Raw genomic sequence first — 281243 nt, 5'->3', positions numbered from 1 at the left:
GAAGACACACTCGCTGGGGCTGGATTTGCAAACCAGGCTGCTAGGACACACAGAAAAGGCTTGGAGATGCTTTAACCAAGCCAGTGGTGAAAACAGAGCAAAGCTTAATAACCTTATATCCAGAGATAACCAGTTAACAGGAGGAAAAAAAGAGAGGCCACCAAAGCACATGGATAACCATGATTAAACCAGAGCTTGAGTTCTCCTCACCCCAAAATAAGCCACCTACCCTTCTGCTGGAGAGAAGAGCTGGGAAACACCTTCAGCAGCTCCCCATTAGCAGCAACAACCTTCCCCCCTGCCTCATTTAATCTCTTTCCTCACTGATGGGCTGCACCAGTCCCTCCAAGTACCAGCTGAAAAGATTTTAAAGCTTCTGGCTGGGCCCAGAGAGGTTGATCCATATTCCTGAGGTGTCTCATCGGTATTCTGCAGCTTCAGCTCATTAGCACTTAGGTGCTACAAGAGCAGGAGCATTGGAAGTTTCTGGGCGAGACAGCTATTAGGGGAGAATTGAACACATCTCACACCAACTAACAGCCTGCATGAACTCTCTAATTTATACTATCGATCTAGAAGGTGCCCAGAGGCCACCTGAACCAAAAAAAACCCGCCCTAGATACAGTCTCAGCCACCTGCAGAAAAAGAAAAATTAAGCAAAATAAATAACCCGCAGCCCCAGAAAACTGGCTGCATCATCACGCCCCCTGCTAATGCTATTAGCCAGCCCTCCTCCACAAATGGATCTTCAGGAACGGTGAGAGCTCCAGCTCAGCAGCTCCTGGAGAAACCCACCAGCCCAGCAAAGGACCAATATACCAGTACAAACACCCACTGTGTACTGGAGGACACATTTGGGGGTCTGCCCCCTTAGAGAGACCATGCTCCCAAGATGTGCTGCTCAGCAAAGGGCAGGGAAAGCTGCTGACCCCTAAATTCAGCTGCCGCAGCCCTGACAGTCCCCATGTCCCCTCCCTGTGTTGGATGTGCTGAGTTTTCCCTTCTCTGCAGCGAGATCTGTGTCCTCGTCACCCGCATTTGGGCACTGCCTGTTTACACCTCATGACAGACCCACAGGTAAGTCACCGGACAGAAATAACCCCTTTTTGCCTCTATTTGAGACAAATGGGGGAAGAACCCCACCATTTCTCCTAATAATGGAACTCTGATGATGAATTTTCCCCTTCTCCTGAAGTTCTTTCCTCAGAGGCACTGATGCATTTTTAATGGGTCTTGATGTAGCTATTAAGCTGGTAATTTACACAAAGATCCCTCCAGCTCGGAGGGGGCCCTACAGCAGGCTGGGGCCCCCCAAACCGAGCAGGCTGGTGGGTTTTTCTGAGGTCCCCACTCACCCACAGCACCCCTGATGCCCCATCTCCAGGCTGAGCATCGCCACCAAGTTCCTGGAGCTTGAGGGACTCGGTGTCCCCAGACTGATCTTACCTGGTGGGGGCTGACAGGGGCAATATTTGGGGAGGGAGCCATTTCCCTTCTCCCGGTCCCATTGAAGGGGGGAAGCGAAATAACGCACACACCCCCCCGCAGCTCCGCACCCATGGGCATGATGCTCAAGTGGTTGCGGATCTCCCCGGCCACGCACCCTGAGGCGGGGCTGGAAGAAGCTCGGATCGGGGGTGCAGCAGGTTCGGGGGCATCCGGGGGGGTACAGCGGGTTAGGGGGCACCCGGGGCGGGTACAGCGGGTTGGGGGTGCGGAGGGGATGGCGAACCCCGCCCGGTCCCGGCGGCTCATCCCTGCAGGGCCGGGCGCTGCCTCCCCCTCGCGGCCGCGGGCGGGCCCTGCGACCCGGGACCCCCCCCGGGACCGGGACCTCCCGTCCTGCGTGGCCCAAGGGCTGAGCAGAGCCCGGGGTGCCCCCGGCAGCGCTCCCGGGGGGTCGGAGTGCTGCTCTGGGGGGGTCTCGGCTCGTACAAGCGCCGGATCGGGCCCAGAGTTACCCCGCGGTACGAGAACGAACACGGGTGACAGGACCCCCCACACACACCCCTTCACAGCCCCACGGGGATACTCAAACAGCAACAAGAAGCAGGTTTGAGGGTGAATTTTATTGAAAATAATGACGGGGTTTAATGGGTACAGACCGTTCTCAAAAATACAAGGCTAGAGGGGCTTCTGCTGTAAGCTAAATTCCTCACCCACCACAAGGACGAGCTGGTTGTCCCCGGGGCTGGCTTTACACCCCCCACCATGGCAGAGGGGACACGGCAGGACAGGAAAGTGTCAGATGGAGAGGGACAGGTGAGAGGCTGAAGAGGGACAGGCAGGACCCGTGTGGAGTGCAGCAGAGATGGCACAGGGAGGGGCTGTGTTTGTGTTTGCCCCTTCTGCAGATCTTACTTTATGCACAGGGTCCCAAGCCCACCCCAGAGGCATCTCCCCAGGGTTTGAAAGGGCAGATGTTCCCTTTCCCCTAATGTCAGGAATTGCTCCAGCTGAACTGCAGCCCAAAAAAGAAAAACATATATAATCGCCATTCCCCAAAGCACCAAAAAGGGTGAGACACAGGAAGGGGAAAGGGGTCAAAACAAGGAGAGAAGGGGGGAAACAAAAAAAAAGAACAAACAAAAGCTCAACATGAAAACGAGAAATAACCCAAAGTAACCAACTATGAAAAGAAAAAATAAAAAATAAAGAACAATTGTACATCTCAGCTGCAAAGCTGTGAGAGCAAGCAGGGAAAGGTGCGGGTGCCCTAGAGAGCGCCAGGTGGCTTGCAGAGCAGGACCGAGAAAGGACATGTGAAGAACAATCATTTATTTTACATGAAGAGGTGGTGTGGGGGGGTCAGGGTCAGCCCAAAGCTGAACAGCGTTTGTCCTGCTCAGCCTGGGCTGGTTCTGCCGGGGATGGGAACAGTGATAGGGGCAAAGTGCTGGCACATGGTGCCCCAGCACAGGGGCACAAAGGACCAAAACCCTTTTGCCCTGAAGCAGCTGCCCCCAGGAGCAGCTCATGAAAATAAATGCTGAGCAGCCAGTGCCACAAACCCCAAGTTGCAGGAACAGGGAGCAAAGAATTTAGGGGGACATTCTTCATTGGGTGGGAAACAATGGAAATGCACCTCAAAATCCACACCTCCAGGGCATGAATTTCGGGGGGGGGGGGGGGGGGGAAACCCCAACATTTTTAAAAGATTCAGTTAAAAAATAGATGCATTTCTTTAAAAAAAGAGTCTTAGGCCAGGGTGTCTTGGAGTGACCCCTTCCCCCATCACCCCAAACTGAGCCAGAAAAATGCTAGCCATTTCACCAAATCTGCTTGCCACGTAGACGTTCACACATTCATCGATTTAAAAATATATAATATATATATAATTGTGCACACACATACACACACACAAATATATATTAGAAAAGAAAAAAAAATCCCTCTGAAAACTCAATCTGTTTAAAAAAAAAACCCAACAAAATCCACAGCCGGTGCGTTTATCCCGTGATCACATACAGTAGAAGACAGAAATCCCTTTTGCTCCCGTAGCTCCTCGCAGAACGTTCAGGCTGGGAGAGTGAGGGAACACATCAGGTTTTCACAGTGGATTTGTTAGCAGAGAAGGATCTGCTCCTCCCTCCTCCCACACAGAAGGGCTTTAATTTATAGCAAGTTAGATTAAAACTAGGCAACATGTTACAAAGTCCATTATATATAGACATAAAATGTACAAGTGGCGGCAGCCCCCATGCGAGTCGCTGGGGTTTCGATCTCGGTTGACGCCTTGGTGGCAGCTGGGGGGGCTGAAGGCAGTTTGGGACACAAGGGGTGGGAGTCTGGCCTCCGAAACGAGCGGGTGTCACAGTGCAAGGTCTTACGTGAGCTCCACGGGTTGGGAAATGGAGCAACATCTTCTCCAAGAGCCGGGGAAGGTGGAGGTGGGGGCTGCAAAAGGCATTAAGATGCCCAGAGGGGAAGACATATCCTCTTAGCCCAGGGCTGGAGGGGAGGGAGGCAGCGTCCTGGGACCTGCTTGTCACCCCCCATGTCACCTCATGCCCGTGTGGGAAGGGAGCACTGTGCGCTGGATGGAGTCCCGTGGGTTGAAGTGTGGGTTGCAGCTTGCATCAAGGTGGGCTCATCAAAAAATGCTTTTTTTTTCCACCCCCCGAAAGGAGCAGCACATGGATTGAGGGAGGGGGACGCCTGGTCCAGTGCTGCCTCGAAGGGTCATTAAGATGTGGAGCCAGGCATTAAAACAGCCACTGGTGTGAGCAGTGGGATGCCAAAGATGTGTAGGCTCCTGGGGGCAGGGAACCAGGCACAAAGGGAAGGCAAGACCAGACTCTGGGAAGGGGCTTTGGGCAGGCAGGGCAGGACACAAGCACAGCAGCGCTTTTTTCCTCTCTGCCTTCCCCAGGCAGCAAAGAAACAGACTCCCTGCGCTGTGCATGGGGCTGCGGGGGAAAGGAGATGCCCTCGGGCAGCTTCTGCCCTGGCCCCACTCAGACCCCACGGACACCGTCCTCTCTCTGGATGGGACACGTTGGCCTCCGTCTCCGTGGCTTAGTTGGGAAAGTGTCGGCTTCAAAAGGCTCATCCTGGGGGATTTCATTTTCAGGGCAAAGAGAAAAGAGACTGCGAGGCCAGATGGGGCCGGAGATGCCCACGGTTTGTGCAAACCACCACTAACTCAAGTCCTCATTCGCTCTTCTGCGCGGGAGCCAGGATGGAGGGGCTGCACGAGGCCGTGAGGTCAGAGTTAGGAGTCGTCCCCGAGGATCTCTGTCACGAAGGAGGCCATGTCAGTCTCTTTGGTGTCATGCAAGGTAAAGAACGGGTGTTCCTGCCAATAAGAACCAAGATGACATCAGCTCACACCCAGGGACAGACAAACCCAAGAGCAGGTCCCGGGGGATGTCCGGCAGCTGGGAAGGTGCTGGGGGAGAGGTGACACCAGCCTCCTCCCCAGGTTCCCACAGACACCACCCTTTAGCTTAAACTAACACCTCCAGGTTTGGTGTTTCTAGACTCAACCCCACCAGAGCTGCCCACCTTGGCAGCTGCACTATCATCATTTGAACTGTAAACTCACCAAGAGCAGATAAGGACAGAGGGAAAAAACACCTAGAAACCCTGACCTTACCACCCATGAACTAAACACACCCTTCCACCTTAGACATGCTACACCCATCCCGCTCCATGCCTGAAAAAATAAATCACCCACAAGCCCTGTTGTCCCATTGCCCCAGGACCTGCTGGACCATTCGACTTTCAAAATGCATTGTGATAAAGACCAGAAGAAACAGCTCCACGCTTACCATAAGTTCTAAATAGTTCATTCTCTCGGCAGGGTTCTTCCTTAAGCTAGAAGACAAAAATAAAACACAGAAGAGAAAGGCTGTAGGATCTTTTTCTTTCGCTGTGTGTGGTCTGTCACAGGGGATTCTCCCCTCCCAACCAACAGGACACCCTTCTTATGGGCAGCACCCATTCCTCTCCCTCCTTGGCTGAGCAGGTTTGAACCACCAGCGAAGCGGCCAGGCAGGTAACCGGGAAAGGCCAACTCAGAGTGTTTTGCCACCAAAAGAACAAGCCAAGCAGCTCGCTGCAGTCTGCCCCGTACAGCCCCGCTTGTCCGCACAGACCAGAACAAACCAGGGAAAGAAAGGAGATGGTTTCCCACCCCCCCATAGGGTGAGCAGACCACAAGGCTTGTTTGAGCCTTGTCTTAATGGGTCAGCCTGTTCTGGCAGCTCCAAGCAGCACCTGGGGAGCAGAGGGACACCCCAAGAGAAGCAGCTATCATATGGAGTACCCACAAAACCACAAATCAGCTTTCACCCAGAGGCACCTAGACGCTGCCAGGGGTTTGTTCTCGTTTCATTGCTGCTCTGCCAGAAACCACCAAAATTTCAGCAGCAGCAACGGCAAAAGGGGAAGAGAAACCTCAGCACCTTCTACCCAGCCTGTGTGAGTCAGGATGAAAGCAAAACCAGTTTGGGCAGCGCTTCCTGCCATGGCCGAGCACCAGCCTCAGTACGGTGAAGTGGGGAGAAACGTGCTCAAAAGGATGACAAACCCAGCCCCAGGCTTTGCTCCAAGCCCTGCGGATCAGGGCTCCTCTTCAGCCAGGCTGGGAGAAGCCACCGGTCCCCGATGGAGACTCACCACTGCGCTGTGAAGTCCACAAACTCCTTGGAGAAGCGATCGGCGGGCAGCTGGGGCGAGGGCTCCTCCACCACTTGCTTGAGCTGTTGGAAGGGCGTCCCCCAGGACTCGTACGGGAAGCGAAGAATGGCCAGTTCGATCTGGGGATGGAGACAGGACTACATGAGACATCGTGACGAGCGCGACCCCACGCAGCCCGACTACCTCGGCCTCTGCAGCCAGCTCACATTCAGAATGAAAACCCTCTTTCCTTACAAACCGTTTTCAATTTGGGTCACATAGCTTCTTTTTATTTTTAATACAAAGACCCAGAGGCCAAAAATACTTCCTTTTGAGGTTGGTTCAGCATATTAATGCATTTACAGGAAGCCACCAAAGATATGTAAAATTGGATTATTTAAAAAGATAATAACAGCACACTATTTCTGCACTGGTTTCCAAAGTGCTTTGCTCTCCATGAGCCAGCCTGTGGGCTTCAGGCTAGTACTGTATGACCTAGACACACAAAAATCCACAGACCCAAGAAAAAACAGGTGCTAGAACACCACTGAAGAAGATCTTTGCCAAGCCACTTCCATTACTGGGTCCTTCCTGCAAGTCACCTCTGCTCCATCACCCATTCAAGCTGGAAAAATCCCATCACAGCTCTTGGGCACGCTCCTCATTGAATCATTTTGGTTGGAAGAGACCCTAAAGATCAATGAGTCCAAACATTAACCCAGCACTGTCACTAAACCATGTCACTAAGAACCTCATTTATATGTCTTTAAAACCCCTCCAGGGATGCCAAGGGCCAGGTCCCATCTCCAGATGAGCAGCAGGACCTCCAAGACCTGCCTGGCAGGGTGGGATGGGATGAGAAACCTGAAAGGACACGGGGTAGAGGCAGCTGCCCCAATCATGTTGGGCTCAGGTTCAGGGAGCTCAGCTCCTGCTGCTGGAAAACAGAATGAAACCACCAGCCCAGAAATGCCTGGATTAGCCCTGCAAACTCGATGGCCCTAAAACCAGCTGGTATGAAATCAAACTCCTTCAGAAATGAAAAACAAACAAACAAAAAGAACAGTAAGGCAGCCCAGGAGGAAGACATTATAGGGAATCGGACAGGTTGTGGCTCCATTCTGCTGCAGGCTGGCAGGCTCTCAGCAAGGTCCTCTCTCCCATCCAGCTTTGGAAAGGTTCGAGATTTCGTCATTCAGGCAATCTCCCATCCCACAGCTTCCTGCACCTTGGGAGGAAAGCTGAACTGATTACATTTCCAGCCAGCTCTGCTCTGCACTGGCACAGGGACACCGAGGAAAGGGGCTCGGATTCGGCACTGCGGACAAAACCGGCAAGCAAAGAGGTGATATTTGCTAAGAGATCTGTGCAGGGATGCAGCGCCTAAACCAGAAGTCACAGCTAACAGGGTGCAGGAAAAATTCCTGAAAATAATCATGAGATAGTCTCCTGGAAAGCGAGAACCGCATTTCCAAGCGGCATCTCCTTGGAGCCAACCGCTGGGATTTCCTTTGTCCTCTGGCACCAGAAGATTTCAGCTGCTTTCTGCAAGATCCTTTTCTTGCAGGAGGTAGATAAACCATCCTGAGCAGCTGCAATTTTGGAAACAAAATTATTTCCCCTTCCTGTTGGCTGCTCTGAGCTACCCTGCAGGCAGGACTTGCTGAAAACCTCACACAGCAGCAGGATAGGTGAACTCACCTCGATCCTCCTGCAAGGTTTTGCTAACATGGGAGGGGTTGCATACAAGGCTGTGACCCAGCTGCAGCAAACCATGCTCCACTGACTCCAGAACTGCAGAGCAATTAAAAGCCAGACTCTTGGATGCCCAACTAAGCCTATTGTCATCCAGGTACTGTCCCCCAGGAGTTTGCCATCCACATCAAAATAGTTCAGAGCCAACTGGAGCTATTTGAAGATAGAATTGTACGACAGAAGTGCTCTGTGCAACAAAGTGGAGGGGTACAAGGGAACCGTGTGGTGATCACAAAATAGTTTGGGTTGAAAGGGACTTTCAAAGCTCATCCAGTCCAACCCCCCGCCATGAGCAGGGACATCTTCACCAGCTCAGGTTGCTCAGAGCCCCGTCCAGCCTGGCCTGGGATGTCTCCAGGGATGGTTCATCCACCACCTCTCTGGGGAACCTGGGCCAGGCTCTCACCACCCTCAGTGTCAAAAATTTCTTCCTCATGTCATGATACATAAAAAGCCTGTATGTATCTCCCAGGATCCAGCAGGAACATGCAAGAAGGGAGAAAAGAGAAGGGGCAGGAGATCTCCTGGCAAGCCTGTCAGCCAACTTGGCAAGAGCCGCAGCAGCGGTAGCAACACCGGCTGCACATCCAGGCTCACCGTGACCTGTCCCGGGGTGAGGTGCCCCTGTGTGCACAGGACAGCACCACCGCCCTGTCGCTCTGGGTAATTTATCTCAAGCCTCGAGCTCTCACACCCAGAATCCAGCCCGGTTTGCTGGGCAGCCACCCAGGGGTGAAGCCACCAGCTGCCACTGCTCACGGCAGGGTCAGAGCACCACACAGACCCCATCCCAACCCCAGGACTGCAAGCCCCATCTCTCAGCATTACCATTGTGATCCCCAGACTCCAGACGTCTGACTTCACGTTGTAGCCCTTCTGGTTCAGCTCAGGGTTTATTCTTTCCGGCTATAACAAAAAAACAAAAGGTATTACAGTTCTATTTCATTTTCTCAGTGCAAAACCCACAGAACAAACCTCTGGCTCCAAAACCTAGGTTGGGCAGATTCCCCGGCTCACGTCCCCATGGAGGTAGAGTCCGAGGTTAAATCTAGCACCGATTAAAGCCACGTCTTGCTCCATACAACCTACAAAAACTCTCCCATCCACCTCCTGAGGGAGACCTGTACTATCCCTGCAGCATCATCCCTGCTCCAGCAGCAAGAACTACCCACACAGATGCCATGGATTGCAAGGGGAAATTCATACTGATCTGAGGATGAAACGAAATGATTCTGCCAAGAAAAGCCTCAGCTCCAACAAGGAGCAGTCCTTCCAACCAGCACACCAGGCCAGTCTTTTACCCTGCTGTGAATGGAAGGTGGCAGAGGAAGAGTCTGCTGCAGGATTAACGCGCACAGCAGAGCTTAAAGGGAGCGTAATCCCATCCTTGGGGGACTCTGCTGAGTCAGGAAGCCTAGAGCACTCTGAACTGGTTTCTGTCTCAGGACAGAGGTAAACCAAGACCGATTTCTAAGCAGCAGCCTTCTTGAGTCAAGGCTGAAGGCTGCCGGCCCCACACTCACAGCCATGTATGGTTTGCAGCCAGCATCCATAGTCTTCGCAACCGAGTCCACCAAGTAGCCGCTTATTCCAAAGTCACACATTTTCACATGTCCCTCCTTGTTGATCAGCACATTGGAAGGTTTCACATCTAAGAGAGAAAACACAAGAGCAGATTAGGCTTTTGCAGGGGTGTCACAGAGCCTGAGACAAGATGGGAAGCTCCGCACCGAGCTGGCAGAGGACCAGGCAGGACCCAACACAAGAGAAGGGAGACACAACCCCACCGCTCTCTTATTTCAATAAAACTCGTTGACAGGTAAAACTATAAACCATGCTCTCCAGACAGAGCAGGACTCCTCTCTAACAAGGCAGGTCAAAAGGTTGAAATAAAAGTAGTTAATGCCCAGGTCCTCAGGAGAGATTCATATGCCCAGACGACTCTTAAAGTTTTCCACTACCAAGTTCTCAGGACACCTTGTCTCATGCTCATCATGATCTGTCCACAGCTACACAAGGAACTACATCAGGATGAAGAACAGAACCCAAGTGTCACAATTCCCATCAGTGATTTGTAAGGTATCCTTCAGCCCTCACCTTGCTAGAACTACCCAGCCAGGAAGGTTTGGGGATTCCGTCCCCAAGAGCTGCGTTCAAGGTACCTCTGTACTCAGAGAGAGACAGAGATGCCCATAAAAATGCAGGTAGTGAGGAATTCAGTTACTGTATTCGACCCTTCATCTGGAAAGGAAGATGGGAACAACATCATGCAAGCAGATGCATGAAGGATACATCTCAGGAACAGGCCTTGGGCATCTAGATCTGTCCACCACGGTCCCAAGTACCACTGGATCCCACCCCAGAAGGGCACAACATGCACCTCCCAGGCAGGAGTCCTCACATAACTTATTTCAAGGACACCTCCAGCCACATCATGCTGATCCCACCCAGCACATACCTCTGTGGATCACGGACAGTTTACTGTGCAGATGCTCCAGAGCTCGTACAATCTGGGGACAGAGCGAAAGGGTACCTGTTAGTCACACACCATCCATTTCCACATGCTGCAGGCCTCAGAGACCTCCAAATGGCTCAGGGGATGGACAAAACCAAGTAAGAATCCAAGAGGCACTCACAGACACGGCCATTTTCCCCAAAATGTCTTCAGGGATGGTTTTCTTCTTCTCCAGTACTTTCTTGTAGAATTTATCTAGGGACGTGTCCATGAGCTCCATACAGATCCACACATCGCCCTGTGGATGGAGAGAAAGCAGTTGAGAAGGAATTCCCTGGAAATCCCTGAGAGCTGAAGGGAATGGTGGGGACAGATGGACAAAGGGACACACGGGGCAGGTCAAGGTCCCTGCCACGCAGCCACTATTGGCCGCACCACCGGCACATGGGCAGAGACGTCCAGGTACCACCAAAACTACCTGCGATGGTCTATCCCAAAGTCAGTTTGGGCCACGGACAATGCGCTTGGGCATCTGCCATGGAAGTGAGGGATGGGACCTGCTCAACGCTGCCTGAAGGAGGCCAGCCTTTAAGTCATGGCAGCATCTCCAACAGCCCAGCCGGGCTGACGAAAGCAGAGGTGGTTTGGGACAGCTTGATGCCTTCAGAGCAATCGCACAGGCCACAGGTGCCACACAGCCCACCAGCCATCCAGCGGCTCAGTACCTCGCGGAAGAGGGCTCCGTAGAAGGTGACTGTGTAGAAGCAGTCAACGGTCCTCATGGAGATATCCAAGTCCATCAATAACCTCTTCTGCTCCTGCGTGTTCACAGTCGCTCGAATCCTCTGAGACAAATATGAAAGAAAAAAGGTTTGGTGTAGGTGGGACAATACAACTATCCCTTGAGCTGTCTCAGAGGACCTGTGGTTCTGAGGCCAGGGCAAGCATTTTGGGCTTAATTTGCAGCCAGTAGCACCCCAGAAGATGCCCAGATTCCATCTTCCAGATGGAAGATAAACCCTTGACAACCTCCGCAGCCAATGCAGGATCAGGCCAGCAGCCTGGACAGACTCTGACATCCAAACCTCACACCACCTACCTGCAGGCACCAACCCAGCTTTCAGAACCTGCTCGACAACCCCACAGTGTCCAGCTTGTATCAGCACAGATCCCCCAACAGCCAAACCCCACCAGGGACAGCAGAGGCTGCAAAATCGGAACAAGACTGTCCCCGTTTTGCTGTGACTGGTGGGGTTCCACAGAGTCTCTCCGCTCCCTTGGAGCTGCACATCCCAACCTCCCTCCCGCTCAGCACCAGCTCTCCTCACCTTCACGGCCATGATGGTGCCGCTCTGCGCGTGCCGGACCTTCTCCACCACGCCATAAGCCCCGCGGCCCAGCTCCGAAATTGCCACCAGGTCATCGGCTTCCACCTCAAAGTTCTTTAGGGAGAGAGACAAAAAAAAAAACCCAATCAGACACAAGCACACTTTTCAGCAAGGGCATCAGCAGAGGTCCAGTGCTTGCAGCTCGTTCATGCAGAGCATTTCCAAACAATCATAGAATCATGGAACAATCTGGTTTGGAAGGAACATTCAAAGCTCCCCCAGTGCCACCCCTGCCACGAGCAGGGACATCTTCACCAGCTCTGGTTGCTCAGAGCCCTGTAACCTGGCCTGGGATGTCTCCAGGGATGGGGAATCCACCACCTATCTGAGCAACCTGGGACAGTGTTTCACAACCCCCAGCATCAACAATTTCTTCCTCATATCTATCCTGAATCTATCAGAACAGGCCCTGTTAAAAAGGAAGGAGTTCATGGGAGTGCAACTAAATCTCACTTCAAATTGGGAAAAGACCCATCACCAGTGCTCAGCCAGCGAGCGCCCCATGCAGCGGGGAGCCCGTGAGCTCCTGCACAGCCCACAAACAAGTTTCCCTAAAGACGCCTTACCCTGTAATTGCCAGTGCTGCTGGGCAGGGCACAAACCTAGTGAGACATGGGCTATTTTTGGATGCTGCGTTCATCGCTCCTAATAAGTCACAGGCCTTCTTTAGCCAGGCTTTATCCAGCCTCCAGTTTTCCTCCGGTCTCAGGGAACAAAAAAATAATATAATACCAGGATGCCAAATCACCCCAGTAGCCACAAAGGCAGCGAGGGTGGGAAACACCGGATAGCGTGTGCATGCGAGCTATGCCCAGAGCAGAGAGGAAACAGCTTTTGGTGTTAAGAAGCCAAGCTGGGAGATGTGGCTGCCGGGCTCCTGGCCAGCAACCTCCCCTCGGCACTGGCCACGGTGCAGCCAGCAGGCACCAGCTCCGCTGGACCTTCCTGCCAGCCCCGGCTCCGTTTATCTGAGCCAGATGTGGCTGGCAGGCGGCCGAGGCGGGAGCAAGGGAGGTCGGAGCCTGAGCTCAGCGCTGAGCTATGCGCTGCCGGCACAGGAAGGTGCCGGCCCTTTCCTGGGCAGGACAGGACGGTGGGTGCAGAGACGGGAGCAGGGCTGGGGGGACATGTCCAACCCCCCGCCCTGGGCAGCTCCAGAGGAGCAGTGCAGGCTCCTTCAGGGGCCTCCAGGAAGGATCTGCTGGTGCTTTTCAAGACACATGTTCTGCAGTTGTCTCAGGTTATTACACTATTTTTTTTTCTTTCCTGGCATCTACCCTAAGGCTTCCCCAGGAGCTGGCAGTTTCCAGCATGCTCCAGGAACCAGCATAGCCCTGCCCAGCAACGAGATGTGATGCTGGTGCTCCCCTCCAGCACTGCTCACCCTGGGGGTACTGAGCTAGTGGGGACACAGGGCATCACCTGCACAGATCGGATGGACCCAAGGTCACCATCCATCCCCATGGCCCAAAGCCAGCCTTCTGCCCAAGCCCTCTTCCTCCATCCCACATCGCAGCGCTCCAAAAACACCTGGATCAGACCCCTCCTACAAACACCGGTGCAGGGAGAGCAGGGGAAGAAGCGAGTCTAGAGAGCTCTCCCCAAGCTACAGCACTCTCCCATTGCACATGCCATGCCCTGGCTGTTACACACAGCATCTCTCTCCGAGCTATTAATACACACAACACAATGGCCAGAAAACGACTCAGGCATCAGGGTTATTCTCTGGACCCAGCCAAAGCTTCCTCCCCTCTCCTGTCTGTCCCCTAACCCTAAAGCCTTGCACCAAGGTGCCCAGATCCCGCCCGTCAAGCCACCTCCCAGCCTGGAAGGTAAGCATCTTGACATAGGGCTGATCCAATGCACTGCACTGTATTTTTAGCTCCCTTACAAACAGCCTTATGCAGCCCCAGGAGAGCCCGTAACGAGAGAATGAAATAAAAGAGACAGTGGCTATTTCTAGCAGTGTTTTTCATCAGGTCACTAGGAAAGGCTTTGGAGAGCCTGAGAGCTTCATGCCCAGCCTTCTCCTGGGCCACAGGCAGTGACACAGCCCTGTGGGTCAGCACGACAAAGGGACTTTGTCTGGAGCAGCCGGAGAGCACAGTGAGGCCACGCTGATTTAAGGTGAATGGGCTGGGTCTGGGCATTCAGACCGAGGTGGCGAGTGGGGCCACTGTGATCTCCCACTAGGGACAAAACTGCCCACCCAGCCTTTGATGCCACCCATCTTGCAGGGAGGGTGACATGTTCAGCTCCCCACCAGTCACTGCTCTAAATACACACAGGGGAAAGGTGAGATGTCTCATCCCTGCAAAGATGCAGCCCATGAGGCCGCACCAGGACGGCACTGTTCTTCTGATGGGGCGCTCTGAAACGTCAAGAGATGCCCCATCCCTGGGGATATCCCAGCCCAGGCTGGACGGGGCTCTGAGCAACCTGATCTGGGTGAAGATGTCCCTGCTCATGGCAGGGGTGGGCCTGGATGAGTTCTTAGGGTCCCTTCCAACCCAAACTATTCTATGATTTGATGGCAGGTTGTCAGGCATGATCCACAGAACCCTCCATAAGAGGGGCATGCAAAATCGGAAGCAAGCAAACAAGAAACCACATTGACACATACTTTATCTCCAATGGTAATGAACGCCCTGGAGTCCAAGTTCCTCGGGGGCCTGCAAGAAAAAGAGAAAGAGTCAGGAGAAAATCCAGCCTTACCACCCATCTTGGCCAGAGCCAGGTTTCACATTCCTTCGAGCACTTTCAGCCGCCACCTTCCACCATACCTTGCTGTTGTGGGTTCAAACCAACCCCCTCCAAACGCTCACAAATGCTTTAATTGTCCCAGTAACACCCCAGCCCACACCCACGAGGCACTCGCTGTATCCAGCTAGTGAAAATCCCCAAGAGCCAGCGAGGCGAGACATGCATCAACCCAACCAGCTACAAAACCATCCCCACTCAGGAGACAAGCCTGAGGAACCGAGACCGGTGGGATGAGACGCTTCTGCAGCAGAGCGGCTCAGCTGTCATGTTTTGACAGGCAGGTGTTGTAAGAGGATGGCCACGTAGCCCGAAACGCACGCCGAGGGAACAACAGGTAATTCCTCACCCGTGAGTCATTTGTGTACACTCGCGGGCCCGTTTCAGGCAGCGCAGGCAGCACGGCAGCGGCACGCTTTGCACAACGCCGCGCAGGCGAAAGTCTTCCTTTATGGCTTGTCTTTTCCCTCATCGCTGCCCACTTCCCATTACGGGCAGCAGGGTACTTTTAGAGCCACCATGAGCTTTTTGGCCCTCGTGCCTCGCTTCCCTGCTCTCCCCAGCCCCTGGGACCTTCCAAGAACGGAGGTTGCCCAACTGGTTCGGCTTCTCAGTTCCCATCATACAAATACAACCACCTCCGGCTTCAAGGAAGTACATCAGGCTTGCAGCAAAACCTTGCACTGTGCAAATATTTGTGCTGTGCCTTGAAAAGTGTGGAGCAAAGGAGCTGCGGAGAGCTGGCACCAGCTTTACAGGAGCACTCCGGGCATGCGAGTGCTCCACAAACTCTGGCGCGACGCCTTCTCCAGGGGAAATTCAAACATGGAGAGGAGCACAGACAGATGCAGCCATGGGGGAAAGGAGGCGGCTGCTGTGCGCAGGGCTCGGTGTGTGCACACACAGCTGCACAGTATTAATGGGGGACTTCCCCTGGCTCCCCCTCCGGTAGATCTGCCCTATCTATCTGGGGTTTTAGGTAACCATATTTCCCCTTCAGGGATTTTACTGCTTTCCCAGAGCTGAGAGGGTCTTTCAAAAGGGTTTCTAGAGCAAACAAGGCTCAGCAATAGAGATGCAGCCCAAGGTGTTTTGGAACAGCACCATGGAAGTGAAATTTAAGCCATGTGGTCTTTGTCAAACAAGTGACACTACCCTGGGCTCTCCTCCCCCCCAGCACAACAAGCATCAGGGGCATGAAACAAGCAGGGCAGAGAGAAATTCCAGTGCCCTGAGATACTGCTGGGCACCAGCTCCTGACACCGAGCAGCACAACACCACAAGGCGTCCATGTCCTTCTTGCACCGAGGCGAGGAACTGCAAACAACTTGAACTGGTGCACAGGTCCGGGGACAGACATCCTGCCATGCAGAGCATCCCCCAACCCTCACCCCCCTCCTCCTGCCATGGTCCCGCTGCCATCACCCCTTTCCCTGCACTAAAAACCTCTCCTCCTCCTTCCCTTGGGCACATTTGCTCTCTCCACCTTGTCTTTGCCGTTTGACATTAGCACAGGCATAAGCAGAGCGAAGAGAATCCCCCAGCACTCTCCCAGCCTTTACCTTTCATCCGTTTCAAATCAAACAGGCACTACACAGAGAGACACAGGCTGTGTTTGTGTGTGCATGCACATGTGTGTGTAATTCCCTCTCATCATTTGCAAGACAGAGCTAAAGAGAAAAAATTAACTATCCTGATTTTGTAAAGTCTACACAGACCATTTCCCTGGATCCAGCTCCAGAGAACCGCCGGCTGGCTTTAAACAGCAGAGACACTTACGTTGTGTTGGCAACAGGCTGTTTGATAGGGACACATGTTATCCTCAGTTCCCGTTTCTTCTTGCTTTTCACTGGAAGAGAAGATGCACACGTGAGCAATTGGCATTTTTACTTCTCTTCCTTCAAGCATCCTCTTGCCTCCAGCCACTAGGCAAGGCCCGGATCCCCACGCTGTGCAGCTACAACAAGATGACAAGAGGGTCACAGTGTTCACACCCATTTGCCCAAAATTCCAGGCAAGAGCCAGAAGCACAGGTAGGTCTCAACGGCCCTGCTGGGCACTTGCCTGCAGAAATACCCAGGGGTGCATTGACAGAGACCATTTTCCAAGTCTCGCAGCCAAGCACCACCTTGCAGTGCTCTCAGACACCCCAAACGTACTCTTTACCCTTCATGGCCATTAACAGCACCCTCTCTTTGGGAATTTTAATTGCTTATGTTCAGGATATGGGTCAAAGCTGCAACTTCTGCCTGGTGCTTACCCGGTTTGTGCGGCTCCAAGGATCCTTTGGAATCTGAAAGAAAGAAAGGAGACAGAGGCTGAGCCTTCATCCTCCAGACCCATCGGGTACCAGCCTGCATCTCTTGTGGACCCTCACACAGCCCAAGGCGAGCAACCCTGGCTGTGCTGCAGGCACAGGGAGGCAGCAGGGCTGCCAGAGCCAAGCCCAGCAAAGCCTGGCCTTATCCCCGTTTCTCCAGCCACAAGAGGTCCCCATGCCATTAGAGATGCTCCCAAAAATGCTCCCTGTCAGGTTCCTCCTTGCCCCACAGCCCCCCAGCACAGAGGGTGAGGACCACCAAATCTCAAGCAAAACCAAGGGGTCAGTCCCAGCAGGAGAGGGGACACCCCACACCCAACAACGGGAAACCAGGGCAAAGACAGACATGAGTTTTTGACTACAAGAGACAGTAGTGAGTGAACTGGCCACAAAACAGGTTTGCAGAGGCTGAGACCCCACTAGACAAGGCAGGACCCCCTGTCAGGAGTGACTGGTGAGAGGATGCTCTTTCCGCTCCTCCCCAGCTCCAAACGGCACTGAGAGAACAAACCCCATCACCGCAGAGGGAATCGGGGTTCAGGCAGGCCCAGGGCTGGCCAAACACTGGCAGATGACACTACAGGGACAAGGGACAACGAACACAGGGAGCCAGCAGGCAGGAATGGGCAGAGGAGACCTGCACAGGGCTGAGAATCAGCTCCCCGCAGTGCTGCGTGCCCCAGGCTGTGCACCAAAGCCCCAGATGTTCCTCCATCAGAAACAGCTCACCCACCTACCCCAGACCATGCAGGGCTGGGACAGGGGCTAAAGTGACACAGCTGAGAGCATTAAAGTCCTGAACCTCCCCAGAGAGACAAGGGGACAGCTGCACTTTGCAGCTAAAGATGCTTTTGGCCACACAGACCTGGGAAAGAGATTAAAAAGCACCAACAGCGAGATGTGCTCTGGGCACCGGGCTGGGAGCAGGTGGCTCGGTGTGGCCTTGGACAGCCCTTGGAAACGGCTCTGACCCACCTGGCTCCTGGGAACAGGCACAGGGACAAAGTCCAGCACTCTGAACGCTGCCGGGAAAGGGAGTGGAGAGGCGAGGAGCCGGGATTTCAGCTGGAGATGCAGCACATGAGAGCTCCCGCAGCAGCGAGACAGACGGACAATACAGGCACAGCTGTTTGCAGGACAGACAGACCCCATCCTTCCCTTACCAGCCCCAGGTGTCTCAGCTAAGACAGGTGCCTGAAATGCACTTTTCCAGTCCCATCGTCCTCCAAACACAAACCTTGCTGAGGCTGCAGGGGAAAGCTGGTCTGCAACATACCGCAACGGTCCCAACGGCGGGACCAGCAGCATCCCTGCTGAGGGGATCGGCACCGATCAGTCCGTGTCCCCACCTTATCTGCCACCTTTCCCCAAGGTCTGGTACCAGCACAATTCCCATGAGCTATGGGAGTAATGGGAACTTCCAGCTTGGCAAAACCTGCCAGCGAGCTGTTCCACCCCAAACCGATCCTGCTTGGCTTGGAAACCATCTCTGGAGGCCTGACCATGTCACAGTGATCACAGCTTCCCACTCGTGAGCCTGCAAAGTTTCCCCTCCTCATCACCCACCCAGCAGAGCTGGAAGGGGGAGCTCTCAACGCCCTAGCACACCCACTGACGACACTTTGCAAAAGATGAGCGACGACAGGAGCAAACGCAAAAGGGAGCCAAATGAAAGATGCCATCCACATATTCAGAAATGCCATCCCTTCCCACACTCAGCCTCTCGCTACTCAGGACGGGGGGCTGACCATGGAGCCTAAAAAATGGGGTTCACAGCATCCCTCTGCACCCAGGAAGGTCGGGAGCTCCCTGTGGGCACGTGTCCCATCCCATCCAGGGGGATGGATTTAGCTTGCTGCTGGCTGGGGCCTGGCACTGAGTATCTCTATCCATGACCTGCTCCGAAAGGCAAACAGCATTTGCACGCAGCCGCCCCACAGGCAGCCACCAACCAGACCTTCACACAAAGCCCTGAAATGCCCCCCATCCTGGCTGCTATTTTGCTTAATCTGTTTGCTCTCCCTCTCCCCAATTGCCATAGTAACCCCACACAGCCGGCACAAAGCGCCTTCTGTGCCGCCAGCAGTGCCGGACGGTGACTCACGAGCTAGGAGCAGAGTCCCCATGTCCCCAAGCCTGGCGTCCGCAGGCTGGGCTGTCAGCCCTTCTGCAGCCCCGGCTGCCAGAGCAAGGCTGGAGGGAGCTGGGAGCACCTGGTCTGGGGTTGGGAATCAATGGGGCACGTTGTTCAGTGGAGCCCAAGCTCATAGGCAGGATTTGCAAGCACAGGCTGGAGGGGCAGCAAATTCCCCACTACAAACCGCTGCACCACAGAGGAGTGACATTTAGCACCTCTGAGCACTGGTCATCCCCTGTGAACTCTGCTATAATGGGGATCCTGCACATCAGCCCCCTTCTCTGCACCCCAAACTGCCGCCTATGACTTCCCTGAATCATACTACCGGGGTCAGCAATGATCCCCTTCCCACCCTGTCACGCATAGCCCCAAAAAGCATTTACTGGCTCCAACCTGAAAAAGCACCAATTAAACCGGAGATATTCTGCCACCACTCCCAGGCTCCGGTTGGGCCACCTACGCTGCTGGAAAACCCAGCGCAGCCCACGCCTGCAGGAATAAAATCACCAGAGATGCTGCCCTGCAGCCGGGGAGCCAAGGCAGAGATTGGATTTGCTTGTTATGGCTATACCAAAATTTGCCACGAGTTTCTTGCTGCAAACTTCTGCTGCAAACGCAGGTCTGGCGGGGCAGAGGTGGAGCGGGCAGGCGCTTCCCCTTGAGCACAGCCCGGAAACAAAGAGAAAGCGCCGAGCAGCCCTGGAGCTCTGCACAGCGTGCTCGGGGCAGGCAGAGCCGCCCCACTATTGCACTGCCCAGCAATCTCCCCCCACGGGAAAAAAGCAAGGAACAGAAAGGCAGTGGGATGGGCACGCCAAGACCTCGCAACCGAAGCCCTTCTGTCCCACACTGCAGGGCAGCATTTGCTTTGAGCCCCCGCAGGCAGCTGCTGTCATCTCCTCCTCGCCGCGGCCTCGGCACTGTCTCTCCCATTTAGAGTTGGTGCAGGAGGAATTGCTGGAACGTGAAGAACAGTTTATGTCACCTGAAAATCCTGGAAACACTCCGGTTTCCCAGGGCACTGAGCTCCTGCAGGAGGGGTGGCTGCAAGCACAAAGCAACACAGCTCCCCTCTGGAGATCCCTCCACATGGGCAAAGAGGCAGCAGGGGGACAAGGCGACTTGGGGACATGTCCTGGGTACCCCAGGGCTCTGCTGCAAGCCCTGGGGACACGGGACAGCCAGGTGCTGCCAGCACAGCGCCCCGGGCAGTGGAAGGGGCTGCCGGCCGTGGGGACATGTGGCACAACGCCTTGCACCCAGGCAGGGAAAATTAGCTGACAGAAGTTCCTGGTGCAGACGAGACTGTGACCCACGTGATGCTGCAGGCACGCAACTGCATCCTTTATGGTAAGAAAGGAACCATTTCCTCCTAAAGAAAAAAAAAACCCTAGCAATTTTTTTTTTCTTATGCTACAATCTCCACCAGATAAGAACTGACAGACGTTTCCTGGAATTGCTTAATTCAAGATCTGAATCCTCATCTTCGCCACCACCGACTTCAGTCCCATTAAGCTGCACCCCTCCCTGGAAGGTTTATCCTGCCCACTCCGCTGGCCTGGGCGGAGAGAAATGAACAGGACAATCTAATGAACTGTAAATAAAACTCTTTGCCTGAGCCAACCTTTGAAATTAAACCTCTCTGCTGCCTGGTTCCAGCCCCAGGTGAAGCCCTGGGGACGGCTGTGGCACAGGAGGCTCCTTCCAGAGCTGTGTTGCTTCGCTAGTGCTGGGGAAAATGTTTCGGATGCACCCCGGTTCTCCTCAAATGGGCAGGGGGCTGGAGGGCGAATCGCAGCCCTGCTGCAGAGAAAGAGCTGCAATTAAAAAAGCACCAAATTTTAAAAGAAAATAAATAAAGGACAGGGTGCAAAGCAGAGGGGGGAATTTGATTGCTTCGGTCACGAGAGCCAGCTCCTCACAGAAACGCTTTGTGCTGTTTTCCGCCGTTGAGAGTGGAAAAAAAGCTATCTGTGGAAATGGAAAAAGAGCTCTCATCCTGCCGAAAGCTGTCACTCATCGAGCCGCCCGGGTCCCGCTGCAGCGAGGGGCTCCCGAGGGCCATCGCCGCCCCGCGCTCGCCACTTCTGCAAAAGAGGCAAGCGAGGAGGAGGAAAAATCCACGCTGCAGAAAAAGCCCCTTGCAGCCCCAAAAGAACCTGTCAGCCTGTGCTGAATCACAGCTCCTGCCTGCCGGGGCACCCCCTTTCCAACACAACAGCCTTGTTTGCAGGGCACGACCACGCCAGAGCTGCTGGAAAACTCTGCGTCCCGGGAATGCAACCAAAACCGGAGCCAGGAGCTGGCTTTAGCCTCCGAATATTTTCCTTTAGCTATGCTAGATATTTTTTTAAACAATTAAGATGCCAGTGTTTCAACCCCCCACAAAACACACAAGTTTCCAGTGCTTTAAGAATCAGATCCTCAGCTGCAAACACCGACCCGCCGCCCAAGCAAGGAGAAAGAGGTAAAACGCTATGGATTGACCCAACAAAGTTACACGGCCCCGTTTAGCACCAGAATCGGCCCTTTGCTCTCCCCCACCACGTGTTTTGGACATTGCAACATGTACCTTGCTTCTTGTCCATGGTTTCTCAGAAACGAAGAACAGCGCTGGCACGCCTGGCAGAACAGAGGGATGGGACAAAGAAAATCCCACAGGATCCGGCCCACGGCACTTCTTGCAAGCACCGATGATTACTTTCAGTGGGAATGCACAGCCCGGATCGCTCGCTGGCTTCACGCAGCTCTCCTCGCCCAGTATCCCCGGTTCCCGGGGGTCTGCGAGGCTGGTGGGAGCAGTGGGGAAGGCGAGCCGGGGGAGATAAGGAACGTAACGCCGTGTTCCCTCATCGGCAGCTGCCGAGGTTGGCCGGTCTCGGCTCCAATTACCCTTGAAAAGCTCAACAGTTGTAAAAACTGCAGCGGTGAAATAGCAGGTGACGTCAACAGGAAACTGGGGGGGGAGCCAGATCCAGCGCCGGGAGCCACCGAAGTTCCAGATTGCTACAGCGCATCCCGCTGGGACGCGTTTTCTTCCGATAAATTCAATTATTCAAACCCAGCTGCTCCTGCCTCCTCCGTCCCCCTCCCCACGCAGCCCACCAGAGCGGCCCTGGCTTGGGGACAGCCCCCGCTGTCCCTGTCACCGCAGCAGGGGGAAGCCCACGCTCGCCAGTTTGGGCGCCGAGGGGATGCCGGGATAGAACGAGGTCACATTTCTTTGTGCTGCAGGTGACACGCTAATTGCTTTGCCACTAACAACTATTACCACAACAAATAGTAGAAATATTGTTCCATGGCAATACCGGCACTGAGCTTAGCAGCTATTCCAGGGTGACAACTGAGACGGCATCTCTGGTGGCAAAATATAAATTGCTGCATGGATTTGGCTGGTAAAAGCAAGGGAGAAAGATGAAGGCATGGGGAGGAATAATTTCCCTGCAAAGACATGCAAGAAAAGTCACAGCAAAGTATCACTGCTCTTCCCCTTTCCCTCAAAACCCGGTGGCAGAAGCCAGCGCTGAAGTTCTTGATCAAAGACAGACTCGGCTTTGATGGGCTGCAGCTTTGTTTTCAATTTCCCTGTCAGCCTGAAGGGGAGATACCGTACCAGCTTCTTTACCTTCAACTAATTATAGAAAACATGCCTCTGGTTCGCTCCTGAGCTGTTCCCTAACTTGCGGGTTGTGCCGGGCCATACGCGTTTGTAGGCTGAAAAGTCAGAGGTCAAGGTAAATGCACATACCAACATAATGAGCAGCTCTAATTTTAAATAGTGTTTATATAAGCCTCAGGACGGCAGAAGATATTTTCTCAGGCGCATTTCCACTCCCAGGGTATAGTTTCAGGCACAGATCATCAGCACATAAAGGATGCTGACGCAGGAGCTGCGATAGCAGATGGCACCAAGAGCCACCGGCACCTGTCCCCAGCACTTCGGGGGTGAACGATGCTGCCTTGTCCTCCCGTCATTAACCCTCTGGCTTGAGGGCCAGTTCCCTGAACCAGACATAAAATGCTCCAAGGCTCTTTACAGACACCCACAAAGTCAGAGCTGCTCTGGAGTAGAAAGTCCCTAAATCCAGCGGGTGGGATGGGAAACACCATTTCCTTTGAATAAGCCCTTTTGGGTTTCAGTGCCCAAGCAGCAGGGATGGTGTGAAACAGAGCTTCACAAAAGCATCTTAAAAAGAAGAAGAAAAAGAGGGGAAAGAGGCAATTTTCACAATATACTCCTTTTTCTTCTGGCCGCAGAAAGGTCCGTGCCACGGTGCACACTGTGTGACTGCTCCTCACCACCCGACTGGGAACCGCAGCAGCTTCCCTGGCCAGGGCCGCATCGCAGCCGCTGCCCCAAGCTTGGGATGCACTCGCTTTTCCACGTACGAGGTGCACGTCCCACGGGAAAGCCCCGTGTCCCCGCGCCATGCACGGGACCCGCAGCCCGGAAACTCCGCGGCAGCTCTATTTTTAAACAAAGCCTTTGAAGCAAATCCAGTTGGAAAGGGAAGAGGGTCATCTTTCTCATTTTGGGGACAATCAGTCACCGATACCGCACGGGGCTCGTCTCCTCCGACAGAGCGGGATGTCACACCGATGGTGACACCGGGGCTGGGTGAGACCAACGCAACCGCCTGGTACCCTGTGAGGGATTTGGGAACGGCACGTTTGCCAAAGGCACCAACAGCCAGAGGGTGACACTGGCCCTGACACCTCCGGGGCCCGGAGCCGCACCCGGGCTCCATGCACCAGCCAGATAACGCCACCACAAGCCACACCGGCTCTGCCGGCAGCTCCGGGAGGATGTCACCGCCCAGTGACGTCCCAGTTGTATTTTTAGGTTACCTGCACAACCCCGAGGGCTGGAAAAAAGGCTCAATTTTGTGTTTTGTTCCAAGGTGGCAGCTTGGTATCCTGCAGCCCCGTGAAGGTGGAGCACACAGGCTGCCCTCTGAGAATCCCACACAAGCAGAGAGCAGACTGGCTTCAGGAAGCTTAAAGTCATCTGCTAGCTGGTACCTGCACTGTGCCATTATAGGACACGCTATTGTGCCACTTTGCACCAGAGCTGATGCAAAACCACAGTGTGAAGGTGGTTATGGCCACAGGAAGCAGGCACCGAGCCAAGGTGACAGCAGAGCATCCTCTGCAGTGCTGGAGACCGTGTCCTTTGCATCCATCACTCCAGCTGGATTCTCTCCCCAAAAAAGCAGCAGCAGAGACCACACTGAACAGCCTTATCTGGGTGAAGGTGTCCCTTCTCATTGCAGGGGGGTGGACTAGATGAGCTTTAAAGGCTCCCTTCAATCCAAACTATTCTGATTCCATGATGCCAAAACTCAGCTGCGGCATAATGCCAACGTGGACCCACCGAGGAGAGGACGGGCAGTGGTGGGAAAATGCTTGGGACCGGTAATTAGCCCAACCCACAGCTCATTGGGAACCACAAGTCCGGTCAGTCCACAGGGTGCACGGCCAGCGTGAAACCCGTGGCCACCAGCACGAGCTGCACCGGCTCGGCTGCAGATGTTGGTAAAGCACCACGACACTAAGGTCTGGAAGCAATCCCAGCCCCAATGCCTTAACTGTTGGGAGGAGGCAAAGGAGACAGTGCTTAGAGAGAAGCAAAGAGCATGCTAAAAACCACAAAATCAGAGAAAAAGAAGGAGGCAGAACCACCATCAGCTGTGCCCATCTCCCTGCCAGCGGGTACCCAGAGCAACGCTCCTCCTGTGGACGTCGCAGCCCAGAGGCAAAGCCATGAAAAACTAAAACCTGTTTGGAATTTATGTCACTGGCTGGTGATAATTTCCTGATGGGAGAGAAAACTCAAACCGTTTTTGGAATAGATCAGCTTGACAGGAGGCACACCGTCAGCTTTTTTTTCCTGTCTGGGGAAGGAAAAAGAGTCATTTGACTTTTTAATTGTCAGCTGTACAGAGTCAACAGAAACTCTTTTTCTATCCAAACTGATGTGGACACAAGTACTTCCAGTACACAAGTACTTCCAGGTGTCCCAAAAAATCTGTAAACTTGGCAAGAGAGAAAAGTATTTCCTCTCTGCTTCTAATGCAATTATTAAAAAGAAATAAAGCTTTCTACTGCTCTCCCTCCAATTTAATTTTGGGCAGGCATAGAGTGATTTCATCTCTGCAAATGATGTAAGACAGAAGAGGCACCTGCCCTGAAAATTGAATTTACGCAGGGAAGAAAAAAAACAGTATGAAACACCACAGCACAAGGAAGGCCCCGATGTCATCCCACAGGCTGGAGTTCCTTGCATCCTGGTGACCGGGGACCAAGCAAGGACAATTTACACACTTCAGGTCTGTTATCTCACCACAGATGTGGCAAATTCATCTGGGGGGATCCAGGAGTCAGAGCAGGTCTGTCCACCATCGCCAGCCACTGACCGTGCTCTGCCTGCCTAAACCAACGTGCACACCTACGTCCAACAGACCAAACAAGCTCACCTGCTATTTTTACTGTGGTTTTTCCCCAGTTACATCCACACCAAGATCCTCTACACAGCTAAGACAGAGGACCACAGGAGAGAGGAGCTTCTCCACCATCCCAGGATGCCCCAGGGATGCTGCCATGGCTCAGACACAGCATCTTCAGAGAAAAACATCGGATCTCCGGCAATGAGACAGCACTGCATCTCACAGGTGGAGGAGCAGGGAAAACCCTTGATTGTGTCTTTCCAATCCGGCAGCTTACAGAAAGCAGCATGCAAGCACCATGGCATGCTCCCCTATGTCTCCTGCTGTCCCACACCAATTCTTCACTCTTTTTGGAGCATCTTTGGTGCCATCCCTTTTCCCTGCCTCCCTCACCCTGTCCCCTCCCAGCTCCGTGGAACCGAGCAGAAGACACAAATGGAAAGGGCTCACCACACCAGAGAGCTGGTGCAAAGCAGACACAGACAGCTGGAGCCTCCAGATCCTCCATCGAGGTTTTCTGAGAGAAAAATCCACCCCATCACAAGGAAAAGGATGAACCAGCAGGAAGGAAAACCACAGGCTGAGAGCGGCCAGGGAATATGGACACTGTCCAGTTCCCCTCAGGCCACCGCTCATCCTTATCTCCATGTACAGCCTGTTATCGCACACAAACCTCGGGGCCCAGCCGAAAAGCTTCAGTCTTACCCACTAACAATGCTCCAAAATTAAAAGAGGCAGCAGGCGACCCGTTTGGTGCCCACAACCTGCTGGCAACGGGGGCCGGGAAAAAGGGCTGATATAGCAAAGGGAGATCTGGCTCCTGAAAACCACATGAGAGCTCAGCCGCAGCGAGACAGACCTGCAGCTGCTTCTCCTGCCACTGACCAGACCTGCAGCCCCTTCTGGCGTCAACCTCATCATCCCTCTGACCTGCACCACATACCTCTTGCTCCCCCTTTGCTGCTCCTCTGCCCCAGTGGACCGATGTTCATCCACATTCCCAGAACATGTCCCACATCCAGCCAGTCCATGAGATTATCTCCTGCTGCTCACTGCTTTAGGCAGTTAAATAGATATATATCTGTCTTAGAGAGAGGTAGAAGCATCACATACTTGCTAAGCTCCACGTTTTGCAGAGGTCACCCACAAACAGTTCTCCTTTTTCCCTACTGTAAAGCTTAAAAATCCCCCTCCCAATTAAAGCCTGGACTATTAGTACACTGAAAGCCGCTGCTAGCCCCACTGCCCAGCATCACCCTCCGTGTTCTGCTCCCACGGGCTCTTCTCTGAGCCTGCAAAAGCTCTGTGTGGGGAAAACACCTATTTTGGGGCAGATTTGCATGGTACCCACAGGGCAGCTTTGATTCACGCCTGGGAATTGCAGGTGATGTGCCCACAGCTCAGCGGCGTTTCACCGATGGGAAGGGCACAGCCTCATTCCACTGCTTCCCCTTGGGTGGGTTTTATTTGCCTTGCTCCCCCTTTTTTCCACTCCTCGCCTATCTCTCTTGAATCCACCCATTGCACTGCAGTTTTGCTGCCGTTCGGGGGAAGTGAGCGGTGCAGGCTTTTCCTAGTAAAGCCGGTTCCAACGCATCCGGCTCATGAGTGATGACTCAGGGCAGCTCAGCCTGCAGCTTCTCATGGGGCACACTTAGGGCTTCCAAAAACCATTTCAAAATAAGACATAATAACATTTTTTTAAAACCCCTTTACCCCACAAGACAGAGCCTCACGTCTCCGTTTTGGGGAAAGGAGCGGTGCTCTGCAGGGCGGCGTGCGAGACGGCAGGGAGAGGAGCTGGAAGGAAACGTGTGAAACGTCAAACCTGTTTGAGATAAAGCGAAAAACACATTGGCTCCTTTCCCTGTGACGGTTACACATGGTTTCCCTCACTGAGCTGCAACTGTAAAACCCCACGGGGAAATCCACAGTTACCGAACATTAAATTCTTTGTGGATCCAAAATTAAGGGTAAACTCTTGCAGCAACCTGGAACATACACAGAAAAGGAAACCACACGTACGGGAGAACCGCTGGAGGAAAAGCTGAGTTGTTTTCTAGCACCTTAGCAAACTACACGCAAGACTGATAAGAGTTTCAATTAAAATTCACCTACAATTTCTGCCTGGTGATTTCTAAAGGCACCTCCAGCAGGCTACGCTTTACTCTCGTCACCCCAGCATCCTTCAACAAACGGGGGGCAGGTGTAATTGATACCTGCAACAGCTTCTCTTGGGCAGGAGAGCAGCACCTGCAGAGCACAAGAGGCAGCGTGGCTACGGTACAGCCCCGTGGGTCTCCTTGGCTTGGAGAAGAACCCCAGCCCTGCTCCGTGCCAGTGCCCTCCAGCACCCGGTGCTCACTGTGGATGCTCGAGGCAAACAATGCTCACCGCAAATGATGCTCACAGCCAGGAAATCACTAGGATCAACTAAAAACCTGGAGGAAACGGGCTGCAGAGGCTGATGAGTTCAGACAGGGGTTGCAGAAGCAGCAGGTTTAAAACACCCACCACCACCTCCTTTTCTTGGCAGCCTTAAGGCAGCTGCTTCCAGCCTTAACAAAAACGGGCGCTGCCAAAGAGAAAAAGCTGGTCCGGGTCCATGCTGATGCCCTGGCAGCATCACCACCCACCTCCCACCCCCCAGCACCTGCATCCTCCTTTCTGCACCTTTGGCTCCTCTGACCACCAAGCTCTCACCGATGGGAACAGTGTTCAGCAGGGAGCATCACGGGCAAGTCCAGTACGAATTGGTCACAGGGTGGATGATTTTAGTTGTGGGGAGACCCAGGAAACCTCAAGAGGCAGCTGAGCACATGTGCACACACACACAAAGAAAAATGCCTCTCACCGCCCTGCCCGCTGCCGGCAGGGATTTTCTGGGTGCAAGCACAGGGTTTTACAAACAGGCACATGGGGCTGGGGCTGCCACCTACCCCCCCGAGCACCTTTTAAAAGTGCTTGGAAGATGACAAAGAACAGCCAAAGACATGTATCAGCACAAGATCTTTGGCTGAGGTACAACTTGGCAGCAGGTCAGGAGAGAGACCAGGCAATGCGCAGCGGCAGGGGATTCTTAACTATGCAGAGCAGCTTTCTTAAAAAGCCTTGACGGTGAGCACATCTGGCGCTCAGAAAAAGAGCCACGTCATTTTTTAGTGACGAGCTGCAAAAACACCCACCCCCTGCACCGTGGGGCAGGCGGCCAGGTCTGACTCAGAGGGACCATCCTCGCCGGTCCTCGGGGCTGCACGTTCTGCTGCTCCGTCACCTCCCTCTCGAGCCTCAACTTTGTCACTCCAACACCAGGAAAAAGGTCTCCATCCTACAGCAAAAGATACCTGCACCATGCAGCGTGCTTGCCCTTCACTGCCTTTAATAGGAAATGTGTCCTATTAAAGATGACCTAGAGGACATCCGTTCCAGCTGCCTGGAGATGGGTGGCAAATGTCCTCCAGCAAGCCAGGGTAGGCTACTGCCATCTCAATGCTACCAGTAACACCACAGAATCACCAAATAGTTTGGGTTGAAGGGACCTTCCCAGCTCCCCCAGTGCCACCCCTGCCATGAGCAGGGACATCTTCACCAGCTCAGGTTGCTCAGAGCCCCGTCCATCCTGGCCTGGGATGTCTCCAGGGATGGTTCATCCACCACCTCTCTGGGAACCTGGGACAGTGTTCTATCACCCTGAGGTCAAAATTTCCGTCCTTACGTCTGGCTTGAATCTCCCCTCCTTTACTTTAAAACCATCACCCCTTGTCCTGTTGTAACCCGTAAAGATGTTTAGGGCTGCACAGCACCGACCCACCACAGCCAGCTCCCACGGCAACAGCATCAGCCATCCCTGCACGACTTGGGCTAGGAGGGAATTTATATCCACACACCACAAACTAGTATCTAACTGGCCTGCAAGCCCAGACAAGCTGACACTCCCTAGATAACCCCGTCATCCTCCCCAAAACCACCCCCAGCCCGTCCACGTAACCAGCCCTGCATGTTTATGATCTGTCAGACACATGATTGTCACCTGCCAAGCCCTGTGCACAGGCTTCTTCCCATCCTGTCCCTCTGCCCTGCACCACAGGTCACCGCACCACCGGTCCCATCGGTCACCGGTGAGGGACGACACAGCTCTTGGCATCAAAGAGATCCCGGCAGGACCCCATCCCGCCTGTGCATTCCTTACTGGAAACGTAAGACTTTAAATCATTAAATCAAACATTACATTAATTTTAAATAATTAAAAGCTGCTTTTAAGTTTTCTAAATGATACAACAGGGACTATCACGGTAGAAGACAAGAAGAGCAAGGTACAAATGCCCCGTGACATGGGACAGCTGGTGCTGTACAAGCAGGTCCTGGGGAGCAGAGGGAACAAGCACCATCATCCTCAGAGGTTCACCATACAAGCAGCGAGGCTGATGCCAGAGCCAAACCACAGCTCAGGTTTGCAGCCTCTGCTGGGAAATTACTTGTATCGAGCACTCTGGAGGTTTCTTCCTTTCCAAAACTAGATTTTTCTTTGGTGGTGGTGGTGTGGGGAGAGGAAGGGTGGATGCTCTACAAACAACTTCTGGTAAGTGTTGTCTCCTCCTCATCCTTCCTCCTCTTCCACTCAAATTATGGTTTTAAGAAAAATTTATCTTTTTTAAGAAAAAAAAAAAAAAAAAAAGAAGCAGCATTTCACTTGAAATGATGAAATTAAGGCTTAGAGCACGGGATGGACTTAGTTCAGCCACAACCTTCCAGAGCACGGAGGCTGCGGAAGCCTGGGGGGTTCTGGACACCCCCCCAGCACCCAGGGGAGGGGGTAACGGCCAGACCTTCATCTTCACCTTCACTCTTCTCCCTCCCCGGGCTATGAAGCCACCACTCCTGGGGACAGGGCAGAGACATCCCGCTGCACCACACCCCGGCACACCAAACAGCTCCCGAGGTCACAACACGCACCTTCCAGAGAAACCCAACAGCACTGGATGTCTTTACAAACAAGATTGGAACACAATCTGGCTTAATTTGCCCAAAAGCTGTTGGACCGGCTGCAGTAATTCCTGGAAGCAATGCCCTGACCTCGGGCAGAGCCCGATGCTCGCCCTTGTCCCCCCTGACCCTAACGCCCACAATTCAAGCATTTCTCTGTTTCCCCCGTGTTAGACACGGCTGCACAGCAGGGCAATCACGGCGCACAGAAAAGCCCACCAGCCTGTGGGGCTTGAAAGGCTCTTCCAAAGCGCTGCCCACCTTCTCCTGCAAGAGGTCGATGGAGCAGACAGTGCACCAAGAAGCCCTGTGGTATTAACCCTGTGGATTAATTAAGCCACGTGGACAACACAGCACAGGATTACTGGGGGGGCAAGATGCTGGGGAGGGTCTGCTTTGCTCCCACCTTTACCCTGCTGTGGGTTCAGCACCTCTCCCAGAATTAGGCAGCGACTCCCTCCTTCCCCAACTTCCTGGGACCATAGGAGCCCCAAATCCTCCCCTTCACCTTCCCCACACCACAACCCCCTGCACCCCACATGGGCACCAACCTTTTGCTGGTTGCTCCAGCCTTTTGCTGCAAGGAAAGGTGCAGGCAGGGAGCCCCATCCCAGGGCCAGAAAAGGAAGCAGAGACTCAGACCCAGTGCAAACCGAGCCCAGCTGGGCCACAAGATGCTACCACGGTATCTGAGATAGCTACAACCCTGCCTGGTAATTATGGCTTTCCTCAGGGCGACAGTTAAACTCGCAGCAATGCCATGTATCAGTGCAGCATCGTCCTCACGCAGATAAGAGGCTGCGGGGAGACGGGGTATCTCCCAGGCTGAAAACAGAAAACTTCCAGTTTCCACCATGAAAAAGTCTTCTCCAACCTCTCCCCCACTCAAAATCCCTGGCTAACACTCGACCTGTGCTAACGAATTGTCAGCAAAGCAGGCGGTGCGTGGATTGAGCTCCATATGTCCCCACAAGCGATCCCGAGTCATGCCAGTAAAACCCAACATTTTTTATTGGTAGACTAAAATCACCTCCTCAGCCAACGCAAGTTCCTCTCCCAGCTCTTTCCCCAGCCAACAGCCTTATTAATACCAGTAAAAAACATCTTCCATCCAAAAACCCACAGAGCCCCATGTCCACAGCGGTGGCCTCTTGGGTCACAAAATCACCAGGCCCAGAAACCCAAATCCACAGAGAAGCTCTACCAAGCACAGCTGAGTTTCCTCCAGCAACGACCACCCTTTGCAAACAGAGGTAACGCAAACTCCGGCTCAGCCCTGGACTGCAGCCCAGAGCTGGAAAATAAAAGCAGCAGCCTTCAGGGAGAAGTATTATCCAGCGAATAAAAGCAGGGGAGCATCCCTCCAGGGAGGGAAACAGATTGCCGAAGCACAGCTAAATATTTATTGCATCCAAGGTGATATTTTGCAGGCGCCCACTGTTATTCTAGCAGAAAGCAGCACAAGGAGGAGGGCAGAAGCAAAGTGCTGTGCTCTCTATATGGTTGTAATTAATTAGATGCAAGCTTCGTGATACTTCACCTAGAACTAAAATATCTGTTTTAGTGGGATGACAGCTCCCAGCCCTGCCACCCCCTGCCCACACACACCCAGGGGACACCACGTTGGCAGTTGCTCTGCCCAGAGGTGACAGGAGCCCAAAGCCAAAGCTCTGCTTCTGCAGGTCACAGCCATACATGTATTTTCAGCAAAACTGCCTTTTTTTTGGGGGGGTGGCAGCAGGAAAAGCATTAATGGTACAGGAGACAGTACAGGATTCACAGCCAACTAAAGTGCACGCCAGCGGCGTGCTCCCGCGGACGCCACGGCCAGAGGGACCCATCCCCACTGCTTATTTACCCACCCAGAATAGACACGCCAGAAGAACAAGCACCCGTTCAGCCCCAGGCTCCGGCCTTTCCCACCGCTGACTCTTCCCAGCCTCGGTGGCAAAGCAAAGCTGCCCCCCCAGAAACACAGCCCGGTTCCCCTGGATCCTGCCCCCCCTTCCCCAACAGCACCTGCCTTTGCAGAGGAAGATTTCTCCCCTAAACAGAAAAATTTGCTTTTGAATTATTTGGGCACTGGGTGAGCACAGGGGATGCCAAGCAGGTCTTCTCCCTCCAGCCCCCACCCGTGCATCCTCCCTCCCCGCAGCTGCTTTCTCCAGCAAACTCCCCATTTTTGGGTGCACGCTCCCACCTGTCCCTCCAGAACGGGCTTCCCGGGGGCCACCTGAGTCACAGCCAACAAGCCACAGCAATGCGTACACGGGTCTTCACACAGGCAGAAAACTTGCCTCAAACAGCCTGGATTTGCACGCACGGGGTTTAACACAGACTCAGCACCCTCCACCAGGCTTCTGCACGCACCGAGAGCTTCAACCTCCACAGGGCTTCCTCCCCTTCTGCTTTAACCTCTCAGGTACAACACTCCTCCCTTCACAGCAGCCATTTCACCTAAAAAGATGCAACTTTGTTGGAAAATCACACCCAGGACCTGACACGTGTCGCAATTTGCGGCTTGAAGGTGCATCCCTTGCAAAGCTCTGCAAGGAGGGGACAGGGGAGCTCTGGTGCTTCGCACGCGATTCCTTCCCTCAGTGCCACCCATCCAACGAAACACAGCTCGAGGGAGTTTTGGTGACCCAAGACAACGGAGCTTTTGCATATTTGACAGCGCAAGATAACGCCCAAACACAAGTGTTTTCCCACACACCTGATCCTACAAGGTAATTTGGATCCAGCAGATAGGAGCAATGGGAAGAGGAAGAAAGCCGAAATCCTTCCTAAGCTTCGCATAATCCCCAGAAGGTGTTTATCTCCCAAGCTATGTTTAGCACGGAGCGGAGGCAAAGCTCTCGCCCAGCACCATTCCTATCACGCGTGTCACAGCCAGCCACGCGCATCCCCAAAAACTCCCGAGGCAGCAGACAACCCTGTGACTAAGCCAAAATGACGGCACGCGAGTTTTGGCACGCATCTATCATGGAAACAGCCAACACGACAGTTTCGACCCATCACCCTCCATCGACTACCGCGACCAACTCAAGTCCAAGAAGGGAAAGCAGCCAGCAAACCTGAAGCCACTTGCTGAATTTCCCTAAGGAAAATTAGGGAAATTCAGCTTAAACTCAGGCTGCCCGAAAGGAGAGGCAGGAGGAGCTGCCGTGAGTGCTGCCAGAATGGTCTGCAGGCCCAGCAGCAGATGCACACGCTCAGACCTACAAGCATCCCTATGTGACAACCGGCAAACCCGCTTGGAGGGCCAGCACCGCTGGTGGAAATGCAAAACCCACCATGGACACGTAGCGGGGTGAGAGGAGAGAGTTTTTAAGAGGCAGATGCATTACAAATGCTCAGGATCGATCCTCATGCTGGATGCTGCCCTGATGGAGGCAAAGGAGCTCGGGTCAGATGAAGACCCGAAGCTGGCAGTGCCAGCAGAGACCAGGCGCACTCGGCGCATGTGCAGCACCGCCGGCAAAGGACATCAGGAGTAACGGTACGAATGAATGGGTTCGGCACAACCACCAGCCCCATGCAACCAGAAACCTGCAGACGCAGACGGGTTCCAAACCTCCTCCACGGCCGCACAGCCGGCACCACGCTCCCAGGTGCTCCCACAGGCATCACCGATTGCCGCCAGCCAGATCGCTTCCCCCAAAATCCTCCTGGGTCCAGCTTGGCTGTTGTCCCCTAAGAGGTCCACGGGTCAGGCTCACCTCTTCCCTCCATCCACACATCCACACACGGCACCTGCAAAGCCGAGCGAGAGGTCTGGGCTCCGGCGTCCCAACAAGAGCCTTTTTAAGAAGCCCAGTTGATCCCTTTCAACACGGGACGGCAGCTGGCGGCATGTGCTGCTACCTGTGAGTCAGCAGCTCCGCTCAGCAGCACCGTAAATCGCCGCTGATTCACCCCCTGCTTACACAGCAAACAGGAAACTCAGGTCCACATTCCCTCCAGTTAAGACACGGATCATTTTAAAAGGGAAGGAAAAAAAAAAAGTCACACCGAGGTGCGTTCATCTGCTCACATGGTTCCTGACTTCGAGTTTCCAGTGCATCACTCCCAAATGAGGAAAACCCCTCAAATTTTATTCCGGTGATACGAGAGGCAGCAGCCGTACTCCGTGTGCTCCCTCCTCCGTCCGGTCTGCGCTCACAGCGCTGATGCAACCGGCTCCCCGGAGCACCGAGACGCCAGCAAAGCCATTTCCCCATCTTCCCGGCACGCTGGCGGTGTCACCCGGGGCCAATGCCCGCCAGCCTGTGCTCACCTGGGGACCGCGACCAGGCCACCTTAGTCACAGAGATGCTCTATAAATAACACCTGTGACGCACGGTCACGTTTGCCGGCCACGTACGGCAGAGACAGCGGGAAACCCCATCACGGGCTCGGTGATCTCGAGGGTCTCTTCCAACCAACACGACCCTGTCCTTCTGCAGCGCTCCCAGCAGCGCGCTGGGTCACCAAAACCAACCGCCACACGTGAGGACCGGGACTCTGTCCCCTCGTCACGGGCTCTGCCCATCCTCGGTACGAGCTGCTCCACGATGTCTGCTGAGCCCCCACGGCAGGTTTCTTCGCGTGGCACGTTAAACTTGCATTTTTTTAATCATTATTTTACCAAAACAGGTCCCTCACCCCCTCCCTCCCACGCAGGTTCAGCGTCCGGTCGCTCCCTCTCCCCCCGCGCCGCCGCACGCACGCCCCGGGCTCTGCAGCTCCCTGGCCCGGCTGCAGGCGCAGAGCAGCGCGGCCCTCGGCCGGGACCGGGCAGCGGAAGCCCGGCCGGCAGCGCGGAGCCCACGCCCGGCGGGTTGGGCAACAGCCCTGCCGTCCCCGCGGGTTACGCCAGACCCGAGGAGGCGGCTCAGCCCGGCCGCAGCCCCGCTCCCCCCGGAACACCCGTCCCGCAGCCCCACCGAGCACACCCCGGTCCTACCTCTGGGCAGGGACATGGCGGCGGCCCCGCAGCGCCCGGGCTGAGCGCGGCGCCCGGCGGAGTGCGGCCCAGCGCGGCGGCCGCCGGGGAACAGGCGACGGACAGCAGGCTCCGCCCCCCGCGCGGCGGGATTGGTCAGCGGCGGGAGGGAGGCGTGGTTACTGCCCCCGCGGGAAGAGCTTCGCGGTTCTCGGGCACAGCTGGGAGGGTGAAGTGAGTCGGGCGGGCGGTGCTGCCCTGCGGGTGTCCCCGCTGTCCCCGCCGCCGGCGTGACACCGCCGTGGCACCCGTTTGGCGGCGGTGCCCGGGTGGCAGCACGGCCCAGGGGGTCTCTGTCCTGCCTCACGCCTCCCCTGATACAGGGACACAGAGCGTGGGGGTGAGGGTGGTACTGGGCTGGGAGGCTGATGCTGAGACCGGCCAAGCTCATCACATCATGGTTCAAAAAAGAATCTGGACAAGAGGAAGAAACTTTTTACAGCACTGGCCCAGGTTGGCCAGAGAGGAGGTGGATGAACCATCCCTGGAGACATCCCAGGCCAGGCTGGACGGGGCTCTGAGCAACCTGAGCTGGTGAAGATGTCCCTGCTCATGGCAGGGGGGGCACTGGGGGAGCTGGGATGGTCCCTTCAGCCCAAACTATTCCATGATCTTCCATGGGTCCCATCAGTGGGTCTGGCTGAAAAACCAATGGGGATTTATCCCCCTCCAAGTCACTGGGGGATCAACCCCTCCTGGCCCAGCAATGTGTTATGGCACGTCCTGGGGCAAGGATGCTTCCCCAAACCCTGAGCTGGGCTGCAGAATGTAGTGGTCAAACCAGACATGAGCGATGCAGTTGTACAAGCTAAAGGGAGATCACAAATGCCATTTTCTGGTCAAAATTCCTAGCATGAGCCATACAAATACAAAGAAGGGGTTGGAGGGCTGGCAGCTGCCAACAGCCCTGGTGAAATGACAACTGCTCTGTCTCAGCCTGTTCTCAGCTTTGTGTTCTGCAGAGTATTTGGGATCAGTTTGAGGGCTGGAAAAGCTGCCCCAAAACCAGCCAGCTCAAGGGAATCACTGCAGGCTGGGGTCGAGGACAGATGTCTCCAACAGACCTGGCATAAGATCCAGCAGCTGCAAACTGAAGCTAGAAAAGTTGAAACGGGAAATAAATTACAAGTTTTTAATAGGGGGAGCAATTACCTCCCTGAGAGACGTAGCAGATTCACCACCTTTCAAGTCTTTCAACACAGGCAAGGATTATTTCTTAAAATAATGCGCTGCAGCTGAACCACAGGGTCATCAGCTCTGATGCAAGAGCTGCAGATGTCACAGCCTGGGCTGGGTGAGCAGGAGCTGGGAGCAGACCGGACCTTTCTGGCCTTTCGCCATACGAATCCTGACAACATATTACCTTAAAACTGTGGTTATGTGCGGTATTTGTTCCCTCATTGTTTTTGACCGTTTTTTTTAGCACAGGAGGCAGAGGGAGGCAAAATTGCTGTGAGGTGCCTGTTTAACTTCTGGGGAAGGAATACAACTTTTTATAAAAATAACAAAATCAGTCATTTTTAGTTCGCATATTTTATAGCTTAGCACATTTTCAAATAAGAATTTGTAAGGTGTTTTTGTCCATGCACACTTAGAATCATAGAATCAAACAAACAAACCTAAAAGGTCTTTTCAGGACTACTTTAGTATCTTAGCAAACATTAAAGGAGAATAACAGCTCAAACTGACAGCAAATTTAATTGTTCTGGGAAACTTTCCATTTTGGCAACATTAGCTTTACGGTTGGACTTGATGATCTCTAAAGGTCTTTTCCAGCCTTAACAATTCTATGACTTCTACGAATCTCTGAATCAACAAAAGGGTTTGAACTGCAGCCTGGCTGAGTCAAACGGGTTTGGGCTGGGCCAGTGTTGGGGTGCGAGATTCAGGGGGTGCTGCTGCAGGGCAGAGCATCATTAGCACTTTTGCAAACGTGCAGCTGGTTGTGGAGCTGCGAGGACCGGTGGGACCGGCTTTGACACCGGGCCCCAGCACTGGTGGCACCTGGGGTGTCACTGCGAGCACAGGGCATGACCCTGCTATCCCCAAGCATGTTGCATGCGACGCCGTTCCTTCTCCCGCATCCCCGGGCATGGCTGCAGATCACTGCTGGCCCCAGCTGCAATTACAGGGTGGACGAAACAGCCACTCGGTTTTTATTCGCCTGCCTTGAACCGCCGGGCGCTGCACTGGTGGGGGTTTGTTGTCTGCTCCGTAGCCTCTCGGTGCTTGAATGCTGCAGAAGCACAAATGGAAATGTGGGTACCTAAGAGGGTGGGAAGGCGTGGGGCTTTGGGGGGCAGTCCACAGACGCCCACAGGCTGAAAGGAAGGGACCAGAGGCACCATATGGTCACCTCCTTGTTGGTGGCAGGGCATGGAGACCTCTTGAGAGCACCTCTCTTTTTCTTCTCCAGCCTCTCGGCGCCTGCCAGCATGGCTCCTTCCTCCCGCACCTCCTCATCAGCTGGAGCTGCTGCCGTCGCACCCGGCAGACGCTTTGCTGGAGAAGTGTATCTGGAAGATCAGAGGCAGCAGTAATTGCTGGCCTGAGGCAGAGAGAATCATCACAGGCAAAGGCAGAGCCAAGCGTCCCCATGGAGCCCAAGTGCTCTCAGAAATTTTGGCAAGGGTGCTGGATTTTTGGCACCCCTGGAAGGCTGGTCCACATTTCCAGGGTGCTGTAAATAAACCCGTGGGTTTGCAGGGCCTAGAAGGAAAGTCTAATGGAGGAGGAGATTAGGAGGTGCGGGTGCATCCCAGACCACTTGACACATCAGCACTGTCCCCTTGCTGCAGCGCTGTGCCGTGCCTGGGTTGGAAGCCCACCCACAGCAGGATGGGGCATCCCCGATGCCCCCAGTACAGTGATCAGGATGGGGGGAAGCACCAAGAAAGCCAGTGGGGAGCCCCCCTTTGTCTGTGCAAAACCTGCTTCTCCTTTCCCTTCTCTCCTCAGGCTTCCCAGCAAAGTGACTGGCTTTCCCCCGAGCACCGCTGGGCGCTGGGGGGCACCTGCTCGACCTCGCAGCTCCAAGGGGGTGCAGGATTCAGCCCATCTCCATTTGCCCCAGGCTCCCCCCTGCCCACAGGCTTGTGCCACTGGTCTCCTTCCTCCCTGCAAAATCCCAGCTGTACTTGGCTGTTTGCGTCATTTTTGTCTTCCCCTGCGTTCCCTTGCTCTGGACGTTTTTCTGCCTTTGTTTTCCCACACCACCATACAGTGTGCAAGCACAGAGTGAAGGCTGCCAGGGAAAGGATGAGAAGGACAACATCTCACCACCAACATTTTTTAGCCTTTCATGGAGAAGGGAAAGGGTAACGAAGCTTTCTTCCTAGCAGACACCCGTGTCTGCGGGCTGGTGGGTCCTGCAGCCGCTCATCCGCAATGGGAACAAGAGAACATGACCCCGAGGGGCACGACACCAGCACCGGCACCAGCCGATGGAGTAACACAAACACAACAAACCGAGTGGCCTGATGATTTAATCAGCTGGTGGACTCTTCACTCGGGGAGCAGGAGCCAAAGGAATGAGTAAACAAAGGCCAAGCTACATGAGACGGTATTTAGGTGCAGAGTAGCTGCTGGTGAGCTATTAGGAGTTCCAGATTAATTCTAGGGGTTGCTGCTTTTCCTGTTGCACAGGCAGCCACCAGCCTGCCCCGGTGTGCAGCCGGCGTGCAGACGCCTTGCACAGGCTCAGCTCCTGCCTTCAAGAGCTTTCAGTTCAAATATATCCAGGTGTTGGTGGTACCGCTCCACATGGAGACAACCTCCCCGATTTCGTCCCTCAGCTTTGCACATGGTGCACGCACCAAGTTTGTTGAGTTTATTGATGTACACGATGCAGCATGTGGAAGTTCAGGTTACTTCTGCATTTGAGGGTGCACTTAGTGCAACCATCCCACAAACACCAATTATGGCACTTGTGTCCCCCCGGGCATCTGTGGTGTCCCCCCGGGCATCTGTGGTGTCCCGTGACAGCTGGCGCACAAGGTTTCCTTTGCTTTTGGAACCTCTGGGACGAGCACCTTGAAGTTTGTGCAGCAGCGTGGCCACTCTGCCCAGCCTCCTGGTGCTTTCTGGGGCTTTGTGTGCTGCAGGGTGACAGGATGTGACCTGGCCCTGCAGCAGGGCACCGCCAGAGCCCCTGCCCCGCAAAGGGCCTGTCCCTGGGGGGACGGAGCACCACATGGGGCCGGGACCTGGGGCTCCCACTGCACCCCGCAGTGTCAGCGCAGGGCACTGACGCTGCACCAGTGCACCAGTCCTGTGTGCTGCGTCAGCACCAGTACAGCAGGGAAGCAACAGTGCTGCACCAGTACAGGACCAGTGCACCAGCGCAGCAACAGTGCAGCCCCCGTACACCGGTGCAGGACCAGTACATCAGTGCAGAGAACCCAGTACTGAGCAGGGTATCCAGTACAATAACTGCTGTAGAGCAGATGGCACAGCAGGGCAGCACCAGTGCCCCCGTGCTGGGCCCCAGTGCAGTACCAGTAAGCCAGTACAGAGTACCCAGTGCCAGACCAGTACACCGGGGCAGGGCCGGTGCACCAGGCCAGCAACAACGCAGCTCCAGTACACCAGTGCAGAGAACCCAGTACACGGGCAGGGTTCCCAGTACGGTAACCCCTGTAGAGCAGATAGCACAGTGGGGCAGTGTTGCCATGCTAACGTAGTACAAGTAAACCAGAGTACCCAGTACAGGACCTGTACAAGAGCAGTAAACCAGTGCAGGACCAGTACAAGACCAATAAACCAGTGCACCACTGAAGCACCAATACAGATCAGCAGAGCCCGCGCCCGACACTCGCCGGTGCGCTCCGGTGTTCTCGGTGGTGCGCGGTCCCTTTAAGAGCCGGGCGGCGGTACCAAAACAAAACGGCGGCGCGGCCATTGGCTGGTGCGCGGGCACGTGGCGCACAGCTGGTTTCCTGCGGCCGCGCGCCGGTGCAGCCCCCGGGCTCCCGCCGCCCCGGCCCGGCCGCTCCCCCCGCGCCGCCCTCGGGGTTCCGGGGCGGGACCCGTCGCTGCCGCCGCTGCTGCGGGGGCTCCGCGTCGCCGGACGGCCCGGCCCAGCCCGGCCCGGCCATGGCGCACTCGGCGCCGCTCGGCCTCCTGGAACAGGGCTGCCCCATCCAGGTGGAGCACGATCGGAAGCGGCGGCAGTTCACCGTGCGGCTGAACGGTAAGAGACGGGGGTGGGGGGGGATTGCCGGTACCTTCCCTGCTCCGAACTGCCCTCGGTTCTGCCTCCTTGGGACCCCCAGTACCTACAGTCCCCCATTTCCCCTTCCCATCCCGTGTCCCCCCCCGCAACCATGTGTGTTTCCCCCTCTGCTTTGTCACCCCAATACTCTTCTGACTCCCCTTGTACCTTCCCCAGCACCCCTGGTTCCCGCTGATGTCCCACATCCTTCCTACCCCCCCTAAAACCTCGTCCTAGGAGGTCTGGGGGGGTCTTGGTTGTGGGGTGTGGAGCTCCATGGTGACCAGGCAGGTTTTGGAGGGTCTGTCTCAGTCTCCCCAGGAGCAGGTGCCTTTGGGTGACGTGACTGTGCCAGGTTGGCATTGGGGATATGGCTTGGTGTTTGAGCTGTTCTGTGGCTCTTTGTGTTTGGGATTCCTGCAGGGAAACCCCTCAGGGCCCCGAGGGGCCGGTGGGGGCCCTGGTGCTGAGCACCTGGGTCAGTAGGACCCCCAGCACAGAGCCAAATTGCCATCGGCATCTGTGGGATCTGGCCCCCCCAACAGCTCTGTCACAGATCGGGTGGAGTGGACGAAAATAGTAAGTGCCACTAAAATTTGTCTATGGCACATCAGTTCTTTTCCAGTCGTCCTCTTAATGGTTAATCCCAAATAGTCCACCATCCCAAAGCCTCTTCCCTGTTTGTTTGTTGCGCTGAGAACCACTCTGGGGAAAACAGGCTGCCTTGCCATCCTACGGAAATTGCAGGGTAGTTGCCTTTTAAAAATAAAATATAAAATTGGTAGTTAAAAAATGACACAGACTGCAGGAGGCATTCTCAATAAAACAACAGGAACGCTCTGGATTTTATTTTAGACTCTTCTCCCCCCACTTTTTTATGTTTTTTTAATTCCAACCACTAATTACAAAGTGCCGGCCGCAGGCTCGGCAGCGGTGGAGCGAGGAAGGAGGAGACGTGCGTGCTGAGTGCGGAGAGGACAATTTCACCAACTGCTTATTTCAAACAGGGAGAGATCAAACGAGGTCCCAGGTGACGGGTCCCCGCTGCCATCGCGAGAGCTGTAACAGCGTTGTCGCTGTCGGCAAAGTTTGTACTTGTGCAAAATAGAGGGGAGAGCTAAGGACCAACAGTTATTAGGGAAATGTAATCTTTTTATCGTGGTTTGCCGAATAAAACCTCTGCCAGCCACGCTGTGGGCCCAATAGCGTTCAGTGGCCGAGGGGCGTGAGTTGGGTCGGCAGAGGATAAACTTAGAGAGTGGAAGAATCAACTGTAGAACCCATGGTGGGATTTGGGTGCGAATCGGTATAAAACCTCCTGGTTCAGGAGGGGCCCACCACGGTCTTCTCCAAGGTTCTAGGTGGATCCCAGTGATGGAGGTGTTGTTTTTTATTGGGAGTTCAGGGAAACAGGGAAGCAGAGTCCTGCTGCTGGGCTGACTAACATCCCTGCGGGGCGGGTGATCGTCTCTCCTTCTTCTTGCTAGGCATTTGCTGATAACAGCCCAGCCCTGGACGGTGCTCAGGAGATAACCGGTCTGTGGGAATGCGTGGCGGGGTGTTTATTTCCTGGGCCGCTCCCTTCACCGCTCCTGGCACGATGAGCATCAGTGGTGCTGGATGTGCTGGCAGGTTTTCTCTGCCGCACGCAGGGGAATGACAAGAAATGGGTCAGGTACAGATTTTAGTGTCAGTGTGTCCCGCATCTCTGTCAGAGCACTTTTGTCCCATGTTACTGCACTAGAGATGAACAGCAGCTCATGGGGTGAAGGTGCAGCTTGCTGGTGGGCACCGAGGTCACCTTGTCTCCAGTGTCAGGGTCCTAATTTCAGCTGGTTGTCAAGTGTGGGTGTTGTTCTGGGAAAACACAGCTGTGTTGGGCTCGTGGACCAAAGAGCCAGGCTTTGCTGATCTCTGGGCTGATGGTTTTGCCGTTTATGGTAATGTCATGTTGGGTTGAAAACCTTCCATGGTGATATTTTTATGGAAATCCCTGTAGCAAGAGGCCACAGACACTGTGAAAGCTGTGAGCTTGTTGCGAAGGTGTTTGTTTTCAGCACCATCCCACGATTGCCTCTGTGCCCCCATAAAACTTCATGTCAGGACTCCCTCCCTGTACCCAAGGAAGATGAATTACATTTGGTGTTTTCTGGGTTGCCTCATCTTTCCCTTCTTTGCTCATTGCTCCCCTCTCACCCCTGATTGCTGCATGTGGCTCCTAAAACTGTGATAGAAACAGCTGCTTTGCTTTAACACATTCCCTTTTTCCTTGCATCCCAGATCCAGAAGCACTGAGAAGCTGAAAGTAAAGCTGATTATAACCAGACCTCACAGAGCTTTGTTATCCCTCAGAGAAGGGGGTAGAAAGAAGCTCAACTAGATTTATGATGGGTTAATATGAGCCCTGTGTCTCAGGGGCTGCCTCCAGAGGCCGGCAACTGAGTGTAGAAATCGTCCCGCAGGCAGCCAGATCTCACCGTGCCCCTGCCCTGCTTCTGTCCGGGCACGCAGCGGTGCATTTGTGGGCTGGGGTCAGCACAGAGGGACAGGGGGATGTCCTCATGCTGGGGGACAGGTCCTGCTGTGCTGCGGGATCCCCTTGCCAGGCAGGTACCGTGGATGCCCCAGGAGAGGAGACCAGCGAAGGATGGGCTGGAGTGGGGTGCCTGTGTCCTCCTGGGTGCCTGCTGTGTCCCTTCCTCAGCTCAGGGCTGGGGACAGGCTCAGGATTTGTCACCAAGGCCCACGAGCCACCTGGCTTGGGGACTCATGTCTAGTGGTGCGGCTGAGCCCAAACCACCCGCCCTGCTGGGGTGGGAGCTCTGTGCCACTGTTCCCAGTAAAAACCCTCTGTGGAAAGCAAGTTTGGACCTGGTCCAGTGCCCACCTCCCAGAAAAGCTTCTCCTTCCCTGTGCACCCTGCAGTTCGAGGGAGGGAGGGCTGGGGACCAGCTGCGCTGCCACTGCTGCCATTTTCATTGCGTGGCCTCTTCTCGCTCCTCTTTCTCTTTGGGCTGATTTGCATCGGCTCAGACTCTCTCGCTTGCAGTGGCCTCGACACTGAGGTGCTGTGCTGGGGAGCGTCTGCAAGTCAAACATCATGATCAGGCTCATGGGTCCTGTTTTGCCGATATCAATCTGTGCAGGCTGATAAAATCCCTGTCCTGAAGTCTAAGGAGACAAGATGGATGGGAGGGCAGCTTGCAGCATCCCTCTTATGCCATGTTTTGGTGTCATTTCTGTTTGTGTTCCCTCTCTTTGGGGGCAAATGGCAGCAAGCTGAGGCTGGGCTGTTCCTGCATGGGGTCAACACTGCTTCCCACTCCCCCAGCTTTGCAATGTTCCCTTTCCTGGGAGCAGCCCCCCGTGCTAAGGTACCACGTAGCAGAAATTTTGGCTTCATCTCGCAGTGAACTGTTTCTGCTCCCTTGTCTGGTCCCTCTGGCCCCAGTGAGGCCTTTTGGTGAGAAATGGAGGGTTGTGCCTGGAGCTGCTCATGGAGAGCCCAGGAACAGTCCTGGTTTGGGGTTACAACCTGTTTCACCCTCCTTTTCCCAGAGCCTCTGGGAATCGGAGAATCCTGGCAGGATGCTGTTTCACAGAATTGAAATCCTTTGGGATCATGGCTTGTTTCAGGGCCTTTCCCCACCTCCAGCACACTGGGCTCAGGTAGACACATAGTACATGTAGGTGAACCTTGCGGCCCTTCACCCTCCGATAAACACTGGAGGGAATGGAAAGGTTTCCATTATTTTAATCAGGCTTGTCTCTCTGATTGGAAGCTGGCATTTCTGAAACTCACTTTCAAATACAAAAGCCTGCTAGAAGTGAAATGTTTGCTTTTGTATTGGAAACAGAAGCTCAGGTTCTGCAGATGAGGGATGCTATTAGCTCTTCTCAGATTGACACGTGTGCTGAAACTTCTTTTTTTCCTGTAGCTGAACGGCTGTGAGAAAGGTCAGGGTGTTGCAACAGGAAGCCTGTGTGTGTGTCTGCATGTAAATGTGTGGGCAGAACCCCCCTGCACGCCCGTCTGCGCTTTCCTGTGTGCTTGTGGGATTCATCTCTTCTGGCATCTTCCCCAAAATGTGTCTGTCCAAATGCTGCAACATCAGGCCAAGAAGTCTTGTCCTGTTTTATATGCCAGAGCAAAAACCTCAGTGCTGTAGAGAGAAAGGAATTGGGTGTTACCTGGGTCAGCTTTGTCATGTTCTTCCCCCTCCTTTTTTTTGCTCACTCCCACATCAGCACATCCCACCCCTCCCAGGTGCTTTACTACCCTTAAAGGCGTCATGTAGGCACATTGGCCCTTGATCCAGGGCTGGGTAGACAAGGTCCAGGGGCTTGGAAAAGCCAAGCAGATCCTGCTCATTCCTCAGGGGGACCAACAGGGGTGTCAAATCCTGGTGTCAGTTTTCAGTCCCTCAGGACAAGAAAGACCTTGAGGAGGTGTCGCTGGAGCGAGTTGAGAGAAGGGAACGGAGCTGGCGAGGGGCTGGAGCACAAGTGTGATGGAGCGGCTGAGGGACCTGGGGGTTCAGCTGGAGAACAGGAGCTGAGGGGAGACCTTCTGATCTCTGAACTGCCTGAAAGGAGCTTGGAGCCAGGGGGGGTCGGGCTCTGCTCCCCAGGAACAAGCGCCAGGAGCAGAGGAAACGGCCTCAAGTTGCGCCAGGGGAGGTTGAGGTTGGATGTGGGGAACAATTTCTTCCCCAAAGGGCTGTTGGGCATTGGAACAGGCTGCCCAGGGCAGTGCTGGAGTCACCATCCCTGGAGGGGTTGAACAGAGAGAGATGAGGTTCTCAGGGACATGGGGCAGTGCCAGGGGTAGGTTAATGGTTGGACTCAATCTTGAGGGTCTTTTCCAGCCAAAGTGATTCTATGATTCTAAATGTCACTGGAAGAAAAATCTCTGAGACTTTCCTACATGAGACCACCCAGCACCACAGCTGTTCCCACAGGCACCAGGAGCTGTGCAGGGCTGGCACAGCTGTCCCAAAGCTGCCTGTCCCCTGCTCCCTGGGGACATCCTGAGCCTCATCCCTCTCTTACATCCCCCAGGTTGCCATGACAAGGCGGTTCTGCTTTATGAATATGTGGGGAAGCGGATCGTGGACTTGCAGCACACAGAAGTGCCGGACGCCTATCGCGGGAGAGGAATCGCCAAGCACCTCGCAAAGGTACAGCCCCAGCCACCCCTTCCCCTGTCACCATCCCGGCCATGGCCAGAGACCCTGGCCAAAGTCAGGCTCTGTCATATCATTGCATGCATGGCGATGCTGTGGCAGGATGGCTGTGCTCTCCCCGCTTCCTTCTCCCCCGACCTGCCTCATGCAGGTGGTACATGAGGACAAGGGGAGGTTGAGGTTGGATCTGGGGAACAATTTCTTCCCCAAAGGGCTGTCGGGCATTGGAACAGGCTGCCCAGGGCAGTGGTGGAGTCACCATCCCTGGAGGGGTTGGACAGACGTGGAGATGAGGTTCTCAGGGACATGGGTCAGTGCTAGGGGTGGGTTAATGGTTGGACTCGATCTTATGGGTCTCTTCCAACCAAATTTATGATTCTGTGATAACCTACTTCCCTCAGCTGTGCACTGGGTGCAGGAGTTCAGACCCCCGGGAGGTTTCAGAGGAGAGCGTAGGCTTGGAGTGCGGGCTGTAACCCATCTGTCCTCTCTGGCTGGTTGCAGGCAGCCCTGGACTTCGTGGTGGAGGAGGACCTGAAAGCTCACCTGACGTGCTGGTACATTCAGAAATACGTCAAGGAGAACCCACTGCCGCAGTACCTGGAACATTTGCAGCCTTAAGGCAGGACAGCTCCGACACCAGCGCCTGTCCCTGACTGTTCAACGCGGCCTTTGCTTCTCTGCAGTCTCAGGAAACCCCCCATCCCACACTCACAGTTCCCATTTTTTTTCTTTACGCGCATCCATGTGGTGCATGAGTGTGGGCACAACCTCCTCCTCTCTGCGCACGTGTGAGCTTGGCTGCGGCCCCTGGGCCAGGCTGGTTCCGGGCACACGTGGTGCCCCCCAGTGCTCTTCTCAAGCCGGGTTGTGGAAGAGGATGATTTTTCCACCAAACTCTATCACAAGACCAGGAGATGACTTGCTCTGTGCCTCATCCTCTCCTCTCTGCATTGCCAGCTGTGAACTTGCTGGGGAACATTGGTTAGGCGTGGACAGGGGGTACCAGCTCTCCTTTCCTCCTGGCAGGTGGGTAAGATGCTGTGGATTAAGCCTCATGGGACAGAAGGAGGTGCTGGAGGAGCCCCAGCCCCGTGGCCTTGCCCAAGCCCACATGGGGCACAGGTGAGAAGATGTGGGCCATGGTGATGCCTTGGAGGCTTTGCTGCACCAGCTGTGGCGACACCGGCGTGGTGACACTTTGGAGCCTTGAGACAGGAGCCATGTGAGGAGCAGGATTCGGCCCTGAGGCTGTGGCAGAGCAGATGCAGCACGAATGTGCCGGGGAAGAAAGATGGCAGAGTAGCAAATGCTATTCCCTGGAGATGGCAGTTCCTGCTCAGCCTTCTGCACAGATTCCTGGTGTGGCATCGCCGCAGGGTTGTGGGCCCTCGTTCCTGCTTCTGCTCCCTGCTGTTGGAGTTGTCCACGCTGCTGTGGACAGAGCCTGCTCAGGAGAAGAGCACCAGCCGCGATGGTCAGCCCTGGCCTAAGTGATAAGGGGACATCCCAATGCTTTTGCAGGCACCAGGGTGCTTTCCTGCAGCCGAAGAGGAAGGCTCCCCCCATCTCCCTCGACTCCAGCTCTTCACCTGTCTGTGCCACAGATCACAAGGCTTGAGCCGTCATCACATCCTGAGAGCAATGAGGATAAGGCCTCCTGGTCCTGGCCCGTCTCCAGGGTTTGGTGCTGGAGCCGTCTGCCTCTGCCTGGATGCTGATGGCTTCTCTGTACGGCCTCTGGAAAGAAGCCCTGGCTGGGGGCATCACCCATCGGCTTGCTGGCCTCCTCGCAGCTCCGAACCCCGGGCACTGGCAGCATCGTGGGGTCCCCACCAGCAGCAGGGAGAACCCCCTCACCTTGTGCCGTTACCTCTGTGGGTGATGACCCCGTAGCACAGCTCAGTGTTGCCACAGTCAGATGTAGAGGTGATACCGTGACAGCAGGGCGCTGCCTGGCTCCAGCTTGCTGCATGTCCTGCCTTGCACAGGTTTTCCAAAGCCTGAGCACAGGTTTTCCAAGGCCTGAGCTAGACCCCAGAGCATCTTCCCCCCTGAGTTTTTGGGATTTTGCCATGTCCCAGGGCTGGGCTACAGTGGGAGACATGGTTCTGCCCTGGGCAGCTGCTGGGGGCTGCAGCCAGGCAGAATGAGATAAAGAGCCTTTCACCTGGAGGCTAAATCCAGACCTAGCTTATCTCTCAGCAGGGACTAAAGTTTACAATCTGTGCCACGGACCGAGTGAAGCCCCAGCCAAGGGGCAGCTCAGCTCTCTCCCAGCACCCAGTGCAAAGTCCATTGCAGCAAAGGCAAAAGCTCCTACAACTTTTACCCCTGCTTGGGTTGTTTGGAGATGGAGACCCTGTGCCTGATCTCAGCTGTGGAGGCCCTGAGCTGTTCCTCCTGGCTTGAGGCAAAGTCCTGCTGCTTGCCTGTGCTTGTGGGCTGCCCATCACCAACATAACACAGCCCTCTGCCCACAGCCTTGAATAAAACCTCCCAAACTCCATCCCTGCCCAGGTACAGAGTGAGCTCTGGTTTGTGCTGCTCAGGAAGAGGCAGCAGCAGGGCTGATGTTTATGTGTCTGCCCTCTTGCTGCCTAGTTAAGCCTGGCTGTGACCTTCAGGATGGTTTAGAGGGAGTGGGAAAAGGTTGCAGGTAACAAACTATAGAAAAAAGACTCAAGAAGAAATCTGGGCTTGTAAATGTTTGCTCTTTAGCATGCAAAACAGACTTCAACATCTGGAGCGAGGAGCTGGCTCTGTTTAGCCAAGTGATGACAGAACCATCCCTGTTCTTGATCCCAAAGTGAAGCTGAATCGTCTCCTCTCTTGCAAGCCAAGATATGCAAGCCTCTGCCCTGGTTTTGTGCTTATTTCCACTGCGTGGCAGTTCCCAGAAGTATCCCCGTTGTGTCTGCTGTGAGAGAGCAGCTTGCTGAGGGCCACGCTGTGGTCACTGCACGGGCAGGGTCCCAGCGTCCAACCTTGGCCCTGGAGCCCTTCATGCTGCTCTGGCAAGACCCTTGTGCTTCCTGGTGCTGGATTCCAAGTGGCAATTGCTGCCTTAAATCAGGCACAACACACGGTTTTGCTGCTGCTTCCCTTTGAGGTGCTACAATCCCTCCAGTGTCTGACTTGACGGAGACGTGTGCCAACCGTTTCACTTCAGCTATCCCTTCCCCGCGGTCTCTGATGCTGGTGAATAGCAATATCCACAGGTCACCAGGATGCCGTGGTCTGCGGTGCTCCTGTGTGTGGCAGGAGGTGGTTTGGGGTCCCTTGGCACTGGGCAGCCATCCCTCCTGCCTCTCCACCAGCTGCCTTTGCCCAGCTCGTCTCTGCAGGAAGGAGCTTGGAGTCCTGCGCTGCCCCTTGGTGCTGACTTAAGCCTGGAGAAATTGGGGATCCTGGACTCTCTCCAGCAATGGCAGTGTGGAAGTGGTTTGGTTGAATACTGAGGCTCCCCAAACCCATTTGAACTACAGACCTTGGTGGGTGGGGAAATGCAGATTGCTGTCAAACCTGCTTCCACATCACCCAACTTGAAACACCCCCTCCCTCATCCACTTTCCAGCATTGTCTTCCTCTGTCCGAGGTTTCTGTTCTGTTGAATTCGGTGGTTACGATGTGCCTTTCCTTCTCAGGACCTGTTACAAAAGACCTTTCTGCTTTTGTTTATGTCTAACATTTATCTTTACTCACTCCCTCTGTCATACTATAAAACATGAACATATTGCATGGAATACAATACAATAAAAAGCGTGGTTTAACTGACCCGCAGCGGTTCGCTGTGCTGGGTAGGAGGCAGGAGGAGGTGACTGCAGGACCAGGGGACCTCGGGCACCCTCAGCTCTGTCACCACCAGGCCAGGTCACTTCGGCAAAGACCGTTTCACAGGTCCTGCCAAGCATCTCTGTTCTCAGTCCATGTCCAGGGTATGATTTTTGCTGTATATTAGTTTTCTAGATAAAGGCAAGCAATCTTTTTCTCGTCCTGGAAAAAAAACATCCTCTAACAAATCTAACCCCAAAGCTCTTAGGCAGTGACTGCCGTGCATCTGTTGGTGTCACAGAGGTGAGAGAGAAGGCAGATCCGCACATGGGTGCACTGGGCAGCTACTCTCCTGCTGTCTAATGTTCCCCTCCAAAAAAATTAGAAAATGCTGCTTCTCTCCTTTGTGAGGAAAAGGATCTTGTGTGAGACGGACGCCATCCAGGCAGTGAGGGTGATGGAGGGTCTGTGAGACCCTCGCTGGGTTCAGGAGAAAGGGATCCTGGTCCCAGTCCTGGTGCTGGCCACAGCTCCTTGTGACCTGTGGGCAGCTTCTCTTGTCTTTTTGCCACCTGTGCTGGGTGCTGCCAGCTCCCTGCAGCACCCATCTCCCATCAGGGAGCACCAGATCCCAGTGTTCCCACTGCAAACGAACTGGGATGCAGGGGCTGAAGCTGGTGAATGTTGTTTCAGGTCGTAGGGCTGGCTGACACCGCGATGACTGCGCAGAGCTTGGGGTGAGCAGGATCACAACCGGTTCCTCTCCTTTGCCAGCTGATCCATCCGTGCTCACGCTCACCAGTCCTGCCTCGAGATTTCAGGCCAAACAGTCTTCAGGAGTTATCCTGCAAGTGCAGCTTCTAATGAGCTGGTGCTCAGTGCTTCTGTTCATCGGTCGATGTTTGCAAACATTAAGTCCTGACAACGTTTAAATAGCCAGCTGGTGGAGTTGTTTCCTGCTGTCCAGGTGACTCAGAAGGACACCAGGTGCTTCCCTCCTGGTGCCAGCGCTCCTCAGCCCTGGGAGCACAGCCCAAGCGAGTTTACATCGCTTCTGAAAGCCAGGTATGAGCTAGCCGGAGTTTCAGTAGCTAAAAATGCCAGGGCTGGGGTAAATGGTGGGCAGAAGGGGCAAAGCTTATTTACAGTTACGATTTGATCCAATGTCACAAGTGTTCCCTGGGCTGCAATCAGAGCTGGCAGGAGCGTGGGTTTTGCTGCTCCCCAGAGACAGCGGCAGGTTTGGGTGGCAGCACCAAGCCGGGCTGTTGCTGGTAACATGCTCTGTTTACATTCCACGTTCCAGACGGGCCGATGCGCCGGCCCGTCCCAGCAAAGCCGCTGCTCTGCCAGGCTGGGCGCGCTTCCCAAACGCCTCTTTGTGCAAATGCACCTTTTGCCTCCAGTGAAACATCTGAACCCCAAAATACAGCTAAGAAAGCAGAGGTGGGTTGGGGTCTTGCAGTCTGGGAGCACAGCCTGGTGATGTGGAGGCAGCCGTGGGCTTGTTCTCATGGGTTACATTACATCATTTGGAAATAACATGTCAAAAAGAGGTGTTTTCTAGGAAGGGGAGATGCAAAGTCAGCCCTGCGCTCCTCCGAAACACCCGGCCGCGCTGGTTGTGCTCTCCGATGGGACAGCACAGCGGTGCCTCCGGGAACGGGGAGGCTGCGGAGCCAGGAGCTGCTGGTTGTTGGGGGAAAAGAAATTATTGAGAAAAAGGTTCATCTGCTGAGACGAGCCAGAACTGGGAGCCAGAGAGGGCCCTAGTGAGGCACAAGGACGCCAAAGATGCAGCATCCAAACACTGACGCTCATCCCTGTGGGTGACCCTGCTGAGGGCAGGGGGTCCTGGGACACCGCCTGAAACCTTCAGCATCAACTGCTGCTGGATCCAGGGGAGCTGGGAAACCTCCATTTCATGTCCTATGAAGCGTTTGGCTATGAACTGTTGCTCCTCCCCAGAGAAGCAGTGGTGGCGGAGCCTCCCCCTTCCCTGCTTCTCTTTCAGAGTTGCCTGAAGGGGCTAAACCGACCCCAACAAGCCCCACACCTTCCCAGGGAGGGGCTGCTGGCAGGCGGTTCTCCAGGCCCCCGCCTGTGAGCAGAAATCGTGTTTCTTTTCAAGCAGAAAAACAGGCCAACGCTCCGGCTCTGGAGCACCGAAGTCAAGAGCCGACCCGGCTTGTCCCCGCTCCTGCCCGCGGGCCCTTCCTGCCCGGCCCGGGCCCCACCGCCCGCGGCACAGGCCGCACCGCCGGCCGCACCCCCCTCATGGCGGGGCCGCGGGGCAGGCCGGGACTCGCCGCGGGGCCCCGCCCATAGCCGGCTCGTTCCTCTCGGCGGAAGAGGCCAAGAGAAGGGCCACGGGCTGCTCTGCCCGCCGCCGGTGCCGGGGGCACCACCCGGGCTCCCGCCACGGTCCCCGTCCGGCCCCACCACCCCCGCACCAGCCCAGGGGACTACGCGTCCCAGGAGACCCCGCGGCCGGGCGGTGGCGCGGTGCACTGTGGGACTTGTAGTCCGCGCGTGAGAGCGCCTCCCGCCCGCTGAGTGGTCCCGGCAGACCCCGCGAACTACATTTCCCGTCGGGCAGCGCGGCGGGCCCGGGGTCCGTTGGTGGAGACATTTGCGAGCCGAGTGTCTCCAAGATGGCGGCGTGGGGAAGGAGGCGCGCTGGCCCCGGCAGCACCAACAGTGGTGGCGGCCGGGAGAGGTGAGTTGTGGCCGGGCTGGAGACTGCGGGGCCGCTGGGGCGCCTCGGGCGAGCAGGGAATGGGGAGGAGATGGGCTGCAGCCGCCCGGGGCTCCCCGCGACCCCGCGGCAAGGGCGGGAGCCGCGCTGAGGGGAGCGTGGCCGGGCAGGGCGGGCGGCGGCAGCGCTGAGGTGCGGCCGGGCCGGAGGGGCTCGCCGGGCGTCCCGCTGCGGGCGGCCGCGGGGCTGGGGCCGGGCCGGGCCGGGGAAGGTCAGCGCGGCCCCGCAGGGTGGCGGCGGCCGCAGCGCTTCCCGCCGCGGGGATGCGGCGCTCGGGGCCCAGGGGAGGAGGAGGGCCGGCCCCGGGGAGGCTCCTTCCACGGCTATTTTTAAAGGCGGTCAGGGCAGCGACGAGTCCTCCAGGGTGACCTCCCCTTCTGCGGGCGGTCCCGGAGGCGCCGCGCTCCCCCGGTCGGCGGAGCCGGGGCGGGCGGCTGTTGCGGCCCGGGCGCTCGCAGGGAGCTCGGTAGCGCTCGGTAGCGCTCGGTAACGCTCTGTCTTTGCCTCTGCCAGGCCGGAGGAGCAGCCAGGACGTGCTGGAACTGCCCGCCCAGTAGCTGTAGAAGTTTGCGAATCGTAACTTTAAAAAAAAAAAAGGAAAAAGAGACAGAGGAAAATCTTGTTGAGCTACTTTAAAAATCTGTATGCACAGTTCTTTACCTACTTAAAATGTGTAGTTAAATCCTGTATTTCCTTATGTTGGCGTTTTCCCTGTTTTGCCCCAGGGCTGACTGATGCAACCAGCAGCTGCTGAAAGCTGCTGCGTTTTTATTGTGAGGCTTTTTCTTTTGTTCTGCTGCCTTACTTAGAGATTCTAGTATCTCTCCTAATTTTTGCTGTGGCTTTTTGCCTCATTTTGTTCCCTTGCTGTAATTCAGCGCCGTTCTTTTTGATGGTGTTGAATCTACGTAGCCAAGGAGAGCCACAAGCAGCCCTTAAAATTCTGGTGCTAATGTGAATTGCAGGAATGCTGTCTGTGTTCAGGGAATTTTAAAGTAATTGAACTGAAAGAGCCAATGGAATTACTGCATCAGTGTAGGTTCTATAAACAACTAAGAATGCCACCCGGCTCAGTGGTGAAGCTGTCTGCACCCTGTGCTGGCGCCTGCCCCAGTGCTAACATATGAGGTGTGGAGCTCAGGGGAGTTTTCGTGCAGCAGACCTGTCCTGCCAGCAGAAGTGAAGGAAAAAAATGTAGAAAGAGCACTTAATAACTTCAATGACAATTGTTCTACCAGGATGAAAATTGATGCAGTTTTAACAGGGAGTTGTTACCTTCTAACTTAAACTGTGACCTGTACAATAATATAATAGTAATTTGAGGTGACTTTTAAAGCAGCGATTACTCCTGATCTTATGATCAAAAATGCTTATTCATAAACGTGAGTTACTTCATGAACCTGCAGCATGTATTATTTTTCCCTTGGCAATGAAAACTATGTAGCGAAGTGTAAGAAATCACAGAAGTAGCACAAGGACAGATACAACGACATTGACCAAAGTTTCACCATCCCTGTCAAAAGATGGTGGTTCTTTGCGGTGTCATCCCGTACGAACGTGACAGGAGATCATGGTTCTAATAGGTGATGTCAGCCTGGTTCTTCTCCTTCCTTGCAGCTGCAGAGCTGGAGATGTGCGTGACCCAGCCTCTGCCTCTCCAAATCGGTGGCTGATCCTAAATTGCACCCACTCACCTCTTTGGCTGCTGGCGACTCGCACTGTGTAACAGGCAGTTCTGACAGACCTGATGTCATCAAATGGTGACATCTGCTTTTTAGACGGTGAATACGGTTTTCTTATAGCAGGCAGGATTCTTGTCCAAAGATACATTCCTTTAAACTGAATATGCTAATCCAACATTCTGCATAAACGAGCTCCTTCAAGGCGTTTTTGGAGTTGTCAGCCAGCGAGTCTAAAAGGCATCTGTGTGTTGGGAGGTGGTGTGAGGAGATGCAGTACTGAATAAAATACTGTCTGCCATTAGACTAGACCAGCTTTCATTTAAAAAAAGTCCAGCAGCTCTGTCTGTGGAGACTGTATCCCTTTATAAATGACTTTATTGATACAAGGAAGTCTGTCGTTGGTCAAAACGTGCTTTCCTCAATAGGGCGAAATGTAAGGACATGAATTTCAAAGGATATTGGCTGTGAACTCCAGCTGGCGCTCTGGTGGTGAAATAATAAGGTTAAAGAGAACAACCCAAAACACTGAAGAGAACCAACTAAATATTTGGTTTTCTTCATTCTGGATAGACTCATTAATGGAGACTGTCTAAAGGGAATTGTTAATCTGTAGACCAAAACAACTTTTTTATACAGAACAGACACTGAATTGTACTTCGTGTTTTTGTATAAAATTCAGCACGATGACTGCCAGAGCAGAGGACAAAATGCCATTTGTTCCCCTGGGAGATGTTCTAACAAACCCCAGAAAGAGCAGCTTTAATGTCATCACCGCTGCTTGTCTTGGCTTCTCTGCGCCCTCACCGAGATCTCTCCTTTCACTACCTGCGCTGCTCAGATTTCTGGTACTCTGTTTGCTCACAGCAATGATTGACCTATTTCCATTAGCCTGGCTAATCATTAGTTGACTTAAAATTGACACCTCTTTTTGCTCTGGAGTTTGTTATGGTCTGGTGATGTTTTCCTTAGTGTTGCCTTCCCTTGTTGAACCTGCTTGAAGTTCTCACCCATGTTCTCCTGTTCTCTTTCCTGTTTGTATTTAAGGTACATCTTTGGGATGAAAGTCTTGCTTTATTGCTACGCTTTTCCCGTTCTTCCCCTGCGTGCGTTGACAACCTTTAAGAAGCCGTAGGCCTGACAGCCGTGGTGAATGGCCTGAGACTGGTAGATCATGTGGATGTTCAGCAGAGAAACAATTCTTCAGGTGTTTAAGTTCATATGTGTTAGTACTTACCTGGAGCTCTCCTGAGTAGGAAAATACACTGTTGAATATAACGTTGAGGCAGAGTATTTCCACTGAGAATTAAGGCCAGACCACAGCTCATTCCTTAGTCTTGAAATCAAATTGAATTTCAAGAAGGATTTATGTGGGGAAAGAGATGTTTAGTGTTTGTATTTGTTATTCCTTGACTTTATTGACTTACTCAAGCATGGCTGAGCTGCGAATAATGACCCCGGACACTGTGCTTTGGCCATCTGTAATGTCCTTTTAGTGCAGTTCACTTGCGCAGCTTGCGTGAAATCCCTCTGCATTGCTAAACCAGATTTAGTGCATGTGTGCTGCTCCTGATGGGCATTGAGACACCACTGCAAGCCTTTCCTTTCTTATTTTTTTAAAACTACTGATCAGACTGGTCTTCATTTACACTTAATGTGTTTGGTGCCCTGAGCAATACTGTTGTCTAGGAACATTCTTCTCTTAAAAAAAACCCATCAAACTTGACCTATGTGTTATGGGAGGGGTTTTAAAGTAACTTTTTTTTGCACAGAACTGTACTTGTGCTTTGTGCGGATTGTTTCTAATTGTGATTCTGAACTTCTTGGATAACTGAGATAGTTGGACAACTTGAAATCCTCACTAAAAGCCTCTGTGGCAGCTGGAGGAACACTGTTAGGCTGCAGGCAGCACGCTGGGGAGGCGCAGACGTTCTCCCCTGCGAGCAGTGGTAGAAGGATGCTGAGGTTTCTCCCGGGCTGTTGTCACCTGCCTTGTTTTCAGGACGCTGTTCATTTGTTTCTCTTTTTGCCAGTTAGCACCTGGCAAAACTGAAGCTCTTTTCGCATTGAGTGGCATTGTGCCTCCTCTTTGAAGTTATTTATTTCTTCCTCTGTAAAGAGGCTCCAGTTGTGATTTATTTTTAACAGGCTGCTTGTTCCGCGAGGCAGCTGTGAGGCTGTGTCTGCGCTGGAGGCAGAGAAGTGGAGCTGCTTTGGGGCCGCAACTGGGAAACTGCCGGAGTTGCTGTTCGGGCACCCGCAGCACCCCGCTCCCGCCGCGCTCCGATATTCCCATGTTAGGAAGATAATCCAAATGTAATTTGAAGCGTGCCCTATAGCTAAGACAGACACTTCTGCCCCTCCTGCTGGTGGTAGCTCTGGTAACAACCGATTCCTTGTTTATAACTTTGGCAATACCAAAATTTTACATCAGTGATCTTTTAAGTGATTTTCATCTTGCTGTACTGAATAGTTGTGAATACTGGGACAGTCCCCATCTAGTTTGCTCCAGGAATGAGAAATTTAAAATTTCTCAATAATAGAATGCATGAAACTCCAATAGAATAAACTATTTGGATATAAGGTCCAGAACTGTTCTTAACAAAACAGCTGTACAACTTTTTAACTTGGCTCTCTTTTTTGAGGTGGGGAGATGGGTTCTAGAAAATCATTCGCTTGAATAATATTAACAATTGCTTTTAGGTTCTGGTCTGGCTAGTAAATGGTGTGCTGGGCTTTTGAACATGTGGCAGCATTTTATGACTTCTGGAACTAGATCCTCTCTGACACTGGTTATTTACTATTCTTTTCAGTAAAATTGATTTTTTTCTTTTAATGATGTTGCTACACATTGTAACTGGTGAATGCCAGTGTGGAGTTGATTGCATAGCTCTGCATTTTTGTTTGTTATCGCTGGGGGGTGGGGGACAAGCTCCAAAAGCTCCGTAGCCTCCAGTGTTTGAGCAAATCCAAGTGCCGTGACTGGATTTGTCCGTGTGCAGCTGCCGTGTTCAATTGACAGGCTGTGTCAGGTCCTTCTCTGTGTGCCAGCGAGGTCTAAAACCTTCTCAAGCTCACGCGTCTCATCTGTGTCTCTTTCTATATCATATGAAAACAAACCACATTTTAGCTTTCCATCCTCCCGGGGCTGGCAGTGGAAATAAAACGTGATAAACTCCACTTCCTCTGGTACAGAAATTGAGACTTTCTGCTTACATTACTGATTCTTTATGTGTCCTATTGTTTGAGCAGCTAATTTTTCATTCTTTGTCCTTTGTTTTTTGGATTGCCCATTTTACCATTTGCAGCTTGAGCGCTGTGATGGAGATTTATTCCAATATTAGAGGACTGATGTAGAGAAACAGCATAGTTAAGGGGCCAGACCCAACAGGGATGAAGCCTTTGTGCTGCTTATTTCCCAGTGATTTTTTTCGACAGGACATATTTTAAGATCTGCTTGTTTTGGCTTAGGATGATGGTGCTTTTCTTGACTTTATTGTTTTAAAGCCCCAGAGCCTGGTAAGCCAAAAGATTCCAGAAGAGATGGACAGCGCTGCCTCTGGCCAGAGCCGGATTCCTGCTCCCTTGGACAGGTGGCTTTTGCTTGTGCTGTAGTTCTGCTTGTGCACATGTGAAAGGCAAGAAGGGATATTCCAAAGGAAGAGCAGCAAGATGTGAGCAAGGAGAAATGAGGCTGGTAGTGCCACCTATCCCGATGCTGAGCCCGGAGAAATTCTGCATGACATACTATTTGACTTAATTCCTGGAGTAAGAAGCCCAGTTCCCCATGGCTCCTCTACAGACAGAGAAGAAATGGCTTTGCTTCCCTTGATGACAGGGAGATCCCAGGGTGATGAGGTTATCGCGCTGTTCTGAAGCCTCTGCAGAATTCTTAGTTGAATTTGGATTCTGCTTCTCTGTTTTTCAGACCCACGCTGCGTGTTTCTAGCGGTTACAAAATGCTGAAAATGCTCCCTGGTAGGAAATACTAATTTTATCTGGAGGGTTGTGTTAGGTCTGGGTCAACTTCCAGCTTGCAAATGCCTTTCAGCAATAGCTTTTGCCTGAAGTCATTATGCCTTAGTCAGCAGTTTCATGTAGTCTGTTGGTGTTGGTTTACAGAGTTGCCTTAAGTCTCAGCATGGAATCTGTAATGAAATTGGAATTTTTGATGTGGAAGAAGCTGCACTTGGTACAGTTGTGATCAAGCGAAAAGAATCCCTGGCAGAAACTATTACCAGCGGTGTCCTTAACATAGCAGTGCAACACCTGGTTACCTGGTTCTTTGTTAAGAACTCTTTAATGTTAGCTGATAACTGAGTACTACACCTCTAATACAACTACGTGTAAATTCTTACATAGGTGCTATCTTTCAAAATTTTTCTTTAAATACTTGCCAACTCACCACAGAATGTCAGAGCCCTCCACATCTTGTGCTAAGGAGTTAATATTAATTTTCCAAGCAACGTCTGACAAGGTGATGGCCTTAAAGAAGCCCCTGGCAACAGCATTCACGTGGGTTTTTATTTTTCTTTCTACCCATGAACAGGCCAAGGGGGAAATGCACTGCGGAGAGCTCAATAAGTAGCTTGCAACTTGAGTTTTCCTTATAGTTTATATAAATTCCAGCCAGACTTTTAATGAAACTGCTTATTACTGTGCTTTGAGAGAGGCTGGTGCATCTTGGGTCCTGCTGTTTGATGTGTTTGCTGCTGATGACAAAAGCAGCTACTCCTGGCAACAGCTTGAAATGTAACAATATTCTTGATTACAGATGGTCACTGCGCGATACCCTTTGCAGCACGGATGGAGCTGCACATTAAGGGTAATGTCTGGTAACGCAGCAGCTTGCGAATGTGTATTCTTCTCTCCCTTATTTTCCAGTGCATGCACATAAGTACCGTTGTACTAATGGAGCAAGAAGTGCTATTTTCATTCTCCATTTCAGCCGTGTCTTGCCTTGCAATATCAGGAGGATCTAAATGCTGCTGGGATGAGGTTATTTTGTCTACTGTGCTTGGGTCAAATATGTGTGCAAGTTGTTCTCCTTCTGCTAAAGGAATCTGCTAGATATTTTTATCCTTCAGAGGCCACGTGCTCAGTGTTGCCCTGGTTAAGCATGAGTATGTCAGAAATAGTTATTTCTTCTGCTCAAGAGGAAGGATTTTGCCTTGTTCTAATGGTTTGTTTTTTATCCTCCGTGCAGGTAATTGGTCATTATCGTATTTCGTAGCAGTCTGTTACGTTAATGTAGCTGCAGCTAAGGCGATGTGTGTGAAGCGGGTGGAGGGAAGGTGGAAGTCTTTGTGGGTTTAGGTAGCAAAAAGCTGCTGCTCAAACGGGGGACGTACAAGTCTCAAGAATCACCTGTCAGTAGCGAGCGTGCTCCCAGGTAAAGCGAGCAGCTCTTGGTCTTCACTGGTAAAGCCTGCCTGCGTTCAAAATACGTTCCTTTATTGCTTTGCTGTGCCCTGTTTCAGCAGAGGGAGCGAATCGTTCTGTCTCAGAATGCTCCGCTGCCTTTTTTACCTTTCAGCAGTGTTTCTTGGCCATCCTTGTTGGATTTACTAGGTTGGGTTTACTATGGAGGACTAAATAGCAAGCTGCATCAGTGGCAGAGAGTTATTGTGGGGAGAAACCAAACATCTTTGTCTGAAGATGCTTCTTCTCTCAAAAACCTTCCAGTGCAACTTGCCCTCTTGGTGGATGAGCTGGTTATCTTATTTTCTGTGGAAACTCCTGAAGTCTGTACGGTTCATTGCTGCGGTGCGGTCACTAACGTGTGACATTTCCAGTATCTCTAGAGAAAGCCCTTAGGTACTGGTGTGAGGAACCAGTTTGGGATTGTTAACGAGATCCTATTTTCTCTAAATGTTCTAATTCTTCCAAGTTAGAAAAAGGTAAGGAAAAACAGTTGCCTCTTTTTGGCATGACTTCGTGTACCACAGGCATAATTAGCTGATGTGAAATGAATCTGGATTTGAACAGCTGCTTGTTGCTGGGCAGAGGCAGTGACTGACCTTGAGGGGCTGACCTAATTTTGGGAATTTTTCTCTCCCGTTCTCACAGCTGGGTGGCTGAAAAGTCTGTCTTCAAGCTCCGTAGTTTTAATTCCACATTTCCTGTTTGCAGGGTCACCTTGTCCTCCACGGACTGTTACATTGTGCATGAAATCTACAACGGAGAGAATGCTCAGGACCAGTTTGAGTATGAGCTGGAGCAGGCCCTGGAAGCGCAGTACAAATACATCGTGATAGAGCCCACTCGCATCGGGGACGAGACGGCTCGCTGGATCACTGTCGGGAACTGCCTGCACAAGACGGCTGTGTTAGCGGGCACCACTTGTCTCTTCACCCCTCTGGCACTTCCAGCCGATTATTCTCACTACATCTCCCTGCCTGCTGGCGTGCTGAGCGTGGCGTGCTGCACCCTTTATGGTATCTCCTGGCAATTTGATCCCTGTTGCAAGTACCAAGTTGAGTACGATGCCTATAAACTTTCCCGGCTGCCCCTGCATACGCTCACCTCCTCCACTCCGGTGGTGCTGGTGAGGAAGGACGACCTGCACAGAAAGAGACTGCACAACACGATAGCACTCGCTGCCCTGGTGTACTGTGTAAAGAAGATCTACGAACTCTACGCCGTATGACTTCAGCAGGGAAGAGAGAAACCCACAAAGACAAGTGTATTAAGACTCCCACAGTAACATTTTGTTTTTTCCTCTTTGAGAAGCAGTGGAGACTGGGAAGGATTTGGTTTAATAGAGCTGTTATTTTTAAAATAACACATCACTGGTGCACCAAGGTTTTTCAGTTCTTCGTTACACTTAAGATGTGGATGTGTGGTGACTTGAGAGCTGTACGTTAGGCCATGGGAGTCCAGTCCAGCAGCGGAATGTTGGTGAAAGGAAGCTAAAGGAAGCTAAAGGAAGCTAAAGGAAGAGGGGGTGTGAGAGCTGCTTTTTTTTTTTTTGTTGTTTTGTTTTATTTTGTTTTGTTTTTGTTTTTTTTTGGAAACATTTAAGTCTATTGTTTAATTGTATTACACAGAACCAGCCAGAAGTTATCATTGACCATTAAAGGATGAGAATTTCAAATGCTTTTGCTCTCTTGTTACTGTTATCATAGTTCCCTTGTATAATGAGCTTCCAGAGGCTGGAGGCTTTGCTATGAGAGGGCCAGTGATGGGGATTATTTGTGTATTCATGCGTGACCTGATATTCCTCTTGTCCATCGCACATGGCAGCAGCATCCATGTTACTTAACCGCAGCCATCTGTTGCAGGAATAGCTGTAGAGCGCTGCTTTCCCTTATGCTTGACTAGTTGTGTTTCCTCGAAAAGGGCTTACTGTTACCTCGGTGCTTATATCTTATTGGTAATTGCTTACACATTGGGGCTAAAGGTGTCCAAATCCTCTGCTCCCCTGCCTCCTCCAACCGTTACTTCTCTGCACAAGGGAGATCACACGCTAAGTTTCCAGCTACAAACACATTCCGCTCAGTTCCTGTACAAGTTCTTCCTTACATGGATACATTTCCACCGAAACGCGTTGTACCGTGTGCTGCCGAGGGGGAAACCAGCTTTGTTCCTGCTGCTGTGCCCTGGCTGCGCAATTCCGCTGCTCTTGCTGGGAACACGTGCTTCTGGAGCCCCTGCTACTGGTGTGAGGCATCCACGTGACTTTTATCTTCTAACTGTGTTATCTGGAATTTCAGAATTCATTCTTGTGCGTTAATCCATCTTTCAGCTCAGAACTGTCAATCTTGTTCTTAGAATGGGAAGCATTCACTGTTTTGCAAGATCTGCCAGTTATGTTTTAAAAAGATAGGGCTCGTTTTCTCCAATCTCCACCTACCAGCTGAAAAATAGGTGTGGTTTGCATTTGCAAGGCCAGCTTGGCACAGCTTCAAGTGTTACGGTCTGCACACAAGAGCAAAGCCCCGCAATAAAGCTGTAGCGCTTAACTCTAGTGCTGGTTGCAGTCCCGGCCCCCACGGCCGAAGCGCTGACCTTGGACGGGAGTCCCACGAGGTCAGAAACCCAATTGAGTAGTTCTATCTTTATCTTTCCGAGCTGCCCCCCTCGCCTCCAGCCTGCAGCAGGCGCTTCTGGCCGCGCTTCCAACTTGTGCTTTTCTGCTGACGCAGCTTTTTGGCGGGCGTGGTGTGAATCCCGGTTCTGTGTCTGCTGGGCAAACGGGGTTTGCTGGGAGCTCTGTGCAAGTGTTTGGTACGTGGTACCTGAGCAGCCATGTGGGCTGGGGGACCATTCAGCGGCATCCAGACATTTCTAGGTGGCAACAACCCTTTTGCTGGTACAGTGGCCGAGTTGTTTCCCTCCAAGGTTAAAATAAGCTGGATCCAGTGCGTCTCTATTTATAGCAACAATGTACAGTTGCCTTGGCAGAGGAGGGGAAGAAATGCAACTACTTCATCTTCCTGCGGTTAGGCCAGGACTACTGGGCAGGCTGCCTTTCAATTCTGACGTTGTTTTTTCCTAAAGTCCTGTCTAGTGGATGAATTTTAAATGAGTGGCAGATCTGCCGTAGCTAATATGTGCTTTATTGCTGCAGAAGGTGGCAGCAGCACAAATATCCTTGTGCTAGCCACACAAAAGACATTCCTGCTCTTTTTTAATCTATGCACAATAACTGTCAGGGCTGTTAGTTCATTTTCTTCACCAAACCTCTGTGGTCTTGGGTGCTTTTGTGTGTGTTAAGCTTTCCCTTGGCTGTAATGGTCGCTGTGGCAGAAGGACTAACCCTTGGTAGGCTCCCTGAGTACACGTCTGGCATCAAAGACGAGTTAAAAATGAGTAAATTTCCTGTGGTCTCTTATTGCAGGAGAAAAGGTGAAAAGTCAGCTCTCACAACAGGTAGGTCTGGTTTAAAACCACACCTTTCACTCCAGTCTGAGGTGTAGAGGACAGAGATGAGGGTGGAGGAGCTTGTTTCCTAATTAATATTGGTCATAATCCAGGTAACATGCTTGGTGACAACCTGAACATGGAAACCACAACTACCACTTAGAGAAACTCCCCTTGTGGAGAGAGAGAGAAGGTAAGGCCTTGGTTTCCTGTCTTAACAGCAAAAAAATACATAAACCTGAAAGCTTCAACTTGTAACTTCAGCTTTAGACCTTTATGTAACAAATTTGCAACCTCAGCCTCAGTGAAAAGAGGAGAGCATGTCCTAACTGAGCAGCAGCATTGTGATCATTAAACATGTCCTGGCATGGTCTGGGATGGATTCTCAGAGATCATTTCTCAATCTGCAGTGGTCAAGAAAAGGCTCTGTGAAGGAGAAGGTCCTGCTGGGCCCGCACGCCTGTCCATCGGAGGTTTGCGGTGACTAATCTGTGGATTCACACTGTCTGCTGTAAACTAGCAGGTATGTAAAGAGGGATGGGATGATGTATGTTGTTCTGCAACTACTACTGGTACAATAGCACCTTGCAGAGAGAAAAGAAAAATAAAAAAAGCAAAGCCCTCCTGCTTTCCCTTCCTCCAATGTCACCTGCTGTGGGAGCTGCAGTAAGCAAAAGATTCATTTCATAGCGATGTAGTTTATTTGTCATCAGCTGTGCACCCGCAGGCAGGACACACAGGGCAGCACGCATGGAGAACGCTGGTAAATGCACCCAGGGGTCCGGACCTTGGTTCCTACTAGTAGGCTTTTTGTCCTTTCTGAACTCTGTGCAGCCACTCTTTTTTCCTAGTGGTGCTGGTATTCCTCAGTGTGATCCTAATTAGCACCTGTGATTGCTTTAACACAGATGAGAGCTCAGAGTCTGTCTCCTATACTGCCCAGCCTATGTACACATATTCTCCTTTGCACACCAGGAGATGGTTCCTGGCACATACAGAATCACACCTGTGCTGGCCCTGATGGGAGACCTGCTGTGTTATCAGCTGCACGGGATTTACACACCACAGTGTACATTGCTGTGCTATTTTTTATCTGTTCAGTGGTTCTCCTGCATTAACTTGCACTGGGGTTAATACTGCCCTGTCAGGTAGTGCAGAGTTAAGTGTCCCTGTACATCAGTAAGGCATGATTCAGACAGATAAAATAATTGCCAAATAAAATTTATATTTTACATCAGTTACTTCTTTAAAAGTGGCACTGGACCTCAGGTCAACGTATCACATGATATGGCACGTTAACAAACAGGGGCTCTGGAGTTTTCCACTTCAAGCAACATGTTCTAGACCAAACTGGAAGGAAAGGGAAGGAGACACTGATGATGAGAAATCCCAGCTGAGGACTGCGTTTCACAGGGGCTGTGGGGTGAGGAAAGCCACGATCTGCTTGTGTGAAGGCATAATGGGTTTTATTTGCAGCAGGCCAGCAAAGCTGAGCTGGCCTGGAGTTGGGTGAGGTGCTGCCTTCCAGCACGTGGTCTCTCCTGCTGCAGTTCCCTTCTCTGCAGCCTCAGCCCTCCCGCCTTGTCCTTTCTTCAGGTGAGGTTTAGGTGCTGATCTCCAGCACGTGGGCCCACCCCGATGGGGGGAAACCACTTCCCGCTCTCCATACACTGGTAAACTGCAGCACTTTGAGAAAGTTTTTACCTGCAGGAGCACTTCCACTGCTGTCCCAGCCAAACCGCAGGGGGTTCAGCCTCTCCCTGCAGTTACTGCTCACATGAGCTGAGCTCTAAGAGTCCTTTGCTTTTCTCTCTTTTTTCGCTCTAGTTGCCATTAAGGTGAAGAAGATACTGGGGAAGAGGCTTCGCAGGTAGACAGCCAGGGAGGGCGTCAGGCCGGCCACAAGTACCTCCTTCTTCTTCTGTCCCACTGCGCTGAGAACCACCTGAGCGACCTCCGCGGCCGTCTGTCCCTCGGCGGTGTTCTTGTCCATAACTGCCAAAGGAAAGCCCAGTAAGCACCAGCAGGTAAGCCCAAGCTTAAGTACCTTTCCTAGGAATGCTCTGTTCTAACTGTTGCTGTTCTGGTTTTTCCACCAGTTGTATATGGCACAGGGAGGTATAACTCATGGCTGGGCTAGAAATCAGTAACTGCTGTCTAGGAAGGCTAAACTTTGAGGGTTACTGTTCCTACCTTGCATCCAAAGTTGTCTTTTGATACTTCAGGGCTAACTTGTGTCCCCACCAGAGGCCCTTTGTTGCAAGGATGCTTTGGGGTAACTCAGTGAGGTGGAGATGCTTTAGACAGAGGGCACAAAATCGTATCTTACCTCCATAGCGAGATCCATCTGCTGTTACAGCATTGAGAGAGAGGTTTGTCTGAATGTATCCGGGGCTTATAACCGTCACATCAATGTCATACTGCTCCACCTCTGCTCGTAGACAATCAAAGAAAGCCTGGGTAGCATGCTTAGAGGCAGCATCTGAAAATCAGGAAAAGGATTATGCATTAAGGAGGAGGAGCAGGGCTGAAGATTCACTCCTCTGATTGGGTTTTTCACTGCAATGCAGCCACTTCTCAGCAAGAATGCAACACCTGTTCTCTAAATTTTATGTTGGTGGGGTGTGGTTTTTTGTTTTGTTGTTGTTTGTTTGTTTTTTTAGTGAGTGGCAGCAACAGGTAGTGGGGGTGAGAGGCAATTTAAGAAGGCAAAATATAACTATTCAAGTTGGAAACTGGCTAGGATCCTGAGCTTAACATCACAGCCGTGCCAAAGCACTGCAGAGTGAGCCCGAGCTGCCTCCCCCTTGTGATAAAGGAGACGTGAAGCCCAGCTTGGGAAGCATTTGATAAGGCAGGTGGGGGAATGCAGTGGCAGGACAGGGGAGCAGAGCTGACATTCGCTGCACTACGTGGACTGAGCATTGTGGATTTGCAGAGGAGGTTCAGAGCTTGGCTGCACACAAGTCAAAACCTGATCACCTGAGCAGGTGTTGAGGCTTTCATTTTGGCATTGGCTGTACTATGGCACTTCACAACTCATCAACACAAAGATTTCCTTTTTTATATGAGAATAACCAAGCAAACAGCAAGGATAAAATGCAATAAAATTGTGGAATTAATCAGAAAGTTTATCAGGACTCTCAAGTGTTAAGATGGGAATATTGAGCTGTTTTCAAGACGTTGAAAACACATTCTCCTTCCCCATCCCTTAACAACTTGAGGACACAGCTAAGATTTTGTATTTGAGAGTGTCTTCCTCAACAGCTGTCAGTGATGTGTGACCTCAGCTCTGCCTTCTCTGCATGCAGCCACCTCTACAGAGAGCTCAATGTGGAAGCAGCAGCCAAGTATTCATTCAGTCCAGTGTCCCAAATATGTCTTCCCCATCTTCTGTAGAGGTACTTACACGCAGATCTGAAAGGAATGCTTATTTTGCCTTGAACGCTGCTGATGGCCACAATGTGGCCTTGTCTCCTCTTGATCATGGAGGGGAGAAGTGCTAGCAAGAGACAGAAAAGACCCATTCAGAATAACAGTCCTGGCAATGCTGCTGTTGAGAATTGATGCTTTCAGCACATTCAGAGATCTGAAGTGAATTACAAGATCCTCATTCAGTGCAGGGGTTGGTTAAGATATAGTACTTAGAATCATAAAATAATTTTGGTTGGAAAAGACTTCAGATCATCGAGTCCAACCATTACAATTTTCTCCCCTCTTACACCACATTGTACCAAATACAAACATTAGTTAAGCTGTGCTTAGTTGTGCTGGCCTGCAGAATGTATTGGACAAATCCATTGTCCCCCGTCATCTGGTTCATGGGTACCTTTGGTGAGGGCTATAGGACCAAAGTAATTTGTTTCCATCACTTTCTTGTCCACATCCAGTCCCGTGTCCACAATTGTGCCTCGGAAACTGATGCCCGCGTTGTTGATCAGTATGTCCACGTGACCCAAGTACTTCAGGATCTCTTCAGCAGCATTTAGGACAGTTTTAGTATCCGAGAGGTCAAATACCACAGTGTGAGGTTTGTGTGTCTGTGAATAAACAGAAGTTGGCAAAAGCTCAATTCAGGCTGTGCTGAATGTGCTGAATTTTGATGTTCGTGATGGGATTTCCCAGCTCTGGAAGCCCAGAGGCAGGGACATCGACACCTTGTGCAATTTGAGCACTGCAGTTCTATTTGGTAGGAATACAGGACAGAAGCAGGTTGTGCTCTCATCCTGTTCCTCAGACCAGATCCTAGGAAAGGAGCAAGCGAGACCTTCCAAACATTTGCTATTGTCTTATTAAAGAAAATATATCTGAAATAGTAAAAGCCTTAACCAATGTGCCTTCTTCAGGCCAGCAATAGCTTTTTTAGCCGCTGTCAGCAGAACTAGACATCAAAAATAAAAGCCAACACAAGGAAAGTCACTTTTCCAAATTCAACATATGACATACAGATGCAAAGCGGACTGGCCGCTCTGTACATTCTTTCACCTCCATTACAATGCAAGAAGTCTTTCAGCTGGCTTATTTTTGTAGGGTTTTTACAAGATATGACATGTCAACTTAAAGTGCTCCTATAGCAATATCTATCCCTAACCACAGAGTCGTGTTATTCCTATTGCTGACAAGAATAACCCACGTGCAATTCTGTAACTTCTGTAAAAACACAACAGAAATCCCAGCTGCACGAGCCAACAGGCCTCTCCTCCCACACTTACGTTCTTCCGGTGATTGGTCATGGTAGAAAGCTCCTGCACCACGCCTTTGAGTTTCTCACCATCTCTGCCGCAGAGCACCAGCTTGCAGCCAGCTGCATGGAAAGCTTTGGCACACTCTTTGGAGGAAGCAAGGAAGAGAGAAAAGTAAATATTGGAACGCCAGAGACAAACGGCAGATGCACATCATACCTGTGATAAGCTAAAACTTCTTTTAGCTGGTGAGGATCTACGGTGGTTTTATTACTCCTGAGCTGATTTACAGTGAAGTCACAGCAAGATGCCATTTTCCTGTGATTATGACAGACATGACAGTGGTGAGGCAGCTGGTGTGTTCCCAGTCACCATGCTGGTTATGCCATCAACGTGCTGGTTACGCATCCTCCCCCATCAGCTGGTCAAATTTGCCTGTTCCTCTTAATTTCTGGCTATCCGCCCTTCTTAAAAGGGACTAGAGTTACCCTGTGCATGTCAGTGCAGTGGGCTGTGATCTTAGGAGTTCCAGTACTTGAACACCTCCAGAGGTTTTGGGAGCCTTGGAGCTAACGGCTTCATCAAGGTGATCCCCTTCACCAGGAAAAGGCTGTGGAACCGATGTTGTTGTCCTCCTTTCAGTGCTACCAGCTGCTGGGCAATTGTGCGTTCTTCTACCCTTCCCTCTGTGATCCAGCGAGAAAAATGGCTTATTTGTGCAAGAGATGACAGTAATGAAAGGTGTTTAAGAACACACAGTAATTAGAGGCGGTCTAGTATGTTAATAATGGAGTGGGATAGTATAAAATCTCAAGAGTGTGTCAATAAGGAGGGGAGGAGACTTCGCTGCACAACGGTGGAAATTATACAACCACCATCTGCCCAGCCTAACACAGCTGGAAGATCTCTCTGAGATACTGGTTCTGTTTATTGATATGAAATACAATTTTTGTTACCATTGCCAGCTCTTTGGTTTTGACAGGCAGAAAGGATCACTTCATGTCCTTTGGCCAATCAGTTACTGAACACCCCTATCACTAAGGACAAACTCACATGCAAAGACAGCATCAATTTAAGCTCTTTGTTCTATAAATGTACTCATCCTAATGAAAGGCCTGGATAGCAGACAGCACCTTGTCCTCTCTTCAAGAAGCTTTTAAAGCAATTATAGAAAGCAGAATTAGAGAATGTATCCACTCAGACAAATAAAAGCTTTTATTTGGAGGAAAAAGACTGTGTTTTTATTTAAAAACAAAACCAAACCCTCACTAGTGTTAATGTTGCCAAGAGTCTGAATTTGGAATGGGTGGATTTGTAGCACAGGAGAAAAGGTACCTTAGGTTGGAGGTAAGGGACGGGGAGGAGGAGTGGAAAGTATGGCAGAGTATGTGGAAATAATGTGTCCTTTTTTCAGTACCTACCTTTTCCCAGGCCAGAGGTGGCCCCGGTGATCACCACCACAGCTTCCTGCAGGTACGTTCGCATCCGCATCCACTGCAGGAGCCGAAAAAGCCCAAAGATCCCCAAGCTGCCAAAAAGCAGCGGGATGATGACTGTACTTGTGAAATCCATGAGTTTTCCTTTCTGAACGGTCTTCCTAGAGGTAGAAGATGAAAGGAAACAGGGCACTTCATCAAGAAAATCAGCAGAGGCTTGAAAAGTAGGGAACTCATTTTTCTTAACTCTGGCTTAGACCATCAGTAAACCCAATCCCATATAGAGGTTTCTTCAACAGATTTCCCCTCCCTTTCATTTAGACTTTCAAAAGTTCACATCAGCATTTAAATGCTAATCTGGACATCCCAGCAGGACACTTGCTGTTGGATCTTGTCCGCTGTCACGTAACAAACTCAGGTTGGGAGATGCTGTTCCCTCATGGTTTTCCATTTTGCTCTAGATTCACTCTCTTGCACAAAGTGTATTTGGAGTGGAGGCTCCTCAGGGCTGGGATATGTCTCTGCATTCTTCTAATTGTAATAAAACCTCTTAGATTTCTCTAGAACAGCCAGTACCACAGTATCTACGTGCCAGAGACCAGTTACTGTGTGTTATCCCAGATGAATATACACCAGTCTGTCTGTTGGAGACGCGGAGTGAATTTTCTCTCTGAGCACATTATTTGCTTACTGCACTGAAATCTGTGCTTCCCTCTCCGGTGTCTTTCCCCACCCATCAGCAAAGACAAGTTATCTGATTTAAATGAACCACGCGCCCAGTCTAATAGTCCGGCCACCTTCATGCTCTTTTATGCCAACATTAATTGTGCAGTTTGACAACATGAACCTGTCTTCTAATATACTGAAATTAAACCCATGAACAAAACCCAAGCTAAAGGCATCTACAAGGCCTAGCTCAGCCTGGAATCAGATTCCGATACCAATGCATGGCTCTAATCTCCTTGCTAAGCCACTGCCTTCAAGAGAGTAGTTTGTTACAGCTTACTACATGGTCAAAAAGTAAGTGATACTTGTGCTGTTAAAAAAGGTCACTCATTTTCTTGCTGCATTTACCCCAAAGCTTTTATGCTTGATGTCACAGAAAAGTCAGTTACAGCCCCTTCCTGGAACCTATACAACTTTTGGATTGCACATAAAGCCAAACCCAAATATTAGTGTGTCTTCCCTATTGTGCAGATAGAGTTTGAACTCTCAAAGTCTGACTTGCAAGACAGATCTTTACCAGGGAGATACTGGAAAGGTCTGGGCACACAACTCATATAGTACTCCAAAGAAAGGGCAGCATGAGAAGCAGGAAACAAGAGGTTTTCTTGTTTTTCTAATAATTCTAAGCCAGAATTCAGTGGCATTAAGTGTGACTGAGCTTGTGTGGAGCTGCAGGGATGACAGGGGCTCTACATGCTGTGGAACAGAGCTAATGTGGAAAATATCAGCTCTTCCAGATTTCCATCAGAGGCTTGGACAGTATTCCTCAAATAGCTGGTCAGTGAACAGACAAGCTTGCAAAAGGAGTAGAGAACTGTATAAAATAAGTATTTCTGGAGGTACAGCTAGAACACAATACAATAACACATACGGATTGCTGAGCTAGCTCTAAGTAAACTCGACAAGGTCTAAAAATAAAACCATCAAGTTAGTACACAGCTCTTCTCAAGGTACGAAGGACCTTCCCATTCCTGAGCTAATTCATGTATCTACGAAATACTTGTTCAACATCCAGGCCACAAGCTCCCCTGGGCACAAGGAATATTCCCAAAGTGGGAAATCAGAAAACCAAAAGAAGGATTCAGCTCCTTGCGCTGCAGAGCAGCGCGAGCACAGCACCCAGAGCACAGCACCCAGCTGCTCGGAGCAGCGGCTTATTCCTCCACCTCTTTGTGCTGAGTGCAGACAGAATGTATATTTTACACTGATTTACAGCGAGTTGATTTAATGTAAAGCCATGTAAAGTAGTGCCTGGGAAAGAGCTGTTTAGACATGAGGCCACTGGCCTTCTTTAGGCTGGAGGAGAAGATTCTCCTTACCCGTTCATGTTCAGCGAGGCATTTAAAGCAGCTGCTCTCTTTATTTTGCCTTGTTGTTGTTGTTGTTTTGCTCTCAGAGATCTCTTGAGATTCAGAAGATGAGATGCGGGCAGGAACAAGAGGTGCTGCGCTGACACTGAGCAGCGTGGCTTTCAGGGCATTTTGGAATAAAAAATCTTCACCACCCATGGAGGACCTTTCGTTACTTCCCAAGCGGGAGCTGACAGCTGGAGTGGCGCTTCCTTTACCAGCCCAGGTTGAAGCTGAGGCGTTTTTAAAATCTGGCCCTGACCAGCTTTGCTTCTGATGTCAGTAAAATGCAGATGACAGTGTAAAGCAGATGACAAGGTAATTGGGAAGAGGGGCTTTTCTGACACATTTTCTAACTAAACCACAGCAGGAGATGGGAGGGAGCCCCATGTTTCATTACAGCATATTTTTATCATATTATTTGGCAAAAATATATGTTGACTTCGCAAGGACTGAACTCTCTTCCACAGGGGCTGGGGGAAAAGAGCCCCCACACCTCCCAGCTAAAAGTCAGGCAGTACCCATTGCTCATCAGTATGAACCAGTTCACAGAATCACACAATGTCAGGGGTTGAAGGGACCTGGCAAGCTCATCCAGTGCAATCCCCCCATGGAGCAGGAACACCCAGATGAGGTTACACAGGAAGGTGTCCAGGCGGGTTGGAATGTCTGCACAGAAGGAGACTCCACAACCCCCCTGGGCAGCCTGGGCCAGGCTCTGCCACCCTCACCGGGAAGAAGTTTCTTCTCAAATTTAAGTGGAACCTCCTGTGTTCCAGTTTGCACCCATTACCCCTTGTCCTGTCATTGGTTGTCACCGAGAAGAGCCTGGCTCCATCCTCCTGACACTCCCCCTTTCCATATTGATCCCCAGGAATGAGTCCCCCCTCAGTCTCCTCTTGTCCAGCTCCAGAGCCCCAGCTCCCTCAGCCTTTCCTCACACAGGAGATGCTCCATTCCCTTCAGCATCTTGGTGGCTGCGCTGGACTCTCTCCAGCAGTTCCCTGTCCTGCTGGAACTGAGGGGCCACAACTGGACACAATATTCCAGGTGTGGTCTCCCCAGGGCAGAGCAGAGGGGCAGGAGAACCTCTCTGACCTACTGACCACCCCCTTCTAACCCACCCCAGGTACCATTGGCTTCCTGGCCACAAGGGCCCAGTGCTGGCTCATGGTCACCCTGCTGTCCAACATGGGTAACGTAAGCAAATACAGGTGATTGGAAACTTTTTGAAAGGTACACCATAAAATAAATCTCATATATCCAGTTGAAAAAAAACCCAAACCTTTCCCCTTAAAACAAAATCTGGATGTTATCAAAGCCAGGATGATTTCTGAAGAAACAAGGATCTTAGTTAATAAGGTCAAGAGTGCACTAAAGGCAGCAAAGATCAAGTCCTAAAAGAAACTAAAACTGTGACAGTTACAACACCTAAACAACACCTAAACAACACCTCCTTCAGCTTCAGCCACCGAGAATCACATTGTCCTTTACGTGACAAATGGCAGCAACTGGGAGGCTATTTTCAGAAATCAAAAGGTGCCATTAAAAGGTGGGGGGATAAGAGGAAAGAAAAAAATATCCGTCTTTTCTAAGGAAACCCGTGTGCAGAAGCACAGCAGCTCTAAGCTCGATTAGGTACCGACTTTAGTGTGAAGAAAGCACAATGTCCTACCTTTGGAAAGAACTGACTTGCCAGTGACTCTGAGCTGGTGTCTCCCTCTGGTCTTTTAACGGGACAGACCTGACTTAAATTTGGAAGTGGCAGCGATCCGAGCAAACGCGCTGTGTCCAATGTCAGCGCAGCCAGGAGCTGCTGCTAAAAACAAACCTTGGGAATACAGCCTGTGACCTTTGAAATGCGGGGGGAATTTAACCCCCAGGTTAAAGAGAAAGGTGAATTCAAAACGATACAAAACTTACAGTGACCCTGTGATTATTTTTAGTATTAAATGAATAATTTATACTGTTGAATCCAGAGCATCTATCAAGTCCAACACTAGTATTTCCACACTCCAGATAGAAAAAAAATAAAAGGCAACTTGTGAATCAGATGCAATTCTCTATTATTCTAATTCGTTTTGGGGCATACTCTGGTAACATGGTAATGAAAAGGAAACAGACTTTTCTTTTCTTTAGTAGGATTCTTGAGAACTTTGAGCACAACCGAACAGAGAGATGAGGTTCTCCTCACACTGTATCAAAACACGGTATTTACTATGGAAATGGGCATTCCCCCCAGCAGACCAAATTCACTTGTAAGCCACGTTTGACAGGGAGAAAAGGGAGCATCACTTGTGTTTTATAGCAGCTAAATCGTTTTACTGGCTCAACTGCTTTGGAAAGAAACTGAAATCAAACAGAGGCAACTAAGCTAGAGAAAGGTAATCTAGCATTGGCTGTTAAATCGGTGAATTAATATGAGCCAATGGGACATCTGCTGACAATTTCTCTGATGCACAAGATCCCTGTAATTTAAACTTAAAAAAAACCCTCAAAATCCAATGAGAAAAAACATTGGTTACACTGATTCAAACAACTGAGTTGCTGAAATGCCACTGTGCACTTTCATCATCAGGTTTCATTACACACTTTATGCGCATAAAGTAACGTAAACAATACCCCAAAACCAGACTAGGCTGGAGAAATAATCTCCTAACTTCCTGACGCTTTTATTCAGCTACGGGCTCCACTTCCAACCCTCCCACTCGAAAATCCTCGATTGGTGTCTGGGACGCAAAGAAAGGTGAATCCAAGTGGCACAATTAGGAAATTAACACATTTGCTGTGCCAGAGGAAGCACTTTGCAGACATTGACCAAATAAAGAATAACTTAAAACACAGTGAGGAAACGAAAGTTGACTTCATGTCTCTCCCCGCCTTGATTTATAGATAAACGCGTATTTAAGAGACCAGAGCCCAGGGGCGCTCTCCCCCTCCCGCATTTCGCACACTCCGGCCCTCAGGGCCCGCAGCCCCGGCCCCCCCCGCGGGTTCCCCAGGGAGATGGGCGGCGGGTGGGCTGAGCCCGCAGGGTCACAGGGGGACCGGGAAAGGCCGGGGACGCGGAGAGGCCGCCGGGCCCTACCTGCCTGCCGCCGTCACCATGGCCGCCGCCGGAAGTGCGGCGTGCGCATGCGCCTGAGGCATTGCCAGGACAGGGGAGGGCTTTGCGCAGGGCGTCCAATGGCAGACGGCCCCTCCTCGATCTAAACCAGAAGTGGCGCAGCCGGCGGGCGGTTGCGTTCCCGCCGGTCCGTCCGCAGGTGCCGCCCGTGCGGGGAGCGGCGGCCCCGGGGCTGCGGTTCCGCCGGGAATCTGCGGCCTGGCCCACCCTGAGCAGCGCTGAGGCCGAGGGTTGTCACCTGAGCCGGGACTCCAGCCCTTCGAACGGGTATCGCTTCTCGTGGCTCCGTCCCGGGCCGACCGAGGGGCCGGGGGGAGGGAGGGCCGGCCATGGGGGGCGGGATTTGGGGTGGGCGCAGACAGACACCTCCAGCCGAGGCTCATTTTCACCATCAGAGCCAAGACACAGAAACGTGGCTGTTCTGAAGCGGTTGTGCTGGGCAGGGTGTATCTGTGGCCTGTTTTACGGGAACCTGCCGTAATTCCCAGTTAACGTGTGGACTGGGTGATCTTAGAGGGCTTTTCCAACCAAAATGGTTCTATCCTCCAAACTGGGTCTCTGGTGAGCTCGGAAGATTTCCCGCTCGCGATGGTCGTCCTTGTGTGTGCACGTTGTTGGTTACACTGACCTAAATTCAGTTGTTTTCTTTGATATCTCCACATAAAGTTGAAGATGGAGAAGCCGCGCGTCGGGACTGTGAGGAACAATGGGTGAATTCCTGTAAAAGGAGAAAAAGAGGCATTTCCACAGGGTCCCTTTCGAAGTCGTGATGAGGGCAAATCTCATTTCTCAGGTTTTAATTGAGCTGTTTGCCGTGGTTTGAAAACATGTTGGTTTGTCTGTGATAAAACGGGGCCTGAATGTGCTACAGGTTCCATGGCTTTAAATCTGCTCTATGAGGTAATGTCTCTGATATGGGGAATAGAGCATTTCCAAGGCCCCAGCGATCCCAAAGTCCAAATGGACGTAGTGGCTGAAGGAGCTTTTGCCCTGAAGAAGCAAAGGGCGTGTGGCTTCATCCCAGCACCGGGAGCTTTTCCACCTGTTTGTTTTGATGTGCGTGAGCAAAAAATACATCTACAGAGGGAGTTGGAAATACTCTACTGTTATCCAGACACAAAGGTGGTTAATCCCAGATGTCTTTTCCCTGTGAACAGCAGCAAGATCTTGCATGGCTGTTTAAAAGACAGTTTTATCACAAGTTTTTCTGATAACAGTTTTCTGCTCCTCTCCTCTAATAGGAAAAACACTGAAATGGATTCACAGCTTCAGTGTTTGTCGTCAGTAAGCGATCAATAGTTAAGGAAAAAGGAGAAAAGAATTCAAAATCTTCCTAAAAAGAATCACATTCTGAAAGGTCTCACGGTAATGCCCTTTTTTTGGCTGCAGAACCACTATGAAATGAAAGAATCATTAATTTTATTTACACAAATGAAACTGAAAAATAAAACCCAGATCAGGTAGTTTATGTCATGGTGACCTTACTGGAAGCCAGTTCAGTCTTCTGAAAATCAGAGCTGGAAAAAGCCAGTTCAGACCATTTTCCCCACCAAAGCAGGGCAGGGTGAGCTGTAACCTGGTGCGTTCTCTTTCTTACAAGGCAACGGTTGCCCACGAGCTCTGTCCAAGCTCCTGTGGTTATTTCCCTGCTATCTGCCAGCCTGTTTATTTTAACAGGGAATAGTCTGTCACCAGACTGGCAAAGTCGATTGAAACCACTTGCCCTGCAGAGAACTGTGAGCAGCAAATCACAGAGCAAAGGGTTAGGCTGGAGTTGCAATTAGAGGAGGAAATTAATCGAACTGAGGCTTGTCTTTGTTGCTTTGATCGGGAATCTATTTTCTTAGGTTAACCCAGTGTAATTAGCAACAAATTCAGCGTCAATTTAAACCTGCTGATTCACACATTGCACATTGGAGGGCAGTTGGGTGGCTGAGTTATGACAACGTGCCTTTGTTCACAGGAACATTGCAGGGGAGTCTGTCTTAAATCGAGGACTTTTGTTTTGGAGACGATACTGGTAAATGTTGATCCAGTCTTCTAAAACTCCGCCTGTTGTTTTTATTAGCGCTCAGCCTCATTCATTCTCACTGTGTCAAGACAGAACTGCAAAGGGCTGGAATCCTTTTAGCATTTTAACACTTCCTTGACAAACATCCTGCTGTTCTATCGCCGAAGTGTGAGAGCTCTTCTTTGGGGGGACAAAAACCATCTCCAGACTCAAGGAACTATTTGCACTTGTGTTTGGTGACATCTGCTTTAGTGCAAGCATCACTGAATGCACATCTACAGCCTTTTAACCCTGTTCTCTAAGGCAACAATTTTGTGCTCTACTTCTTCCAGGCTCTTACTTGTCACCTTTTTTTTCAAGGAGTATAAGATGGAGCTTCTGTCTTAGGAAAAGCTTTGGTTGCTTACCCTGAGAGCAACGATCTGTGCAGAAATCCCCACAGAGTAACAAAAACCTTCCCCTGGGAAAAACATCCTTGAACTAGTGTGAACTGAAAGCTCCCAATTTCACTGTGCCTTTGGCTGGAAAATGTAAATGTTCAAAGGGCTGGGGCATGATTAAAGAATTTCTTGTCTCAGCCTTTGATATCAAAGTGCAGACTCTCCTCCTCCCCTCCCTGCTCTCATAGGTTGGGTTTATAGGGGTGAATGAAAACAGACTAGGGAGTTAGGGGAAGAAACAGAGACCTAAGGTAGAAAATAGAGGAAAAAAGGGCTTCTTGAGGCCTTTTCTGTTCTTTGCCCCTGCAGCTCTGTGCGGATCAGTCGTCTGTGTCCCTTCTAGGCAGTGCAACCAAGAAGATGGTCTTGATTTTTGCAGCAATTCTCGTTCTGGTTGGAACTGGGCTCTGATGGACATCAAACTCCTTTTGGAGAACTTGTGCTGGACACCTGGTCACTCGTCTCTCCGCTCTTTGGGAGAATTTTGCTGTAGGTTCAGGTCACAGGCTTTTGCATCACCCAAGTATTTTTTTATTGTTTGAGATAGATTCTGTGAGGTTTGGTTCCTGTTGTTTATAATTAGTTTTCTCCAGCCTCTGCACTGCAGCATTTCCAAGCTCGGTATGAAAACAGTGTAGACGTAGTGAGACTGCATTTCTGATCTATGATCGTGCTGCAAATCCCCGATCTTCGCAGCTAACGCAAAAGCCAGGGAAAAGGGAGCAATATCCTCTCTCTTCCTTCAAATAAAAATCCTCAAAACATCCACCACACAACCATTTAATGAGCTGAACGCCTCCGGGGGACACAGCGATGTTCTGTCACACACGGAAATAGAGACGTGGCGAAGCTGAGGTACCATTTCCATTGCCTTAATTGTTGAGCGGACAGTTCAGGCCCAGTGTATAGAAATATCTCCTAAGTGCAGCTTTGCTGATCTCAGGATATCCAGCCCTGTCTCTCCCTGCTGCCTTCTCTCTTTGTTTCACAGTGGTAAAAGCAGGTAAGGTCTGAGTGCTGGGCCCCTGAGAGCTACAGGGCAGCAGGCACCTATGCAGGGAAGTGTATAGCTGACCCCTCTCCTGCTTTTTGGTGGGTTAGGAAAGAGTTAAATGACACCAGAGGGAGAGGCTGTGCTATTGTTCAGGCATCCCTGGGTCCAGGCTGGCCGATCTCTATTCCCGGATCTGCCTCTGGCTTCCTGCATGGCCTTGGACCAGTCACTTACCTTTTCTTTTCCTTAGCTCCCAAATTATAACATGGAAATCATTCTCTTCCTGTGGCGCCTCGTTCCCTGTGGGTTTTGGGGTGGCTGAGAGTCTGTGGGAGATGATGGGAGGGGGAGAACACATTTCCACTGGAGAAATATTTACACAGAGGGTAGCAATTTTGAGACATGTTCTTGTTCACTCAGATATAGCGCGGGTTGTGCATATGGTGATATTTGGGGTTTTTTTTTAGTAGGCAAACCTGTGATGAAAGTCAAATTCCATTTGTCGTGGATGCAGCTGCTGAGTGACGCCAGCTGCAGTGATCCTTTTCTTCACTAGATGGTGCTTTGCATCAAAGATTCAAATAACTGCAGTTCTTTTCTGCACAGAATTTCCTAATTTTTCTTCCCCAGTCTCCATTTCTTCCCCTCTTCTTTCTGTGCTTTTAACAGTACGAGGAACACTTAATGATGCTGGATATTGAGCAAGGCTGAGCTGGTGGTAATACAGGCTCCGAGCCACCCGCACCCACCAGCCAGTTTGTCTGCTGGGCTTTGGTTTTTGAAGCGTGTATCGGTGCTGCTGGGCTGTGGCAGAGAATTGAATTCTTTCCGTGTTTTCTATTCCCATAAGGAAAAGGCTTCAAAGAGTGGGTCCCCTCCCCCTCTCTGCTGGTGAAGGGCATTTAGGGAAGCTGGGGAAAAAAAAATCCAGCTCTGACAGGCATTTATTTAACAAACCACCGCCTTTCCCTACCTTAGCAGAAGACTGGTTGTTTTTTTTAAAAAAGGGAATTACTGCGTTTATATCCATCTTTGTATTCAGGAGATGGTTCCCCAGCCAAGGTCATTGCTGCTGCATGCTGGTATCCCGCAGTGAGCCACCTCCTCTTCCTCAAACGAGCACCGATTTCGGTGAGGCTTCCCCACGTAGAGCACGGAAACAGGCTTGAGTCTGCCAGTGCGAGGTCCCGCGTCGCCGCCGGGTAGAGGAAGCCACAAGAACAGCCTTCCCTTTAGAAAAACAGCGAAGGAGATGAACCCAATTGTAATCAAACATTTCCTGTGCAGACATGCTTGGGGGTCGTCTACGAGCTCCTATAGCATGAGGCACAGTGGGGTGTGCGGTGATGCGGTGTCACCATCCGTGACAGCGTGTGCAGGGCAGCTCGGGCTGCCCGTCCAGCACCCCAGCAGAACACACACAGATGATAACCCGCCCCAGCACCCCAAGAGAGCACACAGGGACCATAACCCACCCCAGCACCCCAATGGAGCACAGGCGGACCATAACCCACCCCAGCACCCCAATGGAGCACAGGCGGACCATAACCCACCCCAGCACCCCAACGGAACACATGTGGACCATAACCCACCCCAGCACCCCAATGGAGCACAGGCGGACCATAACCCACCCCAGCACCCCAATGGAACACATGTGGACCATAACCCACGCCAGCACCCCAATGGAGCACAGGCGGACCATAACCCACCCCATCAACCCAACAGAGCACACGCAGATGATAACCCAGCCCAGCACCCCAAGAGAGCACACATGGACCATAACCCAGCCCAGCACCCCAATGGAGCACAGGCGGACCATAACCCACCCCAGCACCCCAATGGAATACATGTGGACCATAACCCACGCCAGCACCCCAATGGAGCACAGGCGGACCATAACGCATGCCAGCACCCCAACGGAGCACACACAGACCATAACCCACGCCAGCACCCCAACGGAGCACACACAGACCACAACCCATGCCAGCACCCCAATGGAGCACACGCAGACCATAACCATCCGGTGCTGGAGCCCTGACAAGTCGTCCCCGAGGCTCTCGCGCCTCTGGCACTTGCCTGCAGCCATGACGTTTGGTCACATTCATGCATTTGCAGGGTTACTTGCCGCGCGCCGTGCCATCGCATGCTGCAAACGTGCATCCAGACACTCCCATCGTTGAGGAGGCTGTGAGGTTACATCACTTACAGCTCCCTCCCCACCGAATTTTATGAACATTAATGAATGGGGCTGGATTGCTGCTATGACACCAGTCAGCCATGCACAGATTTATAGTCTGAGGTCAGGGGAGATGATGCTTCTGCCTCTGGCACCGCAGCAACGACAGCGATTTCATGCGTGTGCTGACAAGCCCCCAAGGCCGGTGCCGCCGCAGCCCTGTCCTCACGTGCTGGATGTTGCGCTGATGGCAGTGACGTCCCCACAGCAGGGACATGAGCTGCGCTAAACTGCAGTGTGACACAAAACTCCTCTCGGGACTGGGAGCTGACAGTGATTTCTTTGTCGTTCCCCCTGTTGTCATCTTCCCACGCTGCACGTACATTTGTTCATGGTTAGGAAGATATTGCTGATGATTAAACCCTGGGTGTGCATCACAGAGGAAGCGTTGGAAGGAGCAGCCCAGAGCTGCAGGGTTCAAACTCGGAAGAAGAGTGAGAAGTGGGGACAGTGCATTTCCAACATCTATTCGATCTGGAGAGCAAACCGCTCTCCCAGTCCCTCCCGGCTGAGGGTAAATTGCATCACTGGCATGTGCAGATATTTTTTTCTGAAATCCTCTTGGTTTATTGTTTTCTCCCAATAGGATTTGCCAGCGCGTCCCAAATTATGTGGTTCTGAAATTTAAAAGTAACATACCTGTGTGGGGGAGAGAAGGAGTGGTTTTCACTTTGCAGTCTGGCTCTTCCCTCCTTCCTTTCCCCCCCATCCCCACGTGTTACGGAGCTGCTCGTGGAATAGTTTGGGAATGAAATGTCACCGTTTGAAACTGGTGAGTCACACTTTGTGAGGGAGGGGGGGAGAATATGAAATCTTGCGGTGTGGCAGAGCGTCTCCTGGTGAGAACAGATTCCCTGATGATGGAGTTGAGGGGCTTTGAATAAAGGCTGCTGGGTGTGCCCGTGCTGTTTTCTGCAGGAGGAGCTCAAAACCCTCAGCAAACTTTAATTTTCTTCCCTAATATGCCCAGCGCAGCTGGATCCCAGAGCCTCTTCCAACAGAACCAGGTTGTATCTGTCTGACAACACACCTACAGTGACTCTCTAATTAAGTCTCCCCGCACTGCTGTGAGGTATGTAATTACAGCGAGACCTGACTTCAGCAACCACTCAAGGGACCAGCGGAAAAAAAACTCTTTACCGGAGCAGAGAGGAACAGAATTTTCCTGAATACATTTTTGGTGATATTTTAGGAGAGGTTTATTAAACAAAAAGGGTTGATTGTTCTAGTTTCTTCTCGCTATATCCCAATATTAGGATGATGCCTTTAATACACTGGGTGTTAACATAATCAGGGTTTCTTTTCTTTCCAAAAGGATACTAGGGATCTTTTGTCTCGTAACAGAGATTGTTATTAAAAAGTCTCAATTAGTGCAAATGGTGGTGATGGTCTTGCGAAATGAACTATTGTTTATCAGAAGCTGAGCAGTTGTCCTTCCATGCCCAGCCCATGTCCAGTGGTAAAAATTTTTAATGAAAGGGCAACATTATTCAGGAATCCTGCTCTAAGGTATTATAACCACCCCACTCTTTTCTCTTTTGTGTATTGTTGCCCTTTTTTTCCTGAACTCAGGCTGTTTCTGTGATTTGGTTTATGCTGTGGGTCTGCAAAGAGTTGAACCAGCAATGCTACAGGAGCTGTAAGTTGTGGCAGCGACGCAGAGTGAGCCAAGGAACCAGGTAAGAAAAGGGCCCCCCCGTGGGCACCTGCTACACCATCAAGGTTGAACCTTCAGATATTCCAAACCAGTAACCCTAAGAGACATGAATGCCAGTGGATTGTCAGTTCTGAAGTATAATGACAGTACTTTAGCGCTTGATATTTTCTCCTTAGTCTCTGTTTCTTCTAGGATAGCTGTCTGCCTGGCATGTTTACCTGCCCAGATCCCTGATGAGGATTCCCTTTAGCTTACAGTGCCCTGCAGATAACTCCCAAGATAATGCTGTACAAATACATCCTACTGAAAAGTAGCTTATTTCTTAGAATGAGGTTAGTGTCATTTCACACTGAGCAACAAAAGATTAATTTACGGAGTCTACAACTCACTGAAGTACTGAATTCAGTGAGCGTTTGAAGTTTCAAAGATAGGTGATGATTTCTTTAAAGCTTAGATTTTTGCCCAAATTAAAGGTTTGTGCCTCATCACCTCCAGTGGGATTTCCCAGGGTGCCTGAGACCACACATCCTCAGCCTCTTAAGCCTTGACAAAACTGATACACAATGTGTGGAAGTCTTCCTAACTTGAACAAACATTTCAGTTCATTCTGAAAGGCCCAAGATTACTACTGATTTGGTTTTTGGGGGAAAAAAAAGGACAACCAAAATGACGTGTGAAATTCATTAGCGAAGCATTGTCAGAACACAATAGAAGAACAGACAAAAAACGGTCCAGATTCTGTGGTATTTCCTAAAGGGCTCCCTCTGACACATGGCTATTCCCTGCCAATCCTTTTGTATTGTTTTTGATAATGAATAGAAGCTGAACAGATGATTGTTGCATTGTCCACTAAGTGATTCATTTACATTAAATAGTGCTCCAAAAGTAGGCTTCGGGTTGACTTTTTTAGTCACTTCAGTTTTTTATTTGTACAGTTTAATTACCATCTTTTAACTCTCCACTGTATGTAATTATTTCCTGATTGGTTCAGCTAAATTAGCATGGGGGGTGACTCCTCCGAAGTCAGTGGTCCAACAAGCCCTGACATAAGAAGCAGCATCTCTGCATTTTTGGAGATGCTGAATTTTGAATGGCCTGTAGAAAACTGCTCCTGGTTTTTGGATCTGCAGACCCCTGGTGGCCTTGGTCCCCATCTCTGAAAGTTGGCCATGAAGCACAAACTTTGCTGCATAAACCATCATAGTTCCATTGATTTCCTCCTTAATCTCTCAACGCCTGCTGCATGTCTGCACTAAGGTTTCTTTATTAACCCAGGGCTTCCATGACAATTTCAGGCTTTTCTTGAGAGGTCAAAAGCTTTGTGTTTTGGTTTGGTTTGGTTTTCTGTTTTGTTTTGCAGGGTGAGACAGATGTTTTGTGCTTGAGGGCATATTGGCTACTGCAGTTAGAAGAACTGCAGTGTAAGAAGCTATTTATTCCCAAATCCACATCCAGAACTGCAGGTCCACTAATTTGGATACGCTAAGGGATGGGGGAGAGTGACACATACTGAAGGGCTTTTAGATGGTTGGAGAATCTAAGGAAATCGAGGCTCTAGGCCTTTCCATCTCCCGGTGTCTGAGAGTTGCATGACTTTGCATTTGTTGAATAGCTGTAGTCACATCTCAAAAGCCCCGATTTTCTAGTTATTCTCTGTTCCCCATTTGATGGACCACAGAGAGGTTCAGTGTGGATTTTAGGTTCTGCCTGTGTGAAACAGTGGAGTCTGGGACAAGGGAGGAAAATAGTGATGCAGAGAGGGGAAGGGAACAGTCCCAATAGTGTTGAGTTGTTCCTGGAATATAGCCTAGGTTTAAATCTCCCAGGGCAGAGCAAAGCAGCCTTTGCAGTCTTTTCTGACATATTCTCCATCCAGTTAGGAGAAATGAAATCACCAGTCCTGTGCCCTGATAGAAAAGAAAGGAGTTTGTTTTGAAGAGTTTATATGCCTGTACCTGCCAAGATGAGCCAAGAAAGAGCTTAAGTCTTTGCCACCAGTTTTTTATCAGCTTGTAAGGCAAATGAACAGCGAGGACAAGTACGCCCCAGTAGCACTGTAGCCGTCCAGCTGTGAAGGACATCACACTACAACTCTTTGCCATTCTGTACCTCTTTGGCTACAGAACCTGGGCAGAAGCTGGTGGAGGTTTCGGCTTCTGTGTGTGTTATGTTTCTGTTATCCTATTTCAGAAACTGCCTGCTCTGTGATTAATGCAAACTATCCACTGAGCTTTACCCTTCTTTTGGGTTCTATGGCATCGTCACAAACCCAGATGAAACTTGGCAGACACACAGATAAAACCAGCCCTTCCTCTGCATCAAACCACAAAGTGTTGCCAGGATTTCCCCCGCTGCCTTCCACTTTAACCCTCCAGCGTTGCTCTCCTTGTATTCTCGCTCTCCCAGGAGCCCACATCGCTCTGTGTTTAGTGGCAGGCGATGAAATCAAACCGTGCATTAGCAGCTCCATAATAGCTTTGCTCAGTGGAACCCGGCTTCCTTCATTAACCCAGAAAATGAGAGTTGTTTTTGTACATTTGAGAAGCTAATTATTTAAGTGCTGGGAATTAGGGCTCATCAGGTACTGGAGACTGATTTTGGTTTTGCTTCTCAGGGGATGGAAGATGGAAGGAAGCTGGTTTTGCACAGGTGTGCGGTGTGGTAATTCACCAGCACTTGGAGCAGGGAATAACAGTTGGCAGATCCTTGTCTACCTTAAGCATTAAAGCCCCTCTCTTTCTATATCCCTTTTCTTCCAGACATCATCAGATGATTCTTCCCATTCAAATAGATTTTTGAAATCACCACTGATCAAATAACTCTATAGATTTACTTTTTTTCTACTGTAAAAAGATATACCCCACTTGTGGTTGACCTAGCCTGAATACTTTGCAATAAAACAATAATGCTTCATCTCAGCTCGGTTTTTAGAGAGGGAAATGAGCTCACATCAGTTGTCCTATAATGAGTTATCCTTCAGCTTTACCTTTGATGACCATACTCAAAGAAGGGTTTAGATAGAATAGCTGCTACGTAACCCAAAATGGGACCTTCCAGTGGCCTGGGAAACAGAAGATGAATTGGGTGAAAACCCTCCTCATCTGTGGGAAACCACAGCTAAGGACAGACCTATTATTCTAGACAAAGTTTTTACAGCAGAATGACTTCCAACAGTAGATGGGTGCTTTGACATTCTTCCCAGAAAATGACAGAGAATCTGTTGGTGCTATTGCCAATAACTATATGCTAAAGAACAGGGATTTGGTTCTGGTAGCGTCACTGGACAGATCCACTCTTCATTACAAGCAGCTTGCCAAGAACAAATGTTTCATTTTTATTGAGATAGCCAGTGTCCTGTGTTGTCTTTAGAGACTAAGGGAGGCAACTTTTCTGTGTGTTCAGTTGAAGCCAGATGTTAAAGTATTGTCTGGATGTAATTGACTTGACAAATGGCAGGAGTGACATTTTAGCTCCATTTAAGTCAGTGGCAAAATTCCTGTTGAGTTCAGCTGGGGCCAAGATTTCATCCTATGACTGCTGAAGGGAAATCTCACAAATGATCTTCAGAAAAATAAGCGCAGGCAATTCTGTTTTTCTAGGGCTCTCTTCAGCTTCTAGGCCATGAATCCTTGGAATTCTGTGCACTGCTTTGGAGAGGTCTGTGAAAGGTCACAATGAAGCTTATTGATTTAAATTAGCTATACGGGAGGCCGTGGTTCCAAGGGAAAACTTCAGGAGTTGATTACAAAGTTCTAAGTCAGGTCGATCCATTGAAATCCACCTGTCTTTGTACTCCTTGGACTAACAGGCATCCTTCTGGCAGCTGTGCAGCTGAACTAACCCTTGGTCATGGAATATTGTGGATTCAAGCAGCCGCTCTGTCCCCTGTACTACGTGGACTGAGCCACGTGGAAACCTCTAATCTGGCACCTACCGGGTGCTTTTACCAGTGGATTGGGCTGAAAACAAACACTTTGACTTAGAAAAGCTGCTGTAGCTGGGACTATACAACCAATTCAGTTTTGTAGCAACGTCAGTGCTTTGTCCCTGAGATAAATGAGGAGGGACACAGTGTTCTCCCTACAGACTGCGAGGTGTCTGAAGTATCTCAGATGAACTTTATTTGGAACTAAAGGCAATCAGCTTCTGGCAGAATTATGCAACAGATCCTACCTATGATATCTCCAGAGGTTTAAGCCCTGTGGGCAGACACAACCTAATGTGCTTTAAAGGCTTTGGATTAAGTAACAGTAGTACTGCTTGAATGGTGGTGCTTAGAGGGAAAAGGGCTTGAGCTAGCAAAAAAAACCAACCTAATGATTTAAAAATAGAGTATTTTAGAATGTTAAAAGTGTTCTGCTTAAGGTTTCAAAAAGTTTTCCATGTGGACTTTGGTAAGCAGAGCTGTTCTGTAAGTTCTTTTCTGGTAGATTGTAGGGCAATTTGGGTTTTTTAGAAAAAATGCAGGAGAGGTACTGAGGAATCTTCATGTATTATGTATTGGTTATGAGCACGGAGGGTCCTTGTGCTTGCAGGAGCAAATAGACTCCTTGTGATGAGAACAAGATGCTGTAACTGGATCTAGAATTTTAGCCATATGCACAAAGGATAACTTCTCTGTGTTGCTTACTACAAGATGGAATGGGATTCCTATCTGGAGATCTGGGTGCAGGGGAAACCAAAGAGCAGTGAGTGCTGAAGTCCAGTATCTGCCGCAGAACACCCAGGCTGTGCTTCTCTCCTGTTTTCATGAAGGAGCGCCTGCTCAGCAGTCTGCTTTGATTGCTCTGCCACAAGCGGGATGACACAGAGTACTACTTCATGGCAACAGATTCCTGAGTTCCATTTTCAATTCTACCAAGCATGTGCAGAATTAAGAACTTTCCAAGTTATTCAGTCCATGAGTTTCAAGCCAGCAAGCAATGCAAACTCCTGAATAGCCCCCTTCAAATCCATTTTTGGAGCCAGGGTATTCAGCCTTTTGTAGGTTCAAACTTAAGACAGCTTCACTTGTAATCCAAGTTTTTCTGAGAAGTCCTAACTAAATTCTTGATCTTGCTCATACAACTGATCTAAGGGAAAGGTTCATGTTTACCTGATAACTAAATTAGACATTTTAACACATGTTGTGTGGAAAAGCGTGCCCAAATGATAAAGTAACAATTGATTCATGGCTATCCAGCCGAGTCTGGAAGTGCCACCTTGGGATGACATGGCTCAAAGATAAAGTTACTTTGCTTTTCTATGCAAAGAACTCCGCTGCTTCTTCCCAGCTGAGCTATCATGGAATGCAGATGACTCTCTAGGGGAAGAGTTTGCTGCACATTTGCAGTATGTTTTAGCTACGATCAACATTTATATTCCATTGTCATTTGGGGGTAAGCACGAATTAGCATAATCATCAATGCTTTAAAATTAAAAATTCCCCCAAGAGACACAGGAGGGATTGAAACAGTTTCCTGCCCCCAGAGGCAAACCCTTTCCCAAGCTATCTGCTGCACCAGAAGGTTTTATTCTAGAAACATTCCCAAGCTATGCCCAAGAGTAAATTAAACCACAGCAAACTTGGAAACTCTCGCGTGCACGTGTGTGGCAAACAGGCCCTGATTTGACAATTACTACCTGACAAAATGTTGTCACTATTTTCCACTCCTGTTTTGTTTTGGCTGCTGCTCTGTGCTGCTGTGTCACCGTTACTGTGAGGGCTGGAACAATCAAGAAGTTGTTTGTAGAGTGTCAAGTTTTTATACTTCACAGGAAAGGTTCTGGTGCCTTCCCGAGACAGAAAGTGAAGGGTTTAATGACACTGCCCTCTTCTAGAACTTGCCTCCATCTCCTCAACTCAGGAGCTGGCCTCAAAACAGTCTCAAGAACGATTCTTTTCTACACTATTTGAGAGTGGACTTTTACTCTGGTCCCAAAATGATTCATTGACAAGAACCTAAGATGGGATTTCTGGCTTAAAGAGACCCCTCTTTATGGAGAATAAGATGCCAATAAAACCTGAGGGGGAGCTTAAAGTTTGAAAGGTGATGTCCATAACTTGGAAATGCCCCCTAGGAGTTGATCTCTACATTTCTGCATTCTTGGCTTTGGGAGGGGCCTCAGGCCCCATGGGCAGCAGGATGGGTGTCCTGCATGTGGGTTCCCTGTGTCTCAAAGAATGATTCTCCCATCCTCAGCAGGCCATGAAACCTCAGCGAGCAGGAACAGTTAAATGTTGTAATTGTTCTTGAACTGGCCAGAGAGAAAAAAAATAGTGTTTTTCTAAAGGAAATCTTTCTTTGAGAGGGAAACACTAACAAATGCAGGTGTTTCTTAAAGCAGTTGTGTTTATAAACTCACAATTCTTGTTATTTCTGCGTAAGACAGACACCACCACACCCTACACTGAGTAAATATGGGAACTGCAAGAAAGAGTGGCACAGAAATCGCCGTCAGTATTTCAGAATCTACAGGGCATTGAGCATATGTATTGTCTTTTTGGTATCCTCTTTTTTTCAGAGAGATAGACTTAAATTTCATTGGCAGAAATTCTCTTTTTTCTTTTATCTCCTGTTTTGATGTGGTAGCCATGGAGAAAATCCCAAGATTAGTAACAGTAGGTTGTTGCAGAATAAGAATAACTCTCTACTTGGATTTAGACTTTAGTAACATCAAGGGTTTTGCTTAACTGGAAATACTCAGATCGCATAGAATAAATAGTGGCTGCTGTCAGGACATTAATCACCCATCCCGTTGAGTCCTGTCCACCTTGAACTAAATGCTGGATGGCAGACACACAGAGAGAGATGTAGAGATAATATCACATTGTCACATTCTACCAGTCAATGTGCTTTTATAACATATATCTTGTTTCCAAATGACCACAGGTAACGTCCTGGTTTGATTCGTGGTGATGGAAACCAGACATGGATGACCAGCTCATGTAAAGGTAACAAAGATTTTCAGAGACCAGGGTCTACTTGAAGATCGTCTTTTGAATTAAAACTAATCAGGGGCTTCCTTTGATGGCCCTTTTGTGTCTGGATGAGAAAGATACAAGAGAACTCATTTTAATTACTTTTTAATTTTAGTGGATGATGTCAGAACATCATCATGACTTATGCACATTTCTTTTGAGAAGATAAAAGAATTGTTTGATTAGTAAATGTAAAAGATCTATAGTTTCCTGCTGTTTTTTCACTGCTAAAGATCTGGTAGATATTAAGATCCAGGTTATTAAAACCAGTTTATGACATTTTCTTAGGTGAGACACTCGTTTGAATGTCTGCTGTTGAAACATGAATGCATCTGGTATTAAAATCAGAGTGATATTAAAAAGTATGGCTGATCATGGCATGTAAGACGTTTCTTTGGTATTGTCTTCGTGATAATATGAGTGTGAAACGTTTAGAGTACAGTTCTGTTACAACTGAAATCAACAAGGAAAATTAACATGGACTTACTAGAAGCAGAGAAGGTTCATCACCAAACCCATGACATGTTTTTTAACACTGGGAGAGCCTTCTCGATCAAAAAAGATTTCACTTTAGCACCTAATAACCCCCACCAATACAAGCAAAGGGTTCTAGTAAGGGGCTAAAAGGAATAGTTGGAATTGTCTTTGATTTCTGCAAGTTGCAGCAGTTGGCCAGGGAACTGGACAGAGCTTTCTGAAAGTCTGGGAGGTAACAAACGTTATCATTTCTGAGAAAGAATGTAAATGGTATGTATTGAAAAAATGGACTGATAAAATAATGCAAGGGTTTTTAACCACTGCTTTGCTTGTGGCACAGCCCTTCCAGGGCTTGTGTAAGAACCTGGTCTTGCAAAGCCTCCTGCCCCTTTTCACAAATCATGGCAAAATTCCCATTCTTCTGCCTCACTCCACCATGTGTAACCCTATAGCGGGAGTGGTACGAGCCAAGAAGTATGTATGGATTCCAAAATTTTTTTCACCGTCTTCTCATTTCCTTGTATAGTCATTTATAGGACAAAACTGCAATAATACCAGTTCTTGGCAAGACACGGCTTCTGTTTCTTCCCTGTGGAAGCACCAGGAGAGCGGGATGGCCGCACAGAGGCACCAAATATGGTCCTGGGGACAAACCCGAGTATTGCAGAGATCAGCTCCCCAGACCCCCCCTGTTCCACCCAGGTCGGCCCCCACAAAACCGCAGTCGGCTTTTTGAACCTGCCAGCGATATGGAGGAGACAGGGCCTGCCCCTCGTGTTGATTTTGTCCCGCGATTACTGACTGACCGAACCCGCGACCGCTGTGGCGTTACCGGAGCCACCCGCGGGCGGGAGCCCTGAGCCGTTAACGGCCGCCAGCACAGCCGCCGGGCGCGGAGGCCGAGGCTGCCAGGCAGGGCCTCTGCCAAGCACACAGAGGAACAGGCGGGGAGGCAGCCCTGCCCCAGGAAAAGGAGCCCTGCCCCGGGGAGCGGCCCGGCCGCCGCCGCCCCTCTCCCCTCAGGAAATCACTGAGGGAGCAGCGAAGCAGCCGGGACCAACGGATGTGACAGCAGCGCTGCCCCCACAGCGCAAGCTGCTGCTGCTGCGAGGGACCGCCCCCTCAGGAGGCCATTCCCAATCATCTCACGCCTTGGGATGTGACTGACGACAGCTCAGACCAATAGCGCCGCAGACTAGTGACGGGGCCACGCCCCTTTCCTCCGTTGGTCGGATGACCTGTCAATCAGCCGAGACCTTCCCGCCCCTTTCCGGCGGGGGAAATGCTAGGTAGGAAGGGTGGAGGAGGGAGAAGCGAAAGGAACCAATGAGACGCTACAGAAGGACACCTCTACGGCGGAGTGACAAGCTGGGGGACCAACTGTCGTGCTCCTTCTCCCTCCTGCTCCCTCCCTCAAGGGTGGCGGGGCAGAAGGGGCGCACCTACCGCCCCTTCGTTGTTGGTCTGTCCCACTCCGGGCCTGGCAGGCTAGGTTGAGTTAGCGGCTCGGACCATTGCACACGGCGGGCGGAGGGGGGTGCGGGCGAGGAGGAGGAGGAGGAAGGAGACGACGAAGGAGGCGGGGGGGGCGGTTTAAAGAGACAAGAGCCGAGCGGGCGGCTGGCTGGGGGAGCAGGAGCGGCGGCAGGCGGAGACTCAGCCCCTTCCCCACACACGCTCGCTCACACCGCGGCCAGGGTCGCCGCCGCCAGCGCCCCCCTCCCCTTCCCCTCCGCCCGCCGATTCCACAGCGGCCTCTATGAGGTAGAAGGGAGCGGCGGCCACTCCGGGGGCGGCAGCGGCCGCTACAGCCGCCGCCTCCTCCTCCTCCTCGCCTCAGAGAGCCCCATCTTTGTGTGTGAGGGAGAGGGCGGGCGAGAGGGAGTGCGCGCTGCCCGCCCGTCGCCGCGCTTTGTTCGGAGCCGGGGGGCCGTGGCGGCGCGGAGCCCCGGCTCTATGTGCCAGCCGCTCCCCGCACCCCCACAGCAGCCCGCGGGGGCGGCGGAGGCCGCGCGGGAGGCGGCGGCGTGAGGGGCCGGAGCCCCTGAGGGCGGACCGGCGGCGGGGGGGCGGGGGGGACGCGCGGGCGGGCGCGCGGCCGCCCCGGCCCGTGCCCGCGTCCGTGCGGTTGCTGCGGAGGGGGGGAAGGGGCCGGCTCGCTGCCCGCCGGCCCGGCCCGTCTGCGGGCGGATTGATGTGGGGGGGTCTGACATGAGTCCGCCGGCGGCCGGGTGCTGCCATGTGACCGGCTTCAAGGTGGAGAACTGGAAGCAGAACCTGCGGGCGATTTACCAGTGCTTCGTGTGGAGCGGCTCGGCCGAGACCAGGAAGCGCAAGGTACCGGGGGCGGCTTCGCATCCACCCCCCTTCCCTTCCCGTGCCTTCCCCTCCCTCCCCCGACCCAGCCGCCCGCCCTCCCTCCGCTGCTCGCACGCACTCACTCCGCCGCCTCGGCCTGCCCGCGGGCGCGGGGAGGGGACGGGCCCCCCGCCCTCCCTTCTTCCCTCCCTCCCTCCCTCCCTCCCTCCCCACGGGGCAGGTGGGCCCGAGCCTCCCCCGGCCCGTCCCCGCCCCGCCGGCAGCCCAGGGGCCCGGGCTCCGGCACGCGGTTGTGGGGGGAGGGAGGGAGGAGGAAGCGGCCGGTGCCTCCGGGGCGGGGGGCTCGGTACAGTGTGGCCGGTTACCGGGATGGAGGCGACATCCAGCCCCGCCGGGGCCTCCTTCCCTCCCTGCCACCTGCCCCGCCGGCGGGGCCGGCTTTCCGCAGCGGGGGCTGTTCCGCAGCGCCGCCGCCTCCTCCTCCCGGAGGTGCGGGAGGCAGCGAGGCTTTCCCGGAATACGGTGGCGGGAGGGGGGAAGGGGAGGGGAGGCCCCGGGGCAACGGGCACGTCCGGCCTGCGGCGGAGCTTTGTGCGGCCGGGGAGCCCCGCGGGGGCGCGCCCGAGCCCGGGGGCTGCGGCGGGGCCGCCCGGGGAGCGGCGGCGTGTGCCCAGGGAACGCACAATGGCTGGGAGCGGGTCCTGCGGGGGGACTGGCGTTTTTTATATATTTTTTTTTTAATACCTTTTTTTTTTTTTTTAAAGTAAAAGATGGTCGTTGTGATAAACCACTTGGAAAAGGGGTTCCTGCCGTAGTGGGGCGGGGGGAGCAAAGGAACTGACTCAGGCCCCAGTACATGGAAGGGGAGAGGGGAGTTTACTCTCGGGGTATGTTGGGCAACAGCAGGAAAAAATCCGTGTTAATGAGGCAAAACGCGAGGGGAACAGCGCTTATTCCCACGTAGCTTCTAAAATTACATCCCTACCCAAGTGCGTGTTTCTGGAGGGCTTCTTTCTCAACTATGCAACTAATTACTGTTTTCCCTAGAATCAACTGGTTTTTGCTTCAAAGTGACTTGGCAGATTTCTATCGGTCGTGGTGTTCAGGACTGAGGAGGGCAGCGCAACACCTACGTGTAGCGAAACTTGGGGTTTGGGACAGCACAGATTGTGTTGAAGCAACCCATTGAAAACTTTCTGGTCCCAGTGGCTTTGCGTTAAGCTGCTCAGCTTATTCATCATAGAACCAGAGTATGAAAGATGTACCTCAGAGGTGAGGTGCCTGAGCATTTTTCTGTGTTCAGTTTATGTTCTCAAGAGAATCCAGTTTGCTTTTTTTTTACCTTAAAAAGGAAAAAATGGAATCTGAGAAGAAACATGTTTTAAACCTATTTAGTTACTTGATAGCTCTGCGAAATATAGCTAAACTCGTTTTCAGTATTTATAATCCCCACAAGTCAATATTGGAAGTATATTAATCCAGATTGGTTTTATTTAGCCTTTAGCGTGTTAAAATACAAATTGGTATTTAATACGTGGTACTCATAGCTTAAATGGAGGAAAAAATTATACATCTGCTGTGGAAGAAAAAAAAAAGACAAGTGTCTCAGATAGATATAAATCAAATGTTACATGAAGAATGAAAAGTTCATTAATAAAATCAACATTTTAGCTTTTTCCTTCTTTTCCCCTAGTATGGAGCGTTGTTTGTAACCTACGTACCATCTGTATGCTGCAACACTTCAGGTTTTTTCTTCTGAAATCTAATGGTAGTGATGTGTTCATCATTGCCTGAAAAACATCTGGAAATAAATAATACTTCATTGTAATCAGTCTGTTCTCACTTCCCCTTTGCACAGCCAGGCTGATAGAACAGGATTGTTTCAAAATTATAATCTCATGGAAAACATCAGTTTTCCAAATACATACTAAAAATGTTAGTTGGTGGTTTGGTTTTTTTTGTCCCTTTTTAAGCAGGTTGTCAGTCTGAAAATAGTTGGACTCCTGAGTTCAACCAACCTCAAATGGTCATGTATAGGGAAACATTTTGACTAGCTGAATTTGGGATTCAATTCCCAGTCTATATTCATAAAGGTTGAAGCAAGTATGTTAATAACAGTTACAGTACTTCCCTTCTCCTGCATATGGACATGAGACCTTCTTCCATGGAATTTTTCTTTACTGAAATTCTCTGTCTGTATGTGTGCCTTACAGTTTTATATGTAAAATTTGATAAGCAGGACTTTCTGTTCGGAGACGTGTTTATAGTGTAACAACTAGAAAACAATCTTTTGTCCTTTAATATTTTATATATGCATATATTATGTATGTGTATATATATATATTTCAGGACCATAGCTCTGGCTGCTTTAAGAGTAGCTATTTATTGGTGAAGGTTCTTGTTCCTAATCCTAAACAAAATTAAAGGTTTGGTAGGAGATGATATTATTTTTTGCTGCAAAATCAAGGACAATCGCATCATTTGCTTACCGCAGAAAACATTCAATGTATGTAGTCGATTGTTAATAGGAAGTGTTGGTCAATTTAGCTGTCAGTCAGATGAACATAGGTGTAAAAAATGTCTTGGCTGTCTGGTGATAGCCAGATGTAAATTTTTGTTTCCAGAATGGTCAAATATTATCCTTACTAAGACTGCCTTAAAAATCTTGATAGCGATGGTAACTGCAGGGGGCAGAAAGTGTCCATTCCTCCTGCGTTACTTACACTGCATTATGCTTTGGAAGACCATTTTAACGCTGCTTGCTGTTTGCTATTCATTTTTAATACAAACCTTTTACGCGATTAAGCTTTTATGAGCATCAGCTCTCGGTTGAGCATGCTTCACACCCAGAGTTTTCAGTAGAATAGCTGCAAAGCACAGTTTATAGTTAGAAAGCCATCTCCAGTACCTGTATTTGTATTCTCAGTTAGAAACGAGATGTAATTATTTATATATCCTTGTAGATACTGGGATTCTGCTGAAGGTTTTTGGAGTAAATTTGCTTCTGAAGCGTTGTCCGCACTGGGCTTTGAGCTGTTGTCCCGGTGCATCGTATCTCCACGGAGCGGCGAGGCTGTCGCTTGTCTGACCTCGCTGCATAAGGGGTAGAGGAAGAAATCTGAAGAATGACTCTAGAAGTTGGAGTAATTGTGATTAGAAGCTGGAATGAGATTTTGGGGCTTAAGTTGAATTGTGAAGTGGCACAAAATTAGGGTTGACTGTCTTGGCTTTAGGACTTTGACCTGTAACTCTTGATTTTTAATTTGTGATAGTCAGAATCTGGTTCGTAAGCTGATGGCAAAGCTCATGTTTCCGTAGGTCATGGACTTTACCGTGAATGTGTTGATGGGAAAATTAGCTCACACTTACTGTGTAAGAGGTCCTTAAATTCGGCACCACTACCTCCCATTCAGGAATTATGGAACAGACACAAGATGCTAAAAAGATGTACTGCCAGCCCTTTGTGTCAGCTTTGTCCATTTTTCTGTAGGATTACACATCAAACGCTTTGCTTTTTAGAATTATGGGTTCAAATCTGTTTTGCGGTGCTGAGTGTAGTTTTTGGTCCCCATCAGTGAACAATTAGACGTTTGGGTGCATCTTTGTGTCTAGGAGTCGGTAAGTAATGGTTTCAGTGCTTGAAGGGCAGCTGAATTCACAATTAAATTCTATCTTACTGCACTACACACCTCAGAGGAAAAACGTCTTTCTCGTTTTTTAACGGTTCTTACTATCACTGCTCTGAAATTGTTCTTGCTGATGAAAGTCCTCATCATGGCCACAGTCACGATATGCAGAAGGTCCTATCTGGAATTTCAGAGTGTTTGTTCTGTGCTTCTACCAATAGATCAAAGAATAATTGCCTGTCAGGGGCTGTACACTCTGGTTGACAGCGGGTGCATTCTGGCATATTTCTTCCTGTTTGAGAGCTGCTGTTGTTTTTTCCATTATTCTGTCTTTACGTGGACCCTCCAGACTGATTGATGCTTTCAGATATGAAGAAACATTTTCTCTTATAGGTGATGACCTTTCCACAGGTGTCCTCCCCATGCACTTGTGACTTCAGTCCTTCATGCCTTTTAAGGTTTGATAGTTGATTCCTAGAACTGCAATGGGTTTGGTCCATTTTCTTTCAAAGCAGAAAACACTTAATAATATCTTAGCAAATAATGCCGTGTCTTGTTTTCAGTAGCAAGTATTGGGGTTCACAGTCTAAATCAAGATGTTAAGTTCTTGCTGAAATGACCTTACATTCACAGGATGAGCTAATGGTGGAGCTTTTCATCGCGTGCCTGTGGAGTTGTACTTGCTCACTTGTTTGTCTCTTAAAACCTTGCCCCATGTACCTGTCCAGGAACAGGGAAGTGTTGCTTAAGTGATTTGCTTTGTATCATAACAGATGAGCAAGAAACCTTACCAGACAGCGCTGCCTTCTCATGCTCGGTGTTTTGATTGCTTAAATTAATAAGGAAATCTTAGCTTGTTCTTCTTTAACATTTTTAGCATATACACCAAGCTTCTGGATTACAAATCCTGTGGAGAATTTGAAAGAGTCCAGGATTCAAGAAGCACGTCTCTTTTTCAGCTGTGTACTCCGCTTTGGCTGCCTATGTGAAGTGTCTGATTCGCTCAGGAAGGATGTTCTTTGCCATGTGCTGTGGGAATTACCTGCTCTCTGAAAGCCCATAAGAAGTGTCAAAATCAACCGCAAGCTTCTTTGTTCAGGAGGTCTCCTGTTTCATAACTGAACAATCTTCCTTAGTGCTTGACCTCTGAGGAGTAGAAAGGTCCTTAGGCTCGCTGAAGGTAATGTTCTCCTTCCTCTTGGTGTGAAGACGTGGTCTTTGGTGTGAGGAATTCAGATATGAGATTTTAGCTCCACACACAGCAGAACCTTGTGTATGTGGGACAAGCCAGATTTAAAACACTCCACCAAGCTTACGTCTTCGGTGTCGAAGAAGAATATAATAGAAGGCCTTCCTCTTCTTACTGTTGTTAATCCCTCTCTTTTGCCATGATTTTTAAAATAAGTGGTTGGTTTCTGGGCCAAAGGTTAGGAATTAGTCTTGTGCTGTGAACTGTATGGTGGGGAACAATTCTTGAGTTGTGGGGTCTGAACCCAGACACTTGCTCATATGTCTCAGGTCAACACTGTCTGATTTAGGGGTTACACAGATCCCTGTCATTGAAGCTGACTATGAATGGCAGTTGTTTTAGAACCATTTCCTTCTCTATTTTTTTTTTTAATATGGATGGAGAGACAAACGACCACAATAAATGCCATTTTCCCCACACTTTTGTTTGTTCCCTGTTGCAGAGGAGGAAGATGGATCTGCACAATGCAGTGAGGGAGAAAACAGGAATATGCTGGACAAGAAGGCTTCTTTTTTCTGTAGTCTTACTAGCAATCAGAGTTTGCCAGTAGCCAGACGGTTGTTTGGGAGAAGTTGTAGCTTCTCTTTAAGATCGTTGACTGCAGACAAAATTATTTGCTTGATGTTAAAAATGTTGAAAGCTTTCAAACTAGAATGACAGCCAGTAATGTGAAGGTGAGCGGAGTGGAATGGCTTTGTTTGATTTGTTGGACTATCTGTTGAGCTTTATTTTAAGCCATAAAAGCTTTAAACCCCAAACAAAGGTTAGCTGATATCCTCAGTTTTGTTTCAGGCCTTAATCTTTAGCATTAACATGAAACCAGAGCTGCAAATTGGTTTCAGACTTACTCTCCGTCTTTCGTTGGAGGATTTTCTGTCTTAGCAAGTGCAGTAACAAATGGGTGGGTAAATGCTGCTGACTGATAGTGGAAGTTGCCTGTTTGTGAGTTGCTGACTCCCCTTCTCCTGATTTACTGCTACTTGGATCTGAGGGGGAAAAGAAAACAACTTTTCCTTTGGGACGTAGTCTGGGGATCCTGCTTTGTAACAAATGCTGTCGAGAATGTTAGTTTGATTCCCAGTGGTGGCTGACTTGTTTTAAGCCAGAGAAAGATTAACTCGGTTTAAAAGCTCGCGTTTCTCGAATTAAACCTAGCACACATAGTTTTTCCTGTTTATGTGTGATCGACTTGGAACTATAGCTTCTTGATGTCTTTTTCCTGGTAGATGCATGGCTGTTTTTAGCAATCATAGCTTTTCTTTTCCTTTGACTGATAGCTACTTGAAAACGTTGGGTTTGGGCTTTTTAATTCTTGTATCCCCGTGGTTCTCCAAGTATTTCTAACGTGTCTGTAGCATGTGGCACGTAGGGTGAGGAGGTACATATGTACTCCTGCTTACGTATCAATTATTCTGGTATCACAAGAAAGGCAGTCTGAAGGTGACCTGTATGCATTTTGCTGGATTTACTAGAACTGTGTTTTTTAAAAGTATCTTTTTATTTTTTTAACCATGCCATTGTTGTTAGAGCCTTTCTAGACTTGGACGGAAAGAGCTGCCTAGAGCAGCGGTCTCCAATTTCTTGTTAACCTATGGGCAGTGGAGCTAAGTGAGTGAAATACTACGATGACATTACAGTTTATTATGTTATCCTGGACTGTGTTGTCAGCAAGCGGTGCTGGGCTGTTGGGAGAGCCATATGTTATCCGAGAGGCCTGAATTGGGAACCTTTTCTTAGCAGAAGCAGTTCTGGCAGCTGATAGATCTGTTCTGACTGGGTGAAAGCTCCATCTTGGTAGTTGTGTTCTTTTCCATATTGATTTGCCACTCCTTTATGTCCTCTCTGCTTAATTCGAGGAAAGAACTTTGCTGCATTAGCGAGTAATATAATCAATGTTGTGAAGAGTTACTCATTGCAAAATTAACCTGCATTCTGTTTGGTTCAAAACACGTTTTTTTTCCAAGTGGTGATACCACATTAATACAACTTAAACAGCAACTCCGGAAGGATCTGTGGTTGACTTTAGTGCTAGAGCAGCTTCCACCACTTTGATGTCTCTCACCTAAGAATTATTTTCTCTATTTCAAAGACCTATTTGACGATTAGTAAAGTGAACTGTTACCAGACACCGTAGACTCAAAGTAACTCGAGATTCACTTTATCAGTTGGTAACTGATTAGCGGTGTCTGTCTTGTTGCATTCTTTTGTGTGTGAAATACAGCAAATATTCCACTTTTTTCAGTCCTCTACTTAAGTGAATTGTACAAAAGTACTGGACATGGTAACAAAAGTTGTTTTCATCACGCTTAAAAAATGTAGTGTCTTTTTAGCATAAATATTTGAGCTAATGCAGTTATGTCCTGTAACAAATGTCTTAAATATCCTCATAATTAAAGTAGTAGCAAGAAGTACCTCACTAAATGTGACATTGCCTTAGTAGTAAGTCTGCAAAGAGAACCGAAGTTTAACTTGGGTCTTACGTGCAGTGTGACACTTGGTTTGCACACACAGTCAAGCTCTTCTGCACGTATATGTAAGATGTAAAAATAGAATTATTTGTAAATTTAATGAGTTGCACCTATGTAGAATTAAATTTAGAGATTAAATATCTACATTGGAGTTAAGAGATTTTTAGAATATCTCTTCTTTTTCATTAGTATATTAATCTGGAGGTCTGTGTTGTAACTCTTGCCCTCATATACTAAACCAAATTGTTTTCATCCATATATATATATATTATTAATTATATATATGTGTGTTAATCGCCAATTTGGAAGGTAGTAGTAGTAAAAATTACCAGATTAGTACTAACTTTATTTTTGTCTAAACACATGAAAGACCCTGTAGTGCTTGAACATAGTCCAGTGCTAGGGATGATGAGGCATCAAGCACCGATGTGACACCGAGTTCCATTTGCGGTGATTGCCTCGCCTGTCACTCAGAAGTTCATGCATCCCAGTAACCTTTTTTAAATAGGATTTGACTTTGGATTCATCTTACTGAATTGACTGCCAGGGCTTTTTGTATGTATGTTTTGCTTCTGTTTTTAAAGGGCTTTTGTTTTGCACCAAGTACAGACTTGAATTCTATTACTCCAGTGTGTGTTAGCACAAGGAGAGAAATCAGCAGCGACCTCTATTTTTGCTGTGTCCTCCACCTTAATTTGTGGTTTTTTGTGTGTGTGTTTGGTTGGTTTTTTGTTTGTTTTTAAAGATTAATCTTCCTTTCCTTGTGTCTTTGAACCACCTAATGCTATTTCACAAAGTTTGTCTAATTATAATTTGGGCTTCTGTCCTGTGCGTTCAGGCTTGTTGTTGCATGCAAGTCAGATTTTAAGGGACATTCTTTAGAACATACTTGGTGAATAAATGTAAGATTTATTGCACAGCAGATGTGTGAAGGCTTCACAAGTGAGGACAGCTGAGAGCGCTGACTGATTGCACTGCCTCATTTATGTCAGGTGAGGTTTGTGATCTTGTGCTGCCCAGTGACAATGGCAAAATTCGTCTTAAGGTTTTGCTTTGCTATCTTCATATTACTGCCCGGCTTTCTTAAACTGGATCACTGTCCTGCCTGGCAGCTGGTAACCAGGGTGAAATTCTCAGATAATCTTGTTTTCTGTACATTGCGGACTTTTTTCATGATCTCTTAGCAAGCGTCCCCCTCCAAAAGCTAATTATGGGATGTGTTTATCTGAATCAAATCATTTGTCACTACATTCTGAGTTTTTGGTTGTGGGATGATCTTAACAGTGATGTGGAGAACAGAATGAGGAAGGCCTGTTCACTGACAAAACTGATCTTACACTTCGTCCAACATAATTTTACTTATTACTACACTAGATGTGTTTCTTTTGTCACACAGTAATTCTTACAGCCTTTTTGATGTGCAAGTTTGAGAGTCGCCCCAATATTTTCTGCATCTCTTAATAATTATTTTGCATTGGTTCAGTTATCAGAATTGATTCAGACTTGGGCATGCGGGAGAGTTACTGTCAAACGTTTGTTAATTGAAGGCATTCCAATCCCAAAGCATGATGGGATGGTATCAAAGTTCGTAATTATGTAGAATATGTCACTATTTGTCTGTGAAATGGTGCCAAGTTTAAGAATGAAAAAATACACATGGAACATCGGAGAAATTGGACAAAAGATTTATTTAGTGTCAAAAAACATCTGTGTGGTTAAGTATTTTGCAAAAAGTGAATTTGAGGGGAGAGATCCTGATATGAGGGACATCTTGTAACTGGAATGCAAGTTTTTCAGGTCCTTATTGAAAGATTTCAGGCAGTGGGAGGTGGAGGGGGTTTGTCTTAGGCTGCATGCTGCAAAAGTCTGTAGGGAAACAGACCTCCAGCACTAACCTGAAGAATTATTTTGTATGGAAATTCTTTATAAAGCAAGCAATTCAATTCTCTAAGCATGTTGTACCTGTAGGTTGAAGCTGTTTTACAGGGAACTTGTTTTAAGCGGTGGAAAAAGAACACAAGAAAACGACATGTATGGGAGAGGACCCGAGTTTGAGTAGCGACTGCTGCCGTCCGCTGGACTTTGCCACTGACTGACAGTATTTCAGTGTTTTCTGTGTACTAACAGTTTCTTGTGTAAAGTGTGGCTACTCTGAACTTAATTGGAAAGGTTCCATGAAGGCAGACCTCTGGTACTGCTCCTGTTGTGTGATTGAACCGGCCGTTGTAAGTATTGCATCTTTTCACAGATGTGCCAGGGTGTGCTGGGCCTGATACGTGAGGCTTGTCTTGTTTGCAGTCGTTAGAACTTATTCCTGTATGCAAATAGTTTGCTTCTACTCCAGTTTTCTTGTGAAAAATAAATGAACCAGGGAGTGTAGAATGCCTGTAATCTGCGATGAGCTGTTACAGAAAATCTACTTTTCATGTTACATTTGATTTAATGAAATGAATAGTGTTTTTCAAGGTAATCAAGTTACGAGCCACTTGTTTCCCTCTTTAAACAGGCCCATCTCTAACATTTCTATGTTTTACAATCAAACTCTATGAAGATGTTTGAACTTTTCGTTGTTGTTGGTTTAACGCATCTGGTCGTGGGGCATGTGCCTAGATGGTGCTCATGCTGCGTATGGCTGATGACGGGCTAATGGAATTGTAAATTAGCTCTTTCTGGTAGGCTTGTCCTCTGACCCAAGGCTGTTGGGAGCCGTGCCAGCTGGCAGCAGCCCCGCAGGACTGGGGAGAGCAGAACAGCAGAGCTCCAGTAAAACCCCAGTGGGCTTCCCAGTGCTGAGAGGGGGTGGCAGAGCCTGGGCAAGTGGTTGTGCTGCTGCTCGGTTCCTCTTGGAACCATGGAAAGGACTGGGGGCGTCTGTGCGTCTTTTTTTTAATAATGTATTTTGTGTGGTAGCGTCTCCTTTTTCTTAGTTTCATGCTTCCGGACTGTGTCTGAAATGTTAAATTCCATAGCTTGTACAGATAAACAAATCTATCTGAATATTGACCAAGCGTGGTGTTTCCTGATATGTTAGCCTGTTTTCATTGTTGTTTGTTTTTGTTTTTTAATTATTTTTTACCCAACTACTGAAAAATGCTGTTATCTATAAGATATCCAGACAAGAAAAAGCTCATAATGCCGATAGTTTTTTTTCTTAACACCCGCAAACCCTTCATTTTACTGCCTGAGAAGCACAAATTTAAACATGCTTATAATGAAAGAGATTGGAAGTTTTAATCCTTTCATCTGTTGAGCTGACTTTGTAGTTTTTACTGAAATAAATTTATTTCTTAGAATACCAGTGAAATCTGTTGTTGGTTTTACCGCAGCGTGTTCAGGTAGGCCTGGTCCACCTCAGCTTTGGATTCAAGAACAGGCTCAGTCAGAGTAACCTTCCAGCAGCAGAATAGTCTGATCTGCAGAAGATGTACCCTACAAAACCCATGTGTTTGAAACTTTCTATCTTGTGGAGATCAGGACAGTAAACAGGTGAAACTCCTTGAAATTACCTCAGACAGCATTCTAGAGGGGCTGAGATACCCCGATTTACCCAGCGTTTCGTCACTCTCTTGCTACAGAAAACTTGGTTCTCCTTGCCCCATTAACACAGCTAACGCTTCTAATCCAGCAGCCCAAAATAGCTGTCAAGCCTGGATTTTACTCTGATGGCGTTTGCTGCATGGATAGGTGAAATAACCCAATATGCTGAAACGCAAGTAAGGCGCATGAGCCTATTTTGGTGAGATATTTCAAATATCTGATTCAAATAAGCTGATAAACTCAACATGATTGTATGTAAAAAGGCCATTCTCAGGAGAACAACTTTCTTTGAGACAAAAAGCTCCCCTATCAGCCTTTGGAACTGTGTGGATGCTGGTGGGAATACGTGGGCAGGGACAGATATGCCCTGTAGCATCCTTGCTCCAGGAATTGTTTGTGTTGCAGGAATGAACTAGAAGGAAAATGGACCACAGAAAGTGGTGGCTCTTGTCTCCCCCACTAATTAGTGTCTCCTCCTGCTCTTGAAGGCAGAATGCTGCTATTTTTGTGATCCAGTAGGCCGTTATGTAGTTTACTTCTATTTGCTAGACAACATTTTCACTGCCTTCTTACTTATAGAAAAGCCTCTAATTTCAGGGAATTGGAGCTAATTTCTTAGCAGGATTGGAAATGAATTGTAATAATATCCTTACAAAATTCTCAACACATATTATTCTTTTAATTCTCTCTCATGCTGTCATGTTTGAGAGTTTGGAGGCATGTTACATCTACTTAACAGGTATGTGTTTGAAATAAAGCTTTTCAAGGAAATAGTTTCCTTTTGTTACACAGAAAGCTGTGTCCTATGTAAAATCGTGCTGATGATGATGCCCACTAGACTTTTCCTGAAACTTCTCAAGTACTTTTATATTCAGCTACTACTAACAGCGTATTAGGTTTCTTCTTTTCTTTTGAGATGAAATCCTTTTGTCCTGGTTTTCTTCAGTGCTGAATCCTTCAACCTCACCTGTTCATGCACTTGCAGTCACACTGCTTAACTTGTTAAAGTATTCCCTTCAAGTTAAGATCTTGTAAGTGAAACACATAATCTGTGAAATCAATGTTATCAGTATTAATGTTATATATTTCTTCTGGTTTATGAAGCAACATAAAGTTGCATTAGAGATGATGCTGGTGATTGGTGGAACGTCCTAACTGGCAAACCTAGCAAACCAGATCAAAGAGCAGAAATCGTGCTGTACAGGCGTATCGATTCTGCAAAGCAGAAGAAAGTCTAAATATGGTGAGTGTTCAAGTGGGAAGGAGATTCCACAATGTCTTTGTCTTCAGGTTTCTTCTCTTTGTGGTCGTTTAGCTGGAAAAGTGGGGTGGGTGACCATGAATCTGCCGAACGACTCCTTAGCAGAGTTGGTTTTGATGTAATGTCATCTCTGACCTTCCAGTGATACCAAAGCTGCTTTTCAATTTGCACTCCAATGCTGGGTAATGCTGTTGGAAAACACCAAAGGTTTGACAAACTCTGGAGCTCTGCGTGAGTCACGTCCTAAGTTGGACTTGGCGGTTGTGGGGATTTTTTATCTACAATTTGTCCATAGCTTTCGGAGTAGCTTATTTCGTGTCAAGTTGGTTTGTATTAAGGAGGAGAAATGCGGTGGGCTGTTCTCTAATATATGTTTCTATTCTGTAACTGTTCTTTGGGGCACGTCTTCCATCAGAGCAGCACCTTGTTTTCAGTGGCTATTTTTCTTGTTCTTTTTGCCATACCTTGAGTTTCACTTGGTGATCCCACTTCTTTAGCTGCACATTGCCTTTTTTTTCCCCTAGAAACTCTGTTTGTTTACAGCTTAGGCTAATGTCTGCATTTCTGTGCTCTTAAATTCCCTACCGTGAGCCCACCCTTTCGGGTCCGATCAGATCTCTGCTCCCGACGCGCTATCTGAGCAGACTGCTCCTCATGCCAAGGTTGCAAGTGTTAATCTTGCTGCAGACCGGGGTGATAATTCATTGCTGTCACATCAACACATGCTTAAAGTTGCTCCTTGCCAGATTTGTTGGCTATATGCTACACTAGAGAAAATTATTTCAGTGTCTCACTGCATAGCCAGATGCTGTAGAACTAGTGCAGTCAGCCTCCCCTCCCCCTTCTTTATGACTGTTCTGACTTCAGGAAGGAAAAACTATTATATAGTGAAACGCATTCCTCTCGTAAAGAGGCAGATGAACTTGTGATCATGGCTAATATTTCTGGTTTTGCCTCTTAGGGAAGTTCTGTTTTGTGTTCAGGTTAAAAAGGAAGGAAGGTTTTTAAGGTAGGGTGAGGGTAATTAAAAAAGGAATTAAACAGTGTCCCCCTTGCTGCTGTAGTTGCGTTCTCTGCTATAGTTGGGAAGTTTTATGTTTTCTTTAAGAACACATTGGCTTGATTCTGAAGAATTGTAACTACTTCTGCCATTTGTGTCTTTATGATCTTTCAGAAGAAGGAGAAACGTAACTTTCATTGATAATATCCAGCATATCAAGGCACTGACCTGTAACATGCCATTTGATTTAGTTATAACTACTTTAGCTAGGTTAGGTGGTTGTAATTCTACCTCACTTGGAATCTTTATGCTGCCCTAGATGCCCAAGGATACATATCCTGCTCCTGGAATTTATGACTGTAACTTAGAAATTCCTTGTTCTTTGGGCTCAGGGTAAGCCAGATGACAGAGTACAGGTCACCATTGTTGTTTGGTCACATCTGTCCCGTGTCACACTCCTGCAAGCCCCCACATCAGGAGCTGCTCTGTCTCAGACATTGTAGAGCTCTGAAGAGGAAAACTTGGTGGTTTTTTGGTACAGCGTCCCCCAGAACACTTAATGTACACTCATGCACATGCTGTAGAAAAATGGAGGTTTTTTAATGGATAGCTTCTGAAAAAAATACATTTAGTGCATGGTGGTGGTCGATTACCAGAGAAGTGAGATTCACTGATTGTTTTGTCAGATATAAACTTGCTAATGCACCTTACCCAGTGTATTTCCAGCATAAATCTCATAATGTCTGGTGGCTAGGCATTGTGTTACCGATAACTTTATCCTCTCCTTTATTTTAAGAGAAGTTGCCATAGAAGTTACGTTATTATGGTGTGTTCCTGTAAGTCAAAATCCAGGCAAAAATGCAGTGTAGGAAAGTTTGCTCTCGTATCACCCAAGTGATGTGTGTCATGCAGCCTTCCCTGCTTTTCATTCTTTGTGTTTTAATTATTTGCAGTATGAGATCACAGGGAATACTATCTTGAAAATCAGAACTCGGAAGGACTTCTTTAAACCTGAGTAAACCACCTCTGTACTTGGCAGGGGTACCTTTTAAGCAACTTGAGATGCTCTCAAGGCCTGAGGCAATACTCAGATTCTTTTCCAGTCCTCGTGTAAAGTGCAAAGACCATGTATTTGTCCAGAAAACATGGTGCGTGTTTATAACCATAGAAACAAAGCAAGACATCAGAACTGGAAATCTGTATGGGATCTCATGTCATACTTTTGCTCTACTTGGTGTGAGATTACTGGAGATTTACAATTGTAATTCTTGCCTCAAGAATCCCCTGGTTTTGCTTCAAGCCCTTAACTGGTTTTTCAAGTCAAGTGTGCCAGGGCAGTTCTGGTTTGTGCTCAAGTAAAAGGCTCAGTAATTCGCTTTCTCCCTCACTCCCATGTTTTCCCTTGTCAGGCCCATCCCAGTGCTGTGGTTTGTACATATATATTAGCTTCTCATTTTTCTGTATACAGGGACTGCAAGAGCGCAGACAACTTTATCCTGGTGGTAGAGTAGCCTACACGGCTCTTCAGAGCTGAAGAAAAAGGTCGAGTTCTCTGTCATATTTCTGGCCTGAGTGAATGATAGATCGAGGCTGAATCTGTCTCACCACATGCATTATGGTGGTTGAATTTATTACTGGTACCATTTCTGTGAGTGTAGGAACAGTGATTTGTTTAGAACAAATTGCCAGATGAATATTTGTTCTTACCAAAGTTCAGATTGCGCTGTGATTATTTTTGATAGCAAACACGATCTATTTATTTCTAGCAATGCCAAGCATGCACAAACTTCTGCTGTAATGTTAACTTTGGTAATGGGTCTGGAGCTTTAATGAGCTGTTAGCGTACCAGCTAATGACCTAACCCACAGAAAGCATTAAGAAGTCTGTCTTGGTTTAGTTTTGGAAACAGGGATGAGCTAGATCAATGGAAGAGCGAGTGTACTAAAGTATACCCCATCTGCCAAAGGATGTTTGTTAGTATGTTGGGAGCAATGAATAATTAAAGAGTTTCTGAAAACTGTTAATGTTCCTGTAGTATGGGAAGGAACAAGGAGGGTGACTCACGATAAATTCCCCAGTTCTTTCTTTCCCAACCAGACCACGGTTTCAGATCTTCAAGTCCAAAGCAGCTGTTCCCCCCTCCCAAATTCAATTGTTCAGTTGGGAGACAAAAAGCATTGAGTTTATCTGTTTGCTTGAACCGATCGATTTCAGACCTCAGTCATTCGCAGCGTTGGGGCAGAGCTTGCGGAGTCCAGTCCTACCTTTTGATGACTTCCCCGCTGGAATGTGATGTGGTAACTTCTGAGATTGCATCAGGTGGATTCTTTGCTCAAGGGGAAGCTGTGGATACCAGCAGCCCATCCACGTTGATTTGGGGAGAAAACTGAAATCCAAATTAATGGAATTCATGCAGTCTGTCTTTTGGCTGCTTCAGGCTTCTCTGCAATTAAGTCTCCTGCTTACATCCACTTGATATAAATTATTACCTTCTAGCAAATCAAAAAAACCTTGAGTTTCTGTAAGTAAACTGAAAATAATGAGAGATGGATGCCCGTACTACATCTAATCCGAAGTGAGGGAAGGTACAAGAGTTGGAAGTAAAGCCTCACTTAAGAAGATGTTTCTATTAGTCTGAATGAGATCCTGTCACTTGTGTGCTGTGCTAGCACGTACCATTCCTGGATTCTACCACCACTCCTTGTTTTTAGAGAGAATAGTGAAGTAACATTATATTGGCCAATGGGAAGCCAGTTGGAAATGGTAATTTTTTTTTAATTGGCAAACCAGATAACTATACTCATGTTCAAAAGCACTGGTAATGCAATATAAGGTCTGTTAATAATTTCTTAGGAGAAGCTATGGAAGTACTAGTCAATCCACTGATTTTCTACAGCTTTTCTGATCACTCTGATTTTTGAAGTGTAGATTAGTGCCAAGGACACTGGGGTATACTTGAACAAAATGCAGAACAATAAAACTGTTAATTTTAATTAACGTATGATCAACAAACAAAGCATTTATTTGATTAGTTTTGCCGGTGGTCTCTGAAGTGTGTGGTTCTTTCTTAAATCTATGCTTCATTAAACTTCTTGCACTGTTCCATCTTCTCTAGCAAACAATGTCTCTCATTGATTTCGTGTTTTATATGTTAGATGTATGTGTGTCTGTAGGTAATTAATTTTAGAAAATTAAAGTGTAAAAATGTATGTAAAGCCTGGCTTAGTAGTCACTTTCAGTAAAGTTTTCTCATTTTTCACACTATTATGTTAATCATAAAAGAAGAAAAATGTCGTTTAGGTTGTTTCACTCAGTCAACATCAGTTATTAAGGACGGGTACACTGAACAGTCACAGTTCTGTTGTACTGGTGTTAATCATACAGTGACTTCATCTATATTGTTTTACTAAAAATGTAAATAATCATTGCAAATAGTTTTATTTCTCAGTTCAGTCAAGTGCCATGAAAGACTCCTATTGAACTTTATCTCGTATCATGAGAGTCCAGAACTGTGTGATGAGAAAATGCATTTTGGTGTTTAGAAGCTTATAAGAACACTTAGTTATTCCTTTTGTTGTGGTGTTGCTCTTGGGTCGAGCTCGAGGTGGGGGGTGTTGGCCAATATAAATGCTTTTCCAAATCTGAACTTTTAAAGTCTGTTTGAATTTTGAGGTTTAAACACTTGGTTTCATTGCACAGAGCATCATTGCCATGGATTTTTGACTTTTAATTAGTTTTTGTGTGTGTGCGTATATATTAAAAACAAACAAACATACATAGTCACTGGTCATTTCCTTAACCTTGGGAAGGAGAAGTGGAGGATGGTAGTATGAGATACGTCAAGGTGTGTGGTGTCCAGTATAGTACAGAATCTGTTTCTTCTCTGTCTTTTTAAGGATCAGGTTTACTGATTTAATGATCAGGTAAAGAGGATGCAAGATCTGCTGTGTTTTGTCAGAGCAGCACAGCCAGACCAAGTGCATAAGCTTTTTTCTTTATATTCTTTGGTAATTTCTTTGGATGTGTGTGGCTATCGGTGTTCCTGTCTCCTCCTGTTTGATTAAAAGAGGAATTTAGTAGTTGATTTTTTTTTTGTACTTACATACAATATTAATGGTTGCTCTGAATTTTTTCCCCCGTTTTCTAAGAGAATACTTGGCAGCAAAAGAGCTACATAAAACCTTTGGAATAAAGTACCGCATTCCCCTAAAATAGCTACTGTTTCTGACTTTTTTTTTTCCATAATAGAAGCAGAATGTAGCTGCTCAAGGAGAGAGAAGGATCTTGTTTTGCTGGAAAGATGCAAAGACAAAACTGCTGTAAAGAACAGGTGCATGGAGCTGGTTGTGTTCTTGGAAATGCATCCACCGCCTCTGCTCCCTCCCCGGGAGTCTCATTGGAGGATGATGGCAATACTGGAAGGATGGGCACTATAGAGCTGCTCTTCAGGCTCTTTCAAAAACACATTAAAAACAACAAAGGAGGCGGGTGAGCTTTCCAGGCCTGTGCTTGTAACATTTTAGTCAACTTTAAGTTTGCAAAAATCTTCATTATTACATTGACTTCTAGAGATGAAGTCTGACCAATATGTAAAATATGAAAAGACCAGCTGTTTTTTTTTAGTTAATTTGTGACTAAAATGATGGAGGATTTGTTGTGATTTCTCCGAACTCCAGTTTTATACTTGGGACTGTATTTTGAATATTTATCAAACACAGCAGTTCTTCTTTTAGCGTGTTGCAGCTGTCCATCTTGTGATGTTTGCACATCCTGAGCGGTAATAATCCATTCCACGAACAACTGCAGAATGATTTCTTATCTCTAAATGGACTGTTGGTTATTTCAACCCATTATCTGCTTGCCGAGCACTTGTAGGGAACTGGAATCCGTCTGTACAGAGCTGCTTTCTCTCCTTCCTCTTTGCCCAGCAGCCCTCACCTCCAAATAAACCAGGTTTTCTTTACCTCTTTTTGCTTACAGATTGACCTGCAAGTTTGAACTTGTGGTGTTCAAAGAGCTGCACCTTCGGGAGAAGTGTTGAGCTACTGCAGGAGTAATTGTTATATGAATTGTAAACCCCCTTCTGTTTCATATGACCACCTTACATTCTAAACCAAATATTAATATTAATAACAGAGCAACTTGTTTGCACAGCACTTTGTGAGACTTTACAGCTGCTGCTTTATTTTTTTTAGTAATGCCTTTTTTTTCCTGTCCAGAATGTATAAGGTTTGCTGATCTAGCTTTGTCTCTGGTTTGCAATTTCAATCTTCCAATAAAATCTCCTACTGCAGGCAGTTTTACGTCGGTACACGGAATAGTGGCACTGTTGGTGTAACTAACTCCACCCCATATTTTGGGATTATCATCAAGATGTCAGGATTCGCTGCTATAGACACGGCAGTAATTTTTTCCAAGTACATGAATGCTGGAGGCTTCTGTTCTGATGGGTTTTGGAGCATTGTGTCAAACCTGAAGCTGCTCTTGGAAGTCTGCGTGGATGTTGCTTTCTGTCCCGTTTGGAAACTCCAGCGGGTATTTAATTCCAGGTCCGAGCGAACTCTGCTGTCCTTGAGCTGCGTCCTGAGGAACGGCGGGTTCTGCTCCAGCATTAGACTATGGGAGTTTAGCTGGCAAAGAGGAGAATTCCTCTTCGTGTAATTTTTTTGAACCGTGGCAGCCACATTAAAGTCAGATTGTGTTAAACCAAATTACAAGGTCACCGATTACGACCCGGTTTGGCTTTGCAGGTGCCAGTGACACCCAACCTCTGTTTGGATGACAAAAGATGATTTGATTTTGTCACAATCGCTGTCTGCAAATAGCTCCATCGCATTTGCTGTAGAAGTTTAAAAGCAATTTGTTCCACTAATTCATGCTCCAATCCTGAGTTGCCTGTTTTCAGTTGAGAGTCCTCAGTTCTATGGTTTTTGCTTTCCAAATAGATTTTTCAAATCACGCACAGTTATTATATTTATATAACTGAAGTTGTCTGTTCTGTGTTCTGCTTTACACAAAAGTGTGTATGCACCCAAATACCCTTAAAACTGTTCCGATAAGATAAACTGTAAGTTATATGTGAGTAATTTGTTTCTGAAAGCAGTCTGCTGCTATACTGTGAAGACACTCTTTTGGTAAATGAAACTCTACTCATCTTAATTATTAATGGTCGTGCTGTGGGCCACTGTTTGCTAGTGTCAGGTAGAATTCAAGTATGTCTTATGCTTGACAAATGTGACAGTAACTGCAGTTCTGACTCTCTTGTCTGAAGGAATCGCTGGCGATCCCCTGTAATATCTTCTGCTCTTCTTTCAAGCTGCTTCTGCAGGTGCTGTTGTTACTACTAAATTGCCACGTGCTCCTAATTTGTCCGACGTGCGCACTCCAGAACGCTCTCTGTAACTGCTGAACCTCTTGGAGTTTCTCCTTGTGCATTTATCCCTTTCCGAGGGGGTCTCTGCTCTCACAGAAGCCGCTGTGCCCGTGTCCACGTGTGTGATGCCAACTACCCAATGTCTATGGCATTGATCTAAATAGACAGAAATAGGGCAAGGCCTCTACAAACACCATATATTTTCCCATCATACCAACTGTACTTGTGTTCAGCTGTTGGTTTTGAATTGAAAATTCAGTGTCTTCCTGGAGCTCAATGTGTACTCAATGTTAAGAGTACATAAAGTACATTCTGAAACTACCTTTACAGGAAATGGAGACTCAAATTCCCTTTTATTTATTTTAAGTAGAGTGGTTACACTTTTTTAATGTATACATATGTATGCATTGTGTATATAGGTACATAAGTTGCATTTTCATTTGACAGGGAAAATCTGTATGTATGGGATGGCTCTTTTCAAAATGCGACATTTCCCAAGAGCCAGTGATGGAGAAGGGAGACATGAATGAAGTGGCTGAAACAGTTTTGATCTTACTTGTAATACTCCTGTTTTGCAAGATACAGAGAGGAAAATCATGAATTTTATTCTTGAAACATAAAAAATGAGCTGATGTACAGATTTTGAAGGGATAGGTGTTATAGAAATAGCTATTCCTGCTTACTTGTTATCATGGGAGTTTGGGGGCGGGGTGGTTACTGCCTTTGTTTTCATGGAATGAAGTTTGGAGGACAAGCTCTGTAAAACTGGAGACGAATCTTTACCTGGATGGTGACAGAACATTTAGGTGCGCTAAATGCTGGTGTGTTTAAACGTTGGAGTAGTTGAACACTGCACAGATCAGCACTTATATATATGTTACGCTTCATGTTTCTTGTAGCGAGCGCTAAAGGAGATCATCTGCAGTGCTGATACATAAGTTGTCACATTCACGGGAGTTCTATTTTCCTCCTTTTTCCATTGCGTTCCCGACCCATCAACTACGTGGGTTTTTTTCTCTTGTCTCTTCTTTGTGTCATCATTTGACTTTTCTCTAGCAAAACTGTAGTGATGAATTTGCAGGGCGAAGATGCTTGTCCAAAGGGTCATGTGGAATATGGATATATTTGATGAATCTTTTCTTCATTTTTCTTAGTACGTAAGTTTTACCTGGGCTTGGTGAACTGGGGATCCTAGTGCAGATCTCGTGCTGTTCCCCCACTTCCCTCATCAGTTACCGCTTGATTATCAGAAACGGGATGTCAGGAAATCCTGCTCTAATTAAGTCTTTTGACACTTTAAATCCAAGAATTATTTAATTACTGAGAAAGAAATGTCTGAGTACGAATTCCCAGTGCTGGTGAAAACCACTTGAAATTGCCTGCAGACTTTCAGAAAAATGTCCCCTCTTTTAGAGAACCTTTCCTCTGCGTTCTTAATTTCTGTGTGATTAATCAAAGCATAACTGGCGTAATTCATTAACTTTGACAGGGAAATTGTCTTCTCCATCAAAGGACTGTTCTCCTAGCGCTCTGCCGGTGGACTAAATTAAATCTTGAATAGAAATCTAAATGTCTTCTCCAAAAAGAAGTGGAAAATGTTATGTATTATGGAGCATGTTGCTTTTTCTTGCTTACAGAGCACAGATACAACGGCCAGTAGAAAGGTGAGAACATTGTGTTGAAATATTCCACTGATCTGACTCATGTAATGGCAGTAGTTAAAACCGCTAAAGGTGAATCCATTTGCGTTTCTTTTTAAAATCAGGTGTTTTGCTGAGATTTATAAGCATTTTTTTGTTTCGGATAGAGTTTTAAGACTTTCTTCAGCACCTTTAAATGTTTTTCATTGCTGTCTTGGAACTTGAGCTCCAGTATTTTAATTTAAAAAGTCTTCTGTTGTGAGAATGTGAAGCAATGTGCATGTTATGAGTTGTGAAGTATTGTCAGAAAGATGCATTGTGGAATGAAACAACAGCGTTGTGTGGAAAGCTGCTGTCTCGATGGCTCCTGTTCTGCAGAGCTCTGAATAGGCTCAGACTTCTTTATTTTAAGTTGTTATCTTCAGCTTTTCAATTAGTTAAGTAAAAACCGTGTTCCTTTCCAAAGTTCATTAACAATAGTTTGGAACTGGCTACCAGACACGGTTCTTGGAACTCTCTGGTTTCTGAGATGAGTCTTATGCCATAAAAGTGTTGTGTTGTCTGTTTGTTTGGGGTTTTTACTTCTCACTCTCTTCTGAAGGCACATGAAAGGAAACTAATTGCTGTATTTGGTAGCACGAGGGTGGGTTGGTTTCGATCTCGCCAGGATTGGCTAGCGCTTTGGTTGAAACGTCTTCTTCCTTTTCCATCTCTCGTATTTTAATAAGGATATTAGAATTTTCTGAAACCTAATTCATGCAGAAAGAAACTAGTGTTTACCCAGCCAGATTGTGTCATGCTTGTGGCTCTGGGTATTCTTTCATGTTCGGTACGAAGGAAGGAGAGGATGTTTTAGCTCCTGAAAGTCATATTAGCTGTTATCTGCACTTCATTGTATTTTCACCTGTTCTTCTGCAGCCCTTCCAACATCTTCCTTTGGAGCAGGAGCGGGGCGGTGAAGCTTTTCTAGAGACAGGCCTCTCTTTAAACCACAGCTAGCAAAATGGCAAAAGTAGAGATGCCTTGTTTTTGTTTTATTTTGTCCTCTAAACAGCAAAGAAAATAGGAAGACAGATCCGTTGTTATTATGAAATAGGCCTTCACTGTCATTAACAGCCTGGGAGATTTTCTGCTGGCTTCTCTTCTTTCCCCGTGTTGCGAAAGCTTTGCTGTCCTGGGGTTTCTGTCTGGAGCGCAGAGGTGTGTTGTAGCTCAAAGCCTGTGCTTTGCCTAAGCAGCTTTCCCAGCCATCGAGCTGCAGTCTGTAGTTGTTTTGTCTTAACTAATTTTTATATCCATGCTTTAAATTAAACTAACATCTTTTTTGCATTCAATGACAAACCAAGCACAATGTCCATAAATGAAACCAAACACTATAATCTGCTAATTCTTGTTTTCAGTGTGCAGCCGTATGTAATCAAGCAGCCTCCTAAAAAGGAAGATGTGGAAATAATGCTGGTGGTGTGTGTAAATGGTGCTCAAGTCAAGTCATCAGCCCTTGGTGAAGGGAATGTTTGTATCGAGTTAAGGGTTTAGCACTTCTCGTAAATACAGAAGATAACTGAAGAAAACAGGATCTGGCTGCTCAGCCCAACATTTCTTCTTGTCAAATCTTCACATCTTTCGTTATAGATCACACGTCCCATCAACATGTGGCATTGGTGGATGGTGCTGGGGGTGATTGTCGGGGTTGCTGCGATCCTGCAGCTGCCTCTGAAGTTGGTAAAAGTTCTGAGCGCTTTCTCATATTCAGCCACGTGTCTTTCAAGTTTTGTGCAACTTATGAATGACCGGAATAAATGTTACAAGATGAAGCATGAAACAGAAATTCTGTTTCAAAATAGCCACAGAATCAGTATTTACAAGTGTACAGCTGGAATTCTTGCTGTAAGATTGTTCATGTGTTTGTGGAGCTTTAATTTTTGTTGTTATTGTTGTTCTTCTGTGTCAGTTTTTGTAGTTGCTAGTGATGGGAGGTGTTTCCTGGGTAGGAAAATGTTGGCCGCTGGGATAAGGAATGCTTTGTATCTTCAGCTGTTGCTCACAGACTTTGAGACCGTTGGATCGTACGTCCTTAGCTGGACACAAAGCCGGACTTAGCGTGGCTGATACCTGCAGTAGGTTTGTTATTGTGGTCTGGGCTTTGGTCTCACAGCGATGCAGAGCCCGAGCTCCGCGGCTGGCTCATCATCCTCGGTGCTTTTAGGTCGTGCTGTTCCGTGCTGCTGTCTCTGGCCTTGGGGCAAGAGCAGCAGTTTGGGGTCTGGCGCAGCCCCCCTCGCCTCCCCAGCCCTTCTCACTGGCACTTCAGGATCTGTTCTTTTTATATGGGACCTTCTTCCTTTTTCTCTCCTCCAGACAGTCCCTGCCTGGCCCCGGCTTACAGCTGCAGTTGCCATGCTTGGTGCAGTCACGAGTATGGACAACAGCCATGGGCTCGTCTCTTCTTGGGCTTTGGTGCTGAATAGAGATGTTTTTCAAACCAGTCAAATATACAAAACTCTGGCCACTTCACACTCTGCTGTTAGATGCCAGAGGAGATTTTGTATTTTATTTATTTTTTAATAAGATGCAACAGCTGCTTGGAATTTAAAAAAAACAACACAAAACCAAACCTACAGCAACCATAGTAAGAAACAACAACAACAACAAAATTACCTGTCTTTTGCCCTGTTTGGATGTTTATTCTCACTAGTTGTAAGGACAGGTATTTTTCTTCTAATGAATTCCTGTAGTTTAAAGCTGCTGTGAGTAGAAGCTTCTCCCTTTGCTGCTGGGGTGAGCGGGATCTGACCTGCACGGAAACGTTCTCCTGTGCTCGTATTCATTGCAGGCGAGTGGTCTGAGCTGGGTCAGGATGAAGATTTGAATCTATTTGATGGTTCTCCATGTTGCTCTTCAAAGAATTGCTTTGCAGGGAAACTCTAGACCTTTTTTCTTTACACAAACGTCAGGGGACAGATTTAGGGCCTGGATGTCAACTCCATTCACTTACAGGTTTACCTCATTGTATTAAACTGGGCCTGATCAGAACCAAAGTAAATCTGGTGAAGTCAAAGGTACTGATGATGAGACCTCAAAAAGATACAAATAGGTACATTTGTAATTAGACTATTAAAAAAGGGCAAACTTTTACATGTGACTCAGTTTAAAAAAACCACTTTTTTTGCCTAATACTACTCCTTTTAGTAATGTACCGAGTAGACTATTAATATCAGGATAGAGGTCTCTACACTCAATTTAAAAATCTCAATTCAGAAATTTGTTCAGGAATTCCGAACAAAGAAATGACACTAATACATGAAATGTAATCTCTTAATGGCCTAAAGGCATCTGTGAGAAGGGCATATGTGGGTTTTTAGTTAATGCTATTGTTTGGTACATTAAAAAAATCCAACAAAATATTGTTGTGGTTTGGTATTGCTGGAAAAAAGAAAATCAGAGTGTGAGGAGGAGATCGGTTTGGTTGTGGTCAAGAAATGGAAGAGAGGAAAGAAATGAGAACTCCTGTGAGATTGTCATCTTGTGCTTCTGAGGGGAAGGTTTCAGCATTATGGCTGAAACCTCATTTAAAAGTAGCGTCTTTAACAGACCTAACATCAGTCATGGAAATTCAGAATACTGTGACCTTCGCAGTATTGAACGTATCCAAGGATTGCTCTCCCAGCTCCTCAGGAGCACTCGAACCACCACGAAATGCTGTCCTTGCTTTTTTCGGTTTGCTGCTGGTGTGTGTTTGAAGTTTTATGGCATGGGAAGAATAGAGATTTCAAGCACAAAGTACAAAGATTGTATATGATACTAAACAGTCAGTTTAAACGCAGCTAGGCAAGGTTAGAGATACTTCAAATAGGACAAATTTAAAACTCCTGTCTTAAGGGAATTTTGGCTTTGAGATGATTAACAAAGTGCTTGGTAGTATCTTAGAAAAGGAGCAGGCAGCTGAAACTTCATAGTTTCATGCTTTCTACCTAAAAGGTAAGTATTTGTTATAGCAACATGTTTGGTTGGTTGGGTTTTTGCTGGGGGTGTTGGTGTTTGTTTGTTTTCTTTACATGTGGACAGGGTGCTTTAAACTCAGCTCCAAGAACTGAGTTTTATTAGTGAAGTGCCAAATTGCTAATGTCTTGGGATGGGTTTTTGTGTTGGGTTTTGGGGCTGTTCTTTGTTTCTTGGGGGGGGTGGTATCAGGTCAGACGGTGTTTTTGCTTCTTGATTCCAAATTCTGTGCTTGGAAACCACCCTTTCCCCAAACACTCCTTGTAAACAGCAGCTAGAATTTAACGTGCCCTGATCTCGAGAGGCAGGAACCATTTAACTACACCTCTCCTCCCATTTCATTCCTTTGAGAGGCATGTCAAATGAACTTATTTTGCAAAACAAGTTAATGTTCCAAATGCAGCATGAAGTGTTAAAACGTAATAATTGGCTGTACATCCTGTGTAAAAAGACAGAAGCTCTTTGCTAAGAAACCATCACCCACCTTCCTACATACATCATGATTCTTCTGTGGGACTCCTTTTCTTTTCCAAAAGGTCTTTTGTGTTCACGTTGCTTTGATCACAGCTTTTCTAAGCTGGCTTGTGTGGCTGTAGGGTTCAGAATATCCATCTTTCCAAATCGTGGGTCTAAAGAGTGAATTGCACTTCTGATCACCTCTGTCTTACCTTCATGACTTCAGGTTTGTGAATTTGCATACAGGTTTTTCAGTGAATGAAAGACCTCTTGTTTTGCTCTAGTAAAATGAATTATTAATTTGTTTTGTACTGAGGTGCGAGGCAATAGTAAGCTTCAGCTTCCTAGATATCAAAGCATATTCTGTGTGAGCGTATTGAGAATTTGCTTTCATTCTCTGGGTGTTCTAGGCAGTAATGTGCTAGTTGGCTTGGAGTATTCCTGGACATATGCAGCTAGATGGACATAAATATGTCGTAGATGCCGATGTCTTAGTATCATAAGTGGAACTAGGCAAGCAAAATTAATTATTTGTCCATTATAGTTCCATTTTCTGCTTTGTGCTGGTGAAGGCACCGTTGTTTGAGACCCCGTGAATGTTCTGTTTATTTTCTCTGCAAGACTCGCTGTAGTTTTAGGGGATGCGCTTCTGTGAAGGCTCTTTAGTGTGTGCGGGTTAATGGTCTTGTCTGTCTCAACTTGTTCTTCTGGCACGTGGGGAACGTGCTTCTCGGGAATGGTTTGTGGTGCTTTGGGCAAATTGGTCTTTGGAAGGAGAATGGGCAAATATTCTGTATAGCTCTTGTAAAACCAAAAGGGAAGTTGGTTTTATTGTTTTGTCACAGTTTTTCTTGCAGGCACTGTGAGGGGACTAGAACTTGTCTTCAGCTCCTGTTAGACAAAGAGGACGTTTTATTATGGCAAGAAGTGAGTTTGGCTTGTCTGCCTTGTTTGTTATATGTATCATCACTGACACCCACAATTGTCAGAAGAGTAGTAAGCAATGGGGTTCATTTCTGTACTACCAGTTGGCTTGCTTTGCTACAGGAAATGTAAAAATGTCACGTATAAGAACCCTTAAAGTCTTGACAGAGTGGTGCGTAACTCATAGGAAGCTTTTAAAAGTAGAAATGTGTTCTACCAGACTAATGTTTTTTGATCAGGCTCAACAATTGGATCTACCCCCTTTAGTGCGGCATTGCTTTTTGTTTGTTTGAGTTTTTCTTAATTAAACAAATAGTCACTAATAGATGCACTCTGTCACTCTATTGCTGCTCATTTTCTACTAGTCTCCTTTTTTGCTGAGAGTATTTCTCATAAATAAGTCATGCCACAGAGAATCCGCATTGTGGCATCATCCCTTCCATCTTCCCTGCTAGCAAATCGCTTTGACTTTGGTGTGGACTAATTAAGTTCACATATTTTTATGGCCGTGTTAGAGTAGTTAAAGGAAAGATAGCTGAAAAATCTGACGCTTTTCTAAATGAGGCTGTAGGACTTGTTAGGACTTTGATCCTATGTACCCTGAAGTTTCTTTTTCCTTTTCTTTCTGCAAGGATGCTATCTGGAGTATTTCCATCAAAGTACGATGGCGAGCTTCCCAGGAGCATAACCTGTTTTCATATGAAGAATCAGACTTCTTAGTTTTATACAGCACAAAATACAATCTCTGCAGCACGGGCAGGGTTTAATAAGACTCCGCACCGGTTTGTCTGTTTAACTTGCTCCTTGAATTGCTTCCCGAGTCACGTGCTCGCAGATTAGATCAATACATTACGTAATACGACGCTTAAAAACGTTTCTACGATTTGCTGACGTGGGGGGAATGGTGAGGTAAAGTAATAGGTTTTTGTACAGGGTCTCGGAACGCGCTCCTGCGGAATTGGCAGGGCCCTTGTTCTGTGGAATCGCTGCTGCAGTGGCGCAGTGCGGGAAATAGATAAAAATCCACACACAGAACATATCCACGCATCGTATATATTCAGGGAAGGAGATGCATTTGAACCTTAAGCAGCGTACGTGTTTTCACAAGGCAAATACGCTTTCCGCTTCCAAAAGAATCTTACGATAGAAGGACATGCGATTTAATTTGAACAAGATCCATTATTTAAGTGGTTTCAAAACACAATAGGCTCTTAACTGCATCTTTTATAGAGTACTTGAGAAATCATTTAGATTTGTGAGTGTTAGTGATGGGGATGAGCACCTACCAAAGGAGAAGGGAATAAGCAATTTCAGCGTAGTGATTCGAATTCAGGAGAATGCCTTTGTTCTTGTTGAAATGCTGCTTTTTTACTACAGTGATTATATATAGGAAAATAGAAATTACATCATTAGAGCATCCTCCTATTTTCTTCCCGAGCTTGTGCTGTTTTTTAAACTGTATAATATTTTTCTCCCAAGTTTCATTTCAACCTTTTTACCTGTGGAACCTTTTTTCTGTGGAACAAAAATTGGGAAAAAGTTATTAAAAAACCTGGAATAGGGGAATTGCCTTAAGAATTTGGATTGTAGAAAACATTTAATCGTCCTTTCTCTGGCAGTAGGTACTGTGCAACTAGTCTTTTTTTTTTTTTTTCAAAATCAGGGTTAAATTAAGATAAAATGATTCTGATGTTCGAACAGGTGAGTTTAATGTACATTTTACTTTGCCTTATTGAAAACAGGGAGTTCTTGCCCTTGCTGGGATGTAGCACCTTGAATTAGGTGCAATGGAAAAACGTTACCAGTTTGGAAGAGAAAACAGCTTCTTGAAGTTCCTTTTTAACATCGTTTGTAGCACGTCCCGTACTTTGTTTCCTTGTTTCACAGTTTTCGGCTTGTAGGCAGAAGTAGGATTGGTTGGAATTAGCCATGGGTTAATCTAACTACAGAAGGACAGCAAGCTGCTCAGATGCCCATAACGGTGTATTTTATTTACACTCAGTTTGAGAACAGTGAAGCTGTTAAATAACAGGCTGTTTCATCTTTAATTATAAATTGTGGTGGTGTTGTCTTCAAACTTGTGCTCAGATGGTCCGAACCAAACGTCCAGTTGAGACTGGAAAAGCATCTTTGCCAGCAAATACTTCAGAATATTATTTTAAAAAACTATTTAATATTATTTTTTAAAAAAATAATTGGCAATTCTAATCAGACAATATAGTAATTAAGACTTGGTTGCAGGAAGTGGGTGAACAATGCTTGAGTTGATTATTTTTTTGAAGCTGATGTGTCAGAAATGTGCGCTGACTCAGTAACTCTGAATCACCCCATCAGCATGTGGAGGAGTGATTTATGTACCGTACCATGGAGAGCTGTATAATCAGTTCCCTCTTTTTGTTTCTTGAAACCTAAGAATGTGGCTTTGAAGTTTTAAGTATTTAAATTTATGAACTACCCCAGCCGTTCTACTAATGGACGATGGGTCTGTGGAACCCTGGGCTTAAGAAAGCAATACAGTGAATCTTGAAGAAAATGTGGACTAAGAAGTGATAGAAATGTCGTTAAGGCAGATTTGACCTAAATTTGTTGCTTTTGAGGTGCAAAGAGTACTCAGGAGTAATAAATCTTGTCAGCTGTGGTTTAACGTTGGCTTTCTCCTCCCACAAGGCAGAAGAAACGTTGCGTTGGAAGAGCTGGAGGGTCCCCATCTTCAGCAAAGAAAGAAGCAGCGGTCGGTTATATGACCTTTGGTGATTATCTGTCCTTTTTTCTGTCAAAAATAGGCTAAGGGAAGCACGCCCTTCATCACTCGACATGTGCTGCTGCCTCTGTGTTACATTCGGACAAGAATTGTTTGCAACAGGGATGGATAAGAATAAAAAGTCTGTGCCTAGGCTGTGGTCTGGATGTGGCAAGGTGAACCTAAAATATGCATATTAAGACCAGGTACTCTGAATATGTGAGGAAATGATTACATTTCCCTTAAATGTCCTGTTCCGTGGCCCAGTGAGGGCATTTGCGCTTTGTATCTGAAATGTTTCGGTCCAAAGTCTGAGGGTTTGGTGTTTTTTTCTTCCCTGTTCTGCTGTTGAAGTGATGAACACTGCAAACATTCAGTTGGTCTCTTCACTTTTGTTCATGTGCCTGTAAGAGATTAAGGATTCAGGAAAGAGTTTTGTCGTGGGAGCTGTCGCAGGTTCCTGAGGCTCTGGGCAGGTGGACCCTCAGTTTCTTCTTTCTTTGTACTCATCTCTCCTACCGAGAAATGGGGATGGGGCTTGAAAGGGCGTATTTATTTATCTCATAATATTTAGTTTGAAGTCAAAGCAAGTTTAAACATAGAAACATAAAATAATAAGAGGAAAGTATTGAGAATTACAGATACTCTGCTTCCAGGCATCTCACAGCATTGCTATATTTTGCCTCATGACGTTAAGGCTTGCAGCTAAATTACTGCTGGGGTGGTTGTACCAAGGTTATCTTTGGAATAGATTTCTCAATTTCTCACAGAAATCCTACTTCAAAATTCAGCAGCCAGGAGCGGGACTCGGCAATGTCTCCATGTGCCTGGACTTCACCTTCTTGCAAGTCCACTGAAGTCCTGGCTTGCGAGGAGCAGTTTGTCTGAGCTGAAGTACCACTGGAGTACAAACGCTTCTTCAGAACAAAGCAGATCATGGGGAGAGATGCATGGAGGGAGGATTTCCCACAGGCACCTGTATTCTGTAGGTAGATATATTTAGAGCTGCATAACAAACACCTTAATCCTTGTAGACTGAGATATTAAAATTCTTGCTGAAGGATTAGACTTGGTTTTGGGCTGGCTGGTGAAGTGTATCCCTCCAAAGACTTTCAACAATGATGATAACTTATTAGAAAATTAAATACTTTATTCTCTTGTTTCTGATGTATCTAAACATTAGGCCTGTTATACATAAAAACTTATTTTAAAAGGTGGGGGAATTGAAGTAGTTTTGTATTGGGCAATTTTTTGCTTTCCTAAGACTTCGGGCATGATCAGGCACTTTTGGGGATCCATAGCTACTCTATTTGCTTTAAAATTACCTTAAGAATCTGCTTATTTGAGTTCCTTGTGAACACGTGCAGTGTGGCAGCAGCTTCCTCATGATCTTTTAACCTCCGGAGCCTCCCACTGTCTCGTTAGTGTTACCTGGTTCATCTTTTTCCTTGAACCTTTGTGGTGAATGTGGTTTGCAGACTGTGAAAGGTGGGAGGTCTTTGGCTTAGAAGCTTCTGACAACAGCTCTGTTCTCAAAGTGCTTGGGTATATTTAGTGTGAGCACAAGAGGCCAGACTCATTAAGTACCCTAATGGAAAACTTCTTCGAAAAGATGTGTTCCTCTCATTTACAATTAAATAAAAATTGAGCTTCTAAAGCTACATGTGACATAGCTGGAAATACAGAAGGATGGTTTGCAGTAGCTGCGGTCTCTTGTGTCCCTCTTGGGTTTTCTGCAGTTTCACAGAATATTGGGGACTCTAAGGGCCCTGGCAAGCTCATGCAGTGCAATCCCCCCATGGAGCAGGAACACCCAGATGAGGTTACACAGGAAGGTGTCCAGGCGGGTTGGAATGTCTGCAGAGAAGGAGACTCCACAACCCCCTGGGCAGCCTGGGCCAGGCTCTGCCACCCTCACCAGGAAGAAGCTTCTTCTCAAATTTAAGTGGAACTTCTTGTATTCCAGTTTGCACCCATTACCCCTTGTCCTGTCATTGGTTGTGACTGAGAAGAGCCTGGCTCCATCCTCCTGACACTCACCCTTTGTATATTTGTAACCATGAATGAGTCCCCCCTCAGTCTCCTCTTGTCCTGCTCCAGAGCCCCAGCTCCCTCAGCCTTTCCTCACACGGGAGATGCTCCACTCCCTTCAGCATCTTGGTGGCTGCGCTGGACTCTCTCCAGCAGTTCCCTGTCCTGCTGGAACTGAGGGGCCACAACTGGACACAATATTCCAGGTGTGGTCTCCCCAGGGCAGAGCAGAGGGGCAGGAGAACCTCTCGGACCTACTGACCACCCCCTTCTAACCCACCCCAGGTACCATTGGCTTCCTGGCCACAAGAGCCCGGTGCTGGCTCATGGTCACCCTGCTGTCCCCAGGACCCCCAGGTCCTTTTCCCCTACACTGTTCTCCAACAGGTCATTGCCCAACTTATCCTGGAACCTGATTTGAAGAGCCAATATTATATGCAGTTGAAACAGGGTTGCAGGTTTTTTTGAAGGTCTGATGTTGCATGCCCAGCGTGGTCTTGGTTTCAGGACTTAGAGCTGTCAGACAAAGTGCTGGGGCACATCAACACCAGCTGGACGCATTAATTTTCTCCACCGCTGTTTTGATGGTAGGATGGTAAACTAATAATAAACTGTTCTGACAATTTGGGAAGACTTGAAGTGTCGGCAGTCTAGTTTATTTGACCTACTGATACCTGCTGTTTTCTTTTTAATTCGCTTTGTATCATGGCTGTTAACAATATTAGGAGCAGGTTGCCTTTCAGAGATGGGACTACTTGACCCATGTCACAGGTGATTACAGCCAGTTCCCTTTTGTGTGTAGTGTGCTAGTTTTTACATCCTCACTTGCGAGGGGTTTAAACCTCTTTTAAAGAAGGTTCAGAACCATTGCCGGAGGTCTGGATATGAGTTACTGCCATCTTAGTAGCTATATATTGTGCACAATTATTCTTTTTAGTTTTTTACAGTTTAAAAGACAGATTATAATCTTCCAGAAGGAAAACAATCAAGGCTTCTTCTGATGTGCGGTTGATTTAAAATAGCAAAGCAAAACTGAAAGGGGTAGGGGTTCAGTATGGACTGAAGACGGGCTGGGGACGCAAGATGAAAGAGTGAGTGTGTGGGGAGAGAACAGGGTTAAAGATGGTGAGCGGAATACGTGAGGGTGAGGAGAGAAACAGGTAGGGAACAAAGTAAAATTAGGGAGGGAGCAGGATAATAATGGGAGAGGGTATGAAGCAAGGAGAAGACTCTACATTTATCTTAAGATAAAGAGGGGGTGTTCATGTATCTAGGACTTACCAGAGAAAAGGAGAAGAGACAGATTGATTCTGCAGCCGAAATGCTCGTTGACTTCCGTAAAGCATCTGGACCACAACCAAGACCTAACTTGCCTTTTAAAGAAGTTGAGCCGTGTTTTAAAGCAAGCTTGTGACTTTATGGATCTGCCTGATTTTGATCACTCATTTGCAGTATTCTGGTTTGTCTTAGACTGTAGCCTGGAGAGATGTGAGCAGGGCTGGGAGTATTATGAAACCAAGTTATTTGATTATTTGGGGTGGGGTGGGATGATGGCAGCTTTGTTGTAATTTAGCAAATTGTTTAAAAGCACAGACAGAAGAAAAGGAGACATCTAATCTAGTTAAGAATAGTCACTGTGGTTTTTGATACTGATTTCTTCACTCTGTCTTTCAACCTTGTTTTCATACAATTTTAGAAAAACCATCTTGAGCTACACTGAACAAGTAGAGGATATAGATAAATAGCTTCCTTTAAATAAGTGATTAAACTTCTCTTTTACCACTCATTTTTTTTTCCTTCTTAATTTTCATTGAAATAAAAAGTCTTAGGGCATGAATTTTCTGCCTTTTAGCCCAATATCATCAGGTTTTGCATGCTCGTTATATCATCTGTTTACAATACATTTAATGCTAAAAGACTTATTTTTAGCGGGTGAAGTAAAATAGCGAGTTGCTGGAGTTGTTGTCATAGCAGCAATCTTAACAGATAGGCTGCTCCTATTTAGCATTTGCAGCCAAAGAGCAACCGTTAGGCAACAGTTTGACAGCTCTGCAGCATTTTTCTAAAGATGGAAATTGTACTGGCGATGGTGAATTGTTTTTTTTTGGTCCTACTTTAAAATATTTCTTTCTGTAGGTGTGTGGAGTTTGTTTCAACCAATCGATTTTCATCTAACAGAACTTGGGAGAACTTTGAATACACAACATGTGAGATTTGGGATTTAAGGCTTAATTTGTAGAAGCTTGAAAATAAATTACATAGTGCAGCATATTGCAGGCTTCTTTGATTATTTATTTAACAGCCATAAGTGTTCTGGAAGAAAAATGTCAGACTAGAGAACAGGATTCTGCATCATTTCTTCAGCAAAAATTTTAACTTGTGGCAGACTGGACAAATATTACGCAAGTCTAGGGGTTGTTTTTTATGAAACACACTGTCTGATTATAGCTTAGTATTTTAGTAATTCCATTTTATTTTTTTTTCTTAAATATGAAGCAAAAAAGGTGCTCCCAAGCAAAGGAATAGTATAAGACATATCTGTGTAAGTGATCTCTGAGCTGTCATAGAAGTTCAGTTACTCTTCAACAGATGTCTGAATGCAGTTGCTCTTGTCTGAGATGAAAAGTGAATTTACTGTGAGGAATTTCTCCTGTTGTATCTTCCCATTAGATGGTATTGGACTTGAATTGGTTTTGGTGGTGTTGTTTTGCAGAGGATTTACCCCTTAAATTCTCCTAAGTCTCTTACCAGACAGAGTAATATTTCAAAAGATTTGTTGAAGTACCTGAGTTTAATGCTAAGAGAAAATTTGGAGCGTCTTTGGCTTCAGGAGTGCTGCAGATATGACTGAGAGTCAGAATCCCTACTTGACCTCCCAATTGCCTTTTTTTCCTCCAGACCTGCTTGTTGAAATGCGTTGTTAGAGGAATGCAGACCATCCTGTCAGGCTTATATTCTATTAATTCTCAATGAATGACGGTAACTTCATCATGTACCTCCCCATTTATGTTTGCTCCGGGGAACAGTCAGCATGTCGCTTTCCACACACGGTTCAAATCCCGTTGCAGAGTGGCAAAAGTGACTTCTGTAACTCTTTGACTGGTGCAGATTTGAGGTTGCACCATTATTTTGTGGGCTCATACAGAGAAATCTGATGAATGAATCTGGCAGGATCATCCTAGCAGAGCAACGCAATTTCAGTGCTCAAGTTACATTGCAGCTTTTGAGTGGATTGAGGAGCTCAGTGCTGTGAAAAAACAGAGTTCGTGCCTCCCTGCTGAGCATCTTGTGCTTTCCCTGAGCTCTGATGTGCATCTGAGCCTCCTCCATCTCCCATCGCTCCTCCAAACTTACTAACCTGATGAAAGATTGGAATAACAGAATCATTCTGGTTGGAAGAGACCATCAAGATCATAGAGTCCAACCATAACCTAACTCTAGCATTAAACTATGTCCCAAAGAACCTCATCTTTATGCCTTTTAAAGCCTTCCAGGGTTGATTAGTTTTAGTGTAGCTTCAGCTCCTGGGCTGACAAGCTGACCTGGCTCAGCAAAGGGGCTGTTGAGCAGCACAGCCCATTGCTTCAAGGTAGGGACCGTGATTGGGGGGTGATTCTGAAGAACTGAGCAAGAACTGATGCGTCGGGACCTGGTATCAGCGTCTGTGCAGCTGTGAGGTGAAGCCTGTGCTATAATGCCCAAAGGTTTTGCACCAACAATGAGTTTGTGCGGCTCATAGTGAGCTGGATGGAGAAACTGCTACAGGTTAATCTGATGGGCAATGGCAAATTCGCTTCAAATACATCAGTGTCCCAGTTTGAGTTGTGATGTGTCTGTAGGTGGTTCTGCTGGTACCTGGTTGGTGTTGGAATAGGAATGCGTGGGTGGAGCGATGGAGCAGTGGGATTGTATGTCCTGGCAGCAGTGCCTGCTTACCTTGGCTTGAAATGTTCATTAAACTACAGGTTGAGAGTTGTAAACGGGTTGAACTGTCATCTGCTCTTAGGTGACACCTGTTCTCTATCAAGACGTGGAAGCGTATTGGACAAACGGAAGCGTTTTCTCTGTTAATACATCTAATTGGTGTCTTTTGTCACATGAGGGCTCAACTCCAGTTTCCTTGATGGTCTGCAACACCGAGTTGCGGGCACCGAGTAAAAGGGAATGTTCACAGTTACATCCACCTGCGTTTACCTGCACTTGGAGATATGTTTCTGTCACTCACATGCTGTGTCTGTTTCTGTATTTCAGGCAAAGTCGTGCATTTGTCATATGTGTGGTGCCCACCTGAACAGACTCCACTCTTGCCTCTACTGTGTCTTCTTTGGCTGTTTTACAAAGAAGCACATTCACGAGCACGCAAAGACAAAGCGACACAATTTAGGTAAGCTGCCCTCCTGGTGTACTCACCGGTGCTTTTTAACTTGCCGTGTTATCCCTGTCAATTCCAGGCCAGTATTTTACAAGGTGTAATCTGGAAGAGCTTTTGAAGTCAATTCACTAGGTGAAATTATTCAGGACTCTTTACCAATGCAGAAGTAAAAATTACTCGAAGTAAACACTATCTAAGGATTTCTGGTAAAGCGTGTATATGTCTAAAAAACCCTTTTGTGCCAGTATAAGTTTATGGCCAGGTTTAAGGTTAAAAAAATACAGCGCTAAACTGAGACTGTAGAAAGTATTTGCCTGTTTGTGGATACTGTGTGAGCACTGTACTATTTTTACCATTAAGCTTATGGAGAACCTTTTAAGAGTTTTATAATTGCACATGTTGTGAGCTGCTGTTTTGTCTATATACTGGGAAGCTTAAATTCTTCAAGTCAATTTTTGTGCAAGGTGGAATTTGCTGGTTTCTACTGTAGTCAAATATCTTCTCTTTCCTTAAAGGAAAAATGAAACTGAACAGAAGAGGGAGGTGCTTTGAGGATGTTCTCTCGCTTTAACACTGTTGGAGTTACTGTCATGGTACTAGACAATTAAGAGCATGTCAGATAAGGTTCTTCCCAAAAGGAATAACCTTTAGATGAAAAGGGCAAGAGTTAATTATACAAGCCAAAAATACAGAATACAGTATTGTATCATCCCAAAAAGTGTTCTTTGTGGTTAAATGTAACGTAGTTGATGTACAAATACATGTAATGTGAAGGTTGTACATCTGACTGCTTGATTTCTAGTTTTGGAGATTCCTTTTTTCTTTTTTTAATGTATATTTTGGTGTTTAATTTCCAGCTGCACGAGAGATGAGCTGTAAAAATATTTTTGTAGTTTTGCTAGTGCTTTCGGTTGCTTTTACTGCTGCAGTTCTCGTTGGGGAAATAACATCTGATAGGCAAAAATGAGTTAAGTGCTTTGAAATTTCAAAACGAACGGGAATTATTTTAAAACACTTGGTGACTTTTTGCTGAGCCAACATCAGTCTCCATGGAGACCAGCAGGAACCGCACACTTAATCACAGTTCTGAGAGATATCATAGATTTCGGCTGTAACAGCTGTCTGAGCACTGGAAGCGATGTTTTTACAGCTCACTGCTGTACGTTTCAGGAGCCTTCAGGATCATAGTCCAGAGCGTTCTTAAAATACATCCCTTATTATTTCTGCTTCCCCGAGCAATATAAATTAGACACTCACACTCTGACCTTACAGTGATACCTGTGCTCTTGCCTCTGCTTGTCTGTTCAGTGTATATTAATAACACTGTACTTATTTTAATATATTCCTCGAGTTGTGGATGTGGGTGACAGGTAGGTGAGGTAAGATCCAGCCATATGAGCTGCTTTTTTTTAATCTCTGCATTGCACACTCTGTTAATCTCACTGCGGCAGGTTTGGGAATCATTAATGCCACGTAAAAATTTTTGACAGGTGTGAAAACCTTTTAGGTGACAGACTTAAATTAACGGTTAAAAACATTTTTGGTATCTAGATTCCATAGCAATACTCAGACTTTTTTCCTTCATTTTACCTTTCCTGGCTTGAACTTGCAGGCTGATGCAGGATGATGCTCTAAACCATGACAGAGGCAAGTGCACAGCATGGAGACTGGCCCTGTGGCTCCTAGGTGTGTTGAAGTGGCTTGCAGGATAGTGTTGGGTACTTACTGTGTTTGGATTGTGGGCAATCCAAAATCCCTTTAAACATTAACATTCTAGAATCATATGCAGCCTGTAGGCATCTCGAAGACTTCAGAGCACAGCCCACAGACTCTTGGTGCTGGTTTAAAAGAAGAAAAAGTAGTACTTGAAGAATTAGGGTGGTTTTATCTCAAGCATTAGGAGAAGAAAATACCATTTCTCTTAAATATTGAATGTGGGAGGAGGGAAGGATAACGCTTAGCTATGGCCACTGGTTTTAGTGTGTATTAAAAGACTGGGTATGTGATGCTGCGTTTTTGGCAATAAAAGGAAGTTTAGAGTTCGACTTGCTACCCCCTGCCCCACAAGTGAGTACCTGCGGTTCTCAGTGGGTGCAGTGGAAGCCGCTTTGGCTCACCAGTTAGCAGGACTAGCCGTTCATTTTTATTTATGTATAAATAAATAAAAACTAAGTATACTTGTTTTATGACTTGTAGAGTTGATAAGGCTGCGATCACCTTGATAGAGACCGATTAGTAAGATTTTCTTATTCATTTCAGTAAACTTTAATATCTTATCAGTTCGGGAATTGTGATCCGTGCTGCACTTTCCAGGTGCCGGGAAGACTAGGATCAGATAATTGGTTTGTGCTCATATCGGGTAGAATAACAAGGGGAGAGCTGGCTGAAGTTGAGAAAAATCACTTCTTGTGGGCTTGAGACTATTATCTGAAACTAGTTTAATGATTAACACTTCATACAAGAAATTAGGGAGTGTGAATTAGCCTAGATGTTGACTTAGAATACTGTCTAAAAGAATTACCAGTTTAATCTCCTTTGTTACAGAAGCTGAAGAAAATGTAGGTGACTTGCATAGAATATGAATGTGGGTTGATTTCAGGTTGATAACATTGAGTCACAGAAATTCACAGTGGAATTAATTTCAATACATGTAAAAATTACCTGAATTGGGAGTTGCTGGATGTTTTGTTCTACTTGAATGCAACCGGTGTTCAAGGAAAATGATACCAAAATATAATTCACAGATAGGTCACATCTGATGGAAGGCTGTCATATTACGGTGAACTATCCCATTTTCAACAGTCACGTTAGTTCTGTTTAGCTGGGTATTTAAAAACTGAACATACAAGTTAGTTAACTGGATGAGATGTGTGTACGCGCACTCTGGATGTGGATCACTTCCCTGCGCTTTTACTGTTGTGTTCCCATCATCTCTTGTCCCTTAACATTTTCACAAGGATATCAGTGGATATATTTGGCAAAGTAAAAACACTCAGCTTTAAACAAAACACTTCACTTGGCTCCCAGATGGAGAGTTTGAAGACCTTTTGCTGCCTAAGCTTAAACTTTCACCCCTGAGCTGTTGTCTCTTGAAACTTAATGTCACTTGCACCAGTAGTTAAAGTTGTTCTCATTCCTGCCTGGTCTCCTGTGATGCCTCATTGTTTCTCCAGGCCGATAGCTTTATTTTTAAAATGAGATCTTTTAACTCTCTCTCTTCTGTTGCAGCTCTTTAGAATTTTGTATACGAAGGGGTACGAGGAAATCTGACTTTAATAGCAGCCTGTTCTCAGCATAGAAGGTACAAAAGCAAAGAAAAATGGGGCGGGCACGATGGCTCACCAGAGTCACTTGAGTGATATTTTTGTACTTTGCCCTAAAGAAAACATTCCTTTTCACCTCAAAATGACCAGAGTAAGAAAGTTAAAGTATATTTCAAGGGAAAAATTAAAATTATAGTAATTTACAACAACAATTAACCTGTGATCTTTACTAGCAGACTCCTACTAGGATCCTGAAACTGAGCAGCCGTGTTTTGGCTTTCACGAGGAATTCCTGCCCTTCTTTAGTGCTGCCATCAGGCCCGTACGGCGGCCTTGTCACTGGTGCTTGAGATAATTTGTCCAAAACCTACTGCAGTCTTTTTAATGCCATTAAAAGCGTTGGCATACGTACAACTGTATTGTTCCAGGAGTGTGCTGGAGAGAGGACGTTTTCTCAAGAGTCCTTAATCAGGCCCTAGACGGCTACAGCTTTCACTCCACCAGTGTTTCTGTGAAACTTGTCTGATTCGTTACACCAGCAATTCATCCTGTGCTGAACAAGCGGTTTGTGTAAGTTGGGCTCGCGTTGGTTTTGGTCTTGAAATTTAGACTTCATCACTCATGCGGGTCAATCCAGAAAGCTGAGAAAAGGAATCCTCTGAGCATGACGTATGCCAGCCCATTCTGATGGTAGATTTAAATAATTATATTAGAGCTCACTAGGGGTCCTATTTATTTAATATTCTGCCAGGCCCATTCTATTATTGGGAATAACGGGGGCTGCTTGTGGGATCTTTAAAAAAATATATATATATGGAGAACAATATTTGATTTTCTGTTTTGAGACCAATACTTTGGATTTTCAACCATTCTTGGTTGATAGCTGCGCATAACTGGTAGTGCAATGGAGTAAATATGATGCAACTCTAATAGTCTGTATCTTAATTGTTATTATTTTTCCTTTTTATTTTTCCTCCCCTGCCCCCTAAATTGCATGCTGTTTTGTTACTGATCTCCACCACAGTGAAGATTCTTATCCCCCTTTGGGGATATTCTGCTAAAGGAGTTTTATTAAGTCCTCTGGGTACCAGGGTGAGAATTCTGGTATTTGGACATTACACAAGGTAATGCACGCAGTCCTCATCCTCTTCTGCAAACTATGGTCCAAATAGACCAAACAAATAAAATAAGAAAGTACATAAGCAGGATGACAGTAAATAGACATTATGGAACCTTGAATTGTTCTCTTTAATACATAATAGAAGCAACAAACAATTTGACATAAACATTGAAAAAGTGATTTTGGAAAAGGAGGAGGGAAAAAAAGGGTGCAGAGGAATAAAGGAAAGAGGTGGCAGGTTGGGAGAGGCTGTGAAGGATGGACGAGATGTGGTTAGACAGAAACCTTACCAAGCTTACCAGCCTTACAAAAGTGCTTCGCACCAGCACTGGCCCATGGACGGGAGCACAAAGGCTTTGCCTTGTGTTTTTACCTGATGGGACCAACAGAATTGCGGCTGCGCAGCTTGTGCTCCGGCTTATGGATTCAGAGTAACTCGGTGCTTTGCTTTCCCTTGGTTGTGACTTTTTTCCGTATCTATGTACAGCATTTTGTTGCAATTAGTTTGCACTTACTTCTTCCTTGGTGTATGTTGAAGCAAAATGTCATCTCCTAGTCAGCTGATTCATTTAATTTTTTGGCTTTCTTTTGTTTAGCGTGTAAGAACAATATTTTTCACGTTGGTCAGTGTTCGTATGTGCATTCTAAAAGGGCGCATGAGAACTGTGAGACGTGTAACCTGCGGAAGAAACTGCTCCGGACAAACCCTTCCCCTGGACCAGTATCTTTGAGCCTTCGGTGCTGTCTTGTGTTTGAGCCTCCATTTGAATAGGTGCTTTCTAATGACTTAAATGGCTTTGAATAGAAATTACAGAAATCAAACATACGTTTCAAATCTTACAGGAGTAGTTGTGCGTGTATTCCAGTTAGTCACTGCAATGATGTCATTTGGTTACTTATGTCTTCAAAAGGTGTATTGTGAGTTACAAACAACTTGAAGGCAGCTAATGCTTTGTTATCTTGCACGTTTTTCTTGCTGTGCCAGCGGCAATGGCATAACTCACATTGGAACTGGAAACATTTCCCTGCGTTTTGTCTTTCTTTTTCCTCCAGATTGCAAGGTACAGATTTGACTTTTTATGGACTGCTGAGAAGAAGGGGTGTCTGACTTGGAAACCTGCTTTAAAATGTTTCCTAGTTTATGAACTTACATCTTTTTTTTCCCTCCTCCCCATCTTCCCTTCTGTTTTGCAGCCATAGACCTTTTGTATGGGGGTATATACTGCTTTATGTGTCAAGATTACATATACGACAAAGACATGGAACAAATTGCCAAAGAAGAACAACGAAAAGCTTGGAAATTACAAGGTTTGGTTTTCCTGCCTGAATTTCTTGTTTCTGTTTTTAATCATACCTGTCCCTCCCATTTGTCAATGGCAAAAAAACAGTAAGGGGAAGAAAGAGCTTTTGAGAGATATTAGCGCAGGCCTTGGGAGAGAGATGTCTCGCTCTTCCTTTCCAGGAGTTAGACTGTTAGTTTGACGTGTGCACCACGCCTACTTGTAGCAAAAGTATTTTTAATTGCAAGAATATATAAAAATAGCTAACATTAATCCTGCAAAGCGTGCATAGTGTTAGAGTCAGATGTGTATTAGGTATAAAATGTAACAGTCTGTTCCCTTAGGCTAATTTAGGTGATACAGGCAATAAATCTGTTCCCCTCACATGAAGTGTCACCCTTGTGTGTGATAATTTTTTCTTTTTAAATAGAACGTGCCAGCTTACTTACACACCTGTGCTTTCATGCTACACACACAGTATCTATGTCGAAATATTTACACACAAATAATATGTACACACATTTGTTTTATTCAGTTTGCTTTCCCTAATTTTTTCTTTTTTAGCCTTCACTCCAACAGTGGTTTCTCACTACCAGTGTACAATGACAGGTAAGAGGCGTGGGCTGGCGACGCACTTCACTAACAAGCGTCCCTTTGCTGATTATCCTGCCATTTTAGACATGAATCACAGTTAAGAATGCCAGTTTTATCGTGCAAATTGTTTTCCTCTCGCTTGGATATGTTCCAATGATTGAATAATTACAGCAGACTTGATTTCATATGCCCTTTCCTTGATAGAATTACTCCAAAACAAAGTTTTTCTCCTTTATTTTTTCCCTTTGGAAAGGAAGTAGCGTTTACCTTTAGTGGAGTAGTTTTTGAAGCATTAGTTATAAAAGCTTGTCATCTTCCATTTCCAGTGGCCTCTAGGGGGTATGTTTTCTTAAAGTGGGAAGGTCTGTGTTTGAAAACAGGCAACTTCTTTCTAGTAATGTCTCTTACTGAATCCATGGCATCCTGTTTCAATGTGACAGCCTAAGTCAGGCCTGATAGGACTTCAAACCATTCTTAACCTCGTTCCGATTTTAAAAATAGCAGCTACCATCGTATTAACTAGAGCTTTTCTGATGGTGTAGCAAAAGTGTGGCTGCTTTTACTTAGTTCCTACTGCAGATCCCATTCCACTTTCTGCTTATTCCACACTTTGAGGGAGTTGAGTCAGAGGAGAGGAGGATGGTGACGGTGCTGCTGGGTCCTGGAGCAAGAAATGCAGCTTCAAATACTGTAGCACAAAGCTCTGCTTTTCAAAGCAAGACAAAGTGGAAACGTGTTTCTAAACCTTTCATGAAGGCTTCTAAAAACTCCTTCAGACCCTTCTAAACTGTGGTGTTCAGGGCACCAAATCCATCGATTACAGCAACACGACACTTGTTCGTGATGCTGTAGGATAGGAAGGCCGCCCAGCTACCTTTTGAATGTGTAAATTCAAAGAGCAATTTATTAATGATGTCCTTAGCAAATGACATATTTGTGCCGTCTGGACTGAGATGCAGCCAGTTTGTCCTCCATTGGACGTCAGGCTGCTACATATATATTCTACATATGTTTGTATTCTAGGGTAGTTACAGCTACAAGATTGTTCATCTTGTCGTCTTGAACAACAAAGTTGTGCGGCAAAGGGAAGAATCACTGAGAGGAAATACCAGTCAGAAAACCCCTATACTGGTTAACTGACTAATGACTGGCATATTATGTATATATATATATATATATATATGTGTATATGAATGCAAATTTATGTGACTATGCCTGCATCTTCTATCTCAAGAGAGCAAATGTGTAATGACCAACGAGGATACAACACGAAGGAATAGACAACAATACACTTTAAATTACTTGAGTACACAGTATAGACATTTTTCTTTAAAATGGTGGCATAGGACCTTTTGTTTTATGGCTTTGCATCATGTGTGTTTCCCTGCAAATTTATCTAAGGCATGAAAAAGTGAGATACATGGGAGAAATAACAGAGAACTATGCTTTTGTTTTTTCTTCTTCCTCCATTGCTTCAACCCGTCCTCTCCTCCCTGTAGTCACTCACGTTATCTGAAAGATTAGAAGGGAACCTTTCTTCCTCCAAACTGAATGTCAAGATTAGCACAACCCCCAAACTCCATGTCTTGGATTTATTTTTCTGCCACAGAGTGAGTTTATCTCCGATAGCGTTGCCGACTTAAAGACCTTAAGAAGTGAATCCAGCCTGCAAAAACTAGGATGGGCTTAAAAATTGAAGTGTTGATGTTGCGTATTTTCAAACTTGTATCCATAGTGTGTGAAGGGTATTAGTATGTCCTTTCTAGATGCTCACATAACATGATGCCTGGAGGAAAAAACTTTAAGAAAAACCCCAAATATCATGAAATTCATTTCACACTCTTGTAATATTAACCCTTAGTGTGGTGAGTTCCAGTGTCCAGTTGTAGTTCAGGGTTATATCATATAACACTGAACAAGTTGCAACTCTGCCTTTTCTTTTTCTTATCTGGTCTGGAAAACTCTTTAATGAAGCAGGTGAGAACACATGCAGCCCTTCATTCTAGTTAATATTTGGATTATTGGGAGGGGAAGAAGGAGGATTTGCTGAAGCATAGCAAAGTAAACAGTCTATATGAACGATTCCGAGCCTTCATTGCCTCTTCCTTCATTCATCCGTATGTCCCTGCTAAGTCTCTGAAAAATGACAATTTGTGTATTCGACTTAATAAAATAAATTCTTGGAGGGAGATTTCAGGTGCTGACTTGATCTCTGCCTATTTTAAAGCATCATTTTTAAAATGATGAATTTTTGTCCCCTATTTCCTTTAATAGTAAATGGTAACGTGCATGTTTTGCAAACATTTGTTTAAGGTAGATTACACTGGACTTTTTGGCATGTTTACGGTTGTTATTAAACTTCCTGTTAACCTTTTTCCTTCTTTGAAATTTTTTTGTTGTTGGATTATTTTTTAACTTTTAAATATTGAACCATTCCTAATAAATGGTTCTTCTTTGCCAAATTTTCAAGAGTATTAAAACCTCGATATTCTTGTTAAATTATATAGCAGGAACAGAACCCTTTTAAATTCCTGTCTCTGACTTGTGCTCTTTCTCCTGAAAGGCTTCTCTAAGAAGCTTTTCTGTCTGTTTTGCTCTGTGTATTGTGGCATTAACTGTATGTGGTTTTCTGTGTGGTTTAATTTATTTTTAATGGAACAATATTTGATTCACCCAGAATTTGGCAAAGTAATCCAGTCTGTCGTGTTTAACTTCCCTTGAAGGGTCGTTCTTGTGAAACGCTTTGGTCCCCATCCTGTCTAAGCATTTAAGCTGTATAGTTATATATAGGAGTAGTCCAACTGACACATATGGAACTATTGCATGCCTGAAGCTGAGGGCACATTTCCAGGGGTGAATTTTGTTATATTTGCTTTAAACCAGGATTTAAACATATCCAAGTTTGATTATTACGAGATTTCATCCCGTTGTTAGATGATACTCACTGTGTTTGGCCGTGCTTAAACTCCAGTGAACCCAAATGCACGAGTTCCAGTTTACAGCTGGCTGGTGCAAAAGCTGGGACTAACCTGGTGCTGACAGTTATTTTGAGCTTTTTACAAACCAATTTATCTAAATTCCTAAGGGAGTGTTACAAATATGAAAAGGGCTGCTGAAGGCATCTCATGTAGAACTTGTTGCAAGCCAATGTTCTGTCATATGTGAACTGTCCATATGCGCATCCCTGGAGTTGCCTGGTGCGTTTGCTCGTTGTAGAGCGTGTTCAAAGCATTGCAGCTGGTTATGCTCATCAATCTGTTACACAGTGATTAGTTGCCTTTTCTGTTTCCCTGGGTGTATAGCTTGATGCTGAACCTTGGATAAAGGGACTATATGATTCTGGTACTCGCTCTTGTGCTTCTTGCATAATCTATTGTTGAATCAAATAAACTGAGAGCTGGGTGCCTCCATGTAAATAAGGATTTTTCTAGTCCTCAAGCATCTGAAAATGAGACCCTTTATTACTAGAACCCGGAGGGTCAGTAGTAACTGTGAACGGAACGTTTTTGGGTGGGTAGCTTCTGACAAGCCTAGCTATTTCTGAAAATGAAGATCAAAGAGCTGTTAAAATTTAATGTATATTATGCAGAACGCGTAAGCCTCTAGCCATATTTTCTACTCTTCTTTCCATATGTATGATTTATAATTTATTTTCTGTAGCACAGCACTGTTTCTACTCCATACATTCTGTGAAAAATAACACTTAATTGACTTTAATCCTCAGTTTTAGAATAGATTGCTTGTTGTCTTATTATTCTTTATGCCAAGATGCTTTCGTGGCTCAGTGTAACTGACCTTGCACAGTGTAGTAATTCCTCTGTGCTGCATGGGATGCTGCAGCAGGACTGAGCTGCTCAGCACATGAGTCTTCACTGTTGTGTTTCTCTCGTATCGGATTTACACTGAACACGACTCTGTGCTTACTTAAGGTCTATTTTGTGTCCTGCTTACCTGGCTCATTGCTACTGTGCTTTCCTTTGAACGAAAGATGTGTCGGAAATAGTGTTGCTGTTTAAAGGAGATGATGACAGATTTTAGTGGCAGCTACTTAACCAGTATTTGGAGGTTTTGGTTGGGGGAAGGGTTATGTTTAAACCTACTAACTGTTTTTCATTGATGTCCGATATGTCAATTAAGTGAACCTCAAACTTGCTAATTCTCGTTCCTACATCAGTGGGTATAACGAGAGCTCACACTCTCATTGTATACCCTAAGACATGTAGTAACTATTAAGTATATCAAATTACTAAATTCTGTTGTTCAACTGTAAAGAATAAGCCTGTTTCTGTCCATTAAGTTGGGTCAGGTTTGATTTCTTTAATAACTTGTCACAGTTTGGTGATGAGATTTCTTGGTTATCCTGGATCTTCTCCTAAAATAATGTGGTGTTTCTGTCACTTGACCTCCTTTGAGCACAAAGCAATGCTTTTTTGAGTAATGGTGGGTTTATTCTTGTGCTGGAATTTCTTTCCAACTGAAAGGAGGATTATAATTCAATAACAGAAAATTTGAGTTAGATATTATTTATAAGAGTTTTTTCCTATTTGTTGGAAGATTGGTTGTTACATTTCTGAACAATATTAGGGGTGATAAAAATGAATCAGTCTCTTGTAGTTGTACATAGACTGAATCTGACTTAATGGACAGCACGTTGAAAGTTTTTACTTGAACAGAGTTTTAAATCCTTTTTACTAAACAACTTCTGAAACTTTCTTTTCGTCTGCTTAGGCATTGGAGAGAAGTATTCAACATGGGAGCCAACCAAACGAGAGTTAGAATTGCTACGACACAACCCCAAGCGGCGAAAAATAACCACAAACTGCACCATAGGTAAGTTCTAGAAATCCTTTCCGAAGCCGATTCTCAGCCACTTGTATGTTCAAAATTCAATGCCGTTTTACCATAAATATTTTTACCCTGAGGTAATTGTAGTGGGTTTCCTTAACCACCAGGGTAACAAAACAAGCTTATTTTACGCTCTGGTTTTCTTGCTGTGGAAGGATGTCTGCGCTTGCGCTTCAGGTACAGATGGTGATTCATACAAAACAGAACTTTAAATGCATATTGTCAAAAAAAGACTTTAGCAGAAATCGGTGGTGTTGACTCAGTCTTCATCAGAGATCCCATGCAAGTGTATTGTTGAGGGTTAAGATTGCGGGGTGACAATAAAACCCTGGCAGATGTATTGTTAACCCCCTTCCCCCCCACACACACGTCCCCCTTTTTGCCTCTCCCTCTCCCCCCTTTCCACTAAGGAGAGACTATTGGGAGGAAAGAAGGACAGAGAGAAGAGAGTTGGAAAAATTAACAATGTTTTACTAATGCTACTAATAATAATAGAGAAAATAATACAAAATATACAAAACCAATCTTGAAAGTCTCAGCAACTGCAGAGCCGGCACCCAAAGTCCTGGACTGGACTCTGCAGCCAATCGGAGCTGGATTCAGTCTCTCACTAGGCCTCAGTTTGCAGGGACGACTAGCAAGGTCTCCTAATGTTGGCCATAAGCAGAAGGAAAAAAGGGCAAAGGGACGAGATCCTCATGATCTCCCACTTTATATGAAGTATTCACGTGAATGGAATGTTATACACAGTTGGTCAGTTTCTCAGTCACTTGTTTCTCGTCGCCCCTCTCGCGAGATGTCCATCTGTGCTTATCAATAAGTTTGCATTCCATTGCTAGGTTTGCCAAAACATGTGTCTGGTTCTCCAGGAAAATGCAGTTAATATGAAGGCTTTAGCTGACAGGAAAATTCACTAAAAGAGAAACTTGTTTTTAGCAAAACCAGGACATGTATGAAGGGAAATCCTGTCGTTGATGTGTTATCTTTAATTATATCGGTCTGTTGGTAAATCTGGTTTTCGCAGACAGAATAAAAGCAGTGATGTGCTTCTCCTTTGTGTTCTAAACTCTAAATGGGGTCTCTTCAATTTCATATTGACTCTGAAAAGATGTGATTTGTTCTCCAGTGTGTGTCATGTAGTGGTTTTGAAATGCACATCAAATGTTCCATGTTTAGAGTTCAGTAGGCTGGAGCAAAGAGCTCTCTGACATCTGGGCATGTCCACTTAGGGCTGGAGAGTGTTTGAGTAAGGGCGATGAAAATGAAAAGTTTTCACATGTTTTTCTGCTGTCTTTAGGTTGGGGGAGTAGGGGGTTAAAACCACCTTCCTGACAAGCTCTAATGAAGATTATTGGGCGTGTTCTTACACTGTTAAACGTGCAGTAACATTTTAACAGTGAAGATACAAGGCTGGACATTGGAAGTAGAAATCTTTCAAAAGTCTTTTCCTCATTTTTGAGCTACTTTCTGTTCTGTGAGAACGCATGGTGATTTCAGCACATTTGCTTTTGTCAAATACACCAAATATAATTGCAAAACTTCCTAATGTCATGTTTCTAATACAGTAGGTCATACTTAACCCAAAATATGTGTATATATATTTGGATAAACGGGCCGAGAAGCACAGACTAAATTGTAGTAAGTTGAACATGCGATGAATGGTAACACTAAAGGACAGACCCGTGCGTTCGCAGGAGTGGAACTGGAAAGACAAGTTGGAAAAACATTTGGACTTCCCAAGCCCCAAGGGAAGAATAACCAGGCAAAGTTTGCTTGCATCATGTTCACAGTGGGATTTTGTGTTTTATGAAACTCTACTATATTTTGTAAAGACACAGATTACTTAAGATAATAGAACTGTGCAGAGGAAAAAAAATAAATAGATACAATTCTGAAGGTGAATGTGACCTTTCTGAAGAACTGAAGCATGTTTCTTATTCCAATTGGGAGGAATGCTGTGCCTCCTCTTAAAGGATTTAAAGTTTTTCAGCCTGTTTAAAAAGGACATGCCTGGTTACATGAAATCCCATACAAGGCTGCACGGGCAGGGGAGCGCTCCCGAAACACAGGGATGAGGGAAATGACTGATCTCTTCACTTCTGCGGGCCTGCTTTTAATAATTTCTCCTACTGAGCCCTGGAGCTTTCTATGTGCTGAGATGGAGAAAGAGAAGAAAATCAAAGCACCCAAGAGACATAATGCAGTTTTGGGCTACAGTTAAAAAGCAAAAGACTAGCTTTCTTTCACAAAAATACATTGGGGGTTTAGGTGAAGGAAGAAAAGACCTGCCGTTGTCCTTGAGCCTTTTCTCTCCGTCTAACCTGCTAAATATATATCTGCTTCAGAGTCTTTTTTTCCCTGTACTTTCCTCACATCGACTCGTCTGTTTGCAGTTTCAGATTAGCAAGGAGCCTGTATGCAGACTGAAATGCTGCAGTTATCTGGACATTCCCATTTCTGTCTTTGTTTGTAATACTCAATTCTTGCGCCATCAAATTTTTGTCAATCCCATAGCAGATATTAGTGAATCCAGTTTATCTTCTGAGGTAGGTAAATGGCTTAGAGAATAGGCTTAATGTCCAGTTTTATTGGTGCTGAAAATGAAGATTACATTGATAACCATCTATAAGCGTTGCACATCTCTTGAGCAGTTCTGTTTACAAACGAGTCTGTTAAAGCATAACCAGCTGCCTTTGATGTACAAAACGCTCTCTGCGAAGCTGTTTTAAGAGGAACACCAGGGCTGTTTGCTGCTTTCTGTCTTACCCCCAGAGATGGGTGATTTCAGCTGGGAGCAGCACCTTGGACCTTCCAAAATGCTTATTGCGCCAATGCCCATTTCAGCATTTCTGTAAGACAAGTGTGTTAGTATTATAACTACAAGAAGTGGGACAATACTCTGAAACCTACACTTGTATGTGAGGGGCTTGCGTGTAAATTTTAGCCACAATAATAAAATACATTAAAATACATTAAAATGACATTATTCATATCTAGAACACACTTAGGTGTGTTGTAGTTTCCTGTTACATTTATATTATTTACATGACCCTCATTTAGGTGAATATTTTACTCTAAGACAGAACCTTTTTTGTACAGAAAGAGATCTTTCTTTATTCCAGATTTGCAGCAATCTCATGATGCTGCTCAAACAGCTGGGTGCATCTCCTGCTTTTTGTGAGCTGTTTGAACTTTTATACAGCTGCAGGATCCTTCATCTTTCATTGGCACCGTAAATTAAATCTTAAGAACACTCAGTCATGAAATGAATATGTTATAATAGAGGATTGAGCTGGTAGTTCATTAGGGGCAATACTGTGCAAAACTACTTGATTTTGATTGAGCGAAATGAAATTTTTTCTACTTATGCGGCAGTTTGAAACCCGGTGAAGAAGGAACTTGTTCACATCCTCCAAAAAAACACCAAAATCAAAATAACAACAAGAAGACAAAAAAGAAACCACCTCACAAAAACAAAATAAACAAAACCCCATAAATTTTGCTTGGTTCTCTTTTAAAACGACACGTGTTGCCATCTCACAGTTATTTTTCCCCCTAGTGAGAGACAGAGTAGGTAACTCCCTTCAATTGCTCTTTTGCCATTGAGCAAATCGCTCTTCAGATGGAAACTCAGGTTGGGCAGAGTTTGCTACAGGGTACGGAAACTGCCGATTCCTGCCTTGGGGGTCTTGCCGAAGGGCTGTTCGTTGGTTTTGGGTGCTGAAGGGATGGCACATTGTGGGGAATGCAGATGATGAGTGGGAAGTAGAGATTTTTTTTTAAGTTAATGTGTATTTTTCTCAGCAGTATTGCTGAATTATGGTGTAGACTATTCAGTTCGTATAATATTTCTATTTGTAGAAATGCTCGTCTTGATTTTTTTCTCTCATTTCAAGCATCATATAAACACCAAAACTTCGACATGGAAAATCAGATAAGACTTAACAATTACTAAATTAGATTCTAACAGTGGGAAGATATAATTTTTCAGCCTTTTCTTGTCTGTGAAGAGCGTGTCCTCGACAGGTGAGGGTAGGTGACCAAGCTCCAAGTTCACAAGCACATTTTTTTATGATAGGGTTGTACTGGAAGCGAAAGCGATGCAGGAGTTTTCAGGAACTCTTTTCCAGAGCTCGCCTTGCTCTGCTGTCATTAATACTCCCAGCAGATCAGCTCTCCTGAGCACATGAAGTATTAGCTCGGGATCAGCTGGGCTCTGATTAGCATATGAAGTGACTTTGTGGCTAAAGATCAGTATATTAACAATAGGAAGAATTAGACTCCCGAGGCACAGGGATAATTAGCAGGAGCCACCTGGGATTGCCATTTGCAGCATGGCAAAAAGGCAGAGGGGTTAGACTTGCTAGGAGACAGAGCAAATCCTTTTGGGAAGGGAAGATGAGGTCTGGGGAGGAGAGAAAAACAGTAACTGGGGGAGTAGCAGGTGGTTTCTGCAGCCGTGCAACACGGAGCAGCACGAGTGGAGTAAATACTGCAGCCAAGCTCCCATGGAAAGGTGGCGAGGGAAGGGGAACAGTGGCCTGGGAAATACTTCTGATTCTCTAGACAAGCTACCAGGAGCATTTCTGCTTCTGCAGAAGTAGCAGCAGCTTGAAGGTGTTGAAGGTGAATTACTACTCGCAGCTCTTTGGTGGATGTACCAGCGTTCTGGTGGATTTTCTCCAGTCAAATGCTACTTAAGGCAGCTCAAATGGAAAAGTGGAATGAAAAACGTGGTTTGATACAGCACTGAATTTTTAGCTGTAACTTAAATCTAAAAGTTACTGATTTGTAGGCCGTAATACCTTTATATTTGAAATCATGACCAAAGTGCACCTTGGATAGAAGTATCTGTGATTCTTGAATTCTTTTTATACTGCTATGGGATGAAGGAAAACCACCTTTAATACAACTCAGGTGAATGTATCTCTGTGACTGCTTTTTTCCATCTAACTTCATAATTAGAATGGTCATGTTGGAAAACTGTTGCCTAAGAGGTTGGATTAGTAAAATCAAAAATGTCAGGGAGATTCTGCTGTTCCCGTTTTACCTTGTCATGAGTTCCAACTGTTGGACTGAGTTGTCTGGTTTTCCTAGGTCTAAAAATCAATAAACTTGATAGCAAAAATAAATTAAAAACTCCTTTCCTCTTAAATCTCCCAGGGAATTCTTAGAAAATTTAGAGAGCATGAATCTTTTGAGAACTCTAAAACATGCTGGGATTTACTTGCTGAGGTTCGTGGAGACTTTGGAAGTTGACCTCTTTAGCAATAAAAAATACAAAGCTTTCCTCTGCAAAAGACATTTTGAGAAGAAATTCCAGATTTGATACATCAGGGTATTGTTGTCTCAGAGCATGTCACCTGGTTTTCCAAAGCCTGTGCCAGAAAGCAAATCGCATCACTGCTGTGATACCCTTTAGTGTGGTTTATCTCTACGTCCCTTAGTGTGGTTTATCTCCTCGTCAATCACTGACCGGGCTCTCTGATTTAATTGCTCCTTGGTAAGCTTAGGGATGCTTGGAGTGAGCAACCTCTTGTTACAGGACCTTTTCTTAGAGAAAAGTGTGTTGTCTTACCTTCCCGTTTGAAGAGTTTACTCATGAACAGCACTTCAGAATGCGGATTTGAACCGAGACGACCCTCACTGAGGAACAAAGTGGTTTCTGCTCTTACTGTGGCAATATTGGACTGAATTTCAGGCCCTCTTTCAGAAACTACATAAGCTGGTGTCTTTCGGTACATGAGTTGTCCTGTTTTAAACAGAAAACCAACTCTTCAGGCTTTTTAGGATCCCACGTGAAGAAGACAAACTCTTTGAGAAGCTGGCATCCGCGATGATGTGGCCTATATTGTTCCATAGCTAGCTTAATATTTTAAGTAAATATTGCGTAACTATGTTAATTCCTTCTTGTCTTCCAAGATTCTAAAACTAGTTATCTTGTATTTATCGATTTATTTCTCTTATAAAATTAGCCAGTAGTAAGGCTGAAATCTAAACGCCCTTTTTGGCTTATGCTCTTTGCTGTTCCTGCTGGAGTGGATGTGGGTAACCTCAGAGTTTATGGCTCCTCCTTTTCAGCCTTGATACACATTCCTCCTCCCCAAGAGGAAAAAAACAAAGCTCTTTGAAAGCAACTGATACACAGTGTTTGCCTGTGTTTTGATGGATGACTGAAGAATAGTCAAAACTTGCCGGGCACGTTTTTCAGCTTATAAAGATTAACAGAAGAAGAATCCTGATTGCCTTTACGAAGAACCTTTTTCGCCTAAGGGTTTGGTCCTCCTTTCAAATTAAAATACTGTAACGAGTTGAACTATAAACCAGTGAACATCTTTTTTCCAGGAAATACCAGCCAATAGTAGTGAGATAGCTTGAAAAATAAAATTATGGATTCAAGGAATTCATGTCTAGTTTTGGCCCTTGTTAGGCCTCCCAGTATTTCTTGGTTGATCTTCCAGTAGCGTATGGATTATTGAAGAAACCACCGGATCTAACTACTGTAGATCTGTATTCTTAGCAGTTGTTAGAAAGAAGATACTTTGGGTTTTGTGTTTGTGGGTTTTCTGTGTTTTTCAGTATCTGTGTACAGAATACATCCCATGCCTTTGCTTAGTTTCCAGTCAAAATTAATGTCAGAACCCCTTTTGAGGAGAGGTTGCCTTGAAGCTTGAGCTCCATGGCAGGTTGGCGTTGGAAACAGCCCTGAATGTGTTCCGGAGGAGATTCTAGGGTTCAGGGGTCCGCTTGAAGGTTTTCATTTGCATGGCTTTATGTGGGAGCACTTCACTTTAAAACAGAGTAGCAAGTTGAGTAAACCTTTGGGTATATTTGCAGTGGTTTTTCATACAGGTTTTAAGAATTCATAACAAAAATAGCTAAAAAATCGTTCATCGTTTGACTTCTTTTCCTTCCTAGTAAAGCTTGTTTCATGTGGTTTATTAGTGGGGAAAGAAGAGCAGAGAGAGACACAGACGTATAGGCATGTGCGGAGCTGAAATAGTATGAAACATTGCAGATGAAGAAATGTTGACACAAACATCAAAGTTTGTGAAGCTGGAATTCGAATCTCCAGGGATATTTACCTCAAATACAACCCCTGCAGAATGTACCAAGTCAAAACTACTTGTATATCAAATCAGCAGATTGCAGTTAGAGTTGAATTTTTCTGTTATCCTGTCTTGGAAAATTGCCGTTCGTATTACTCGCATAGAAAATACTTTGATTGTGTAACTCTAGGTGGCTCTTGGGGGTTTGAGACAAAGGAAGATACACTGTGTATGCTCACAATGTGAAATTCCTTAGGAGACAAGGTTCTTAATGCAGGACTTGCATCGTGTTCCAGACTTCTAACTCAAACCTGATGTTCCTGCTCCGGAGCTTTTTAAAGCGGATCCGTGGTTGTTACTGATCCATACGCATCTTTTTTTAGTTTACAGACAGCGTTTCAATTTAAAATTTTCTAAAATCATGTTCTGTACTTCTTCAAGCGAAACTTCATCATTTGATCCAGGTAGGTAGCAGCACAAAAAAAAGCCCTTTTTTCCCCTCCTAGATGCTGATTCAACTTTCAAGTGTAAAATGTTTGCTGAGTCAATTATTTCTTACCTATCTCTCCCTAATGGTAGTTAATTTTTCTTGCTGTGCTTTCTTCACTAAGTCTTTATATAACTTCAATATGCAGTCAAAACACTAGGCTTTTAACATGAAAAATGCAGTACATGTTAGTCACTTGTCATCGTCTACTTGAACAGGCTTTTATGGGAATGGGAAGTTTCTTATCAACAAAAACCCAACAGCAATATAAAGCCAGAATTTGATTCTAGTCTTCTGAGCAAGATCCCTTTATTTAGATAAAGTATTTTTTGTTTGTTTAAAAATAAAGAAAATTTATCAGGGCATTTCTTTAGTGTTTAAGCAGCTTAAAAAACAACACAGTGGATGCTTCCAGAAAAACAGACGTGCTAAAGGTATTTGGCTGTCGGTGGCTGTCAAAACACCAGACCTGGCCCTTCTTTGACAGCAAACCCTGAGGTCGGCAGGTAAATCTCCTGTTTTCTTGACCACACTACGCCAGGCTACAGACTATCACTCTATTTATCAATACCATGAAGTGATGCTCTAAAACCAAAGCCTTTCTTGAAATGGAAGGTATATTTTTGCTGCGTAGTGGTGCGGTCAGTGCAAAGATACTTGCATAAACTCTAAATCAAGAGCCAGATTAGGAAGTTTCATAATTAGCCCGTGTACCTACACTGATTACAGTCCTAATGTATGCTTGGCATCTTGTCGTGGGCAGAGATGCACCCTTAGCATAAGATTCTTTTTCTCACTGTTAAAAAACCCCAACCCAAAGAAACAAACTTTGATTTACGACTGTATTTTAACCTGCTTAACTACATGTCACTACAGAGTGTGACATTTTCAACAAGGCCAGTCATCTCCATCTCAGCTTTGTTCTTTTGTGGATCGCTTTTTGGATTATATTTACTGTGACCTTCCGTTCTGCTCTTTCGTATCTGCCTCTAGAGTTGGGCTTTATGTGGACAGAAGGTAGATACAGTATATACCGAAACTAGGAATATGCATAAACAGCATGTGGCATGGTCTGTGTGTTGTGGATTGTTGGAATAGCTCCGTGCCAATTCATCAACAATAATTTGTGCACATTAATATATTTGGATGCATTGAATTTCTCTGGCGGGTAGCCTGCTCCTTAAGCTATTAATTCGTGAAATCTGTTTTGAGGAAGGGTAGAAACTTGTAGGCAGCATATGGTGTGATATTGGGGGGAAAGGACGGCTGCGGGTGTGAATTTTATTTTGTCAGTGTAGTGGGAGTACCTCTTGTTCTGCAGAGCTGCCATCTGCACAGGAATCGCGTGGAAGGCTGCGCGGATCAGGCAAGAGCTCACTGAGCTTGACGTTCGGCTGCTTTGGGGGAGGGCAAAGAGAATATGTTGTTCCGTGCCACCTTTTGAAGTAGTACTTTCTGTATAAAGGGTGGCTTTATTTTCCTTTGCCATCAAGTTGCCGTATAAAAATACCTTGAAGGGTCTACAGCTCAACAAGTTTTTTCAAGGCTGGTTGTCATGATGGCTCCGTATCGATCATTCAGTCATTTCGACAAACACAGTTCCTGTTCTTTGCTTACTGTTGTTCCTTTCTGATGTTGGGTGTTTTCTGTCACCTCTCCCCGACCTTCCTGCAGTTATCGGATTAATAATTATTTTTGTGCTCTGGTTCATAGGACTTTAACATCTTGAATTTGCTTTATATGTCGTGTAAGATAGAGCAGCTCCTACTTTACGTGGTTACTTTAGGAGCTTCTCCCACCTTTATTCAGCTTCTTTAAATTCATTCAGTAACACAGTTGTAAGGGGTCTGGCTTCATCATTAAACTAAGGCATTTTGTGCAATTCATATGCATATATGTAGCATTTCACGTCATGTTTTCTGCTGTGCAGAAATAGGTCCCGGTTTGTTTCTCTAATTCTTGATGTGCCGTGTGCTTGGAGCGCATCATGTTTTCATCTTTCTCCTCCAGCCAATTGACTTTTCAAGTGTTACAGGGATCGGAGAATCAAATCTATTACTAACTATCAAAGCGTTATATGATTATTTCCAGTGCTGTATATGAAAGGTGCTTTTATTTCTAGGGCGTGTTCTGCGAATTGGAGATCCAGATTGTCTGTGTGCGTTCCCCAGTGTGTTCACCTGCTGCTAAGAGATCCTGACAGAGATTGATCAGGTTGAAGCACAACAGACAAAACTTGTTCAGTGGGTCTTGATGTGCCAAGATGGGAATTCAGAAGTTTGGTACAAGTTCTGCTGCAGAACTTAATGTCTTTTTCAGTCTTACTGATTTCAGCTGAGAGAATCAAATCGAGGCGATTGCCACGGATGATTACATGCTGTGTAGCTTTCTGGGTTTGAGAACACGATGTATTGGTTTCTTCTTGAGACACCTGAGAGAGAAAAACAGTTCTGCAATGCAGGTGGTCAGTAAAAATGCTGAAGGTAAGAAATTACAGCTATAAAACCTGACATTTTCCATAGTCTTGAAGGAGAGGATAAAAAAAGACCTTTATTTGCCCAGAGCGTTCACAAGTCCTCCTGCCGGGTGACTTACCAGAAGGTTCAAACCCAATCTTGCATATTGCAGAGATCTTGGCTTTAGCTCCCCTTTCCCCGTGTTTATTTTAAACTTAAGCTTGGCTATGGGAGACAGTAAATTCATATCAGTGCCCGTTATATTTATAAATATTTTTAAAACAGTTTTTTAGGTGTGGGTTTAACTATGTCACCTTAGTTTAGGAAAAGGCCTTCCCCTGGCTTGCCACCTTCTAAAATTCAGGCTATTCTTGACACTAGAAATACAGGGCAGCCATTGCTTTAACAGGAAAAGCAATTCAACTTCCACATCCTGGCCAGGAGAAATTGCTCCTGGAGTATTTCTTTTCTATTACCTAGATGAAAACCCAGCCTTTGTGGACCTGTCACATGAAACTTTGTTGTCGCAGGATTGTTGTCCTGCTCTGCAGCTGCAAGCCGGCCAAATATTTACTCTAAAGGGAAGTATTTTTACTTGTATTCTGACCTGTTCCCTTTCACTATTATTGTGATCAGTTTGGAGACACGTTGGCTGGATTTGGCCACAGAAGGATTCTGTTGAGGTGTTTCTTTTCCTTCTTGTGAGGAAATAAAACGGCTCATGTCATAGGTGCTCGGGTGCATGGAACTTCCTAGTGGAGGAAACAAGTGGTGCCACAGCATCTTGGGCAAGTTGTCTCTTCCCTCATTTTAGGAGCTTTTCTAAAGCTACTGCCGTTTGAAATATTAAAAAATATATATTCTCATTCCGAAGCTGTACTGCTGCTAGTATAGGAGTTTATCTGCGTATTTCATAGGGTGTGTTGTATCTACCATATTAATGTTGTTCCAGTTCTTAAACTCTGCATTAAGTTTTTAATGAGATGACCCTGGAACACTTCAGAATACAAGTATATCGGGGGTATTGTAGGTTCTCATCACTGGAGAGGTTGAACAATGATGCAGGGAAATATTTGTCAGGAATAATATGAGTAGCGTTAATTCTGCTTTGAGTTAGAAGGCTGGATCAGGTTACTTCTAAAGATCTTCTACAGCTTTGTTTCCTGTGATTTTACTGGAAGATTCAATGCACTTTTCAGTGGTTTGGTCAAACACATTCACTTCATTTTGTTTTAGAACCTTGTTTCTTAATTTAAATTCACAGGGAAAAAGTGCTTGCAGTCCCTTGTGTTGCTTGAAACAGCTTTTCTGTTTACACAAGCTATATGAAAAATTAAGGGTAAGAGGTTTATTTGTTTGTATTGCGGGATATTTTAGGAATGCTGACTCATTTTACCAGGCCGAGGGTGTGCACACATGCGCAAATTACCATCAAATCAAGGATGGGAACTTAAAGGACATCAAGTGCTCCCACCTCGGCTGTGTGCTTGGTCTTAACCCAAGGGTACAGTTACTGCAAAGTAAATGACGGGCTGTAACCTCCCAGCCTGGCTTACTGTGTCCACACCCTTAAAAGAGATCGTTTGCCTCGTTTGAAGTGCTTTAAATCTGGAAAAACAGAAATAAAGTTGGTTGGTCAGTGCTGTTCTGGACAATGAGGGCACACAGTGCTTGCCGAACTCACAAGGTGTTTACAGGTAAATGAAACCGCAGGGAGCATTCCCTAAGGCAAGGAATGGAAACTGCTCTGGGCTGTGGAAAGCTTCATGTTTTGGCATCGTTATTTTGTGGATTGATTCAGAGATGTACATATTGTCAGTATAATATAGAGAGCACTTTGTGTCTGGCACACTGTGTACGCTGGGGAATCATTGTGTGGCTTGGGGGTTCTGTTTTATCTGTGCAATGATAATATAAAATGCTATACTTCTTGTGTTTGATCATGCTCTCAGTAACTTTTTGATCCATTTGCTCCAAGATATGACTTTTCCTTATGTTCTTCCAATGATACAAGTTTAAGCAGCGTGTGTGAAAAGGCTGATCTGTTGCTCTGCAGAAGAATCTGTAGTAAAGCCTTCTTTGGTAGTCATTGCTTAAAGATGTGCATTTTTCTCCTAAATCTTGCAAAGTTAAGCGTAACCTTTCTTCAGTCTCATCTCTGTTTGTTGCTGATTATATTATTACTAGAAATTCTTGATTTAAATAGGCTACAAACATGTATGTCTTATGCTGAGCCTTTAGTCCAGTGTTGTTCAAATGTTACGTGATTGCTTTTAAGTGAAGGTACGACACGATACAGGGGCACTGCACAGCTCTTCCAGAATTGATTTATAGCTGCAAACTTAAATTTTCCCCAACCCACACTAGCAGGTATGACACAAGGAAATAAATCGAAATACCAGATCCAGGTGATCTCTTTGCGTGATCCTGTGACTTTTTGCATTACTGAAGCAAATGAATGATGCATTGAGCCACAAATGCAAAAGCTCATGAGCAGAACACCTGTGTAGTCTAGAAAAAGAGGTAGAAGAGTCAGCAGCCCTGATTGTAGCAGCAGCTGTCACCTGTTCTCCATCCCTGCCTGGGTGGCAGCGGGGCGGTTAATTTTGGTTTCCAGAGCCCTGTGGTAGGAACAGGGATACAGGCATTGGGGCTGTGGCTGTTTTGCTCCCCAGCCTGTGTTTTTAGACAACCACCTGTGCTGTCGGTTTGTTCCAGTGGAGGGGATGCAAGCGCTGGATGTCCGAGACCAACAGTTCCTGCATCCCTCCCTCATTCTGGCGCTGCCCTTTTGTCCTGAGCTGCGTGAACCTGCTCAAAGGGCTAAAGGCCCGTCACTGTTTGTCTGCCACGAGTTTCACCGTCTCGAGGTGAGACTTTTTCTTCTGCCAGACGGGCAGTGTGAACCGATTCACCGCGGAGTCGAGCGGGTACCAGCTGGGCACAAGGGGAACATCCCTTTGGGCATCAGCGAGCTGCTAGATGGGCTTTGCCCTTGTGTGGAAATGCCCTCGCCTTCCCTCCCTGGCAAAGCCCGTCCCTGTGTTCTGTATTGTGCTGTAGTATTAATCGGGATGTGTGATGGGATGACAGAGTGGCGGGCGCGTTCCGCGCATCTTGCGAGTCAGGGTCAATGTTTCAGGCCAGTCCTGATGCTGACGGAGCCGCGGTTGGAACCGCTCCGACAACGGGGACTCCCAAACTCCCTTGCCACCGTGTTTTCTAACTGTGAGACAATTATTTTTAATATCTAATTAAATCTCACTTCTTGGGAGCTCAGTCTTTTTTTTATTATTATTATTAGCTTTGGTAGGCCACAAGAGTTAATTACAGTTCTCTTTGCAGTGGCCTGTGACATACTTGAAAATTGTCAGCCTGGCTGTTCCTCCATCAGCACTATCTTTTTTTTAAATTAATTAACTCATCCAGTGGGTTCTTCAGTTGTTTCTCCAGTTTAAAATACTAATTTCATGCAAGTTTTCACTCATGGTCTTGACTTCTCCCCAGTGCACAGATCTCTTTTCAAATGGGTGTTTGGTTCCAGACATCATCCAGCTGTTTTTTGGTTGCCAGGGCAGAATAACGACCTCCAGTACTTCTCATATTCCTGTTAAGTTTCAAAATGCCATTTGTTTCAGAACTACAGAACACCAAGTCATTTAGGTTGAGTTGCTATAGCCATTGCTCCTTATTTTGTGTTGATCCACTTAATTTTTCTTGTTCTCTACTTCAGTTGTGTTTATTGACTTTAATTGATTTCAGATAGTTTCTCCCACTTAACAAGTTGCTCTTGAATTATTGTTCTACCTTCCAATTACGTTTGCACTACCCTGATGTAGCTTGCCCCTTCTGTAAGTATATATTATGCGATGTCGCTGAAGCTATTGAATAAAAATAGCGATTGCCATCTATTCCTCGTTAACTAGGAGGGGTGGGGACAAACTAAATGCTGGGAAACATAATTGGTGTCTCGATCGCCACTAATTCCATGAAAATCCAGCTCAGAGCAGCTCAGATGTGCTGTGAACAGTATGAACAGATAAAGAGCCTTCCAAGCAATATCGGGGAATGCAGCGTGGAGGCACAAAATCTGGTTGCATAAAGAACGTAACCACATTTGTTTAGTCTGGACTACTTAATCTTGCCTGTAAGGAGCTGGTGCTCTTGTTTTTACCTTGTGCTGGGGATGAACTAAATGATGCTCATAGACACGTTGAAAAATAAGTTCATCTCTGCTGCTGAACACACGCTACAAACATCGCTGTGTATATAGCATGACAGTTTAATGTAGGGAGGTTGTTACCTATTGGGAACTATTTATGGGGTTTTTTGATATTTCAAGGGAGAAGGAGTAAAAACTGTGACTTTTGAATGGCAATCCTAACACAATATAAAAAAGGAGAAATCTGGAGTGTCCTGTGAATGTCGAGGTCTCTTGCTGCACACAAATATACCAGAAATGACCAAAACAATACTTGGAGTTGTCACGTGAACCTGAATGAAGTACTTAAGCGTAAATTTAAGTGTTGTATTTAAGTCATAACACTTAAGGTGAGATTTTTCTCACAGGCAGCAAAACTGGGAGATATCAACCCAAATGTTGGTTTGGGTTTTTTGAACCACTTATTAATCTGAAAGGTGCTGAAGTGACTCTTTTCTAAAAGCAAAGTCACTCTTGGCCAATAATGAATATCTTAAGAAAAATAAGTAAATGGCAGAGCCACCAGTTAAGGTCACAACTTGAATCCAGCGCATGGGATACAATTCCTGTTGGTGTGGGGTTTTTAGTTGTCAGTTACTCAGCTATAGAACTAATCATGTTTGGTTAATTCCTTTTAATTGACTGACCAACCCATGTTTGCTTCTGGGTGAAGTTGTGTTAATAGGTGAGCAGATTGGTAACGAGGATTAATTGCGCTTACTGTGTGCAGTGGTGACATAGTAAAACCGAGAACTTTCTGAGTTTGGGTGATTCATCCATTTAAATAGTCTTTGTCTTCTGGTGATACATACAGGGAGGAATTCTTACTCTATTCTGATTCTTTAAACAGGTAATGATTTGGTTGTTATATGTCATTCATGGCATAAACTTCTTTGGTCTGGTGTGCCACCTTTTGTAGCCGGACTTCAGGATTTTCAGCTGGAAACAAACTCAGGGACAGTTTCCTTTCGTACACATAAGCAAATTTTTTTCTATTGAGCAATCTGTTATTTCAATAGTAATGGAAAAAATGCAGTGATCCAGAATCCTTTTGCCAGAAATTGAAAGGGTAAAGATGGGCTTTTCATTTAGAATGCAAATATTTCTTTTTCCTAAGACACATGTTTCTTTCCAGAAAGCCTTTTCTGATGTAATCGCGTTTCTGTCTGGGTAGGCTTGGGTAATCTTGTAGTTTATGGTGCGATGCATAATGCAGTGTATCTAAAATAGTAATTTCATTTCTCTCCGTTAATAGTATTCTCCATGGTCTTATACAGACTGGTTCTGTTTTCAGTGCCTTCTGTGTTTTAGATTAGTTTTCCCGTGCACATTGGTTCTTAGATCAGGGTTTCCCAGACGGAGCGGTGGGAACGTGTCCTCCAGCCGCTCCGGAGCGCGTGTGTGTCTGTTCGGGCTCTGGATGGAACGGGCCGACTCTTCACTGGCGTCCTGTCTAAGAGGCTCCCCACGAAGCTGAAAGTTCCCCTGACTGTGTGGTCACAGACCTGGGGTCACCAGGGGCCGCCTTCATTCCCCTTGAACAGCAAATTGTGTGCGAGTAGATAATTTGCTGCAAAATCACTGCTCTGCAGGTATAGCCTTTAACTTGCTTCTAGGCAGAGTGTGTTCATTTCAGGGTTATTTTTAGTAGTTTTTGACCATGCTCTGAAATTTTATAGACGTTTCAAAGTTTGTACTTGCAGAACTTTTTTGCTTAAGTTGTTGTCTCAAACTCACCACATCTTCCTGAAGCGTTACTGCTGATGTGGCCTAAAAAGCCATCAGAATATTGGGTGGGCGTTTTTATTAACTCCTGAAATATACGTGTGTGGGGAAATCCCTGAACATTTCATACGCTTTTATTCCACATGTGCTCCTCTAACAGCCACTGAAACCAGAGCCCATAGCAAAGCCCCCTGGTTGCTGCAGGCTCCCTCCCAGCAACGCTTTGCTGACAGGTATTTCAGTTCAATCATGTACCGGGCCACATAAATGTTTTCCATCCTTCTGTGTTCTTTATCAAAGCTGTTTGGGGTCTGTTATTTATGAATGTTATTTTTGCAGTGTTTGAAAACCAGACAAACCCCCCAGTTTCTGTCTTGATACCTTTCTGCGATATAAAGAAGGTATAATACCTAAATACAGTGGCTTGTAGCTGGAGGAGTGAATTTGTGCTTTAGCCTTTATTGTAGAAGTGGTGGAAGAATTTGGTGATTTTCAAGATAACATTCAAGATTGACATCAAAATTTTCCTATAGGAGATGAACTGAATGTGGTCAAACTGTTTGCTTGTGCCCTTTAGAAACAAACAAAGGAAAAGAAATTCATTCTCTACAAATTCTACAGCAGAGCTATAAAACTGTTTGAATTTAAGGAATGCAACTTACACCTTTTTGGAAACTTGGGTTGTGCTCAGACACCTCTTTTTTTCTTCCTCCCCGTGCCCTCCAATTACTTTTTGGTTTACAGTAGATCACACGCTGTGTATGTGCTGGAGATGGAGATGTTGAATTGTTAAGTTAGTTTTTAAGATCATGTGGTTGGGTTCTTTTCCATTTAACTTGGCTGCAGCAGAAGTTTATGCGGCTTTTCCTTAAACCGTTGCCAAAATAACACCTGAGTGTGCAACAGGTAAGTCTGTTTGTAAAAGTAGCTCTGTAAAAACATCTGAAAAAACCTTTTCTAATACATTTGACTCTGTATTCCTGCTTCTGCAGTTCCGTGTGGGTTTCATGCAGCCACTGAGAAAAGGTGATTCAACTGAAGCAACTCGGGATGAATTCACCAAAACTACACATTTGTTTTTGTTGATAACTCACATGGTCAGTAGTGTCACAGAATGTCACGCTTTTTTCCTGGGTGGACTCATAATTTCACGTATCTGCGTTCTGCTGCTTTCTGGAACGTTACCGACCCCATGTTTGCTGATAACCCTGTTAGCCAAATGATGCTGGGTTTGGAAACAGAGCAGGAGCTCTGGGGCCAGAATTTGTACTGTGTACAGGCTGGTGATGGACAGTGGTCTGCACCTGAAACCTGAGAGCCAGGAGAAAATGTGGCTTTAGTTTGAGGTGCCAAGAAGCAGAGCAGTTCTCCCTCGAAATACATTTCCAGAAAGGTGCTCTGGAATGATGTTGTGGTTCCTGCTGTGTGAACATAGGGAGAAAATCCAAAATTGTTCTAGAAATCTTCATTGCTGTGCTGTGCTGTTTGTTTCCAAGGGTTATGCTGAACTCACTAAATATTTTAGTGAACGCTTCCTCAGCTTGCACTGACTCCTGGTACTGGATGATGGAGCTTCAAGGAAACATCAGCACCAGATGGGAACTGGGAGGGCTGGGGGCAGGGGACAAAAAATGGCTCGAAGGTGTTGCCAACCTGTATTTAATGTAAAATAGATCTTGAGCTGGTTGTGCTTTACTGCATCTGAATGATTTCCTGATTGTTGTACAGAGCTGCATTATATATCGACCTGTGTTGTTGCTTCCAGAACCTTCATTCAAATAAATCAGTGTCTGTGTGCTATTTGTTCAGACTGGTTTGTCTGTCTCTCGTAAGCACGAAGCCCAGGTTGAGAGGCAAACAGAACCTTTTACAGGAGAACAAGACAGGCACCCAATTGGTTTGTCTGTATTTTGTATTCATGTGTGGTCCTCTCATTTCCCCCCTTTCCCACCTTCAATAGCTGTACGGGTGCGTTTCACAGAGAAGTGGAATTCCCTTATCTTGTTTTGGTTTTTCATCTCACCGGCGTGGGTGGACTCGCAGAACCAGTGTTCTAGATCTCCCTGCGTTGCAACAAGCCTTGTTCCCCAGGATTGCAGATCTGTTACTATGAGCACTGGGAAAAACAAAAGGCTGCTACTGGAAGAAGACTGAAGAAGTGAAGCTGACCAAGGTAAGCCTGCTGCTTAGAACCTCAGTTTGACACCGTACACAACCATTTTGTCTTGGCAGCAACATTTATTCCAATATTTACCTTTACATCAGCAATCTTCAGCAGTAAAACAGCGCTTTTCAGCTGACTTGCCACAAGAGCACACATCTGTGTATAGAATATATTAAGTATCTCACTGGTTGCTCTTGCACATTTTAGAAACAGTTCCTAAGAAGCAGAAATAAAGGTGACACTATGAAGCACAGCTGAAGTTTGCAAAGTACCACAGCTTTGTTACTAGAGGTTGGATCCTGTTGGCAATCCTTGGACAGTTAATTCACTTCTGTACAAATACAATCTGCTGGTAAGATATTAGTGGAGGCAACTGTTGATTGGACTACAAGTGGACTGCTGCATTTGGGCTTCTGGCGTATTATTTTTGTGTTAATTTATGACCCAAATGTTGCAATGCTTGACTAGGCCAGTAAATATTGCCAGATACTATTAACGGGGAGGGAATAGGTGTGGCAGACACAAGTCTTCTATGTTCTTAATATTTTATTGACCAGAATACTATATGGGCTTTCATTTTTAGCTGTTTTTATTTTCAACAAAACTCATTTTTTCCCCATAGAAGTTAAGCACGAGAGGATGTGTTGTTCTGAGTTCTGTCAGCTCTTTAGTTTACGTACATCAAATGTTGATGTTTTCCAATATGCTGCAGTTAGTTGTGCAGTATCGTCGCTGCAATTTGGTGCATCACACCCATTTCATTTCAAACATCAGTTTGAGAGACAGTATAGCAGCTGCAGTCATTGCTCCCGCGAGGATAAGGCTGATGTATATTCCTTTACATTTTTCCCTTTTCAGCCAAGTTCTCATGTTTTGCTGCGTTCCCTCTTTCCTTATTTTTATTAGGGTTTGGAGTATTCACATTTCAGCCTTGTCTGTTTTGCAGGTTATTTGTCTTGGTTCAGTCAAGTGAAGTCGATGCCTATGAAGCGCCACCTTAGACCTGTGAAAAACAGACTCGAAAAGACCAAGCAAGTAGAGTAAACCAAGAGAGCCGTCTGTGTTTGCCTGTTGTAGTCTTCTGGTGGCAACTGTTCAGAAGATTTGATTCTTGTGGTCACGGGGAAGGAAGGCCCAGCCGCAGGCATGTAATAAATGACGCTTAATAAATGATTCCAAAAAGCTGCCTTTATGTGTTTGCTTTTACTTGTGATTGCTCAATGAAATAGTGAGGAGCTCTAGGGTGAGTCTCTAGATGTACCTCCTGTTTATCCATTGGTCTTCTGTGTTGTGCAGGCTGACTTGGAATTCTGATGCTAACCGGAGGGACCAAGTTTTCAAGGGAGAAATAGGGAGAGACTCTTGTGCTTCTCAAAATACCCTGGTGCATTGTAGGCATTTCCAGGGAGCCTTGCAGGCTTTGTTTGCACAGTCTGATTTAAACAAACCCAGGAAGTTTTAAATTAAAAATACAGGGGAGAGGTAGGCGAGAGGTACTCGCCAAACATTTCCCTACTTGCGCAGCATGAACACGTTTCTGTTGTGACTTTGTTTGCGGAGACTGGGGATTGGAATAGGGTTGCGGACAAAGCTGAAGCATCACACTGTATTTCAAGCTGCTACACCAAATTAACTATTTAACACTTTGCTAATGTTGTGCGTACACTGGTTGCCTCCCAGCATGAAAATAAAGCAAATAATTGCAATAAGCTTTCTGCCTAGGAGGAGTTACTGTAATATAATGAGAAACTTTGTCCTGCACTATGAGTAAACAGAAGCAAGAGGAAGCTGTTGGAAGGAGGACAGTGTTCCATTAAATACAGGAAAACCATTAAGAGGGCTGTGTGTCCATTGCCTGCAGCTCAGTGATGCAGCTCAAGCTGATGTGGTGCCGTTTCTCTCTGGTAACGTAGCAACTGGACCACACCTCCTCCTGCCGAAAAGATGCTAAAGAGCCCTTTGAGCACTATCTGCTGTACTGCAAGGGAACTGCACCATTTTTAATGACCACAGCATTGCCAGCTGATACTTTCTTCTTTTCCTGTGGAATGGCAAGGAAATTCTTCATTCTCTCTCAAGTAATCCTGTTTTTGTGTTTGTGTCTGTGTAATAATCCCGTTTATATTGCAGAAGAGGACTATGTTAATTTTAAATTAATACTGGATTGTATCTATCAGTGCGTTTTATTTTGTTTCAAAGCAAGTTTTTGATTAAAAGTAAAGCATTCTTGTCCACCCGATGCTCTTCTCCTTTAGCACTCCTGTACGGTCGTATTATGTTAACATTTTGGAAGATTTCTCGAGGATTTGAGCATGTTTTTTCTTCTCACTTAGACTTTGCAAATGACTGAAAAGCTTTCCCCACTCCTAACCTCTCTTCTGTTGTGCAACAAAAGAGCTTTCCTTTAAACATCTTGGTTTCCAAGCACAAGAAATCGTCTCTGGGCATTACTGACCGTTTGACTTAAGGTGTGATGAATCCTTTTATGCCAAGTTGAATTTTTTGATGTATGCTGTAGATTAATGTTTAACTTAGCTAAAACAAGTGTGGAACTAGTATTGTTCAGAGTTTCTCTTTAGGGTTGTTTTGTTCGGATCTTGGGTTTCGTACAAAAAAAAAATATATATATATATATGTATGCTAAGTCTGCACTGGATGTCGCAGCTTGACTTTGTTTTGTCGAGGCTGTTTGCCCATCTTAAACAGTTTATTATTGCATTATGACAGTAGAAACACCTTATTCTGGCTTCGTGAGCCTTTAAAGCTACCTGAAAACTTACCGATTGATTGATTTGAATGCGTTGGTTTCTCACTGTAGCAACTTACCAGTTGTCACTGGGATTTGGTATCAGGCTGGGGAGGGGGGGACACCAGCCATTGCAAGATAATGCTGTTGGTGTTGCTGTACTTTGAGGTTTCCTTCTTCCTGAGCGTTTAAAAAACAAATCCTAGCGTAGTTTGGAAGCTCGCGGCAGCTTGTGACTTGAGTACATCAAAACCAATAGCCTGCCTAACCCAATAGAAAAGCGTGTACTTGGAGCTGCGCCTATACAGTAAATCTGTGGCCATATTGTGAAAACTATATCAAAATGCAAATATACCATTTTGTTAACTTGATAATGCTTATGCATCCCCTCCTCCTTCTGTCTTTATAGGTCTACGAGGGCTAATCAATCTTGGGAACACATGTTTTATGAACTGTATTGTCCAGGCACTTACCCACACTCCACTGCTGCGAGATTTCTTCCTCTCCGACAGGCACAAATGTGAAATGCAAAGCCCCAGCTCATGTCTGGTCTGTGAAATGTCTACGCTTTTTCAGGAGGTGAGTGCTGGCTGCCGCAGTAGCATCGGCTTTCCGCAGACAATGGCGCTTTCTGACCCTAAAAGGGATTGTGTTCTATGTACAAATATAACGGGAATGCAAATGATGTTTCCCATCAAGGTGTAGAAAATAGAGCAGCAAAGCTGAGTGAGACCCTGCGGTCAAAAATACCCAGCTGCTGAAACAGGAACTATTAGTCTTTTAGGACCTATTTTTAAGTCACCTTGTTTAGGCAAAGCTGATGTTGGAAATAATTACAGTGGTGCCTGCTCTTCTGAGGCTGATCTGAAGGTCTTTAGTCTTCAAGCTGAATGTGTGTTTTAATTAAAGGTGCAAGTTGTATGGAAAATATGTCACAGGCTCTTTGGGTGATGATGGGAGTAAGAATAAAGCAATAATATATAGCTTTGTGATTAAAAGCACTGGGTTGTATAGGTCTGTATACATATTTTAAAGATCTTGGTTCAGTGCTTTCTAACAGGGAGAAACATCTTTGCTGTTGTCTCTTATGTGGAAACCCATTAATGGCTGGGAGGATGTAGAAAAGTGAATGTGTTGGTGCAGTTTGTACCTTGCACATACGAGTTGCTGCTCTTTCCCTTTCTGGCCCAGCTGATGGGCTTTCCAAGGTGCCTTTTGCTGTAGGTTGAGTCTGGGCTGGGTGGAACAGGCACAGTCTTTTCCATAATAAAGAGCCAAAGAGCTTTGCTAACTACCTTAGATGCACATCGGTAACCTAAGGACTATGGCTGGATGTGGGTTTCTAGTTTTAAAATGAGTCTTTAAAACCAACCAAACGCATCCCATCCTGCGCCTTTCCCTCAGTGATGGATCTGATTTCTTGATAAGTAGGAACAAACCAAAACCACAACCCCAAACCCAAGCTCTCATCCATGCTGTCACAGAGCGTGTAAGATAGCTGGAGACGTCTGTATGCAGAGCGTGTCTTTTGCGGATGTGCTATCATGGAAGTTCATTCAAACAGAGGCCAACCTAAAATAGCTTTACCTTTATCTTGTGATTTTCAATTTGATTTTACTTCTGCGCCTTTTTCACCAGAGATTCTTCTTTTTGGTCATTGCAGATGATTTTAAAATATGTGGAAGGTAAAATCCCCTGTAGCCATTCCAGTACAAAGTTGTTTTCTGCTCATACTCAGCATTCATGTGAATTTGCAATGTTTTTCATGCGGCTTATCAGTCGTTAGCTGTGTGTTATAGTCCTGATTTTTTGTTGTATTTTTCAGTTATTCCTGAGTCTGTCAGGAGAGGAGGTGAAAACAAAAGGCAGGCAATGCCAATAGGTAGCAGCTGCAGGATTATTGAAACCAGATGTGCAGTTAAATGGAGAAATATCGCTTTGCCTAAATAAAAGAAAAATAAGCCATAGTATAGAAATACCAGTTTCTGTACACTGCTAATATAGAAATTGATTTGCTCACTTAGAAAAAAAGCTACTCTTAGAATCTTGATATCCTTTCAGCAAATTGTGGTATAAAGTCTCATTCCAAAGAATATCACCACATTTGGTTTACACACATGCATTTTTTACAAAAATCCCTTGGGAAAGGGGAAATGAGCATTACATTTCAGATCGAGGGGCTGGAGGAAAGATCAGGCCTGTCTAGGTAATGATTTTTGTTTCCATTTTTGCACGCGGAGGCCTGTTGATGGCCTCGTTTTCCTTTGGCCAGACCATGTACAAGCGTGTAACAAAGAACAGGCTGTTACCCAAATTGGGGCTTAAACGCAGCATTCGCATTGGTTTCAATTGTAATCAAGTTTAATTTCATGCACAACTTGGGGAGTCACAGCCTTCATTTTCCTTGGTCAAAATTCCTGCCTGTGCTTGCATTAGTTCCAATAATTAATGTTCTGCAATAGGAGTGTAAATGAATGAGGGAAGAGCCGTATAGGAGACTGAAGGCAGCAGTGCAGTGGTCTCTGTCCCTATTTCACATTGAAATACCGCAACAAAACAACAAAAAATGACTCGACCACCCAGTAAAACTGTGGTGTCTGTAACCAGCTCGGTAGATTTTCACTTGCAAGCAGTAAATACCATGTTACATTTATAGCTCTGTCAGCACTCGTTGTAAAATTCTGTTTCCCAGTCAGTTTTAATTTCTCTACATTGAGAATTAAAACCAAAATATTGCCTTTTTGGAGCAGACTGGTTATGTGTCATGCCCCAACTGTACACAGTGGTTACAATGAAGATTCCTGCTCTGTCTTTGCAGATAAGTGATCTGAATGAAGGAAAGCTAACCAGCGGAGATTTCAGTGCGATGGTTAAGAATTCCTTTGTAATTGAATTACCGGGAAAACTTTGGTTCAGGTTCTGTCTTGTTTTTACGTAGCTTTCCCACCGGGATTAACCAATGTAGTTATCCCAAGGCATCTCACCCGGTGACAAACGATCAGGGCAAGGGTTAAAACTCCATCTCCCCTCCACCCTTCTTTTCTGGAGGTGTGATCTTAGGCAAGTGGAATGCCAGGGGATCTGGCAAATGCACTAAGAAGCTTCAGGAGAAAGAGACTGTTTTGAACATTAAACCAAACTCACTGTACATAAATAAGCTTTGCCGTTTTGCTTCTTAAACAGAAAACGCTTGTCCCTTTTTAAAGATCATTTAGTTATATAGGCTGTGTGATTTGCCTGTGATAAATAGGAAGCTACAAAGTTCTACCTCAAAGTAGGTTGATGGTGAGTAATGAGTATCAGATGGTTCTCAGAAGGTTTTTTTTTTTTTCCTGGTAGCTTTTCTTGTGAATATGCCAAGCATTGAATCTCTGTTTGTTTTAAAAATATCTGACTGCATCCATTAACATTCTCATTTATGCTACTTGAAACCTATTTCTCAATAGAGTCATGACATGAATTACACTGCATAAGAATGGAAAGGATTTGGGAATAACAGATAGTGGTGAAACTGGATGGAGGGAAGAGAAAACACACAGAATCCGTTCATTGAGCCTTTTGGCTGAAAGGGTTTGTGCGCTACTTTTTACCTACTGGTATTTGTGTGTTAGTTTTGCTTTGCCAGAGAACATTAATTTGAAGATGGTCCGTACCCTAAGGTTTACCTGGATCCTGTACAGCGTGACCGCTGGATATGGTGGGGTTAACGGGTCCGTGTTTCGGTGTGTTCTGGGACTGGAATAGCAAGAACAACTGGGAGTATATAGCAGAATGTAAAGAACAAAACCTGCTTTATTCCCATCATTACTCATCCTCGTGAGCCTATCAAAGTGCACAGCTCAGCTACGTGGAGAGTTGAGAAGTGAGGAGAAAAAGAAGAAAGAATGACATGATTTATGGCTTGGATGCTTGAAGATGTACACTGTTGAAAGGGCCTATGTGTAAAATAAGTTACAGCGAAGGTGTGAGGGAGAAAAAGTAGTTAATGCTCTTTACATAGAGAGGGGCCTTGCATTTTTTAATGGGAAATGCAGAGTTTGTGCCGATTTAGTAAAATCTTTTATCTGAAATAAGTATAGTACATACAGAGTATGTGCAAGCAAAGTGTTTTTTCTGCCCCCTAGAACCATTGCTCTTTGTTGAGAAGCCTCCGGTAGCTGTTATTTTCTTCTGAAAGGCACGTATATTACCCACTCCCTTTATGCCCTGTAAATTTTCACAACACTTCAAGTCTCGAGAATGTCTAAAAGGAGGTTTTAGCTTCTCAAATTGGATTGGAGCCTGGTGCAGGATTTATGCTTATAAGTTCTTGATTACAAAGCTTGGAGACTGTTGAGGTGATACACGTGCGGGATGGATCAGACGGATCTGTTTGTTCACCTAACTGGGAAACTTCTGTGCGTGTGTTTTTTGGCAGGAGGAGAAAAGTACAGATGTCTGTGGTGGTATGTTTGGTTTTTTTAAACCTGTAATATCTGTATATTTTCAGGAACAATAATGCAAATTACAAAGCTTGCAATCCTCTAAGGCCCCTATAGATTGTTCCTTTCAGAATCCAAGAGCAAGTGTTTTAAGTGCAAAAACGAATTACTGTTGTTTGAACCCTGGTTTGGGTCCTTTATTTTTCACTTCCCCTGGAACAGCAATTAAACAGCGTATTACCAAGCATTTTCTAATTGCTTGAACTACTTCTCTCCAAAGACAACTGATACTGCTGAATTGAAAACAAATTTAAATAAAATAAATGTTTAGAATTGTATTTGGAAGAACTGGGCCATTGAAATGTTTTTAAAGGTGATTTGCAAATACATAATTGTTTGCACACTTTAATTTAAAAGTTTGTATAATAGCGATTGAATAAGACTTCACATGGACTTCTTTCCTCTCTGGGGATTGGAACAGCCCTGATAAGCTGCTCTTCCCAGCAACAAGGAAATGTCAGAGGTGGGATGGATGGAAACATTGCAGTTGAAATATTGTGATTGAATGCGCTCTGATTCTTTTGTTTCATTTTTAATTTATTAGAATACTGAAGCTGTCCCCCACCCCCACGTATATTCAACAACGTTCTTACTAGGTGTGTTTCTAGTTTCTGCGTGATAATAGCCAATAATTTGATAAAGCCTCTTGTTAGATTCTTCTAATCCTAATGAAGCACCAGAGAATGTAAATTCTGCTGGCAGGTCTATGTCTGCAGTGGAGTAATTACAGAGAGTGCTGTTGGTTAAAATGACCGGAGAGCTCTGGGACTAATTGTAAGGAGTGACAGAACAGAGAAGTTTTATTGCTGCAGTTCCCTGAATTATGTTGCGCAGCAGCTGCGTCAGCAGATTTCAATTACCGTCCTACTGCTCCGGTCCCTTGGTGCCGTTCTTGTTGGCATCACAGTTAACTATTGATCTTTTTATTTATAGAAGCGTTTTGGGCTGTTTGGCTGCAGAGGTAGATCATCTTGTTTGGAAAAAGCAGAGCTAGCAATGAAGAAATTTCTTTGCCTGGAAATACACTGAAACCATATAGAAAACCCTACAAATATGAGGAGTAGATGAGAAGGTTGTGCTACCTTTAGTCTACCTGTCCCTCAAAATATATGTTTTATCTGGGCAGGTTTGTAGCACAATGCCTGTGCTTGCACGGATCTGAAATGCTCAGAGACTGGGGAGGGAGATACTTAGGGCTGATGAAGGAAACCTGTTTTTCCAATCAAAGTGAGAAATTGGGTTTTAAATCGTATTTTTGTTCTGTGTATTTGCTTCTTACTGTCCCCTATGTTTGGGAAGAGTAACTGAAAACAAACTGACATCGATTTGATGGGAACTTGGCAAAACATAATTGTGGTGTTGCAAGCACCCTGTACTGGAAAATACCTTTTCTAAAGGTTAGTGAAACCAAATTTTCACTTATTAAAAATAAATGCAGCCTGAAGGCCAAGTGAATAAACTCTTCTGGGCCTTTCCTGGCACCCTGCATGGACAGCACAAGCATCTCTGGTTTGCTTTGGGAACCGGTATGGTGGTTCAGGGTAGTTTTACACAAGACGGGACTGTTGGCTTTAGTCTCTGACTCTGAATGTCAGAATTGGCAGCAGAACTGGGGACCCAGGACGAAGAAGACGAAGAGTTGCAGCAGTAGCACGTGTATGGAAATGGAGAGAGGAAGGCAAGGAGCTGAACCTCAGCCCATGGAAACACAGACCCTTAGCATGGGGGGGTGGGTTATTTCTTTTTTAAGTGGGACCTGTTCTTTTAAAAAAGAAAACTGTCGGCAGTTGTGTTGTCCTCCTGTGTGCTGATTTACCTCCCAGCTGTGTCACCGCTCAGCAGTGGTGTTTCCCATCACAGTTTTGCTGACTGAATAATTTCTCTGCAGTCTCTAATACGCTTCTGGCAAAACCACCCGGGGCAATTTCAGTCCCTCCGGTAGCCAGCTCATCAGATTCTGAGTGAAGCACATTAAGAAGCAGATGCAGGAGCTGGTCCAGGACCAGGACTCCAGCAGTGACACCCTGACATTGGGGACAGGTGAATGAATGGGACCTTGCGCTCTGCAAATACTGTGCTGAATAAAGTCGTTTCTGTAAAGCTTTGTGCTGCTATAGGTGCACAAAGAAAGGCAAATACTGGCATGAAGCTGCTGTCCTGCTTGGAATTTTTTCCATGAGATGGGTCTTGGCAGAGCTGTTGGATGCAGATTTTCCATGGTTTGGGTCGGCGCTGGCTGACAGTTGGCATCAATATTAACATCTTCAGTGTGTGTCCTGATTTTAGGGGGCATGTAATTTGTGAATGAAATTGCTGATCTCTCGCAAACGTAGGATTTTTTTTTCTCTCCTCGCCAGGCTATTTTAATAAAAGCCAGTGGATCAGTAAGGAATTTTTGAGTGTTTGTGTCTGTTTCCCCACCCTGCTCGTGCCTTTTTTTGGCCAAATCATCACAAAATTATGAAATTTCAGGGGAGAAAACAGAGGTGCTTGGTTCTGACATCCATTCCTCAGTAGTCCGTGATAAAAAGCTGTCTCTGTATTTGATTATTAACGCCATCGGAAGTTAAATGGTTTAAATTTATCTGACTAATTGCACTCATTTAAAGTTTTTAATAATTAAACGCACTGAGGCTGTGTAACTTGTTAACAGTCATGTCCTTTTCTTTGCTTTGAGCAGTTTTACTCTGGGCACCGATCTCCTCACATTCCATATAGGTTATTGCACCTGGTATGGACTCACGCACGGCATTTAGCAGGGTACGAGCAACAAGATGCACACGAGTTCCTCATCGCTGCGTTAGATGTGCTGCACAGACACTGCAAAGGTAAGGCTGGTCCTGAGCCTGTGCTCAACAAGGAATATTGCATCAAAAGGAGGTAGAACAACCTCTTCTTAAATCCAAGTGTAGTATCTGCCAGTACAGCGCTCTTAAATTTCCTTTTAAAATGTGTGGTAGGCTTAAGGCAAAAGATTTATAAATAAATAAACCATTCTCACTGGCAAAAATTACCTGGAGTTAGCAGCAGACAAGCCTGTACATTGATCTGAATCACCATCGTGTTCTTCTCTTATTGGTTGTGAGTCACTGTCTTTTTCTTTTAAATTGCCGTTTTAATTCTATTTATACTGGAGGTAGTTAGAACTCTTACTCAGCGTGTCATGGGACTGATGAAAATAACATAAGAGAAGCCGTGGCTGTTCTGCTTAAATATTGTTCTAGTGTGTTTATGATGCCCGGTTGCTTACAGAAATGTGAATAAGAAGAAAGAATTTTTAGTATCTCTTAGTAATCTTTGCTATCTTTTAGTAATCTGTGTATAAAAAGCCATAATTGTCCAATACAGTAAAAGATGCTTTTAGAGGTGAAGTATCTAAGTCTTGAATTGATTTGCTACTCTCATATGACATGATGGATTTCGTGTTAGTTAACTGAACTCAATCTGAACTGAAAATTTCCCAATCTGCCTATGTTCGATTGAGCTTGATTCACTTAAATGCAGGAATTTTTACTATTCTTGCAAGGGAGAAATAGCAGGGCCAAACAAACAAATCCTTAGTCACTAAAGATAAGCTTTAAAGCACTCAACTTGCCTCTAGTGCTCCTAGAAAGGCACTTAGCGGTTAGTTTTTTGGCTTATCGGATGACTGTCAAAGGGAAGGTTGCTCCGAAATGTTTTCAAGTCTTGCTTTTATCTTGGAATTGGTCTTACATGGGAGCAGATGTGCTTGCTGAGATTCACAACAGATGTCCTCCGAAAGAGTCTTCTCCAAAAAGAGCGCTTCGAGGGACAGGAGTACATAGAACAGTTCTCTTGTGATTATTAATGTCTCTCACTTGACAATCACTAACCGAAATGCAATAAGCCTAATGAAACTGGTGTGGAAGTACTGCAGGATGGAGTCTGTCCAGATACTGAGCTCTCACTTAACGCTGAATAAACTCAGCTGCAAACACAAATATTTTGTGGTTCCTGTGAAGTTTCTGAACCACTAATCTAGCAAATCTTGAAGCTTTTTCATCATCTTTGATATAAAGTGATGTTCGTATTTCTTCTGTACTTCCCGATTAGTTCATGAAGGAGTAGTGTTTTCTTCTCAGAATTGTAAAGAAAGAAACTTGCAGCAATGCAAGTCCCTGTGCTCTTTTCAGACTGCTAAAGAACCTGCTAAAGTTTGGCTTTAAATGAAGAACCTGGCTGATGTGTCTTCTGGAATTACCAACAAAATCGAACTCTCTCAGCACTTACTTTATTCTTGGTTATTCTTTACAGCCTGGATGAAAATGAAACTCTGATCTGTCCTAAAACTTCGAGGGGGCGGGGGAGAAATGCATATCTATATATCTATATCTATATATATATATATCTCTTCGATATTCTTTGGAGAGGGTGTGTGCACATGTGAGATTCTTTTTCTACTGGGTAGTTATCACAGATGTGTTGAAAACATTCACTTCTGCATTGGTATCGAGTTTGGCAATGGCTTGGCCAGCTTGAATTACGGGGTTTTGCACCTTTGCTGCTGAGATTTTTATGGGTTGTGGGAAAGGGACCATTTACATGCAATGCAGGGGCTGAAATTCAGTTATTTAATGGATATCCTTAAGTTGGAGCTACTTGCATGGACATAACGAAGCTGCTGCACTAGATGCTTGGGATTGGTGCAGCCAGGTTTTTAAACTTCTGCTTCTGAAGAAATGGACCTTTATTAAACTATGTTGAATAATCTATACCACATCAAGGTAATTTAAAAGAAGTGGTTGAGCAGTTGTGTGGGAACCAAACTAGTTCATGTAAACTAGAACATCAAGTATGATCATGAGAAACAGCTTTTGGAATAAAATAGTTTGCTATTTAATGAGGAAGTTTTCCCACGTACATACTTGTGGATGCGCACAGACATGTGACGTACACCTATGTAAAAATACGATTACTAATAGTGAGAATAAGTCCCAGCGCTACAGTAAGCAAATAGTGCCTCCCCTGCCAATATTAAATATTTATTTCACTGAATCAAAAAAGCTTTTAAAGGTTCCAGTCAGTAGTAATCAAGTTCTACAATTAACATGCAGTGAAGTAAAAGAAGGTCACGGGGAAAATTTTGTCCAAAAGCCTTAGCTTTTGGCCGTTATTCATGATCACCGGGGTCAATGGAAGTGTCCCTTATGCTAAGAACTGGATAAATATCCAGTGATATTTGTTTGGCCGACATCGGTCATTTCTCCATTTTCCATTCTGTTTATTCAACTTTCTGGGAAGCGTCTTAGTGCGAGTCAGAGAAAGCTGTGAATGCTTGCTATTGATACATATTATTAGTGACACAGTTCAGAACACTGGCGGCCAAAGTAAAGCTGCAAAGTCAGTGTTAATAGTGTTGTGTTTTGATAAATGCCCCTTTTAAAATCTGGCAAGTTAAAAATTCCTTTTTCTCATTTAAAATACATAATGGAAGTTGGAGGCAAAACTTCTTTTTAAATTTCAAAACCAAAAGCAATGTTGTAATGTATAGCTGTTTGTACAGTTGTTATGTATGATTTACCGTTAGTAGAATATTAAATGCTTATATATTTCACAGAATCACAGAATCGACTGGGTTGGAAAAGACCTCAGAGATCATCCAGTCCAACCCTTGGTCCAACTCCAGTCCATTGACTAGATCAGGGCACTAAGTGTCATGTCCAAACTCAGTTTAAAAACCTCCAGGGCCGGTGAGTCCAGCACCTCCCTGGGCAGCCATTCCAATGCCTGACTACTCTCTCTGCAAAGAATTGCTTTCTAATAGCCAACCTAAATTTCCCCTGGCAGAGTTGAAGCCCATGGCCCCTTGTCCTATTGCTGACTGCCTGGGAGAAGAGCCCAATCCCCACCTGGCTAGAACTGCCCTTCAGGTAGTTCTAGAGAGTGATGAGATTAATTTGAACAAATTAATGTGCTTAGTTATTGTACAGATGCAGTAGTAACTTCTGTTTCTTTTAAAGAGTTGCATTTAATTTGAACCCAGATTTCTAAACTTTTTCTACCATTCTCTGAATTACATTCATAGATATATTGGTGTATTTTTAAGTCTGGTTTTATGCTCGCCAGTCTCTCACAAGAACTTGCTGGTTTCCCTAGTAGGGACTATGACCGGCTTTCAAACCAAAAATGTATAAAACTACAACCTCCTTTGTAAGACAGAAATGTTGAAGGGAACCTTGAGCACAACAATCTAGCAGCTTCTAGTTCTCAGCTGCACAATTTACCTCCTCTCAGCATCTGTTACATATCGACAAGCCTGAGTAGGTGGCAGTCTTATTTTATTCTTCCCCTCCTTTCCAACCAAATGTCATGGGAAATAATGCTGAGTGTGGGTGATGCCCTTCTGTGTTGCTGGGAACCAGCTCGCAGGGGATTCTTTTGAGACCCTCTCATCACTGAACCTAATCGACTTGCGTAATTAAAAAGGGGGTGTTTGTTCTGCCTGGGGTGGCTGGGGAAGCTGTCCAAGGGGACATCACCTGTGGAACAGGGACAATCTCTAGACACAGGTTCTCTGCTTCTGCTCCCTTGAAACAAAGCAGAGGGAGATGACATTGCAGATGCTGAGGTGACAGGGATGTGGCGGTTGCATGTTGCTTCTTTAAAAAGGAAAAGCATGAGTTTTAAAAACATGAATAAAAACCATCTTCTTTTAAATCCACATGTAAGCTTTAAAGCTTATAAGTGATCTTTTTCCAAAGGTGAAGAATGTCTTGTGCAGTCTTTATACAGTATGCCCTATTCATTAGCATAATTGAGACCTTATAAGGATCTTAAGTTCAGGAAGATTTAGCTGAAATTCCCATCAAGGAGCGCCTGAGACACGGGGTCTGACAACCCTCAGCTTGAACCTCAGACATTTGAAATCTGATTTTAGAGCATTTTGTGCAAGAACCATTTTAAGGAAACACTGTGCTTTCCTTGACAGTTCAAACAGAAGTTTCTAGAGCCGGCAGCCAAGTGAGGGCTTTTCGGGGGCATTGAGCATCTAATTAACAGAAGTGGCCCAGTGCAGCTTAGGAGGTGTCACCTGTGTCTGCTTTTCCACTCTTAGTATCAGGTGGAACCTTTGTCAGTTTATGTAATATTTTTCAACAAACTTCTAAAGCTTCCTTGGAAAACCAAAATTTATTCCTTCCTGCTGCAAGAAGACTCCAGCACCTTAGATACAAGGAAAGTGATGGGTTTTTCCCCCTGTGCTTTTAGTTTCTTCAGGTGTTTTTTTGACATACTTGACTAGAAATTGATTATTCTTGAGCAATAGGTGTGTTTTTGAGGAGTCACCATCTTAGTATTTTGGTTTCTGAGATTAAATACTTCCTAGTAAGTTAAAGCTACCTGGCAGAACTTCGTTCTGTCTTAGTGGTTTCTGCTGGAGGAGATTGGAAGACGTCTTAAGCCAAAATAATTAGCTGGTGCTGTGAAATAGCGTATACATCTCTGTTTACAAAGCAAAACCAACTGCATCTACCCTACCCGAGGAAATAAGCAGTGCAGCTTTGGAAACCAAAGGAAAAACGTATTGCTCGTGGCTCACCTGTGGGAATGGAAGGAGCACGGCTTCAAAGCTGAGAACTGCGCCAAGACATTTTTTGGTTATTTATTTAACACTTTGGTTAGTCTAAGAGAGCTGGGTTGGCCTAATCTCAGCTCTCAAATGATAAAAACGAATTGCTGTGCTCCTGAGACTTGGCAGCGACGGTTTATAACGCCTAAAAGATGGGTACGCGCTCATTGTGTCCCTTGGGAACACAGAGGATCGCTGTGTCTCTGGAGAAGCTGGAGGAGGACGCGGCACTGATCTCCCCGCTTCAGATAAGGACATCTTTCCTTTTCTCATTGGCGGAAACTTGAAGGGAAGGTGCCTGTTTATGTTGAAAGGCCACAGAATCACAGAATGTCAGGGATTGGAAGGGACCTCAAAAGCTCATCCAGTCCAATCCCCCTGCTGGAGCAGGAACACCCAGATGAGGTTACACAGGAAGCAGACAGCCAGCCGGAGGTTAACGAATCCTAACAAACCCCCTCCCCTCACTCGACCCTGAAAAGTTGACTGGGATAGAATTAAAAACTACCGTTTGCTGAGCTTTCTCCTCCATGTTCATTTAGGAAGATAATTTGCTGTTGAATACTCGGCCTAAGCAGAAATTAGTGCTTCTGTGATAAAGAGTTGGTTGGTTGTTTAGATATAAATGTCACACGGTGGATCTCTAAGTGAAGTTTAAATGGTCTTTTTCACGAGCGTCCTTGGCACCTCCTCTGTCTTCGGAACGGATCTTTGCACCAGATAGTGCAAAGCAAATCTCTGTGAGGGGAGACACCCTGAAAAAGGGGTTGGTTGATGGGTGATGTCAAACTTCACCTCTACAGCAGTTTACTGCATTTAGTCACCTTCTGTTTATCTTTTCTATTTTGCTAGGAATTCTCTTTCCTCGTTTTTCTTTAATGCACGGCATTTTCTGGGTTCCATATTGGCCATGTGAACTTGCAGCACGTTTCTAAGTTCGCATTGTAAGTTATAAAGAGTTACTGGAGACACAGCCCAAGACAAACTGCTGTGGAGACACAGCCCAAGACAAACCGCTGCTCCCTTGGGATTTTTGACTTCTGAGTCTGTATTTGCGTTCCTCCAGGTGATGATAATGGCAAGAAGGCGAACAACCCCAACCACTGTAACTGCATCATAGACCAAATCTTCACAGGCGGACTGCAGTCTGATGTTACCTGTCAAGTCTGCCAGTAAGTAATTCTTTTAATAATTCTACTAATTTCTGTTCATTTCTAACTCTGCTTTGAAGCTATACACCCTCCAGTGCAACAGTGTACTGAATCTTCCTTGAATACCAATAAAACACCAGCAAAATTCCAGCAAGATGTGAGCTGTTCAAATACAGCATCAACTAAATGCAATCAGTTAGTAGTTAACCGTCATATATTAAGACATAAAGCTACTTGGAAAGTATCGCAGGCTTGTGGACATAAACTTATTAGTCTGTGAAAGGTTGTTCTTTTCCAAGTAAATGAGGGAAGGACTTTTATGATCTCCTTGGTTTTGAAAATATGTAATTGCCACTACATTTGAAGAAAAAAAATCTGACATGCAATTGTATTTTCCTTCAGTTTGGAGCCTTGTGTGTCATCAGGAGAGGTTTTAAAGAGGCTGATGCTAATGTAGGTTCAGGTACCAGCAAGTGAATGTCTTCCAAGAGTAAGGAAAAACATATTTGTTGTTCTGCTCTATGTACTGGAGCAAGTTTGCGTCTCTTTCGAGATGTTTGGTGTTGCCATAGTGCACAAGTCAGAGTTCTTGTTTTTTGTTCTATCTCGCATTCTTTATAATTCCGCACGCTGTCCTGCAGATGGACTGTCGTGCTGTGCTTGTTTGAATCTGCTTTATTCTCTTTCCTGGAAAGATTTGCACAAGACTTACTGTAAGGAAGACATATCAAATCTTGTTCTTTGCCTGGTAGAGCCACAGAATCCTTATATGATAATGAAAAGCTTGATGTGTCATGACACAATATTAGCATTGATGAAACTTCAACAAAAGAAGTTTTCTTGTGAAAATTGACAACTTTTGCAAAATGAAGCTGGAAAAAAGGCAGAATGTTGTAGGCTTAATGAGACTGTAGAGTGAAAGACACTGGTTTTAGAGGAACAGGGAACTCAAAAAATAAGCATAACAAGAATAGACAGAAAATGCTTCCGAACTAGGAGCTTAGACCCCTGAAGTTCTGGAGTTCTCTTAAAAACATGCACGCTGAAAGAAAATACTTGAGTCAATACAAGTAAAAAATTTGAGCAGCTTTTTTCTATAGTGTAGCTGTTGGCTCATCTTCAACTGTCTTGCAGAGAAATCTGAGGGAGATCGTGCGCTGCTGCTTGATGCAGTTATCCTTTGGCTTCTCAAATTCCAGATGTTGTAGGAGATGCTAATACGAACTGCAAAGCTTAATTCTGTGCATTACTGTATAGCAAATTGTCTTCCATGTCTTGACCAGAAAAACATTGTTCTAAACCAGTTGGATTGCACATAGTCATAAGCGTAGATGTTAACTGGTTTATACTGGTCAGTAGTGTGACCAGCACCTCTGAGTAACCCTGCTTGTTCACTTTGGCTCAAAGGGCTCCATTGAGTGGGAGAAAGTATTATATGCTTGTATTTTGCATTTAGTATGTCACATATGTTTCCTAAAACATAGGGCTTTTAAATATTCAGAAAAAGAATCAGTTGTGGAAAAACACTCTGGAGCAACTATATTTTCTGTCATCTTTGAGTGCCCTCTAGGGGTGATGTAGATCCCATAGTTCTTAAAGTATCTGGTGTGTACCCTGAAATGAGAGAGACTGTTAATTTTACCTCCTTGAAACATGTACTAAGCTGCTTGCTTTTTCGTAGTGGCGTTTCCACAACGATAGACCCGTTTTGGGACATCAGTTTGGATTTGCCAGGCTCCTCCACCCCGTTCTGGCCGCTGAGTCCGGGGAGCGATGGCAGCGTCGTGAACGGGGAAAGCCACGTCTCGGGCACCACCACGCTCACAGACTGCTTGCGAAGGTACCGAATGAGGCAAATGCCATCTTTGGGCTCAAAAAGAATTTGGCTTCATTTGTTCTCCAGGTGGCACCGAACAATGGAAGTAAATGATGCTTCGTCATGGCATTATCCCCAAACATTTCCTTTAATACATATTTTATTTTTTGCGTAAGGTGAGAATGCAAAGAAGGCTCAGAGCAACAGTAGGTGTAACAAGAAGCAATCAAAACCAGTTGCCACACGACTCAAAACCAAATTTTACATTGGCTGCTGCCAGGCAATGTCATTTTAAAAGATGATGTTCTTGGTTGTGTCAGCTAAGCAAGCACATAAAACGAGTTCACAATGCATTTAATACTTGTCTAAATTCAAGTATGAATCTGATTTTGCTCTAAGCAGAGCTGAGGGTCAGCTACTGCCAGTTTAGTTACGGGGATGGCATTAAGAATCAAAAGAATAGAGCTTTCAGAAAGAAAAGATAGTTTTAAGTGGGAAATTTAGGCATCTTGAAAACAGTTAACTAGAGAGAATATTAAGGCTTCATATACAGTTAACTTGGCTCTTTTAGCAGATCTGAAAGTCATCCTCTTGTGACAAATGCAGATGTTTATCAAAGATATTTGTCTGAGGAAGAGGTTACATGTAGCCTGGGGCAAAGCTAATCTTCCTGAAATAAAAATTCACAGCCTCTGACATCTGATTTCTAACCTTCTTTGTACCTTTAAGATCAATAATTCTAAGAAAACAAGGGAATTAGTACAAATGAGAAATTGCTGATGCAGGAATGCATTGAGAGGCAAAACCAGTTGAATTTTGGTGATTTTCTTTGATGTGGGGATTAACAGAATCAGGGAGAGATTACAGTAGGGAAGGAAAAACATCCAAGTTCAAAGATGCTCTCAAGGAGTATGGATTTGGGAAAAAAGTTGAACTCTAATGTATGAAGAAGATGGGTCTAGGTTTTTGCCCAAAAGTTGGCCAGCAGGTTGAATATTAGATTCAAACGAGGGAGGTGTGTCACTTCATGTCAACCAGTGTGGCCATGCAACTTGAAGTTGGTTTGGAGAAGGAAGGATTGAGCAGGAATAGGACAAAAACCAGAAAGATACAGGCACTGCAGACAACAAGAACAAATGTATAAGATTTAAGAGAGAAGAAAAAGACTATCAAAAACCAAAACCAGATAATTGTGGTACATAAGCTGGGTAAAGGAAATCTGGTTAATCAAACAAAAGGCTGTGATGATGATTTAATCCTGGAGGCTGCATTGACCATGGACAGAATGAAGCAAGGTAGGGTTAGCAATGAGTGCCTTAATGTATAATATCCAATTATATTTCAAAATATTTCATCTCAAAAGTCTTAGTTGTAAAGCAGCCTCTTGAGAGATGATTTATTTGCCCCACAGAAGTCTAAACTTGGAGGAAAAGACTTAGCGGTCCGTCCTCCTCGCCTTTTCTGTGCTGACAGTTTCTGAAAAAGTGAGAGATGTTTTGCCTTAGTGAGAACATAGAGGTCGTATATTTTCTCTAAGCCGTTCCCTATTCTGTAACGGTCTCTTCCTACAGCTCCCTTGGGCAGTTTTGTCTGAAATTTTTGAAAGGGATTTTTCTAGTTGTCAACACTTGGGTTTTCTTGGAAGATATCTGTGTTTTGAAAAGAGCTTTGTGTTTACAGCCCCTTCCATCTCGGAGCTTTGATCCCAGCCCTGGAGGGCTACAAGCTGGAACAGTGTCCTGCAGATCGCATGCAGCTGGGCGCAGAAGTCGTGTCTTCTTGCTTCAGAACTTCTATATCAATGGTTTTGGTTTTGAAAACAAAAAATCTTTGCTTTCTGTATGAAAATCAGCTGTCCTGTTGCAGGAGATGGACGAGTATTTCGCCCCTTTCTCAGACACTGATGCATTTCAGCGCAGTGTTCCAAAGTGGAACAACGATAAATGTCAGATTATATCTGAACCAGAGCACTTTACATTATTATAGGTGTCGGGGTTTTTTTCAAAATTATGCTTAAAAGCCATGAACTCTGTCTCTTGTGGTGCCAGTGACCCATAAGTAAAATAAGTGTTTTTCAGCCTCTGTGGAAAATCATCACATCATTTTGTGCATCCCTTTACTTTTTAATATTTTTTTCAGGTTTACAAGGCCAGAACATCTAGGAAGCAGTGCCAAAATCAAATGTAGTGGTTGCCATAGCTACCAGGAATCTACCAAACAACTCACTATGAAGAAGTTACCCATTGTGGCCTGTTTTCATCTCAAAGTAAGTTCACAAAGGGGGCAGGCAGAGCAGAGGGCGCGTATTCCTCTCTGAGAGGATGAGCTGCATTCCTGGATGGATCTTCTGGCTTCCACTGACCAATCTTTTCTAATACATAATGTAAAGAACAGCTTGCATGCCCAGCTAGGCTTTTTTATTAAGATAGCATTACGTTATCTATATTGCAGTATGGCACTGTGAACTTTACTTGTCAGAATCTAGAAACAAAATGGAAGTACAATAACTGAACCAGTGTAGAAACCAGTCTCCAATAACACTCATCCTGCATGGTAACATTTTTACCCTACACTTCTACTGGAAAAAAACAGCATTTTACCAATGACCATAATGGCTGGGACACTCGTGCTTTCAGATGTTCACTTCAGATGTTGCGCGTTTTATTTTAGTTTAGTTTATTATTGTAGAGTAGTTGGCAAGGTATACCTGGGTGATTCTGCTCTTTTGGGCGAGTCAATGTGAATGTGCTCAACCTCAGTTATTTGTGTTATCCAGAATGACTGAATTTTCCTGAGTGACCGTGTTGTCCTGTCCATGCAAAATGCAAATTTCATTTCATGTTTAAAGTGAAAAAGAAATGCAAAAGATAAGAATTACAGAAGTCTCAGCTGTTCACGGCGAGATCTGTTGCTAGGGAATTGTTATGGCACCACAATTGGAAAATAATTAACTTGAAGTGTAAATAGAGCAGAATTTCTGAGAAATGGGGAGAGGAGCTGCCTTGAAATAGAAGCTCATTCATCTCTTTCTGTTATTTGTTCCCGTTTCCATTTAATGTTCAACTGAGAAGATGAGGAGAGGATGGTGGGTATAAGTCTCTTTGGTGGAGGGACAAAGCTCTTTTTATGATCATATTCCATTTTTGCCTTAATTTGAATTGGTGTCCCTGTGTGGGCTTGACTCCTGTCACTGGAGACGACTGGATGGGTGGATTAAGCGTGTGGATCTGATGGCAAGCTCTCGTTGTCACCAGTTTTGTAGGCAGCAACCTAATATTTGAATAGTGTGTAGTACAAATGAGCCCAAGGTTGGGTAAAGGCTGTGTGTGCTGCCTCTGTTTAATATATTTTTTTCTCTTAATGTCAGTTGGGAATGAATTTGTGTGTATGGATGTTAAGGTAAACAATCTAATTAACACTGTATTTTTCCACCACAAATTGCAGTTTATTTTCCTGCTAGCCATACATTAGCATTTACACAGGGGTTCCCAGCCCTGATAGTTGGTAGAAAAAAATCTGGGAGTGTCCCTGGCTACTGGCTGCTAATATGCTGTCATGTTGTTGTTCCTAAGCTTAGGAGCTTTATAAGACAGAACACTTAGCCTTTCTCTAAAGAGAAACCAACATTGTTCTGCTTTGTCTACAGCGGTTTGAACACTCAGCCAAACTGAGGCGGAAGATCACTACGTATGTCTCGTTTCCGCTGGAGCTGGACATGACACCATTCATGGCTTCCAGGTGGGTACCGAGTTCCAAACCCCGCAAAGACCTGGACAGAACTGGTTACCAGTTCATGCACGTGCATCATGAAACGTCCTTGAATCGAGGTTATAGAACAGTATGTATAACAATCCTTCTGCCGTAAGCTTCTCCTTGAAATGTGCGTCTTTTCTAAACTAATTTTTAGATAAACTGTTGAGTTTTGTCTGCCAGAAAAGGCTTTCTATTTAAACATGAATATTTTTTTGTTAAAGTGTGTTATGTTTCTGGTTACATGTTAAATTTATAGACTAAGATCTCTGCTTTGGTCCCCTCACCTGAGTGCCCACCCACCAGTCATCTTGTGTAATTAGGCGGACCAGGCATAACCTGATGCCTAACCTAATAATTCTGAAGCTAAAAAAATCCTTACCCTTTATTCCTGCACACACGCAAATCTGAGGGTTTTTGTTTCATACATTCAACTTCTGTTTAGAGAATGCTGCAAGAAGAAAATACTTAGTCCAGATTAAAATGAATGTTTCTAATTGGGATTTAAACAGAAACAGATTTCTCCCACTTCCCAGATAGTGGAAGACATGACGTTCATACAAATGTACCTTTATGAAAGGAATTTAATCAGTGCGGTCAACAAGTATTTGTCAGGTATTCCATTCAAATATATGAGAGGATATTAAAATTTAATTTATATTTGAAGCAATGGAGAAAGCCCCAAAACATGGTATCTCTTAACACAAGAGCTCTATTTGATGCTAAAATTTCACTAGTAATTTCAAGCTTTCTGTCTTCCTGCCCCACACCAGAGAAAAGTAGATGCTGCTTCTGCCAGGAGAGAAAGAAGAGCCCTGAAGCTCTGTTAAGTACTGTTATATTAAGAATATATAGATTTTGGGGCTTCCTTGTTCCTCTGTGGTGAATTCTCCCTGGATAGAGTGGGCTCTGCTGATGAAAGGTATCAAACATAATGGAATATAGATGGGATAATCAGCAGGCATAACTCAGTAATCTGAATTTCCTCGGCTATGAAATCAACAGCGTAATCCTATTGCTGCTGTCAAAACGCAAAACGAATTTACAAGTCAGAGCCAGGATGATTGACCCATCACAGGATAAAGGATTGATGTAATTAGATATTTTTCCAGGTTTAAATTACAAATCTTTTCTTAACCTGTTTTTAAGCTTTTTAGATAGGACATTTGATGTAGACAGATCTGTATTTGCAGCGCTGAAGCCTCGACCGGGAGGAGAAATGGTGTTTCTTATGTAGCGTTACTGTGAGAACAAATAAAGCACCTTTAGCATCCTAATCAGCGGCGCTTCTCTGCTGCTCCGCAGCGTTTTGCTTTTGAATAAGGACCTGGATTTGGCAAACAAGCTGTGTCGTGTAAAACCTGTTTCCTCACTTTGGAAAGCCACTGCTTTAAGTGACTGGATTTTTGTGTGTGTTGCAGTAAAGAGAGCAGAATGAACGGGCAGTACCAGCAGCCGACGGATAGTCTAAACAATGATAATAAGTAAGTGGTTCATTCCATGACTCCTATTGCGCGAGTTGGCTTCTATATACTTCATATATACTTCTATATACTGCAGTGCAAAGTGAATTTCCATATTTGACAGCAAAGTCTGAACTGATGCAAAATAAACGTTCATTCCCTACAATCACCTGCCATTTCATGGTTTTGCGGCAGCTGACTTTCAGATCTGAAGGTGGTAACCCCAGCAATGGGTCTATGAGCAAAACTAAAAGCTATGGCTACGGTGTTAAAAAGGACTGGGTGTTTCATTTAAATAATCCACTTTATATTGCAATAGAAAAGGGAGTTCCAGAGGACCGACAAAAAGTTTACAGAACACTGACACTCAAAGTCCCAGGTACACTACCCTGGTAGTTCTGGGGTCTCTCTGTCAGGTGTTGATTCCAGGCAGAATAAATGACAGACTGGTATGGGACTCGCTTAAGAATGTAAAGGGAGCGTCATTGAAACTAGTATCTGTAGCTTTATGGGAACAGAGATGTCACACAAACCTTTCTTTTTTAATAAGGTTACAAGTTTGGTTGCTGCAGTCGTGTGCTGATGTGTATTTAAATTCTTCAAGGCACTTTCATTTGGCACTAAAAGTTTCATTAAGAAACCAGAATCACACAATGGATTTACAAACTAGCTGACCAGTGCAGTTGTCTTACAGGCAGGTACCGGACAGGTGTTACATGTAGTCCTGTAGCGATTGATTTATTAGGCTTATGGTGTTTAATAGCATTAGCAAAGATCTGGAAGAGAACACAACTGAGCTCTGTTGAGGTTTGCACATGATTTAAGTTGGAGAAGTTGTTAACAATGAAGAGAACTAGGCAAGGAGAGCAGAGGCATCGGGGCTGCTTAGTGACAGCTGGGGCAATCCTAGAGCCCCCACTCGGAGCACAGTGACATCTATTTGAACTGAATTAAAGGATTCCACTGGGAAAAGGGTGACTTGATAAATCTGTGGCTCCATAGACAGCCAGCTGAACAGGTACCTTGTTGTGGCACCACTATGTCAGGAGCTCTGGGAACTTCCTGCTTAAGTAGGAGAATATCAAGTGAGATTAGAGAGATTATTTTACCGTTGTGCAGCTGTGTTTGTATCCCAGTTTTGAGGACAGCATTTTAAAGAAAGAGTTAAAGAGGGTGGAGAACATTTGACAAAGAGCCACAAGTATATGTAAGACTGGAAACAAAATTGGAAAGGAAAGGAAAGGAAAGGAAAGGAAAGGAAAGGAAAGGAAAGGAAAGGAAAGGAAAGGAAAGGAAAGGAAAGGAAAGGAAAGGAAAGGAAAGGAAAGGAAAGGAAAGGAAAGGAAAGGAAAGGAAAGGAAAGGAAAGGAAAGGAAAGGAAAGGAAAGGAAAGGAAAGGGTGCAACTTGATCGGTATCTTTCTTTGGAACACAGAAGTCTGCTGGCTTTCAGGCTTGAAGGCAAGTGCACAGCAGCATCTGAAAGCTGGAAGTTGAGGCTGAATATATTCAGCATTTCAAAATAGGTACAGACTTTCCAGATTAAGGATAATTAGTACAGCAATTTATCACTAGACATATTTAAGATTAGCTGTGTTCAAGATTACCTCCTTTTCCATCCCCATACCTCAAATGCATTTTTCTGGTTCACTAGAGAAAGTAATTGAGGGAAGGAGAATTCAGACTAGGTAATCAGTGGTCCTTCTTAGGAATACATCAATATTGATGTATTTTAGAATAAAAATCTTCAGTAGCCAGTATTGGTAAAGCTGATAACTGTCATCAGACTGGAGCGTTGCAGTGACAGCAAGACAGAAAAAGGAAAGTGTGTTTCTTTTCCCTGGGCAAGGACACCCTCTTCCCAGTTAAGTGTTAAGAGCTGGTGTTCTCTTGATGGGTCAGGTCCTTTACTGTTGCTACACATGTTTATGGACGTGTCTAAAACATCGGTTGTTTTTTCCCCGTTTGATCTGTGTATTCATTAACTTCTTTCCACACCAGGTATTCCTTGTTTGCAGTAGTTAATCACCAGGGAACCTTGGAGAGCGGGCACTATACCAGCTTCATCCGGCAGCACAAGGACCAGTGGTTCAAGTGCGACGATGCCATTATCACCAAGGCTAGCATTAAGGATGTGCTAGACAGTGAAGGGTAAGTTGGGAACTGGGAAGGGGAAAGGAAATTTTGACCTTTGGGTTTTCCTTACTTGCAGCTAGAAGACCCTTTCATCATAGAGAAGACTTAATTTTTTCTCTTTGAATATCTAATGTCTCGGTGCTTCGGGATGTTGCTTTATAATCCTGGGTTTGTTGAAGAGGCGAAGGGTGAGGGACAGCAGCTGGTGCGGCAGTGTCTGTCACTGGTGCTCGTGTCTGAACTCTTTCTTGCCCTTTAATAAGGGACTCTGAAAACCAGAGTTATATGATCATCCAGTATTGATCTCCATGACACAATCCAGTCTTTGTCCACAGAACCTTTGGATTACTATGTGTAAACGATTTGAAGAAAAGCTGTTAAGAAAATACTGTGAACCAGAGTCACGAGGCTATATGGGAGGCAGGTATAGAACAGCAGCTGTTTCGTAGCTCATCGCTTTAAATTGATTGCGGATTGACGTTATGGTTTCAGATATTTGCATTAGACAAGTATTGGGAGTGCAGAGCAGTAGTTTGCAAGGAAAGCACCTTGGTGTTGGTCATTTGAGGGAAGCTTTGGGGACCAGTATATGTTTCGAGAATAAGGTAACTTAAAATCTGAAGTCTTCATTTTGCGTCTTCAACTGTGGACTCAGTACTGGAAAGATAAGCCTTTATTGTTCCTGCGTTAATTATTCCTGACATTTCCATGGGTTGCTGCAGGCGCAGATGTTCAGTTTGTAATTTTATTTTAACAGATTTTATCATTCTTTTTGAACTTCAACCAGGAAGTAAAAAAAAAAAAAAAACACAAACAAATCTGTCCTATAATATCTGAATATTAGTGTTAAATGATATGAATGATATGACAAGGTAACTTGTGCTTTGAGGTCATCAGAAAAACAAGTGGTTTTCCTTCAGTAACAAGGCTCTGGTCCTTGGCTGGGGTATGTCTGGAAGAAGCTGCCCTAGGTAAGGAGGAGAGGACACACAACACAACCGCTGCCCATCTGCCTCGTTACAGGCTGGTTCGAGCTCCATTTTCACTGGTTCAGATAAAGACTGACACTAAAGCAGATCTGCAGGGTGTAAGGGAAGCTGCATAGGGCATGAGACGGAAGGACAATAATTGAAAAGTCTCAAAAGCGCATCAAAGCATTTTAAGAGCCATGCAGTGAGAAGAGCAGGTAGAGATGAGTCCAGTTCCCTCCAACATACAACTGCTTGAGGGCTGGGCTCCGTTATGTAGCAGTACACATAAAGTAATTAAGGACAGGAAGAATTGCATCCTGTTAAAACACCAGATTTGAGTACAGATTGAGACATTAGATATTTGAGTTGGATTTGGCTGCGACGCGAGTTTTCACCCACATGCCTGGTTCTTCGTTTTCCTTCTCTAACAGTAAAATGGCAGACAGTTTGCAATAATCCTGACGCCTTGGTAATGTGACTCTAAAGCAGCACTTGCATCTTAAAGCACCTCTGTTGTATTTTGTGTCATGTGAGTGTTAAATAGATGCCACCTGTCTGGCCACCAGTGTGATCTAATCTTGTGGAGCTTTCAGTTTCTAAGTAAATTGTGCCACAAGAAGGTTTGACTGTTTGATGTACAACTGTTCTCTTTCCTGAGTCGCTGGTGGAATTATTTCAGCTGGCTTCCCTCCTCCTCACCCATAGTTACTGTGGAGAGCTGGCATGTCCCTGGAACCGCTTCAAATTGAAAAGAAAAACAAAACTAATAGTCCTCATTTTTTATGATTGCATCAATGGAAATACTGATCTGCTCCAACGCCGAGCAGAAAGCTGAAACTGTACCTCTGCTTTCTTGCAGATATTTGCTGTTCTATCACAAACAGTTCCTGGAGTATGAATAGCCTTATCCAGCAGCTTGTCAGATATAAACAAGGAAGAAAATAAGCAAGCCTTCTGAATCGACACACAAACCTACCTGAAATGAAAAGACGCATTAAAAACCAACTAGCACTGAGCTGTAACAGGACCTACTTGACACTGACTCAAAGCCTGAGGAGTAAGAAATGAACAATGTCCAACGTGTACGCAGTCCCGCAAGGACAGAAAGGGGGGAAATAAAAAGAGGCTACGGTCAGTCACTTAACAGAGGAAACATAAAATGAATGCTCTGGGTGGGGGAAATGGGAGCAGAGGAGTCTGGGCACTGGTACATCTCCTACGTTCCTCCAAAATGTGTGTGGGAAGGCAAAGGGTTGGTTATACCCTCATCTCCATAAAGCATCTTCTCCATTTGGTGCTTCAGCTCCAACGACCAATCATATAACAGTTAAAATTTAACAATCCAAGCCCATTTTTTTATGCACATGGGTCTGAACGCAGTAGAGTGGAGGAGGAAGGGATGATACACCTAAAGGACTTTGCAAGTATCTTTTTATTTGTGAATTTTAGTTATTAAATAAATACAGTATGAAACTATTAGGCTCTTTTTTTTCGACAACCGTGAAAGAAATCCTGGATTGTGGAACTGAAGCTGCAGTGCTCAGACAGGTTTTCAAGCATGCCTGCTTGCACAGGTAACATTCGATGCCATCGGACTGCTCATCAAAAGCATTAGCACAGATTCTTTTCTGTTTGAGCCCTTTTTTTTTGTTTTGTTTTCTATAAATAGCTATTTTCTTAATTTTTTTCCTTTTATTCCCTTTTTTTCACGAGAATGAAATTCATAAATGCAAGCATCAGTAAAAACGAATGAATTGGCGTGTTTATACTGTAAGAGTGGTCTTGGTTCTATTTTTTATTTTCTATCTTGTGAATAAGTTTGAATTTCTCAAAATTGCTTGTTTTGTTGTTGCTGGTTTTGGTTTGTTTGTTGGGGTTTTTTAATTCTATTTTTCCTGCTGCCTTCCAAAGCCGTATCTATGACACTTGGGGGGGGAAAGGGGGGGTGGAAAACCCTCAGTATTGACAAATGTACCATCTGTTAGAAACGGTTGCTGCTGGGGGCAGCATCGAGCGATGGATCTGCTGCTATCGAGCACTTCTGCAGTGCGCTGGGGTTTTAAGTAAACACCACATTTTCCTGGTATTTGCTAGGCTGGTGTTGGTTCCTTGTGTCCTCCCGCATGGATTATTAACTCCTCACATGCTCCTCTTGCAGCAGCGCAGCCGCCGCATCGGTGTCCGCGCCGGCTCTCTCGTGCCTTGTCGCAAATGCAGTTTGTGCTCCTTTTCTCCGCTGTGGTGTAAAGCAGCTCGCCCTGTCAACATGCAGCACACGAGTGGGTCCTGCTGGTGTTTCACTCGCAGGAGATTGGGCTGTGGGTTCAATTGCAGCCCAAGAGAAACACCGTTCAGAACGCAGAGGTGAATAAAGCAAAATAGCTGGGGTTTTTTCCTCCCTTCCGGCAGGGAGCTACGTGTAAGAGTTTATTATGAATTGGTGTACAAGCTGCACCAGAAAGGTCATTGAGCTCTGTGCGTGTATCCAGATAACCATTCTGCAATTCAGCGGTGTGCTTGAAACCATGGATGGCTCGAACCTTTCAGATTGTGCTCAAGAAATTAGTTATACAGGTATTTGACCTCCCTGAGAGGTGGAAAGCAGTCTGATAAACAGAAGAAATAGGAGGAAAATAAGGGAAGCGGGTGTGTTTGTTTTGTAAATGAGCATCTTACAAGAGCAGCTGAACAAAAGGATGGTGGGATTGCGTTTGATTTATACACGAATGGAAGAGTACAAGGCGGTTTTGTACATCAAGAGGTTTCTGCGGCAGGGGAGGAACAAGGGACAGCTAATTGAAGCACCCTGAATACCAAATCAGACATAAAATGTACTATACGGTGTGGGAGTTGCCTCAGCAGCTTGATTCCTGCAGAGCGATCGCACACTCTGGTTTTGTAACCTGTCTTCCTAGCGTCGCGCTTGAAATAATTTCCCATTGTAATTGGGTGTTGCAAGATTTAACCTGAGTGTGCTTGTCTCAGAACGAACCGGTGCTGGAGAAATGCAGATGAAGGGTGCACCCGCGGGACGGGGGGTCCCTCCCTCCCCGAATCGCTGTCGTGCAGATGCTCGATGACGCTTTCTGCTGCGTTTTAATAATGCAGAGGGGGCCGTGGATCGGCCTCTCGTTCTTCCCGGCGCCGCCGTTGCCCCCGTCCCATTGCTGGGGGCACAGTGCCGCCCTGTGGGGACGCCCACACCTGCCACACCAGCTCAGAGCCTTTGCCTCACTTTCTTTTCCCTCTTTTTTTTTGATGCTGGAGCCTGAACAAATGAATTCTGCCTTTCCCTAACACACGCTTGGCCACCGGAGCTAATGCAGCCTGCTTTGTTAATCCTTTAGAAACAGCTTGTTTAGGGACGACGCCAGCCATATAAATCAGCCTTCATTTATTTTATTTCCCCCCTCCCGTGTGAGGCTGGTGAACAGAGCTGCGCTCTGCGGCTGCAGATGGTTTTCAATGGGAGATTGCAGCGTTGTGGTTTCAAAAGCAGAATTCCTGGTGTATTAAAAGCTCTAATTCTTTTCTTTCCCCCCCTCCATCTCACCCCCTCTGTCCTTCCCTGAATCCTACCAGCCACGTTTCCATTTCCAGTGGCAGTAAATCAGCGCAGCTTGCTCGAGGAGCAGAGAGCGTTTCCCTTTTCCTATAGAAATGGAAGAACGGGCGCTGCCGTACAAGCAGCACTGCCCCTCGTGATGCTTTTTCTCAAAACGCGGCTTTTTCTTACCCGTCATCTCAGAAGCGGCCGCACAGCTCACACACTGGGTTTATCCCCTGCAGAACGGGGACGTTTCTCTGCTCGGAAATCTCTTCAAATCACCTTTAGGAGAGCGCCGAGCGCTGGACGCCTCGCTGTGCTGCAAGACGCTAACGAAGGGCTGACGAAGCGCTGCCTCCCCGTGTGCCGGCAGGCAGCACTGAAAAGCAGCTGCGTCTGTGTTCCCCTGCCGACCCTCCTCATTTCGAGGAGCGGTTTGGGGTTGATTTGTTGATTTTTGAGGTACAGTTGTATCAGCAGAGCTTGGTTTGGTGTGAGGAAGCATCTGCAGAAACGACTGAAAACAAGGACTGGTGTGGTGGTGCAGGCTCACGTTGGAGTGTATATTCTGTTACCTACCAACAGCGAACACAGCCCTGCACGGGCACAAAAATAGCCAGAAAATGACTTTAGATGTAATATTTTCTTGTCCCTCAGCCACTCAACCAGAGAGAAAGCTTTACCTCCTGCTGCCGCCTATGAAAACCTGAGCAAAAGCAGGAATGTGAGAATTGAATACACCCCCAGGTGGATGCTCTTGCTGAAAATCTGTGCCTGTAATTCCACATGTTTTAACTCATCCCAGCCATGCCTGTGTCCTACACTTAGTGCACCTCTGATATTCAGAGCGATGTCTCCATCAGGGCTGTTGGCCAGTGGCTGCAAAAGTGAGGCCAAATCTATTGATTCCTCTGGGTTCTCCAGACATCTAACAGTTGTCCCTGGGAGCCCATATATTATTTTTCACTGCTATTGTGTTCAAGTTGTTCCTTATTACCTTTTCTACGCTATAACAATAGTTCTATCCTCTGGAGGAGGGGAGGGCACATCTGTGAGGGTGAGAAATGCTCCTCTCTCGTGTATCAGGGCCGGAGGGAAGTTCTTGGCTTCTGGTGAGTGTTTTTCCCAGTTTCTGGGACACGGGTGGTGTGGTGACAGGAGGGACATCCCTCCTGGACCAGCTGCAGTAGGAGCTGCCGCTCCCCAGTGCGTGCGGGGTGAGCTCTGGTGTGTGCTGGCATAAATGTTTCCCTAAAAGCTTCTCGTTTGAATAATTGATGCCTCTTGATCCTCGAGAGATGCCCTGATTGCAGAACTGGTGGCACATACTCAGTCATTTCTATCCTATTTCTAAATAAGGTTCTGAATCTCTTTGCACAAGTAGCGTGGCTGGGGGTGCCCCTGGGTGACAATTGCCCGTCCCAACTCTGTGCCGGGAAGGGGTGGTGTGATGAGGCATCACGTCTGTTGACAGGGGTTTTCTGTCTCCTGGAGCCCCCGTCCTCACTGGAAAACGCTTGGGCAGAGGTGGGCACGGGGCTGGGGCTGACGGAGAACAGGGACGGGACAAGAGGCTGAGGGGGGTGGAGGAGGAGTGTGAGGATGAGCAGGAGTGCAAGTGGAGACCCTCGGGGAGAACAAAGGGTGGAGGAGACAAAAGGCAGAGCAAGAGCAGATGCCAAAAGATGGTGGGAGGACAAGAAAGACTGAGGCCAAGCTGGAACAGAAACAGACTGGGGGAAGCTGATGTAGAGATTAGGCTGTGCAAAGATGCAGGAGGAGTGAAGGCTGAGCAAGGGTGGAGGCTGAGCACATGTGGAGGCCAAGGTGGCTTCTGGGACCAAAAGACTTTTGAAGGAATTGGGGTGCGAATGATGCTACGGTGTTTGAGGCCGCGGTGGCGGTGACAACGGGAGCTGAGGCTATGGGGCAGGAGGCCGCAGGAACCAACACCGTGAGACCGGAGGCCACAGGAGGGAAATGACAGGAGCTGAGGCTGTGGAAGGTGATGCTGTGGAGATGGAGGCCCTGGGGTGGCCTTGAGAGAGGAGATGCCAAAGGGAGCTGGAGGCCAAGAGGGTCTCAATGCTGAGACAGTGTGGCCGGGGTCTGTGTTCTGTTCTCGCCACATGTGGGTCAGCACTTGCTCTCCCCAATCCCTCCATGGGGTGGTGGCCTTCAGTACTCACCATTACGTTCAGAAGACCCATTTGAGTAAAATGAGATTTTGGTTTTGAAAAGGCTTATTTTTCTCCCCTTGAACGTGAATGCAGCACAATACAAAACTCATCCCTCGTGCTGCAGCGAGGTGAGGACTTCGCTGAACAGAGGAAGAGATGAAAGGCAACATACAGCGAGATGCTGAATTGCCAGGTTGATTTCTGCAGCAGTTCGGGACAGCAAACCTTTACCTCATTGTTGGACCAGCTGTTGGGCCTACATGTGAGCTCTTAGTCCTCACCTTAAACCCCCTCTCGCACTTTCTCTCTAATAGGTTTCATGTGGTCCTGATGCCTTTCTGCTTTGTGACCATCACACATCACTCACGGCACAGGAGTAATTTCTCACCAAGCAGAATGTTCCTGTACTCTCCTTTAGTGAAAATGAGAACTTCAAGATACATTTTGAAACCTGTCTTTTTCTACAGTAGCTTTCAAAGCCAGGTCAGATAAAAACCTTCCCTCAAAGCAGCTGTATCTCAAGCTGGTTCATCACTTTTACCAGCTAAGTAACCCTGACCAGGCCTACATAAATCCAGTCTTTAGGAAACTTCTCAGCCTTAGAGGAGTTTTCACGTTTAAACCCAATTCCACTGGGGATTTTGGTGCCTGTCCCAGCTCCTCCCGTGCAGCATCGTGTCCTGTCACAAGGCAAAGCTTTGCTATCATCCCCGACCTGTCCTTTCATCCCAAGCAGCATTGAGAGATGGTGGTGGGGCTTTCCACATTGTGTCTCAAAGTCAGAAAAGGCTCCTCTTGAGAGCGTGGCGGTGGCATTCAGTGGTCATTACAGCTTCTTGGGGCTGAGTCTGTGTGAGATGCTCACAGCTCTGCTTGTGTTACACGGCAGCAGGGAAAGATGTGCTGATGAAAACCCCCAAGGAGACGTCGCTCCTCATAACCGGGCTGCGCGGAGGAGTCTGCAGAGGCCATGTCGGCGGATGAAGATGTGGCTGAATGGGAAGCGACTTCTATCACTGGGAGTGCACAAGAATAAGAATTTAGTTTCCTGAGTGGAAGAAGACAGCACTTTGTGTAACCAACAGCGCTGTCTGTAGCCTGCAGCCCCTGGGCAAACACCGGTCCGGGTCCGCCGGTCCTGGGAGAAGTCGTTACAGTCACTGGAAACAGAGGGTGAAGCAACTGTGTTTGGGGGCGGAGGGAACGTCCCTCCTGTCTGATCCTGTGCAGCAATGTTCACCACGGTCACGCCATGGGTGTCTTCTCTTGCGAAGGAGAACAGATGATTTTGAAGTGGCCGTCGTCGGGGCTGGGAATGGCCCCCGCGCTTCCCGTGCTGCGTATCCCGCTGTGAGCGGGAGCAGCGGCTCTTTCCCCCGTGTGACAGGAGGAGCTGTGGCAGGGTTTGGTTTCTTGTACAGCGGAGCCGTGTCCAGGGAAGCAGAAGCCACAGGTTTCCACTGGCTCTGGAACCCTGATGCCGGTGCATCCATCACCAACGCTGCCTGCTTCCACCAGATGATCTGCAAATAAACTGTGTGTGTCAGTGTGAGGGTTTTTAGGAGCACCTTTTACACAAGAAATGCTTTGCAGTGCTGTACCAGAGCCTATGGAGTGCCAGGCCTGAAACTGGAGGGGACATCAGCGTCCCACTGCTTCGATAAAGCCCACGGCACTGGGTGTTGTACGTAACACATTGTCCGTGTGCTCATGTATGATCCGAGGCTGGAACAGCTGTGCTGGAGGACAGGCTGAGAGAGTTGGGGTGTTCAACTGGAGAAGAGAAGCTCCAGGGAGACCCTATTGTGGCCTTTCTGTACTTGAAAGGGGCTGAGAAGAAATATGGGGACAGACTTTTGATCAGGGCCTGTTGTGATGTGGCAAGGGTGATGGTTTTAAACTAAAGGAGGGAGATTCAGGCTGGACATGAGGAAGAAATTACTTACCCTGAGGGTGGTGGGAGCCTGGCCCAGGTTGGCCAGAGAGGTGGTGGATGAACCATCCCTGGAGACATCCCAGGCCAGGCTGGACGGGGCGCTGAGCAACCTGAGCTGGTGAAGATGTCCCTGCTCATGGCAGGGGTGGGATGGGGGAGCTGGGAAGGGCCCTTCAACCCAAACTATTCTGTGATTGTGTTGCAGTACGTGTAGCTTGCCCCCCACAAGCTCCCCATCCTCTCCCAGTGCCCCCAGCACTCACCTTTGCAGGAATCCTCCCTGCGGTGGCAGGTCCCGGCGCTGGCCGGGCAGGTCACCACCTCTCCCTTCCTCCGCAGGTGAGTCCAGCCCAGGAGCAGGGAGCAGACGAGGGCGCAGAGGCAGAGCCCCAGCAGCAGATAAACCACCAGCCACGGCTCCTGCTCCCCGCACACCTTCTGCTCCAGCACGGCCGCGGGGGCCGGGGACGTCCCCAGGGCGGCGGGCGCAGGGGGGGTGGCCAGCAGGGCCCCCGCTGTGGGCCAGGCAGAGACAGGTGTGCTTAGAAACCCTTCGGGTACCTGCTTCACACTATTGACTTTTTGATAGGGAAAGGGTGTTGCTAATAGCACTCTGCTTGGCAAGAATTTGAACACCCCTTCTGCTTGCATTTCTCTTCAACAGAGAGGTGGAGGAGGCGCCTTCCCACCCTCCCATCTTCTCCAGGGATCATGTCTCAACCCCAGTGTGGGAATTGCAGATCACAAGGAAAAATGTGGAAAATGCAACTGCTGCCCCTGGCTGGTAGAGCCAAAGGACAGGTCTGTTAAACACCAACACACAAAAGGGAAAATGCTGTGTGTTGGAGAAAGCAGGAGAGAGGCAGACGCCCTGCTTTGCTTCTCCCAGCTCCCAGTGCAGTGTCAGCGCATGAACCCGACCCCAGGACAAAGAGATGGGGGTTTGCTGCCCCTTCCCGAGCTTTGCTCCCATAACCCCTGTCCTCTTCCAGCCCAGCCCTGGGGGTCCTGCCCCACGTCCCCGCTCTGCCCCCTCGTGTTTGACCTTACTTTCGCAGGACGTGGCGCATTGCTTCGGGTGCTGCCCGCACACCGTGCTGCAGCTGATGCAATGCTTCAGGAGCTCGTCGTAGTAGAAGCCGGGTTTCCTGTTGCAGTCCATGGACTCTGCGGGAGGAGAGGAAGATGAACGCAGTGTCCTGAGCACATTCTCCTCCACCCCTGTCACTGAAGCAGGAGGATCCCAAACCACTGCCCTCCCACCACCCTGTGCCACGGTTCCTGTGATGACGAACCCACGGCTGCTCCCAACACGCTCACGGCTCCAACAGGTGCAGGGCGAGACCTGCCCACAGCTGTGAGTGTTGAAAACCTCTCCAGAGCTGGCAGGGTGTCAGATCCACGGGATCTGTGCTGATGTTTGGTCCTATGAGGCTGAGAGAGTTGAGGTTGTTCAGCCTGGAGGAGACTCCAGGGAGACCTTAGAGCAGCCTCCAGTACCTAAAAGGGACCTACAGGGAAGCTGGAGAGGGACTTTTTACAAGGGCATGTAGTGATAGGACAAGGGTTGATGGCTTTAAACCGAAAGAGGGGAGATTTAGATGATATATAAGGATGAAATTCTTCCCCATGAAGGTGGGGAGGCCCCAGAACAGGCTGCCCAGAGCAGCTGTGGATGCCCCATCCCTGGAAGGGTTCAGGGCCAGGCTGGATGGGAATTTTAGTGACCTGGTCTGGTGGAAAATGTCCCTGCCCATGGCAGGTGGGTGGAATGAGATGATCTTTAAGGTCCCTTCCAACTCAAACCATTTTATGATTCCATGGTAAATACTGGGTAAAAGCACGTGCTGGCAGCTGCATGGGGAGGGGACGCAGGCGGGCAGGTGCAGCTGTACCCACCTGCGGCAGGGAGCTCCTGGCTGCTGCTCGTAGAGCTTCTGCTGCCGTGGAGCCTGCGTGGATCTTTGGGACACACCAAAACCTGCCTGAGCGCTGGCTCGTGCCCCGGGGACGGCATCTCCTCAAGGGGAGACGTGACTTGTCACTGCACGCAGGGCTGTGTCCCCTGTGCCCCAGGACAGGGTGCAGCAGTGCTGATGCAGCTCGCTGGGGAGGGAAGGGGCCGTGCAGGGGGGTTGGGTGCAAAGTGCATCTGTGGCTCTTCCTCACCTGTTACCATCGCACCTTGGTGTCTGCCCTGGCACAGGGCTCACAGTTCAGCCTTGCAAGCCCAGAGCTTGGGTTTATAATTATCCGCATCGACTGAACCTGATGTACCTTGAGGCTCTGCCCTTGGAGGGTCACCAATGGGGCATACATATGAGTGCTGATGCAGCTCTAGGAATCATAGAATTGTGTCGTTTGGAAAAGACCTTTAAGATCATCAAGTCCAACCGTTACCCCACCCCTGCCACTGCCCCATGTCCCTGAGAACCTCATCTCCATCTGTTCAACCTCTCCAGGGATGGTGACTCCACCACTGCCCTGGGCAGCCTGTTCCAATGCCCAACAATCCGTGAATAAATTTTTCCTAATATCCAACCTAAACCTCCCCTGGTGCACCTCTGTGACCCCAGAAAGGAAGGGTACAAGGGTACAGAGATGTGGACAACTTGATCCTGGTCTGCGCTGAGCTGCTGCCAGACCCAGCCCATCACAGGGACGCTCATGTTCCCCAGCATTTTTGACTCAGACCTTTGTTAAGCTGAGCTGGCTCGGCACCTGCCCTGTGGCTCATCCCAGGCTGTGACCTCTGGTCTCAGCTCTGCCCCATCGCTGCCTGCGGTGTCCGGCACTCACCGCACAGGGCCGCGCACCTCCTGACGCTGTGCCGGCCGCACGCGAGGCTGCAGGGGATGCACTGGCAGACGAGTGTGTCCCAGTACTGCTGGTCGGTGCAGTTGTTCATGGCATCCCACCCGACGGGTGTCCCATCCATGGCTGCGGAACAGGAGGGTCTCTTTAGTTTGGAGGAGACTGAGGGGTGACCTCATTAATGTTTACAGATATTTAAAGGGTGGGTGTCAGGAGGATGCAGTCAGGCTCTTCTCGGTGACAACCAGTGATAGGACAAGGGGCAATGGGTACAAACTGGAACGGAAGAGATTCCACTTAAATTTGAGAAGAAACTTGTTTGGGGTGAGGGTGGCAGAGCCTGGCCCAGGCTGCCCAGGGGGTTGTGGAGTCTCCTTCTCTGCAGACATTCCAACCCGCCTGGACACCTTCCTGTGTAACCTCATCTGGGTGTTCCTGCTCCATGGGGGGATTGCACTGGATCAGCTTTCCAGGTCCCTTCCAACCCCTGACATTCTGGGATTCTGTGAGGGGAGGAGACACGGGGTGGCCACCACAGGGCTGGGACTGTGACCCCTCGCAGGGGGATGCTCAGCTGTTCCTCAGCCCCCTCTCATCATAGGCTTGGGCTAGAGCATGCGGTAAAACCTGCTTCAGGCTTAGCAAGCTCTTCAAATCATCACCCTACATGAGCATGTCCTGTGCCGGTCCCTGGGGACACGCAGGGAGGTCAACTGGGCTCATAGGTGGCCCCGTGCTGTGACCTGAGGGTCTGGGGATGCACAGAACTGCCCGTGGGAACAAGAGTGGTGGGAAACACTCCTGCCTTTGTGTGCTTTTCCTGAAAATAACAGAAATACAACAAGAACGACCACTGGCAACATCTTCTGGAACCATTTTTGAGTCTGGAAACTTCTGAATTCCTCTGTAGCGTCGGGGCGGTTTGTGTGTCATTTCTGGTGTCTCCCTTTGGTGCTGTGGCATCATAATGAAACTCTATTTTGTAAAAACTTGATTTTGTAAAAAAATGCGTCAGAGTCCCCTGAGCAGCAGCAGGAGGGAGGTCTCCTGGGACAGCTCTCAGCACTGGTTTAACCCCCGCCAGCCAGGACACCTGGGGTGGACGTGTTCATGTCCCCATGAGTTCATCCCGTCCTCCTCTGCCACCATGAGCCCTGTGCTGGACATGGTGCCAAAGGCACAGGAGCGCGGCATCAGCTGCAGCCCTCAGCAGCACAGAAATCCAGCCAACAACTTACCATTTTAAAAATCAGCTTGCTAACGAGCGTTTCCTTGTTAGCAGCTGAAATATTCGTGTACGTCCCCATCTCTGTTTGCAGCCTGTGCCACTGCAGGGTTTGGCCTTGGGGGCAACGCAAGTGATGGCCGTGCCGTTGGTGCCGGTGTGCCGTGCCATGCGGTGCCATGCTGCGCCATGCCGTGCTGCACACAGGGTCTGCAGCAAACACGACAGAGCAAGTGCAGGAATCACTAACCAGCATGAGCGTGGCTGTGGTGGAAACGTGCCATTTGCTGACCGAGAGGGCCCACGGGCAACCACATCCCCCTGTGGAGCTGCAGCTGTTTCCTCCCAGTGCTGAGGGGACCCGAAAGGTTTAAAACCCCTCGATACTGCAGCACAACATGGGCCTCTGCATGCCCAGAGTCTGCACGTCGCCTCGGCCGGAGCTTCTGCACCGCAGCCTTTGCAAAGCCAAACTTTGATTTCTATAGGGAAAACTCACTGTGGGGATCTGTCCTTCTCTCTAGTACATGGGCAGTCAGGATAAATCCACTCTGCACAAGGATGCTGGCCCTATAGTCCCAGTCGTTCAATTAACATTGCCATAAAATTAAATAATTGCTTTCTAGCAAGCTGATTGAAGATGTTCCCCAGGGCAGAGTGAGGCTCAGGCTGATGGTCTCCTCAGATGCTCTTTGAAGATATTTTGTACCCAAACAGAAGAAAGGGAAGACCCCGGGAATGCTGGTGACCCCTGGGGTCAGTGGTGACCCCTGGAGGTGTTGGTGAGCCCTGGCGATGGTGTGAGCCCGGCCACCCTTGGGTGATGGTGACGGTGGGGTTTCACCTGGAATAACTGCATGGGAAGTGGAGATTTGGAGCTGTGTCTAAGCTGGGGGCTGCGGGCTGGGCAGCCCCCTCTCTGCTGCTGCTCAGGTGGATCCAAACCGGGTGTTTGGCCCCATCTAGGAAAATTCCTGCCCTATGGCCGAGCTTCCCGGCAGCCTCAAGGTACGCACGGTGCTCCCAGCATGGCGTGGCCAGACTCTGCAAACCCGCGTTTTCCAGCAGAGCTGGGTGAGTCTCCCCCTCTGCCTCCGCACCAGGGACAAGCACTCCAAAGTCAGCTGTGCACCCCTCATCCAAAGCACTGGGCAACCATTTCATCTTCAGCCCCACGGCACTGACCGTCCTCAGCAGGGTGGAAACCCTGTCTGTTGGCTCCGCTTTCTCAGCAAGAGCCTGGGGGGACCCGCCACTCCCAGCCAGCGCTCTGTAAATGTCACTGTGACCCCAAGCCCTTGCAATGATGAGCCCCTCACCCCCATCTGCCCCCACAGCCCCTCCATGGCGTAACTCACGTTTGACTCTCCTGCAGCATCTAGTCCCCCTCTCCCGCCATCGCACCGCGAGCTCCAGCCCCGAGCCCGTGCATCGCTCGGCAGGTTTATTATTAGAGATCGATTTGATTAATGCCTGGGCCATGCGTTTCCTGGGGTTTCCCCTTATCCCTCCGATGCAAATCGCTCACAAGCACAGTGCATTGCATTGGCTCACAGGGCGTCCCTGGGCTGTCAGGGGCTCAGGGAGGGACATTGTGGGGCCGTGTGTCACACAGGGAGGGGTGTCCTGGGTCTGGCGGACACGTTGCAGAGGGGCTGGTAGGGATGGGGGCTCTGCAGCACCTGGCCTCGCATTTCCTGGCTGCAGTGGGGTGGTTTATTCTGCAGAGAAGGAGGTTTTACTCTGTAGAGGAAAGAGTTATCGTGGGCCAGGAGAGCTGGTGGGTGACACTGGGGGGTTGTTGCTTTCCTGGGCTTTGCTGTGTCAGAGCAAGACAAAGGGGATATCGCTGCGTGGAGCTGCGGGTAGAGAGGAACGAGTGTCCCTTCTTGTGGATCTGTGTCACACAGCCCTGCGTGTAACGTCCTGCTGATGCCACGTGGCACCGGGTGCTGGTCACCCTCACCTGCATGGACCGAGCACCGCACTGTGCACCCGTCCGATCCCCGTCTGCGGGGGGTCAGCCCACCCCACCGATGTGTCTCCTGCTCACAGCACGCAGAGCATCTCACGATGGGATGAGAGGAAACAACCTCAAGTTGCACCAGGAGAGGTTTAAATTGGATCTTGGTGAACAATTTCTTCCCCAAAGGGCTGTGGGGCATTGGAACAGGCTGCCCAGGGCAGTGCTGGAGTCACCATCCCTGGAGGGGTTGGACAGACGGAGATGAGGTTCTCAGGGACATGGGGCAGTGCCAGGGGTGGGTTAACGGTTGGACTCGATGATCTAGAGTGTGTCTTCCAACCAAAATGATTCTATGGCCCCCAATAAGATGCTTTAAATAGTGCTTTTCTCTGGTGCATCCATGCCCCAGAGGCAGGAGGGCTGAGGGGTTTTCAGGGGGGCTGCGCTGGTAACAGAGGACCTGGCACTGCTGGCACTGGATCTGCATGAAGCATTAATAGCATGGCTTGGTTTTCACAGAGGGAAAGAGCTACCTCTGTGCTGCTGAGAGCCTCCAAGAGTATAACTGTATATTTATTTTTAGGTTTCACCTCACCCTGCAAGTGGAATGGGTTTAATCAGCAAACCCAGGATGGAGCAGCCCAGCAGCACCCATGGAGATGCCTCAGAGCGGGGATTCATCCCATTCCATGGTGCTGAGAGTGTCTGCCTGTGCTCAGCCGGTCATCCACCCATCCATCCACCCATCCATCACTGCCCTGGTGCCTCTGACCAGCAAAACACCCTGGATAGATCTGGCCAGTGGCACAACGCTCCATAGGGAACGTCTAGTGAAAGCAAAGCCAGACTGTGCGCCTGCTGGTGTCCCCATTTCCCACCGGCAGTGGGCTCATTTCTGGAGGTTTCTCCCCCTTTCTGTGCAAGTGCAGGGCAGAGCTGTGCCATGGCTGTATCACCAGGAGGGGACAAGGGGACCGTGGCAGTACAGTGACTCAGCTCGGCCCAATGGGACCTGTCTGCAGAAACAGCTGAGGGGGGAAGGAAGCAGCAGCGATACCTGTTACTTTCTATAAACACCGGCAGGGCAGCGTCAAGGTTTTTTCCGCTCGGTTCAAAAACTCCTACTTTGTGCTTTACCACAGCGATCTGCAACTGAGAAAGAGCAAAAGGCCACTTTGTGGGGGCACAATGCATAGTGTCCTTTGCAGGGACATTGGGGGATGAACCTGCTCACAGGGAGCAAAGCCCAAACCAGAGGAACCAGCGCTGCTTGGCCCTGCCTGCCTGGATGTGACCCACCACGTCCCACTCCTGTAGGAGGGACAGGACCAGCATCGGCACCATCCAATGGACCCTGGTGCTCAGAGTGGGGACCGGGAAGGGACAAGGCACAACGTCGCCATGGGGACACAGCAGCACCGATGCTGTGCCACATGTCATGACTCTGTACATGTGGGTGATGCAAAGGATGGGCTCGTCGCTGGGCTTGAGTGTTGGCCTGCAGAGCTAAAGCCAATGGCAAAGGAAATCAGGATTTCGGCATCGCCTGCACTGCTTGAGCGTGACCCGGAGCGACGGCTCCAGCCCTCTGGCTCGCGGGGTTTTGCAGGGGAAACCTGCTGCTGTAAATAGCAGCGGGAGACTTGCAGTTTCCACCCTGGTGAGCCCTCAAGAGGGAACTGAGAAGCACTTAGGGGTGGTTTGTCCCTCCTCACTGAGCAGAGATCAGGCTGGGTAATTTCGGCTTTAAAATTCTCAGTGTACTCCGTGACCAGAGCCCCATGTCCTCAGCTGCGCGCCCCAGCAGCCCGAACCCCCGTGCCCCGAGTGGCATCACCCCCTCCCACACTCTCTGAGGACAGCGTGTGCCTTTTAAATGTCTCCAGACATGGTCCTTGTGAGCTGCTGTCTCGCAGCCAAAGCAGCGGCTGGGGCTGTCCCTGCACTCTGGGACACAGGCAGGGACCAGGCAGCACCTGCCAGCACCCTGTCCTGGGTTCCTGGGTTAGACCCTTTGCTGTGTGCCACCACTGGGAGACAATCACCTGGCAGTTCCCTGTGCAGCCTCCCAGTGTGGTGCATCCTTCTGCATCCCTCTGCATCCCACTGCATCCCTCTGCATCCCACTGGATCCCTCTGCATCCCTCTGCATCCCTCTGCATCCCACTGCATCCCCCCACATCATTTTGCATCCTTCAGCACCCATCTGCATACAGTTCCAGAGGTGCCACAGTCCATTTGGGGTGGTAGAGCCCAGTTTTGTCCCCACAATAGAATCTTTTTTTCTTCTGGGCTCTTGCCCCAGTGGCATCACTGCAAGGAGAGCTGCAGGTGACAGGCAGACAGGGTAGATAATATTTGGCTCCAAAATTTTGGGGGGGATGCCTGGCCTTCCCTTTGAGCAGCTTTGCTGGGATATTTTCCTCCCAGCTTCTCCTCAGCCTGTTTGCTTTTTGCAGTCCCTGTGCTCAGGCCATGGGCCTTGGCCAAGGCATTTGCTTGCACACATGCTCCCTTTGGGACCTGAAAAAAGGGGCCATGAGGGTGTAAAGGGGAAGAGGAGTCATTTTGGGTCGAAACCAGCAACTGCAAGGCTGGGCTGAGCACAGATGGCTCCGAGCACAGCAGCTGAGGACTCATTTCTTTCACCTTCATTCCCTGCGGACACGTGCTCTCGAGTGCACTGGGGTCAGGATGCACCCATCCCCTGTGCATCGCCCGCCTGTCCTCCGTGTCCTGTCACTGCCATCAGTTCCTCATGGCAAAGCTCAGAGCTGCTACGTACCCAAAGCCGCTGGGCTGATGACACACAATAGGATCATAGAATCATTTTGGCTGGAAAAGACCATCAAGTCCAACCGTTACCCTGCCCCTGGCACTGCCCCACGTCCCTGAGAACCTCATCTCTGTCTGTTCAGCCCCTCCAGGGATGGTGACTCCACCACTGCCCTGGGCAGCCTGTTCCAATGCCCCACAGCCCTTTCCAGGGAGAAATTTTTCCTGATACCCAACCTCGACCTCCCCTGGCGCAACTTGAGACCATTTCCTCTCATCCTAAATAGCCACCACCGCTGCCTGTTTTCTCGGTGCAGGCAGGTGCACGACCATGGCCGTGGCACCACACTGGGTGTCAGCACACGACCTGCACCATGTGCAGCTGCAGAGCCACAACCACACCACAGCTGTCCCGTTGGTGAAGAACCACCATGATGTGCTTGCGGTGACATCTCAAGCATCCCTCCCTGTCCTGCGTGCCCTGCCTGCAGCACTGCAGCCCAGCTGGGAGCTGAGGGCAGCCGTGGTTCAGCCTGGGGGGCACAGAGAGCCCCGGGGTGCAGCTCCAGCACCCCAGTCCTGCAGCCCAGGGGTGCCCAGCCCTGCTCCCGGCTGTTTGGGTCTCTCCCCAGGAGATGGCACCCTTGGCTAGCCCAGCCTGGCTTCCCACTGGGTGCTCTGGCTGCTTTTGCAGCCCCGACACCCCAAAACCAGCCACTCCAGCCCCTGCCAGGGCTACTGTGCCCAAAGCAGCCCAGCTGGCTCCTGCCCGCTCCCCAGTGCCCCAGCACCTCTGTTTGCAGCAGCCCCTCATGCAAGGTGGGGTTCAGATGCCCCTGTACCCCTCACACTACTCTGTTTCCCCATTTGCACCACGGCCACATCCTGCCACCACCCCACAAGGGTGCAGTGGGCATCACCCCAAGGATGCTCAGCACCCACTGGTACCCGGGCACTGCGGCGGCCGCTGTGCCGTGGGGTCTGCCCCTCGCAGCCGCTGTGCCGTGGGGCTGCGGATGAGCCATGGGGTGAGCCAGGCTCCAGAAGCACCCAAGTGCGTCATCGAGGGTGATGCTGTGAGAGCCACTGTTCCAAAACCCGGCGCAGATCAGGAGAGAACCAGACTGTGCTCAGGGCCTGCTCCCCAAACCCGGTAGCCTGCTGGAGAGCAAGGACAGACGGACGGGAAAAGACCCGGTTTGGCTGAGGGCTGGCACAGAAGTAAGGATAAAACCCAGTAAATATATAGCAAATGGGAAGGCAAAGGAGGCTTCAGCGCCAGGGCTGCGTGCTGAGGTGTGAAGCGTGGGTGGCAGATGCAGGAGATGAGTCAAAGGATCATTTTTGGCCAGAACAGCTAATCGGATAACGTGACGTTTTTAACCTGGTGGGAATAACTCCGCGTCCCCACCTCTGACATTGCTGGATTTTCTCAGGACGAGAGGCGTTTCTGGCAGGACTTTCGCAGGAAGGAGCTCTGCTGTTAATTTTTAACACTAAAAGCCCTGGGGAAATTCCAGAGGGCTGGAGGACGGCCAGTGGGAGTCTAATATTTAAAAGGGTTAAAAGGGCTGACCCTGGGAATTACAGACCAGGTAGGATGATCGCAGTCCCTGGACAAATTATGGGCTGGGTAACCGGGGATACTGTCAGCCAAAAATTAGAAGCTAAAAATATAATTAAGGTCGTTAGCTTGGTTTCATGGATGGCAGCTCCTGTCAAGTGAGTCGGCTTTGGTTTTTGGCATGACTCTGGGCTGGCTGATAAAGCTAATTGTGTTGCTGCATTATAATGGGTTTCTCCAAAGTGTTTAATTTACGGCCATGTGACATTTTCATTTGTAAAACTCGCATTATATGGAGTCAGCAGAGCAGACACCCGACGGCTGCGGCTGGCAGGGGCGGTGGCCACAGGGACGAGCGGTGGAGGGAACTGGAGGGACCCAGTTTTGCACGGGATAATATTTTCAGCGAGGATGCTGAGGCCCATGTTGAGGCAGGTGGGCAGGACAGGCAGCTGTTCCCTTTGCAGGAGAATCTGCTCTGCCCAACTGAACAGTCAGGGCCTGGCCAAAACATGGGGGAGACACGTGTAGGAGAAAAAGAGCCAGATTTTCCCTAAATCACAATGAGATCCGATGGCAGGAAGCAGTCACAGGACCCGGCCACTGATGACCCAACCCAGAGTGTAATTAACCATTGGCCTGATTTTAGGAGAAGGGTATGAACTCAACAGGCGCTTGGCGTCTCTGGACAAGAGGAAATCTCTGCTTGGTGCGACATGATTTAATGCGGCTTCTGGGACAAGCTCAAGCCTCCGTGTGTGTGTTTGTGCATCCAGCAAAGCCAAGCTGTGCTGGACCATCCTCGTGGGCTTTTCCAGCCCCGTGGAAGCCGCATCTCTGGGCTGCACCCGCTGCAGTCAAGCGCTGTGGGTTTCTTCCAGTGAATAATTGGGGTCCTTTTATTTTTCCCAATGGGAAAATTCGGCACAGGTAGAGCAGGGCACAGAGGCAGTCCCTTGGGCAGCCCAGGGGACTTTCCCTCCATCTGTGAGGGTGTTTTTCACCCCCATACAGATTTCTAACCTGTGAGGAGCATCCAAGCCTCCCTTGGCCAGTGTTTCCCCTGCCAGATGTTCCCCAGGCAGGGCTGGGGGTTTGGACTCCCCATAGCTGGCCTGCCTGGCTCAGGAGCCACATCCAGCCCCATGGTTTGGGCTCCGCTCAACACAAGGCAGAACAAGGGGAGCCCTCGCAGGCGCCACTCAGTCCCAGCCTGGATCCCGTGGGGATCCCAGGGTTTGCCGGCTTTAAACCATGAATCCTGCCCTCTCCCCTGGGCATCCATCCGTCTGGCTCCACCATAATGACAGTGAGGTGAAGGCGCAGAGAGATTAAATGACTTGCCCAAGGTCCCGCAGGGAGCGACGGCCACTCGGGAGGAGCATCCAGCCATCCTGCTCCTGTCCCGGCAGCACCCGGGCCCGCGGGAAAAGCTGCTGCATCGCAGCTTCACCTGCAAAACCAGGCACGGCCACATGTACCATGTCCCCTTCCCGGTGACATCCTCACGGGTGGGGGCGGTGGATGGTCCTGGCAGGACGTCCATGCCGCAAGGGGAGTGGGTGCTGCTCTCCTCTCTCCGATGGCATTTAGTGTTGCTGAACCTCTCTGCAACTGCCTGAAAGGAGGTTGGAGCATGGAGGGTGTTGGTCTCTTCTCCCAGGTAACAAGTGACAGGACCAGAGGAAACGGCCTCAAGTTGCACCAGGGGAGGTTGAGGTTGGATCTCGGAACAATTTCTTCCCCAAAGGGCTGTGGGGCATTGGAACAGGCTGCCCAGGGCAGTGCTGGAGTCACCATCCCTGGAGGGGTGAGCAGACAGAGATGAGGTTCTCAGGGACATGGGGCAGTGCCAGGGGTGGGGGAACAGTTGGACTCGATGATCTTGAGGGTCTCTTCCAACCAAAATGATTCTGTGATTCTACGAACTCTTTCCCAGAGCAGGAGGGTTTTGCCGATGCTCTTCCCAGGCTAGGGCCGGTGCAGTCGGAGCCAGTGACTAACACCTCCTGGTTTGCAGATTGTTTACCTGGTGCTGGGGCTCCACTTTGGATCCCTGACTCACCACAGCGCCTTCCCCCACCACTACTGGAGCTTCCTGACGAATACTTTCCATTTTTCCATTACTTTAATTGCCCTCATTTGAGAAAACTGCTCTGGACTGGCTTTGGGTTGAAGAGACCTGTTATGCATGGCTGGCCCCATTAGGCATCTCCGTGACAGGGGCAATGAGGGGATGACGGGATGGGACACACACCTTCACCCTTCACAGCACATGTAGAAGACCTCCATGCCATGGCCATACCTGGGGCGTGCACGGAGAGTCATTGGCAATGAGTTTTTGTTGGCCCCGCTGGCTGCTCACGTTGAAGGCGGCCGGCGGTGCATGGATGCTGGCTGTGGCACGGCTGAATGCGGCCCGACAGGTTTATGGAGAGGCCCGTCCCGTTCGGCTGGATTTTTGGAGAGGCTGGAGCCAGCCCCGGCACCAGCCGCTTCCCGCGAGGTGCTGCCGGCTCCGGCGGGGCCGTGCGTGGCGCCGGGTCGTGGCCCCGAGCCGCGGTGCAGCTCAGCCGCGTCTCCGGGCAGGCACAGCCCGCAGCATGGGAGACGCCAGCCCTGGCCCCTGCTCTGTGCTCTGTGCCACCGCTGTGACCTTTTTTGAGGGGACAGTGCCCCAGGGTTCTGGGGAAAGAGCAGCCCCTTCACTTCTGGAGGGACCCCCCAGCCTATGGGATCCTGCCCAAACCCTGTGCACATCAATGGGGGGACATGCACAGGTCACCCCCATACCCATCTCCCCCAGCTCCCCACCCTTTTGGAGATGTGTCACCCTGTGAGATGTTTGTCCTGGCCACTCTCAGTGAGCATGAGAGGATGCTGCGCTCATGGACCTTGTGTTGACTGTGGGTGCTGTACCTCTGCCAGCTCATGGAAAGCCCCAAGGAGGTGACAAAGAGCTCAGGACCATGCGGACAGCACGAAGAGGTGCTCAGGGAGCTGCAGAGGGGCTTTTTGATGGAAAAAAAATGCTGGGTGTCTTTGGGACCCATAGGATACAGAGCACACCAGGTCCTCAGTGACGGGTGAGGTGGGGAATAATCCAGCAACATCAGGGATGGACAGAGAGAGGAGAAGGGGATCCGGGCAGGGTAAGGGCTAGTTGGAAAAACAATCTACCCTTGTCTGTAGAGCAGACATTCTGCTGTCATGTGCCAGGTGGACCCTGGACCCATGGCGAGGGCGTCAGGGTCTGTAAGTCCCCGAAGGGGAAATCCTCCCTCCCTGGGGAAGGACTGTGCTGTTTTTACAACATTAGGGTCAAGGGAAAGGCAAGAAAATCACCCAAACTAGCAATATCTGGGGCACTGGTAGCCACCCCTCAGCCTGAGAACATCACGTGGGCTTGTGACCACCTGGGCAGCTGGTCCAGGGGCCAGGTGACGGTCCAGCGGTGTCACTGGTGTGGGAGGGGGTCAGCCCCGCAGCTCTGCTGTCCCATCCTAATCTGTGGCACACCGGCACTGTGCGTGCTGTGAGCGGCGATGGCAGGAGGGAGAGAGACAGATGATTAAAGCAGCCTTTGATGAAGCAAAAAATTAATAAACAAGCAGACAATTGTGCTAGTCTTTATTTACTCCAGGATGACAGCGTGGAGCCGGCGCGGCGAGGCCGCCGAGGCCAGGCCCCACATCAAACGGCGGGGCAGCGCCGGGTGCGAGGGGACCACGCCACCGCCACTTCTCTGACGGGTTTTTCCTGGTCCCAACAAACCCGGGAAGGTCTGCCTGGCTCTTCCTAATAGCAGGGCCCCGTCCCATGCTGGCGGGGGATATTGGGGTGACTGGGAGATGCTGTGCGCCACAGCGGCGGCCAAGTGTGGTGGGATGTGCCAAGCTCGGGTGCATTTTGGAGGTACCATTTAGCACGTTCACCTTGTCCCCCTGCTCCGGGGCTGGCGTTCCCATGTCTCTGCTGCCCAGGTGATGCTCCACAGGTGCAGAGGTACCTGCGCTGGCCCTTGTCTGGTTGATGTGCAGAATTAGGGCTGGGAGAGTAAATCCAGACCCAGCATGTGCCCATGGGTCGGTCCCTTGGCCACCCCGAGGGACAGAGCTGCGAGGCCAAACCCGCGCCCTCGTGCCAGGTCCTTATCGCCTGGTCAGGTGTATTTACCTGCCGGTGCTGCCGGTTTCCACCGGATAACAAACGCACTGGATAAACAGAGGAGTTCCCTGCTGGCCCCATGGCGGGGGCACCCCTATCCCTGCTTCGCCCCAGTGGGTCTCCAGCAACCCCAAGTCGCACGGCTGCAGGAGGGGCACAAGGCTGCATTGCCCCCCTGACAAATTTGAGTGTCCAAGTGGGTGATGAACCCCCGTCTCCCACCACGTGCCAGCCTGAACCAGGGTGGGGCTGTGCCCGAGGTTGGGGACAGGGTTAAGGGGACCAGTGTCCCTGCTGCAGAGGTATAGCCCCCCATGTCTGTGCCACCCATGGGCCCATGGCACCATGTGCTGCCCCAGCGCTGGGGCAGAGGTGTGGGGTAGGACAGAGTGTGGGCGGGGTGGCGGGGGGGCTGCACCCCTCTGCTTGGGGGTGCTTGTGGGGGAGCAAACCGCACACGTTGCACCGTGTGACCCCTCTATTGGGTGGCCAGGAGGGGCCTGGGCTGTGCAGTGCTCACTCCGCTGTATGGGGGGGGCTGTGCATGGCGGGGGGATATGCACAATGCGGGGCGGGGGGTGCGCGTTGCAGGGGACCTGTGTACTGGGGTGCGGAGGTTCATGGCGGAGGGGGAGCAGAGGGGTGAGAAGGGGTCGGTACCCGGTGTGGGAGGGTCCGCGCACGGGGGGGGAGAGGGGCAAGTGCGGGGGGCCCACGCAACCCCTCCCGCGGGGGCTGTGCCGAACCGAACTGAGCCGAGCCCAGCCGAACCGAGCCGAGCCGAACGAAGCCGAACTGAGCCGGCCCCGCCCCCAGCGGGGGCACCGCTGTCAGCGCACCGCCTCTCCCCCGCGGCCGCGCTCTCCCCTCTCCTCGCATCCCATTGGCCAGAGAGTCCTTTTGTTAGCGGCGGATCCTCGTTCCCATTGGCAGGCTGGTCCGTCCGTCCGCGCCGCGGTTCCGCCCTCTTTTCCGCCTGGCTCCGCGACGCTGGAAACTTTGCGGGCGGCGCAGTCGGCAGCGGCGCCCGCAGCGCCGAGCACCCGCCGCCGCACCGGAGCCAACGGGCCCCGCACCGCCCGGCACAGCCAGCCGAGCCTCACAGGGCGGGGGCACCGCGGCCTCTACGCGCCTTTCCGTGCCGCCCGGCCATGCTCGCCCGCTGAGCCGCAGCGGAGGCGGCCGCCTTGCTGTTTGCTCCCGTCCCCGGTTTTAACTCGACCTCTTTTATTTCTTGGATTTTTGGGTCGTTGTTGGGTTGCTGTCCGGGGAATTTGATTTTTGCTTGTTTGTTTTCCCTTTTTTGACGCTCCCCCCCGCGCTCCGCAGGCGCCAGGCGGAGGCCGCGGCCGCGGGGAGGGCGGCGCGGGGCGGCGATGGGCGCGGCGGCGGGCGGGCGCTCCGCGGGGCGCTGAGCGGGCGCTGAGCGGGCGCGGGGCGCGCCATGGCCGCCAAGGACAACCCCTGCAGGAAGTTCCAGGCCAACATCTTCAACAAGAGCAAGTGCCAGAACTGCTTCAAGCCCCGCGAGTCCCACCTACTCAATGACGAGGATCTCAACCAGGTGAGACCTTCCCCCAAAATCCACTGTTTTCCCCCCAAAATCCGCCCCGGGGCTCCGCCCCCTGCCCGCCCACACACGTCCGGCCCCAGGGCAGCCTGGGTCTCCGTGGGGAGCCTGGGGTCCCGTGGGTGGTGTAGAGCCCCGTGGGTGCCTGGTGGCCCCACGGGTACCTTGGGGTGCACTGGGTAGGTTAGAGTCCCACGGGTGGCCTGATGGAGAGCCTAGGATCCTATGGATAGTGTAGGGTCCCGTGGATGTCTTAGGGTCCCACGCATAGCAGAAGGTCCCGTGGGTGCCTGCTGGCCCCACGGTTATCACAGGTTCCTGTAGGATCTCCAGGGATCCCATGGGGTGTTTGCTGGTCACATAAATATTGTAGGGCCCTGTGGGTGCCTGCTGCTCGCATGGGTGATGTGGGGTCCAGTGGGGTGCCTGCTGACCCCACGGATAGAACAGGGACCTGAAGGTGTCCACAAATCTCATGGGATGTTCAGGAGCCCCATGGGTGCACCTTGATCCTGTAGTGTCTAGGGGTCCCGTGGGGTGCCTGCTGACCCCATGGGTGGTGTGTGGTCTCATGGGGTGCCTGCTGACCCCACAGATAGCACAGGGACCTCCAGGTATCCATGAATCCCATGGGGTGTTCAGAAGCCCCATGGGTGCTCTCTGGTCCTGTAGCATGTCCAGGGGGCTCACGGGGTGCCTGCTGACCCCAAGGGTGATGTGTGGTCTCACGGGGTGCCTGCTGACCCCATGGATGGTGTGGGGGTCCCATGGGGTTCCTGCTGACCCCACAGATACCCAGGCATCTTACGGGGCACCCAGCATCCCCACAGGTCCCTTAGGGCATGACACCCCATGGGAGGAGGCACCGGGGTGGCTCACCCCTTTCCTGAAGCCATTTGAGGACTGGCACCTGCGCTTGGGGTGACCCCAGCCTGTCTTGGGGTGCACAGCAGCAGGTACCGGGGGATCCTCTGGGCTCCATCAGGAGATCCTGAAAGTCCTGGGAGAAACTTGACTGCAAACGAAACATCCCCACCCAGACTTGCAGGACATGGCCCCCTCACCCTATAGTCCCCTGCTTTCCTGGGGGGACGGGGAGGTGACCCCAGTCCCTTGCCGGTGAGGGTCTGTGCGGGCAGGCTGAGGCTGTCAGGGCTGGGCCTTCCTCCTCCTCCTCTTCCTCCCAGGCCTGACGCAGGCCCGGAGGCCCGCGCACCCATCACAGGGGGCGTTTGGGGGGGGGGGGGGGGGGCTGTCCATAGTGTTGGGGTGCAGGGAGCAGGGCCACCCTCCCTCCTCCCACACCTTTGTGGGCGAGGGCTGACATCCCCACTCCCAATCCTATTATGGCAATGAGATCAGACATATTGCTGTGCTTGCCTGGGGGGGGGCGGGGGGGAAGGTTGGAGGGGGGGGGCATAATGAAATCTGAGGGCTAATATGGAAAAAATGTAGCTGGAAAAAATGCCGTGGTGTGTGCGGGAAGGGGCGGGCGGCGGGGAGCATTGTGGCCATGCCCAGACAAAGGAGCCGTCCCAGAGGGGGCTCGGGAAGAGCCCCCCGCTCCCGGCCAGCCCCTTCCCGCTGCCCCGCCTGGGGTTTTGCTGCCTTCTGGGTGCAAAGCTTTTTATTTTTATTGGGGGGGTTCAAAGCATTGTACGTTGTCCCCCATAGTGCCTGCCTGTCCCTGCCACGGGGGGCCTGCCGCCCTCCCTGGGGACCCAGAGCCGTGTTTCGGGCAGCCTCTCGTTTGCTTTGTTTCCGTTGGGCTGGTGGGTGGCCCTGGGGGGGGCTGCCACCACGGCCGGCTTGTGTGGGGACGGGGTCATCCCCATGGCCGGATCCGGGCCCTGTGCGGGGGGCTCCGGTTGGGAAAACAGCACAATCCTGCTGGGCTTCTCCCTTGCAGCTGGGGTGAAGTAATCCCGCTTCCCAGATAAGATGGTGGCTCAGGCAGTGTGTGATGCATGCACGCACCCTCCCGCCTGGCCGAGCAGCCCCTGCCCACGGCCGGTCCAGCGCTTCCCCACCACCCCTCCGAATTCGTGCCCCATGTCAGGGGAGGCTCCGCGCCGCAGCGAGCAGCCTGGCGGGATGTGGGGGTGTGCTCATTCCGGAGCACACCCAGGAATAACGGTTCATTTAACAGCTCCGATTTTCTTTGCCTTTTTAATTGTTTGTTTGTTTGTTTTTCTTTAATCTTGGTTTGGGTAGAGGGGATATCGGGCTGCAGCGTGGGGGCTCTGTGCTCAGCTCACCCCATGGACAGGGGCTGTGTTGGTGATTACCTAGAGTCAGGCTAGAAAAGTGCTTTTGAGTCATCTGACCTTTCCACTTGGCTTGCAGGAAAGGTGAAGGTACTTCACGCTTACGCACTCATGTCTCTTTTGGACTTTTATTATATAAAAATACCTGTGTGGGCATTAGGAGCTGCTCCTCCTGCTTCCCGGGGTGCTCTGGGGGGGCTGGAGCTGCTCAGGGCAGACACCAGCGCATGTTTGCAAAGAGTCACAAATATTTAGTATTAATGGATTCCCATCGTACTCGGGAACTGAATTAGGAAAGGGGGAGGGGGAGTCCAGCCCCAAACATCAGGATTAATGAGCTGGAGCTCTCTAATAATAATCGGACTTAGCACTTCCAACTTCAAAGGGCTGCGTGGACGCTAAGTCCCTAATCCCGGGAGCGCTGCATTCACGAGTTGTTTTTCTGCGTGGCTGTGCTACCGAGCGGGGGTCAGTGTGACTTGGGGTGTCTATGTGTGGTCCCACCACCCGTTGGAGCCTTGGCCATCCCCCCGGGGCCGCAGGCACGAGGTGACATGCCCCTGACCCCCATCCCCAACTTGTGTTTGACCTTCTGGGGTGCCCGCATGGCATGGGAAAAACTGGGTCAGTTGCTGCGTCTGTTCCCGCCTTGGGAATATCTGTCGCTGTGGGTCTACCCCAATGATCATGAGCCCCAACGTGGGCACTCAAAGCCCTGCGTGGTGACAGGATCTGGCCATGGTCCCTGGCATACATGGTGCGGTTGGGTGTCTCTGTCCTGGACGTTCCACCCACCCATCACCAACTCCCTTTGTGCTGCCCCTTTTTCCCAGCATGGGAGAAATTCCCTTCTTGTGGGAATTCCCTCTTTCCTGGCAAGAGGTGCCTGTGCTGGCACCGTGTGGTCCCCTATAATGTCCCGTGAACCTCAGGTGGAGGGTCAGCTTCCCAGAGCCTGCCCGGGAGGACACAGGGTTCCTGAGGACCTTCTTCCACCTCCAGCAGAAAACCGGCCTGGCCAGCGGGACCCTCTTCCTGGGGAAGCCCAAAGGGCTTTGCAGGGCCATGGGGTGGTCTCTGCTCTCCACGCCGGCTGGCCCGTGCGCACACATGCCCTTGGCTTGTAAGGGAGATGAAGCCCCCATGACAGGGACAGACTGGGAATTAACCTCAAAATTATGCTTGACCTGAATTGGAAGAAAAGCAGTTGCTTTTAATTTTCTCCATGCGTGTGCTCTCTTGGGGCATGGGGACTGGCACAGATAGAGGAATTTGAGGACGTCTATCCAGCTACCAGTGCCTTTTATTTTCTTTTTTCTTTTTCTTTTTCTTTTTTTTTTTTGAGACCATGGCATGGATGCCCAGAGGACCACCCAGTTAGAAAATGGAACTCACAGACTTTTCCCACTGCCTCCTCCCACTCTGGCCCGTTACCCCCCTGCCCAGCAGCAGGGGGGTGCTTATTTCCATCTCTCTTCCTTGGACATTATCACTTTCCTACTGTTCTGGATGCTGAGCAGCCCTGAGGATGGAGGGTGTCAGCGCTGGGTTGCAGATTTGGCTTTGCTGTGGGACGTTGCATTGATGGGGCAGCGATGCCCTGGGTTGGGGTGTTATCTTGGCTTTGCGCCTTGTCCAAAGGGTGGCAGGGTGAGGGATCATGTCCCGGGCACGCTTTCGCCTCCACCCTCTGCTCCTTGGGGGAAGAAAAGCCCCCTCTTTCCTGCAAAGTGACCCCCATGCTGGCGTTCCCTGCTCCCAGCTGCTTGTATCATGCTGCAAAAATCTGCCTGTACTTGACTAATTATTAGGACCGAACAGGGGGAGATTCTCTGCAAATGTCAAACCCGCCTCCCTTGGTGGCTGCACTGGGCAGGGACTTGGGGGTGGTGGGCAGGGTGCTGGTGGTTGTCCCACCCCGGGGAATGTCCCCCTTGGAGAGTGGCGTGAGGGCAGCAGGTGCTCAGGAGGGATGTCAGGTTGGGCACTGGCGCCAGCTTTGGGTGCACTTAACCCTCTCCATGGCCCAGGGCAAGGGGCATGGCGGTGCCTTTGGGTGCTGGAGAACCGTCCCCCTTGCACACTTATTTGCTGCTGTTTTTTTGCGTGGTGCCACACCTTATCTGCTGTGGCACCTGAGGAAGCAATAAATCCCCTCTCCAGCACTTTGGAGAGATGTTGCGGCTTCTCGCGGGTGCTGAGGAAGCCCCATTGTGGGAGATACGTGGTTAGATACACCAGTTCGCTGTGGGGCACGCTGGGCTTTGGGGCTGCTCGAGGAGGGTGAGCTGGGATTGCAAATCCCATCCCTTCCCGCTTCCATTTTGCTGCTGCTTGACAAGTTGCCCATGCACACTGCAGCTGGCCCCTTGCAGCTCTTGCTCTGGCTGCCCAAACCAATGGCAACACTTGGACCTGAGCGCAGCCCTGGTGCCAGGACCAGGGTATTTGCAGAAGGAGACCGGCTGTTTGCACGAAGGGTGAATTCAACCTTTCTCCTTCCTGTTCCTCCAATGAGTTGGTCGCTCCCGTTGCCCACGCGGCAAACTGCCCAGGCAGCTCCTTTCTTTGGTGTTTGTCGTGGCTGGGTCGGGGCTGCCGGTGTGCCAGGAGGGCTGTGCCGTGTGCGGTGCTCGCCAGCCGCCCTGTGGCAGTGGTGCCTCTTGCTCCTCACACCCCAGGTCTGGTCTGTCCAGACTGGTTTGGCCTCTTCTGGCGTGATGAGATGTGTTGGTGATGAAAGCGTCAGCAGCAGCTGGCTCCTGCCCACAGCAACGCTGTGCAGATGTGTTTTTGCAGGAGGTGGATGGAGAGGGGACTGTCCCCATGTGTCCAGGGCTGTCCCCAGGAGCTGCCCAGGTCTTGGCTTGGAAAAAAACCACAGTTTGGGCTGGACCCAGGGGCAGAGAGCAGCCACTCAGATATGGAGCTGCGCGATGGAGGGTGCTTTCACACAGCATCCCGTGCTGAGTTTTGGCCCCGTTCTGCCACATGTAGCTGAAGGATATACAACGGAGGGGAAATACTGCATGGGCAGGGAAACTGAGATGTATGTGGCTGAACTGCCAAGGCTGGGTTATGTCCCTGGAGCGCGGGTTTGCACAGTGGTGTTTGCAGAGCCTCCCACCGGCCGGGCTTGTGGGTCTGCAGTGGTTCCATGTGGCATCCCGCTGGGAGCGTACAAAATGTGAAGCGATGCCTGACTCTCAGTTCCTAGAAGCTGTGTTGTGGGCAGGAAAGCCTGCTTGGGTATCACATCCCATTCCTGCTCCAAACACCGTGTCACCTTCCCCATTCCTGCCAGGTGACAGCTCCTCCGACTCACCCATCAACAATGTTCTCTCGGGTTCCAAGGTGTGCAAAACCGAGAGCGGAGCGGAGCTGAGACTGCCCAGATTTCCTCTTCTGAGGTTGCAACCACAGTGTTTGTGGTGACTTTCCCCTTGAACCATGCCAGAAATGGGTTCCTGCCCCTCAGGATCCCTGAGCAGCTTGGGAGCTGGTGCACAGGTGGCGGTGACTGTGTTGTCCCTACTCTGGTCTCCTGTGGGTGTAGCTGAGAGCTGTGACCCTGTTCCTGAGCACCCTCTGTACTGAGTACTCTCTGCATTTGGCATTGGAGGCAGAGGCTAAAGCTCTGCTGCAACAGTCCATTTTTTTTTTCCCCTTCTCGTTCAGTTGCCAAGCCTGAACAAAACAAGCCTTGCCTCCATCTGAGACAGACTGATTACGTCTGCCGGCAGCCTAAACAGATTATCCCTCCTGCCATGCGCTTGGAGCCGGGAGTCTCTCCCAGTGATGGATTTGGACGTTGTGGTGGGCGAGGACCCGCTGTGGGGGCATCCCCACCACGTGTGGCTGTCCTGGCACCCCAGTGGGGTTGTGGCTGCTCTGCCACGGGGCTGTCACCAGACCCTAAGAGGAGATGTGGGTATCAGCAGAGCTCTCCCATTGCCCCTCATGCGATGAGCTCCTGCGGGCACCGTGTGGCTCTGCTGGGTGCTGTTAAGCACCCTGCTCGGCTGGCTGATTGCAGGGAAGAGGTGAAGGTACCACCAACAAACGCTGCAGGTGTCCAGTGGGCATGCTGGTTGGTGTCACAGCCCTGTGACCTGGTGCTCCATGGGCTGTCAGGCTCCTGTGACGTGTCCTGCCTGCTGGAAGCAGGTGGCTGGGCTGTGCCCACTCTGCCCTGGGTATGTGCAGGGTTCCTGTATCACCCCGTGCCTTGCAAAGTGCTGAGTGGCTCTGCATGTCCTGCAAGTGCAGTCTCCTGGCTGCTGGGAACCACATTCCCGGTGCTGGTGGAGCTGGTTGGGGTGGGCTGGTTTGTCCGTGCCTGGGCAGCATCAGCTTGACAGTTTTGTGTAAACCGAGCTGGGGCCGCTTCCTTCTGCGCTTCCTCCCACCCGCCGTGCTGCCAGCGCCAGCCCTGGGCTGCAGGCAGTGTTCCCCCTTGATGTGGCACAGGCCAAGGGGACGGATGCAGTGGCCAGAGCAGCGACCTGAGGGGCAGGTGAGGGGCTGCAGAGCACCTGCAACACAGCTCTGGTGACCGGTCCTGAGGGTGGGGTGGGACACCTGGGCGTTTCCAGAGGTGTGACAGGATGCAGAGCGGGGACATGGGGACACTTCTGCCTGAGTCAGCCTCTGCTGTTGCCATGGGACAGGACAGGGCACTGTGGGGCTCTGACTCAGCTGCACCCTCTGTTTGGTGATGCCCCTGGACAGCTCTGTGGCTTTATCACCTTTTTTTTGGTGGCAAGGTGCCTGCAGATCTTTCCCGGGGTGGTGAGGCAGCGGCTTCGGCACCTCCCGGCTGAGGTTGTGGTGGGTGGTTGGCTTCGTCACCGCGAGCCGTGCCGGAGGAACCGGCTCTGCTCTTCCTGCCTGCCCTGGGAGCGCCGTCCCACCCCACCCCAGGCGTGGATGTGTTGCTGCCAGCAGCTGCCCTCTGCTCTGCTCTCCACCTCGTTCTGTGGCTTCAGCCAGGAGCTGCCTGGATAAAAGCAAAGCTGCCCGGTGCCTGAGCATCCCACATCGCTGCTGCCTGCAGGGAAACCGCGCGGAGCTGCCCTTGGGACATCACGGGAGACGAACGGGGCTCTGCATCGTCAAAGGCATCCTGGGAACCCTGGGGCTGCTCTAACGCCATCCCTGCATGAGAGGTTGGACAGATCTGCTTGGACAGGGAAAGTTTTTGCTCTGAGCTCTTGCTCAGTGCTGGATGTTGCATTTTTCTCCTCTCACTGAGCCCTCCAGAGGAAGCTGAGCTGGTGCAGAGCATCCTGCTGCTCCAGCTCCATCCCGGTGCTGTGAACACCCCCCTGGACCTGCCTCCCGCAGCGGCATCGAGCGGGTTTATTTTAAGCCTTGCTTCAGCAGGGCTGTTCCAATGCAGGTGCGATGGTCTTATTTCAGACACTTTGTATGCTAATTCATATCCCTTTTATTTAGTTTTGTACCTCTCTGGGCATTTGCTTGGTTTTAGCAGTAGCTTGTTTTGGTTTGGCTTTAAAAAGCACTGCTGTGTGTTCATCTGTTGGTGGGTGGAACTGGGCTGCCCACACCGGCTGGCTCTAATTCATACCTTTCAGCTATTTTGGTTTCAATATCTGAATTTGGATGCCTCTGCCAAAATAAGTATAGCCCACTGGTGCTTTTTTGTGATGCCGGTAAAAAATGACCGTGCTCTATGTTAAGGGCATGTATTTCAGGTGCTTGGTGCTTTATATATGGTCAGTTGAGCCAAAATTGGAGCGGTTGAGGGCAAAATAATTCCTGTGGAGGGGTGTGAGCCAGGCTGAGGTAGGGCAGGGCTTGACACCTGTGATATGAGGTTAAGGCTGCTCACTGCTCACCCCGGTGACTGTGTCCCCTGTTTGGGTTTCATGTTTGCTTTGTCCCCGGTGTGCCCGCTGTTTGTCACAGTGGGACGCTGCTGGGGTGCAGTGGGGTGTTGGGGGCAGGACGGTCCGTCCGGGAGCTGTAGCTTGTGTTGGGGAGAGATTGTGCCCAGGGTTTGCTGGGCTGAGTGTTTGCCCGTGCCCAGGGGCTGTGCTGGGGCATGGATGGATAAATCTGGGGATGGAGGAGGGCTGAACCCTGCGAGCAGCCAAAGGCGTCACTGCTGAGGGCTCCTTGGGGTGCTGCTGTGATGTGGTGGTGCCAAGCTTTGGGGACACTGTGTCCCGCCTTCATTGTCATCCTCTTCCTCGTTCCTGGGTGGTGGAGGCTGCTTGTGATGCCATCTTAAGCACAGGAGCTGGTTGTTCAGGGCCCACTGCAATTACCTCTTGTGGGAGTTTGGGGACCTCCCTTCCCTGCTGCAGTGACCTGTTGAATTCACTCCCACCCTCTCCGGTGGGTCATTATTTGCCATTTTGCCTTTCCCCCCGTAAAACAGAAGAGATCCTTGGGAAAGGCCATTGCAGGTGGCCCTGCCCAGCCCGCACGGGCGGCCGCGGCTGAACCCCGTTGTGATGGGGAGCGGTGGGATCCCCGCTCCAAAGCCCTCCCCTGGCGTGGGCACGGCTGCGTCACGGGCGCGTTAGGGTGGGGGCGCGGGGCGGGCTGTGCCGGGGTGTGCCGGGGCACGGCCGGATCTGCCGGGCGCTGGCAGCGTGGGCGGCGTGGGGCCGCGCGGGTGCCGGGGCAGCATGGGGACCACGGGCGAGCAGGGCATCAGCACCCAGGTGAGCAGGATGGGGGTGGCGGGGGTGCCCACAGCCCCTGGGAGGGAGGGAAGCAACTCCCTCAAATCAGATCCCACTCCCAGCACTCCATTTTCATTGTTTTTAATGCCCTTTAAAGAGAGGGGGAAGGAAGGTCTCCTCAAATCGTGTTTTCCCAGCTGCCGGCAGAGCAACACCTAGAGCTGATATGTCACATTGCCGGGGGGGATAAGAGATTTTGTTATTTATTTTCACTTCATAAACAGTAAAAGGGCTCCTCCAGCTTGTTTCCAGTTTGCTTACTCAGTGCTTCATGCGTTTGACAGTTTTTGGTGCATAGGCAGTTTCTTCTATTGTTTGCAGGGATTTTTCCAGAGGGGAAACTTTTTTTTAACATTACAAAACCACAGAAACTGGCAGGAGGAATCTAGGGGAGGTACTGAACTGGAAACAGTTTTAAGCTTTAAGGAAAAGTAGAAGGAAAAAAAAAAAAAAAGAATGAAAGCGACAAGATTAACCAAATAGTATTGAGAGGAGCTGGGAATGTACGTGTGGCCGGGCCGGTCTGGGGATGGGCATGCAGGGATGTTTTGTGGTGGAAAGCAGCATCCCCAGACCTGGGGGCTCCTGCAGCTGGATTTGTCCCAGGTTTCCTCCCTCCTGGCTTGTCCCGGTCCCTCTGCGGAGCCGCCTCACCGGTGTGGCAATGCCTTGCTGCTCTTGCACCAGAATTTGGCCCCAGCACTTGCCAGGAGTGGTGTTGGCTAATAGTTTGCAGCTTGACAGGCAGCAAGACCGGTGCCCGTAGGACTTTGCAGGGGAGAACATGCCCGGTGCCCATCCCCATCCCACCGTGGTGTTGGGTCTGCTTCATTCCGGCCACTTCTGTATCCAAACCATTGGTGGAAAGAAGGACCCTGGATTTTATTTTTCCTGCTGATAAATGGCAGTGCTGCAAGGCATTTCTTTCCGGGTATTCTTTCCCTTTCTCTTCCCGGCTGGCTGAATGAACTGTTTTCCCTCCGCCTGGCTCTGACCTTCCTGCGTGCTGGGCCCCGTGCTGCTGGCGGGGACCCCCCCGCGGGGAAGGGGCTGCTGGGTTGCGCGGCACGGGAAGCGGCTGCGAGCTGGCGAGCCGCCAGCACCGGGTAGTTTTTCCTCTCTTAATTAACAAAAGGAAAACATCAAGCTCTCCTCTTGGAACATGTCTTTTGGAGTTGAGGTGTGCTCCCGGCAGCGAGGGGCAGAGCTGCCGGTGTGGACGGGCTCTGTGACACCGCGGTACCCACCGTCGGTGCTCTCGGTGTGATGCTGTGCAGAAGTAGCCGAGTTTGGTGCTTAAGGCTGGGGTTTTACCTACTCCCGAGTTGTCATCTCAATCCTGTTTGCACACAGTATGTTTAACACCACAGGTTGCCATCAGGCATTGTGTTCCCTGTGCTGGCAGGGCTGAGTTTACCTGTGTGCCGGAGCCTGAACTCATGCAGCTGCCTTTGTGCTGGGGGCTGGTGCAGTTTCGCCTGGTCCACAGCCATCGATCCCCTCTGGTGCTGGTCCACGTTGAGCCAGTTTCTTCTACACCTGATGTGTTTCCCTGTTTCTTTGCAGGCCAAACCCATTTATGGCGGCTGGCTGCTGCTGGCCCCCGAAGGAACGGACTTTGACAACCCCGTCCATCGCTCCCGGGTAAGTGAAGCCATGACGTCCCCTCCCCGTGCTGTGGGTGTGGGTGGCAGAAGGAGCAGCGAGAGCCAGTCCCTGCCCATGGAGGTGGCACCTCCGTGCACCCATCACCTGTGCAAAACAGGAGGCCAGGAGATGTTCCCTGCAGCAGGGCTCCAGTGCGTTCCCTGGGGTGTGAGCTCTCCTGTGCTGCGCAGGCTCAGTCCCTGCAGTTTTATTGCTTGCTGCTGTTGCTTTTGGATGCCCTGATGCTGCTCTGGTTGGCTTGACTTGTGCCACGCTGACGGGAAGGCTCTCAGGCTGGTGGGGTGTGGGCTGGGTGGCTCTGAGCTGTTCTGGGACCATCAGCAAGGCACCCAGTTTCCCTTTGGATGCTTGGAAACAACCACTTTATTATCTGCAGCTCCCCATGGGCATGCCCAGAGCCCTGAAGGGAAGCTGCATCCCATCCCTTAATGCAGATACCTGTGTCAGGCAGGTCGTGCAGCAGGGAAGGGCCTGAGAGGTGATTCCCGTTTGCTATAACCCTGAAGAGCTCTGAAACCGTGTGTGTTGGCAGCAGAGACCTGCAGAGAGAGCAGGACACACTCACCTCCTGCTCAAAGGGGTTTGCTGGTGCCTTGTGGAAACAGCAGCATCATGTGGGGTGGGAGCATCCACTGCTTTGCTGCCCTGGGGGTGTGAGGCCCAGAAGGATGTGGCCAGGCAGACGTCCCTTCACTGCTGGCTTGTGACGAGGACTCCCAGCCTGTCCCCAAGCTGATCTTCCAGGGAATTTGCTGCCGAGGTGGCCAGAACAGGGCTGTCTCGTGTGTGGGAGGGATGGCAACAGTCTGTGAACCCTCTGTCGTGCAGCCAAAATGCTCTCAGAGCTGCCAGTGATTTAAAAAAAAAAATCTATCTGGAGTGAACAAGAATTGGGTTCTGAGTTCAGCCTGGGGTGTATGGGTCACTGTTTGGAGTCACAGTTAGTTGCAAGCTTGCTGGTCCAAAATCGTGGGGACATGGGACTCAGTGCTTCCTCAGAGCAGAGGCTGCTGGCTAAGCTGGGGCGTGCGGAGTTCTGGCTAAGCTGGGGCGTGCGGAGGTCCACAGGGTCCTTGGTAGTTTTGCTTGTCCCTGAACACCGTGGACTTTGCCTGAAGGGCTGAGAAAAGTCTGATAAGAATTGCTGCACTGGGGCTATGAATCCAGGGCTTTTTCTATTTCAGCCTGCTCAACCAGTTTTTGCTCTTGGCTGAAAACAACCTGGCACACACAGAAAAAAAAAGGCATTTTTCCAGCCAGATCAGTTCTCCAATCTCATTTGCTGTGCAGCTGCAGAAGCAGCAATGCCAGCGCGGTGCCGGGGGAGCCAGGACCACCTGGCAGTGCCACCACCGCAGGGGCAGCCACCATCCAAACCGAGCTTAGGCACTGCTGGGGGACATCTAACGGGACACATTGTCACCCTGCAGCACCATGTGTTGGAATAGACCCTGCAGGATGAAGCTGAGGGTTGGGAGCACTTGGTTGAGGGATCCATCTGGTGCCATGCAGGTCTTGGGTCTCCTGGAGAGCAGTGATGGGGCTTGGGGACGTTCTTTAGAAGAAGAAGAAAGTCCTAGTTCCAGTCTAGGAGTTGGAGTCTCTTGTCTCTGGCTATTTTTGTCACCTGTATGGTTAAACCTGGCCAGCTTGAGGTCTGTCTGAAAGCAGAGACGAGTGAGATGGGGCAACAGCCCCAAACCAGCCTCTTCTTGGGTGCCCATGAAGCCAGGCAGTTAAATCAGCGTTGGGCAAGGTAGGCTTGTGTGAGCAGACCCCCGGCAAAGCCACAGGACCTTGCTTTGCAAAGCCCACAGCACCCCGAGCAGTTGGGTTGGGGATGTGAGGGGCTGAGCAGAAATACTTCTGCAACTCTCAGCACCTTTTAGGAATGGTCCCTGCACTGTTGGGGGTCCCCCCTGCATTTTTGGCAGCTGTATTCCAGTGCTTGGTGAAACACATTGCCCATTGTCACCAGTGCACTCAGCACAAAGGGTTTCGGTGCCTTTTCTCATCACCGGCTCTGCGGACGCAGCTCTGGTGTCCCCGGTGAGGCTTGGAGGCCGCTGGGCACTGCTGTGACCTGCTGCCTTGTTTTCTCTTTTAGAAATGGCAGCGTCGGTTCTTCATCCTCTACGAGCATGGGCTGCTGCGCTACGCCCTCGACGAGATGGTGAGTGCTGCGTGGCGGAGGCTGTGGCCGTGTTTGGGCTGTGGGGACCAGGCTGCCCGTGCTGGGGAGCTGGGGCTGCTTCTGCTGCCCTTGGAGCAACCTGGGTGATGCTCCTGGTATGCAGCGTGGCGAGATCTCTGCCGGACTGGTGAAGAGTTTTGCTTTCTGGGTTTGACTTAACGCCTGGCTGGGCTTGCATGGGATGGTGGTGAACAGTCTGTGAAGGATGTTGGGTGTTTTGGAGGCGTGTGGGTCCCACCTGATGTGGGGTTGATCCGTTGCCCACAGATCCCATGCTGGCAGGAAGCACTGGGGGGGTCCCCAAGGGCATCACCCATCCTTTCTGTCCCATTCCTCAGTGCCAGCTGGGGTTTGGTGATGGTGAATCTCCTTGGCAGTGCCCGGGAAGGAGGCGATGCCTGTGGAAAGCAGGTCAGCTGGAACGCCTTCCCGCTACTCACCCGCTGTGGAGTGAAAAAAGAGACATGGGAGAGGAAGGGAAACCCTCCCATCCGCTGTGAGCTGGGAAGCGGGGCTGATGAGCCCAGGGGAAACTGGGCTGCTCATTTCTCCTCCTGGTTACAGAGGGTGCCCAAGGCTGACCGACCATGCTGGCACGGCACAGCGGGAGCCTGGCAAAGCAGGGAGCGCTGGGACGCGGGGCAGCGTGTGTGCACACGTGGGGACCTGCGGGGACACGCGGGGACCTGCCTCTGCAGCCGTGAGGCTCCTGCGAGGGCTTTGTGCCTCAGTCCTCCACCGCTGCCTCCTGCGAGGGCTCCGTGCGGCACGGCAGCACAGCGCGCATTGCTCGAGTTTCATGCCTTGTTTGTTTGTATTTTTTCTTGGGGTTGATCCAAGTGCCCTAAATAATTTAGAAGTCTCGGGTAGGAGCAGTGGAGGCTTTCAGTACATTTTTAGTGTCTCAGCAACCTGGCTGCGCACTGGGCTGGTGTTTCGTGTCCTACAGTGACAGGGCAGCAGCGTGTGGCTGGCTGGGGTGGGGGCATACCCTGAATCTGAGGAGAGGTGAAAGGACGTTGGGAAAACCCAGTATGTAACGGGTTGGTTTGTTTGTTTGTCTTTTCCATTTTGCATTCCGGGGGGGCACTGGATTCACTGTCCCATGACCCTTAGTGATGTGATGGGTGCTGCTGAGGAGGACAGGAGGGCTGGGTCCGGTTTCTCCATAGCCATAGATGGAGGAGATGGTCATGGCTCCCTCTTCCTCATCAGCATCTGACACATAGTGTAAAAATACCCTCCTGACCTTTCTGCAGAGCACGTCACTGTGTGGGATCCACGCTGCTGTTTGCACTGGCTCTGCTAAAGGTGTTGTCTGGCTGTAGTTGGGCACAACCTCCCCCAACTCCTTCCATACCGCAGCACCAGAGCATCCCCTGCCATGCTGGCTGGACTGGGGCTGGAGGAGAAGCCCCTGAGCCAAAAAAACCCAACTGTTTTTGCATGGAGAATCCACTTTGCAGCCCATGCAGGGGTGATCTGCCCCAAGTGTGCCCCTCTGGGAGCCAAGTGGAGGTCCCATGGGGGCCTCGGTGTGGGGACAATCTCTGCAGTGGGCTGGGAGCTGGGCGGCAGCTGGCCAGAGACCTCCCAGGCTGTTGCAAGCAGGGATTGAATTGCTTTTCCTTGAACCTGTTAGACATTAATTTTGTGGGTTTGGCGATTTCTGCTCTTAGTAAAAGTGGGAGGGGAGGGAGAGGTGGGCTGGGAAGGGGAGTCCCAGGTGGGGATGGTGGCGGAGATGGTCCTGTGTGCCTGACCAGGGACACCCTCCCATCTCACTCTTGGCCTGGCTGAAGGCAGGGGAGACCTTGGGGAGTACCCAAAGACGTTGGTGCTGCGGTACGCAGAGACCATGGGATGGGCCAGCCTTGGGTGCAGAAGCCTTTTGCCATGGGGTGGGTCAGGTTTGGTGTTGGATTGGAGCATTTTGGGCACGGAAAGCCCTTAGCAGAAGGTGGGACACAGCGGGCACCAGCCACCCTGCTGGCATCCAGCCCCCTCCTGAGACCTGCCCACGTGTCCTTGAGCTGACCCTGAGTCTGTGCCTCTGCTCAGCCACCTTCTTTGTGTGTGTCCATCCTTCCGTCTGTCTGCCCTTCCTCTGCCATATAGAACCCAAACTATTTCTGCACAGTGGCTGTGAGGGGGAGGATGTGCATAGGCGCTGGAGCTCCAGCCCCTTGGACCCGCTCCCTGGGGTCTCCCTCTTGCACCCAGAGCCTGTCTGGCCTCTGGGAATGCCAAGCAAAGCTCTCTGCATGGATTGTGCCAGCAGTCGTTCCTGGCTAAGCCGAGCCTGCTCAGACGTGCAGAAATTCCTCCCTCCCAGCTGTGGTTGGATGCAGAGGTTGTGTGATCGCTCGGGGTTGCCTTCCCATGCTGAACCGCTGTTGTTACCCCTCGGCACTGGCTCATTGCTGCTGTTTGATAAACCTCCATGCTGGGCTGGGTGATGTACAGGGCTTGACGTTTCTCCACGGCAGCTGGAGGATGGTGAAACTGCTCTTATGTTGGGTTGAGGGAAGGTGGGAAAGAGGGTGACAGAGAGCTAGGGGCAGGCTTGGGGATGAGCCGCTGCATTGTGAGTGTCTGAGGACGTTTGCCCCTATGTGCTTCCCAGTCTTGTGGCACTTCCTCAGTTTTCTCAACAGATGTATTCCCTGATTCCTCATTGCTTGGAGTGCGAGACTAAAGCCTGCCATAATACCTAAGCCAAGGCAAATGCATCCAGAAACTTGTTTTGGAGGTGTTAGAGTCACCCAAAGGGTTGAAACCTTTGGTACTTCAGAGTATTTTAAACTAGAGAGGATAAAGTTCTCAGCCTGTGGGGAAACAGCCCTGCCTGGGCTGGGAGGGATCGTGCTCAGTCACTCGAGGGGACAAAGGGGACATGTGCCAGGGTGGTGAGCAAAACCTCTCCTGGCTGCCGCCAGCCCAGCGGCTGCGTCCCAGCACGGGAGGAGATGCCCACACTGGTGCTGGCAGCTGCATCCTCTGCCGCGGCCTCACGCTGTGCAAGGTCTCGGTCCTCCTGGTGAAACACCCAGTGAAACCAGTGCTGCTGTGGCACTGGGAGAGCAGCCCGGTACCACGGTGGTTCGGGTGGTTTTGGTTGCCGTGTGGGAGCTGCCACAAAAGTAGTGCCAGGGCAAGGGGATGGAGCCAGAGAGTAGCAAGTGCAGAGCATTTGCCTTCTTTTGTTTTGATTGCTGCGATCTATAATTAGCGGCTGAGGTCTCTATAAATAGAGCCCTGCTGCGTGGGAACGCAGTGGAGAGGCCGTGGGTGCAGGGGGTTTTGTGGGCATGGAGAGAGCTGTCCCCTCCCTCCCGGAGGGGTGGGTGGTGGCCTCAGCTGTCCCCTCCCTCCTGGCCCTGTGGGTGGGTGACAGCCTCAGCACTGCCGGGGGACAGATCCAGCCCCATGGCTAGAGCAGGTCAGAGAAGAGGGTCTGGATCTCCAGCTCAGCATCTTAATGAATCATTACATGTCTATGGGCCAGGCCTAGTCTCTGTGCCTCAGTTTACCCCTCTGCCACTTTCCTTGGGCTGGGATTTATACTAGGTTGGCATTTGCTGGAGTCAAGTTCCTTTCTACAAGTGGGGACAGACATTAAGATCAGTGTCTGAGTGGAGTCTAAGAGGATGCTTAAACCAGCAGTCAGCAGCCTCCGTGCAAGAGTTTGCTCATGCGTATGGAATTGGGTGGTTTCATCCTCCACAGCGGCATCGCAGACCCTTCCTGGGCTCGCAGCATGGTGGTCCTGCTCCTAAATCAGGAATTCGGATGGATCGTAACAGCATTAACCTCAGTATGATGGAGCGGACATCCCTGTTCCAGCCTGTGATGTCTGGGAGGGAGGTCAGGAGCTGATGAGACTGGGGTGGGATGAAGAGCGAGGCCAGCTCGGCATCTGGCAGTGGTTAGAGGAGCACCGGGACCCCTGGACCGGTGTGTAAATAGGAGAAGAGGGCCCAGCTCAGAGGTGGGAGGTCTGGCAGTGTGCAGGGGGCTGCCGGGTCACATCTGGAGACCTGCAGGTCACATCTGGAGACCTGCACAGCCCCAGGCCCTGCTCCCGGCCATGGAAACCTAAGGAATTGGCAAATGAGTAAAAAGGGAGAGGGGTGTAAGCATTGGTGGCTGCTGGTGGGGGATCAGAGTGAGGGAGCGATGTGTACCTGCCAATGCTGTGATGCGTAGACACCTGTAATTGTTATTTCCTAATAAACCGCCTTCCAAAATTGTCTTTATTCAGAAGAAAGGGTCATTTTAAAATGTCACCATCAGCAGAGTTGCCCCATCCTGATTTTCATCGTAGTTCCCTCCTTTGTCATCTATATTGTTTTAAGAAGCCAAGAATCTGTGCGTGTGGTTTTTTTTCCTCCTTTTCAGATCAAAGCAGTTTACTTCAGTCTTGGCATGGAATGGAAATTCATTGGCAGGGATTAAAAACGAACCTTAAACATCCTGGCCTCTCTGTCCTTGCTTTTTCCACACATTTCGCCATTTAAGTGTTTCCAAGCTCTCCCTGCCCCCTCCTCCACAGGAGCACCGGGCTTTACAAACCCCCGTTCCCCCCGTCCCCGTTGTCTCCCCCCATACATGCAGTTTTGCCAGTGCCTCTGTTTGCCAGATCTTCAAGACTTTCAGTTTCTGTTTAGCATAAAAAGCTTTTGGCTTGAATCAAAGCGCATTTCAAGAGCTGAAACAGAAAGGCTGGAGCAGAGCGGCCGTTCAATGCTTGGAGGGACCCCCAGGGACCCCCACAGATTTTTTTTCCAGGGTGTGGGTCTGATTTGGTCTTGCAGCGGGTGGACTTTCTTCCCAGGTCCTTAGGTTTTTGGGTTGACCTCAACAGAGGGGGAAAGCGACCCCTTGCATGGCCGCACGATGCGATGGTCCGGAGGTGACATGTCACCTCGGCAAATGCTGGTGACAGTGCCCTGCCAGTCCCACTGGTTTATGCTATGGATGGGAAAATAGCTCCATCCAGGAGCTTCTGCATCAATGGTTCTGGTGTGAATGGGACATCATGTAGGATGCAGAACCAGGGAAATAACTGGTTTGATGGGGAGTGGGGTGGAAGATGGTCATGGGGAGGTTTCACCTGGGATGTTTAGCACGTATCTCAGAGATGATGCAGTAGAAATAAGGAAATGTTGGGAATGATTTTGGGGAGCAGTGATCCTTTCTCCTCCAGGAGAGGGACGCCTGAAGTTGGGGTGCAAGGGAGAGGTGATAAAGTGCATCTTGTAGTTGCTTTACGGGAGATGTAGAGACAGCACAAGTGCTGCTGGTTCCCGACAGAGCTTGGAGATCTTTGATGGTTTTGTTGTGTTTGATTTTTAATGCTGCTTTTGGGGGAGGGAAATAAATCCATGAACCTACAGGGAGCCCTGGGAACTCCTTCCCCAGGATATTGCTGAATCCAGGACCAGACAGGCTCAGAGTTGGGAGGATATGCAGATCTTCATTTGTGGTCTTTCTGATGTTAGCGTTTCGCTTGATGCTGATCTGGTGTCATGTTGTGTGCTGGGGCTGGGTGTGGGGATCCCGTAACGGTGGCTTCAGGGGGGTTCATGTCTTCCCTCTTCTGTCTGCTCAAAGTGTCTGGCCCCAGCTGCTGCTGGGGGTGCGTCCTGCTGTCAAGATCCTTGTGAACACCCCCATGAATGGTTCCCTACCTTCTTCTATTTTCCCTCTTTCAGTTTGGTTTAGTGTGGTGTTTGGGGTAGTAAAACGGTGGTTTGTGGGGCTGAGAGAACAGGGAAGGGCTCCTCCAGGTATGGCCCCAGCACCTGGGTCCATGGCCAAGGACCATCACTGTGGCCCCAAAAGTACCCGGGACTAAAGTACCTGAGTTTACTGTGAACTTAGGTGGGGTGACCTGGCTGTTCCTGTTCATGTCTTCTCTAGCATGGATAGGGGAGGGCGCAGATGTCCGTGGCCAAGTTTGCTGAGAAGGGCATTTGCTGCCAGCTGGGAGAGAGATTCCATGAAACACTCTGTAGTGGGAGGTTTGGGAGTTAACAGAAGACGAGAGGATAAAAGCAGAGTTGGGAGAGCTCCATGCAGCCAGACCTCCTAATGAACGAGCAGCTTTGATGACCTGGCCCAGGTGCTTCCTTCCTGGAAACAACACAGCCCCTATTGTGTTCTGCAGGGCGAGCTGCAAAGCTGGAATCGCTCTGACACTGAGCAACGAGAACAGGTTCAAGTGGCTCTGTCCTTTCTGCTTTTTCCCTACTCCTCCATCACGAGACCTAGTGAAGATCTTTGCGTAGAATATGTGTGCAAGAGCAGTGAGGGAAATGAGCTGGATTTTAAATTGCATTTATCTAGTTTATGCGGGCAGAGGGATACAGGCACTTATAACAGCTGGAGTGTTTTCTTTCATGGCTTCTGGCAACCTGGGCCCAATACCCGTGGTCTCTAGCCTGGCTGCAGGCTCTCGGTGAAAGAAAATCATGATCCACTGCAAAACATTAATGCAGAAATCAGACCCTCCTCTGAAGGCATTGAAGATAAGAAGATGTCAGAGCTGGTCGTGAAATGACACAGCTAATTGCTGAGCGCACAATTACCCTCATGTGAGACCTTGGGGCCCCGTCTTCAGATGTTGGCATCAGACCCGCTTTTCCTCTGCATCCTATCACACTGTAAATGTCTAACAAAATAAGAAACCGTGATGGCCCTGAGTGCTGCAGCTGTGAGTGACAGATGGGAGCACAATTATTTACTACGGGCAGTTGTTTTCTTTTATTATTTTTTCTTTTTCCATTTTTTCTTTCTGGTGGAGAGGTTGAAACGATGCAGTGGGAGCTCTGCAGCTGAGGAAGGGGCTGCAGCGGTGGGGGTCCGGTCCCAGCTCCAGAGCATCCCCCAGTCCCTGGGTGTCTGTGCCTGTCTGCAGAGATGTGAACAACCAACCAAAAGAACCAGCAAAACCACGGTGTTGTTTCTTTCTCTGCTATTTTTTGGTGCCAGAGAGGGCGTGTGAAACGAGCTCCCTGTGGCACAGCCCTGTACCTGCCAGATGCACCATGTGGCGGTGGGGATGAGATTGGTTTTAATTCTTTCCAGCCCTTTTGTGGGCCGTGGGCTGAGGTTGGTGGGGACCACCAGTGGGCTACAGCTTGGGTAATGCTGGACAATAGCACCCGGTTTCCTGTTGCGTAAAGGAATCCCTGGAAGAAATGTCATCCCGTTGACTGGCACATCCCTGTTCCCATCGCTGCTGGGTGGCACCGGGGTATCTTGGCCTCGCCTGGTGGGATTTGACACTGCAAAACCCTCAGTGACAGCTCAGAGAGGTGGCTGAGGACGTGAATTGAACAAGGCAACAAAGCAGCTCACAAAATCAAAGCGTGTTCCCCCCTTTTTACCCGGCGGAGATCCTGTATTCGCTGATTGTTGACATGACACATGTGGGTTGGAGAAAGGCAGCGGCTGCTTCTGGCAGGGGAGGAAGGGGCCGGGGGGGCTCTGCAAGCCGAGATGCTGATTACCAGGGGCAGCAAATAGCTTGCAGCTGCCTCCGCTCAACACGCTCTTTGTGGCGCTTGCAGCCACTCTATGGATGCAGCTATTTTTAATTTCCCTAAGCGTGCGCACAAAGCAAAGGGGGTGGGCGATGCTGCCGGCGTCCCCCCCCTTCCTGCTCCCAGCCTCGCGCTTCCCGGCTTCCTCCTGGCCCTGGGGGAACGGGGGGAGCTGCACCCCCCTGTTTTTTTTGGGTCTGCCTGGGGAGCCGGCCTCGGCTTCCCCCCACCCCGCGCCAGTGTGTGCGCGGAGCTGGGAAAATGCAGAAATAAATAAATACGCAATTAGGCCGGCGTCCAGCTGCGGAGGGGGGTGTGCTGTAAAAAAGAGGCTCTGGCCAGATTTTGGAATGCTTGAGAAAGCAGCTGGAGCCATGGACGAGCGTGGGGTCGTGGGCTTCCCACCCCCGTCCTGGCAGAGATGGGGCGGCTGCGGCCCCCAAGGAAGAGGATGATGAAGGAAGGAGGGTGGCAGCTCCCAACCTTTCTCTCCGGGGGGGGATTTTCCCCCCCATTGCCATCTTGCAGAGTCCAAGCCAAGGCATGTTTGTGCTGGGGGTGCGATGAGAGCGGGGGGTCTCAGCCAGCCCTTGGTATGCTCAAGAGCAAACTTTGCACCGGTGTTTTTGGGGCTGAAAGCCGAGGTGTGTACTCTGTTCAAGCAGCAACACGGTTCGAGGTTAATAAATTACTTATTCACAGTCCTTGTTTCTCTGTTACGGTAAGCATTAGTGAATATTATATTTCTGGTTTATCCCGGGTATGCATTATTCATCAGGTTTGAAGTCTGTGAAAGGGACATTGTCAGGTTAAAACTTGTGTGGAGACAAGCCGAGGTCTTCAGTGAGGTTTTGTAAACAGCTTTTCTCAGGGTTGCTGAATGCAGGGGTTTCACTGGAGCCTTCCACCTTTTGTCCGTGCCGTTTTGAGGCATTTCTGGTGAAAAATGGGAATTCTCAGACTGGTTTTGTTATTGGTCTTGTTTGGTGAGTTATCATGGGCTTCAAGATATGTAAGGTAGAAAAAAAAAAACCAAAACCAAAACAGCAAAATACTGCTTGTCCTTCATACCAGATCAGGTAACAGCATGTGAATGTGCTTTTGGTAATAGGTATTTTGTAAGAACTTTTTCCTTTGTCCCTTCAAAGCTGTGGAAGAGACGCTTCCCTGCGGTCGCTGTCTGACTGCAAGGAGGCAACAAGATAAAACAGCCACTCGGTCTTGCTGGAAGTTAAAATTACCATAGGTAAATCACGTGCACAGCAACTTAACGTTACCCTTCACCTCCTTCCCGCGGGATCCAGGAGCGGATTTAATTTCTCTGTGTATATTAATGTGGCTTCCACCCACCGCGGGCAGCGCGGCTCGTCCGTCACCTCTTCTGCTGTTAGGGGAGAGCAGGTCCCTGGGGCAGAGGTGCTGCATGTGGGGCTTGGGCTGCTCCAGGAGCTGGGGAAGGCTCCTACCTACCCAGGAGGGTTTTTCCCCCCCATATTTTTCTGCTATTGCACCCCAGGACCATGCTGTGTATCCATTGCACCCCTCACTGTGCGTTGCAATCTCAGGGGTCCCCGCTCTTGCACGCCTCATGGCTCCAGGTGCCGTAGTTGTGGCTTCTCCATGATTTTATGGCCAAACAGTAAGACTCTGGGCTGCTCTTCTGCTGCAACCTACGGTTGTCACCACTCCCTGTCCCCATAAAGTGATTCTTGCAATGTTTCCTTTCCTGTGGGTGATAAGGGTCCCTGGAGAGAGGAGGTGGAACAGGAGCACAGGTTGGTTTTAGACATGTCCTGGCAGCACCCTGAGATTGCACGGGATTTGCACCCGTTGTGATGCTGCGGCTGAGGAGAAGGGGTGGGTTTTTGGAGCACACCCAGCCTTGGCCCTTCCCTCCTCGTTTCCTCAGCCCCGCTGCAACCACGCCGATAAAGTCACAGCAGATCACCAGGGCGCTGGGGATATAATTAGGGTTTTGGTTCACTTTTCTGGCTGCTTTCCCGTTAGGGGAGGGACAGCGAGGATTATGGACGGAGCAGATGTGTGGAGGAAGGGGATGTTTGGCTTACACGGGCAGTTAGTGCCATGCACAGGCCACTGCTGGGGGTGAATTCTGTTGTCCCGGGCATGGGGGTTGGAGAAACCTCCTTGGGCTCATCCCCTTCAGATGCACCAGGTTGTCCAATGGATGTTCCCAAAGGAGAGGTTGCGGGGAGCGCTCCCAGACGTGAACCTGCTCCTGTCCCTGAACTTCTCTGCAAGTGCAGGAGCCAGATGGGAGCAACAGGTTTAGGTGGAAGACGCTGCTCCTCCAGGACATGGTGGTGGCTCTGACAGCCCAGCATGTCATTCCCAGCCTCTGTCCCTGGCCATGGCAGGTGCTCTTTTCTCCCCCAGGTGCCACTTGCCTTTGAACCCATCAGTGCCTGCCCAGCCAGGACAGCTCTTTGCTGTCTGCGCTGGTGTCTCCACTGCACCTTGCCAAACTCATGTTGTTGCCGGGTGATTTCCTTATATGTGCCTGTTGGGAGCTTTTCTCCTTGGAACTGCCCCATTTTTGACCAAAAAGCCTCCCATTTTGTGCCATTCTGTGGGATAGCCAACAGTCACAGGTTGGAAAAGACTCTCCGGCCACTACCTTGGTTTTTGAGAAGGTCTGCAGAGTCCATGCTTGTCTGGAAGCAACACAGAGCGGGTGTGGGGTTTTCTATAGGGGTGAGGTGTGGGGCGCAGGATGCGGCTGCTGCTGCTTGGTTGGCCAATGCAACCCAACCTCTTGTGCTTGGGTTGGCCTTCACTTCTCCAGCTGCAGCCCCCCGAGCGCCCTGGGACCACGGCCGTGTGGTATTCCCAGCCCGGCAGGAAGCTCTGCAAAGCTCGTAAGAGCAACGCTGGGGAGTAATGAGATTTCCAGGTTAATTTGGCCGGATTCAAGAACTTCCACTGAAGCATCTGTGCCCGTGGGAGTTGTCTGAGCATCCGGCGGATCTGGTGCTGCTGATCCCCACAGTTGTCCTCACCTTTTTTTGCAGTTGTTGAGCGCTGGTGCAGGGTGCTGTATTGGCAGCATCTACCGACTTTGTCCATTGCAAGGTGGTGCTTTCCTTCTTTGATTTTTGTATTTTAGTGGAAAAAAAACGAAAACTTCTAGTTCCTATGGAACTTAATGTTTTTTTCTTTTATTCTACTGACACACAAGGAGATGTCTTGCCATATTATTTACTGTTTTATTGTGGGAAGCACTTGTGATTTTTCACCGTGCTCTGGGTGCAGTTGGCTGTGCTTCCTGAGCCGGCATAATGCTTGGCCTTAAATTATCCAGAGCTCTAGACGGCATCTGCCCGAGGTGGCTTTGCACGCTGTGCCGGTGCTGATGACTCGGTCTCTTGCTGTGTGTTTGCTCAGATTCCTCTGCTCAAGTGGGTTTGCAGGAGAAGCTGTGGGATGGCTGGAGACCCAGAGACTTGTCCTTCCTTCCCATCCAGGCTGAAGCGAAGATGAATTCACTTAGGGACATACGGGACTTTGATTTAATTTGCTGCTTTCCTTGGATGGTTCTTGGCCATGCCCATCCGTGATGGCTCAGAGAAGACAGAAGCAGCAGCTCCCTCCACAGCCCCTTCTCTTCTCCCAGATTTCTAGTCTGGATCTTCCCGGGTCTCTCCACACGGTCTGATTTTGGGTGTCACATGCAGTGGGGTGGCATCACATCTCAGCCCGTGCCCAGTTTCCGTGCGTGTGCAGCACACCTCCATCATGCCAAGGGTGGTGGCACCTCGGGTGGCCCTTGGCCACGGTGGGATTTGCCCCTAGGTCAGAGCAGTGCTGAGCATAAGACCTTGGGAGTTGTTCCAGCAGCACTTGGTGCTGTAAATAACATTGAAACCACATCAGCTGCAGTAATTTTCCCAGTTTTCAAGGAGACTGGCTCCAAAACTGAGCAGTGAGGGAGCTTTTCCCTGGCTTCATTTCCTAAGGCTTTTCCCAAGGTGTGAAGACCTTTTCACTTAAAGGCATTTCACACCTTTTCAGAGCTGCCGTAAGGATCCTGAGCAAAGGTATTGCCCCTCTTGCTGGTCTTTTTACCCAACTCAAGGCTTGAAAGCAAAAGTTCTCTGGAGAGTCAGAGTCTCAGCCCTGGTGTGACTGGTTTGTGGAGCCAGCCTGGGCCATTGGGCAGAGCCCTCCCCAGTTTGGCCTTGGTTCTCCAGCTCAGCTGATGCCCAGATGGATGCTCGAGCATCCCCATGAAGCAGAAATCCAGGTCCAGCTGCAGTTTACCAGGGCTTGGGTGTCTGACCAACATGGATGGAGACTGCCCTGTGTCAGTCCAAGCTTTCCACCTCCTGAGCTGTCTCCAAAATCAGCATCACCATGTCTGTGACCATCTCTCTGTGCAGGTGACCTCACAAGCTGTGCTCTGGGGACGTGGTTTCTGATGTTCTGGTGAAGCCCTTTGCTCCTGGGGAGGGACATGTGAGCTGGCGTGCACGGTGGTGCTGGTGAACACCCTCACACGTGTGCCTGGCAGCACAGGGACCACCAGGGACTTGTCTCCTACACCGAGGGGGCGGAGAAGTTGACGAGGCTGATTTGGAGCAGTGCAATTTAAAATTCAAATACTAAGATGCAAATGAAGCCCGCCTTTCCTTCCCACCCCCAAATGACTTTGTTTTCCTCTCCAGGCAACTTGTCCGACGTGGTCCGTGCACCCAGCTCCGGTACTTTGCCATGTGTGCCGTGCCGGCACGTGGTCTCGCCTGGCTTTTGCCATCGGGCTGATTACCATGACAACTCACTTGAATGCTGCAGATTTTTGCTTCCCCTTTGGCCGGGTAACCGTTGTGCCTGCGCGCCGGGGAGCGGGGAAGATGCCACGCTGGCAGCTGTGAGCAGATGGGGTCGGATCCATTACCATATATTCCTCCCACCCCCCTCCTAGGAAGGGAGGAGGAGGATGTTTTGCATTTTTAAATGCATTTAAATCCCAGAGAGCAAGAGGGAAGTGTAACTCTTGGGTTTGCAGGGCTGCAAGGTGCTGCTTTCAGCATGGCATGGCTGGCAAGTGCCCATGCAAGGCTGGGCTTTCTCTTTGGTCCCCAAAGAGCTGGGATGGGAGCTTGTTCCCATCATGGTGCCGATGTTCTTCATCTTTCCCTTTTCTCCTCCAGCACTGGACATGGTGTGTGCATGTACAAAGATGCACACTGCCATGAAGGGCTCCCTGGATTTGGGGACGCTGCTGAAGACCCGGTGGGAGGTTGTACCCACTTGGTGACCACCACTGGGTTTGCAGACCCTCCCTACTCGGTGTGGATGGATGTGCCAGGACAGAATCCGGCCGTCCCCATTGTGCACGGACCCCTCAGAGACCATTCAGCAGGAAAGAGGTTAACAGGAAGGCGGCAGGCGAGGCGCTGGCTGCCAGCTCCCGACCCCTCTTTGGGCTGGGGAGCAGCTGGGAGCTGCAAGAGCAACGCAAAAATCGCCATATAAGGCCAAGACGAGCCAGTTCCAGCCTCCCGCGCAGCCCCGGCCGGGTTCGCTGCGCTCCAGTGTGTGCTCCCCGGATGGGTGCCCGTGGGGACGGGGCTGCGGGTGGGATACATGGCCCCAGATTTGCTGCCTGGGCACCCCCGAGATGGGTGCTGCCCGTTCCTGGCTGGGGTGGCTCTGGGTGGGAGAGGAGCCCCAGGGTGCTCGCAGGCAGCTCGCGGCCTCTCTCAGTGTTTAGACTCGCTGTCTGTGGACATAAACACCGACTCTGCTTAAAAGCGGCCCCTGGCTGAACTCTCCTGCCCAGCCCCTGCACTTCGCCCCCTCCCCAACTGCTCCCGGGGAAGAAAATTCCTTCCCCCTGGCAAAAGTGGAGCTGATGTTGTTTTATCTCCTGGTAGAGGCTCGGGAGGGCTCTGCGGGGGCCCGGCGTGCACGGACAGGCGTGCGTGGGGCCGGTTCTGTGGGGTGGGTGACCCGGCGGGGCATGGGGAGCTCCTCTGGCAAAACAAATTTCAGGATTTGGCTCTCGGTGCCTGTGACGAACAAGCAAGAGCCAGCAGTGGGGAAATGTGTGATGGGGCCAGGGGGAAGAGCAATGGTGTTTATCTAAGCAGGACGGTGTTTCTGCCCACCCGGGCAGGTGTCCTGTCCTCTCTGTTGCTGGTGCAGGGTGGTTGTTGGTGACACCACAAGCCGGGTTTTTGCTGCGGGTGCAGAGCCAATGCCACGTCTGCAGAGCACCGCTTGTGCCCTCGTCTATTAAAGGAGGTGATGGGCTTCTGTCCCCTGGAAAGTTTGGGCAGCAAGGGAGATTTTGGAGTGTCTTGCCTTGTTTCTTGCTCAGGGGCTTGACCTGCGTGTGCCAAGGGACAGTAGGATGCATGTTGCTTCGTACCTCCTGTTGCATTCCCTCACCCATGGTAAAAATCTGCTTTTCTCTTGCCTGGTGCACAGCCTGAGCAAGCTGGAGGTTTCTTGGTGCCTTCACTGAGCCGCAGCTGCTGCTAGAGGAATGCTGCAGGTGGGAAAGCTGAGTTCAGGTGGTCGAGAAAAGAGACCTGCATCCCTGCTGGGCTGGTGCAGGGGGACCAGAGAGCTGCTGTGGGAATGGGGGAGCGCTCCTGCTTGCAGGGAGGTGTGGGGTGGAGGAACACAACCTCCTGCTCCTCTTTGATGGGCGACTGCTCCACTCCATCCTCTTGCAGAGCCCGCAGAGGTTGTTTTCAAGAGCCTTTGTCTAATTTAATAAATCCAGGATGCTCAGCCTGTCAGATGATCTATAAGTGTAATGAAATCTGCCCGCCGCACAGCTCCGGTCGCGGCGTGGCCGTATCAATAGCCTTGTGCCTGGTGGCAGGAAGCCTAAAATGCTCATTAAAGCCCTTCTGCTGTGCCAGCCCTGCTCGCCCAGCATCTGAGCACCTCAGTGCATCCCCAAATGGGATTTAGGGAGACCATGCATAGCCTTGCATGGCTGAAAAGGCAGCTCCCTGTGATTTTTCGAGGAGTTGGTGCTTTCTTGCTGATGGCGTCGGGTGGGAATGGTGAAGGCAGCGCTGGTGAGGGCTCCCTGTGCCGCGCTGGTGCTGGGAGCTGTGGGTCCAAGCTGTATTTCTGCTGTCACCCAGGGCACGATGGTCTCCATGTCGCTGTGATGTTGTGGCGATGGGGCAGTGGAGTCTCGCTCCCTCCCACGCCGCATCCCAGCGAGATCCTGCTTGCTTCTCGCCCCGAGCACCACAATCAGCTGAGCCTGGGCACCGGGGAGGGGTGAAGCTTTTAGCAAATGCGGCAGCTGCCTTTGCAGGGTACTCGGGAGTGCTGCGAATGAGCCGCCTGCTCAGCGCCAGCCGCCCTCATGAATATTTTAGCTTGGAGAATTAACATTTGTCAAGAAGAATTTATGGAGGCAGCGTGGATGTCTCTTCACCAGGCTCCTGGCTGCTCTGGGACGGCGCTGGGAGCCAGGGCAGAGCCAGCCTGTCCCTGAGCCCTTCCCGTGCAGCATCGTGGCTGAGCAGGACAGCAAAGCCACCATCTCCCCGCCGGGACAGCCGGGCCCCGGTGCCAAGGCAACCAGCTCGCCATGCAGGATAGACAAATGGTTGTGTTTTTCCTTTATTTCTTCCCCTCCTGGTTCTTGGCAGAAAGTAAAATGTCCCTTTTGTTTGGTTTCCTCCTCCCTCTGCCCCTTCGCCTTTCTTTAAAGGTTGTGTTCCAGATTTCGTCAACCCACGTTGTGTAATAGCCCCGGAGAATGGCGTGGGCTCTGGCCGTGTCCCGCCGAGGCTGCGGCAGAGCTGCTGCTCGGGAGCTTGACCGTGGGGTTACCTGCTCAGGAAACATCTGTACAGTTGCTGAGCAAAGTTCCATTGTATTTTGCATCGAGCTCCTACAATGCATAGGGGTTAGAGATGATGGGGAAGGTAGTTGGAGAAAAATCAGATATTTTTAAATCTAAATATTCCTGTATTTCTATGTCAGCCCTGCAAAATCATATGGAAAGGGGGGACTCTTGCAGATAAATCCTGTTGACTTACAGCATCAGCCCCTCTGCCTGAGAGAACCCAGCACTGTGCATCCTCCTGCCGCAGCACTGGGGTCTCTGCAGAGTGTCCCCCTTGGGATTTCTTCATTTGGACTTGTAAGACGTCTCCATTTTTAATTTCCCTCCTTTCCACTGTCCAGGGTAGGGGATGCTGCAGTTGCTGGGCTCTGCCTGCGAGCATCCGTCTGAAGGTCACTGCATCTTGTCCGAGCGTGTTCCAGAGGCCGCTGGGGTTGTGGATGTGGAAAGCACCCGGGCAGGGAGAGGAGGAGGAGAAGAGGAGCATACTATAGGCTTTGTTTTGGATGGTGTGGGCTGCCGCGAGCACGTGTGTGTGTGAATATGGATCTGTCATACTAGAGGGAAACAGGAACGCGATTGTTTCTTGGCTCCGGTTCCTCAGCTGATATTGGCAGCGTGGGGAGCTGTAGCTGCTCAGATGGCGCTGCCGTCCTTGCGGCCGGGAGCTGCTCCGCTCGCCGCGCCGGTGGCACGAGGAGATGTGCTGCTGTGATGGTGCCTGCGATGGTGTCCTCTGCTGCGCTTCCACCCCTTCCCCAGTTAACAGACACAGCCAAGCACCAGATCCAGTCGTGGGGTAGCTGGGTGCTCCATCCCATTGATAGCAGCATGGGAAATGGCAAAGGCAGGGCTAGCAGCTGGAGCTGAGCCTGAGCCTCCCGATTGTGTTCCCTGGTGCAAAAATGCTCTGGGTGGGGAAGGGGGCCAGACCCAGACCTTGGCTGTGCTGAAGGCCAGAGAGACAAAAAAGTTTCTAAGACTCTACTTGGAGCAGGGGAAAGTTTTTTCCGTTGGGTTTTTATAGCTCCCGGAAAGCAGGGGTTTATTTTTGTTGTCTAAGACAAAAAAATCCTCTTAGGAGCTGAGTCCTGCGGTGGTGCAGGGTGGGCGGCTGTGCCGGGCTCCGGGCTCAGCTTTGCTTTCCCTCCCTCCCGCCATCCCATGGTGTCTGTGGATGCTGGCACTGGTTTCCACAAAGAAAAAGTAGAGGTTTTGGTGTCCCTCATGTACAACCGATCCTGTTGGTGTGCCCGTGCTGGGCAGCAATGCTGCAGCACCTGTGATGGCTTCATGCCACCCCTGGGCTGTCACAGGGACACAGCTGCAGGGAAAGCTCTTTTGCTGGGGAAGGAGGTTATTTCCCACAACCTGCAGCTGGATAAACCGAGGACTTCAGGAGCCTGATCTGAATTTCCTGGGGTCGTAAGCTGGGGCCATCAAGCTCTCCCCAGTCGCACCTTCTTTGCATGGCACAGGCTGCTTTTGGAGGGGTTTTACTGGCAGGGAAGCTGGTTTCCATGGTAAAAACCTTAACAGCAGCTGTCAAAAATCTATCTCCCTGTTGGCCCGGCCATCTGGAGGGCTCATGGAGCCCATGGCAGGGCGAGCAGGTGGCCATGGGCTGCTTTGGGTGGCTCGGAGGAGTCCCTCCACCCCGTCATTTATGCTCCCAGTGCGGGTTCGTACTGGGATGCAGGGGGAATCCCAGTGTCACCGAGCCTGGTGGGACACAGGCAGGCTGGGGATGGGGACACCCAGCCTGGCTGCTCGGGGCGGGAGGGCTGTGGGTGCAGTGCACCAGGAGCGGGTGGCCGTGCTGTAATCGGATGAGCCGGCACCGCTCCAGATGGACCCGTCAGCTCTCGTCAGTGCTGACACCTCTCTGGGTCCCTTTGTGTCCCCTCGGGCTGGGGGGGCCTGTCCCACTCTGCTGTGTCTGCTTGGAGCAAGGAGGCTGGGAGGTGACACTGTTTGCAAAGCCCATCAGACAAAAGGTCCCTTCCCGTCAAACTTTGTGTTTTGTTAACTTGACTGGGAAGATTCTGCCATGTCTGCCTGTAGTGCCTGAGCCGTCCTGCACTGAGGACAGTGGGGCTTTGCTGCTTTGCCACCCGCTGTCCCCAGGTGCCACCCCAACACCCTAGATGGTTTGCAGCTGCAAACCCAAAAGCAGCTACTCAGTGCCTTGGTGTCCCTGTGCTGCGGCGGGGCAGTTGTCCTTCCCTGGGCATTCGGTGTAGGAAGAGCATCTTGCTGGCAGCACTGGGCTGGCAGGAGTTGTGCCTGCTGCTCTGTGTCCCCAGATGTGTGACACGGGGCTTTGCTGTGCGCAGGCACAGTGCACGGATGGGTCTGGTTACTTGTGGCCAGAGAGTCTTGGTGCACAAGATCCTGGTGTCCACCAGGAGATGTTTTAGGGCTCAACTCTGCACTCATCTGCTCCTCTCTCCTTCAACATTTATTTCTCCTTCCCCTTGCAGCCGACAACCCTCCCGCAGGGCACCATCAACATGAACCAGTGCACGGACGTGGTGGATGGGGAGAGCCGGACAGGGCAGAAATTCTCCTTGTGCATCTTGACGCCGGAGAGGGAGCACTTCATCCGGGCCGAGAACAAGGAGATCATCAGTGGGTGAGTGCAGGTCTGGGGCCGAGCTGCTGTGGGGCTCTGCCCTTAGCTGGGAGGAAGGATGTTAAGAAACATTTCTTAATGGAAAGAGTTGTTGGGCATTGGAACAGGCTGCCCAGGGAAATGTTGGAGTCACCATCCCTGGAGGGGTTTTAAAAACGCAGAGATGAGGCTCTTAGGGACATGGTTTAGTGCTGGATTTAGGTTATGGTTGGATTCAATGATCGTAAGGGTCCCTTCCAACCAAAATGATTCTATGATTCTAAGAGGAGCCGAGCTGCCGGCTCCCAGCAATGGACTGCGACGGTGCAGCTCCTTAGCTGCGAGTGTTTCCCACGTGGGTTGTCTGGAGCTCAGTGCCTCCCTCCTAAAGTTTATTGGCATTTGGAACCAGAGCAGAAAGTTGAAGGGCTGAAGCGCTCGCTCTTTCCCACCACAACATCTCCTCCTTGCCCCAGCCCTGGCAGCAGCAGTCATTGCTTTCTGCTGAAATGATTTCTTCTTCCAAGCATTTTCTTTGGTTGTGACAACCCCCCATTTTGGCAAATACAGCAGACCTGTCCCCCAGCAGCATGGCCATCCCCCCAGCCCCGTTTGCAGTGATGAGGTTGCATTGGCTGCAGAAATGGGGTGTACGGGGGTATCCTGGCTCAGGGGAGCCGGCTCTTCTCCTCCAGCCAAGGCAGGAGCGATGGCCAAACCCCAAAACACAGCCAACCCCCTACCCTGCTCTCTTCTCCCTCTCCCCACGCTCCGGTTCAGCCTTTTGCTGCCGGTCCCGCCGGCCATGCGGGAGGGAGAGGCATTGCAGAGCAAGGTGGGGCTGATTTATTGTTCATTGGCCCGGTGCTGGATTTTGAAGCAGCACGTTTGCTCCTGACTGCAAGCATTAATCATCCTGAAACAGTCCCACTCTGGGTCTGAGCCAGGCGGGTTTTATTTGCAGTTGCAGCACGACAGGAAGATTTCCCCGGCTGGGGGAGAATTTGTTTTATGTTTGTTGCATGCTTCTGGCATTTATTGCTTAACCAAAAACCCACTTGATGTGGTCATCTCAAAACGTTTTACAGCAGCAGCGTGTGAAGTGGGGGGACAGGAGGGGGAAGCAGGGACATCTGAAGCAGGAATGTTTCTCAGCTCCACGGGTCCCTGTGGAGTTTGCAGAGATGAAGGAGCAGGTCATTGCACTGTGGTAGGAGGACACAGGAGGGTCCCCCAGACAAGCGACTTGTGCAGGGGATGGACTTGTCAATGCCAAGTTCACGCTGCTCTCTCTTGGACAAAAGCACTTTGTGTGCGGGTGTTGGCATCGCTGGTGGGGGAAGGTCCTGTCCCTCTCGGCTCCCTTTCAGGATCCTTGAATCCCTGTCCCATGTCAGCCTTGGCCATCACCTCACTTTTTCACTGAGTGGAGTCTGAGCCAAAACACCCTGGGCTCATCCATCCTCCCCTCCTGTCCTGCCTCGTTTTTCCCCCAGGAGCTGGTTGGGGTGATTTCTGGTTCCTATTTGCTGCATTGACCCTGTGCAGGCTGGAAAGGCTGAGCTCCTCGGCATGCCCAGCTCCAGTTTGGGGTTGTGCTCATGGCCACATTACATCCCCCAGAAGGCTGGAGTTGGGGACGAGGTGTGGATGTTCATCCGTAGGGCAGATGGGATCCCAGAGGCAGGTTGAGCTGGTCAGAGTCATCTGGGTGGGGGGGAACAGTTTTGGGGTCCATGGCCCGCTAAACCCCACGGGGGAGTGTGAGCATCGCTGCAGTCCCTGTGTGCTGCCTTTTAGCACAGACCTCACCTTTTGTTCTCTCTTTGCGCGCAGATGGCTGGAGATGCTGATAGTCTATCCAAGGACAAACAAGCAGAATCAGAAGAAGAAGAGGAAGGTAGAGCCCCCAACTCCCCAGGTAACCCCAGTTCCACCCAGGGGGGTGGAAATATGCTGTCACCCAGTCCCTTGCCTCCCTCTCAGAGCCACAGCATTGCTCTGCTCCCAGGGAAGATCCCCCCAAAACCTTCCGTACCCCCAGGCTGGGGACAAGTCAGGTCAGCAGGACAGCATGAATTAATTCCTGGTCGTCGCTTCCCAGGGTGACATGCTGCTGCTGCTGCTGTTTTTCTGGCTGCTTTGGGGCTGCATTTTGCCCCCTCTCCCCCGTGTGCTGTTTTGTGGCATCAGCCCCACACACGCTGTCCCCAGACCGGGAAGAGGTGCTGACCATTCACAGGCCATTTCAGCAGAAACAGGATGAAATTCCATCGGGCTCTGGTTACCCCCCTTTGAGATGACCCTGGAGATAATGGGAATGAAAGGAAAATATTAAAGGCCAGGGCCGTGCTGGGAGCTCTGGGGGCTGGAGCTGGGCTCTCCAGGGACCTGGCGGTGGCTTCGTGCTCACTTTGACTATAAATGGTAAAAAGCGGGGCTGGCCGTGACTCACTTGTTCCTGCCGGGCTCCCACATGGCCGGAGTGGGGGAGAATCCCACAGATGGGGTACGTGACCCCAGGGCCACCCTCGTCCCTTGCTGGGGCTGAGAACAGCGGCTGCCTGACCTCTGGGAGTGCATCCCACTGCCACGGGGGACCGGCTGGGAGGGCTCCTCGGGCCCAGCTGGTCTGCAGCACTGGGGGACTGCAAACAGAATTGGGGCTCCCTTGAGCCCCAGTTTTTCAGGTCCCCTTAAATGAAGTCGCCAGGTGGGTCCTGGTGCAAACCGGGCCATGGGTGGGTTTTGTATGGTGTTTGTTTGAATTGAGTTTCTACCATTCCACTAGATAAAGAGGTTCTGGGCAATGGGGGGAAAAAAAATGGGGGAAGATGGTCCTTATTTACACTTAAGCTGGATGTTTGAGCCACCCCCTGCCAAGGCTGGGGTCATCACAGCCCCTCGGGCACTGGTGATGCCCTGGGGAAATTACCTTCACCTTCCATGGCCAAGAGCTGACATGTTACAAGTTGCTTGTCCTCGTGCCCCAGGAAGGGGGCTGCCACATTCAGGGCACCCCAGCAGGACAGGGATGTCACCCCATCCCTGGTGCAACACTAAACCCATGCTGGGTTCAGGAGAAGGACGAGGCAGAGAGGAGGAGAAAGGGGCGCAGAGCCAGAAAAACGTCATTCTGGGTTACATTTCATCACCATGGCAACTTCTTGGAAACCATACAGGATCTGAGCTTCTGAGCACCAAATAAGGGAAGCGGCTGTGGGAAGGATGCTGGCTCCCCGCGGGCAGGCGGGCTCCCCAGGTGCTTGGGGACGGGCTGACCATGGGCCCTGGTGGCACTTGTCCCCTTCTTGGCTTGGGTGGACCCTCCTGTGCAAGCTTTAGCTCTGTCCCAAGCCCATCCCACTCACCACCTTCCTTCCACCCCCTCCATCCCATCACTCCCATCCCTGTAGCACCAGAAAAAGACTTAAATTCACTTCTACAAAGCCAACCTCCGCGTGGGACCCACCACTGTATGGATGCTGTGGTGTTGGGTGCTCATGAGCAACGTGCAAAGGCAGGAGGAAAATGCAAAAAGCATCTTTCCAGTGTCTTCCAAATTATGACGATGCAGGCAGCCAGTCTGGGGAAGGAGAGAGGATACTGGGGAGAAAATCAGCACCAAATCCCCTCTGTGAAATGGCTTCTTCTGAAGTTGGCTGCTGTTCAGCTCGCTCGCAGCATGTCGGTGGAGAAAGCCTAATTTATTTCTGAAGACGGCCACACGCTAATCCGGCTGCAGATCGTGTCTGAGAGCTGCTCAGGGAGGGACGGACACCTTTGTTATTTAAAAAAAGAAAATCAAAACCATGGATATTTCTGCTTTTTCTCACCCCCATGTAGTTTTTCCTTGTCAGTGCTACAGCAGAGCTTGCCTGCAGACAGATGCTCCTGGGGCATCAGGGCCATTTTCAGCTCCCCCATCATTTTGCATCTTCCTCTTGCAAAATCACCAGGGTGGGAGAAATGCAGGCGAAGCTGGAAATATCACTCCAGCTGCAGATTTTTGGACAGGAGTTGTTAGGTGCAATCCTAGGGATGTTTTCACCTTTGCTTTGTAAGCAGATCGTGGTCTCACTGGAAAAAGGACAGGTTTCTCTTGCTGCCTTCACCTGCCTGCTCTCCCTGGGAAATTGAGGCAGGATTTGGGGCTAAAATCAGGGATTTGAGGCACTGCCCTCTGTTGCAGGGCGGGTTTGCACAGGCTCGGGTAAGCAGAGCATGTCCAGACACACTTAATGCAACTGGAGGCTGGTTTTGCTGATTTTTGGTGCATGCTCATTTAGGGAGCTGTTTATATTGCTGAGCAGCGAAGAGTTAATTTCTCTGCTTGCTTTTTGGCTCTCATATCTCTGTCTAATTAAATACATATCCACAAATAATTATATGGGGGGGTGTGTGTCAGGGATATCTAAAGATACAGAGCTGAGCTGGTGATTAGCTTTGGGCTTTTGGATCAATGAATGAGAGAGTGGCTGAGGTTGGAGAGGACCTCGGAGACTGTCTGGTCCAACCCCCTTGCTCAAGCAGCATCCTCTTGAGCAGGATGCCTGTGAACTCGGGATCATTTACCTCCAACGCTGCATTCCTTTAGGGTGAAATTTCCAAGGGGGATTCTTTAAGGTTTGGAGGTCGTTTGGTGCTGCTTGTGGCTGTGCTTGGAGCTGGGACTCGTTCCCTGCGAGATCATGCTGGCGCAGCCTGTGAATGCTGGTTTGGAGGTGCAGGGCTAAACCCCACCAGGGGCTCTGCTGACATGTGGCGGGACAGAGGGGACACTTGGCAGCCCTTGTCCCCAGCCCATGGCGAAGGTGACCCTGGATCCCCCCTCTGCTCCGTGGAAAGGGAACAAGCAGCCGGAAAACTTCCCACAGTCCGGAGATTTTGGAGGGAGGGTTAATTGTCATTGATTTATTGGTGGCTCTGAGGAAAATAATCTGCTAATGCAGAAGCTTAAACAGCAAAACATCTGGTAGTGAACAAAGCCAAACCCTAAACGGGTTGTGAAAGCTGCTGCCCCTTCTGGGGCGCGTGCCCAACCTGGGCCGTGGCCACCAAAACGGCATCGTCATCCTCTGAGGGACTGCAGAGCCCCTTGTTAACTAGAGAAGCATTTAAGATAATGGGTGTTGTTTTAAAATAGCATAAAGCTCCATGTGATTTTTCTATTTCTTTTTTAAAACAAATGGCCTGTTAGGTAGCCGAAGCACCTGGATTACGGCGCCAGTTGGGTTTTATTTGTTTTATCAGTGGCCTGTAGCAAACCAGCCGTGACAAGCAAACAATGCAGCTGTTGGTGGCAGGGAATTCATTTTCTCCTCCATCCCGTGTCCTTAGGCTTGATTTTTCTTTTTAATGTTAAAACACTGGGAAGATTCAGTGCTGGCAGATGGGACTCGGGAGAGAAGCCTGGTGTCGGTCTGGATTTGCGACAGGCAGCAGCTGCCTGCGAGCCAGCCCGCAGAGGGACCGGGGACGTGCAGAGGGACATGGAGAGGGAAACGGGGGATGCTGTATTTTGTTTGCATCAATCACAGAGGATACTCTGTCACCCCAGACTGGGTTTTGGCAGAGGTGAGGGGAGCGTTTCCAGGTTCCCCCACGAGTCAGGACCCAACAGACCTGTTTCTCTGCGGTCTTGCACATGAATTCGGGTGCAGAGCCCCGTGTGTGCGCGGGGCAACCTTTGGGAAGAGATTTTGGAGTGTAAACGGACTGTGAATGGCGGGGAAGGGCCAGGGCTTTGCTCTGCTTGGGGCCGGGCTGCATGAGCACGAGATGAGCTTTTCCCAAGAAGTTACGTGTTGGTGGCCGCAGCGTCCCGCGCCGGGAGGGCCAGTTCCTATCCAGAAACAAAGCCAGCGAGCCCCTCCGCTGCCGTAGCACCCGACCAAAGGTCTTTTTCATTTCCTGGCTCGCCTTTGCTCTGGATGGTTGCCAGGGGAGGTACAGCTGGTTTCGGGAGCCCTCCCTAGGAGAGCTGTGCCCCCCAGGCATCCAGCTGGGAGAGCAGCGATGGTCCCTTTGGCCGAGGAAGTTCTGACCCATTCTGGCCACCATGCTGCCCTGGGGCAGGGTTACCACCTGCGAGCTTGTCCCCTTGTGAATGTGGCTGTGTCACATGGCTGAGCAGCTCCATCCCCATCCCGTCATGACATATGTTGTGGGCAGCACCCAAGCCTGGTGGCATCTCTGGGGACAGCCTGCTGGGGACCCCTCTAACCCTGTTGTCTCACCCGTTCTCTTTAGGAACCCGGTCCGGCTAAAATGGCTGTGACCAGCAGCAACATCCCCAGCGCAGAGAAGGTCCCTGCCACCAAGTCCACGCTTTGGCAGGAAGAAATGAGGGGCAAAGACCAAGTGGATGGCGGTAGCGGCATCAGCCCGGCGCAGAGCCCGGTGCAAGGCCAGGCTGGAGCTGCCGGCTCCCTGAAGGATCCCGTGCTGGACAGCAAGGAAGGTGAGGGACAGGGGTGCCAGCGCCAGTGTGACACTGCGGTGACCTGGTTTGGGCAGCTGAGCCAGCAAAAAAACACCATACAGGGAAAAGTTTTCTACAGATTCAGTTCCTAGAGCATCCCAGTGAGGAGGAGAAGGAGCCTCTATCCCTAATGTGTCGTGCAGGGACCTGAGTGAGGCCTTATGTGCTACAGTTCAGGAATGAAAAACTTTGCATCATATGCTGGAAAACCATATAGCCTGAGGCCCAGTCCTGCCCTGGCCTCGCAGGCGGTGTTGCCCTTGTGCTGAGGGGAAAACAAGGGGGAAAAAATTCCTTTTCTAGCCCCTCTGCATCCCCATCTGGGGCAGCCGGAGGGTGTGAGGCCACGCTGAGCTCAGCCCAGCTGTCGGGGCTGCCAAACCCTGAGTGCCGCTTCCTCCTCCAGCCCCTGCGTCAGGGCCCTGTTTACATTTGGTCTCCCTGATGAGTCCCTGGAAGGCGCCAGGGCCTCCTGGAACATTGTTCTCCGTGGAACAATAAGGGCTGGGGACTCTTCCTGTGGGGCCGGGGACAGGTCCCACGTGCTGTGGCCGTTTCCTTTATCTGCCCGCTCGGATGGGGGATGTTTTCTGCCTGTTCCTGACTGCCAGGAGCAAGGTGTCCATCGCCTCGTGCCTGCAGAACTGCGGTCGGTGCCAGGCGGGGAAGGTCAGGGCTGGAAGTGGGTGCAGAGTGGTGATGGCTGTCATGCATTTCGCAGTTTGAAGATTTATGTCTTTCAATCTTGCAAGCCTGACCCAAGGGTTGACTGGCATCCCCAGCTCCCTGCAAACTATCCCACCATCTCCATGGGCATCGCGAGTGGTCACGATGCAAAAACCAAGTGTGCAAGATGAGCCACAGCATGTGCATAGGGCCCAGACCATCTCTGCTCTCATTTCCTACTCCCATCCTGGGTGGAATCAGGGTGATTTTTGCTACAAGCAGAACTCAGACTTCGAACCAAGCGTGGTGACTTTTCCATCTCTTAGACGAGAGCTCCATGAACGGAGACCGGATAGACTGTGGGCGGAAGACACGTGTCGAGAGCGGGTACTTTTCCTTGGAGAAGACCAAGCAAGACTCGAAGCTGGAAGAGCAGCAGCTGCCGCCCCCGCCGAGCCCACCCAGCCCCAGCACCCCGAACAACAGGTACAGTTATCCCAAATCGCCCTCGCAGGAGCATGCCCAGCCCTTTCCTTCCCCAGGTACCCGATCAGGCGACCGAATGATTCACAGCTTCTCTCTGAACTCCTTGGACTCGAAGAGCAGTTGCCCCATGCACAAGGACTCCAGCAGCAGAGATGTAGGAAGGGGAGTTGAAAAATCGGGGCGTCCCCTTTCTTTTAAAGCCAGCCGGCAGTACACCACCCTGGCCGACGTTCCCAAGGCCATTAGGATCAGTAATCGTGAGGCCTTCCAGGTGGAGAGGAAGCGGCTAGAGCGGAGAACCCGGGCCCGTAGCCCTGGGCGAGAAGAAGTGGCCCGTCTCTTTGGCAGTGAGAGAAGGTAAGAGATGAGTGGCTCATCTCCTTGCATGCTTGCAGTGAGGCTGGGTCCCTGCCGCAGCCCCGGATGGAGCAGGCGGTGTTTGCTGGGTGACACCCCTTTTTATTACAGTGCTCCTGGGTTTAAGGACGCCCATCCACACTGAGCAGGCGGTGGGATGTCCTTAGTGCCAGCAGGCAGGTGTAATCTTGCCTGGCTGCTCTGGGGACATCTGGTGATATTCAGTGGCTGTATTTCCAAGCAAACCCACCCTCCCTGTCCCCTCCCCGGTGTGGCACATGCTGGCAGCTGGCACCATTAATTAGGTTAGCTATCTAAACGGTGTTAGAGCCGGGTGCGTTATGCAACTGCCTAATGAGCTGAGAGAGGTTTCAAAATGTCACGGCATTAATCTGGGAGAGGAGAGGCGGGTGCAGCGCCGAGGCAAGGCTGCAGAACAGCTTAGTGTGGAGGAGAATGCCCGGACGCGCTCCCGCACCGCGCCGGTGTGCTCGCTGCTCTCTGGGCAAGGCCAAGGACGGGCTCAACTTGCCCTGGGAGCGACACGTTTATGTGGTGAGGGCAGCAGAGCAAACCAGGAGACGGGCCCCGGGCGAGAGGGCTGCCTGCCAGTCTGATTTTTCTTGCCCTTGTTTTCCTCCGGGCATGTTCTCTCTCGCACGGTTTCAGCAGGCGCTTCTCCTCGCTTTCTTCCCAGCCCCTCGAGGACTGTTTTCCAGCCTGGCTTCCTCACACTGAGAGCTGGGAGCAGGTTTGGGGAGGGTGGAACAGCTTTGTGCCGGTGCCACCAGTTGGCCAGAGGATACCGAACCCAGCCCGGCCTCGGCAGCGTGCACAGCAAGTGCCAGGCTGGGGATGAAGGAGGAGAGCGTGCGTTTGGCTTTCTCTGCCTCAGGAATTGGGTGGGAGGAGAAGGGTGCTCCCCTGGTCACCCTGGCTGGGGACAGGTCTGAGGAAAGGCTGGTGGCTGCTGGTTTGCAGTGTGTTGGACGAGATTGTGTCCCCGCTGGGTTTTCTTGCACAGGATGCCCTGACCAGTGCCCGCCCCAGTGCAAGAGGACAGCACGTCCCTCCAGTGCCACCAGCCCTGTGCTGCAGCCCCAGGGGTATCGTGCAGCACTGACGTCCAGCACCGAGCTGAGATATGCCAGCCAAGGACAGGGAGGAGCAGATTTAGAGGCAGATATCAGGATCTGGGAGGGCATGCTGCTGCCAGAGAGTGTCCTTTTTTAATGTCAGCCCCACTCCCTGCCTGCTGACAGGTGCCTTTTCACAGGGAAAGTCTGTTTTTCCCAGCCCAGCTGGGCTCTTGGAGCTGTTAACGTGTTTTTCTTGCTTTATCAGTAAAATGGCAAAAAATTCCCCGGTGTCAGCTTAGGGGCTTTATCAGAGCAGGATGGGTTTGGGGAGAGGAGCAGGCGCTGCACCAGGCACAGAGCTCTTGTGTTTGGGAGGGGGGTGATGGCAGAACCCTGCTTACCGGGGGGTTTGGCCAGGGGTTGCCGCCCGTGGTGCCGGGTGCCATGAGCAGGGACGGCTCAGCAGGCAGGGTTTAGCGACAGGCATGTTTTTCTCCTCTGGAAACCTGGTAACTGGCCAGTGTGGGTGAGAATCTGTGTGTCCTGGAGCTCGGATGGACTGGGCAGGCACAGAGATACAGTCCAGCATCGCACCAGGGAATTAACATCACCAGCACCCTGCTCAGCTTGGCTTGGCTGCTTTTGAAATTTGAGTTTACTTAGTCCACGTATCCCTGTCATTTTTCTCCTTGGAGCTCAGGCTGTGCTGTTGGAGGTTGAGCAAATACAGTAACTCGCTTCCATGGTGTGGGGTCAGCTTTTTCCCCCAGGTTTAACACCATTTCTAATAATCCTTCTCAGTAACCCACTAACATGTCCAAAAATGCTTGCCTGAAATCGCTTGCCTACATGCCAACCCCGTAAGTGCCAGCCGGGCATCGTTCAGATCGGCCTTTCGTCTCTCAGTGCAGCCAGACAAACTTGCTCCGATTCTGTTGGTATTTTCAGCTCTTCCTCCCATTTTCCATTTTCCACCATAAACCAAGTGTGAGTGTCAGAGCTATGGATGCAAAGTAATTATTTTAGGTACCCAGTGCTGCATCCTGAATGACACACCTATCTATAGTCTTGGCTCCAGATGAAGCTGTTTTTCAGGCTTCTTGTCCTGTTTCCTTATAGTCAGAGATATTACGCGACTTATGTCCAGGACTGTGCTGGAAATTTTCCACGCTGACCATTTATACCTGACGCTGACTCCACGCCCCATGCAGGCGTCTGAGCTCACAGCCGCTCAGAAACGTGAATCAGAAACCAGGAGATAACCTGGGTGATTTTGGCAGAGCAGCAGAATGCGGGTTCCCTCTGCTGGCACGTGGCAGGACGGGGCTGCCGGCACCGCACGGGGGTCCCCACCGTGCCGGGGAGAGGGTCTTTGTCCAGAAAGATCGAGCTGTACCTCCCCTCTCCCATCACAGACCCATCCCAAGGGCGAAAGAGCAGCAACAGCTCTTTGGAAACCCCATGCATGAATTTTGAAGCCTGTTTCGCACAAAGAATCACAGCGGAGAGGGCTGCAGGGATAACTTCGGATGTTGGTCCCCATATCCCAGCAGAGCTCTGCAGCTGTCGGGGTAAATCCCAGTACATCTCAGGAAGGCGTCAGCACCTTTGGGAAGGAGACCCCCATCAGGTGGGGGGTCCTTGGGGTGCAGAGACCCAGAGCCCCTTCCTCCAGGCGTGCGGCTGCAGGTTTACCCACATCCTGTGCTCCCCGGGGAGCACTGGGATTTCTGGTTGGCAAATTTGGCTTTTCTTGCATAATTCCAGGGATGCAGCCTCTAAACCCGTGGCTTTCCCAGTTCACCCCGTATTCTGCTCACGCTGGCACGAGTCCATGGGGGCGTCCGCTGGATCTGCTGTAGGAACGTGGTCAGAGGGCTGAGGTGTATTCTTGGCCTCAATAAATAGCAGAGCTGCCTGAAATAACTTAAAAGACTTTCTCAAATTCCTTCTCTGGAGCTTCTTGAGATATCAGGCTCTGCTCCAAAAGCTGCTTCTACCCATAGAGAGAAGCTCCTGCTCTCCCAAGTATATATATATTTTTCTTGTATAACTGTCCTCTTCATTCTTGTGGACCTTTTGGGGAAACTCTTCTTCCATTTCCTGACACTCGCTGTCTTTCTTGCTGCTAAATAATGGATGAATCCAATAAAAACAAGCCCTTTCTTCCAATCACAGAAAATCACTTTAACGATGGCTCGTGCTGGTCTTTATAAGCTTTCCTTCCCACCACACCCACCCCTCCACCTAACAGCCGAGGTTTGTAGCTCGGGTTTAGTGGCCTGGAAAAAATTAACAGCCTGCATGGCCGAGGAACTCCTTGGGATGAGCTTTGTAGTTGAGCAAGCACTAAATGGCTCCGCAGCTTTTAAGACACTTTCCCGTACCTGTGTGCAGCCTCATTTGGTCAGCACAGAGCTGCTGTTGGGAGGAAGCAGCTCTTGCTGCTCCCCATCTCCCCAGGATCTCTAGCAGACCCCCCTCTGAAATGTTGAGCTAATGGGAAAAAAAAAATATATATATATATTCTTTCCTGTAATCTGGATGATATTAACCCTTGGGGCTGTGATTTGGTTGCAGTGATTGATTTTTCTCCTCCCTTTTTCAATGACGAATTACTGGAATGATTTTGATTTTGTTTTGTGTGTAGATATATAATTTCCTCTTCTGTTCATTCATTTTCCAGCCTTGTTTTCTTCCAGGTCTTGTTGCTCTCCACCTTCTCCTGCTGTGTTGCTGTGTGACGTGTCCGCCTTTACTTCGCCTGCTTCGCTACCATCTCATCTCAATCTCAAGCCGTAGAACAACCTGGTGGTGCAGCCCTTTTCATGAGAAATCAACCTGCTTTTGATTTTGTTTTATGCTTTTTTTGGTTGGGTTTGGTTGTTTTGTTTTTCTTCTGATTTGTTTTTCTTCAGACCTTCACCTAATAGGGCACAGACAATGTTAATTCACGCACCTCTTACTCCCTCCTGAACTGAGACTCAGAGATGGCTGGGAAAATGTAAAAAGGGTTAAAAAATCGTAACTTCAAAATAATTCCCTGTCTATTGGTGAACGGAGGATGAGGATTTATGCTCCGCAGGCTGGTTTATGTGAACAGACATCGCATGAGCGGAACATCCCAGGGAAATCGGGAGCTTTGCACGAGCCCGGGATCTGCCCGCTCCCAGTCTGCAAACTGGGAGGCAGTGGGGGCTGAACACATGTGCTGTAAAAACATCAGAGACATTTGAATTTACAAAGCAAAGTCTTCCCCACCGATTTTTGACCTTTCCTCTTTGGTCCTGGCAGTCTGGCTCTGAGCAGTGGGGGCACCCCTGCCCCTGGAGGATGCGATATGCTCAGTCTCTCTATCTCATTTATGGAATTTGGTGCAAACGTTGGTTGAAAACTGAACATCTCACGTTTTTTTGAGTCCTTAACCTGCTATTCCTTTTTGTGTGAAGTGTTAAAAATGGGTTTTTTTGGATAACCTGTTTCTTCTCGTGTGATTGCCATTGTGATTTTCATGCACATCAGAGGTTTGCACAGAGCAGGCAGCCCCGAGTTTAGATGCAGAATGCGTGGGTCCAAATTTTTTGTCAGGAACCCACCCAGATGGAGCTTTTTGAGGAGGTTTGAAATTGAGCTTTAAACCTCACAGCTTGGAGCTCAGCTGGTGTGTATATTGGGTTATTGCTTCACATTCCCAGGTTGTGATTAAAGACCTGAGGTTGATACCTGCCCAAAGCCCCAGGCATGCAAACTTAGACACCAGCAGGTCCTTTGAAAATTCCAGTATTTCCTCTCCTGTGGGTCAGCGAGCAGCTTTTCATGCTGAAATGGCGCTTTTAATTCCACCTGCCTGTTGTTTGCTCGTTCTTAGGAGCATCCCATTTGGTTTTGGTCTAGGCTTGGCTCCTTCTCCATGCACATTTCTTCAGAGTTCTCCTCCATCCTCGGAGACAAGTGTGCCACGATGTGATGGGCCACCCGGGCATGGTCTGAGAGCCCAAGTTGTGCTCCCTGCTGTCCATACCAGATTTGCAGACCAGTTTCAGAGAAGGGTAGAGCCAGACCCACTGTCTGGAGGCACCTGTGGATGCTCCACGCTCAGTGCAATCCTGTGGATGTCACCCATGCGGGGTTGAGTTTTTAGAGGGTGAACACATGGGGTGGCCCGTAGATACCGGTTACCTCTGCCCCCCAGCTTGCTCTGATGTGTCTCTGCTCTGTGGCCTGGGGAGCTGTCGATAGCTGCCGTGCCAGAGAATAAAGACAAAGCTTAAGCCGAAGCCGCTCAGTAATCCCTGATTCTCAAAGGGCTGTACAATTCACAAGTGAAAAGTTATCGCTGGTTTTGCAAGGGTTTTCTAGATACTTAAGTTGCTATTTGTGGGGCTGAGTAGGGTGAGGTTTTTCCCCACTTTGGCTGCAGATTGGGGGATTTTGCCCCAGATTTGTGCACGCTAGAGCTTGCAGAGAAACAGGGACCAAAAGCCAGGTGTTGTGCATGAACTCTGGGTCAAGCAATTCTGCAACCTTAAATTTATGGGATTGTACAGCTCAGCGCAGTCGCTGTTCTTGTGTTTAAACCGGCTTTGGTTTTCTCTTTCTCTCTGTTTTCCAGGCGGTCCCAGGTGATTGAAAAATTTGAGGCATTAGATATTGAGAATGCGGAGCACATGGAAACGAACGTGTCGGCCGGCGCTGCCCTTTCCAGCGAGACGCGGCAGGGCAGGAGCGAGAAGAGGGTTTTCCCGCGGAAACGGGTGAGCTGCTCAGCCCAAGTCTCATAGTTGGGTTTGGAGGATGGAACCTGGGATCCGGCAGCCCAGGATAGAGCGTTTGGCTATAGGGTTTAGCTCTAGGTTTTGTCCCAGGGGATCTGGAGTCGCTAAGGGGCAAAACCACTGTGTGAGCTCAGTCTGTGCAGGTTTGCTGCTTTGCTGCTCTGCTCCCTGGCCCAGCCACGGATCAGTGGAAAATCAGGCTGTCTTTTCTCCTTCCTCCAAAATAGAAGGAAGGAAACTCCAGATCTGGCGTGGCAGGACATCAGGGTGGGATGAAGGAACAAAAGAAACAGGCAGTCTTGAGAGTCCCAGATATACTTAGATGTATTGGGAACAAACTAATGCCTGAGAGGACAAAAAAAGAAGTACTGGCAATGAAATGACGCTTGTTCTGAGCCTGAGATGCCCCTTAAATATGTGGATTTTTATGCCATGAGCCAAGAGAGCAGGACTTGCTGCCCTAGTTCCTGCGCTGATCTGGGCTAATGGTGTTTACACAGGACTTCACTTGTGAAGCTGCAGCTGTGGGCTCCATCCTGGATGTCTCTGCATCTCCTCTGTCCCCTCATCGCCGGGCAAAGTCGCTGGACAGAAGGTCCACGGAGTCCTCCATGACGGTGAGCCACTGTGTCCTCTGCCGTGGGGAGGACGTGCGAGGCAATTCCTGGGCAGGTCCAGTGAAAACTGGACTGTCTGGTTCTTCCCCATAGCCAGGAGCAGGTTTTGGTGACTCGGCTTCACACTTGATGTGTTAAGGAGAGCTTAACACATGGCCTAGTTTTCTAATGCCTCTGCCTTGATATTTATGCACTTGCAGGCGGGATGAAGGCTGCGAGGAAGGGCTCAACCTGCCCTCCTGAGCTTTTTCCTCCCTCTGCATATTTCAAATGCTCACCAGACCTGGAGGCAAACAGTACAGAATAAACACAAAACGCCTTCCTCTCTCTCACCACCCTTCTGTAGGAACAAAATAAATACACTTGCCAATCTCTCAAAAAGATTACACAGCCATTGTAAATACGAGCGACATTTTTCATGGACAGACAGCGTCTGTTGAAGGACTTCTCAGAAAAATGCAGTAGCTTAGCATTTCTGTAGTAGCTTTTTATGTAGACTTGTGGAGACACAAGAGCGATTTTTAAATTCTTGGTGGTAATAAAAAGGTGCAAGAAGTGCACATCGAGTAGCAATGCACCTCATCTGGTGAAGGCAAGAAAATCATCACGGTCAGTGGGATGAAAACCTTTTCCTTGTATGAAATAGCCTTCGTTGTGCCACTCCGGCTATAAAAGTAGCAACATAAGAAAAACCTGCACTCCTGCTTACTTGTGACTGTAATTGCGAGACTCCTGCTTGCCCATCGGGATCACTGTGTCAGATCAGATCGGTTTTCTGCCAGGATAAAAGCCGAGGGAGAGTTCATCCCTGTTTAGCTTTGGTGGGTTACAGCCGAGCTGTGGCTCGCACTGCATGGATGCCTGTTCCATCAAGTGTTTCATCTGGTTTTGGTTTCTAATGTCCACACCCTTTGGTGGCAGCAGGTCCCAGACTTCCAAGGAGGGGTTTATCTGCTTTTGCAGAAGATTCTTGCCCTGTGCTTCTTCTCACTTGATAAATAACAAGTCCATGAGCAACTGTAGTACTTGCAGTCCTTCTGTTTTCCTTCTCTGTGAAGTGCATGGTTGGGAGCTGGTTGGTTTTGATCCAAAATGTACATCCTTTGCTTGACACTCTCCTGTTGTACAGAAAAGACCTTTAAACAGGACCCAGATCCTGGAAGAATGATCCCATCTGCATGTTGGCAGAGAAGCAGCTGGCGAGTGATGGTATCAGTCTCTCAGGGTGAATCAGGGCTGAGCTGAGGATGCCCAGCTCTCATAGCCCACTTCAGAGATGGATGTAGTGAGTGCAGATGCAGTTTTCTTTGTAGTTTGTTTGTGGCTTATCACTGCCTCGTCAGCAGGTCCTGATGGGACTCTGTTTATTGCCTGCAGCCCCATCACAGCCGGGGCTGCTCACGCTGGCGTCTGTCTGCTCCCTCCTCTGATTCTCAAGGGATTTGGGAAGGGCAGGGTGGCATTTACTTTCCCTTGTGTTTTTGTGGAGCGGGGCTGGGTTCCTGCCACTGTGGGAGCCCTCAAATGCGCGATGCTGCCATACGGCCCGGCTTTGATGGAACAGGCTTCCAGACCCCAGTTTTCCATTGCTGCCTGTTCCAGAGGCCGCAGCTGCGTTTCACACACCGCTGTCCTTTCCTCCTCTGCTCCGCAGCACGTGCAACAGCTGGAGGAACTCGGCTTTTGGTGAGGAAAGCATTGCCACCACATCCTTCCCTACGCTTGGGCAGGGCTGGCGGGAGTTATCACACACGGTCTTGGTTCCTTTTCTCAGAGCTCCAGCATCCCAATGCACCCACTTTTGAAGGAGAGAGCCGGTGTTGTTTGGGTGACTCGGTGCTGGGATTCCCTGCATTTCCAGCCTTGGGAACTCACTCTTGTTTTGAACCCTGCAGCCTTGCATCAGCAGCACATATTTTGTCTTTTGTAATACATAATAGAGGGAAAAGACTGCCCGCAGTCTTGCTCATTCCTTATATCTTCCTCCGTAATGCTGGTGTAGCAGTAGGAAATTGCAAGAGAAGTGCGAGGAAGGGAACAGCCTGAATAAATGGTACAACAGGTCTCTGTTCCACCCAGGAGTGAACATTAAGCCACCACACAGTATAATGATCCAGTTTGGACTAAATGACCTTTAAAGGTCCCTTCCAACGCAAACTATTCTATGAATTTAACTGTTGCCGGTCTCTTTTATTGCTGCGCTGTGTTTTATCAAGCCACTGCTGTTGTCTTCAGATCACTCTCTATAGCTGCCAAAAGGAGGTTGTAGCGTGGAGGGTGTTGGTCTCTTTTCCCAAAGAACAAGCGACGGGACGAGAGGAAACAACCTCAAGTTGCACCAGGGGAGGCTGAGTTTGGATCTTGAGAACAGTTTCTTCTCAAAAAGGGCTGTGGGGCATTGGAACAGGCTGCCCAGGGCAGTGCTGGAGTCACCATCCCTGGAGGGGTTGAACAGACAGAGATGAGGTTCTCAGGGACATGGGGTAGTGCCAGGGGTGGGTTAATGGTTAAACTCAATGATCTTGAGGGTCTTTTCCAACCAAAATGATTCTGTGACTCTGGGTGCAGATGCTTCTTCCCATCCCCTCTGATCACCTCTCTCCTCTCTTGCAGCCCGACCTGCTGAACTTCAAGAAGGGCTGGTTGACAAAGCAGTACGAGGACGGGCAGGTGAGTCTGGGGGGAGCTCTGGTCTTCGTCTCAGTCTTTGGTGCCGCGGTTGGTCCCGGTCTCCAGCAGCTGACAGAATAGATCAGCATTGGGCTGTGCTCCAGATGGGAGAAGCCGGCTGTAGGCACTTGGGCAGAGCAGTGACAGGGAATTAGTGCAGCTCTGCAGCCTGGCAGCAGCGGTTGTGTGCAAACTCTGTGCAAACAGTGTTCGCCTTGGAGCAGGAGTAGCTGGTGCTCTGTTCTGGGGAAGTTTCAAAGCCCACAGCTGGGTATCGTGTCGTAGTTTCTAGGAAGCCAGGGCACCTTGGGTAGCAGCACTGTTTTCGTGTTCCAGCTCTCTTAGTCTCATCTCCTTTGCGACCCAGCAACCTCTTTGGCGTCAGTAATGAGGCTCAGATAAGGTCTCTTGAGTGCCGGGGAAATAACAAGGCCAAGAGATAAATAAATGCCTCTCTGAGTTGGCACTGAGGGAAGCAGCCACTGCCGCTTTCCTCCCGTCGTTCCCGGAGGGATGCGGGATGTGCTGCAGGGGCACTGATGCCGCAGCAGCACGGGTGCCGTGGCTGTTTGCAGACTGCCCCTTCCCTGGGTTTCCTTCCATCCCGCTCAGCCCATTGAGGGAAAACTTGTCATGTCCTGGGGGCTGAGGGCACATCTGTGGGCAGCCGGAGGGGAAATCAGCTGCTGCAGCGAGTGATTGTTAACTGGAAGCTGCCTTGGGTAAGCCTGTACCTCGCTGGGAGCGTGCAGAAGTGTATTTGTATAGAGCAAGGACCAGGAATAGACTCCAACTCAATCTGTATCTACTGCAGATAAGACATGAATGTTTTACTGTTTGTTTCTTTTTTAAACTAAAAAAGGTTTCTCCAAGGCTTTAAATGCAGCCACTAAAAGCATCATCCTACCAGTGGAGCTAATGAGAAAGCTCCAGCTGTCCCGTGCTCTCGCAGTGTTTCACTGTCACACGCAGGGCTGATGTTGCTGGGGTCTGGTGCTCTGCCATTGCAGCATTGATGAGGAAATCCTTGTCCTGGCAGTGCAATCCGTCACGGTGTCCCTTGCATTGCTGCCTGCTCGGGTCTCCCTTTTCCCCCAGGAAAGCCTCTTGGTGAAGCTGGGTGTGGAGCTGGGAGGGGAGAGGCTGCGAAATGTCTCTGCCAGGTGGCCTGTGACAAACTGCCCAGGCTCTGCTGATGGCAAAGGAGCAGGATTGTAACTCTCCTGTCTTGGTTGTTCCCCAGTGGAAGAAGCACTGGTTTGTGCTGACCGACCAGAGCCTGAGATACTACCGGGATTCCGTGGCGGAGGAGGTAAGTGTCATCCTGATCCGTGTGCAAACTATCGCTCTGCGCCTAGGGGAGCTCCCAAAATGACCCTGGGCAGGTTGTCTTCCCAGATGCCGAGGTCCTGGAGCATCACTCTTCAGGGCTTTGTGCTTCTCCAGGACCTGCCGCGTGCCTCCTTGCGAGCCCACCATGCTTTGGCGTTGCAAAGCATTACAACTTATTCTACCTCTTCCCTCTCCAGGCAGCTGACCTGGATGGAGAAATCGATTTATCCACGTGCTACGATGTTACTGAGTACCCAGTTCAGCGAAACTACGGCTTCCAGATCCATGTAAGCAAAACATGGGGAGGAGGAAGAGTCCAACTAGCAGGATGCTCGATGGGGCTGCTCGTGCTGTGCCGCTGCCTGGGGATGCTCATCTCCCCAGACATCTGAGAGGGACCACCCAGCATCCCTCACAGTGCTCCAGAGAGATGTGGCCTTGGGTTTGGGAACCAGTTTTTTGGTCCATAAAAAATGAAGGGGGAGAAGGGAAAGTTTTGTCTCAACCTTAAGGTCTCAGCTACAGCAAAACTATCCTGATTGCTGAGAAACATGAATTCCCACTGTGAACGTACTGGGGGGGCTGTGGCACTGGGTGCTCAGGGCTGGGTGCAGGATGGTATATTGGGGGTGGAAAGGTGCTGGTGGGTGCAATCAGCTGCTCTGAGCCGGTTCCGCTCTCTCCCTAGACAAAGGAAGGGGAGTTCACCCTCTCGGCCATGACGTCGGGCATTCGCCGCAACTGGATACAGACCATCATGAAGCACGTTCGCCCCACCACTGCTCCTGATGTCACAAGGTAAAGGGGGGAGTCGAGCAGCCCCTGCAATTGTCTGGTTTGCTGTGCAGGAGTAATTCTTCCCTGAGCCCCTTTCTTTCCTCTTTCTGAGCCTGTCTGTTCCTGGAAGCTGTGGCTCTTTTCTCACCATCCCTCTCTCTGGGCTTAATTTGTATACGCTTTGTGGGGATGCTGATACGCTGAGTTACTTTTACACGGGCAGATTGCAAAGAGGGTTGAAAATGTGGCTTTAATTTGTGCGTAGGAATATGAAATACTGTTCCTATATCAAGGCTCCTCTGGATTCCCACCAGGTATTGTGAAACCACTTGGATTCAGTTGTGCCGGGTTCTCCCTTTCCTCTGGCTACTGTTCAGCACGAGCTGCCCGTCCCCTCCGTGGGTCATGGCAGCACAAGCCCAGGGTTCAATTGAGAAGCTGTTTTGGCTCTGTTATATTTTAAACTCCAGCCAGAAAATCCTCTTCCCTCCTCTTGATCTTCCAGATAGCTGCCGCAGCTCCTTCTCCTTACATTTTAGTAATGCTCGCATCTCCTCCTGCCATCAGAGCCAGAGGAAGGGACCCCCCTGCTTCACAGAGTCCCTTCTGTGAGCGCTTGCGACTGCGGGTAAAGGGCGTTTGACCTCCTCACAGCTAATTGTGCCAGCCACGCTCGTACAGGCCACCTCTTACAGGCTTCGTGGACGCGGCCGCACCATTAACTCCGTCTCCTGCCCCTACCATAGCCACAACGAGCAGGTTTTTTGCCAGGTTTGTCCCCCACGTTGACAGAATGGCTCTTCTCACCCGGTGCTGTTGACCTGGAGATGCTCCAGCCTCTCCTTCCCCATCCCGCTTGGTGCTCGGCCACCATCTCCCAGCCCTGCCTGAGCTCTGGTGGATCTCGCGGGGGTGCTGGGGAAGCCGCCTCTCTCCTCACTCCTCTGTATGTTTGATTTCCATGCAATCCCAGGAAAAACTTCTCTTTGAAACTATCCGTGCTGAAGCCCAGGTTGGAAAACTGTGTTCTCTCCTGTATAAACGTTTTGTGGTTTGTATATCTTGTGATTCACTGCATGCTCCTCCTTTCCTGCACTTCGGATGGGAAGTCCTGCAGTTTCCATTTATTTTTCTTTCTTTTCTTTTTTTCCCCTCGTTTTTTTGTTTTTCTTTGAATAAAAGCCAGAGAGAAGGGAAGAAGCAACCTGATCTTGACACTTGATTTCCCCACACTGGTATCTTCCGATGTGACTAGATATGAAGATGAAGACCAAGGAAATTTGAGGGGACCTCTCAGCCTTTAAAGAGCCAGATATATTTCTAGCCTAACAGGTTACTGCAGCACGATGGTCTTGTGCTCTGCATCTGCTCTGAGCCCACGCAAAGGGGTTAGACTTGGCTTACCCCAGTGAGAGGGTCCAAGCGCAGGTACCGGTTGGGCAGTAACTTGTTACGCTGCATAAACAGAACCGGGAATCTCAATCTTGAGCTGGAGAAAAGGGAATTATAGGTGCATTTCTGTCATTTTCCACCACGCTGGTTTTGGATGGGGTTAGAGCTGGGAAGGGCTGTGCCGTGCGTGGGGGCTGCGTTCACCCGGTGCCTGCTCGAAAACCTTTTGCCACGGCATGGGGGTGTGTGGGGTGTCCCAGCCCGTCCCGCCTGGATTTGGATACATCATTAATATCCGCACCTGGGGAGTGGCTTACAGACGGGGCTGCTGGAAAGCCGAAGGACAGACAGACAAAGGCTCCTGATGGGGAGGTGGCAAACATCGGCGCAGCATGAGAGGGGCATTATTCTGGATGCTCGGCTCTGCCGGGAGGGCAACGTTCTCCCCGTCCCCAGGGCCACCTGCAGCCCTTCACCGTGTCTCTTTAACCCACTGCCGTTTCTCCACCGAGCCAAACACACGTTTTCTCAGTTACTCAAGTCCTAATTACTGTTTATATTGCTACGTGTGTCAGCAGCCAGGGAGGGGGCAGGTGCTGCGCTGCTCCCTGCCCTCAGCAATGCCCTGCAATCTGCAGAGGCACTAATTACACCCCGCTAATGATGTTCATGCAGATATGAAATACCCACAAAGAAAGAAGGTGGCTTCTTTGGCGCTGGGTCCTTGTTTGGCTCCCAGCCCGGTGAGGCTGAGTTCTCCAGTGCCCCCCAGTTCCCTGCAACCTTCACATGCTTCACTGCTCACAACTTGCACTCCTCCCAAAGCCACCTGTATTTAAAAAAACACCTTTTTGTTTTGACCTATAAATAACATTGTGAGGCAAAGAACCCCCCCTCCCGTGTGATGTAAATTAATTTGTCTGGGATGGAGGAGACGTGAAATGCTTCAGCAGAATTAATAGCCGTGGCACACTTGCCGGGAGATGAAATGAGAAACTTTGGGCCAGTCTTGTGAGTCTCTTTGCCCGATTCCCAGCGGCCGTCCCTGCGCTCCCTGACACACATCCCACGTCCTTTGGAAAGCAGCAGAGGAGAAATGAGCCTGTGAGAGACGACACCTCTAGAAATGCTGAGATTCTTCCATGTGGTATTTAGAGCAGTGTAATTTCTGTTTCTCAGCAATGTCCGACAGGCCCCAGGACCCCTTTTTCCCTTGTGCTCTTCTCCATTTTAAGACTCCATCTCTTATTGAAAAGGCAGCTGTAATCACCCACTGACTCCAGATGAAGTGCCTGGCTTTGCAGTCATGCACTATCTTCAAATAGTTGAGAAGCAAGAAGGTATCATTGTGGCGCCTTTTGGGTTTATTTTACTAGCTGCAAGTGGCTGAGCTGAAGCAGGGATTATATCCGAGCTGGTTTAACCTGTAACTGCCAGAGTTTCTTAAACCCAGCTCTACAGAGCCTGTGGTTTGATCCTGGGTGAAAGTGCATCGGAAGATACTAACCCTGGCCCCATGCAGAGTCATCTCTTCTGCTCCATTCCTTGTTCTGGGCACACGCGAGGTTGTTGGCTGCGGGAGCTGGGCTGTGTTATGGAGAAGCTGCGATGCTGCTGCTGCTCCCCCGGCCCTCGGCAGCTTCGGTGCACACGGTTGCAGGGCTCAGAGCCCCAGCAATGGTGGTTTGCCCACAGCAAAGCACTGGGGGAGCAGCTTTCCAGCTCTTCTAGAAAGCTCGTGGAAGCTGCGCTGGAGGCTGGAGCCTGGGGAGGTGCTGTGGTAGTGCTGGAAGGGGGAACGCCAGGAATCAGTCTGGCTGTGCCTCAGGAGGCATCTCGGGGGCTTGTGATAGTAAAGAGGGTTCAGCCCTTTGGGCTGGGCTTCCTCTGCAAACTCAGCATACTGCTATTTTCTTTTTTTTAATTTTGATCTGCATGTTCCAAGGCTGGCATGTCTACGTTTAATAAGCTAATACTGCATTATGGATTAGGTTGGCAACGGTATTGCCTTTCCCTATTAACTTTCCCCTGCTTGACAAGTATGTCTCCCCTCTCAACCCACCACCCTCTAACTCAGCACTAAAGAAAACCATTCCTTGCTTGAGAAATCAGCATTTTCAGTGACTTCTGCCATGTGCTGAATAACTCTTGCTCTCCTTGCTACACCATACGGCATCCAGCCCCCATGTCACAGCGCTGCCCCTGAGGCTGGTTTCCCCAGGGGAGATCTGTGCCTTCAGTGCAGATAGCGGCAGGGAGAAGTTTTCGACCCATTAGTACCTGACTTTGCCAAGCTCAAGGAACAAAACCTTCCCCCCGTTACCTGAGACCTCTGGGAGCTGCTCCGTGCGTCTCCACCCTGCAGCCAGACTGACACTGGTGGGACTGGTGGCATCCTCCCAGCAAGTGACGTTGGCCATGTCGACCGGTGTGTGTGCACGGAGCCCTGCGGGCGGTGAGCCCACCAGCGGGTGCTGGAGGAGCTTTTGGAGCCTCTTCCCCGCCTGGCAGGACGGTTCGGGGTTGCTGCCTTGGCCGTGGGTCACGGTCACCAGCCCTGGGGTGGCTGCCGAGGAGGAGCGAGGTCGGGATGAGCTGCTGCTCTCCGGGGGGTGCCGCTTGCACCAAGGCTTTGCACACCAGCACAACCCCGGGGAAGGGCAGCGACAGCTCCTGCACCCGAGAGGTGACAGGAGATGGGCTGGGGGGCACCCACGTGGCATTGGCTTGGGCTTCCAGCAGCCCCTCTCCACCCAGCTCTTGGAGGCATGCGTGGGAGCACCTGGCCGCCTCGAGCACCCACTGACGCTTTCCTTCACCCTCTCTCTCCTTGCAGCTCCCTGCCGGAAGAGAAAAGCAAAACAAGCTCTTCCTTTGAGACTGGTCCAAAGGCAAGCGAGAAGCCAGATGCAGAGCAAGCTGAGCTGGACCCCGAGCAGAAGCGGAGCCGTGCCCGGGAGCGCCGGCGAGAAGGACGGTCCAAGACCTTTGACTGGGCTGAATTTCGCCCCATCCAGCAAGCTCTGGCACAGGAGCGTGCAAATGCCGCAGACTCCTCCAAGAGCGGCTCTGCCGCCTTCTCCAAGGACGCTGGTGCCACTGACGCTGACCCGGGAGAGCTGGAGCGGGAGCGGGCCCGGCGGCGGGAGGAACGGCGCAAGCGCTTCGAGATGATCGATGCTGTGGACGGGGCAGGGTCAGAAGAGGTGCTGAGGATGGAGGTGGACCGAATCCTGCCCGTCCCGGCGGACATCAAACCGCAAAACGTCCACGTGGAGATCGAGCAGCGCTGGCACCAGGTGGAGACCACCCCGCTGCGGGAGGAGAAGCAGATCCCCATCGCACCCCTGCACCTCGCCCACGCCGAGGACCAGGACGAGGGGCTGGCGAAGCAGCACTTGACCACACTGCTGGAGAAGGAGGTAAAGCGGGGTGTGTGGGGTGCAGGCTGCCTGCCGAAATGGCCTCCAGGCCCCTGCAGAAAGCCTGAGCCAGGCTTAGAAAATCTGCATTTGTTCCTACTTCATAATAGCAATGAGTGGGGTTGCTGTAGGGTCCCCTGGGGAGCTGGCAGGCACAGATCTGTGTCCGTTCCCATAAAGCTCTGCCAGCACCTTTCACGTTCCCACAGCTGCAGGAAGGGCTGTTCTTGCAAGGGTAGGACTTCGTTACCCCCTGACTTCATTACTGCCTCTGCAGCCAACGCAGCCAACGCTTCTGTTGGTTGTTAGCCGGGTATAATTGACGGGTATCAACCAGACTCGAAATTCAAGCTCCTAATTCTGTGTGTCTCTGCAGCTGTAGAGATTTGTGTCTGCAAAACTACGAACTGGCTGGAGTTGTAGCACACACCACAAAGGTTCATTTTTGTGGAGCCTACTTCGAACAATCTTACGATTTTAGGAAAAGAAAGGAGGAGACTCAGTTCACTTGGCAGAAGTCCATGCCTGGGATAACAAAGGTTGTTGTTAGTTGGGATTAAGGTGTATTAGCAGGAATGAAAGGGGAGCAGGCGTGAAGTAACCAGGAGTATTGCTGATCTGAACCGGGCTGGGATTTGTCTGGGTCACGCCTGGCACGAGCTGGTGCCCTTCATCCTTCGCTGCAGTGAGGTTTATGAATTAAACTAATACGTAGCTTAGTTCTCTTGGGGGGAGGGATTTTCCTTGGCAAAATGAAATCCCAGAGCAGAGCAAAGCAGCGGAGGCATCAGAATCGCTGTTTATTCTGTTCTGCGTCCCCTCTGAGCTGGTTGTTCCTTATGGCCGAGCCCCCGCCCACTCCCTGGCCGCTGTCTCTGTTTGTGTCCCTCCAGCTGGAGCAGAAGCAGAAGGAGGCCCTGGAGCTCCTGGAGCAGAACCGGCACCTGCAGGACCAGCTGAAAGTGGCACTGGGCCGGGAGCAGAGCGCCCGGGAGGGCTACGTGTTGCAGGTATGAGAGCAGGGAGGAGAGAGGAATCCATCATCCTCCTCTGCACCCCAAGGGGACGCTGGTGTGGCCTTCAGTCCAGGGTGCCCATGGGGACATCCTGGTTTACACAGGGATGTGCATCACTGAGTGGGCTGTGAGAACCTGGACCTTGCTGCAAATATTGCTGAATCTTTAGGCTCACCAGGGTCATCTGCTTAGCAAAACCTCTGATCTGGGATGCAATAGATAGAAAATAGCATTACCTGCTGGTGTCCCAGAGGGAGAGCAACACAGCCATGGTAGATAGATGGTACCTCAGCAAAGTCCACCTCTGATCCGTCCTGTGCTGTGTTTGATTGTGTAACAGGTGGTTTCTTCCAATACAAGATGCTTTTCCTCAGCAAATCCTAGAAGTGTGTTTTGGAGGTTCTGGCAAAAGAGATGGGAGAGACTCTTGGGAAGCCTTTCCTCCCCTCCTCCAAACAAAGCGGACTTTTTCCAGCCCTTCCTCTGGAAGGATCCGTGCCCGGAGGAGCCATGATGGCCACAGGGCAGCTTGTGGCTGCCCTCAGGGGTCCCTCGTCCTGTTTTGTGAGGGGGTAGCATTTTGACCTGCTCAAATCTACCTGGCCAGACTGGCTCTGGGTCGAAGCAGCCCTGTGTGGCCGCACGCTGCGCTCCCAGGGCAGCACACCTGGTGTGGACACTGAACCTTACGTCCTTATTTCTCCCAGGAGTAATTTCCCCCAAAGAAGTTGCACAGGCAGCGGAGCCAGCCCAGGTTGTGGGGCATCTTGCCTTCCTTGCCAGTGATCTCCTTGGAGGAGTGACTCATTAATGCATTTATTTCTGGAGTCCTCGAGCTGACGATGCTTGCTTGGAGGAGTTCCATTTTCACTTGGCAGCGCTGGGAGAGTAACTTAACTCCCACTTCCCTGGGGCAAAGGCATCCAACCTCCCTTTGCCTGGAGCCTGGAAAAATCAGGGAATGGCGCTAAAAGCTGGATGCTGAATCCACTGTCAGGTTGGGTGTGTTGAAGTTGGCCGTGGTGCCTTGGAAAGAGGAGGAGGAAGCCTGCAGAAGGGCTGAGCAAATCATCACTACAATGAGAAGTTAGGCAAACTTTGACCTAGAAGCTGGAGAGGGTTTTTGGAAGGGTTGGAGGTGTTTGCTTGCTCCAGTCTAATGGTGGTGGATTTCCCTTGTGTTTCCCTGGGAGCAGAGGGATTAGAGTGTTGTTGCAGAAAGGAGTAACCCCAGGAAACCCTGCTGGGGTGAAGGGAGTGAAATCAGTGGGAGGGTTCTGCAGCCCAGCCCTTTTTTTGGACAAACCCTCTGAGTTTCATGTGTCCCCCCCCCACCTCCATCACACCTAATTTCGGAGAGTTTCCTACATTGTCTATGGGGAGGGATGATGGAGGAGCCCCACTTCTGCCAGCCCGTCCCTCCTGAGCTGCTGGGAGGCACCAACCCCCCCTTGGCAGCATGACCAGCCCCATACTGACCCCCAAGCTCTGCCCCCATGTAAAAGACGCTGCACGTTCCATAAAGCAGCCACTGAAATACCCACCCCGATGCATGTGCCCTGCACCGAAGCCTCTCCGGCCTTGTGTAACCTCTGTCGCTCTGAGCTTCCTCGGGACGGGCACCCCAACCTCGACCCCACCGGGAGGGAGAAACCGCGGGGGCTCCTGCTCCTTGCAAACCGGAGACGTCCCCGGGCTCCGGACACGGCGGGCGGGAGGGGTCACGTACTAACCTGTCCCGGGCGGAGATTCTTGCATGATTTTTGATGTAAAGCATGAAATTTAACTTAACATAACTGAGTGTCACATCTGTGGGCTTTTCCTTATCAGCAACCAGAGTACAGCAAGGCAGGCCAAATTCCTAGGCTAACGCTGTGCTTCTCTTGCCTCTTCCTGTCTGTGTATTTTTTTTTAAATATACATAATTTCTGTCGCCTTTTGCATGACTCTCTGTGAGTTTTCTCTTTGCATGCTACATTGCTTTGGTTTGAATCTCACAAAGGTTGGTTTCTTTTACATTCTCATCACGTATTTTCCCTCCCTTCACTTGTCGGGCTTTTCATTTTGTCCTTTGTTGGTTTTTGGTTTTGCTTTTATTTTTATTTATTTTTGTTTTTGCAGGTAGAGAAATTAAATCCTCCTTAGTCTTAAACTTTAGCGTAACAACATCTCTTTAATGCGATGAGCAGCACTAAGTCCTGTTTGGCAGTCACAGAAATGACATCGCCACGCCGGCTGTCCTGTCTCCCTGCGTTTGGGTGGGATGTGATGTCATTTGCTGTCACCTCACTTTCTGTTGTTGCTTTTGGTCGGTAGGACTGTGTTACCTGAACTGTGCACTTTTTGTTTCACAGCAAGATGAACAAACATGCTATAAAAGCAGTTCCTTTCTTCTCGATCTGTTCCCATCCCCTTCTCACCCTTCCTCTTTTTCTCTCGTCTGTCCGTCTGTTTTACTGCTGGTGTTTCTTTTTCATTGTTTTTTGGTTCTATTTGATTTTGGTTTGGTTATTTTCCTTTCAGCCTGTTACTGTACAGCTGTTTTGATGTTGTGGTCCATGTTTTCTGTTACTGGAAAGCAATTGTCGCTCATTCAAAAAATAAAAAAAGAGTTGGTTAAAACAAACCAAAAAAATTGTGCCAAGAACAAATCATCCCAATTGGAACATGTGGGTAGCAGCCAAATCGCTGCAAGGAGCATTTCTGTGGCCTGCCTGGCCAGAGGTGTGACACTCAGAAGGGAGAGCCAAGAGTGTTACTAATCTACTATTTAATCAATTTTTTTAAGACCGAGGTGGCCGCCTCGCCATCAGGTGCCTGGCAGAGGCTTCACAAAGTCAACCAAGACCTCCAAAGCGAGCTGGAAGCCCAATGCCAGCGTCAAGAGCTGATCAATCAGCAGATTCAGTCGCTGAAGCGCAGCTACGCCGAGGCCAAGGACGTGATCCGGCACCACGAGGCCGAGATTCAGAGCCTGCAGGCGAGGCTCAGCAACGCGGCGGCCGAGCTCTCCATCAAGGAGCAAACCCTGGCCAAGCTCCGCAACGACCTGAGGAGCGAAAAAGAGAAGGCCAAGGAGCAGCTGGAGGAGTGGCAGCACGGCGAGGCCGCGCTCAGCTCCCAGCTGAAGGCCAGCGAGCAGAAGCTGAAGAACGCGGAGGCTTTGCTCCTGGAGAAGACCCAGGAGCTGCGGGACCTGGAGATGCAACAGGCTTTGCAGAGGGACCATCAGAAGGAGGTGCAGAGGCTCCAGGACAGGATCGCGGACCTGAGTAGGCAGCTGAATGCGAGCGAGCAAGCACGGATCCTCATGGAGGAGAAGCTGCAGAAGAATTACGAGGCTTTGCTGGAGAGCTGCGAGAGGGAAAGGCAGGTTTTAATACGGAGTCTGAAGGAGGTGGAGGATAAGGCCAACGAGTATGAGAACCAGCTGCAAAATACCGAGCAGCAAATGGAGATTCTGCAGAAGGAGAAGCTGAGTGCCAAGTTCGAAGGCAGCGAGCTCGTCCACCAGCTGGAGGAGCAGCTGGTGATGAAGGAGGCCAGCATCCAGAAACTGGCAGAGCACATCAAGGAGCTGGAAAGGGAGAGAGATCAGATCAAATGTCGCTTCCACGAGCTCATGAATCAGGTCGCCGAGTCGGATAACGAAGTCGCAAAGCTGCAAGCAAAGTTGAAAATGGAAGAGACCAACTACCACAATCTGGAGCGATCGTTCGAGGAGGTGTCGGATCAGTTCCAGGGCGTGCAGAAGGTGCTGAAAGAAAAAGAAGAAGAGCTGAGACACGTTAAGGAAATGCACTTGAGAATTGTGGAGAAGAAGGATCAAGATCTCAGTGAGGCCTTGGTTAAAATGGTCGCTTTAGATAGCAGTTTAGAGGAGACTAAAGTAAAGCTAAAGGCCAAGGAGGAGGCTTTAAAGAAATTAGCTAGTATAGGCACAGCCCCGTGTGCTGAGGAGGCAGAAGACCTTGGCCCCAGTCTGGAGGCTGACGAAAGTCAAGCATCCCAACTGGGGCAGGCTCTGCAGACTCAGGATGTCCTCCCAGCTCTGACTTACGCACTGAAGGAGGAGGAGGATGAGGTTCTTGAGACCAATCAGAGGCAAATAGAGGAATTTGGCTCCCCATCCAAAGCTGTAGAGCTCCAGGACCAAGAGTTAGTTCAGAAAGCCTTAGCAAAGCCTGATGTAGGAATCATGGGGGCCAAGAGGCAAAGAATCCGTTTCTCAAGCATTCAATGCCAAAAATACATCCATCCAGATGGATCAGAGAAGAACTGGACAAGCAGTACCTCTTCAGACACGAGCCAAGACAGGTCGCTGTCTGAAGAAAGCATGTCATCAGAGCCAGCCCTTGGTTACCCATCGTCAGGGACAAGCGACTCCGAGACCTATCTCTCAATCATCCATTCCCTGGAGACCAAACTTTATATTACAGAGGAAAAACTCAAAGACGTAACGATGAAGCTTGAAAGCCAGCACGGCCATAATCAGGAGACGCTCATCGCACTCCACCATCAGTGGGCCAGCACGGAGTCCCAGCTGCGGGATCAGCTTCAGACCAGCTTATCTCAAGTCAGCGCTTTGATGTCGCAGCTGGAGAGCGAGAGGCAGGAAAAGTTCAAGCTCATAGAAAATCACGTTAGCGAGCTGGGAGGTTTCCAAGTGAAAAACAATCAAGCGCTGACTTGTTTAGAGAAGTGCAGGGAGCAACTAAGATCTTTGCCCACATCGGACAAAGAAAAAGAGGGTGATTTGTTCCTTGTCGCTCTGTCCAGCATGGAAACCACCTTATCAAATGCAATCCAAGCCTTGAGAGGGGTGTCGGTCCCATCGGAGTATCAGCAGGGTGAAAGCCTTATCGCAGAAAGCCCCGCTCCAGAAGGAGGGTTTTTGGGCGAAGAGGAGCATGTCTCCAAGGAGCAGCGAGTGGGAACATTTGATGCTGGCCAGCTGAAGTGGCTCTCGGAGAGAGTGGCATTTGAGGCCTCTCTCATCAACCGAATCGCAGAGTCTTTGAAAAATGCAAGTTCTGAGATATCTCAGCTCCTGAGAGAGATCCAGGGAACGGCCGAGGTGGTTTTGTTGGAGCCGGGAAATGTTTCTCATACAGCAGTTGACTTGGCCAGTGTCCTATCTAAGAAGCTGCTGCTGGAAGGGGAGTTCTGGAGCCAGGTGGAGGAGCTGAGAGTGCACTTGAGCACCAGAGAAGGAGAAGCTGAGGGCAAAACAGAAACAACAGGTTTGGGCTTTTCTCCATGTTTTCTCGGTGCTGTAGCAGATGCTACATTGATCAAGGCGGAACTTGGGTTTGTTGCACAGAAAATGAGAGAATCTTTTCATCAGAGGTTAAAAACAATCGAAGAAGACCTCCATAATACCAAAACAGCTCTCCAGCAGCATAAATGCATGTTGGAGGAGATCATCAAAGCATACAGGACTCCTGATTTTGACAGAGTTATGCACCAGATTTCTGAAGCACTCGAAATTCAGAAAGATGCTTCAGAAAGAACCCAAATCTCCTGGGACGGGAGCCGCCTCCGAATGGTGCCGTGTCAGGAATTAGCCAAGGCGGAGGAGACCGGTGGTCTGCCCAACCATAGTGGTGAAGCTCTTGTTTCCATTCAGGAAGATCTTGCCCAACAACTAAAGGACAAATCAAACGTTCTGAAGGAAATCTCTGTTGCCTTACTCTCCCTGCCTCCCGAGGAGGCAGTGAGAGACTGTCAGAAGCTCCTGAAGATATCTCAGAGTCTTTCCTACCATTCGTGCATGGGAGACCTTGAACGCTATTCCTCTTTGTTAGTCCAAGACGCAATAGTTCAGGCTCAGGTTTGTTACGCTGCTTGCAAAGTCCGACTGGAGTACGAGAGAGAGCTGAAGTCCTACAAGGAGTCCTTGCAGAGCATGGACGTGCTCTGCCAGGAGCGCGTGAAGACGGTCTCGCTCCTTCGGGACGAATACGAAGACTTGCTTAGAAAGCAGCAGGGTGAGTACGGCGAGGTGATCGCCATGCTGGAACGGGAGAACGCCGACCTCAAAGCAAAGGTGTCCCAGCTCGAGAGTCAGCGGAGACTCTTGGAGGAAGAAGAGCGTCGACACAACAATAGCTTGAGCGAATTGCAGGGACGGTATGAGGAGGAGATTCGAAACGTGATAGAGCAACTAAACAGGACAGAGGATGCTCTGAAGGCTGAGAGGGCGGAGGGTCTCAACCAGCTGGATGCCATCGTCCGTGACAAGCAGAACATGGAGCAGTATCACCTGGAGCAGATGCAAATGCTGGAGGACAAATTCCAGGCCAAGATCAAGGAGCTGCAGGTCATCCACGGCGAGGAGCTGCAGGCGTTGCAGGAGCACTACAGCCAGAACCTGCAGCGCCTGCAGGAGACGCTGGACGAGTACCAGAGGCGGCACCCGGAGGTGTCCCCCCCGGCAGGCCCGGGCGGTGGGGACACCTGGGTGGCCGGTGAGGCAGGTGGCACCGGGCAGGGCCCCGGCAGTGACCTGGACTCCATGCACGGCCTGAGGGAGCGTATCCAGGAGCTGGAGGCGCAGATGAACGTCATGAGGGATGAGCTGGAGAACAAGCACCTGGAGGGGAACGCTACCACCTTGAGGGAAAAATACCAGAAAGACTTTGAAAACTTAAAGGTCTTGATAATTTAACGCTTTCTGCTTTCTGCTGCTGAGCATACGGGAGGGCGTGTTTGGTCCTGGGGTTCGCTTGCTGAAATAAGGGGTATCCCCCAAGAGAGCCAGCATGTCAAAACAAGCCCCAAAGTGTTAGAAAGGCCTCTGTAAATCATGGCCTTTCCCTTTTCTCCATGCTGGGGTATTCTAAATGCATTGCTGAGCACTCTGTATCAGTGGGAGAGTTGATTACTGGAGGCAATCTCTGCATGTAGAGGGAGGGAGGGTTTCCAAGGAGCTCGATAACTTCGCGTTATCCTTCAGTATGAAGACCGTAGTGTTTCTTCTCATACCTAAGGCGTACGTTTTGTTCGTGACTTCCCTTTAAAAGCATTCCTCAACTCTGTCCTTCCCAGTCTGATCAAATCTCCAGTCTGTCTCTGCTGCCCTCAAAAATGTTAAGATGAAATGGAAACTTAGCGCTCTCAAAGTGTATGTTCCTGGGGAGAGAGCTGCAAACAGATGCCAAATTCCATAGCAAAGCAAAGCTCCTCTGCACGAGGCTGCGAGGAGAACCAACCACCCTGGTGTTGCACACCGGCGATTCTTTACACAACAAACAGTGCACAGTTGTGGGAAACCCGGTCTGGGAGCAGAAAAACCCGGTGGCAATGAAGTGCCTGGGGTGCCCGGGGGAGGGAGAGCTGCTGGGCAGAAACAGGACAGCAGTGGTGGTCACTGAACGCTGTCCCCTCCATCGTAACCCTTAGAAAGGAAAGAAACCTTCTTGGGTCAGTGGGACACACGGGTGTCCTGCGAGCCACGCACCAAACGCGGACATTTGTACCAGGGGATGTTCTTGGTTTGGAAGCAGCAAAAAGGCCAGAACCAAAACAGAGGCTGAAAAATAACAAGCAAGGAACCTGACCTCCCGCCTCTGGTTTCAGCTTTGCTTTGCCAAATTTTCTGTTTGCCTGGCAGGAGGGCGAGGAGCATCTTCTGGGCAGAGCGGGAGGAGGGCGAACCAGCCTCTCTGAATCCCTGCAAAGGGACAAACAGCAAAATAGAAACTTTCCTTGGTTAGAAAGCTAACCAGGCGATTGCAAACCTGTTCGATTTACAGGTTAAAACATGCTCAGTCCTTCTCTTCCGAAGCTGATGGAGAATGTAACATCAGTAACACCAGATACTGATTTGTACCTGTTCAAATCTCCTGGATTTATAGCAATGCATTTACAATACATTAAATACTGACTCTACAGCCAGACCTGTAGAGGAACCTCCACCACTTTTCTCCAGCATTAGAAGTTTTAATGAAGAACCCTGCAAAGCTGCTTCGTGCCTCTCCAGAGTCAGCCAAGTCCAGACATGTTCTGGCACTGAGTCATGAGGGTTTTTTTTTTAAAAAGGCTGAGAAAATGCAGAATGCCTCAGGATTCAAGCTTGAAGGGGAGCAATAAAAGCACCAGAGATGAAAACTGGGGATGAGAGCAGCACAGGTTACAGAGCATTAAACAACAGAGTGATGCTGAAGAGCATGTGTTGGCAGAGGTCAGCAGGTGTTAGACTGTCATGAGCAATTTTGTCACTGGGGGAGTGAATTTGTCCCCCTTTAACTTCCTATGGAGTCCCAATGGCTCCGTAGGTGGCAGTTCTCGCTTCTCAAGGAAAAGATGAATGTGAATCAAGAAGAAATCCGCTGAAATCAGGAAATAAAGCTGACTTCTAACATTTAGAGGGAGAAAAGCCTGGTGCAGCACTTAGCATCAGGGTTGCCCCTAAATGTCCGACACAGCTCATGCAGGCCCCTTCCTAGCTTGTATCTCGAGCCTGCCGGGAGCTTTGCTGTCCTGTGTCTGTCCTGCAGCTGTCGGTCTGTCCAGGGTCCCGATGTGCTTGGCGGGACATCTGGGCTGTCAGCTGAAAACAGCTTTTGCATCCGTCCCGCTGCTGAGGCAGGAGCGGGGTCTGCGCCGGGGCAGGACCGGGCTGGGGCTGAAATCTCACGGCTGGTGGCTCCCGAGTCCCCAGAGCGCTGCTCCCCTGGCAATACTGGGTTGGGAATTAAGGTCCTGTTGCTGTCACAAGTCATTTGTTTTCCACCCCAGAGGTAGCCACATAAAATCAGGCATTGCAAAAGAGAGCAGAAGGGGCACAGCAGGTTTTTTTTTCTTTTTCTTAACCTATATTTGCATTCCCCAGTCTGGTGTGACCCCAGGCCTACCCTGTCCTTTCACCGGAGCTGTCAGGGGTTGAGCTGACGGGACAAGCTCTGACCCATCTGTGAGGTCCATCCTTGGATGGCTCTTCCATGGTTGGGGAGGGAGAAGATCCCCATGATGGAGCCAGGAACTTGAGCTCTTGGTGGGCTCCCCACCACTGTGACACCAGCCTCACACTCCCGGGTCAACCCCTTCCCCTCGTCCCTTTTGCAGGCAACATGTGAAAGGGGCTTTGCAGCCATGGAGGAGACACACCAGAAGAAGATCGAGGACCTGCAGCGGCAGCACCAGCGGGAGCTGGAGAAGCTGCGGGAGGAGAAGGACCGCCTGTTGGCAGAAGAAACGGCTGCCACTATTTCAGGTAAATGGGGACACACCAGAGGGTCCCCAGCGGTGGGGCAGCTCCGTGTTGATGGGGACATGAGGATGGTGTTTGCTCCAGCGTGGAGGAGCAGAGCGTGGGGTGGGATGAGGTCCAGGTGGGGCTCATGGAGAGAGGCCAGTGGGATGTAGTTTATGGTGGACACCCGTCTCCTGGTCCTTCTCCAGGCTTGATATCCCTCTCCTTGGCTGTAACACAGTCTGGTCCGTCTTCAGTTCCATCTCAGAAAGGCGTTAATTGTTGCCATGGTTAATTTATTGCCGATTCCACACTGAATTTATTCTTTGGTACCCCAGGGAGTTTTAAAGCGCTGGAGCCCAGGGTCTCTGCATTAGGAGTCCCACATCCATGAAACAACGTGTGAATCGGACAATCATTTGGACTTAATTAAAAAGTGGGATTTGCAGAAGCCCCTTTGTTGCTTTGCAGCCAGGGGCACAGACTGACGGGCTGCGAAGCAGTGGGAAGTTTGCTGGATGATTCGGGTTTTGATTTAAAAATCAAATGAAAACTCAAAAAAACCCAAACGCCCTTGGGTGGAGCAGCTCTGGGTGCTAACACTGTGCTGTCCCACGCAGCCATCGAAGCCATGAAGAACGCGCACCGGGAGGAGCTGGAGCGGGAGCTGGAGAAGTCCCAGCGCTCCCAGATCAGCAGCGTCAACGCCGACATCGAGGCGCTCCGGAGGCAATACCTGTGAGTCCATCATCATCCTCTGCGTCTCGCGGCGAGACGATGTGTGGGGGGGACCCCTTCCTCCCCTTCGATTTCAGTAATGAGTTAGGGACAGACCTGTCATCGCAGGGACCTTTTCTTTTGGTCCCAACTCAGCTGCACTCTTTCGAGGCTCCTGGTTGCCCATGATGTTTCAAGCTCCAGGTCAGCGTCTGCCCACAACCCAAATTCAGCTGCTTTATGGTCACCAGAAGTAGCAGACGTGCACAGACAGGGCTGCTTTTCACGCAGCTGCAGCGGGATGGTTGCCCAACCAAATTTAACCGGGTGAGGAGAAAGCATTTAGCGCTTTGTGGCAGGGCTGTCCTCATGTAGGAGCTGAGCAAAACAGGCAGCTTTATTAACCTTGATGCATTACATAAGATGTGTAAGTGTGTATATACACAAGGTCCTGAGTACCCAGAGCAAACTTGACAGATCTCAGCTCAGTTTTTGGAAACCTGAGGAGGTCCTGCCATTTAACCTAGAGGAAGACCTCCCGTCCCCTTTGGTGCCCAAGCACCGCTGCACCGGCAGAGGGAGGACTGGCTCACTGTGGTTTTTCCCAAAGGGAATGTGTAAGTCCTCAGTGCTCAAATCCCTGTTGTGTTGTCCCGGGGTGCTGGAGGAAGAGCGGGCAGGAGCGGTGGTGTGCGGGAGGGCACTAACCCAGCCTGTGCTTCTGCAGGGAGGAGCTGCAGTCGGTGCAGCGGGAGCTGGAGGTGCTTTCGGAGCAGTATTCGCAGAAGTGTTTGGAGAACGCTCACCTGGCGCAGGCGCTGGAGGCTGAGAGGCAGGCCCTCCGGCAGTGCCAGCGCGAGAACCAGGAGCTCAACGCCCACAACCAGGTGAGGGTCCCTGTCCCCGCCGTGTCCTGAGGCAGCCAGCACAGGCAGGAGGTGATGGGCAAACCACCCGACGGGCTCTGCGCTGAGCCATGGACATGCTCCCCCTTTCCACAACGTCTCTCCTTCTCTTCCCAGGAGCTGAATAACCGCCTGGCTGCGGAGATCACGCGATTGCGGACCCTGCTGACCGGGGAGGGAGGAGGAGAGGCTGCTGGATCGCCTCTCACGCAGGGCAAGGATGCCTACGAGCTGGAGGTGAGCTCTGCCACACCGAAAAAGCAGCTTTGGTGGGCCCAGGTGCCTCTGGGGCCCCAGGAGCCTGTCACAGGCTGGACGAGGCTCTGAGCAACCTGATCTGGGTGAAGATGTCCCTGCTCATGGCAGGGGTTGGACTGGATGAGCTCGGAAGGTCCCTTTCAACCCAAACTGTTCTATGATTCTATCCCTCTATGCATCCATGCATGGCTGGGCAGCACCGTGCATTGTGGGGCAAAACGGGGCCAGGAGCTTTTGGAATCCTGATTTTCCGTTCTCCCCAGTCCCTGCTTGTCCCCTGGGATCCAGTCCATGCAAAGCAGCGGGGACTAACGTAAACCAAGGGGTGTGCAGGGAGCACAGCGGCCCTGCAAGCTTGGGCGAGGTCCCACGAGACCCAGGAGAGATTTTCTTAACACGAACCAGAAGATGCGTGAACAGCAGCTTTGGAGCTGGTGTGGGACTGAGCTTCCAGCCCCGGCTTGGTTGTCACCAGGCACAGCGGGTGAACCTCGTGGGATCACGCTGCTTCTGCTTGGCTGTGAACACGCTGCTTCTGTTCCCACAGGTCCTGCTGCGGGTCAAAGAATCAGAAATCCAGTACCTGAAGCAGGAGATCAGCTCCCTCAAAGACGAGCTGCAGACGGCACTGAGGGTAATGCCCAGGGACATTTCTGCAAATGCTCTTGCAGGCTGTGCTGCTCCTCTGTGTGCGTGTTTAGATTTCAGCTCACTTATCCCCACGTTTCAAACAACATTTATTTTTTTCCCTTGATTGGAATTGAGTAGCCATTCTGGTGTAATCAGTAAAGCACTCCACAACTGTATCAGCTCAGGACTTTCCCCTTCTCCCTTCTTGTGGGAAAACATCCCCTTCAGTGTTTTTCCCTGTTTCCTGTCACATCAGATCAGATTTGAAGTGGCAAAAGTGATCAGAGCCTCCCAGCATCAGGTCTGGTTTGCTCCAGACGGCCTCTTTGCCAAGGCCGTTTCTGGGAACTCTGCTTCAATTCTCCGTCTTTGCTAAAATGAAAACCCACAAACAACCCTGTAGCGAGGGGGCTGTGTGCACAGGCTGTGAGACGCAGCTTCGAGAGTGTGTGTGAAATGTGTGTGTTACCCCCAGCCGAGCGTTTCTCCTCGCTACCGGCTCTTCCGTCGGCGTTTGCCAAGCTCCTCTTCAGCGCATTCACAACCCCTCAGCTCCAGCTGTGTCTGACTCCAGCTGTGTCGTTCTTATTCCTTTGCCAGGATAAGAAATACGCCAGCGACAAGTACAAAGACATCTACACGGAGCTGAGCATCGTCAAGGCCAAGGCAGACTGTGATATCAGCAGGTTGAAAGAGCAGCTGAAAGCAGCCACAGAAGCTCAGGGAGAGAAATCCCCTGTGAACACCACTGTATCAGGATATGGTCAGTCCTCTAGCAGCTCTAAGCGATCGTGGGCTTCCTGAGATAACACGTGCCCCCTGGCACACAAGCCCTGATGCAGGAACAAGGCCGAGTGGTGCTTTTTTTTTGCCATTTTGTGCTTCTTCCCGCCCTTGCTCCTTGCAGACGGTCTCACCAGAGGTGACAGGGACCAGGTGGACCTGAATTGCTGTCTCATGGTAGTTTCTCCTTCCAGCCCTGTGAATGGGAAGCTGGTGGGCTTTGAAAGCCACCTGGCGTTTTGTAATGGGAAAACCTCATGCTACACATTTGCTCCTGTACTGAGCACTGGTGAGGCCAAACCTCGAATCCTGGGATCAGTTTTGGACCCCTCAGGACAAGAAAGCCCTTGAGGTGCTGGGGAGCAAGTTGAGAGAAGGGAACGGAGCTGGTGAGGGGCTGGAGCACAAGTGTGATGGAGCGGCTGAGGGACCTGGGGGGTTCAGCTGGAGAACAGGAGCTGAGGGGAGACCTTCTGATCTCTGAACTGCCTGAAAGGAGCTTGGAGCCAGGGGGGTCGGGCTCTGCTCCCCAGGAACAAGCGCCAGGAGCAGAGGAAACGGCCTCAAGTTGCGCCAGGGGAGGTTGAGGTTGGATGTGGGGAACAATTTCTTCCCCAAAGGGCTGTGGGGCACTGGAACAGGCTGCCCAGGGCAGTGCTGGAGTCACCATCCCCGGAGGGGTTGAACAGACACGGAGATGAGGTTCTTAGGGACATGGGGCAGTGCCAGGGGTGGGTTAATGGTTGGACCTGATGATTTTGAGGGTCTTTTCCAACCAAAATGATTCTGTGATTCTAGACACCGTGCAGGGCAGCAGAGACCCCTGCGCGTCCCCTCTGCCCTTCCAGCAGCGCTGCCTGGGCCGGGAGGGCAGAACAGCCCCAGCCCCACTCCTCACAGACCACACGGGTACCAGGCTGACGCTGTTTCTTTTACTTCTCCCCAGATATTATGAAATCAAAAAGCAACCCTGATTTCTTGAAGAAAGACAGATCCATTGTTAGCCGGCAACTAAGGAATATCAGGTCAAAGGTGAGTGATGAAAATACCCAGTGTTACTCTCCGGTGGGGGTCCCAGGTGGGAAGGAATTGGTAGGGAAAGGAAACTGAGGATTTCCCAGTTACTAGAGATAGTCTGGGGAAAAAAGTGACCTTTTGACTGCAAAACGGCTGGTGTGCAGCCAGGCGGGGCCTGGCAGGACACACACACTCCTGACCCTGCTGAGATTGAGGTGTGAAGCTGCTCCCTGCTTTAAAAAAGGATGAAGTTCACCCTGTTCTTTGGTCTTTCACAGGAGGGCTCTCCCCATATTTGAAATTCAGTGGTGTCAGTAGGTGGAAATGTGCACATCGTTCTCAGTTTTACAGTGTTCACTGCAAGATTTTTGGTCTTTATATGGAACAACGATGCCTTTGTCCTTGGTGTATTCAACACACGCTTAATTTGTGTGTTAACATGGTGCAGGTGGCCCTGTGTTTGTCCAACCGTTCTGTACCTGCTGTGGGTCCCAAAGCCCAGGTGATGCTTTGCCAAGTTCACCTGCTGATAGCCAGAGTTCCCTCATGGCTGTTCCTGTGGGACCACAGGGACAAAAAGGGCAAGTAAAGCCACTGAGAAGCCATCGTTGGTAGGAAGGAAAAGAAAGTAGGTCAGTTGGAAGGAAGGTGAACATGGGCAGAACCTGCTTTGCCTCTTCCCACTGGACACCTGGTGTCTCGTGCTGTTTGAAGTGGTTGAGACCTTGGGCAGAGCGAAAAGCCGGGCAGGCAGAAGGCTTTGAGCTCGGTGCCCGTGCTGGGGAAACTATCACCACCCGAGCCTGGGTCATTGGCTTGGGGTGTCTGTGCTGCACCCAGGAAATACAGAGTACGTCTTTGCGCATTTCAGGGGCAGCCAGACCTGCTGGGCCAGGTCTGATGTTGGGTTTCCCTTCACCACTTCAATTCAGACCATTTTATCTTGTGTTCCCTCGTCTGTGTTGCTTGGTGGGGGAAGGAGAGCAGAGCAAGCATGGGCTCTGCCCGCTCGCATCACTGCCGGGGGGGCTGGGGCTGCACGGACTCCAGTGCTTTTGGGATTTATGAGCTTCTTGTTTTGTTTTGTTTGTTTGTTTGTTTTTTCTTTACTTTGCTTTTTTCCTTCAACAGTCCGTTATTGAGCAGGTCTCATGGGATAACTGAAATGAACCCGAGTCCAGGTTCCCTGCCACGTAGGTAAACAAAGCGGCACCCACCAAGCGACGCAGCCGCCCGCTGGAGCGGCTCACTTCTGCATGCACTGCTCACACCTCCACGGCAAACCAGAGCCCTTCCTTCTCTTAATGACTGACCGGTTTATTTACGGCTAATTATTTTACTGGGGTGGAGGGGAGTGGGAAGGGAGAAGTCAGCGCATCCCGATGAAACGCAGTCTCTCTGGCTCTCCCCCCGGGGAATTTGGCTTTCTTGTCTTCCCGCTCCTCCCACCCTCGCCGACACAGCGAACCAGCACAGAGAGGATTTGGACATGGTGGGGCACGTCCTCCTGTTTGCTGTGTTGGGAGCGCGGGACGCGGAGTGTGCATGCTTGAATGACTCTGCATGCCTCACACTAAACTGCAGCAACATCCAGGTCTTGTAGGAAAAAAACACCAGACAGCCATTTTGCTGTTAGCCAAGTGGAGGAGTGGGTCAGTGATACCTGTAAATGCATTTCCCACAAAGGTCTGTAGCGTGTAAAGTGGTGCCCCCCGTCTTGGTTGCAGAGGAGATGCCCGAAATTTCCTCTACCCATAATTTCTGCTTCTTTAGGTTGATATGTGCTTGAGCAAAAGAGTGTTCCTTGCCCAGTAACCTCCTCCCCCGCTCTCCAGGCTTCCTCCAGCTCCCCGCTGCCCACCGCGCTGCTCCCCGTCCCACGCGCTGGCCTGAGGCTGCAGAGCTCCTCCAGCAACAGGAGGGAGCTGATGAGAATCGAGGCCGATCCTAATGACCCAAATCTCTTGAGTAACTGGAGCAATAGTTAATTCACTGGCTCGTGGTGAAGACCGAGGTTAGAACATCTGCAGAGGGAGGTCAGAAGAGAGGGGAGCTCCCCAGTGCGGTGGCAGAGAGGCGGCTGGGGAGCCCTAGGAGGTCTGATGGAGAATCCCTTTATCACAGATTTCACCCATCAGGCTCCCCTCATCAGCAACTCGAATGGGTTGTCAGGCTGCCTGAGGGCTGAATTTACTGGAATTTGCACCATCAGGCAGAACAGTCTAATGGTTTGTGTTTGTCTCCTTCCATGTAATGGGAAATCAGATGCATGAACTGGAATGCAGGGGTTGCTGCCCGTTTAAAGAGGCCCAAAGTAAACTTCCTTGAGGAAGTGGATGCTCAGAGATCCGCATCCCAAGGGACTCCGCTGCCCCTTGAGAAGAAAGCAAACGGCATTTGTAAATTCAAACCAATCCGTTTCAGTGCTTTCATTTCCGTACTGCTTTGCAAAGCTGTTCTGTATTCATGGGCCTGTGGGAAGAGAGACATTTAAAGAAATACAGTGACCATGGGAATCTGCACAGGCTCAGAGCAAGTTTATCATGGAGTCCTGCCTTGATAAACACACGTTAAAGAAAGCCCAGCCCAAAAGTTGTAACCAGCTGCTATGATTGTACAGTCCTCCAGCACCACAGTCAGGTAATAAAAGCAAAAGGGGACGTCACTGCCTGTTAATAGGAGGGACTTTGTGTTCAGGTCTGTGCCTTGTCTTGGTCTATAAAGCAAATAACATTCCAGCTGCAGAGTGAATTCCGTGCAAGTTGCGAAGAACCAGTTTGCAGGCGGGGTGACCTGTGGGGTGCCTGTCCCAGAGCAGGAGCAGCCCAGCAACGAAAGCTTTTCCAGCACGCGGGGGCAGAGCTGTTGCTCCGGCTGTTGGTTGGAGAGATGTCTGTGCCTCCTCCGTACCAGCAGCATGCAGGGACAACTCACTGCCTGGTGCTCTGTGCCCCTGAAGCTCCTGCACCACAGCTTTGGGGCCGCAGGACGGAGGGAAGGTTGGATTTAGGCTTGTGTGTCTGCTCGGACTGGACTCAGGTTAAAGCTGTTGTACAGGGGACAAGAATTGCAAGACCTTGACGTGCTGGAGCAAGTTGAGAGAAGGGAACGGAGCTGGTGAGGGGCTGGAGCACAAGTGTGATGGGAGCAGCTGAGGGACCTGGGGGGTTCAGCTGGAGAACAGGAGCTGAGGGGAGACCTTCTGATCTCTGAACTGCCTGAAAGGAGCTTGGAGCCAGGGGGGGTCGGGCTCTGCTCCCCAGGAACAAGCGCCAGGAGCAGAGGAAACGGCCTCAAGTTGCACCAGGGGAGGTTGAGGTTGGATGTGGGGAACAATTTCTTCCCCAAAGGGCTGTTGGGCATTGGAACAAGCTGCCCAGGGCAGTGCTGGAGTCACCATCCCTGGAGGGTTGGACAGACGGAGATGAGGTTCTCAGGGACATGGGGCTGGGTTAACGGTTGGACTTGATGATTTTGAGGGTCTTTTCCAACCAAAATGATTCTATGATTCTACACCCCTCACAGTGTTGTTTTCCTGGGTCCCCACATGTAGGCAACAGATTTCCCAAATCCAAATGCCAAGGGCTAGCAGGGCAGGCTTTTCTGTTGCCTCGCTGAGTGTTGTGCCATGAAATCTGGATGCTGCATCAGATCAGCCCTGAAGCGGGCATTCCACAAGTCCTCTGTCTAACCCTGCGCAGTAGAGGCAGCTTTGGCTTGGGAGACCCCCCTGGCTGGGGTTAGAGAAAGGGTGGGATTGTCGCTGGCAACAAAAACACAAGTTTCCAGGGCTGCTTGAGCAAAGCCTGTGCCTTGACTGAGTGCGGACCGTCCCAGATGGACTCACGTTCAGTCGGTGTGGGAAGGACCAACGTACAGGTCTGGCTTAGCAGATCCAAGCTGGCCCACCCAGGGCTCCTGCAGTGCTGAAGCTCTGCTGAAATTCCCCCAGCTCCCAGGATCATTTGTCCGAGTCGAGCTAATCCCGCTTGCAGCACGGTGTTGCCTCTTCATTTTGCTTCTGGTACGTCGCCTGGTTTGTTTGCAATCTCACCCTCTCTCTAGGCACCATTCCCCAGTAACCGCTCTCCATAACCGTGTGTTTTCTCTTAGCATGTCCCACTAATCTCCCCGCCGAGGAGGCCGTCCTGCTGCCTTTCCCTCGGCGTCGCGCCCTCTCCGTGTGCCCGACACCCACCACCACCTCCCGCCCGTGTCCGACCTCTGTCTTTTGTCTCTCCCAGAGTCTGAAGGAAGGCCTGACTGTGCAAGAGCGCCTGAAGCTTTTTGAATCCAGGGACTTGAAGAAAGACTAGTTCTCCCCGCTCCGCTTGACCACGCGCACCTCCCAGCTTGAGGCAGCACAGCACCAGCACCGTTTGTCTCTTGTTCCTTAACGACTCTCCTCGCTGTCGTTTCGTCTTGGCGCCCTCGACGGGACCCGGCGCCGTGGTGGCCGTGCCCCCCGCCACCCCCTTCGCCTCCCCTGCCTGTGAGATGCTCCAGAGACTCTGAGAGGGAGAGGAAGGGATTGGGGTGGGGTTGTTGGTTTTTTTCCCCCCCTCTCTTCGGCGCTTTGTAGGAGAATCCTTCCTTTACTGTAAACCATTACACTAAGTGTCAGTATTAAGGCTCAGTAGCCTGTTAATAAGCTAAATCTGTCGTACCAACCGTTTTTGGTATGCAAGCAGGGCCTGGGGTGGTGTCGGCCATACCGAGCTCTTACTGCTGTCAAGAGACACAGTGCTCAGAGCACGCCAGGAGCCTAATTAACCATTGATCTCGATTGCATTACTTGCACCTACGAGGCGGGGAAAGCCTTGGGGAGCTGTCGGGGAGCGCAAGTCCGTGCCGGCGTACGCAGCCTGGAGGTAACGACACTGATGTCTCGCTGGAGAAGGACGCAAGAAATGATTCTCCTGCCCCGTGACTGTGCCGTATCCTGAATGTAGGCGATGCCGCAGCCCCAGGGACGCCGCAGCCCTGGCGAGCTTTGGGGGCTGCCGGGGTGGTTCCGGATAGGGAGCTGCACCGTGGAGCCCGCCCCGTCGGTGTGTCTTTGCCTCCTGTCTCGCTGGTGGTTGGAATCGGTGTTTCGGGGGCCGAGCTCTAAGATCACTTTCTTGCCTCTCTTAGATCAAGCCCAGCACTCTGTTTTGGTTTTTTGGTTTTTTTGTTTGTTTGTTTTTAATTTTTTTTTTTTGCTGTTACTCCTTTCCTCTCATTGAGTCCCGTGTATCCCAGGGTCTGTGCGCATGTGAAACTCCCTTTTCCTAGTCAAAGGAAAGTAGAGTAGAGAGTAGAGCCAATATTGACTGAAAATGCACAGTGCTCAATGCATATAATGCTCCTTTTTTATCAGCTTCTTGAATTCAACTCTTCTTGTCAGCAGGGCAGCTCCTATTTTAATTCTTTAATCTTTTTCCTGAAATAAAAATCTCAAAACCAGTTACGTGCTTCAGACCTTCTCAGTCCTAATAGCTTTTGTATTTAAAGCATACAATTTAGCACTGCGAGGCTGATCAAGTGAGACAAACTAAAAGTGAATGAGGGAGCTGGGAGCACTGGATGCAGCACACGGCAGCCGAGCAGAGGATGTTTGGTTTGTCCTAGAAGCAGCATACGCTGCTTTACAGCATCAGGGCTGCCCTGACATGGTGGCTTCATCCTGGGCTAGTTGAGAGTGTTTCAACGTGCCACCGGTAACAATCCTCGCCTATCGCCCTTGCCCGGAGCAGGGATGAAGTTCAGCCACCCAGCAACCCACAGCACAGGCTGGGCTGTTAAAAATACCCCCCGCCCTTCATGTGGAGCAAAGTTCCTCTTGTCTTTTGCGTGCTCAGCATGTGGTTGTTGCAGGC

The 281243-nt window shown here is 49.2% G+C and overlaps 7 protein-coding genes and 2 long non-coding RNA genes across 25 annotated transcripts; 5 read left to right on the top strand and 4 right to left on the bottom strand.

The window, feature by feature from the left end:
- Positions 1-2050: 2050 nt before the first annotated feature.
- MAP2K3 (mitogen-activated protein kinase kinase 3) lies at positions 2051-35438 on the bottom strand. 4 transcript variants are annotated; one of them, XM_065031335.1, is made up of 13 exons: positions 35316-35438; positions 16742-16774; positions 16261-16330; positions 14345-14393; positions 11662-11775; positions 11059-11178; positions 10515-10631; positions 10337-10388; positions 9402-9529; positions 8707-8784; positions 6124-6263; positions 5274-5319; positions 2051-4798 (listed from the first exon to the last, which is right to left on the bottom strand). In XM_065031335.1, the coding sequence occupies exons 1-13, from the start codon at positions 35329-35331 to the stop codon at positions 4715-4717; spliced, it is 1047 nt and encodes a 348-aa protein (XP_064887407.1). In that variant the 5' UTR covers positions 35332-35438; the 3' UTR covers positions 2051-4714. The 4 variants fall into 4 exon arrangements, with proteins under 4 accessions (XP_064887407.1, XP_064887409.1, XP_064887408.1 ...); XM_065031337.1 differs by lacking the exon at positions 35316-35438 and adding an exon at positions 34404-34925; XM_065031336.1 differs by lacking the exon at positions 35316-35438 and adding an exon at positions 34090-34117.
- A 4846-nt stretch (positions 35439-40284) lies between these two features.
- On the top strand, positions 40285-49529 carry NATD1 (N-acetyltransferase domain containing 1). The gene is made up of 3 exons (XM_065031392.1): positions 40285-40545; positions 45628-45746; positions 46257-49529. Exons 1-3 carry the CDS (start codon positions 40449-40451, stop codon positions 46371-46373), a joined length of 333 nt encoding a protein of 110 aa, XP_064887464.1. The 5' UTR covers positions 40285-40448; the 3' UTR covers positions 46374-49529.
- A 2552-nt stretch (positions 49530-52081) lies between these two features.
- TMEM11 (transmembrane protein 11) lies at positions 52082-61059 on the top strand. The gene is made up of 2 exons (XM_065031387.1): positions 52082-52245; positions 60096-61059. The coding sequence occupies exons 1-2, from the start codon at positions 52181-52183 to the stop codon at positions 60610-60612; spliced, it is 582 nt and encodes a 193-aa protein (XP_064887459.1). The 5' UTR covers positions 52082-52180; the 3' UTR covers positions 60613-61059.
- A 2974-nt stretch (positions 61060-64033) lies between these two features.
- On the bottom strand, positions 64034-74360 carry DHRS7B (dehydrogenase/reductase 7B). Of its 2 annotated transcripts, none has more exons than XM_065031373.1 (7): positions 74110-74360; positions 68932-69107; positions 67541-67656; positions 66658-66868; positions 66238-66330; positions 65158-65310; positions 64034-64823 (listed from the first exon to the last, which is right to left on the bottom strand). In XM_065031373.1, the coding sequence occupies exons 1-7, from the start codon at positions 74169-74171 to the stop codon at positions 64618-64620; spliced, it is 1017 nt and encodes a 338-aa protein (XP_064887445.1). In that variant the 5' UTR covers positions 74172-74360; the 3' UTR covers positions 64034-64617. The 2 variants fall into 2 exon arrangements, with proteins under 2 accessions (XP_064887445.1, XP_005504548.2); XM_005504491.3 differs by lacking the exon at positions 74110-74360 and adding an exon at positions 72697-72841.
- Positions 74361-75550: 1190 nt separating this feature from the next.
- Positions 75551-79806, bottom strand: LOC135575516 (uncharacterized). The gene is made up of 2 exons (XR_010466391.1): positions 79670-79806; positions 75551-78823 (listed from the first exon to the last, which is right to left on the bottom strand). It is a non-coding gene; the product is annotated as an uncharacterized LOC135575516 (long non-coding RNA).
- Positions 79807-80931: 1125 nt separating this feature from the next.
- LOC135575515 (uncharacterized) lies at positions 80932-88832 on the top strand. The gene is made up of 2 exons (XR_010466390.1): positions 80932-81508; positions 88359-88832. It is a non-coding gene; the product is annotated as an uncharacterized LOC135575515 (long non-coding RNA).
- Positions 88833-91012: 2180 nt separating this feature from the next.
- USP22 (ubiquitin specific peptidase 22) lies at positions 91013-184038 on the top strand. 2 transcript variants are annotated; one of them, XM_065031358.1, is made up of 14 exons: positions 91015-91261; positions 126799-126931; positions 132497-132610; positions 133147-133191; positions 137905-138006; positions 159259-159428; positions 166011-166158; positions 171985-172090; positions 173751-173909; positions 176025-176151; positions 177532-177623; positions 179057-179119; positions 181099-181248; positions 183064-184038. In XM_065031358.1, the coding sequence occupies exons 1-14, from the start codon at positions 91136-91138 to the stop codon at positions 183104-183106; spliced, it is 1578 nt and encodes a 525-aa protein (XP_064887430.1). In that variant the 5' UTR covers positions 91015-91135; the 3' UTR covers positions 183107-184038. The 2 variants fall into 2 exon arrangements, with proteins under 2 accessions (XP_064887431.1, XP_064887430.1); XM_065031359.1 differs by lacking the exon at positions 133147-133191 and having other exon boundaries at positions 91013-91261.
- Positions 184039-188330: 4292 nt separating this feature from the next.
- On the bottom strand, positions 188331-196121 carry TNFRSF13B (TNF receptor superfamily member 13B). Of its 3 annotated transcripts, XM_065031383.1 has the most exons (6): positions 195265-195337; positions 193920-194116; positions 192667-192807; positions 190918-191034; positions 190131-190382; positions 188331-189454 (listed from the first exon to the last, which is right to left on the bottom strand). In XM_065031383.1, the coding sequence occupies exons 3-6, from the start codon at positions 192803-192805 to the stop codon at positions 189177-189179; spliced, it is 786 nt and encodes a 261-aa protein (XP_064887455.1). In that variant the 5' UTR covers positions 192806-192807; positions 193920-194116; positions 195265-195337; the 3' UTR covers positions 188331-189176. The 3 variants fall into 3 exon arrangements, with proteins under 3 accessions (XP_064887455.1, XP_005504546.2, XP_064887457.1); XM_005504489.3 differs by lacking the exon at positions 193920-194116 and having other exon boundaries at positions 195265-195585; XM_065031385.1 differs by lacking the exons at positions 192667-192807; positions 193920-194116 and having other exon boundaries at positions 195265-196121.
- A 9228-nt stretch (positions 196122-205349) lies between these two features.
- On the top strand, positions 205350-280830 carry MPRIP (myosin phosphatase Rho interacting protein). Of its 10 annotated transcripts, none has more exons than XM_065031343.1 (26): positions 205350-205942; positions 216498-216575; positions 218707-218772; positions 236673-236824; positions 238640-238724; positions 243056-243266; positions 244280-244439; positions 250488-250629; positions 251151-251267; positions 253881-253937; positions 255181-255249; positions 255467-255556; positions 255958-256067; positions 257020-257058; positions 260275-260860; positions 261754-261870; positions 264665-268531; positions 270946-271093; positions 271693-271810; positions 272517-272676; positions 272812-272931; positions 273500-273586; positions 274183-274345; positions 275312-275397; positions 276514-276579; positions 279627-280830. In XM_065031343.1, exons 1-25 carry the CDS (start codon positions 205823-205825, stop codon positions 276544-276546), a joined length of 6981 nt encoding a protein of 2326 aa, XP_064887415.1. In that variant the 5' UTR covers positions 205350-205822; the 3' UTR covers positions 276547-276579; positions 279627-280830. The 10 variants fall into 10 exon arrangements, with proteins under 10 accessions (XP_064887415.1, XP_064887413.1, XP_064887412.1 ...); XM_065031342.1 differs by having other exon boundaries at positions 205351-205942; positions 276514-276575; XM_065031341.1 differs by lacking the exon at positions 276514-276579.
- Positions 280831-281243: the final 413 nt, after the last annotated feature.

The sequence above is a fragment of the Columba livia genome, chromosome 15 (assembly GCF_036013475.1).
Source record: "Columba livia isolate bColLiv1 breed racing homer chromosome 15, bColLiv1.pat.W.v2, whole genome shotgun sequence".
Lineage (NCBI taxonomy): Eukaryota > Metazoa > Chordata > Aves > Columbiformes > Columbidae > Columba > Columba livia.
This window is presented reverse-complemented; position numbering and strand designations above follow the sequence as displayed.

Bases quoted from the DNA above. Each gene is read 5' to 3' on its own strand.
- MAP2K3 (XM_065031337.1), bottom strand. From the start codon at position 34,590: ATGGGGAAATGGCTTTGCTGGCGTCTCGGTGCTCCGGGGAGCCGGTTG. The intron at 16,331-16,741 runs GTAAGCACCAGG...CTTCTCTTCCAG, and splicing joins CTTGGAGCCGCACAAACCGG to TGAAAAGCAAGAAGAAACGG. The intron at 9,530-10,336 runs GTATGTGCTGGG...TTTCTCTCTTAG, and splicing joins ACTGTCCGTGATCCACAGAG to ATGTGAAACCTTCCAATGTG.
- NATD1 (XM_065031392.1), top strand. From the start codon at position 40,449: ATGGCGCACTCGGCGCCGCTCGGCCTCCTGGAACAGGGCTGCCCCATC. The intron at 40,546-45,627 runs GTAAGAGACGGG...TACATCCCCCAG, and splicing joins GTTCACCGTGCGGCTGAACG to GTTGCCATGACAAGGCGGTT. The intron at 45,747-46,256 runs GTACAGCCCCAG...GGCTGGTTGCAG, and splicing joins TCGCCAAGCACCTCGCAAAG to GCAGCCCTGGACTTCGTGGT.
- TMEM11 (XM_065031387.1), top strand. From the start codon at position 52,181: ATGGCGGCGTGGGGAAGGAGGCGCGCTGGCCCCGGCAGCACCAACAGT. The intron at 52,246-60,095 runs GTGAGTTGTGGC...TCCTGTTTGCAG, and splicing joins AGTGGTGGCGGCCGGGAGAG to GGTCACCTTGTCCTCCACGG.
- DHRS7B (XM_065031373.1), bottom strand. From the start codon at position 74,171: ATGCCTCAGGCGCATGCGCACGCCGCACTTCCGGCGGCGGCCATGGTG. The intron at 66,869-67,540 runs GTAAGTGTGGGA...GTTTATTCACAG, and splicing joins TGACCAATCACCGGAAGAAC to ACACACAAACCTCACACTGT. The intron at 64,824-65,157 runs GTAAGATACGAT...TTCCTTTGGCAG, and splicing joins AGATGGATCTCGCTATGGAG to TTATGGACAAGAACACCGCC.
- USP22 (XM_065031358.1), top strand. From the start codon at position 91,136: ATGAGTCCGCCGGCGGCCGGGTGCTGCCATGTGACCGGCTTCAAGGTG. The intron at 159,429-166,010 runs GTGAGTGCTGGC...TGCTTTGAGCAG, and splicing joins TGTCTACGCTTTTTCAGGAG to TTTTACTCTGGGCACCGATC. The intron at 179,120-181,098 runs GTAAGTGGTTCA...TTTCCACACCAG, and splicing joins AGTCTAAACAATGATAATAA to GTATTCCTTGTTTGCAGTAG.
- TNFRSF13B (XM_005504489.3), bottom strand. From the start codon at position 195,388: ATGGCCCAGGCATTAATCAAATCGATCTCTAATAATAAACCTGCCGAG. The intron at 190,383-190,917 runs GTAAGGTCAAAC...CCTGGCCCACAG, and splicing joins ATGCGCCACGTCCTGCGAAA to CGGGGGCCCTGCTGGCCACC. The intron at 189,455-190,130 runs GTGAGTGCTGGG...GTTTATTTGCAG, and splicing joins CAGGGAGGATTCCTGCAAAG to ATCATCTGGTGGAAGCAGGC.
- MPRIP (XM_065031340.1), top strand. From the start codon at position 205,823: ATGGCCGCCAAGGACAACCCCTGCAGGAAGTTCCAGGCCAACATCTTC. The intron at 216,576-218,706 runs GTAAGTGAAGCC...TTTCTCTTTTAG, and splicing joins ACCCCGTCCATCGCTCCCGG to AAATGGCAGCGTCGGTTCTT. The intron at 243,267-244,279 runs GTGAGGGACAGG...TCCATCTCTTAG, and splicing joins CGTGCTGGACAGCAAGGAAG to ACGAGAGCTCCATGAACGGA.